This window comes from Leucoraja erinacea, chromosome 17, assembly GCF_028641065.1.
Source record: "Leucoraja erinacea ecotype New England chromosome 17, Leri_hhj_1, whole genome shotgun sequence".
NCBI classification, from domain to species: domain Eukaryota; kingdom Metazoa; phylum Chordata; class Chondrichthyes; order Rajiformes; family Rajidae; genus Leucoraja; species Leucoraja erinaceus.
The window spans coordinates 15,676,759-15,965,116 of record NC_073393.1 but is presented as its reverse complement, the minus strand read 5'-3'; the positions used below and the strand labels follow the sequence as shown (position 1 = coordinate 15,965,116).

At 41.3% G+C, this 288,358-nt stretch overlaps 4 protein-coding genes across 11 annotated transcripts; 2 read left to right on the top strand and 2 right to left on the bottom strand.

The window, feature by feature from the left end:
- Positions 1-55,879: 55,879 nt before the first annotated feature.
- Positions 55,880-66,503, bottom strand: LOC129705203 (cleavage and polyadenylation specificity factor subunit 5). The gene is made up of 7 exons (XM_055648669.1): positions 66,253-66,503; positions 64,001-64,201; positions 61,614-61,677; positions 61,031-61,120; positions 57,935-58,010; positions 57,007-57,121; positions 55,880-56,317 (listed from the first exon to the last, which is right to left on the bottom strand). Exons 1-7 carry the CDS (start codon positions 66,363-66,365, stop codon positions 56,296-56,298), a joined length of 681 nt encoding a protein of 226 aa, XP_055504644.1. The 5' UTR covers positions 66,366-66,503; the 3' UTR covers positions 55,880-56,295.
- Positions 66,504-74,633: 8,130 nt separating this feature from the next.
- On the top strand, positions 74,634-120,687 carry amfra (autocrine motility factor receptor a). Of its 2 annotated transcripts, XM_055648667.1 has the most exons (14): positions 74,635-75,223; positions 91,431-91,523; positions 92,411-92,575; positions 96,352-96,504; positions 96,745-96,785; positions 97,140-97,272; positions 99,737-99,870; positions 101,332-101,442; positions 102,151-102,341; positions 104,850-104,953; positions 106,119-106,253; positions 109,850-109,933; positions 114,305-114,492; positions 118,953-120,687. In XM_055648667.1, the coding sequence occupies exons 1-14, from the start codon at positions 74,831-74,833 to the stop codon at positions 119,152-119,154; spliced, it is 2,127 nt and encodes a 708-aa protein (XP_055504642.1). In that variant the 5' UTR covers positions 74,635-74,830; the 3' UTR covers positions 119,155-120,687. The 2 variants fall into 2 exon arrangements, with proteins under 2 accessions (XP_055504643.1, XP_055504642.1); XM_055648668.1 differs by lacking the exon at positions 109,850-109,933 and having other exon boundaries at positions 74,634-75,223.
- Positions 120,688-124,446: 3,759 nt separating this feature from the next.
- On the top strand, positions 124,447-172,622 carry bbs2 (Bardet-Biedl syndrome 2). Of its 2 annotated transcripts, none has more exons than XM_055648659.1 (18): positions 124,447-126,029; positions 131,529-131,654; positions 134,006-134,233; positions 138,255-138,380; positions 140,825-140,887; positions 141,208-141,285; positions 142,200-142,304; positions 146,779-146,865; positions 150,513-150,648; positions 154,274-154,413; positions 157,203-157,347; positions 159,865-160,036; positions 161,470-161,599; positions 163,217-163,348; positions 165,220-165,357; positions 168,170-168,282; positions 170,079-170,227; positions 171,308-172,622. In XM_055648659.1, the coding sequence occupies exons 2-18, from the start codon at positions 131,538-131,540 to the stop codon at positions 171,412-171,414; spliced, it is 2,166 nt and encodes a 721-aa protein (XP_055504634.1). In that variant the 5' UTR covers positions 124,447-126,029; positions 131,529-131,537; the 3' UTR covers positions 171,415-172,622. The 2 variants fall into 2 exon arrangements, with proteins under 2 accessions (XP_055504634.1, XP_055504635.1); XM_055648660.1 differs by lacking the exon at positions 124,447-126,029 and adding an exon at positions 126,056-126,573.
- A 1,841-nt stretch (positions 172,623-174,463) lies between these two features.
- ndrg4 (NDRG family member 4) lies at positions 174,464-280,270 on the bottom strand. Of its 6 annotated transcripts, none has more exons than XM_055648664.1 (17): positions 280,063-280,270; positions 264,024-264,112; positions 249,112-249,156; positions 213,518-213,623; positions 203,204-203,324; positions 201,240-201,302; positions 198,778-198,838; positions 197,436-197,522; positions 195,081-195,137; positions 193,021-193,124; positions 190,833-190,889; positions 189,207-189,258; positions 186,677-186,724; positions 183,334-183,369; positions 182,850-182,901; positions 178,743-178,781; positions 174,464-175,417 (listed from the first exon to the last, which is right to left on the bottom strand). In XM_055648664.1, the coding sequence occupies exons 2-17, from the start codon at positions 264,087-264,089 to the stop codon at positions 175,251-175,253; spliced, it is 1,161 nt and encodes a 386-aa protein (XP_055504639.1). In that variant the 5' UTR covers positions 264,090-264,112; positions 280,063-280,270; the 3' UTR covers positions 174,464-175,250. The 6 variants fall into 6 exon arrangements, with proteins under 6 accessions (XP_055504639.1, XP_055504640.1, XP_055504636.1 ...); XM_055648665.1 differs by having other exon boundaries at positions 280,090-280,270; XM_055648661.1 differs by lacking the exon at positions 280,063-280,270 and adding an exon at positions 279,656-279,710.
- Between the last annotated feature and the right edge of the window lie 8,088 nt (positions 280,271-288,358).

Below are 288,358 nucleotides of genomic sequence, written 5' to 3'. Positions count from 1 at the left end.
GAGTGCAGGAGACTCTGTGCTCACCACATGGTCGCCACATATTCGCTGATGGTCTCTGGTGAGTCTCCTTGGGGTGGGAGATTGCAACCTTCACGTGGTCCACCCTGTTTCGACGAATGCAATCAACCCAGCGTGCACAATCAAATAAGATCAAATAGAACAAGTTGTCATACAAAATGTTGCTGCGACCAAAAATTGGTCGCCATGGAGAAAATCGATAATCCTGTGGTCGTCGGTGCAGTCGTAGTGGGGTCACCATATAGTTGTAGGTAGTCGAGATAGTCGTAGGAAGTCTTAGTTAATCGCCTTTGCTGACCGGTCATTTTCATTGGCTCATTGGGGAAACAAACATAAGCACGAATTTTCAGAACTAAAGATAACCCACCGGTAATGTTAAATGCCCGCCGAACTTCACATCTGTGTATCTCTGGCTTATTAAACGTTGTATGGCTTCTTAAAAGTGTCTCCACTCCTTCTCCCCCATTCTCCCCCCCCCTTCTCCCCTTCTCCCCGTATCCCCCTTCTCCCCTCTTCTCCCTTTCCCACTCCCCCCTCTTTTAAAGTTCTTACGTTTGCACACACGTTTGATCATCTTATGTTCCTTCACACATGTCACCTTTTTTGATTCACGTTTTGTTATTCATCTTACCATAATAACTATTCTTTGTGTGTTAAAAATGTGAACCTGCAATAACTAAAAGGAACAATTATAACTTTTAAAAAGTTACGTCGCACATTGCATTGATCGGGAACAAACTCCATGGACTATACACCTTGCTCATGCTGGTCTTTTACAATTTGGCATCACAAGTTGTCAAGTGCTCAAATCTCCAAGAATGCAACAATTTTAAGTTAGCAGTCATACTGTAAAGAATTCTATTTTTTGTCTCTGAAGTCTTTTGTGGTCTTGGACGTATTTCTCATTTTCTTTGATAATCGATTCTATTTCTAACAATCCAAGCTTTTACTTTAATAAACTCGCATCGTCTTTTGTTTGTTGATGTGGTCCCCTTCTCTTCAGTAATCGGGTTTTGTAATGCACATTTGGCCCTTGAATACCTTTGCGCGAAAGTTGCTGTTGCAAATATCTGCGAATGTAACAGATTAATAATTGGGAGCAAGGAGCTAGTTAATTCCTGAATTTTAACAATGGAAAGAGGTTATAACATTTTTGCTTATAGTCACATATGGTACCACGGAGAAAGGTAGCAGAGGAATGCACTATATATTGTAAGCGAAAAAGAATGCAATCAAAGATTCAGTTGACTATGGATTTCCCTTTCTAAATTCCTTGTGTGAAGAATTAGACGATCCGAATCAATAGCGAAAAACTCTTAATGGTACGCCGCCCAATTGCCATCTAGTGGATGATCAAATCCTTATCAACAACATCACTTGATGTAATGTATCTCATTTAAATGCTGCAATTGAGGCTTGGAGTTTTTGGCTGAAATGAAAGAAATTCGCAGCGGGACTAACTCAAAGGTCATCACACCCTCCTGCATTCAAGGTGGGATAATCTGTGACAGAAATATACGAGGCTGAATAGTTGACAGCTCTGTCATCTTATGCTCCGGTAGGACAAAGTCTCAATTTGAGAATGAGGTAGAGGTAAATGGATTTCAATATGTGTTGTCCAAACGCGGTGCACCTACAATGGCTGGGAGAGAAATAATTTTGGAGTAGGAAATCGAAGAAAACATATTTCCTAGATCATACTCGCTGAAACATAAATATACTCAAAATGCATCACGATGCCTTAGTCATGTGATTTACGGCGTTGGTGTCACACGCTTCAGGCATTCTATGAAAACCTATTTCTTGTGCACACCCTTCTATTTTGCAGTATGCCGGTGAAAGCAATGGTTCGGTACATGGGTCTTCTTGCTTTGCTTTGTCAAGGTATGCTTAGTTTCTGTACCGATTTCGCTAAGCAAATCATATTTGACAATATTATACACTAGTATGCCACAGTAAATTAAATTTACAACGTTTCTACAATTGACTAACCATTATTTCCTAATTGTTTTGTATTTGTGTATCCATTGGCTCTTTTTCTTGGTGCTGTATGTACAAATGTTTTCATCATATTTACTTATTTCTGCCACTGACAAAAGCAACTTCGAGCAAAGTGGAACAATTCCCCGCAATCCTGAGGGTCTCCAGGGGCAGAAGTGATTCCATGTTCTGCAAATTTCCGATATTAAAAGAAACCGCTGACGTTTCTTGGTGGCGAGGGGACGAGAATACATTTATGGAAGCGGACAGCAGAAAACAATTCAAAGTAGACAAGGGAAGCAGTACATTTACTTTGCTGAATGTGAGTGTCGCAGACTTCGGGATGTATTACTGTCGAGTGAAATATCAACTGCAACTTATCGGCAATGGAACTGGCTCCCAGCTAATTGTGTTAAGTAAGTGTCTTTGTTACGAGTAGTGGGGTATGTTCTTCTGTTGCAATGTTACTAAAGCTTCCTGGTGGTGGAAATATTAATCTTAACTAGCTCTATAATTTTAATAGTTACTTCCGAGATGGAAATCTGAAATAAAGGGAAAATACTGAAAAATATTCCATCCGTCGGTCAATATACGTTCAGCGAGAGTTCTGTTATAGTTTTGTTTTATTTACTCCGGGTTATGTTAAAAAGTCATAGCGACGTTACCCTGGTTATTGCTCTTGTAAATTGGCAGGTCACTTTATATTTTGACCTCCAGCTTTTCAAATACCCAACCAAATGCACGTTACTCCGAATTTCCAGAAAGTTGCAAATTTCCCACGCCGACAAACTTTCACATCAACTAAAAACGGAGGAGAAAATGATCTCACAGTTTTGAGGTGGATAATTTTGTTTTCACATTCACTGTCTCCAGGAAAGTTCATGGAATGAAAAAAGAAAAAAAAAGAACTACAACTGAAATTCTCCGATATTATTTCTTTGCTTGGTAATCATTTATATGGCACAGGGAGTAAAATGTAATATATCTTTATTAATTAATAATTATAGTACAATGAGATGTTATTACACAAATGAAGGAAAATAAATATGCTTAAACAGAAACGAGGTGATTACGCAATTAATTGCCAAAAAAAGGTACAATTAACTCTCCCGCTCGCTAAATATTACTGACAGTGGCTCCAGCACAAATGGAACCATGGTCGTTAATGTCTTGTTAATAAAATATATGAAATGAGAAACAGAGTTTGCTCCGTTCATCCTTGCGTGCTTTTCGAGAAAAGCAGTTGTCGCCGATGTACTCCTGCCATTTAGTGCAGTCCATTTTCTGTAACTACCATATGCACATAAGAAAGAGAAAATGTTCAGAAGAAATGCGTGATTTTGAATTCAACATAAAGCACTGTCACGGAATCTTACCAAGCAATGGTCACATTCCTTCATAATAATCGCGCTAGGCAGCACTCCATTCATGCTTTGTTTCAATTACACTACTTACCTTGATATCCTCCGTAAAATAATGTATAACAAAATTATAAACTCAACAAACAACCACACGGATAACAGGAGGCAGCAGCAACGGTTCAGCGACAATTATGTTCATTGAAATAAAATATATTTTGCAGCTTCACGCTTTTTGTTTATTGTTCCAGCTCCCCCAACTCCATTGAAAATCGTTGCTATTGAAGGAAGTGCACCGCATTTGCCGCAACTCGTGTGTAAAACGGCTGCGTTTTATCCAATGGAATTAGACGTAATGTGGCAAAGAAACAACGTGGAAATTTTGACCGGCATTGAAACCGTGAGAAACAGAACAGCGGATGGACTTTATGAGGCTTCCAGTTTTTTGCACGACACGCAGCCTGCGCCAGGCAAAACTGTTTACACCTGCCTGGTATCCCACGTATCTCTTACAGCCCCTGCCAGTTTCAGCTACATTGTCGAGCAAGGTAAGCCGGGAGGCATTTAACGCAGACCCCAACCTGCCGAGAAATACAATCCGAACAAGTCAAGTCAAGTCACATTTAGTTATCTAGCACATTTAAAAAACAACTCTCGTTTGCCAAAGTGCTTTACATTTGTTATAAGAATAGTATAAACAAACAAACTACATAATAGATACATATAGCCCGCGCTCAGTGGACGTCAGGAAAGACATGGGAGTATAGATAAGTTTTTTGTCTTGACTTAAAGGAGTCGATGGAGGGGCAGTTCTGATGGGAAGGGGGTAGCTGTTCCACAGTCTAGGAGCTGCAACCGCAAAGTCGCGGTTGCCCCTAAACTTATGCCTAGACCGCGGGATATTCAGCAACCCCAAGTCGGCCGATCAGAGGGACCTGGAGGCGGAGTGATGGGTGAGGAGACTTTTAATGTAGGAGGGGGCAAGCCCATTGAGGGCTTTGTAGACATAGAAGAGGGTCTTGAAATGTATACGGAATCGCACAGGGAGCCAATGGAGAGAGGCCAGGATCGGGGTGATGTGGTCCCTTTTTCGGCTGCTCGTCAGGAGTCTCGCTGCGGCGTTTTGGACCAGTTGCAGGCGGGACAGGGAAGATTGGCTGATGCCAGTGTAAAGGGAGTTGCAGTAATCTAGGCGGGAGGAGATGAATGTGTGGATGATCTATTCGAGGTCATCAAAGTGGAAGAATTGTTTTATTTTAGCTATCGTCCGAAGCTGAAAGAAGCTAGCTCTTACCACGGCATTGACTTGTTTGTCAAATTTCAGTGCTGAGTCAAATATCACGCCGAGGTTTTTGACATGAGGTTTGAGTAGTTTGGTAAGGCTTCCAAGGCTGCCTGCTATGATTTTGATTGAGTCGGAGGGGCCGAGAAGGATTACCTCAGACTTACTCTCCTTTGGTTGGAGGAAGTTCTGGGCCATCCAGCACTTTATATCCTCGAGGCTGCGGGTGGGGTTAAGCAGATTTGATTGGTTTTTGGGCTTCAGGGGGAGATAGAGTGTGTATCGTCTGCGAACAAGGGTCTAGATCAGATTCCTTTACCCCAGAGATGTTGCCTGTCCCGCTGAGTTACTCCAGCTTTTTTGTGTCTATTTTCTAATACAGTTAGATAGTTGTGCAAACACAAAAATCCAGTTCCTTTTCATATTTACTGGAACCTGTGGCGGCGGGTCCAGGGTATCAGATCCAGAATATAAAATGCATTCTGACTTTGTAAACTGTTGTCAAACTACCGGGCGTAGTTTTGTAAAATGAAAATTAACACACATCTTAACATAATAACCAAACCTCAGCAAAGAGCCGCCATATAATGTGATCTGTTCTATGAATTCGTCATTACAGTACAATGCGTGCCATGTGGCAGTCATAAAATCTTTGTGCAGAAATTATTGAAGCAGCGGTGAATTTCGTGGGCGAAGCTTGGCGCTTCATTGTGCTTATGGCTGGCAGAACAGGGAAATTCAGCCGATAGTATGAAATAAATGAACTTTGTACCTTCATTTATTGATCAGGGGTATTTTGAACTTGGGGCCAAAGTACCGGGCGCTGCGTTGTAAAAATAAATAAAATCCTTTTATCTTAATAAGCAAACCTCTTTACAATCTGCCGCAGTGTGTGTGTGATTTGTTCGTTCGGTACATTCCAATATTACTTTACAATTCATGGACAATGGAGGACCCGGCGTGGGGAGACCGCCGTGAGGCAGGGGGGAGGGAGGAGAACAACTGGGGACCTGGCGCGGGGGTACTTTGTATGCGCCCTTTATGGGCGACTATTTGCGTACCCTGGGTAGGCAAGCAAAGAATTTCACTGTGATGTGTCACATGTGACGACGAAGTATTGAATCTGGTATTTATTGCATATTTTATGCAGGGAGGGTGGATAGATACCTTAAAATGCACTGCTTTTTTGTCTCTCTATTCCTGAATATGTGTTCCTATGGTTCACAGTTTCTTATGTTTCGCCAGATCCAGAAACCACTGACAAAACACAAATTATTGGATGTGTAGTGGGCGGACTAGTAATTGTGATTCTGATCATATTTTTCACAAGATTCGGATTAAAGGCGCAACCGGGTAAGAACGTTGCATATTTGACCAAGTACTGCAATGTATCAGTTCTGTTCATTGATCAGAGACAGGATACATTCTATTGCAGCGCGAAACACGTTTTCAATGTTATTTACTGCTTGAAAATTGATAATAGCCGTCTATCTTTCAAGAGAGAACTAGATAGGGCTCTTCAAGAGAGAGCTAGATAGGGCTCTTCAAGAGAGAGCTAGATAGGGCTCTTAAAGATAGCGGAGTTAGGGGATATGGGGAGAAGGCAGGCACCGGGGTACTGATTGTGGATGATCAGCCATGATCACATTGAATGGCGGTGCTGGCTCGAAGGGCCGAATGGCCTACTCCTGCACCTATTGTCTATTGTCTATTTTCTATTGTCAGTCAAACACTGAATCTGAATAGAAAATTATTTCATCTGCCCCACACCTCCCTGGCATCACATATAACCCTTAAAGGTTCCTTCCAGTTTCAACTATTTGGTCAAACGAGGAAATGCAGGAAGCATTTTAAACGAGTTCTACATCAGATTAGAAATACAGCTGCGTAGTTGTTCAAACACGAGAGATAGAAGTGTGAATTGTATTATTTGTGATGAAAGACCAACGTGCAAGCAGCTCAAAAACTAATACCTCATTCAATGCATCCCGACTGAGATGAATTAACAACCTGAATTTATGTGCGGCTTATTTCATAGTAAACAATCGTGAGTTTATAGGACTGCGCGGCCAGATTCGGCTCAATATCCATCTACAAATTTGTAGACGACACCACGGTTGTGAGCATGATCGCAGACAGTGGCATGTGCGTGTGTCCCTAGTTCTCGAATTCACTCTTAACCCCCTCTTTTACATCACCCATTGCTAAAATACGTCGTTACATCTTCACGGCGTCTGCACGCATGTCCTATTATGTGGATCGATGACAAATTATACTGTTCAATGCTTCTGTTTTTTTTTAAACTGATGTCTAGTGTAACAATATGAAAAAATAAATCTCTTCTTAACCTTAATCAATTATCCCCTACAGAAAGAGCTACTTTGTAAAGTGACGCGTTTGCTTGATAATTAAAACATTAACCCATAATTGTTGCAATATGTATTTCCTACAATATTTTTTGGTGGGTTGGAGCGTTACTTTTCAATGCTCTGCCTTATTAGCTTTTACTCCCTGTATAATTAATATGTCTTACGGTTTCTTATTTTTCACCTAATCCAGAAAGTACCTATAAAAGACTGATTCTCACACGTGCAGTGGGCGGGTTGGTAATTTTACTTTCGATTATAATTTTGACCAGATTAGCATGGACGGCACAACATGGTAAGAACCTTGGATTGTTCAGTTATTTCAATTGTATTTCTAGAAAAGAGAAAATATGCGTTTTTATTCGGAATTAAACAGAACGTCCATAGTATTTATCTATTTTACAGTTGGCTATACCAGTGTAAACTGCGCCTTAAAATGCAATGATTTCACCTTTCCATTCGATGTATTCACTCCTCCCCTGAACCAATGCATTTTGAACACCTGAGTGTATTCACCGAAATGTATCCCTCGTGAAAAACCGATAGGAAACTGAGTGTCCGAGAGCAAAGTAACCCATTTCAATCTGTCCAAATGGCCATGCCGGCTAATTGCAACAACCTGTGATCCGACTGACAAATGGAAGTGTATCACTAAATTCAGAATGGGAATTTACACCATGGCCTTGACAGATGAAACTGGTTGCCAGCGATCAAACACAAATACATCAAAACGGCTCTGTGCAATATTAGTACTTCACATGGATAGTATCCTATGTGTTTAAGAATTTAACGAATCTCTTAATCTGGCCTTCAATGTCGCCTGTTTGACGTTTGTTCCTTCTCCTTATGACCCCGTGGATATATTCCGGTGTTCCTGCTTTCTAGCACATCTCAAAGATGTGTGGAATGGCGGGTTAATTATCCCATGTAATATGCTCATCTGGTAGAGGACTGCTAAAGTTTGGGGGCGCATGGGAGGTTAATGACAATATGAAGAGAATAAAGTAGAATTTGGGTTAATGGGAGTTTGACGGTCGGCGCAGACTTGGATCCGCGTAACTATGACATAGTTCTGTGGACCAAGATCGGCTCATGTAAAAATCGAGAAAAATATTGATATAAAATCCATATAACCTTTCTGCAAACTAAAATGTATAATTGTTGAGTACCTTAGAATGTTATTGGAAATAAAAACGATTGTTTTTACGATGGACTAATGGCCGATATGGAATTACTTCCACAGACTAAAGGAGGGGGAGCCAACAAGCTGTTCCGCATCTTCCCAACTAATAACAAATCAACAACTAAGCAAAACGGCAAACACGCAAAGGTTTCAAAGAAAGCGAGAAGTTGAGAAACAAAATACACTTCGTTTCTGTGGACTATAAGGAATTACGGGTTTGAAGTATTGTTCCTTTGTACCTACTGCATGCAGTCAAAACAACGATGGAGGTCACAGATACAGGAGAGGATAGTGAAACGTTCGTTTTCACATTAGGCATTATGATAAACTGCAGAAATTGTCGCTGAATATGTCAATTTACCGAGTGTTCAATGTCGAAAGCGATAGCAGTTTAAAGCGGATAGCAAAACTAAACACCTGCGCTAGTTTATTTAGGATGCTTTCATACAACCTTACAGATGGCGAGACTTCACGAACATTTCGCAACTCATTTCAAACCAAATGCCAATTAATTACATTTTTAAATGAAATAACGTTCCATTCATTAAATCACTTGCTTTTGCAAATCAAGCCATGGTTTATAGTTCATCAGCTGTTATGAAATGCGACGGCGTGGAGACAAACTACAGAAGGAACTTTGTCGCTGAACCGACAGAAGGCACATTGGAAGTCAGAGCATTCAATACAGACGTTGGGAGGCCATGGTACAGTAGCATAAGAAACACAGAAACATAGAAACATAGAAAATATGTGCAGGAGGAGGCCATTCGGCCCTTCGAGCCAGCACCGCCATTCATTGCGATCATGGCTGATCGTCCCCAATCAATAACCCGTGCCTGCCTTCTCCCCATATCCCTTGATTCCACTAGTCACTAGCCACCATCTAACTCTCTCTTAAATCCATCCAGTGATTTGGCCTCCACTGCCCTCTGTGGCAGGGAATTCCACAAATTCACAACTCTCTGAGTGAAAAAGTGTTTTCTCACCTCAGTCTTAAATGGCCTCCCCTTTAAAACTGTGCCCCCTGGTTCTGGACTCGCCCAACATTGGGAACATTTTTCCTGCATCTAGCTCGATCAGTCCTTTTATAATTTTATATGTTTCTATAATATTTCCCTCTCATCCTTCTAATCTCCAGTGAATACCTCTTTTCAATCTTTCCTCATATGACAATCCCACCATCCCCGGGATCAACCTCGTGAACCTACGCTGCACTGCCTCAATCACAAGGATGTCCTTCCTCAAATTAGGAGACCAAAACTGTACACAATACTCCAGATGTGGTCTTACCAGAGCCATATACAACTGCAGAAGAACCTCTCTACCCCTATACTGAAATCCTCTTGTTATGAAGCTATAGCAGGGTGACCAAATCTTCCTATCGTTCTGCATTATTTTTAATAAGCGAGGCATTTAATAATACCTAGGTCCTGGGTCATTCGGGGATAAACATTCTCGCCAGCTGAGCTACTGTGTGTGTATGGACCTGCGTATTCATTTCAATGAGATTTATAAATAAACTATACTAAGTGGGATCCGTTGGGTCCCTGTCACACAAGAGGCTTGGTTCCCCAACGCAATATTGCATCACTCACCCATAGCCCCCAACTGCACGGGCGCAGCTCATTTCCCCTCATCCCTAGCACTCTCGCCCATCCCCTTCACCCTCCCTCTTCATTCCCATCTACTCATCCCCTCCACCACCCCCCCTTCACCTCTCTCTCCCTCTCCTTTCCCTACCCTCAGTCACTCCCTCCCTCCCTCCATAACTCCGCTCACTTCCCTAATCCCCTCCTCTCCCTCTATTTCCCCTCCTCCCCTACTTTCCCTCCTCACTTCTTCCCTCTCCTCCTACCCTCCCCCAAATCTTCCCTCGCCTCTCCTTGCCCCTACCCTCAGTCACTCTCTCCCCCTCCATAACTCCATAACCCCTCCCCCCCCCCCCCCCCCGTCCCCCCCTCACCCACTCTCCCTCCCCAGGGTCTCGAGGTTGCCGCTCCTCTCCCTTCTTGTGAGCCCTGGAGGAGCATCAGCCGTCGGCGTCCTCAGAGCCAGGCCTCGGATCGGCCCGGAAGCACCAGCAGCTGTGTCTTTGTGCCAGCGTGTGGGCGGATGGGGGAAAGATCAGAGAAAAGACGGGGGAAGAGTCATTGGGGAGAGGGGGTATCACGGGGAAGGGGGCAGGGTCCAGCGAGGGGCACGAGAGGGGAAGGGGCAGGAGCTGGGGGGCGTTGCGATGGTGGTATGTTTGGGACTCACAGTGGTCGCTGGACTTTCTCCTCCGCCGAGATCAGATTCACCACTTTCCATTTGGCGACGTCTGCCATGCAGCGCCGCTTCCGGTCCCTCCGAAAATTGTGTCCGGTTGGAGACCTCCGTCGGCCACCCACGGCGTCCCTCAGCTCCAGTAAAGACGCGATGGCGCAGGAAGGGGTGGACCGTCCTGATGAGTGACAGGAAAAGAGACTATTTCCGCGCGGCGCTGACTGGCAGGAGAGGAGATCGATCTGCGCCTGCGCAGTTTTAAAGATTTTTATATCTTGCTAACGTTTACAATAGGACAATAGCACAGGACAACGGTGAGTAAGAAAAATCATAGCACTGTCCCGTACTACTTTTGCGCAAATAGAAAAACTACGCAAACCGGAAGAGCACAAGATCACAAGATCAGAGCTTTAGTTATGTACAGATTGAAGATGAATAGATAGAAAGACAGACAGACAGACGGACGGACGGACGGACGGACGGACGGACGGACGGACGGACGGATGGATGGATTATCCATCGAATATGTCAGCAGTAGGCCACAGCATACTGCAGGCTGTCCAAATCCACAATTGTATCTATTTAAATTATTGACTCAATACAGCACCAGCCTTCAAAACGCAAGAATGTCTGGAATGAACCTGTCAATTATCAAATCCCTAGCATTAGCCTGCGTCACAGCCATTCAAATTCGATAGTGATTTACACGAATTACAAGCTGTGTGCTCAACCAATTTGAGACAGTTCTTACATTCCTATTTAAACAAACTTCCTGGATTGAAGGAAACAGGGAGAATCTGCTGTGTTGGGGATAATAATAATAATAATAATAATAATAATAATAATAATAATTTTATTTATAGAGCACTTTAAAAACAATCACAGTTGCAACAAAGTGCTGTACATCACTAATCATTGACAAAACAAGTTAATACACACCAACAATAACAATCAAAAGAAATAGTAGTAAAAGACATATAAAATAAAGAAACATCAAAAACACCAAAAACAGAAGCAAAGTCTCAGGCATGGTCTAAAGCCAGGGAGTACAAATGTGTTTTAACACTGGATTTGAGGATGGACAGTGAGGGGGCCTGTCTGATGTGCAACAGCAGGGTGTTCCAGAGTGCTGGAGCAGCAACAGAGAAGGCTCTATCCCATCTGAGCCTCCGACTAGACCTCGGTACCTCCAGGAGCAGCCGACCAGCTGACCTGAGGGACCGGGCAGGAGCGTATGGGTGGAGCAGCTCAGAGAGGTAAGGCGGGGCGAGCCCATTCAGAGATTTAAAAACAAATAACAGTATCTTAAAATGAACTCGAAAGTGCACCGGGAGCCAGTGGAGGGAGGCCAGAATTGCAGATATGTGCTCCCTCTTTCGAGTCCCTGTTAAAAGGTGAGCAACAGCATTCTGAACTAACTGGAGACGAGCCAGTGAAGAACGAGCAACTCCAAAATGGAGCGCGTTACAGTAATCCAGCCTAGATGTAATAAAGGCATAGGTTAGAAAGTTCAGATTGGATTCCAACAGGCTGGTTAAACTTTCGAGGTGGGTTGGCTTAAATAAAGATGCTGTCGCTTTAACCTCTGCTGTTGGTTCCAGTCTGTCAGCACAAAGTTGGGAGCCAGGTCCGGATGACCAGGCGGTGATAATTATGAGAATTTACAGCTATTTGAACGCAGCAAAACTAGAGGCTTCACTCAGAAGTAGGTCGCACCTCCCCAGCTGATGGGGCCCTTTTCTTGCTCTCTATCGCCCACCCTATCAAGTGGGCAAACGCAGAGCCAACCCGTAATATGAGTGGGAGCATTTTCTCAGTCAGACTTTGTCGACAGTTGGGGTGGGGGATCTGGGAGAGAGAGAGAGCTGGTAATGCCGCACAGATGTAACAGTTTAATAACGACCCATTAAAATCCACCCTTCAGCCATTCGGCAACCTGGGCTGATCTGATCTGACAGCCCTCTCACTAGCTCGCCGCATGCCCAATCCTAATGCAGAGCCTCCACAAAACCTTTGGGCTTCAGGTAACACCTGCAGAAAGAGCCTCTGCTAACAAGGGCAGGCAAACTGTGCTGGTCAATGTGCACTGGGCGAGATGGCTGGGGGAAATGTACTGCAACCACCGCAAACTTGGAACAGCACAGACCCTCCACTCAATCTATCCAATACTAAAGGGTGGGCATTTCGCAGTTAAATGTCTTATATTGGATTGGAAGCTTCTTCACAGGGCCAACCCTTTACTCATTTTTCCTCTGAGATTAATCTTTGCCTGAATGGTACATTCACACCGCCTGTAGGTAAAGCATCAGCCCACATCACACCGATACAGTCGCTGCCTGCCTCAGATTAAATATGTTTACACATAAATTATGAATAAGACAATGTTTCAAACGTGTAATATTTTCTTATTTCAGTACATGTTAAGGATTCAATGAAAATAATAAATTCATTTTGAATAACTCACAATTGCAGATTAATGAACTGAACTAGAACTGGGACTGTGTAAGTAGTGTGTGAACAACAGAACAAGAAAGGAAGAAAATGAGTTGACAGAATTCTAGATTAATTCCTTGGTAGAATAGTAAACGATTTATACACAGTTTATACAGTGCTGCGTTTGCATTTATTATCCCGAATGATCTTTGACAAATCCCATAATTCCTTACGTTTATCAAGATACCGAACTCGCTTATCCTACGAGGGATGCACAACCGAAACATAAGAATTACCTTTCAGGCAATTACAGTGCAATTGGGGAGATAGTTATACACATGAGAACCTCGTTACCGAGTTCCTATCATGAAGAGTTATCCCGCATTTTCTCGATTCATCTGTGCAAACAATTGCTTTTCAATTTTAGACCGCAATGTATCTCAGGTCGAAAGTTTTCATCTGACAAAAGAGAGGTGACCAAGCTCGATTTCTCACCCTTCCATGCAAAATTGAATCAAATCCATTATAAAAGGAGAATACTGGAAGTACTTAGTAAACCCACAACATCCGTGAAAACAGAGCATTCTATGTATTTATAATGGATTTTGTGTATCTGTTTGTTTAATCGAATCACATTATCAGTCTCTGTCATGTGATGGATCTTTACTTTTGTTGTCTGGTGTGGTATAATGCTCATAATATTAACCAGAAAATGCACATTGTGATATTAGAAATTTGACAATAAGGCCGTAAAAGTTGTCTTCTGTGTCCTGGTTCTGTGGACCAGAAATAACAAGCAGAATTTTCAATCCTCTCAGTCTAGTTACAGAGTGCATGCATGTACATTTCAGTTAAAGTTGAATCACGGTTCAGTTAATGTCGAATACGAAAGGGTTAATAGAACAATGAACAACCAAGCTGCAAAACAAATACGAGGTCCTGCAGCCAAAAATACAATCTCAGCAAGGATTGGAATGAAGCACTAATTCCATTTGTCTGAGTATTCGCGGATTGCTTCGGTGTGAGACATTCATATTCTCCAACCTTCTGGATGAAAAATTGCTTCCTGTTGAATGTTGAATGGCCCGATCTTATTTCCAAAATTACCTCTCACTCTGTGGATCCATCATCAGAAAAATAAATTGCGATTTCATAACCTCCTACCTCTGCTGGAGGAGTGGGCTCCTCCTGGTGGCTTCACAGAATATTGCAGACGTTTATCACCTATCCCCAACATCATGAGTAAATTTCGCCAGCGAGAGAGGATGTTGCAGAACTCTCGTCGGCGCTTCTTCCACCTAGGCCGCAAATCCAATATCCATATGTTAGTTGCTACCAACATTTCAGCACTCCCACATTCCCGAAGCGGATGATTGCATAGTACTCATCGTACTGCCCCTATCTGTATGTCATCTGCCAGGCTCAATTTGAAGAAGGGTTTCGGCCCGAAACGTTGCCTATTTCCCTCGCTCCATAGATGCTGCTGCACCCGCTGAGTTTCTCCAGCATTTTTGTCTACCTTCGATTTTCCAGCATCTGCAGTTCCTTCTTAAACAATTCACTTGATCTAATTTCATTCTACACTATAATTTATTATACATTTTTTTCTTCACAATGACAATAGTTGAGCAAAACCACTTGGTCTTCTTCTTCTTGCGTATGGTGTGCACAGCCTAAAGTTGTAGGACAACTTGGTCTATTTAATCTTATTTGATTTTGCACGCCAGATTGATTGCATTCATTGAAACAGGGTGGACCACGTGAAGGTTGCAATCTTCCACCACTACCACTTGACCAATTCATTAGGTTTATAGAATATAAGAACGGTGAACTAATAATAATTATAATAATAATAATAATAATAATAATAATAATAATAATAATCATTATCATAATAATAATTAAAACAAATATAATAATAATAATAATAATAATAACAATAATAATAATAATAATAATAATAATAATATATTTATAGAGCACTTTAAAAACAACCACTGTTGCAACAAAGTGCTGTACATGACTAATCATGGACAAAAAATTATTACACGACAATAAAAACATTAAAAGAGAGAGTACAAACAATAAAATTAAAAACATTAAAAGCACTAAAACAGGAGCAAAGTTTCAAGCAGGGTCAAAAGCCAAGGAATATAAATGTGTTTTAATACTGGTTAATAATAATGGAGAAGAAGCACATACATTGGGGAGTGGACATGGAACAGTGGAGCGGGTGATGAGTCAAGTAACACGAGGGGGGATAGAAAAGGTGAAAATGGGAAAGATACGCTGGGTGGACGTGCGAGTGAGAAAGACAAACAGGGCCAGTGGGTTACATGTAAGTGGAAAGATCAGTGTTCATGCCACTGAGTGGCATGTTCTGTCTAAGCGGTATGAACATTGACTTCTCTAACTTCAACTAACCATTGCTTTCCCTCTCTATCCATCCCTCCCCCTTCCCAATTCTTCAACCAGTCTTACTGTCTCCAACTACATTTTATCTTTGTTTGCTTTGTTGTTACCTTCTCTCGGCTAACAATGATCTATTCTACATTGCCCTTGATCTCCATTCCCTTTGCCCTGTTTTCACAACTTCAAACGTCCTTATCTATCTATATCCCTCCCCCCTGACGTCAGTCTGAAGAAGGTCTCGACCTGAAACGTTACTCATTCCTTCTCTCTACCTGTCCCTCTGAGTTACTCCAGCATTCTGTGTCTATCTCTGGTTTATAGAGAACCGGCCTCAACCGCCTTCTGAGGCAGAGAATTCCACAGACTCACAACTCTCTGTATGAAAAAGTTATTCTTCATCTCCGTTCTAAATTGTTTACCCCTCATTCTTAAACTGTGACCCCTGGTTCTGGACTCCCTCAAAATCGGGAACATGTTTCCTGCCTCTAGCTTGTCCAATCTTATATGTTTCAATAAGACGCACTCCCATCCTAAATTCCAGAGTATACAAGCCCAGCTGCTCCATTCTATCAACATATGATAATCCCACCATCCCGGGAATTAACCTGGTGAACCTACGCTGCACTCCCTCAATAGCAAGAATGCCCTTCCTCAGATTTGGAGACCAAAACTGCAATAAATATTCCAGGTGTGGTCTCACTAGTGCCCTGTACAACAGCAGAAAGACCTCTTTGCTCCTGTACTCAATTCCTCTTGTTATGAAGGCCATTTGCTTTCTTCACTGCCTACTGTACCTGCATGCTTACTTTCAGTGACTGATGAACAAGGACCCCCCAGATCCCGTTGTACTTCCCTTTTTCCCAACTTGACACCATTTAGATAATAACCTGCCTTCCTGTTTTGCCACCAAAGTGGATAACCTCACATTTATCCACATTAAACGGCATCTGCCATGCATCTGCCCACTCACCCAACCTGTCCAAGTCATGCTGCATCCTCATAGCATCCTCCTCACAGGTCACACTGCCACCCAGCTTTGTGTCATTCGCAAATTTGCTAATGTTATTTTTAATCCCTTCATCAAAATCATTATCGTATATTGTAAATAGCTGCAGTCCCAGCAGCGAGCCTTGCGGTACCCCACTAGTCACTGCCTACCATTCTGTAATCCCTACTCTTTTCCTGTCTGCCAACCAATTTTCTATCCATCAGCACTCTACCCCCAATACCATGTGCCCTAATTTTGCCCACTAAGCTCCTATGTGGGGCCTTATCAAATGCTTTCTGAAAGTCCAGGTACACTACATCCACTGGCTCTCCCTTGTCTATTTTCCCAGTTAAATCCTCAAAAAATTCCAGAAGATTAGTCTAGCATGATTTCCCCTTCGTAAAACCACGCTGACTCGGACTGATCCTGCTACTGTTATCCAAATGTGTGGCTATTTCATCTTTTATAATTAATTCCAGCATCTTCCCCACCACCGATGTCAGCCTAACTGGTCTATAAATCCCTGTTTTCTCTCTCCCGCCTTTCTTAAACAGTGGGATAACATTAGCTACCCTCCAATCCACAGGAACTGATCCTGAATCTACAGAACATTGGAAAATAATCACCAATGCATCCATGATTTCCAGAGCCACCTCCTTAAGTACCCTGGGATGCAGATCATCGGGCCCTGGGGATTTATCAGTCTTCAGTCCCATCAGTCTATCCAACACCATTTCCTGCCTCATGTGCATTTCCTTCAGTTCCTCCGTCACCCTAGATCTTATGGCCACTGGTACATCAGGGAGATTGTTTGTGTCCTCCTTAGTGAAGATGGATCCAAAGTACCTGTTCAACTCGTCTGCAATTTCCTTGTTCCCCATAATAAATTCACCTTTCTCAGTCTTCAATGGTCCAACTTTGATCCAAACTTTTTTTTCCTCTTCACATACCTAAATAAGCTTTTAATATCCACCTTTATATTCTGGGCCAGCTTACCTTCGTACCTCATCTTTCCTCCCCGTATTGCCTTTTTAGTTATCTTCTGTTGCTCTTTAAACGTTTCCCAATCTTCTGGCTTCCTGTTCATCTATGCTATTTTATATGTCTTCTCTTTTATTTTTATATTGTCCCTGACTTCCCTTGTCAGCCACGGTCGCCCCTTACTCCCCTTGGAATCTTTCTTGCTCTTTGGAATGAACTGATCCTGCACCTTCAGTATTATTCCAAGAAATACCTGCCATTGTTGAATCCATTGCCATCCCTGCTAGGGTATCTTTCCAGTCAACTTTGGCCAGCTCTTCCCTCATCGCTTCATAGTCCCCTTTGTTCAACTGTAATACTGACACCTCCGATTTATCCTTCTCCCTCTCAAATTGTAGATTAAAATTTATCAGATTATGGTCACCACCTCCTAATGGCTCCTTGACATCGAGTTCCCTTTATCAAATGCGGTTTATTACACAACACTAAATCCAAAATTGCCTTCTCCCTGGTAGGTTCCTGTACAAGCTGCTCTAAGAATCCATCTCGGAGGCACTCCACAAACTCACTTTCTTGGGGTCCAGTACCAGCAGCTGCAGCTCCTTCACACACATTGTATCGTATCGTAGTACCTGAAATTTGAAAATATAATGTTCAAACCATTAGTTTGTAAGCTACTCAAGTGAAATGTAAAGTGCTGGTCTTCCAGTTTGTGTGTTGGTCTCACTCTGGCAGTGGGGGACGGAAGGGACGGAAAGGTCGGTATGGGAAGGAAAAGGTACGTTCAATTGGTTAGCAACCCAGAGCTCCAGCTGGCCTTCGCGAACAGGGCAAGGTTCGCGATCTAAAATATCGTCTGTCCATTCCTTCCGCCGATGCTGCCTGACCCGCTGAGTTCCTCCAGCATTCTGGTCTTTGCTGAAGGAACACAGCAGATTAGAGGTACCCATTTGCTCTATAGGTGCTGGATAGCTTGTTGGGTCCGTCGAGCAGTACAAAAATAATTTACGTGGAACGAGAAAACTAGTAAAATACACGGAAGAACGGAATTTTGTTTGTGTTAGAAAAGTACTGGAATAATATAACGGTAATATGGACGTTTCGGGTCCCTTCATTCAGTCCCAACACCTGCAGTTCCTCGTGTCTCCATTTTGTTTGTGTAATTCAATTAGTGATAGCTTCTGCTCTCGGGATTCTTTAGTGCTCCCGGGAGGTCTAGGAGAAAATTCTACATCAAGCATAAATGTTTCACCTGGGAGATGAGATGGGATGCCTTAAAATAAAACTAAATATGAAACCCACTGCACTGTCACATGATATCCGGCGTCATGAAATACACGAATCTTTGAAGAGGCTTCCTCATTTGCAGCAAGCGACCACCTCATTTTGCAAAATGTCGTTTGGAGCATCAGTTCGATACATGACTCTTCTGGCTACAGTTTGGCACGGTACGTTTAGATACATGTGGGGTTTCCGAATCTCATGTCATGTTTTATAATATTCTATTTTTAAAAAAGACATGTAGTTCTGGAGTAATTCCGTGGGTCAGGCAGCATCTAAGGAGAACGTGGATAGGTGACGTTTCGGGTCGAAACTACTTCAGAATCTAAAGAAGACTCTTGGCCGCTGAGTTACTCCAGCACTCGGTGTCTTTTTTTGTAAACCAGTTCCTTGTATCACCTTAGAATATTCTATGTTGGTTACCAAGCACGGATTTAGTTACAGTGCTTCTTAATTCATTTATGGCCGATTCTAGTTTATTTTGAATTTTTCAACTCTTTGTTCATTTTGCTTGTCCGGATGGCCAACTGTTTTCAGTATTCTTGTTTTATTTCTGGCAGCCTTCGAAGTAACTTCAACCAAAGTGGACCAATTCCCTAAATACCTGACCGTCCACAGAGGAGGCAATGCGTCCATGTTCTGCACATTCTCAATACAACAAGTTACTCCTGCTGTTTCTTGGTGGAGATGGGGCGAGAAGACATTTATAGAACCAGACAGCAGAAAACAATTTTCTATCAGAAAGGGCAGTGCGGATTTCATTCTCCTGAATACGAAAATCGCGGACTCCGGAGTTTATTATTGTAAATTGAAACAACAGCAGCAATCTATCGGAGATGGACCTGGCTCAAGGCTCACCGTGTTCGGTAAGTGCCCTGTAAGGGAGACATTTTAAGCTTCCTGGGGTACAAGTAAAGCTCGCTGATATGAATAACATGACATTTTATAACTCGGCAAAAACTCGATAAGATTTATACTATAAAAACAAAAACCGTTCCAAATCTGATATATTTAAATAATCCGTAAGTGGGTCAGCATCTGTGTAGAGAGAAAATGTCCTTTTCCTCATTTCGTACTTCTCCAGAGATTTTCCATTGCTCTCCTGCAGATTCGCGCTGTCCACTTTGGCGTTATTGCCCACGATTCAGATTCACCCTTTACTACCCTCCATGGTGTGCTTGAATGTATTTACATCAAATGACTTAGATTAAAAGGTTGTTTAGAATTGTTTTTCATGGAAAATGTTGAAGCCACGTGGATGTTTTAATCTCAGTTGTGATAAGAATGTCCCATTTCTGCTCCCGAAGACAACGGAATAATTTTAACACCTCCATCCTGGATAGGCTCTTTAAAACAATATTCAAACGCCACCACTCTACGCCAATAGTGGTTACAATCTCATAAGAATAGTGTTTGCAGTCCATATTGATTCACACATAATTTTCGCTTTTTACGCGCCACCTTACAAATTATCTCCGAAATCTGTAATCATTTAATCACTTAAAGTCTGGAAACAAGAAAATAAATCGATCTCTCGAGATTGGGATGTTAGAATATTCATTTAGATTAGGTATCGTGGGGTATGTGACAACAGGGTTTGTGACACAGAGACCTGACGCACAAACCACCCACGATTGAATTGAACAACGGAGCGGCCTCGGCCTTAAATATTCTACTCTTATTCGTCGGCTGTAAACGAAGCTGAACCCCGGATCAAACCACCATGGTTACTATACAGATGAATCCTATAAACCGTTGAGAGGTTTGATTTCTAGATTCTTACTCCAGGGACAGAATATCACCGTCTCACTCCGAGGATTCTCATTAAACCCTTAACCTTTATAAAATACGAGTAAGATTAAACGGCATTGGGGCAAACGCCTGAGCTCCCGTCCTTACAATTACATTCTTACATGACTCAACCACGTTTCCCACAAGAATCAGTCTCTCCACGTTTCCCCCCAATTATTCATTCTATCTAAATAGATCTATGTTCGTGCCACAGATTAATTTTACGTTTTAGCTGATGATGCACTCGCCGAGGCTGAGAATAAGCATCGAGGTCTCCTCCGAGTTCAATAAAGAAACCGATCCAACAACCTGTTACTAAAGAAACGGAATGTAAAAATATTTAAAACTTATTAAACTCGTAGTCATCAACTCGTAGAGCGATTTAACAAGAGGCCTCCTACTAACTAGCTACTGATTATAGATCCGCCGGAGGTAGATCAGCGTCAGCTCTGTGCTGATATGTGAAATCTCATTCAGACCAAACGTCTTCAACAAACCGAGTACATTTGGAAAATGGCAACATTGTAGAAGAGACGTAGTCTAATTTGGATTTCCCATTCGCGTATTGTACTTATTGAAGAAGTGTCTAATATTTGCAACGCGATACTAATTATCAGTAAATAGACACAAAAAGCTGAAGTAACTTAACGGGACAGGCAGCATCTCTGGAGAGAAGGAATGGGTCGAGATCCTTCTCCAGACATCTGCATTTTCTTCTTAATAATTATTCGTATAACTCTATCATGCTCAAATTGCTCAGTTAGCGTTATGGAGAAACGTCCCGGGCCAAAAGCTGTATCACTTGAGCCCTCCATCCCAGGTATTAAACAATTGTGTGGCCCAAGCTTTCATCTACGCAACTACGGCCTTCCTCTTGATTATTGATATTGGTGACATCTGGATATATACAGCGCTACATTGGTTAGCGCTGCCCACAATTTCAGCGACCCAAGTTCGACCCGGATCCTGCGTGCGTCCATATATAGTTCTCCCCTTCAACGCGTAGACATCCCACCGGTGCTCCGGTTTATTCCGCATGCCACACATCTGCAGGTTGGTAGGAAAACTAGTCTCTGTAAATTGTCCCGGTTGATTGGTCGTGGTGAGGAGTGAAGAGGAAAGTTGACAGGAGATGAAAAATGAATACGTGGAGATGGAGGTTTAATGACGCAATAGGTCATCTGTGCTGCTCTGTGCTGTGCTGTGTATCTCTGTGATATTCCACTCTACACGTATCATTCTTTACACCAAAATCTCGTAAAAACAGTCATTTTTGAACTGAACATAAAAAGTTGTTGCCAGCGATTATACACCCCCCTCCACGCTACTGATTTGGCACTTCAGAACATTGGCGATGGTTCAGAAGCCCACATATTACCTACATCCAAACCTCGGATTCCTTATGGATTGCTTGGATATATTTCACTGTCAAATCTAAAACAATGACAAATCAGTGAGTGCAAAAGCGATTGTACCGATAACCGATCTGATGGTGGGAGTGCCAGGTCGCGGTGTGACGAGGCAAACTAGAATGTTATCGTTGAATTGGAAAGAAAATATGCAACATATTTTTCTTCTGTTACAGCTCCGCCAACTCCCCTGAGCATTAGCCAAGTTAATGGCAGTTCGCCGCCCAGACTTGTGTGTAAAACGGCTGCCTTTTCCCCGAAGGAAGTCAAAATATCCTGGCAAAGAAATGGTGTAACAATTTCCACCGGGGAAGAACGTGTGAACATCAGTAGCGTGGAGGGGTTGCATGTGGCTTCCAGCTTTCTCCAAGTAACGAAGCCTACCTGGCGCGTTGATATTTACACCTGCCTAGTGTCACATGTCTCCCTTGCGGTCCCGGCCAGAGTCGACTACACCGTCAAGCCAGGTAAGACTGGCAAACAGAGCTGGGAACAGAGGGAGACCTCCGATCCGATTTAGAAATATTGATGGATACAGCTCAAACACGACTAGACGGGCTGAATGTGGACCGTGTTTATTCGCCGCGGGAGTTCGGGCAAACTGACGTATCATATGCTCTCATCTGTTTTCTAAATTATATCTGCATCTTCAATATTTATAGTGTCTGTGACGTGGCTAAACCTTCAAGGCTGTCAGAGATGTTAGCAAACAAAAAAAATAATCAAAAAGACACAATCAGTGAGATGGGGATAGAGGTACACGTTCTTTATATATAGTCGGGAATTTACTTTGCAATGTTGAGATATTTCACTATTTTGAGGGTATGAGAGAAGGTCTAGCTCAACTTGACTGGGGCATGTTATTTGAGGGGGAAGGAACATCGGCCAAGTGGGATGTTTTTAAACGTATGCTGTAGAGAGCTCAGGGTGTGTACGTCTCCGTTAGAGTGAAAGGCAAAGCAGGCAAACGTAAAGAAGCTTGGCTGACGAGGGAAATTGAGACGTTAGTCAAAAACAAGAAGGATGCATGGGACAGGTAAAGGCAGTTGGGATAAGTGCATCCCTGGAGGAGTTTTGGGAAATAAGGAGCAAACTAAAAAAGGAGATCAGAAGGGCAAAAATTGGCCAGGAGATAGCTCTGGCGGGTACCATAAAAGACAATCCGAAAAGATTTTGTAAAAACATAAGGGGGGAAAGGATAACCAGAGAGAAAGTGGGACCTCTCAGGAATAAAAGCGGTCACCTCTGTGTGGAGCCACAGGAGATGGGTAAGGTCCTCAAAGAGTATTTCTCCTCTGCATTTACCAAGGAGAAAACAGTAGGATGGAGGAAATTGGAGCAGTTACTGGAAGTGTCATGAGAGCATCGAGGAAGTACTGTCGAGGAAGTACTAAAGGTACTGTCGTGTTTGAAGGTAGTCAAATCTCTGGGGCCTGGTCGGATATATCAGAGGACATTGCGGGAAACAAGGGAGGAAATTGCGGAGGCCCTGGATGAAATGTATGTCGTCCTTAAATACAGGAGAGGTGCCAGAGGATTGGTGGGTGGCAAATGTTGTGCCTCTTTTCAAGAAGGACTGCAGGGAAAATGCTGGGAACTATAGGCTGGAGAGCTTAACATTTGTAGTTGATAAGTTACTGTAGAGTATTCTGAGGGATAGGTTATACATGCATTTGGATGGGCATGGGCTGATTAGGGACAGTCAGCATGGTTTTGTACGTGGGACGTGGTGTCTCACAATCTGATTGATTGTTTTTGAAAACGTGGGCAAAAAGGTTGATGATGGCAGAGGGGTAGATGTTGTGTGCATGGATTTTAATAAGGCATTCGACAAGGTACCGCATGGTTGGCTGTTTTGGAAGGTTAGATCTCGTGGGATCTAAGGAGAGATAGCTGAATGGATAGTAAATTAGCTCCATGGAAGAAAATAGAGTGTTAGTGGAAGATTGGTGCTGGGCCCGTTACTGTTTGGCATCTACATCAATGATTTGGATGAGAACAAACAGGGCAAGATTAGCAAGATTGCTGATGATACAAAAGTTAGTGGTTTTGCAGATAGTGAAGATGGAAGTGAACGATTGCAGCAGGGTCTGTATCGCTTGGCCAGGTGGGCAGAGGAATGGTTGATGGAATTTAATACAGAGAAGTTTGAGGTGTTGCATTTTGGGAAGTCGAACAAGGGCAGGACCTAAACAGTAAATGCTAGTGGTGTAGAGCAGAGGGGTCTAGGAGTACAAGTGCATGGTTCCTTGAAGGTCGAATCGCAGGTGGTCAAAACGGCTTTTGGCACTTTGGCCTTCATCATTCAGAGTATTGAGTATAGACGTTGGGAGGTCATGTTGCAGTGGTATAAGACGTTGGTGAGACCACATTTAGAATATAGTGTTCAGTTCTGGGCACCATGTTATAGGAAAGATATTGTCAATCTTGAAATGGTTCAGAAAAGATTTACGATGATGTTGCCAGGTCTAGAGAGTGTGTGAGCTATAGGGAGACGTTAAGTAGGCTGGGTCTCTATTCCATGGAGCGTTGGAGGATGAGGGGAGATCTTATAGAAGTGTACACAATTATGAGGGGAATAGATCGGGTAGATGCACAGATTCTACCCAGAGTAGGGGAATCGAGGACCAGAGGACATAGGTTCAAGGTGAAGGGGAAAAGATTTAATAGGAATCCGAGGGGTAACATTTTCACACAGAGGGTGGAGGGTGTATGGAACAAGCTGCCAGAGGAGGTGGTTGAGGCTGGGACTATCCCATCGTTTAAGAAACAGTTGGACAGGTACATGGATAGGAAATGTTTGGAGGGTTATGGACCAAGCACAGGCAAGTGGGACTAGGTTAGCAGGGACATTGTTGGCCGGTGTAGGCGAGTTGGGCCGAAGGGCCTGTTTCCACACTGTATCATTCTGTGACTGTATGACTCTTCTCAGAGATGAGTGAATCTTTGTAATTCCCTACCTCGACGCGTTGCAGATGTTTGAAAAGTGAGGATTGACATTTATAGATTTCTGGACAGGTTGGATCACCAACAAGGACAAGGGCAGCAGGTGCATGTGAACACCACGGCCTGCAGGCTGCCTTCCAAATTGCACACTAGCTTGACTTGGAAATGTATCACTCGTTGACATATAATGCAATAACAATATTGTTCATATTGGAAGCAAGATCTCCCGTTTATTTTGTACAGTGTCCATTTGCCTAATATTGCTATTTTATTTGGATATTTTTTGTAGTACAGTGACACTTGATAAAGCTCTTTACACAAATCCAATTCTATAGTTTGTTCATTCACTTGTGATAATTGTCTTATTGCTCAATTACTTTTTACGTCTGCAGGTTCGGCCAGCGTTGTCCTTGTCCTTCGCAATGTAGGAGGTACATTGATCATTCTACTGGTGTTGGCTACCTTGAGAATTGTTTTTGGATCAAGCTCTGCCAAAGGTGAATGAAGCTTCGTTGTAGAGTTCATCTTCAAATTCCCTGTAAAATGGTGCTGCGGAGAATCAAATGACGCTACGTGAATTGATGCTATTTGGCCACATTGTTAATAACAAGATCGTGATCCCCAAACGGTACAGAATTATATCAGTTCTCCATCCCCAGACTCACAGAGGACAACAATTCCGTCAAGTCTCCGCTATCACCAGTGTTCCAAATTCACTTGTAAAAATCCAAAATCAAAAGAGGGCATTGAAAGAGCTTAGAAAAATAAATTGTTAATCATCGTTAATATCAAGGAATACAATACCGTCTTCTAATCGAACTGTTATAAAATAATTGTTCCAATGATGAAACGCCACATGCAGAATTGGAAGATGAGAGCGGTTGTAATTTAGATGTCGCCACTTGGAGCGGTTTCCTTCCTCAAGTTACAGCTTTGTGCAACTGTTTATCTTGGGCCAATGCGTGTTGGATAAAGTGATTATTCCCCAATCCTTTGATTTAAAAGTTGTCGGCTTGAAAATTGCCGTTCCTTCTTTCATTTCTGTGGTCAGTCGGGACTCCGCTGAATGTTGTGATTTCTGCATCTGCCCGAATTGGTCCCCATCCCCTTGTTTTTGCTTCTGAAGGATGGAGCCCAGCCGCGGCTGATCCCTGTCCGATGAAGCGTTGGGAATGTCTTCAAAACTGATGTTCAGATAATTATTCAAAGTATCATTTAGTGATGACTCTCTCGCCTTGACTTCGAACCTATCTGGAGACAAAGGCGACTAATCGATTTTAGTCGGGAGCACAAATTGGGCAATGGGTAATCGGCGCCGTTGGATGTCTTGTCGGCTCATAATAAGAGTGGTGTAAGAAAATATGTCAACATTCAAAATAACTCACGATTGTCAAATCTGCACTATAGTACCCAATTAATTTGTCTTCCTGTCTAGGCTCCGTGGTAAAGGTTGACCGATTGGTCGAGACATCAGAGCAAACAATGAACAGAGAGGAACATGGAAAGACCTCCGGGTATGTGATAGAAACGGGTAAGAACGCTTGGGGACTTATCACAAAAATTTAGTTGATATAAACTTTAAATGTTTTGTTTCTTTAACAGATCGTGCTAGAAACAGCTGACTGGATCTAAGCGTATTATGCTGAAAATTGCACTATTTACTCAAAACCGGACCACCGTCTCAGTCTTAAAAGCTGCATTTAGCCGAGTAATTCCAGCTTTGTTCAGGGAGACGAGTCCTGATTTTACAAAGACCTGAATAAAAATATGCATCCTGGTGTTGTTGTTGAAAGGCCAGATCCCAATTCCGAATTGATGTCCAGCTCCTCTGTATCCTTCATCAGAAAGAAAATCGCTTCCATCTGCCATAGAGAGCCTCTTTACACTGCGCGAGGGGCGGGCTCCACCTTGTGGCTTCATCGAAGTACTACAGACTTTGTCAATCCGTTCTGCAATTTAGCATCATGTCCTTCTTCCATCTGGGCGGTGCCTCCAGCACCTGAATATTGCGCTCTCCCATCATTCCATAACCTCAGCATGCCTGAGGCTGATGAGTTAAGTCACCATGACTCCGATGTCTGCAACCCGCCTGCCTGATAACCACAAATGTTGAATCCAAATTAATTAGTGCAGAATATTTCACAAAGGAAGCAAAGGTTATAAACTTAATCCACTGCTCAAAACATATATTGGACAAGTTATTTCCGGACAAATCGTTGTCAATTAATTTTTTTATCAATATGCGAAATTAGATCTGATATAAAGATACTGGTAACTATTAGAAACATAGAAAATAGGTGCAGGAGTAGGCCATTCGACCCTTCGAGCCTGCACTGCCATTCAATATGATCATGACTGATCATCCAACTCAGTATCCTGTACCTGCCTTCTCTCCATACCCCCTGATCCCTTTAGCCACAAGGGCCACATCTAACTCCCTCTTAAATATAGCCAATGAACTGGCCTCAAATACCTTCTGTGGCAGAGAATTCCAGAGATTCACCACTCTGTGTGAAAAATGTTTTTCTCATCTCGGTCCTAAAAGATTTCCCCCTTATCCTTAAACTGTGACCTCTTGTTCTGGACTTCCCCAACATCGGGAACAATCTTCCTGCATCAAGCCTGTCCAACCTCTTAAGAATTTTGTAAGCTATTAGTTTGCATCTATTTGAATTTGTATATTTTTTCAGTCCCTTTCTTCCAGAAAGATATATGTGCAAAACTGGCATAAACTTCAAATGTGGCATGAAATAAACTACGAGAGTAGAAAAAAAAACTGTCTATATATAACCATATAATCATATAACAATTACAGCACAGAAACAGGCCATCTCGACCCTTCTAGTCCGGGCTGAACACGTATTCTCCCCTAGTCCCATATACTTGTGCTCAGACCATAACCCTCCATTCCTTTCCCATCCATATAACTATCCAATTTATTTTTAAATGATAAAAACGAACCTGCCTCCTCCACCTTCACTGGAAGCTCATTCCACACAGCCACCACTCTCTGAGTAAAGAAGTTCCCCCTCATGTTACCCCTAAACTTCTGTTCCTTAATTCTCAAGTTGTCACCTTGTTTGAATCTTCCCTACTCTCAGTGGGAAAAGCTTATCCACGTCAACTCTGTCTATCCCTCTCATCATTTTAAAGAGACCTCTATCGTCCCCCCTTAACCTTCTGCGCTCCAAAGAATAAAGCCCTAACTTGTTCAACCTTTCTCTGTAACTTAGTTGCTGAAACCTAGGCAAACATTCTAGTAAATCTCCTCTGTACTCTCTCTATTTTGTTGACATCCTTCCTATAATTAGGCGACCAAAATTGTACACCATACTCCAGAATTGGCCTCACTAATGCCTTGTATAATTTTAACATTACATCTCAACTTCTATACTCTATGATCTTGAGGGGAAAGAGTTATGCCTTGAAATTTTTTTAAAGTTCAAAGGGTGTAATCTATTATTCACTGGTGTTTATTAGATCTAATTTTATGCCAGATTTAACTCATTCTAAATTTTAAATTTCTTCCACAAAATGATATCGGCAAGAAATTAATTCTTAGAATATATTTTTGAGCAATTAATCGATTTTATAGAAATCGAGCCTTTATTAAATATGCTCTATCAGTTTGTCTGAATTTATGACAATGATGTAACAGATAAGTTGTAACTTAACCATGTTATGCATTGGCATCACTTTTGTAATAGAATCCCTTGATGTTGACCTTTTCAACTGCAAATTAAATGAAATTGGATGGAAATTGAAAGCATAAACGAGCCATAATCAAATGCAACAAAATGTTTGTAGTTCTCAATGTCAGATTTGTTTAAATCTAAAGGTAAATGAAGTAAAATTCAGGAATTAAATACACTTACAAGAATGACCATTTAATAACTAATTAGTTTTTGATTTAGATAGGTATGAGGCGGTACTTTTTTAAAGAATACATAAATTGCTCAGGCAATTTGAAATGACTCTCCTCCTGACAGCCCATCCACAATCTAAGAGCATGCCGAAGCTTAACCTACTTGCCTGGATAAATCAAACTCCAAAAACATTGAAGAAGTTCAACACCATCCTTGATCAGCTTCCCATCTACCAACCTAATCTGCACCATGGCATCAGGGTCTGGCAACCATCCTAACTTAAAAATATGCTGTTTTTCATCATCAGGTTTACTTCTAAATCTGAGTGCTTCCTTCCCAATTGCATTGGGGGAGTTCATTCACATGAAGGAATGCAGTAATTCAAGCCTGTGGATAATGTCCATCTTCTCAGGGCAACGGGGGACGGACAATAAATGCTGGATTCGTTGATGTTGCCCACATTCCTGGAAAGATAAACACCAAATAATACCCAGTTATTGGATGAGTAAGGTGTTTGGGAGCATTAATACACAAATCTATGAATAGAGATTAACGGGGCCATATAAAAAGAACATGGCACCGTTCATTTTTACTCAGACAGAATTGAAAAGCAGAAAAGAATAAGGTAAGTGGATTGAACTGGAGTACAGTGTACAAAATGAGGCAATTCTTATCCAGAAATAAAACATTGATTCGGGCTTGTCTGTATGGATAAACAATGTAATTGAGTGGCCTAATAGAAGTTTTAAGGTTTGACAGAGTAGACGTTTACCCTATCTATTCCCTTCATGATCATATATCTGTATAAGATCACTCCTTATTCTCCTGCGCTCCAAGGAATAAAGTCCTAACCTGCTCAAGGAATAAAGTCCTAACCGTCTACTTCTGGCAACATCCTCGTAAATCGTCTCTGCACCAATAACATTCCCTACAATAGGATGACGAAAACTGAAGACAATATTCCAAATGTGGCCTCACTAATGTCTTAAGCAACTGCAACCTAACTAAGCAACTGTAACTGAGGAATTATTTAATTACCGTGTAAAATTGGTAGATCATCTTCCATGATTGCCCCTTCAAGTGAAAGATCACCACTCCTCGATAGGAAGTAGCTGAAGGAATTGCAATATATTTCCATCAACATGGTCCACTGCAGCTATGATGCAACAGTAATGGAGACTATTTATTTTATGTTGGTGAATCGGTACCAATGAGAAGGGTTTCTTTATCCTGAATAATGTTGTGCTTCTTGAGTATTTTTTAGAGCTAAATGTATCCATGTAAGTAATAAATATGCTCCACCGAGTGTCATGAACAAGAACATGGAAGGAAAAACATTAAATGCAGATAGGTTTTGCCTGGAAGACAGTGGGAGCATAAAGCACTGAAACATGTGAGTAAGCATGTGCTGTTTATGTGCGCCTTTGGTGTACAATGTACAGTTCTGATCACCACACCACAGGAAAATATTGATTGATTAGTAGGACTAGATGTTACAATCCCTAATATTTCACTACAATTGACATTCTTGGGTATGACCACTAGGTGAATTTGCTAACAATCAGACACATCTTCAGTTCTGTACCTCAACGTCACTAGCCATAGAGAGTTTGCAGAAGAGTTTCACCAGGATCAGGTCTAGAATGGTAAGCTGTAGTTAGAAGAAGAAATTGTGTTGACTTGGATTATTCTCACTGAAGTGTACGAGACTGAGCGTCAACACATCAAGATTTATAAATTGATCAGAAGCATAAATAGGACAATAGTCAGTCATTTTCCTTCACCGGGAGAGTCTGGAATTAAATAGCATTGTTTAAGCTGACACAGGATAAATTGAAAGGAGAAATGAGAGACAGTTTTATTTCCACACAGAAGGCCATGGTTGTGTGGAATTAATTGCCAAGGCAGTCAGAAATGTAGCTTTCCACCACTACCACTGTCTACTTTCACCATGCCAATTTTAGATGCAATTAGCCAACGATGTAAGGTGTGTCCAGTATGTCTTAATCTTCTGAACCAGCCTACGATGTGAAACCATGTCAAACGTCAAAAAAATGCCTACAATCCCGCCTTGATGAATCTGTTTAGTACTAGCCTCATAAAGCTCAATCAAATTAGTGAGGCAGGATTTACCCCCGCACAAAGATCTACTGACTATCCCTAATAAATACCTGAATTATCAAATTTACATAAATCATATCTCTTAAGACCTTCCTCATTAATTTCCCTCATTAATGAAGTAAGGCACAACAGTTGTAATTACTTGGCATATCTCTGGTGCACTTCTTAAGTGAAAGAATAGTAGTTATCCTTCCCTGTTTTGGCATGTCACCTTTGAAGAATGAAGGTACTGAAACCTCTGCCTGGGCCACAGGTATCTCCTGCCTTGCCATCTTTCCTTTCACCTTAATCTTGGGATCTGAAGTCTGGTTAATTGTCCCTTAAAAGACTTCCACTTGTCAGTTTTACCTACACGCATCTGTGCCCAGTCTACATTCATCAATTTCTAGTTACGTTATTGAAACAAGCCTTTCTCGAATTTAAGGAACAACCTGATCCCTTTACATAAATAACTGAACGTTTCTGAATTTTCACTGTTCAAAAAGTCTCGCTAAACCAACATTTCCACCACCTACCCAGTGCTTTCCTGATAATGTCGAGCATCATACTGACTCATATCTGACAGGACCAATAATATATTGGCTCTCAAAATATGTGGTACAAACTTAACAAATTTCTCTCCATCTAAACCCGTGACAATCAGGACAATCCAGTTAAGATTGAGCATATAAAAATGCCCACTATAACAAACTTTGGCGGCTTGCTTACATACCTGTTCCAGTCATTTTTCCTGACTACTGGGAAGTCTATCTTATAAGTTTTGCAAAGTGATTGTTCCTCTCTTTTTCCCAAATTCGATCCATAAGGCCTCATTGGATGAATCCTCCAGGATACCCTTCCAAAGGGCTAATTATTTTCTGCTTAACAGGCAATGTAAACATACCCCCCTGCTCTTCTGCAGTACTCTTTCTCACACCTGAAGGTTGTATAACTTGGAACATTAAGTTGCCAGTCTTGTCCTTCCCTCTTCCCTCAACTATGTGATTGCAGTAAAGTCATAATTCCAAGTTCTGACACATGCTCTAATGTCAACTGACTTGCCAGTGAGACACCTTGCATTAAAGTAAATGCTGTTGGGCCTGCTAAGCCTCCTCGGCTTGCGAACCTGCTACCCTCTACTCTGCCCTTGGGACTTGCTTGATTTGTCCTGCATAAATTTCACCCCAGTTGTTGCACTGGTTCCATGCTTCCACCGACCTTCTCCCTTCCCAACTTCGTTTAAACACTTCTAAGTAGCTTGAATAATCCTCTCTTCTCTGATCTTCGTTCCCTTCCAGTTTAGATCAATCAATGTTTCCTATACAGATCCCACGCATGAATCCTGAGATAGGACTCATGAAGTAATTTTTTTAAAACATTTGTGGAACTCCCTGAACTCACTTTGCAAGACCTTTATCTTCCCGTAAAGCACGTTCTGTGTATTTTCTTTAAATGGTTTGAAGATGTTGTATCAATGAAAGTTGGTGTTTTCTGAGAAAACATCGCAGTAAAACGTATGCGTTTAAATAAATGTGTGTATGTGTGTATCTAAATCTGTGCATGCGTGCGTGCTTATCAGCCTTCTTTTCAATTTATTCTCGTCCTTTGTAAATGTCTTTTTTTGCTTCTTGTTCCATTGCGATTGGAAAGGGTACGTCCTCTGGAAGGAAATTTAAAAAAAGATTAACAGTGCTGGAGTAACTCTGTGGATCAGATGTGTAGGTGAAGTTTCGAGTCGAGACCTTTCTTCAAACTTCAGCTTTCTGTCTGTAATTCGCTGTAGCCAGAGCACGCACATTTGCAACTTCTCTATAAAAAGATGCTATAGCCAATGAACCCCCATAAATACATTCATAGCTCGAACTAACAGTAAGTAACCCATAAGAATAATGCACCTTGAATCTGCTGGTGACATCATGGAAACTCGCTGTGGTCAAAGTGTACGATGATCTGAAGTTGCAAACTGCTTGCGGTATCCAATTTGAAGCTGAAGTGGAAGAAGTCTAATTTGAGTAATTTATATTCTGATACCAAAATATTTGCTCTGCGAGTTTTATGTTTGGTAATTGCGCGCCGAGTACATTCTGGAAAAAAGAAATACGAAACAATTATCTTGATATCAATTCAAAACAAGTTTTAAAGTTGCCAATCTTTCTATTGCAACGTAGAAGGACAAACCACTTATTGTTTCATTGGCAATCATTATAAAATTGATAATTGGATAAATATCCTGACATTCCCCTGTATTATCGATTACGACAAGAGAGGGGCATTTCGAAACACTGAAGTAATTTCAGCTGAAAACAAATCTGAAATAATTTGTCAGTTAATATGCTTGCAAGAAGAGATGAGCCGCTTAACAAAGAAAACAACTAGTGAAACACGAGGGGACATGTGTTTTAAATCTGCTTTTGGTCCCAGAGCACTTTATTGTTATCGAACATGTTGTCATTACTGTAAACAGTAGAGGGTTGAATTAACAAGTTTACAAAGCTTCGCATCCAGATAGGGTAATAAAACAAAATGGAAAAAAAGCCAAATCTACATCTTCCCCTAAATAAGACAAAACGTTCATATTTTTGACAGAATCAAGAGTCAGGTTTGACGGAATCAAGTGTATCCCTGCAAGAGTTTCGGGAACTAAGGAGTAAGCTAAAAAAATGAAATTGCAAGGGCAAAAAGGGGACAGGAATTATCCCTGGCAGATAGCATTAAGGATAATCCCAATAGATTTTATAAGTACATCAAGGGAAAAAGGGGGAACCAGAGCATGTGGGATCCATAAGGAATCAAAGGGTTAACTCTGGTAGAGCCACATGAGATGGGCAAGGTCCTCAATGAGTATTTCTATTTTTTTAGCCATGGAGAAAGACAGGAGAACTGAGGAACTTGGGACAGTCACTGGAAGTATCTTGAGAGCAGTCAATATTATGGTTGAAGAGGTGCTGGATATCGTGAAGCTTATGAAGGTAGATAAAAATCTCCCAGGCCTGAGCACATATATCCGAGGACTCTGGGAAGCTAGAGAGAAAATTGCAGGACCCTGGCGGAGATTTATGAATCGTCATTAAATACAAGCGAGGTGGCCAAAGACTAGAGGGTGGCAAATGTTGTGCTTTATTCAAGAAGGGTGGCAGGGAAAAGGCTGGGAACTACAGGCCAGTGAGCTTATCATCCGTGGTTGGTAAATTGCTGGAGATTATTCTGAGGGATAGGATAGAAATGCATCTAGATGGACGTGGGATGATTAGCGACAGTCAACATTGTATAGGCAGTGAAGATGGTTATCAAAAAATTACAGCAGGATCTTGATCAGTTGGTCAAGTGGGCTGAAAAATGGTTGATGGAATTTAATATAAATGCGGGGTGGTACATTTTGGGAAGACTAACATGGGCAAGACCTACATAGTGCAAGGTAGTGCTCTGGGGAGTGGAGGTACATAGTTCTTTGAAAGTGGCACCACAGGTAGGTAGAGTGGTCAAAAATGCTTTTGGCACATATGCCTTAATCAGACAGCGTAGTGAGTATAGACGTTGTGAGGTTATGTTGCAGTGATATGTGATATGAAGCGGTAAGGCCGTATTTAGAGTATTGTGTTCAGTTCTGGACACTGTGTTTTAGGAAAGATGTTGTCAAGCTGGAAAGGGTGCAGAGAAGATTTACGAGGATGTTGCCTGGATACCAGTGCCTGAGCTATAGTGAGAGGTTGAGCAGCCTTGGACTCTATTCCTCGTTGCGCAATAGGATGAGAGGTGATCATATTGAGGTGTACAAAATCATGAGATGAATAGATTGGATAGACGAACAGAGCCAGTTGCCCAGAGTAGGGGAATCAAGAACCAAATGACATAGGTTTAAGGTGAGGGGGGAAAGATTTAATAGAAACCTAAGCGGTAACTTTTTCACACAGAGGGGGGTGCATGCATGGAACGAGCTGCTGGAGGAAGTATTTGAGGCAGGTACTATCCCAATAGCTGACAGATCTTCCCGTTGGTCGGTGTGGGCAAGTTGGGCCGAAAGGCCTGTTTCCACGTTGTATGATTCTATACGACTGAAAATTCTGGACCTGTGAATTTTGCTGTTGTGACTTCCAGAAAACACTTGGCAAGAGTGTACTGCAGAGTCTCTCAACAAGAGTAAGGTCGTTATGCTTCAAGGGAGAAAATAGGAACAAAGAACATTTATTGAAAGGTGAATCCTTTTCGCTGTGCTTTTGCTAATTTAGATGAAAAACACTTGGCAGTGTTCAGTTGACATCAGTTAAGATCGCATCTTCAACAAAGGTTTTTTGGTCACTTCTGTAACTTCCATATCCCTACGTATGGGAGTGTCATTAGTTCGGAAACCAGAAATGAATCCTCTGCTTTTGTATGTGATTTCAAGTGGGGAGCAAGCATTGAAATGGTTGCTCCGTGCTTTCTTTCTTTATTTTCGGCTTTCCGATTGACTATTTTTTGGTGAATCTCACTTTTTTGGGTGAATCTCAATACAATAGCTGACAGATCTTCCCAAGAACCCGTTGATGGAGTGAGATCCCAACGTCGGAAATAGTACATTGTATACGGATGCTGATCTGCATTGGTGATTGAGACGATAGTAGGAATAGGGACCACAAGCATCTCTTGGCACTCGGCCATTTTTCTTGAGAGAACCGCTGGAGATCGAGAGAGAAAAACTAACTGGGAAGGGAGGGAGGAGAAGAAGCGGTGAAGGAGGCGGGAAGAACTTGTTCGGGGATGCTGAAATCTGAAGCAAATATAAAATAGGGAGGGGATCCAAAATAGAAAGGGGGGGGGGGGGGGGGGTGGAGGGTAATTCATAGCGATTAATGATGATGGCCATGACAGTGTGAGGCTACTTTTTGAGAAATCAGCCTGATTTCCCCTTAACAATGACGTATGAATCTGGTATTACTTTTCTAAATTGGCACAATTCATTAATGTGCAATTCCCCATAAAATATTAGGTTAGTTAGAACTATAATGTATTTATTGAATCTGGATGCTTTGAGCAATGAGAATTGGCTTGATCATTTTCCCGAGAGAGTCGGAGACCTATCTGGCCTTTTAGAGGTTCTATATATGAAATCACAACGAACATAGATAAGGTGAACAGCACAGACTTTTCATCAGGGTAGGGGAGTCAGAAAAACTAGAGAGCACCGTTTTAATGTAAGACCAGACCAAGTGCAGACCCATTGGGTCTACTACCCCAATGCAAGATTCCACCACTCACCTGTTCCCCCAACACAAGCCGTTCACCCAATGCAATATTGCGCCACTCACGCATAGTCCCCAACTGCGCCGGTGCGGCTCATTTCTACTCATCCCCCAGCACTCCCATCTACTCCTCTTCACCATCCCTCTTCAATCTCTAGAGAGGGAGGGGGTAGTGAGGGTGGGGCGGTAGAGAGGGAGGGGGGGAGAGGGAGGGGGTATAGAGGGAGGGGGGGGGGGCAAAGAGGGAGGGAGGGGGGGGGGCAAGAGAGGGAAGGGGTGGGGGACAAGAGAGGGTAGAGGAAGGGGTAGAGAGGGAAAGGGGCAGAGGGGAGGGGGGGAGGGGGTAGAGAGCGAAAGGGAGGGGGAGTGGAGAGGGAGGGTAGTGGAGGGGGGTTGTGGGAGAGGGGGCTGGAGAGTGAGAGGGGCAGAGATGGAGGGGGTAGAGAGAGAGACGGGGAGATAGAGGAAGAGAGAGGGGGAAGAGAGGATGAGGGAAGGAGAGGGGGGGGTAGAGAGGCAGGGGGTAGAGAGTGTGAGAGTGAGGGTAGATAGGGAGGGGCTTCTCCCTCCTCCACCCCTCCCCATCTAGCCTCCTGCACACACCCCCATCTCCCTCTACCACCCCACTCCCCACCACATCTCCTTCCTCCTCATTTCCCTCATCCTCCTCGCCTCATTCCCATTCCCTGCCCCAGCACCTACCCAGGTCGTAGAGCAGCGCCAGGGCCTGGAACTTGGCCTGGTTCTCGTACTTGTGCTCGGTCCTGACTGTAGACTCCAGCCGTCAGCTCGGCCACTGCCTGGGTTCCAGTGAAGGCCCCGACTTCATCTCCAGACTCCATCCGTCAGCTTGGCTGCCGCCTGGGCTCCAGTGCAGGTCCTGACTTCATCTCAGGCCTCATCCCTGACGCCGGACCCAGGCTCATCCTTGGTTCCAGCGGCAGCTTCTTTCTCGGCCCCGGTCAGCGCCCCATCCCCAGCCCCGGGCTCGGCTCTCACTCCAGCTCCAGCACCACACTCCCCACCAGGTTTGGGCATTGGGCGCCAGCAGCCACCACCACTCCTCGTTCACCGCGAGCATTGGAGTGCCCCTCCCCCCTGGAGTGTCCCGTCCTGCCTTGCAAGTGCATTGTGACGTCACTCTGGTTCTTTTTTCCGAAATGGGCGAGTTTTGGGGGCTGTTTTTAAAATTTAAAGGATTAATAACTTTGGAAATATAGGCGGGAATGTGACGAGAAGATGTTTATCGCCTCGACGGGGAAAATGTGAGTAGGATATCTGAAAATTGGAAGGCTGTGGCCTCGCGTTTGGAAGAAGATAGGAAAAGCAGATTGAAACATCGTCAGCACAAACACAAACAATAGTAAGAGTTTTAGTATTATAGAGATGGAAAAGAGTTAATGGAACCTGAGGGCCACACAAAGCGTGGTGCATACATGTAAGAGCTGTGGGAGGAGGTTGCTGAGGCAGACATAATTTAGTCAGTTAAAGGACAGGCAGGTACAGTGAGAGGAAATATTTTTTTCGGACATGAATCAGGTGCTGGCAAATGGGACTGGCAAATCATCCATGTTTCGTAATCCATCTCCTCATATTAAGTAAATACAACCAAATATTTCATTCTGGTTTTGATGATATTAAGAATCACAAAGTAAATGGAAAAACGTTTACAAAAAATGGCAGATTGATGAGCTCAGTTAATGGAACGTACAGAATAGTGAAAGTTGGATAGCGTGGATGTGGAGAGGACGTTTCCACTAGTGGAAGAGTCTGGGACTAGAGGTCACAGACTCAGAATTAAAGGACATTCTTTTAGGAAGGAGATGAGGATATTATTTTTTAGTCAGAGGCTGGTGAATCTGTGGATTTCATTGCTATAAAAGGTTGTAGGGGCCAAGCCAGTGGATATTTTTAAGGCAGAGATGGATAGATTTTTGATTAGTACAGGTGACAGTTATGGGGAGAACGCAGGAGAATGGGGATTGGAGGGAGAGATAGATCAGCCAAGATTGAGTGGCATAATTCTACTCCCATCACTTATGACCTTATGAACTATCCGGGTTTTATTTAATTGTCATAATGATACCCGTTTCTGCCAATTCTCTTGGCAGCTCGTTATATTCATTGATTTGCAAAGCAACCGGAGGTACCTGAAATCCGGAAGTGACTAACAATCTATCTCCGTCCTGCAGTTACCAAATCATTGAGCAGGCCATGTTGGGTGGCAGTGTGAGTGGCACCATTGAAGGATTATTTCTTCCTAATTTGGGTCAACTAATCTGGTAGAGAAGACTTTTCGGCAAATCTTGATTTTGCAAATTTATTGCAAAAAACGGGATACATTTGAATTAATAGCAACATATAAGAACATAGAAAAGTACAGCACAGGAACAGGCCCTGAACCCATGCCTGATGTCCATGCCGAACATGGTGCCAAGTTGAATTAAACGTGATTTCCTGATTTTTCTATTCAATGCTCTGATTGATGCAAGCAAGCATATCAGATGCTTTCTTTATTACTTTATCTACTTGTATTATCTTTATCAGGGAGCTGTGAACAAGGTGCCCGAGAGCTCGCTGTATAGCGATGCTGCTGAGATACTTTCTATTGAGTGTATACTTTCCCCTTACATTTGACCTCCCAAAGTGCACCACACTTGCACACTCATTCTGCCATTTCTCCATCCATTTCTGCAACTGATTATAATCCCTCTTAGATAACTTGACTGCCAACCTCTTTTCCACAAGTTTCCCAATTTTGGTATTATTTGATAACTACTAACCAACCCATTTATTTGCAAATCATTTTTATAAATTGCTGATGACAGAGGTCCCAGTGCAGATCCTTGAGAAACTTTGTTGGTCATAGACATCCAGCCAAAATAACTCACTTTCATCACAGCACTCAGTCTGGTCTGAGTAAGTCAGTTCTGAATTCAAACAACCACGTCACCTTGGATTCCAAACACTTTCATCTTCTGGATTACCTACCATGAGGGATTTTATCAAATGTCTTGCCAAAAATAAACGTAGACAGCATCCACTGCCCCACCCAGATCAATCACCTTCATCTCCTGCTCAAAAACACCAATCAGGGTCATAATACATGGCCTTCCATGTATAAAGCCATGCTGACTATCTTTAATTAGCCCATTTTCTTCCAAACACAAATAAAGCCTCTCCCAAATAATCCACTCCAATAGCTGTTCTATCACTGGTGTGAGGCCCAGTCCTATAATTTCCTTGATCATCTCTAGTTTCCTTCTTAAATAAAGGAACAATATTGGCTGTTCTCCAGTCCTCTGGAGTGTTGCCCTTCAGCGAAAGAAATTATAAAGTGTAGGAAGGAACTGCAGATGCTGATTTACACCAAAGAAAAACACAAAATGTTGGAGGAACTCAGCAGGTCAGGCAGCAACCCTAGATAGAAGGAATGGGTGACATTTCAGGTTGGGACCCTTCTGCAGACTGAGAGTCAGTGGAGAGGGAGACACACAGATATGGAAGGGTAAGGTGTGAAAACAAGATATCAAAGGGGACGGAGTACAACAAAAATGTACAATAGATCATCCAGACCTCCAGCCTGAATATCGTTCTTCCACCACTACCCACTGCCTTCTATTAGTAAGCCATTTATGAATCCATACAATCAAATCATTGTTAATCCTCTGTCAATACACAAGATCCTGATCTTTTGGATCAGCCTACATCAAATGCATCCCTAAAATCTATGAAGATGCCATCCACTATTCTACTGTCATGGATCACCTTTGCTCCTTCTTCAAAAAATCTGGAGCATTAGTAAAAAATGACCTGTCATGTACAAAGCCATGCTGACTGTCTAAATGAAACCATTCTCTTCCAAATGGGAGTAAATCCTATCCAAATGAATCATATCCAATAGCCTCCCTACTATTGACGTGTGGTGCACCAGGCCCATATTAGTTAAATTCCCTCTATTTCCCTTTTTAAACAATGGAACAACATTAGCGACTCTGCAGTCCTCCAGATCATTGCATGTAGCCAGAAAAAATGCTAAAATCTTTGTCAAGGTTCTTGCAATTTCCGCTCTTGCCTCTCTCAAGAAATATATCGCATTAGGCCCTGTGGATTTATCCACGTTAATGTTTGTTAAAAACCCCTGTAACTTAATCCAAAATCTGTCCTTGAATATTAATATTCTCAACACTGAACTCACCGTCTTCCATGCCCTTCTCCTCAGTCAATACAGATGCAATGTACTTGTTTAGTACCTTGCCTCAACCCGACTCCATGCACAAATTTGCTCTTTTACATTGAGTGACCCCTCCCCTCTCTTCGTTACCCTCTTGTTTTAATATAGGTTTTTTTTTTTAAGGGATTGTATGTAATCCGACTCCCCAAAACCATTTTGTGTCACATTTTATACTGGAGTCACTCAGTGGGACAGGCAGCATCTCTGGAGACAAGGAATGGGGGACGTTTCGGGACCCTTCTTCAAGCGCCTTGTGGCAACTTTTGGTCCTTCTAATCGTCTATTTCAGTTCATCCTTCCTTGCTTTATATTCCAATTAAAATCAGGCTGTGTTGAAGCGAAAGAAATAAAGAAAGAAATATCTGGGTTAGTTACTCCTGTTGTTTTTCCAGTGGGCTTCAAGCCCCGGGACATGGAACATAAGAGAGATTAGAAAGACATCAAACCCGAAGTGCGGTGACGAAATAAATTCATAAGCTCATAAATCAAAGCAGAATTAGACCATTCAGCCCATCGAGTCTTCTCCGCCATCCTATCATGACTGATTAACCCTTCGCTCTCAACCGCATTCTCCTTCCTTCCCCCGGTAATTTTTTTTTAAAGTTCATATTAGATTGTAAGTCCCTTGCGTCGAATGAGGAAAATCTGCGATTCTCTTCTGAATGGTCAGTCAATCATTTGAACATGGATCCAGGGAAGTCTGAGAGAGAATTGTACCCCGATAGAAACTGTTCACTTGGCAGTGGGGGCGGACCCTCGCTCATACTAGCACTCCACCAACACCGAACCAAATGTGAAACCCACTTTACCGTCATGTGACATCCTATGTCATGGTCACAAGCGGAAAATATTTATTCACCAGCAACTCTTTCTTGCAAGGATCTTTTAGGAAACTTCTCTCATTTGCAACAAGCGGCCAACAACTTTCTTATAATATGACAGTGGAAGCATCATTTCGGTACATGGCCCTTCTGGTGACAGTTTGTCAAGGTACTTTTAGATATATGTGCCGGTCCATCATATATAGTTCTGTTTTAGAATACTCCATTTAGTTGCCCACTGTGAATATAGTTACAGTGCTTCTCCAGCTCGCTTGTCGCTAATTCTAATTTACTGTTGTAATTTTCAACTCTTGATTAATTTTCCTTGTCCAGTTTGTGCAACTGTTTTCCGTGTTTTTCCTTAATTTCTGGCAGCCAACGAAGTAACTACGACCAAAGTGGACCAATTCCCGAAAGAGCTGACAGTCCACAGAGGAGGCAATGCGTCCATGTTCTGCACGTTCTCAATACAACAGGTTACTCCTGATGTTTCCTGGTGGAGATGGGGAGAGAAGACACTTATAGAACCAGACAGCAGAAAAATAATTTCTACCAGAAAGGCCAGTGGGGATTTTGTTCTCCTGAATGCAAATATAGCGGACTCCGGGGTTTATTATTGTAAAGTGAAAGTTCAGCAGCAATCTATCGGAGATGGAGCTGGCTCCAGGCTGACTGTAATTGGTAAGTATCCCATGACGGAGAGAACGTAAGCTCTCTATAGTATAAATTATGCTCTCTAATGTGAATAACATCACATTTTATCACTGGCTTAAAACTGGATGATTACTAATAACTGTATTTTTTGTTATGAAATCAAACCACTCTGCTGATTTGAAATCTGAAATGTCTGGAAATAATTAGCTGATCGGGCAGCATGTGTGTGGCGAGGGAGGGTTGTTCTCGTTTTTCGTGCTTCCAGAGGGCCTTTTCCTTTGTCCTTCTGTAGTCGCGCTGCTATCGCCCACGATTCAGATTCACTCTTCATCATTCCCACGGTGCTCAGTGACCACATTGTTTTTCAGTGAAGATGCTCAAGCCACTTTGATATTTAATCTGGACTGTGGGAAGTATGGCGGCTTTTTCCTCACGGGAATCATTTTAACACACTGAGTCTGGGTCTGCTCTTGTGTATAATGAAAAGTCACCATTCCAGGCCAACTGTGGCTACAACCTCCCCAGAACTGTGTCCACCCACAGTCCACACACAATCATATTCTTTTTGACGCAACCGCTACAAATTGTCTACCCAGTATTTGTTATAACTAATTTTCCGAAATCTATTAGTTTTATCCTTAAAGTCAGGAAACGTGTGAATAAAGGGAGCTCTCATGATTTGGATGTATTAAAGATAGACAAAAAATGCTGAATTTACTCGGCGGGACAGGCAGCATCTCTAATAGTGATGATTCAAACTGAAGAAGGGTCTCGGCCCGAAACGTCACCCAATTCTTCTTTCTAGAGATGCTGCCTGTCCCGCTGAGTTACGGTTTTTGTGTATTCGAGCATTTTTATTTAACCGCCAAATATTTGTAAAGCACGAACAGAATGTAAAGGTCTTTTGAAGAAACACTAGTGCTCCTGTCCTTGCAAATCGTGGTTTCCATTTACACGACCCTCGGTTGAAATGCCTACAAGTAAAACGGCGCTGTCACTCAACATCGCAACAAATATTTATTCCACATAAAATAATCTGTTTTTGTGCCATGGAGAAACTTTGAGTTTTAGCTGGTAGTGCACTCGCTGAGGTTGAGAATAAACACAGAACTCTCTTCCGAAGGCAATAATGATCCCTATTCAATAACTTGTTAGTACAAAAACGGAATGTAAGAACATTTAAAAGTTAGGTGTTCAACAGATTGCTTGTAATGACTCCCAATACACCTGTCCTTCCAGCTAAACACTGACTGTAGATTTAACTGAGAAAGATCAGTGTTCGTAAATGACAAATATGGAGTTCGGTTCAATAGAATCTTACTTACATGGAATGCGTTCAATATATCGAGCAAATTTAGAAAAGGCCAGAGATATAGATAAAATGTGTTGCCACATTGGAAGTCACTTTCACGTTCTATCACCTTTATTTGTTATTATCAACCAATTGTCAGTATAACTCAATCATACCGTGTACAATCATACCGTATATCGCGGCCTGGAAAAGGTTTTCCTTGTGAAAGTTACTTCATCTGAACTCTCAACCCCAGTCTGGCACATGTGACAATTAAATGTATCTTGTATCTTGTATCTTGAACTATTATGGGGCCAAACCTCAGATCGATAGATGTAGCCAAACCCTGCCCCTCGACCATATGCATTGGCGAGATGTGAATATATACAGGGCTGGATTCGTTAGGATTCGTTAGTCTGTGTGCAGTTTAACAATCTCCTCGCAAATTCGTGGTTTTTCTTCCGTTGCTACGCTAACTTACCCATTGCCAACTTTTCGCTGGTTGGTAGGGTAGCCAGCGGTAAATTATCCCGTGATAATTGATTATGGTGGGGAAGAATGAGGACAGTTGATATGGATGCGACAGGAAAATTGGATAAATTAATAGGAGTTTAATAGTCAGCGTGAAGGCGACACCGGGCATGTATCATTCTTTGCAACAAACATGTAAAACACAGTCATTGCTGGCGTAATTACTAAATATTGCTGTCAGCTTCTTCGGCGCGCTAAATCTGGCACTTCCATTCAGAACAATGGGACATTCTCCGCATATTACTTAAATCGAAAATCACATTCCTATGTGTTCCTTGAATGTATTTTACTGTCCATGGTAAGACTAACTATAAATCAGTGACAAACCCATGAGTTTAAAAGTGAACGTACCGATAACCCATGTGGTCATGATACTGCAATGTCTTCACAAGCCGTATGACAGAGTATTCATTGACATGGAAAGAAGACATCCAACATAACTTTTTTTTCCTTCTGTTACAGCTCCGCCAACTCCCCTGAGCATTAGCCAAGTTAATGGCAGATCGCCGCCAGAACTTGTGTGCCAAACGGCTGCCTTTTCCCCGAAGGAAGTGAAAATATCCTGGCAAAGAAATGGTGTAACAATTTCCACCGGGGAGGAACCTGTGAACACCAGTAGCGTGGAGGGATTGTATGTGGCTTCCAGTTTTCTAGAAGTAACAAAGCCTACCTGGCGCGTTGATATTTACACCTGCCAAGTGTCACATGTCTCCCTTGCGGTCCCCGCCAGAGTCGACTACACCGTCAAGCCAGGTAAGACTGGCAAACAGAACTGGGAACAGAGGGAGACCTCCGATCCGATTTAGAAATTATATCTGGCCGAATACTGTACGTGGAGTAGTAAATGTTAACCTATTTATTCACAGTAGAATATCGATGTGCAAGCCACCTAATGCATAATTTAGCGCTATATTTTCTCAATTAGAACTGCGACGATTAATTGATACGTTTAATGTATATTGTGCGTGTGAAACAGCAAACTTTCGGGCACTTGACAGTGGTGTAGCAAGCACACATTCAACTCTCGACTACAAAGTGACATAATATGACGAATGGGAAGGAGAATGCTCTGAACAAGACATATTTTCTTTAAGACAGGAAGTCGGCTTTTAACGTTTGTATTGAGGCGATAAATTTCACTTCCCAGAGATGCGTGAATCTTTGTAATTCCGTACCTCGGAACATCGCAGATCCATAATGTTGTATTTCAGAGCTGAGATCAATAGAGTTTTTGAAAATGATGATCAAGGGCAACAGGTGCATAGGAACGCGCCATCTCCTGCAAATTCCCTTCCGAGTCACAAACCATCATGATTGTAAATTAATCGTCTGTATAGTCGCTTGGATTTGATCCTGGAACTCCCTACCCAATAACACTGTGGAATTATCTTCGAGAGGACTGCAGTGATTCACAAAGGCTGATCACTGCCACATTGTGAAGGACAAGTATGAATTGGGAATACTGTATGTGCTGGCCTTGTCAGTTTTACCCGGATCATTTGTGTTTTAAAATCAAAAGGTATGAACAATGGGCAAGAAATGGATTATAATCGAGGAACGACCACAATCTTGCACCCGGAGAGGTCATCTGACCTTATTCTCTAGTCCTTATAAGTTTACCAACATGAAATGTCACTATATTCGTCTAGTTGTATTCAACTGTAATTATTCTCATCCGTTTACTGTCCATGATGCCACCAACTACCCACACTATGCCCCTCCATGCCCTTCTGCCTTATAATCTCACCTTAAATGTTCTACCATTTCTACCAAGTATCATGTCACCTCCATATGGACGGGAACGGTTTGAATAGATATGTGCCAGGAGCAGGTAAGTAGGAGGCAAAGGAGATTGCTTTTTAAATGTTTCCAGCATCTGCAAAGTTCTGGAGATACATAGCATCTCAGGTAGCATCTGCGGAGGGTAGCTGAAGAAGGGTCACTACTCGAAACGTAATTTCCCTCCAGCCTGTTGGATTCCTACGGCAGGCAGCTGGGACTAGCTCGGTTGGGCAACGTTGGGCAACGTGCTCGGCTTGAGTGAGTTTGGCGGAATGACCGGTTTTCGTGCTATGACTCTCCTAATTTCTCATAATCTGCGATTTGGAGGCAAATCTTGTTGGAAGGCCTGCCTGTTTCTTGAAAAATTTGAACACGTTAAAGGCTTGCAATCCCGCATGTAAAGGTAAGTTGCTTTTGTTACACCTTAAAAGCTGTAGAATCAGGTGCTATATGCCGGTCCTAAAATATGGAATCTGCTAAGAAAAAAGCAAGACTCACTTTATATTTCATAAGTAACTTTCATGCACAGAGAGAAGCTCACTGGATCATTATGTGACACGGTTTACGTGTTTACCATACATCTGTGTTGGAAGGAACTGCAAATGATGGTTTACACCGAAAATGGACATGAAATGCTGGTGTAACAGCAGGTCAAGCAGCATCATCGAAGAGAAGGAATGGGTGACGTTTCGTGTCAAGACACCTCTTCAGGCTGAGAGTCAGTGGAGAGGGAAACTAGAGATATGGAAGGTTACAAAGATGTCAGATCTGAAAATGACAGATCAAAGCAGACGATATATATTTATTCGCTAACTTGCAAATAATGCAATTCGTTCCATTCGGTATATATTGGAATGCTTGTACACCAAGGATAAAAAGACACATTCGAAGTGCTCTGCCTTCCTGACTCCTAATTTCTCACCAGTGTCTTAGTGTATCTGTTTTAGTTTTAAATGTATCTGCTTCTCCTGCAGACTCTAATCTCGTACTGATTCCCGGATGTGTAGTGGGCGTATTGGCAATTTTAATCCCGATTATAATTTTGATAGTACTCAGAATAAAGGCAACAAATGGTAAGACCGTTATTTATTTTTGCCAATTGCTTTAATATCCTAACAGTATTTCAGAAAACAGGAACAGTGAATTAATAAATGTTGAGTGCAGAAGAAGAAACATTGCAGGTGATCATTAGGTGATCATTAGGTCATCATTCACATAACAAAAACATTATGACAGTTAACTATTGAAATGTGCTGGAACATTTTTTTTTCAAAGTTCGAATTATTCGCTCATCGACTGCGTCTTTATTTCACAATCAAGAGGAATTGTTCATACATTGCATTTTATTCTTTAAAAATATTGAATCTTAAGAAATTTGATATGGACCTTGACTTTGTTTGTGATCAACCTGCTCTAACTTGCCACACTTTTAATTTTCATTGTAATTTTGGAATGCGACACAGCTGCTGACACGCTATCACCATTTGATAATTTAATTCAAAGTCATGTTCGATTACGTATTACCGACTATGCGAAGTTAATACACTAACACAAGATTGCAAAAACCGCTATTGCTAAACGGTTTCAAATATAACGGCGCCATCAGGAGTTCTTACTTTAGCCAATACATTTAATTATCTTCAAAGACACAATATTCATTTTGTCGTCTTGTTTTCTTTAGATGCTAATAAAAATTCGATGGAATCAAGTCGAAGTGCAGAAACGGTAGGGTGCAATGTTCTTAGTATTGCAATTTTTTTTTTCAAAAATGTTTTTTAGCAAAGATTTTAATTTCGTTGAGTAAAATCTAGAATTATTGTGGTACAGTGGAAGCTGTCCTGTTTATATCAACCTTGCATTTTCGAGTAATTACCAATCCTTATTTTCAATTTCAAAGAATGATCTCCAATGATAAGTAGCTGTCACAGTGTGAAATTCTGGTTATTCTTTAGGAATGTTAAAAAAAACTTGTATGGTGAGAAAGTAGTAATTATTATGCAGCTGGACAGGTGCGCACAGAACAGGAATGCATCAAGCACTTAAGGGGCAGGCTATGTTGAAATATCATAATCATACTTTATTAGCCAAGTATGTTTTACAACATACGAGGAATTTGATTTGCCACACAGTCATATCAATAAAAAGCACCAAGACACACAAAATACATCTACCACAGTGACTCCCCCACATTCCTCACTGTGATGGAAGGCAAAAAATACATATTGCAAGGGAAGAGTACAAATTTGTAGGATCAAAGTCTGCGAGCGGGGCCACAACCTCTGCCATGCGACATGAATGAATGGTTTGCTCTAAAGTCAGTTCAGCTTTCCGAAACAGTTCAGCTCTTAGCTTGCGGTCGCACAATCTTGTCGCGTACTAACTCATTAGTCAACTCACCGAAGCGGCACCGTGTAGCAAGTCACTGATGAAGCGTTTGTCAGATTCATCGATCTGCTGCTGTCGGGCAAAAAAACCTTGTTCTCTCAAGGATGCGATTCGAGGGCAGGTAACATAACTCTAAAATTTTCTGAGTAGGACGGTTGAATTGTCGATAGATTCTGCTGGCACAAGGACCTGGCCATTATCGTTGGGGAAAACTCGAAGTTGGCTGCACGAAGCATTGCTTCTGGACCCGCTACAATGAGCAGTAGCGATGCCTTCAGATCATCGGGGTCATGTAGTGAGCATAATCACGTTCAAACATGCGCCATCGTTCATCTATGTCAGTAAAACACAATGGGACTCGGTTTTCGACAGGAGTTGGCCATAACGTTGAAAAATCAGAAAATAAAACTGATAAAGAAAATAAACACCGGTAAACGAACGTAGTGGGTTAGACCCAATAACCATGTAATTACCCGACTCGCACTCAGGTAAAGGTATAAACATCTTTAATATCCATTCCAGTATCACATATGCAGTACATTATACATTCATTCTGCTGCAACTACTGAATACAGTAAGCGAGTTCTTACACCATAAAGCATGCACTAGGCAGAGTTATTATTACTAAGCATTCTGATTGGCTAACATCCAATAGTCAATCTACAACCCCCATTGCCCAATCTACACCATATCCCTTATACCTATCTCCATTCCCCACCAGGAAGGTCTCAGGGCATTCCCAATCTTTTTATGGAGATCCAATCAGTTCCCCTCAACTAACACTTTCCTCCATCTGGCAGAACATGTCTTCAGCTTTAACAACTACTCTTGACTCCTCTCACTTTCTTTAAGTCAAAGGTATAGCCTTGTATCTTTGTTTATATTTCGAATTGACACCCTGTGCAAGTGTACAAACAGCATGGGTGCGATTCCCCCGTTGATGGATTGCTTTCACAATTTGTCACCACGGACACCTTTCCATTTCTAGGCCTGGTTTTCAAAGTGATTGTTCTCAAACATGACTTACAAATTAGATTTTTGGATTCAAGTTTCTTGGTGCGGTGGATCACTTCTGAGGCAGAGGTGTGCAATAGGGATGGTTGCACCTGAACTGGTTGGAACCAATATTGAGGCAGTTCCTGAGGCAGGTTCTGTCCTGGGCCTCCTCCTAGCTTCCAGACCCCCCTCTCTACAATCAGTCTGAAGAAGGGTCCTGGACCGAAACTGCACCTATCCGTTTTCTGCTAAAATGCTGCCTGTCCCACTGAGATACTGCAGCATTTTGTGTCTGTCTCAGGTTTTGCTAATACTACATGGGTGGATTTAAGTTAGATTGGCGGGGGGGGGGGGGGGGAGATCCAATACAGGACTGAGGCAGGTGAGAAACAGATGCTGAGAGAATGTTTAGAGGAGAGAATAGGCAGGAGCATGGCAAGGAGTGAGGAAAGACTATTGGATTGAATTGCATTTATTTTAATGCGAGAGGTCTATAGGTAATGTGTAGCGGGTACGTGTGACTGGGACATTGTAGCCATTACAGAAACCTGGCTAAGAAAGGGACAGGGTACAGATGTTATAGGAGAGAGAGGTAGGAGTAAGAGGAAGTAGTGTTGCTTTATTTAAGGAGAACTTCATGGCAGTAGTCCGAGATGACATTACTGATCGTCGTTCAGTGAGGTTATATGGGTGGAAATATGAAATTGTTGTTGGGAGCGTTCTTTAGACCTCCAAATAATCAACAGGAATTTAGAAGAGCAAATATGCCAGGAGATTGCAGGCATCTTCAAGACTAATGTTGTCAAATCTGGGATTTTCATATTCTCAATATAGACTGGGATCGTCATAACACCTAGAGCTTAGACGGAATGGAAATTGTCAAATATGGTCAGGAAAGTTACCTTAGACAATATGTAGAGGGGCCTTACATAGGAGAGGGCAAAGCTTGATCTACCCAAAGGAAATTGGAAAGGGAAGTGACTGATGTGTTCATAGATTACCCTTTTGGGACCAGTGCTCTGTTCTATTAACTTTAAAATAGTTATGGATAAAGACAGGGTGGACCCATGAGTTCAAATTCTGAATTTGGGCAAGGCCAACTTTTAAGGTGTTAGACAGGAATTTGCTAAATTTAATTCAAGTAGGTTGTTTGTGGGCAAAGGAACATTCAGAAAGTGAGGAAAAATTTAAAAATTAAGAAAAGTTCAGGGCATGCATGTAAAATGCATGCCCTGTTAAAGTGCATGTCCTGTTAAAGTGAAGTCAAGGCAGATGACCGTAAAAAAAATCTTGGACTAGAGAAATTGACATTCTGGTCTGGTCAGGAAAAAGGTCAGGTCTAGGCAGATGTAAGTGTATCAGGAACTAATTTTCAGGAACATACTTAGAAAGGAAATCAGGAGGCCAACAGGTGGTCAAGAGGAAACGCTTGCAAATAATATTAAGGAAAATCCAGATTTTATAAAATATTAGGCAAAAGAAGGTAACTAGAGAGTATAGGGCCCCACGGAAACCAAAGTGGTCATCTCTGCGTGGAGCTGCAGGAGATGGGCAAGGTACTCAGCGAGTATTTCTCCTCTGTTTTTAACATGGAGGCAGACATGAAGACTGGGAACTTGGGACAGTTAATGAAAATGTCTTGACAGCCCACATTACGATCGAGGAGGTGCTGAATGTCCCGAGGTGTATGAATGTAGAATAATCTACCAGACCTGATCAGATATATCAGAGGACACTGTGGGAAGTTAGAGAAGAAATAGCATCTGGGCTGAGGTAAACAAATCATCATTAAACAGGTCTGAGCTGTAGAAAATGTTTGGATTTATTTCCCGACATGCAATACCTCACACTTATCTGCACATGCCTAACTGATCAAGATCCTGCTGTAATATTTGATGACCATCTTCATTATCTACTTTACCACCGACTTAATGACATCTGCAAGCTTACCAAAAAAATCTTCTATATTCTGGCCCAAATCATTGACATGCAACACAAACGGCAATGAATCCAGCACCAATCCCCGAGGCACACCCTTACTCACAGGCCTCCAGACATTCCTTGCTGGAGACAGAGGAACTTGGAACAGTAATAGAAATCTCGAGGACAGTATGTATTATGTTTGAGGAGCATACACAAAAAGCTGGAGTAACTCAGCGGGACAGGCATCATCTCTGGAGAAAAGGAATGGGTGCCATTTCGGGGTCGAGACACTTCTTTAGACCCTTCTTCCTCATGGTTGAGGAGGTACTGAATGTCATTGCAAAGAAAATCTTAGGAACTATAGATCAGCGAGCCAAATATCTGTGGTAGGCAAATTACTGGAGAGAAACATTAGATTGCATAGGATCCAGGGAGTACTGGAAAGAATTGGCTTCATGGAAGGAAGCAGAGGTGATGGCGAAAGGTTGTTTGTCTGACTGGAGGCCCGTGACTAGTGTTATGCCTCAGGGATCAGTGCTGGGCCCATTGCTATTTGTGGTTTGTATCAATGATTTGAATGAGAATGTACAAGGCATGGTTAATAAGTTTGCAGGTGACACTAAAGTGGGTGGTATCGTAGATAACGCAGATATTTGATCAGTTGGGGAAATGGGCTGAGAGATTGTTAATGTTAAATGCAGATAAGCACAAGGTGTTGCATTTTGGGAAATCAAACCAGGACAAGACCCACACAGTGAAAGGCAGGGTCCTGGGAAGTGTTGTGGAGCAAAGGGATCTAATATTGTAGGTACCCAAAATTGCTGGAGAAACTTAGCGGGTGCAGCAGCATCTATGGAGCTAAGGAAATAAGCGACGTTTCGGGCCAAAACCCTTTTTCAGCCTGATGCGGGGTGGAGAAGGAAGGAAAGCGGGAGGAGGAGGAGCCCAAGGGCAGGGGGGGGGGGGGGGGGGGGGGGGGGGGAGGATAACTTGAGGGTTAAGGAAGGGGAGGAGACAGGAAGGGCTAGCAAAATTGGGAGAATTCCTTGAAAGTGGTGTCACAGAGAGAGTGGTCAGATGACTTTTGGTATGTTGGCCTTCATCAGTCAGGGAATGAGTCCACATGCAGCTTAGATTATTCATCAACTGACTCTTTCCATGGTAAAAGTCCATGGTGCACGGACATCGCACCCACTTTTGATGCCAGTTTCAATCTAACAAATACTCTTAGCTGTGTGGGCTGATTTCTGCCAAGGTGCAACCAAATTGTCCTCGCCCCGATCTGCAATATGACCAAGGCTGCAAATTGGTTTTAGTTTAGTTTACAGATGCAGTGCTGAAACAAGCCCTTTGGCCAACTGAGTCACACAGACCAGCGATTCCCGTACATTAACATTATTCTGCACACACTAGGGACAATTTACATTTTACCAAGCCGATTAACCTACAAACTAATACGTCGTGAGTGTGGGATGATACCGAAGTTCTAGGAGAAAACCCACACGTCACGTGGAGAACGTACAGACTCCAGACAGGCAAGCACCCAGGGTCCAAGGTCAGGATCCAACCCGGATCTCTGGCACTAAGGCAGCACCAATCTTTGGGCAGCACCTCTATTGCTGCACCACTGTGTGAATAGGGTAAATATTAGTCAAACCCTCAATCAGTGATCAGACACAAATATCTCAACAGGGGACTTTGCATAATCTTGTACCCTGATGTTTGAGCACTACTCGAATTTATCAACCATTCTTAGTCTTGGAATCCAAAAACTCAGACCAATTACATTTCTTTATATAAAAAAGGATATTCATCTGGTTGGCCTATACTCTACCGCTACATCAGAGAATCTGGTGCTTCTGTACCCATGAACTTGCGACTGCATTGTCACAGGACAATGAGTACTGTAGAAGCTGTACTTTGTCCAGGCGCAGCCACTCAACACTGAGATGCGGGGATCATGAATGCATCTTGCAATGAATGGGCTCAACAGCTGAAAATGGGGGCTGCTTCATTGGTTGAGAGGGGCCCCGTCTCATCAGCACATCTAAGATCACAAAAGAATCTTGATGAACTGGGACAATGGGCCGAGGAATGGCACATGGAGTTTAATGCAGAAGTTTTACATTGGCAAGCCAAACTTGGACAGGGCTAATACAATAAATGGTAGGCCCTGGGGAGTGCTGTAGAACAGAAAGACCTAGAAGTACATAGTTCCATGAATATGGTGATGCAGGTAGACAGGGTGCTGAAGAAAATATTTGGCATGCATGTCTTCATGAGTCAGGTTGAGTACAGGAGTTGGGACATGTTATTGCTGGCTAAGATGTTGGTACGGTCACATTGAGTACTGTGTACAGTTCTGGGGTGAAAATACAGCTATTCACCAGGATAGGGAGAATGGGCTTAAGGTGGGAGGGGGATATTAAAGGGGTCTTTGGAGCAACTTTTTCACCAATAGGGTGATTCGCGAGCAGCCAGAGGAAGTGCGAGGCAAGTACAATTACAATATACAAGACACTTGGACAGGTTCACGGCTCGATAAGGTATGATACATACATATTTGGGCCACAAAGCGACTTCCATCACAATTAGCAGGAGGTGAGGGAGGATTTGTAGGGCGCCCAGCTGTTTTTCTGTAGCAATGACCTGCACTCACTGGATGTCTCACTGTATCTTGCATAACAGCACACTGTATGACACTCGCCTCCCTGTTCGCCCCATCCCACCCGATAGCAGCACACAGACAGCCATCGTAGATTAAGATGGCTCCTTCCACATGGGCTAGTCTGCTACTGGGTCACTGACTTTTGCATCGCCTGGTTGTGCCAGAGGCGAGTCGTGTCCATAACCAGGAACCCGGCCCTGCAAGCCTGGTTGTAACAGGCCATGTATAAACACGACTTGCTTTCTGGGAAGGAACACTGAACGCTAGTTGAACGCCGAACTAATGTATTAGCATGCTGAAAAAGTAGTACTTTAAATCTTTACCTACACTTCCTAGGAGATTACACTAGCAATAACCTAGTATGAACATTAAGTGCAAAAATAAATATTGCTTTATAAATACAATTAAAAATTGGAGTAAGAAAAAATACTTAAAGTATATATCTTATACTAATCAATGATCGATATTTGAAAACAAAATCTATTCATGTATTTACTAACATCCGATATTTAATGACTTTCACAGACTAAAGGAAGCGAAGCTGACAAGCCTACTTACGCTGCTCTGCAGTTTTCCAAATCAATTAAATCAGCACCTAAACCCAAGAACGAACACCCAGTCTACGCAGATATAAATATTTCAAAGGGGTAACGGTACTGTGAATGAGTGAAGATGCAAGACCTTATCACTTGCCATTTATTGCCTGTCCAATTGAAAGGAACCACATCGCAGATCAGGGAAGAGGATCGCTATCATTTGCAACAGAGGAAATACCTTGACAGAATCAGAAGCCGACGTGTTAATAACCAGTGCTTTCCAAGACGAAAGCAAGAACAGTAATGCCAGTGTCATACAGGTGCAAACATAAAAACCTATCCTCCCTCATTTATGCTGCTGTACAGTACATTTGGTGCAATGTTATCAAAATTTCACAAAGTGAGCTTACGTTCTATAAGAAAATGCCCGTTACTTCAATTTTATAAAAATAATTTTATTTTCACTTAATTAAAACTGTCTTTTCAAATTCATCCACGGCTTGAAGATTATCAGTTGTTGTGACTGCCATCTGTATTGATACAAAACAGAAAAAATTGCCAACCAACAAACCAGGAGAGAAATGCATTGTTCCCTAAAGTGATTAGGGAAGTGCGGAACCACAAGGTGCACTCCAAATCCTTGCGAGAAGTGACTTTTGCACCTGTTCAAATATTTGGACGAAAAGACTTGGATACTTAGATCGAGTTGAGAAGATCTATAATCTCATTGAATGGCTGAATTTAGAGAACAGCATTTTAAAGAATTATTTCTGGGAGTAAGAACAGATTGGTGCATTTAACATTGGCTTAAATGCAGGCCATACACATATCATATCTAGGCAGTCCTATTCCACATTTTTCTACATCTTTTTTCGCTCATGCCCATCAACGTCTCCTACTCAGCTAACCCATGGTCAATTTACGGTAAAGAGGAAGGAAAGTGAAGGAAACCTACATTGGCATAACATGTTCACATTGCAGAGCATTAGAAGTACAAGTCAGGATAATCTACCACCATTAACTGGTGATTAAAGTACTATTATATATTATGGGATTGGTATAGTGATAGGCTGCCGAGGGCAATAGATGGGGAGAAAAGGAAATCCACTGCCCGACTCTTAACCTACAGTACATTGGGAGCCCAAAGTCACCCATTATGGATATACAAGCAGCAGTTGTTCATCTCTCCCTTACCAAGGCACAACACCCCACCTCTGCAATAAATTCACCCCAACATGCTTTTGTTCAATTTCGGCAAAACAGTTAGCATTGAATGTAGTTTAAACAAGCAAATCTAATAATTCTGCAAACGTATTTCTTCATTTAGTTCAGCATCTTACAAAGCTGAGGCTGTAATACATTTGGCAGAATGAAAAACAATCAGACAACATAAAAGAAAAATGCTCAGGACCTCTAAAGTGTTAATGATATTGTAACAATGGAAGAAAAGTTATTTTGAACATTTCATCTATCTGAAACATTCAAGGACATCTGTTACTGAAGTCAGGGTATTAGTTTTGAGAATGCCAACTCTTTTTGATGACCAACTTCTGGAATTGTTAAAATGGAAATCAAATAATTTGAAATACACCAAGAAAGGAATTAAAATCCTCCAAACTGAAGTTTAGAATTGTGCAGCATAAACTATGATTCTCCACGTGAGAACTTCCAAATTAGTTTTTGGCCCCAAATTTGAACCAAACACCAACTAACTGGAAAGACACACTAAGGTCTAGGTCATTAAACATAAAAGCAAGCAAGACCCACATCAAGAATGGATTTTCATGTTCGCTCGATCAAATTACAACCATTGCACATTTCAGCTTTGCACCGATTTGTGATTTGAAGTATCCCTAACCAATCTGTAATTAGAATACATAATGACAGAATTTTTGAAGATCCACATATACCCAAGATCACCACTTTGCTGCTGATATAACAATTCACGTTCGAATATATTCAAGTATTTAATGCCTCGACACACTCCTTATAACAGCTGCATAGAATCACTTGTTTATATACCTCAATGGTCCAAAGCATATCACTTAACTGCAAAACATGCAGTTAACATCCCAGGTTACAAAACAGCCCTGAAAAGTTCACCGTGAAATTGGAGGAAAGAATTAATCAGAAGATTTGCTTCAAAATCACTTCTACTATATAAACCAAAGCAGAATAAATCAGGTCAGTTTTGTCTTTAATCAATATACATCGACTAGGTTTCTCTCATATCCAATTACAATAGGTCCAAATAAATGGTGAAATACAAAATACACAAACTACAGCTAATTAAAACCCTCAAAAATAAAGGTATTTGTCCATTTAATAAAGTAGAAAACTCAAACAATTACATAAGCAGAAAACATTTCTTAAAAAAAAAGCACCAGTTAAAACTCCTCGGCTTCATAGTTGGTGTACAGTTGAACAAAATCTCACAGGAGCATCAGCTGAGCAGGTCAGGTGCTGCATGCTGTTGGATTTGGTTTGTAGAACCGATTTACTCTCTGGCTGAGAAGCCAGACTACTGGCTTGGAGATGTTCACAAGAAATTGTAGTTGTACATCCATCAGGATCTTGAGCAATGCATCCATACACTTCAGTTATAAATAAAATTAAACCTAAAAGTTAAAGAAGAAACTTCAGGTACATTTAAAAACAAGTGCATACACTGCAGAGGAAAAAAAACAACAGATGAGCCAAATCGCTTCATATAGAAAAAGCATTGGATGAATCAGGCCACATAACTTGAAGCAGACCAAATCAGCGATTTCAGAGTCTCACGATCAGCCAGTTTATGCAGGTAATATTTAGAACAATTCAAAGGTTTCAAAAGCCTTTTATCGTCATGTGTATCAATTAAAGTACAGTGATATTCGAATTATTGTGCTTCAAGAATTCTGTCTTACAGCACTTTGTCAGCTTGTTACAAGGAAAAAAAAAGAGCTGAAGGGTTTAGAAACCCACATTAATCAGAACTCGAGCCTAGTGCAAATGTAGATGATCCATGGGGAAAGGAAATTTAAAAAAAAAACAAACATCAGACGTTGGTTTTCAGTTTGTACTGAAAATTAGTTTATTGATAATGGAAGTGCCCAATATAGAAATAGAAAGTGGACCATGCAAAACAATTGTCAGATGGTTAGGAAGATATCTTTAAAATATTAGTGACTGCATTTAATTTTTAATATGTAAACTAGTGAGGCAAACATGACAGAAAGTAATAAATCCAAGGAGTCATATTCCCAGAAGCATGACTTGACCATTTCAAAAGAAAATTGCTTAAGCTGTTAGTGCATTTTTTCATTACCTGCTCAAAAGCTGAGGAAGGCTGGAGATAATGGGCCCATAACCAGGAGCATTGTCATAAAGTTCAAATAACGGAGCAGCAACCAGCTTGTAATTCTTCGGAACTGCAAAAAGGGCTGTTGTAAAGCAAAGACCATTAGAGATCAAAGCCACCCGATAATCATATACAGCAGGGGCTAACAACTATTTAGCATAATATAACCAACACAACACCTGGACCCCAACCAACACAATCCAAAATACAAGACAGTGCAGCACAGGAAGAGGCCAATGGGCCTATAACGTTGCGGCACACACAATGCCAAGATAAATTAATTGAAGTGAAGCAGTTAATTTTGTCGATGGGGTTAATGTGATTAATAATCTGTGAACATTTCTGTGGCGTGTGGCTAGCGAGTGGCGTTTTAACGAAGGTAGAAAAGACACATACACACAAATACAAGATGACTTTTATAGGTATAGAGATTGTTGGGGTGTGGTGAAGCATCCATAATATCAGCCAACTTATTACACTTTTTTTGCATCACAAACATCAGCCATCACTTTTTGTCAACATCTAAATCAAAGATAGAGGTGAAATTCAAGTCTATAAGTAATTGAAATAGCATTGCATCAGAGTTGCCCTTCATACAAGCCACTGACTAACCAAACTCCTATACATTTGCTATGCAGATGCCAAAATTCCAATGTTACAGTCAAACAACATAATCCAAGCAACAGTCTAACATATCAATCATATATGCAACTGATGTTCATTGGATCTTGCAGTATATGAACTGTTTGCGCCGCTTTCCTTTTCACTCATTTACCAAAGCACTTGAGACAATGCAACAAATCAAATGGTATCTAGTGAGACCACCTTTGTAGCTGAATGTTTTTGTCTGGTCGCATTTTAAATGCCATCATATTTACACAACTGTACATCATACCTTTTTCTTGAAGTTGCACTAAGAATAACTTTTTGTGCTCTTTGGGTTTGGTGATGTGAGCTGGAATGTAGGGATACTGGAGGAGGGAAAATAACATTTATCTTAATATAAAATATGATGTTTCAGGGCACTTAGATGTATTATTCACCAGCTGTTAAAAAAGATATTGGAACTAATCACCATCAGTGGATGAAAACCAAACAGCAAATCAAGATATCCAAGCAAGTCACTGATATACTAGTCAAGACTATAGTAGCTCAGAATAATAGCTTATTTTTCCAATATAATGAATGGTTCCCAAAGCAGTTTTGTTGCGAGTTGACAGGAATGCCATAATTAGTCTCTGGAAATACTTTGACTCCATACCAGGGACATAACATATAACAAAGAATAAGATTAAATAGTACAATTATTCCTGCAAGACTATTTCCATTCCAAAAAAAATCACATTTCAGCCAAAGGAGATCTTTTAAACCAGATAAAGACAAGGAAGGCCTACAGATTAAAATTCTGAATGTGGGCAAGGAAAATTTTGAAGGCATTAGAAAGAAACTCAAGGTGATTGGAGTAGGTTGTTTGCAGGCAAAGGATTATCTGGAAAGTGGGATGCTTTTAAAAATGTGATGACTAGAGTTCAGGGCTTGAGTGTTCCTGCCAGGGTGAAGCCAGGACAGATGGACGCGAGGAAGCTTGGATGACGAGAGAAATTGAGGCTCTGGACAGGAAAAAGGAGGTTTTGCGAGGTGTGATCAAGTGTATCCCTGGAGAAGTTTCAGGAACTGAGCAACATACTTAAGGAGGAAATCAGGGGGGTAAAAAGAGCTTTGGAGATAACTTCAGCAGATAATGTTAAGGAAAGTCCAAAGAGATTTTAAGTGTGTTAAGGGGAAAAGGGCAACTAGAGGGAGAACATGACCCCTCAGAACCCAAAGCTGTCATCTGTGTGGAGCCCCAGGTGATGAGCAAGGTCTTCAATGAGTATTTCTCCTGTTTTTACCATGGAGAAAGATGAATGAGGAACTTGGGGTTGTCAATGGAAGGGTTTTGGTGACAGTCAGTATTACAGTTGATGAGGTGCTGACATCCCAAGGCGCATGAAGATAGACAAACATTTCAGGCATGATCAGATATGTCCGTGGATACTGTGGGACATAAGAGAAGTAATTGCAGGCGTCCTGGCTGAAATATGCAAATCTTCATTAAATAAGACTGGATGGAAATGTTGGCTAATGTTGTGCCTCCATTTAAGGAAGGCTGCAAGGAAAGGTTTGGGAATTACAGACCAATGAGCCTAACATATGCAGCAGGCAAGTTACTGGAGAGTATTCCGAGGGGCAAGATAAATATGGACATTTTGATAGGGTCTGATTAGGGATAGTCAGCATGGTTTTGTACATGGACGATTGTATCTTACCAACCAGATTACGTTTTTTGGAGATATAACCAAAAAGGTTGACGAGTGCAGAGCTGTAGACATTGTCTATATGGATATCAGCAAGGCATTTGTTACAGACTGCTGGAAGGCTGCTCTGGAAAGTTAGATTGCATGGAATCCAAGGAGAGCTAGCTGACTGGATAGAAAGGTGGTTCAATGGAAAGAAGCATAGGGGGATGGCAAAAGGCTGCGTTTCAAACTAGTGGCCTGTGACTAGTGGGGTGTCTCAGGGCTCACTGCTGGGCCCATCATAATTTGCAGTTTGGATCAACGATTTGGATGAGAATGTACAAGGCAGAATTAGTAAGTTTGCAGATGACACTAAAGGGGTGGTATTGTAGATAGCAAAGATGACCATCAAAGATTACACGACGGTATTGATCAGTTGGTCAAGTGAGCTAAGGAATGGTTAATGGAGTTCATTGCAGGTAAATGAGAGGAGTTTCATTTTGGGACCTCAAACCAGGGCAGGACCTTCACTGTGAATAGCTGGGTCCTGGGGAGTGCAGCAAAGTGTAAAGATCTAGGAGTTCAGGTATATAATTCTTGAAAGTAGCGTCACAAATAGATAACGTGGTCAAGAACCCTTTTGACATAGTGGCCTTTATCAGACAGGGTACAGAGTATACAAGTTAGGATATTATGTTACAGTTTTACAAGACATCAGTAAGGCTACATTTGGAGTATTTGGTTTAGTTATGGTCACCCCACTAATGGAAAGATGTTGTCAAGCTGGAAAGAGTGCAAAGAAGATTTACGAGGGTGTTGCTAGAACTTGAGGCCCGAGCTATGGGGAGAGGTTGGGCAGACTGGTACTTTATTTCTAGGAGCCCAAGAGGATGAGGTTATCAAGCTGTATGAGATCATACGTACATGCACAGGGTCATTTACCAAGAATAGGGGAATCCAGAACCAGAGGACATTTGTTTAGGTGAGAGGGGAAAGATTTAATTGCAATCTGAGTCAACTTTTTCCAGAGGGTGGTGGATATATGCATGAGCTGCAGAAGAGATAGTTTCAGCAGATATAAGCATACAACATATAACCATATAACAATTACAGCACGGAAACAGGCCATCTCGGCCCTTCTAGTCCGTGCCAAACATTTATTCTCCCCATGTCCCATCTACCTGCACTCAGACCATAACCCTCCATTCCTTTCCAGTCCATATACCTATCCAATTTATTTTTAAATGATAAAATCGAACCTGCCTCCACCACTTCCACTGGAAGCTCATTCCACAGCTACCGCTCTCCGAGTAAAGAAGATCCCCCTCTAAACTTCTGTCCCTTAATTCTCAAATCATGTACTAGAATAGCATTTAAAAGACATTTGGACAGGTACATGGACAGGAATGGCTGAGTGATTTGGGCAGGTGGGACTAGTGCAGATGTGGTAGCTTGGTCAGCATGTTACATATTTGTGTTATACAACTCTAAGTGAAGCCATTTTCTTTAAGTTTTAATAATAAATAGCACTCGGGAACAGCAAGACAGTCGCAAACCTTCGGAAGCACTGTTCTTTACATTGTGTTTAGCATTGAACTAGATCTAATCTTTCTATAAAGCATCAACCATGTCTCAAGAACTTATAGTTATCACATCCATTTTATTATTCGCAAAACATCCGAGAAGAGTTCATAAAATTTAGCACAACTCACCTGAGGGGGCTCAAAATTCGGCCTCCACCAGTTTCCGATGCAATCATCAATTACCCAGTCTTGCTGCACACCATCTTGACGGCCTAAAATCTGTTTTAAAAGGAGAACTTACAGTTGTATCAGTTCGTCTTCAACATCAAACAGATGTGAACTTCTCCGTCTTGGGGGTAAGGACCATCAAACCCTTGGGGCTTGTCTGATAGGTGCTGGCTTTAATCAGGTTGTTATCACACCCCACCCCCCCTACACCTTATTTGGCTGATACTTTGACAGCTTATTTAAAAGGTGGGGAAATCAGTGGAAACATAATGGTAAATGAAGCACAAATCACAAGGAATTTCCTGAAAGGCAAGAAAAGCAAAATTGCTGAGACTAGATGAAGAGACGAGAAGTAGGATTGCAGTTTGTGGAAACCTAAATGATCTTTATGATTCCACTAGTCTTTCCATACTTACATCAACCCTCAGAAAATTTGCAAGATTCAAATCAGGCCTGCTAGTAAAAAAATGACATCCAAACCAGAATCAAACCAGCTGATCTTTTAGCAAATCTTGAAGTGTTCCCATATGAATGCGCCACATACCTCAGTCATAAGTCGCTTCAAGCCCTCCACTTCATCTTCTGTAGGATTTAGCTCTCCACCGGGTCTATATTAACATAGCAAAAACTGTTACAATGCAAAAAAAAAAATGCACTCTAGATCATATCTAAACATGTTAGAGCTCAGAATCACAAAAACAGACCCTTCAGCCTACCTTACCCAAGCTGGCATACTGGGCAAATCTGATTTGCCTGCAATTGGCCCTTAGCTCGCTATATGTTTCCTATCCATACATCTTTTGAAATGCCTTTTACAAGGCATTTTTATCTGCCTCTATTGCTTCCTTTGGCAGTTCATTTCAGATGCAGACTACCTCAATTGCCTGGGGTCCTTCCAAAATCTTTTCCCTCATCTTAAGCCAACGCCCACTAGTTTTAGAATCTTCTATCCTAGGGAAAAGGGCATGAACATTCATTTTTGCCACACCCCTCATGTCCAGTTTACTACATAGATCATTAACACTTTGTTCACAAACACCAAATCTAGCTGTGTCCATCAGTCAGTTATTAAAATTATTCTCATTAGCTCTTGGGTGTGGAGATAGATAGGGCTCTCAATCATTAACTAACAACTGCTGCCAATACCATGTATATTAAGCACACAATATTTGTATTCTGTTGTTAAGAAGACTAGTGTTCAGAAATAGTCTGCTCTGTAACCATTGCACCAGTTACATTGGTATACACTGATACATCTGTTAACAGCACTGGATTGGAAGTCAATGGTTTTGGGACAGGAAGCACACCAAGATGAAATAAATTACATGAGATCTGTTTCATAGCATTGAAGTATTCTGAAATAGATTGGTGAGTTTAGATCAATCTATTCCTCTCAATTAAACACTAGATAGCAAATCTTCTACTGCAGGGAATACCTATCTACATTTTCTCACTAGACATCCCCAGACCAAGTTTATCCTGTGAACCAAAGTGTATTGAATTCAAACGTGACAAGAAATTGCAGTTACTAGAACCTGGAGCGTTGGAGGAACTCAAAAGGTTAGGCAGCATCTATGGAGGGAATTGATAGATGATGTTTTGAGTTGGGACCCTTCTTCAGACTGCTCCATTCCCTCCACAGATGCTGCGTGACCGATTGAGTTCCTCCAATACTGTTGAATTCAATACACTGAAAGTACCTTAGAAAACATATGATCTGCCCACAAAATTCATTTTCCAATATTCTCCAAAAATGCAGTTTAAAATGAAAATATAGGTTAAACTATGACTTCAAGTCAATGTCCTCAACTAAAACAGTTTGATGTTTTTGACATGTCCCCAGTGAATAGAGATGTGAAAGCAAGTCATCCTGAACCCCTTATTTATAAAATGACTATTTTCTATTATGGCGAGAGAATTGAGAAATTGGAGGGGCAAAGCAATTGGGGAGTGCTGGTACAGGATGCCCCAAAACATTCATTTGCAAGTTGAATCGGTAGTAATTACGGCAAATGCAACGCTAGCAATAATTTTAGAGAGGACTAGAATATAAAAACAGGGATGTAATACTGAGGCATTATAAATGCACTAGTCGGACTGTATTTGGTGAATTGTGAGCAGTTTTGGGTCCATATCTGAAGGATGTGCTGGCTTTGGAAAGGGTCCAGATGAGGTTTATTAGAATGATCCCAGGAATGATTAGGTTAACATATGATGAGCATTTAATGGCACTGGGCCTCTAACCACTGGAGTTTAAAAGGATTGGGGGGGGGGGGGGGGGGGGGGGGACTAAATTGAAAACTTACTAAACAGTGAAAGGCTTGGATAGAGTGAAGAGGATGCTTCCACTAGAGGGAGAGTCCAGGTCCAGAGGCAATAGCCTCAGAATAAAGAGAGATGAGGGATTTTCTTTTGTCAGAGGGTAGCGAATCTTTGGAATTCATTGCCACAGACGGCTGTGGAGACAAAGACAATAAATATGTTTAAGGCAGAGATTGACAGATTCTTGATTAGTACAAGTGTCAGGGGTTAAGGCGAGAAGGCAAGAGAATGGGGTTGAGAAGGAAAGATAGATCAGCCATGACTGAATAGTGGAGTAGACGTGATGGACCACATGGCCTAATTCAGCCCCTATAACATAGGAATTTAAGACCTACTAGCTGCACACTATTCATACATATTCATAGAAAATGATCAATGCCTTTTTGCGTCTAACCATCTCACGTCCATCATATGGAAAACGTTTACAACATTTGGCTACAGTCACCATCTGAAGCATGACATTAGTAAGATTGATGGACACCAAAAGATACACCAACTCCAGTACACACCACTGATCAGCCACCAAATGTACTTAAAATGTTTCTCAAGGACTTGATTCATACTCCGAACCTTTTAGATGTTATTGATCTCATTGACATATGGACTCACAATTTAAAGAAGGTTGTTCCCAATTGCAGCAATAAAACATGAGGCAGCCTGTGTTCATGAACAATCAGGACGCCCTCCACCGTGCGCCTCATGCCGATCTTGTCAAATTCCTCCCTCATGCGTTGAAATCGAGCAGCAACCGAGCAATCTTTTTCATATAACGGTTCCTTCGTACCAAATGTGTAGTTGGTCAATGGATACCTAAAGAAATTCCACAGATTTATGCACAACATTTTTCCAAGACAGGGATAGACATAGATCTAACATACTTAGGGTTCTAGGATAAGGGTAAATCAAGCTAGACGATAGAGAGATTGCTGTCAATTAGTGAGAAGCCACATTTCTAGAATGCTGTTACTTTTCAATTTTCACATTGAAACAGTGTTAGGTGAAAAGCCACATTAATTCTATTTGCCTTTCCACTGATCAAAATTCATTAAAAAAGATTAAACCCTTTTTTTTGTTTCATCATTACCCAAAACAGTAAATGTTTATCACAAAAATCAAGAGCTGCTGGAAGAATTCAGTAGGTCAGGTAGTATCAGTGGAGAGAAGAGTGGACAGTTGAATTTTGGATTGATATCCTTCATTTAAAGTCTAGGTGAAGCGGCTTGGCCCGAAACATCAACTATCCAATTCCCACCACAGTTGCTGTTGAATTGTTCCAGCAGCTCCCTTATTTTGCTACAGATTCCAGCAGCTGCAGTCTCTTGAGCCCCCAAAAGGCTGCTTACATCTCCCAAATGAAATCAATTATATTTGTCAAAACTGCAGATTAGCTTATCTTGTTGTTCTCAAATACCCTATTCTCCTAACACAGCCAAGCAGCAGGTGTATTTCAAAAAGACTAGAAGTGCATGCAATAGAGCTGAATGTTTTTCTTCAATAGTTTAGCAATGAAATACTTTGTATTTGCAGAATTAGGGAGGAAGGAAAAAACCATAACGTTTCACTCACAATTAATAGCAAGATATCAAGGTTTTAGATATTGCACTAAATGCAAGGTAACAATATCAGTTGTGGAATACCATCAAAAATGGGCAATGAAACAAGGAATAGGGACCAGGTACTATCATGGAATTGTCACTATAATGAGTTAAGAGATAAATGAGAATAACACAGCCCATGTGTTGTATAAAAGGGATGTCAACATTAAACAAAATTTAGTACTTACAAAGGCTTCTAAAACTAGATTTAGAGTATTAATATTTTCAATTACATACAACATCCTTTATATCCTGAACAGAGAAGCATAAAGAACATTCACAGATATTGCATACTGGAAAGGCTAGTATTTAATGCCCATTTCTAATTGCTCTTGAACGAAGTGGCTTGCTGGATCAGTGAGTCAACTGTATTATAAGGATCCTGGAGTCCACTTACATAGGAGACTAGTCAAAACATCAGTCATCTATCAAGATTAATTAAATTAATAAAGATAAAACATTTGTGCCCAATGTAGTTCAATTTGAACTGATGCCTGGTTCATTACTCCAGCTGACTTGGATTACTAACCATACTAAAGCAATTTCAGAAGTTTATAAAATTGAGAAGTATGGATAGGATAGACAGTCAGAATTGTTTTCCCCCAGGGTGGAAATGTCATAGGGTGGAAATGTCAAATACTTGAGGGCATGGCTTTAAGGTAAAAGGGGAAATTTAAAGATTGTAAACCAAGTTTTTTTTTTTTTGCCAAGACAAAATTGGAATATATATGAAGGAATTTGCAAGGAATGAAGGGACTGTGGATCGTGCAAAGGCAGAAGGATTTGGTTTAATTTGATGTGTTCAGCATAGACATCGTGAGCCAAAAGGCATGCACCCAGGCTAATAATTATGTTAAATAGCACAGTAGAATTGAACAAAGCATTAAAGTTTAAAAAAAACTAGAGATTTATAAACACATCGTATCGACAAGTCTGCAAGTAATATTAAGCCCCCTCCAAACTACAAAAGATAACAGTTTTACATTCAAACAACCGTCGGCAAATTCTTCAGATCAGGGACTACATTTGCAGGTACCAGCACTTGAAATACACAGTGGGTGGTGCAGCCGACGATGAATAAATAATTTGAACATCACCCAAACTACACACCACACAATGGACCCCAGACGACACATTACTGTTCAATGTTAGGAACAGTCAGTTACTGCTTGCTACACGAGTCCTGTCACACAGAAGGGCGTTTGGAAGCTTGGCGGTTCTTAGCGAGATACAGACCACCTATTACCATCCACTACGGTTACTCACAGGTTAATGGTCCTTTCCAGGGTCAGGGGCTTGGCCTGCAGATATTTGTTCCCATACTGAGAGACACCTCGAGGCCAGCCAGCCTGCGAGCGGCTCGGTGGAACCACAGACATGGCAGCAGATCTCCGTCTGCGGGAGTAGACTCTAGGACACGGCGAAGCCACGGGAACAGACAAAAGTCTACAACGCTAAGAACTCGAATCTACGAATGAACCTGTCTTGGCGCTTTAACCGAAGAGATTCGCTTCCGGGTGAGCACAGCACTTCCGGGTGAGAGAACGGCGCCAGAAGGGATGTGCACGTGATTGGCCGGTCCGTGCCGCCGCCGCCGCCGCCGCCGCCGCCATGTGGGGGCTGCTGCTGCTGCTGCTGCTGGAGTGCGGGCAATTGTCGAGACCAGCAGAGGGAGCTTTTACATCAGCTGCAAATAAAAACAATATAAAGCAGAAAGACAGTTCTTTGAAGTGAGAATTAAAATCTGGAAATACTCGAAAGGTCAGCGCCTGTGAGAGAGAAGCAGTTATCTTTCTTTTTCTTCAGATATCAGCAGTTGTCTGAACTGTTCAGCGTTTCCGGTATATAATTATATTTTATTTCACAATCCCAGCATATGCAGTATTTTGCTTTTGACTTCTTATAGAGGGGGAGCCTATGCAACCTTTTTCAGACAGAAATGTCAAGTGGATCACCATTTCCTATTATTGAGGTCTCCACCATCAGAAAGGGCAGTTTTCAGTGAATTTGTTTCACAGCATATGATGCCAAGACTGGATAACGTGTGTTACACAAAAAAAGCTGGAGAAACTCAGCGGGTGCAGCAGCATCTATGGAGCGAAGGAAATAGGCAACGTTTCGGGCCGAAACCCTTCTTCAGACTGAGGTGTATTCGGTATAGGATCTAGGGATCGAGAATATCCCAGTGGTGTGGCTGAAGACGTGCTCCAGAACTGCACGCAGCTCTGAGCAAGCTGTTAAGTACATAAATCTATTTGGAAAATTGCCGAGGTAAGAACCAAAGATGATAGAGCGGTGCAAGATACTCCACTCCTACGTAATCCAACGCACTGAGGCGTTGTACGTAACGGAGCGTCACGGCCGCCATCTTTCAATGCAAAACGTGACTTCCGTTGTGCCTCTCGCAGTGTAATCCGCTCCATCATCTTTGGTGTAATCAGTGTTGTAGGGGAACAGTGTGATATAGCTCATTTATTACTTCACATATTTTAATTAATTTTATTGTAAATGTTTCCCCCCTGTTTCTGCCTATTTCCCTCCCATCCTTCCTCCCCAGCCCCCTCCTTTGTGCAGTTTCCCTTGCATTGTATTGTGCAGTTCCCCTTGTATTGTTTTAACACACACTGTGCACAAAATTAAATTTAACATAGATGTAAATATATATATTTATATATATGAATGTGTGTTTGTGTGTGTGAGAGGCAAGTTAGAGATAAATAGATAAAGTTCCTTCTCATGGATCAGAAGCAACTTTGATTACACTGATGCAATTATAAAGAAAGCACATCATCGCCTCTACTTCCTGAGATTACGGAGAGTTGGTATGTCAAGGAGGACTCTCTCTAACTTCTACAGGTGCACAGTAGAGAGTAGGCTTGGTTCGGCACCTTGAGCGCCCAGGCGCGCTAAAGACTACAAAAAGTAGTAAACACTGCCCAGTCCATCATCGGCTCTGACCTCCCTACCATCGAGGAGATCTATTGCTGCCTCAAAAAGGCTGGCACCACACCATCCTGGCCACACGCTACCTTCAGGTAGAAGGTACAGGAGCCTGAAGACTGCAACGTCCAGGTTCAGGAATAGCTGCTTCCCCACAGCCATCAGGCTATTAAACTCAAATGAAACAAAACTCTGAACATTAATAGACCATTATCTGTTTATTTGCACCTTATCTGTTTATTCATGTGTGTATATATTTATATAATGGTATATGGACCCACTGATCTGTTCTGTATTCATGCCTACTATATTCTGTTGTGCTGAAGCAAAGTAAGAATTTCATTGTACTATCTGGGATGTACATAAACCATGAAGGCAATTATATTTTTAAATATACACATGTAAATATATGGATATATATGTTGTGAGGTTAATTAAAATTTTACGCTGCTTGTAATTTACTAGGGGATGATGGGAGTGTTGAAGGAAGTTCTCGATTTATATTATCAAGGAGTGATGGAGCTGATGGAGAAGACGCACATCGTGTAAGGTCACGAAGTGAGACAGTTGACTGATGTCCATCCTGATACTTGATAGTTGCATAAGAAGGGTTGACATCAGTCAGTTCAACTTCATCAACAAAAGGCTCATTCTTATTTGATCGGACGTATCGACGAAGCAACAGGCCCAGTGCTGGTCAACCATGATGGCAGAGAAGTACCACTCGAAGAACGGTGTTTCAAGTTAAAGAACCGCTCGTGTTGAGTAGTATTGGTAGCAGTTGACAGTAGAGATCTGATGGAATGTGTAAATAAGCAGACTGTACAATATGGTGTTCAAGATCATCTTTAATCAGTACCCATAATGTAGCGGTACAGTAGGTTATTAGTTGTTAGTTCATCGTTACCGCTTCCAAGACTGACCAGTATAGGAAGTGGGTGTTAGTATGAATCATACAGTAAGGTGGGGTTAGTGATGCTATTTCTACTATGATTGGTTCACATGCAATAACCAATCTACATCCTTCCCCGTAAGGAGCGAATATAGTTAAACACACATGCAGCTAGAATTCAAACATACTCTACTAATACGGCCCGAACGCGCACGGACCAACCCCTCTCCCTCTTCGCCAGAGAAATTAGAGGGAGGCGGTGAACCCGGAAGTGAGAAAGGTGCAGGGGACACTCGTGGTGACCAACAGGGAGAGCATGCGGGAGAGGTAGTGTTGTTGTTAGTCATAGCCACCGGACGTGGTGGAGTGAGGGACATGCTAGAACTAGTGGTGGCCACGGCAGCAGATGGCTGGAACAGTAGAGGTGGAGCAAAAGGATCGGCTGGTGGGGACGTGGTTCCTTCACAACCAGCAAGTGTTGGCGGCGGCGACGGTACAAGGCACCATCGATGTCAACAGGGTAGGATCGGGGTACTTTTGACGGGCCAACAACGCAACCTAGACGGGAATGTCCCATAGTAGTTTGCAAACGGACGACTTGGCCCGGCAGTAGTGGTTTAAGTGGTTTGTTGGACTTGTCACGTGATCGTTTCTGGATGTTGTGTTTCTCCTGGATGCGCTTCTGGATCGTGGCTGGCTTCAGCACCTGTAGTACCAGCTTCTGCTGAGCGATTGGTATCGGTGGTCTCGTTGTTCTGGACGTCAGGCGTTGGGTTGGTGAGCCTAGGACCCCGTCTCGAGCGATGTTTCTGAGGTTTAAAAGGTCGAGGTACACATCCGACTTGGCTAGGTGGGCACGTTCCATTAGCTGTTTCGCGCTTCTGACGGCTCGTTCAGCGAGCCCGTTACATTGTGGATACTCGGGGCTGCTCATGACATGGTGTAAATTCCATCGGTTGGCAAAGTATTTGAACGCATAGCTGGTAAATTGTCTTCCGTTGTCGGTTTGCAAGCGGACAGGTGCGCCAAATGTGGAGCAGTGTCTCTAGCTTTTGAATTACCATTTCTGATGTGATAGCGGGCAGTAAATCAAGTTCGAACCAGTTAGAGTAGGATTCGACCAGGACTAGATAATATTTATCGTGCCAGCGTTGTCCAGGGCAGTGCTGGTGGAGGTAGCAGGCGCTGTCTCTGTTGGTGTGGCACCAGGCTGTTGCAGATGGAGCAGGAGGCTGTCCTGTCCCGTATGTACTTGGCCATTGCAGGCCAGTAAAACATATTCTTTGCGTGGGCCAGCGTGGCATCGGTGCCTGGGTGGCAGCTGTGTGACTCTTTGTAGTATCCGTCACGTAAGGATGAAGGGATCACGACTTTGTGGCCCTTAACTACGACACCGTCCTGTATTACCAGTTCATCACGGACTAAGAAGAACGGCTGCACCTCCAGTGGTGTGCAGGATTGCCTGTCTGGCTAGCCCCTTTTAATTATGGATGAGAGTCGCTGGAGAGTGACGTCAGCGGCTGTATGTTCGGCTAGACGGCACAATCATTCCCTGGGAATTAAGTCAATGCTGAGAATCGTAATCTCGTCCCATTCATAGGGGTGTCGTTCGCTGGATTCAGGAATTGTTTGGTTTTGTCCTCGTGGACAGAGTCGAGCTGGTCTTGAGATTCTGGTAAGAACTGGATCTCACTTCTGACACCATGTAAATAAGCAGACTTTACAATCTGGTGTTCAAGATCATCTTTAATCAGTACCCATAATGTAGCGGTACAGCAGGTTGTTAGTTGTTAGTTCATCGTTACTGCTTCCAAGACTGACCAGTATAGGAAGTGGGTGTTAGTATGAATCATACAGTAAGGTGGAGTTAGTGATGTTATTTCTACTATGATTGGTTCACATGCAATAACCAATCTACAGAGTGCAATGCATCTGGTAGAACACATTCCCACTGCTGATCTGATATGTCATTTGACTTTAAAGCCAGCTTCACTGCTTTCCAAATGATTCCGTTATACCTCTCAACCTGATTATCATGCTACCCATCGCTTCCCGAGGCCCCTATCTGTCAAGGGCCTGCTGGAGTTTATCGGGATGGTTAATATCTACCACCAATTCGTCCCGTCAGCAGCCACCATCTTGCGGCCGTTGTTCCAATGCCTGGCCGGTATGCCAGGTCTGGTCCAAGGAGGCAGAGACGGCATTCGAGGGGGCTAAGACTGCATTGGCCAACGCCACTATGCTGGAACGCCCAAACGGCCCTCACCGTGGACGCTTCCGACGTCGCGGTATGCGCCGTCCTCGAGCAATGAGCATGTAGTCGCTGGGTGCTGCTGGCATTTTTCAGCAGGCAGCTGTGAGTCCCCGAAATTAAGTATAGCGCTTTCGACCGGAAACATATTGCGCTCTACCTAGCGATCTGCGTTATTTCCTGGAGGGGCTTGCATTCATCGCATTCACGGACCACAAGCCACTCACGGTTGTGTAGACCAAGGTATCCGATCCCTGGTCTGCCAGACAGCAGCGGCACCTCGCCTACATTACCGCATTCACATCTGATATTCGGCATGTGGCAGGGAAGCTGAACGTTGTGGCTGACGCGCTGTCCCGCCCAGCACCGCCCGCAGTTTCAGCGTTAAGTTTAGGCGTGGATTATGCGGAGCTGGCCGCTGCCCAACAGACAGATGCCGGCATGGAGGTTTACAGCAATGCTGAATCAGATCTCAAGCTGGCTAAGGTGCCCTGCAGCGCCGCCGGCGTGCGAGTCCTTTGCGATATCTCCACGGGCAAAGCCCGTCCCATTGTCCCGGTTGCTTGGAGGCGTATGATTTTCGACTATCCACAGCCTAATGCACCCGTCCATTTGCACCACCTCTGCCTTGGTCGCGGCCAAGATCGTCTGGCATGGGTTGAGAAAGCAGGTCGCAGCATGGGCCCGTTCCTGCATCCCGTGCCAGAATTCCAAGGTGCAGAGACATGTGCAGGATTTCGCTGTCCCGAACAGCAGGTTCCTGCACATCCATGTTGACCTGGTGGGTCCCTTGCCGTGTTCGCGCAGGGCTACTCACCAACTGACTATCGTGGACAGGTTTACCAGGTGGGCGGAGGCGATACCGTTAGCGGATACCTCCGCTGAGGCTTGCGCGAGGGCCATCGTCTCGAATTGGATTGCTCGTTTCGGGGTTAGAAACATAGAAACATAGAAATTAGGTGCAGGAGTAGGCCATTCGGCCCTTCGAGCCTGCACCGCCATTCAATATGATCATGGCTGATCATCCAATTCAGTATCCCGTACCTGCCTTCTCTCCATACCCCCTGATCCCCTTAGCCCCAAGGGCCACATCTAACTCCCTCTTAAATATAGCCAATGAACTGGCCTCAACTACCCTCTGTGGCAGAGAGTTCCAGAGATTCACCACTCTCTGTGTGAAAAAAGTTCTTCTCATCTCGGTTTTAAAGGATTTCCCCCTTATCCTTAAGCTGTGACCCCTTGTCCTGGACATCCCTAACATCGGGAACAATCTTCCTGCATCTAGCCTGTCCAACCCCTTAAGAATTTTGTAAGTTTCTATAAGATCCCCTCTCAATCTCCTAAATTCTAGAGAGTATTCTAGCGGTTCCCTCTGATATCACTACTGATCATGGGGCCACGTCATCCCTGTGGAGTGGTATGGTGCAGCTGTATGGCGCGAAGCTGCACCAGACCACCGCGTATCACCCAGAGTCCAACGGTTTGGTTGAGCGTTTCTACAGGCTCAAGTCAGCGTTGAAAGCTTGGCTCACTGGCCCCAATTGGGTCGACCAGTTGCTTGGGTCCTCCTAGGCATCAGAACCACTCCTAAGGAGGACCTCAACAGCTCCTCTGCCGAGTTGGTTTACAGCTCGGTTTTGCGAGTACCTGGGGATTTCCTGCCCGTCTCCCGGGATCAGGAAATCCCGGCTTTGGCGGTGTTAGCTGACCTTCGCGAGCGGGCGCACGCTTTGGTCCCGGTTCCCACTTCCCGGCATGGTTCGGCTGCGGTGCATGTACCTACTATGTTACGGGATTGTGCTTATGTTTTCCTTTGTAGGGATGCTCACCGCTCGCCGTTACAGCGGGTGTACGAGGGTCCGTACAGGGTGCTGAGGACTGGTGCCTCGACGTTTACGTTGGACATGGGTGGCAAGGAGTTCGTCTCTGTGAGCCACCTTAAGCCAGCGCATGTTATAGGGGGCATGTAGCGGCGCCTGCGGGTATCGAACAGGTTTGGAAGCCGCGGTCACGTGACTCGGGAGGGGCTGCTTGATTTTGCGCGGTTTTGTTTTCGCGCGGCAGGTCAGCACTGACCACCATTGTAGCCAGACGTGACAAGAAAGCCTGTAAACTGAAGAGTGAATTTCCGAATAAAAATTATTTAAAAAATTCAGTTGTCGTTCTTGTCATACCGCCAAAGTATGTTATTTAACGCATGCGTGCCATCCAGGAGCAGTTCAGACAGGGAGTACTGAACGGAATGCAGGGGCTTTGTCAATAGTTTGGTTGCTTCGTGGTCAATAGGGTGATTTCACGAAAGGTCACTGGAGCGTAGATCTGCACCCACGTGACCGAAAATTTCAACTGGAGTACATGTTATACATCGGTACATGTTAGTGAATGGGAAAACACGCACTTTCCCACCCGTTAAAAACATGGAAAACGGCCGATATTTGAGCTGATATTTTCTGTGCTAGTCGGGGTGACCGTGAAGCACAGCGACCTAAATTTTCAGGCAAAAATAAAGATAGAAAGTAAGGTAATTACAAGAGGGAACTGAAGGTGGAAAAACAGCGGAAGTGCTTAGCAGACATTTGCCGTGGAGATTTAAAGATCCAAAATATCGGGAATTATCGCGTTTGCTCGCTGAATTTCATCAAAAGTAAGTTAATAATGCCTGCCCAAGATTGCATGATATTGCAGAGAGTTGTGGATGCAGCTCAGTCCACCACACAGACCAGACTCGCATACATTGACACCATTTACATATCACGCTGCTTTGGGAAAGCAGCCAACATAATCAAGGACCATTCCTACCCCGGTCATTTCTGCTTCCCACTGTCCTCGTAGGGCAGAAGAAATAGAAGCTTGAAAGCACACACAACCAGACTCAGCAACAGCTTCTTCCCCCGTTATTATGCTTCTGAATGGTCCTTCCATAAGCTAAGGCATAGTCCTGAGTTTCCATCCTGCCTTGTTGTGGACATTGACATTTCGATGTTTTTAACGGGTGGGAAAGTGCGTGTTTTCCCAATCACTAACATGCACCGATGTACAACATGTACTCCAGTTGAGATTTTCGGTCACGTTGGTGCGGATCTACGTTCCAGTGACCTTTCGTGAAATCACCCTATAAACTTATGAAGTTAAACTACTTGTCGTTATTTCTACAACGTCATAATATGTACTTTAGGGATGTCATCTAACCCGCCGAATTATTCCAGCGCCAAGTGTTCCTAACGTACCAGACAACAAAATGCTGGAGTAGCTCAGCGGGACACGCAGCATCTCTGGATGGAAGGAATGGGTGACATTTCAGCTTGAGATCTGTCTTCAAACTGAGTCAGGGGAGAGGGAGACACAGAGATAAACTCCCACCCCTAAATGTAAGGTGTGAAAACTAGACATGAAAGATATAATTTCTTCAATTTTCCACGGCGATTTATAGCAAGATTATCACATGATTACAATTACATTGACCGCAGATGAGAATAATGTCGCGACTGCTGCAGTGACCCCGGAGATTATAACCATGGCAACGTGACCTCACCCCTTTCAGGATGTTCCCTGAACTGTGCTGACGTCTCACACATTTCATTTCCGGGTGCTTTCAACAGATCACCAGCCGCCCCGCTTGTTGGCGACGTCGCCCACTGCTACTCGCCACAAACTCGGGAGGAGCAGGGGAGACAGCGGTTCGCGCCCGCGCTTCGTCACTGGCTAACGGCAGCGCCGCTCTCACCCTCACCCTCACCCGCAAGTCGAGCCTCCGCCCGATCATGCCGCTGCTTTTCCTCGAACGCTTCCCTTGGCCCAGTCTGAGGTTGTACACAGCCCTCAGCGCGGTACTGCTCGCCGCCAGCCTCTTCAGCGCCTACTCTCACCTCAGCCTGCCCCCGGGCCAAGCTCCGATCTCTGTCCCTCGTTACCATCCCAACCTCGGCACTCCCACCCCTATTGACGCCATAAGCGGCGATCTACCGGCCGCCGAAGCCAACAGCGACGGGGATACCGGAGCAGACCGCGAGCAGCGCGTCCACCCCGGCGCAGGGATCTACGTTGACCATGGTGAGCCCGATTTGGGACTCTCGGGCAGACCGGAGTGGGCTCAAGGCCACGGATTCGCCCTGGAAATAGCCTGGTACCTGGTATCAGACGGCTGGTGTATTTGGGTGAGTGTTTGGGTTTCTCCCTTCACCCCGCCCCCTTCCTGTCGCCGGAAATCTAAAAATCGAGAGGACTTTCTGTCCAAGCTTCATACTTTCAAGAGGCAAAATAGTTAAGGCATTGACTTGCTTCAGATTTTTCTAAATGTGCGAAATGTTGAAAGTAAAATTGCAAGTCCCCCAAAGCGTTTTTAAAATATAAGAGTGAATTTTCTGGTGATAATGGGATGTAGTTGAATTATCGCTAAAACTCCGATGGTCAGATAATATTTCCTTAATTTCCCGTGATTTTCTCTGTTGGAAGGAATCGAATATTCTGCAGAACTTTTATTTTGCGTTATTTTAAAATTGGATACTTTGTATTTTTAAACATCTACATCAAAATCTTCAAACAATTTACTGAACTGAAAGATATGTTTCACTTGGGATAAATATTTAGAACATACAAAATAACATTGTAAATTAGTCAAATAAACGTTGTGAATCTGATTATTTGCCACTGGCATTGGATTCTTGTTGTGATGTGTTAGGAAATACCTTTTATTCGTCATTGTATTTAGTTGAAATGTTTGTCCAAAGTTTTAAAGCATCTTGTAAATATTTTGGAAATTATTCTGTTAAATTCAAAATATCGCAAACTTGGTAAAACATGATATTTTATAATAGCCATAATGTTGTTCTGCAGTGAGTTAATCAACAGGAAATTCCCTTTAAGCTACTCATGAATCTACATGAATATGAATTGCAAACTTTTTGAACTTTGAAGATGAAATCGGAACTTGAAACAATTTCAGCTTGGATGCACATTTCATAGGCAAGATGGTGCCCAACAAATATTTATAGTGTTTTAGTTAGTGGAATTTAAAGTCTTCAGACTGTTTCTACAACAGCTGTATCCAAATCTGAGCACAAAAAAAGGTTCAAATTTTTCCCATCCTACTTAAATATTGCCATTTTGTGAATATTATATTTGTCCAAAGTGCTCGGTTTATCTAAAGCTAGGCAAGGAAAGCAAGTCAAAGGACTTGGATCACAATTGGATTTAACTGTCATATACCCATACCCATGTATATTAACACTCAGTAGAGATTCATGTGGTCAGAAGTCTCATTTGCTTTTTTATTCTTGCCTTAACCTGTGTGTTTGTATGCAAATGTTAATGCTTTTGCCATTTATCCATACCCATGTATGTTTACACTTGTTATAGAGTCGCTGAATAGTGGTCAGAAGCCTCCCATGCTTTCTCCCCCCCCCCCCCCCCCCCCCCCCCCCCCATGCAAATGTTAATGCTTCCCCCTACTCCAGGTTTATTTTTATGTTTATGCAAACTTTTTCCCATTGTGTAATTTTGTAAAGCTAACTACTTTCAAAATGATATTTTGGGGATGAGTTAGAAGGGGTAGAGATTGTTGGACGTTTTGTACAATAAACAGAAGATTGATAGTTATGCTCAATTAATAAAATAAAATGGAGCCACATAATGGCAATCTAAATGTCACAAGCAAGATAAAGCCTTCTCACTTCTATACACAAGCAAGATAAAGCCTTCTCACTTCTATACAGTTTATGGATTATCTAGAAATCTGTGTATATAAGCTATCAAAGAGCTCTCATAAAGAACAGCCATGAATTTAAATATTCATTGTACAAGATGTAAAAGTGAATTTATGAGACAATACAAATAGTAAGAGCATACAAAAGAAACCATTTGGACAAGTGCTGTCATGATAAGATAAATTTCCATTGAATGTACCTGTACTAGATTGTCAATTAAATGTATACAGTTACTTTAGCTAGATTGGGAAATTGGTTTAAAAAACATGCTCGAAAGACAAATATTTAAATAAATATTTCAGTATAATGTATGTTTATTGAAAATTATAACACTTCTTTGGGAGAAATAATTTGGCCTAGAGAGAAAGTATAGAGTTGGATTAAGAGGTTTATAATGTTGCCGGATGTCTGGGGGCTGATAGAATTTTAGTAACAAACAAAGAGATGTCAGTAATTGCCAGAGAAAATGTGAGAAATAAAATTGGGCAAGAAAGGAATGTGTCTTATTTCTCAGAGGAAATGTAATCTAGGTCCCATTGGATTCAGAAGAAATTAGATTTCAGAATGAGGAAGTACACCAACATTTTTTTTTGTCTCAACAACATTTTAGAAAATGGGAATAAAGTCTGTAATGGAGCAACGACAAGGTACCAAACGTTAAGGTATTGCAAGTGATTGATCCCTCCAACTTGATATTATCTTTAGAGTTCTTAAAACATATGGCGACAGCTTCTGAAAGTATTATTTGTGATCTTCCAACATAGTTTGCATGCGTTGTCATGCTATTCCAGGAAATTGAAAGAGATGGAGACCTATGTATCAATTAATAATAGATTTTTCAATGGTGATAATTGAATTGCTTGTTAAATCTGTGGATGCTTAACAAATATTTAAGGCTGAGATGAAAGAACATTCGATGCACGGGGAATTGAAGGATACAATTCTTCGGCTATAAAGTGGAAGTGAGGGTTTGAATGGTGCAGGCTTGAGGGTTTTGCGTTACTCTTGTTCCTAGATTTAAGTTTTGCATTGAGATGAAGTTGTTTGAAAAGATGTGGTGTGGTTAATGTTTTTGGATGGTCGATAGACAATGGGTGCAGGAGTAGGCCATTTGGCCATTCGAGCCAGCACCGCCATTCAATGTGATCATGGCTGATCATCCCCAATCAGTACTCTGCCTTCTCCCATATCCCCTGACTCCGCTATTTTTTTAAGAGCCCTATCTAACTCTCTCTTGAAAGCATCCAGAGAACCTGCTTCCACCGCCCTCCGATGCAGAGAATTCCACAGACTCGCCATTCTCCGTGAGGAAAAAGTGTTTCTTCGTCTCCGTTCTAAGTGGCTTGCTCCTTATTCTTAAACTGTGGTCCCTGGTTCTGGACTCCGCCAACATCGGGAAAATGTTTCCTGCCTCTAGCGTGTCCAAGCCCTTAACAATCTTATATGTTTCAATGAGATTTCCTCTCGTCCTTCTAAACTCCAGTGTACAAGCCCAGCCGCTCCATTCTCTCTGCATATGACAGTCCCGCCATCCCGGGAATTAACCTTGTAAACCTACGCTGCACTCCCTCAATAACAAGAATGCCCTTCCTCATATTAGGTGTAAAGTTTAAAAGGTTATGATAAAATGAGGTAAAATGGAGACAATAGTAACTGCAGATGTTAGAATTTTCAGCAAAAAAACAGTGCTGGAAGAAGTGCGGGTCACGCAGCATCTGAGGTGGGAATGGGCAGATGATATTTTGGGTTGGATTCTACAGACTATTTAGAGTAGGGGGAGAAAGCCTGGCATGTGGATGGATATTGAGTGGAATAAGTGATAACTCCTAGCGGTGAAAGAGACGAGGGTATCAGATAATGAAAGAAGAAGAGTGAAATATAAGGCTGGAAGGCAGAATATGGATGGAAGGGGACAGTGGGAGGGAAAGAGTCAAAGTTGAAGGGAATGTATGGAACTTGGGGATGTGAAATGAGTGTGTGAAGGGCAGGAAAGGGGCAAGTTACAGTTCTTACAGTTTGTGTGTGGCCTCACTCTGGCAATGTATGAGGCCAAGGCCAGAAAGATCGGTATGGGAAGGGGAGTTCACATGGTTAGCTACCGGGGTGTTCCAGCAGACCTTAGCAAATAGAGCACAAGTGATCAGTGTGAAGATCTGCTTGTCTACACTTGTTCTCGTTGATATAAAAGTGGCCAAAGTAAGGCCACATGCACTTTGGAAGAACAGCACCTCGTATTCCCTTAGGCAGCTTAGACCTCAAGGTATGGATATTGAATTCTCCAACTGCAAGTAACCCCACCTATCCTACTCTCATTTCCCTATGTTGCACTGTGAAAACTACTCCATGAAGAGTGGATTTTTTCCAACTGAAGTTGCTCATTGCTTGATTTAGTGAATTGGTAACATTGGGTGTAAGCCACGCTTTTTGGTGCCCAAGTATTAATTTTATGTTTTGGTCAAGAACTGAATATGCACTGCTGCTGTGTTTTTATCCTGTTTACAGTCTGTCTGGTAGAAATGGTTTTCCTTGGGAACCATTATTCAGTTTGACATGTTGTATAAAAGCATAGTATTGCAAACTCGCTAACTTTAATAATTTCATAACTTTTTTTAACTTGTGTAAACAGTAGCAGCTGCTTTTGTTTTTATACCAGGTACTGATGGTCAGTTTCTGGATCACTTATTTGCAACTGGTAATTTTTTGAATAAGAGGGAATATTTTATGCTCACTTTGAGCAGAGGGTCAATAGAGGAACATCACCTGCCCTTTAGTCTCAGAGGCGCCTACACCAATGTTCACTGTGGCAATTGCAAGATCGGCCTTCCTGAGAGGGAATCTGTGGAATCCTACAATACATGAAACATGAAATTAAAGTGACAAGTTGAAAGCCCAGGATTGGGGATGTGCAAAGATTGGGGGAGAGGGAGGGGGGGGGGGGGGGGGGGGGGGGGGGGGGGGGGGGGGGGGGGGGGGGGGGGGGCAGTCTACCCCATGACAGGAGGAGGGATTGTACAGTTTGGTAGCCACAGGGGAAAAGGGCTCTCGTGGCGTTCTGTGCTGAATGTTGGTGGAACCAGTCTGTTGCTGAAGGTGCTCCTCAGGGTTGATCAGTGTGTCATGGAGGGGGTGAGCGGTATTGTCCAAGATGCTCTGCAGTTTGAGGAGTATCATCACCTCCAGTGAATCCAACCTCACCCCCAGGACGGAGCCAGTCTTTCTGATGAGCTTGTTAATTCTGTTGGCCTCTGTGGCCGTCGTCTATTTTATGATGATCACTATTATCCTAGTGCCAAAGAAAACTAAGGTGTCATGCTGTAACTATTGTCCAATGGCTCTAACATTCACTATCATGAAAGTGCTTGGAGAGACTGGTAATGGTGCAAATTAACTCCAGCCTCCCAGACACTTGATCCACTGCAGTTTGTCTCTCGTCACAATATGTTCCAGCGGATGTCATCTCACAAGCCAAGGTTCGCCTTAGGAACACCTACACAACAAGGACACCTATAATCTCATCCAAAATGATCTCCAAATTCCTGAACATTGGAGCCCGCACTGCCATCTGCCATTGGTTCCTCAACATTCTGATCCATAGACCACATTCAGTGAGGATAGGGGACAACACATTGTCCACACTAATTCCTAATACCAGTACCCTGCAAGGATGCGTTTTCAGTCGCTTATGATATTCCCTGGACACTCGCAACTGTGTGGACAAATTAAACTCTAACTGCATCTACAAGTTTGCAGACGATACCTCTGTGATGGACTGGATGACAACGACAAGGCTGAGTCCAGAAAATAATGGAGAACCTAGTAACATAATGTCAGGCTAGTGATCTCTCCCTTAATGTTAGCAAGATGAAGGAGCTAGTTATCTAGTTCATGAAGAGTGGTGGAGTAAGTACATGCCTCAATTAGCATCAATGCTACTGCAGTAGAATTGATTGAGAAGTTTAAATTCCCTGGCTGTGGCTTCAACTGCATTGAAGCCACAGCCAATAAGGCACACTGACATTTCTACTTCCTCAGGTGACTGAAGGAAATGTGGCATGTCTCCAATGACTCTTACAACCTTTTACTATTGCCCCATAGAAAGCATATTGTTGGGTTGCATCACAGCTTTATTTGGTAACAGCTCTGCCCCAGATCACAAGAAATTGCAGATTTGTGGATGTAGCCTAGTTCATCATGCAGAGTATCTCCACCAGATACTTCCTGGTGCTTTGGAAAAACAGCCAACATTATCAAAGACCTTCCCACCTCTGTCAAGCCCAGAAGATACAGAAGCTTGAAAGCGCGCACCACCAGATTCCCCTCTGAATAGTTCTTCCATAAAATAGGGTACAGTCAGATTCTCCTCTACCTCAGATACACACAAAAAGCTGGAGTAACTCAGCGGAACAGGCAGCATCACTGGAGAGAAGGAATGGGTGAAGTTTCAGGTCGAGACCCTTTCTTCAGAAACGTAGCAGGTCAGGCAGCATTTGTGTAAATAGAAACAGTTAACATTTTCAGGTCAAAGATGCTTTGTCAGAACTCAAATGGAGCAAAATTTAGTTAGTTAAAAATTATAGAGAAGGCTATGGAAGCAATGGAGTAATAAAATAAATATATTTAATCGAGTTGCTCAGTGGGTAAATAGTAATGGCAATAGATAGTGATAATGTAGACAACATCTCGCAAAATATAGGACATGCCCGCTAAGAGGGATTGAAAAGCTGAATCAATTCCCAGATGGATGGCTTGCAGCAGAAGTGACAGTTCTACATTCTCTTACTCAGATTGTAAACTATATCTTCCCCTTTTTCCCCTTCCACCCATATCCCACTTTCCAGCTTTACATTTCACTCTTCTATTTTCCTTATTTGATGCCTTTGTCTCCTTCTCAAGCCTAGCCGTTGTCACTTGCCAATGAAACATCCACACACACCACCGGGCACCTGTATCCACATTACTTGCCAGGCTTTGTTGAACCCCCACCTTTCTTTTCCAGCTTTCTTCCCCCTACTCCAGTCAGTCTGAAATGGTCCGACCCAAAATGTTGTTTGACCATTGCTTCAACAGATCCTTCCTGACCTGTGGGTTTCCTCCAGTACTTTGTTGGTATTATTTGCACAAGATCCTGGGTTTATTTTCTCACCAATGTTGAATTACCTGATTTTACTCAGATTGGTAGAAAACTAGGCAGACTTCAATTCCTTAGGGTTTTTTTAAAAAATCTCTTCCTTTTACCCACCACTGCCAATTTGAGTCTTGCAAGTGGAATGGGTAATTTGGATGAGATACAAGAGGGTGCATTGTCTGGAAAGAGTCACAACTATTTTTAGTTCCATTGAGACCTGTCAACAAAAACACAGTGCAAAAAAAAAAAAAAAAAAAATCTTCTGAAGTTTGTTTTGATTATCTGTACACTAGGGAGTATTTCACACAAAATAAACTGAGGTGGCATTTACTGCATGGTGCATAATTGATTTTTTTAAATACACTCACATGTCTGATTTATTTTGCATAACACTGCAATCCCTGAGGTATGCCCCATGTACACTGAGGCCAGCTGAAAAGCATTTGGAAAGTTTATAGGAGTCACTTGATCTTAAAAGAGGCAAATTAATTATTTTTAGTATATGAGCATGAGTTTTGCGCTGCTTGTCATGTTGATATTCTGTCAATTTGTCCACGGCAATCCATTGAGAATGCCAAAAGACTATTCCCAAAGTTTATATCCAATTGATGTACCGTGTGGCTAAACACTGTTCTAGTTGCAGTGCTGAAGAAAGCAATTATTAGTTTGGGCCTGAAGTGGGTTACTACCTTTTGATAATTGCTCCTGACCTTGAGAAGCTTCTGATTATAATTGTCTAAATGCAACAGGTTTAGCTGTCTCTGCAGCTGATCAAGTCACAGGTTTTATCTTGTGAGCATTCTGTTCTTGACTTGGAATTTCAAGTACTGATGGTTTGCCAGTTTGGCTACACTTGGTCCGCCAAAGCCTACTGAATCTCCTGGTTGCTGACCATTTTAAACCCCCTTCTTATTCCCATACTGACCTTTCTGTTCTGAGCCGCCTCCATTGTCAGAGTGAGGCCATACATAAACTGGGGGACAACACTTCGTATTCTGCTTCAGTATCTTACAACCCAACGGTATGAAAGTTGAATTCTCCAGTTTTAGGTAATTTCTAACCTAGTTTTCAGACTGATCCACCAATACTTTTTTGTACAATATTCCAGCATCCCCAATGTCCTGTAATTTTAATTTTATAGGTTCATATTGACAGCTTTTGGCACACAGCACTGTTCCTGACGTACCTCAACATTGAACTAGGGTTTTCCTTTTGTTCTGATTAGTTGTGTCAGAATCGGGCATATAGTGGTTTATGAAGTTACACTGTGTAATTCTGTTGCTGTTCATGGCCGATAGTGGATCCCAGCTGTTATCTTCTCATTCCAATTCTGACCTTTCATTCCTGGTCCTCCATTGCCAGAATTAGACCTCGAGCAAACTGGAGGAGCTCCCCCTTGTATTCCGCTTGGGTAGCTTACAACCTAACTAATTTTAGGTAGCTAACCTACAAACAAACCACCCCCCTCTCAACCCCTCCCCCCTCCCCATCGCTTTTCTGTACCTCCTTGGACTTATCCCTCCCCCCCCCCCCCCATCCTGCAAGCTGCAAACGCAAATCTCGTTGCACTTATGTGCAATGACAATAAAATACATTATTATTATTATTATTATCCTCCTCCCCTTCCACCTAGTCTTCGTCTGGTTCACAATTTGCACTTCTAATCTCGCACCTGCTATCTTTTCATCTGTCCTTTGTGCAACCATCTGCCTATCAAACCTCCTGCATCCCCAGCCCACCCTTATCCACATACCACTTGCCAGGCTTTGTCTTGCCCCTCCGCTCTTCCAGCTTTCCTTTCTTCCCCATCACAATCACTCTGAAGAAGGGCCCAGACCTTGGGTTGCCAACACTTTGAAAATACTAGCAGCTAGAAAACTATCACTTTAAGTATTTATTAATTGCAATATGTTAAGGGTGGAAATAGGCACAAAATGCTGGAGTGACTCAGTGGGACAGGCAGCATATCTGGAGAGAAGGAATGGATGACTTTTCGGGTCGAGACCCTTCTTCAGACTGAAAGTCACAGGGTGTAGACGATAATGTAGAGAGGCATAGAACAAATGAATGAAAATGTGCAAAAAAGTAACAATGATAAAGGAAACAGGCCTTTATTGTTAGCTGTTTGCAAGATGAGAAAACGTGGTCTGAGAGCAGGAGGAATCACAGAGGGGGAGCAGCGAGAGAGGATGCTGCTGAACACTCATTGGAGGGAGGAGGAGAACTTCTTCAAAGTAGACATACCTTGAGATTTAGCAGTGGAGCAGATAAAATGTGTAAGAAGGAACAGCAGATGCTGTTTTAAACCGAAGATAGACACAATGCTGGAGTAACTCAAGCAGCATCTCTCGAGTACAGGAAATGACTAGAGCTATCTTAAAGATTTCATGTCGTACTGGTTTGTTTACCTTCATCACTTCTACAGTGAATAAGGTTTGTAAAACATAAATGTAACACTTGCATCTCTGTAGACAACTTAGATGAGATAGATCCCTTGAATTTCTTTTGGTGAATACATTATCTGCTTTATCGTTTCTCTTTGAATTAGTTATCACATGTCTGCGTATCACAGTTGGTGAAGCTGATATAAATAAATGGAGCCATTCAATATCAAATATATGCGTGGACTGCGACAATACTACATGCTGTTAAATAGTACCTTACTGAGACATGTCACAGGAGTGTTGCAAAAGAGAATTTCACAGAGGTGCAATGAGAGGGAAGGCCAAATGACTCAATACTTGATCAGAGATTGGCATTGAGAACTATCCTGAACTATCCTGAAACTAAAATATCTGGTTAGAGGGATGCAGACAGGCATTGGCAATTATGCCAATGGGACAATTAAAAGCTAGGATGCTCACGATGCGAACTAGACGTGTGCTGGTACCTTATTCTATTGTAGGGGTGGAGAAGATAACTTTGGAGATGGGTAATAGGAAGGAGTGAGGCATGAACAATATGACAACCAGGAAGAGTATTTTAAAATTGAGACGATGCTTAATTGCACTCTGCTTTGCCCAGGATTGATGGGCAAATTGGATTTTTTTCAACTTGGGTCACAGTTGCAGCGTCCGGAATGATCTCGAGTTTGTATGGGGCACAACACTGAGAGGATATGTACATGTTGGAAAGGTCAAATCTAAAAATAACTAAGTATATGGGTTTTTGCCAGCAGGCACTGAGGCAGCAAAGTAGTCAGTCAGAAGTGCAAATAATGGTTTTCAAAGCACAATTTGCAGTAGCTGTTCCAAGGGTCAAATATGAAACTATGTCATGATGTATCTGCTAATGAATCAGTTGCCAGGAAGAGGTAGGAATTTGTAACCAAGTAATAGTTTGCATGCTGGATGACAAATTGCATAATGAATTGATATGGATTGATTTCACAACTTTGGAAAAATGTCAACCCAGTGCAAAGGCTAAATGAAGATATTGCAAGGTAAATGGTGCACTGTGCTAAATGTGATGGAACATAACAATTTTAGAGTGGAACACTGGGTCACACACAGGTGAACACCAGAGGACTTAGGATAGATCAAAGTATGAATTTATGCTTAACTACTGTTGACAGCAATTGGAGCAAGCACTGTAGAAATATGTGCAGTCTAGTTGGGGAAGTAATTTTGGGGTAATAGACTAAAATATTGGTCAGATTCCTTTCAAGACTATGTCACAATCGTCCATAATTTAATAATGGAAAGGAACTTGTATAAAAGTGAGCATGGTTTATTTAATTAGAGAGCGTGTTCAGTTATAAATGGGGTGGCAATAGTACAGTGATATGATTCCTGGATTAATAGTCTAAATGTCCAGGGCAAAGTCTTTGGGACCTAGATTCAAATCCCATGGCAGACCATAATAAATTTGAAATCCGGGATTTAAAAAATAATGATGGTTCTGAAAACAAGTTAATTAGTCCATTATAAAAGATGAGGTTTCTGAGTACCCCACATCCGCACACGATAAAATAGGTTTTGTGAAAGGAAGATGTTGCCTGACAAACCTGCTGGAACTTTTTTAGGAAGTAAATAGCAGGATAAACAAAGGAGAGTCCATGGATATGGTTTACTTGGATTTTCAGAACACCTATGATAAGCTGCCACACAGGAGGCTGCTAAAGAAGATGCGAGTCCATGGTATCACAGGGAAGATGCTAGCATGGATAGCAAGTTAGCTGGATAGTAGAAGGTAAAAAGTGGCAATGAAGGAGGCAATTTCTGGTTTGCTACCACTGACCAGTGGTGTTCTGCAGAGGTCCGTACTGGGACTGCTTCTCTTCACGGTATATATCAACAATTTGGATGAAGGCTTCATAGCCACATTTGCAGATGATACAAAGATTGGTGGAGGGGCAGGTAGTATAGGTAAATCAGGGGCTCTGCAAAATGACTTGAACAGGTTGAGAGTGGGCTGGGAAGTGGCAGATCGAGAACAGCGTTGCAAAGTATGGAGTCATGCATTTTGGTAGTAGGAATAGAGGCATAGACTATTTTTTAAATGGGGAGATAATTCAGAAATAGGAGATACAAAGGGACTTGGGAGTACTGGTGCAGGATTCCCAAAAAGTTAATTTACAAGTCGAATCGGTAGTAGGGAAGGTGAATGCAATGCTTGCATTTATTTAGAGAGGGCAAGAATACAAAAACAGGGATTTAATGGTGAGGCTTTATAAGGTATTGGTTAGACTGCATTTTGAGTATTGTGAGCAGATTTGGGCCCCACATCTGAGGGTGGACGTGATGGTATTGGAGAGGGTCCAGAGGAGGTATACGAGAATTATCTCAGGAATGATTGGGTTAACATATGATGAGCATTTGAAGGCACTGTGCCAGTACTCGCTGTAGTTTAGAAGGATGAGGGGGACCTCATTGAAACTTACCGTATAGTGAAAGATATGGATAGAGTGAACGTGGAGAAGCTGTTTCCACCAGTGGGAGAGTCTTGGACCAGAGGCAACAGCCTCAGAATAAAAGGATGTACCTTTAGAACAGAGATAAGAAATTACTTTGGTCAGAGGGTGGTGAATCTGTGGAATTCATTGCTACAGCCAGCTGTGGAGGCCAAGTCAATGGATATATTTTAAAGCAGTGATTGAAAGATTCTTGATTAGTAATGGTGTCAATGGTTATGGTAAGGGCAGAAGAATGGGATTGAGAAGGAAAAATAGATCTGCCATGAATCTAACTGCACCACAGTTCAGGCATCCTCAGCCCTCTATTGTACTCCCTGTACACACATGACTGTGTGGCTAGGTTCAGCTCCAACTCAATAATTAAGTTTGCTGATGACACTGTGGTGGTGGGCCTGATCTCAGACAACGATGAGAAGGCCTACCGGGAGGAGGTGGCTGATCTAGCACTCTGGTGCCAGGACAACAGCCTCCTCTTGAACATCAAAAAAACTAAGGAGCTGATCGTGGACTTTAGGAGGGCACATCATCCGAGGACGTACACACCATTGAGGATAAATGGGGATCCTGTGGCTAGGGTGAGCTGTTTTAAATATCTGGGAGTCCACATCTCTGAGGATATGACATGGACATCACACGCCGCTGCACTCGTGAGTAAGGCAAGGCAGCGCCTTTACCACGTCAGGCAATTGAGGAAATTCAGATTGTCTCAGAGGATCCTCTAGTGCTTCTACTCAGCGGCTGTGGAAAGCATCTTGTCTGGAAATATTACCATCTGGTTTGAGAATTGCTCTGCCCAGGACAAGAAGGCTCTGCAGAGAGTAGTGCGTTCGGCCGAACGCACTATGGGAACTTCACTCGCCCCCCCCCCCCCCCCCCCCCCCCTGCAGGAACTATACATCAGGAGGTGCAACTCCAGAGCCAATAAAATCATGGGAGACCCCTTCCACCCATACAACGGACTGTTCCAGCTGCTACGGTTAGGCAAACGCCTCCGTTGCCATGCTGTGAGAATGGAGAGGTTGAGAAGGAGTTTCTTCCCAGAGGCCATTCGGACTGTAAACTCCTATCTCACCAGGGACTAACTTTACTGAACGTTTTTCCTTCGAATATTTAATATGTAAAAGAATATGTGTGTGTTTATGATTGTGTTTATAGTTTGTTTGTTTGTCTTTTTGCACAAAGTCCGCGAGCATTGCCACTTTCATTTCACTGCACATCTCGTATGTGTATGTGACAAATAAACTTGACGACTTGAGGAAGGCAGCTCACCATTGTAGTTAGATTCCAGGTATTCCATTCAATTTGGTTTCTTAGTTCCTTACAACTAAATGGCTTGCTAGGCCAGTCGACGGCACGTCATCTGCACAGACCTTCGCGTGTTACATGGACTGGAGATGAAAGGCACGGAGAATTATGCCTACCTAAGGGATCCATCTCTTAGGTAGGCATTATTCTCCCATGCCTTTACTATTTATATTTAATAATTACCATTTTATTCCTTTAGTCAGGGTAGGCAGTGCCTACCTTGGCTACCCTGACTGCACGTGCCTGGTGTGGTCGATCGATGGAGCTCGAGGTTTTCCAGGCGAGTGCCCTCGAGCTTGAAGATCGGACACTCTTCTGAACTCGCAGATTAGGTCGCTGCTGTGGGACAGCCCCTTTATTCTTTGTCTTTTGCATGTAGCTGGCAGATGAGTGTTAAAAATTACCCCAAATTGTTCAGCTATTTGCATTAATAGTGTTTGTATACAGAATCCTATCTTCTGCTGTGCCTCAGTTGTCCATGGAAGATCTGTTTTTAGAGGCAGTGTTCTTAATTTTCAGTCATACGAAGGTGTCTTTTTAATAATCTGAAGAAGGGTCCCGACCCAAAACGTCACACATTCTTTCTCTACAGGGATGCTACTTGTCCCGCTAAGTAACTCCAGCATTCTGTGTCTATCTTTGGTTTCAACCAGCATCTGCAGTTTTTTCCTACACATTTGTAATTGTATTGCTGCTTGTGCAGATTCTTTCCAAGGAGTTGGCATTGGTTACTCCATGATGATCATTTTGCTGGGTTTTTCTAATGCCTGGGGACTTATGGACTTTTCTCAGACCTGGCCTGACTTTATTAATCCTGGAGGCCTAAACTAAGATTTTTTTTCTGTAGAAGGGTCTCGACCTGAAATGTCACCCATTCCCTCTCTCCAGAGATGCTGCCTGTCCAACTGAGTTACTCCAGGATTTTGTGTCTATCTTCGGTTTAAACCAGCATCTGCAGTTCCTTCCTAAACATCTTTCACTTGCGGTTCTTGCAGGTGGTTGGCTCAACAACGTTGGAATAGATTGGAAATAAATTTGTCTTTGAAAATCAGATGCTTCAGTAGCTATGATGTGAGGATCATAGTTTCAGGGCATTATGGTGTACAAATGACTAAGGAATACTTTCACAAGTAAACTCTCTAGTTCCTTGAAGTTCTGTTTTGTTCATTGATTCATTTCAATGATACTTTATTGTCACTTGTATCTAGGTACAATGGAATTCTTTGTTTTTGCATACAATCCGGTAATATACACCAGACCTCACCTCGGCAGTACACAAAGAGTTGTCACATTACTGGTGCTGACATAGTTACAAAAGTCAATCCAACAGTCTTCTTGCAGCGGCGAACAAAGTCTCCCGTCCCCCTCCCCCACCGCATCTTGGGAGTCTTCTGCCGCATCTCTGGAGACTTGTATTGCATATTGTGATTTTGTGCTATGAGAAAGCTTTGAAATTCCGTGAATTTGAATGAAGCAACTCGATTACTATATTTTGCAACTGTTATTTTGAAGTCACGCTTTTTGAGTTTAAGGCACCATTTCAGACTAGCCCGATTACATACTGAATATTAATTTTCTGCTGCTGACATTGCTACTGTAAAAGCTAGACCAAGCATAAACAGGTCGACTGCTTCACTGAACACACGAGTTTTGTCCACCAAGGTGTGCTGGATCCCCCAGTTGCTAACTATTTTAACACCCCTTCCCATTCCAATATTGATATTTCTGTCCTGGCAGAGGGAGGCTAAACAAACAGGAGGGGGAGGTAGTGCTGGGGGAGGCAGGGGAAGCGGAATTTGATTTTGTTTTTTAGTCCTGGCAGCAAATGCATACTTTTTTTTAAAGTTAAAAAAGAGGGAGGATGAAGAGGAGGGGGGAGGGAGTGCTGGGGGATATGGGGAAATGAGCCGCCCCAGCGTAGTTGGGGGCTATTCCACCATGAGTGGTGGAATATTGCATTGAGGGAACGGATTGCATTGGGGGAACGGGTGAGTGGTGGAATATTGCGTTGGGGAATGGGTTGCGTTGGGGGACCAGACCTCCCATGTGACAGGAACCCAACGATGTTTGTATGTATAAATGCGTGTGTGTAAGTGATATTCCAAAACCCCACCAAAACAGTACATGATAGCGCTACCATTTTTGGCCCAATTTACTCACCATTGTCCTGAGATGAAAAAGAAATACGTTTTGTTCGGATTTATGGTATATTTTATTGACATTTTAAACTTTACAAAAATCACTTTTCAAAGAACTTTTGTACTTGCCCTGCCCGTCTGCAGCATTCGACGTCACAATGGGATCCCGAATCTCATTTCCATGAAAAATTGTGATTTTGGAGAGGGGGGTGTGGGGGAGAGGAAGAGGAGGGGGTAGTGGGGGAGGATAGAGGGAGAGGAGGGCTGTGGGGAGGTGGAGTGGGGGAGCAGGGAGATAGCGGGAGCGTAGGGAGGGGAGAGGGTTTATGGAGGGAGAGAGTGACTGAGTGTAGGGGGAAGGGGAGGCAGGTAGATGTGAGGGTGAGAATGAGAGAGGGGAGGATTGGGGTAGGAAGAGGGATGACGAGGCGCAGTCGGGGGAGTGTTGCCGTGACTCTCGTCACAACGGGAACCCCTCAACCACGCCTGCGCAGTTGGGGGCTATGGGTCAGTGGTGGAATGGTTTGTTGGGGGAGGGGGCCAAAGAGGTCCGCACTTGTTCTAGTATGAACTTAAAAGTTTTTTTTTAAATACCATCCAATTTAAAAGCTAATTCCAACCTCTGATAATAATTGTCAGAAACAATGATGCTGAAAATCAATTTTATGTACATTGAGCTGGCCTTATTCTATTCTCAACTTACGATAGAATAGTTTTAGATGACCTATAACTAACTTGCATCATTCAGTTTACCCATTAGCATTTACTTTGCTAATTTGTATTAGCCTCTGGTTAAGTATAGCCTCTTATTTGTTTCATCCTTGGGTTCACTTTTATTTGCTTCATTCCTCTAATCGTCAAATGTCTGTACAATTCTAGCTGCTCTGAATTTAATAGCTCCAACTTTAGCAACCCAGACTTCAACTGCCATATCTTTTTCTCTTTTTCATGCTCTTTTTAATGCCTACCTCTTTGACAATATCTCATGGCTGAGCAGCATATTCTTTTGTCCCAACTCTTCATTTTTTGTTTTTGGTTGAGTGACGGGATTTTGACTCTTGGATATCTTTTGAGTCATCGTGGAATCATGGAAAATTTAGGACGCAATAAAGTTATTATGCTCATGGTCTGTAACAGTGAACCACTTGGTGAACTCTTGTTTTTTTCATTATCCAGGTGTTGGTGAACACAGCCTGTTGTTTTCTAATGTTGATTGGAAAGCTGATCCAGTATGTCGTGTTTGGAACTCTGCGGGTCAGTGAAAGACAGGTAAGAGGAAAAGCCCTTTCTCTTGAGTTGATAACACATGTTTATGGGAATTCAAGAAGCCATACTTCTGCCCTTGTATAACAACTGTAGGATTTAAAAAACCTGTTATTTTGGCATCTCACCTTCCCTCAACCCCAACCCTATTCCTTTAACTGATGACAATTTAAAAAATGACATCTCTCTCATTGCCATATCAATTCATAAACTGTTTCTTCTCAATTTGGTAAGCTAGCTGAATGATTCCACAAGACATTGTGAAAGTAATACTTGAAGAGGAGTTCATAGCAATTATTTTATAGTTTTGAAATACAAAATATCGATGTTCGGCTCCTTTTTGCTGTTTTAATGTCCACAGTTCGTTAATTGCCAGTAACTGTAAAAGTATTAAGTAGTAGTATACTTCAAATTTTCAGATGTTGGACACCAAATGATTTTAATTTGAAGAGATGTCAAGATAATAGCCAACTTGGATAAGTTGCTAGTTTCTACTTGTCTCGTGTTCATGCCAAGATTTGTGCTTTTGGTGCAGATAAAGAAAGGAAGTTTTATCTTTTAATTCATACGAATTGAATTTTCACCCCAGATCCATTGCAATAACATGGGGCAGTTCTATATTCTGGATAAAATTTATTTTATAAAATGATTATGAAAGGATAACAACTGGACTCCTAAAGAGTGAAGGGACAATTTGCACAGCTGGCTTTTCACTTTAAATAGGATCTATTGCACCCACCATCAAGATGCGGGATGACATTCCTGCCAACTTTGTTGGACATTATGCAATGCAATCAGGAGCTAATGGAATTTTACTACACTTATTGTGGTGTTAATTTGATCCAATCACAGCCATTATGATTAACTTTACTGACTCTGTGTTACCTTTACAGCATCTGAAGGATAAATTTTGGAATTTCATTTTCTACAAATTTATCTTCATATTTGGTGTGCTGAATGTTCAAACAGTGGAGGAGGTGGTGATGTGGTGCCTTTGGTTTGCTGTTCTTGTCTTCCTTCACCTCATAGTCCAGCTCTGCAAAGACCGCTTTGAATATGTAAGTCATGAACTTAAATTGGAAAAATACAACTTGCACAATGTAACAAAGGTGTGTTCTGGCGATTGCTCGGCTTTGTTTACAAGTCCAAAGCAATTTAAATGGAGACGGCTAATGCTGGAATCTAGAGCAAAAATCAAAACGCTGAAGGAACTCAGCAGATGAGGCAGCGTCAATGGAATGAAATGACAGACAAAGATTTGGACGAGATGTTTCTTCAGGTTCATTAGAATATGGTTGACGAGCACAACCATCTGAAGAAGTGAGCTGACATGAAATGTTGTTTGTCTAATCCCTCCATTGATGTAGCCTGGCCTGCTGATTTCCTCTTTGTATTTTGCAATTTAAATGTGAATTATTACCACCAAATATTATTTGTAATATGTTTTTGCATTTGCTACCTTTTTTTGCCATTTGTTATTTTGTTTGGAAGAACATATTTCTGAATAAGCCAACAGCAATCTAAATTTATTGCAACTGAATTGAGAATAATTAGTTTAAATTAAAAGCATGAAATGTTGTCTGCCTTTTATTAATTCTAACACCACCAATAACCTGTGAAATTATATCATTTAGTATCAAAATGTTTAAGAAAGACTACAGATGCTGGAAAAATCGAAGGTAGACAAAAAATGCTGGAGAAACTCAGCGGGCGAGGCAGCATCTATGGAGTGAAGGAATAGGTGATGTTTCGGGTCGAGACCCTTCTTCATTTAGTGTCAGCTTGGGTACAGTGACAGTTTGGGTAGATTCCATCTGCGCTGCTGTCTTGCCACCTTTACAGCTGTGCAAATCATTGCACAATGCCATGAAAATGCCATCTCATCCTAGTAGATCTAACAGAACACAAGGAAATGCATGGGAATATAATTTGTGCAGTTTGAGGCACTCGTAAATAACAAAGTCTACAATGAATAAGCATCTTTGAATAATCTCAACCAATTTTACAGAATCAGAAAATGTATGGCAGAAGGAAACCTTTTGTCTCTATGTGTGACTGGTCAATAATGTTTATCCCAACCTAATTCTGTCTACCATAATTTGATCTGTTGCCCTGGAAGTAGGTTATTTTTAAATTCCAAATTACTTTAAAATAGGATAAGGTTTTCTATGACTTCCCTTCTAGGTGTTGAATTCTAGACCTCAACCACTTTCTGGGAGACTTTAAAAAAAAAAATCTCATCTCATTTTGCATCTCACCCTGCTACCAATTAATCCAAATCTATCAAATAAAACCATATCAAAGCAACTGCAAATGCTGGAAATAAAAAGGAAAATATTGATGGAAAAACTTAATGGGTTAGGTCGCATTTGTGTGGAGTGAGAAAGATAAGGATTCAAATTGACAATATTTTATCAGGATGAAGGAAGAAAATGTAATTTACTGTTTCTCTTTCTATTGATGCTGCCTGATCTATTGGGTATTTAGAATATGATTTTGTTTTTCTTTCCATTCACTTCATGTCCTCTCTTTGTTCCAGCTAAGGCTCCTGTGAGGCAATGAGAACTGTGATACTCTTACAATTGTTCCAAAATATTCCCGCTTTAATCAGTGCCTTGTATGATAATGAAAAGCATGCAATCTCCTTTTTCTTATTGACTTGTCTATCTTTTTAAAGATCTGTGAACGTTTACTGCAAAGTGTCTCTGTTCCTTGACTTTGCTCAATTTATTGTTTATTTTGAATTCCGTTATTCCAATGATAATCTCTTACTTCTGGATTGAATTCTATTTGTCATTTCAGTCCTATTGACCAGACCTAAAAGTAGAAAGCCTGGCCATTTTGTGTATAATATGCAAACTTTTACTATAGAGACTTAAAATGTCCAAAGATAGACACAGAATGCTGGTGTAACTCTGAGTCAGGCAGCATATCTGGAGAAAAGGAATAGAAGAAGTTTCAGGTCTGAACCCTTCTTCAACCTGGTTGTGTTTTAAACAGCCTGCCATGGATGGCCTTGTTCAAAATCTTGTTGAAAGCCACACAGACTTTATGAAATACACTACCTTTGTGGTTTCAACTTGTTTCCTCCTCAAATTCTATTGTTCATCTAATGCATCTTTCTCATAACTGGTTAATGAATTTAGTTTTCTAATTCCATTAATTGTCGGGTCCAAATGAAAAATCTAGGAGGGGGGAGGTAGCACAGACAAACAAAGGGATTTACACCACTAGTACTTCAATGTTCCACCATTACTTCTGCAGCAATTTTTTTTTTAAATGGAAGAGTAGCTGCTATATGCTCCATGGCTGCTTTTAACAATTTGGCACATTTTTCATTTGGACCTGACGGCTTTATCTACTTCCAAAGGTGCTAAACCTTTAATGTTTGATTGTCCCATCTACAACACCATTAGCATTATTTTCAGTTTTCCTCTTTCCACACTCACGCACCATGCCTTTTTCTCAGGGTGCATGCAAAATGTTAATTATAAACCCTAAACACATCCTTCACCTTTTTTGTTCCCCAGGAGACCTCAAATTTCCCTCTTTTTCTTGTTTTTTTTTGTTTGAAATTAAAAAAATCCAAAGATGTTGCACTTGTCAACTTCCTTTGTGCTACCCGCTGGCTTTCTTAGATTCTCACGCGCCTCTTCCATTCTCTCTTCACCCCCCAACCCCGAATTATCTTGTATGTTCCACGCTGGAGATATTTTCTGAATGTAGCTCATCTATTGCATGTGATCCCTTCTAATATTTACATAATTTAGATCTGCCATAATTACTATCGTACTCCTTTTGTCAAATGTTTGTACGTTTGCTTTTCAAGTTGCCTCAGACAGTTTGGAGTGTATAGTACTGTCCCCACAGTAATTTTTTGTTTTCCTTTTCCTTCTGTTTCCTTTAGTTCAGCCTTATAGAGCCTCATTAGATATCCTTCTGATATTTCTTACAGCTGTGATTGTCTTGAGAATTCTCAAAAATGCTCAGAATTTTCAAATCGGCCACCTCCGTCCACATTACAACAAAGATCGTCTTGAACTGAAATTGCTATTTCTTTTTATTAGCTCCCTCTAATGGTTCTTAAAACAAACTGTTGATGCAATTACAAAAGTATTGGATAAAATGCTTGCAATGCCAATTTGCAGATGTAGGTGGCATTGGATGTTATGGGATTTGATGTTTAATGCAGTTACATGATTTTAATTTAAAGTTTGGGATTAGCCATCTAGCGATCCCTGCATATTAACACTCCTACACACACTAGGGACAATTTATTTTACACTTACCAAGCCAATTTATGTACATACCTGTATGGTCTTTGGAGTGTGGGAAGAAACCGAAGATCTCGGAGAAAAGTCATAGGGAGAACGTACAAACTCCATACAGATGGCACTCGTAGTCGGATCGAACCTGGATCTCTGGCACTAAGTGCTGTAAGGCAGAAGCTCTACTGCTGCGCCACTGTGCCATGCCATTGCGATTATTCAAATGCTGTTTTAAAATTGATAACCTGGTGAAATTTTCACTGGACCTGTCATTTTTAGAGATTACCTATTCCATGTCTTGCAACATATTAATCTAGGCAAAACATTTTTTAAATAATGGACATTTTTGCAGTTTAAGTTGATTTTTGCAACTGGTCTCGCTTTCTTTATGAAGAGCCTAGAAAGGCAAAGAGATTTTCTATAAACTACATTTTTAAAATTTGATCTTTGAGGAGAGAATTGGCTGTTCCTAGAATAGCCTAATTCAAGCCCAGGTGCATTTTGCATACTTTTAATTGTCGATTTTCTCTATATACTTTATAACATTGCTGTTTCTTCATTTCTAGTTATCTTTCTCACCAACTACTCCAATGAGTAGCCATGTCAGGGTGTTGGCATTGCTGGTTTCCATGTTATTGTCCTGCTGTAGTCTGGCTGTGGTTTGTGTGCTGGTTGGATATTCGCATGGAATGCATACTCTGTCTTTTATGGCAGCTGAGGTAAGATGAGAGAAATGTATGATTTTATTTGGATTATTTTTTGTAAAGAAAAGGCACTTAACAATAAATATTTTTCTGACTTTCTTTGGTTTTCTGGTGTTCACCATCCTAGATTGTTGATATGTAGCTGTAATTGTTGTCTTCAGTGTGCAAACAGAAAATCTGTTCCGGTGTTTTCCCTGTTCTACAAACTCTTGTACAGAACTGATTTATGAGACTTTTTAATTTCTTCCTTTCCAGTGTTTGGTGGTGACCGTTCGAACAGCACATGTTATTCTGAGGTAACTAAATGATTTTTGGATTGTTCAGAGAATTTCCAATGGTATTATTAAATGTGAAATATTTGTTAGTCACCATTAGAATGTAACGTTAGAAAGTTATTCTTCCACTGCTAATGCTATTGTTTTTGTCTTGCATTTATGATCCTTAAACTTTAAACTTTTTTTTTGTTTTGACTTTGTTTAGTAAAGTTATTTGTAACTGAACTGCAGAACCAAGATTATTCTCTCGGCACACAAGCATTCAGAGAAGACAGTTTATTTGCTGAAATGTCTTAGTGTTTAAAATGCGTTTGAAGACTTGGGATCGTAATCAAGACATTCCTTTTAGATCTGTGTTCGATCTTTTGTTTGTAGGTACTTTATTCATCTTTGGGACCTGAATCACGAGGGCACTTGGGAGAGCAAAGGCACCTATGTTTATTACACGGATTTTATCATGGAATTGAAACTTCTCTCAGTTGACCTAATGCATCACATTCACATGCTGGTATGTTGTATTTAACAATGCAGGACCCTCTAAATTTGTGGTCGACTGGTTGGTCAAATAGATTTGCAGCTAAGCAATGGAATGCTAACTATTTTTAAAGTCTCTGCTACTGAAGAAAGTTAACGTTCTTTTTTCAGCAAATGTATTCCATGTAAAAGCCATTACTGCTGTTTGTAACATTTACTTTCATAATACTGATATTTGAATTGAATTTTGTAATTTTATTTTTTAGTTCTTTTATGCTTCAATCTAATACTGGTCAGGTAGCTAAACTAAACCTGATTGCTTGCCTTTTCAAAATTATTTGCGGGATTCTGGCTGATTTTACACTTGCCAAGCAATACGTGAAGAGTCTTGATAGAAAATTTGGAAGACAAGACCATTTGATTTGAATAAGAAAATAACTCATCAAGGACCCTCATTGAGTCTGAAGAAGGGTTTCGGCCAGAAACGTTGCCTATTTCCTTCGCTCCATAGATGCTGCCATGCCCGCTGAGTTTCTCCAGCAATTTTGTCTACCTTCGATTTTCTAGCATCTGCACTTCCTTCTTGAACATTACTTTTCCTTCTGAAGTCTTCTCAATCTCAGCACAATCTGTCCACTAGGGGCTTTCCCATTGAGTTTACAGCAAGGGAAATTCCTCATAATATCTTTTAAAATTTAGAGAAAATTTAGGGGAATGGATTTCCATGTAATCGAATATTGTGAATGATCTGAATAGATTTCTATTTAATTTATTGTGAAGTACTAACCTCTTGCTGATTAGTATTTTTAAAAGATACATTGAAACGTTCAGCTTCTGGGTGAGTCGACTGCCAAGACTGTTTAATTGTCATGTGTACCCACAAAGGAACAATTAAATTCTTTCTTGCAGCAGTTTAACTAGCCATAAACTCAATGCGCACATAATATATAATGCAAAAATATCAAATAAATAACTGCTAAAAATACTGAAGTTCCAGGTGCAACAAAGACAGTCCATAGAAGTTCATGGTTGCTGGGATTAGTGTTCTATAGTGTTCAAGAGCCTCAGGTTTGTTGGAAAGAAGCTATTTTTGAACCTGGTGGTCATTTTTAAGGCTCCTGTGCATTCTTGATGGGAGGAGTGAAATTGCAGTGTGGCTAAGATGATGTGGGTCTTTGGTTCCTTTTTTGAAGCAGAATATCCTATAGATCCCTTCAGTGGTGGGGAGGTCAGTACCGGTGATAGGTTGGGCAATGTCTACCTTTCTCTGTAGTTTCATTTGTTCCTGGGCATTCAAGTTACTTAACCTGGCTGTGATGCAACTAGCCAGTATGCTCTTGACCGTAGCAGTTTGATAGAATAGAAATTCTGGATCAAGATCAAGAAAGTTTATTGTCATGTGTACATGAGAGTTTGTCATGTACACCTCCAACGTGATCCCACCACTCGCCACATCTTCCCATCTCCCCCACATGTCTGCCTTCCGCAAAGACCGCTCCCTCCGTAACACAATTCTTCCCTTCCCTCCCGTACTACCACCTCCCCGGGCACTTTCGCTTGCAACTGCAAGAGATGCTACACTTGTCGCTTTACCTCCCCCCTCGACTCCATTCAAGGACCCAAGCAGTCATTCCAGGTGCGACAGAGGTTCACCTGCATCTCCTCCAACCTCATCTATTGCATCCGATGTTCTAGATGTCAGCTGATCTACATCGGTGAGACCAAGCGGAGGCTTGGCGATCGTTTCGCCGAACACCTCCGCTCGGTCAGCATTAACCAACCTGACCTCCTGGTGGCTCAGCACTTCAACTCCCCCTCCCATTCCATATCCGACCTCTCCGTCCTGGGTCTCCTCTATGGTCAGAGCGAGCACCACCGGAAATTGGAGGAACAGCACCATATTCCGCTTGGGGAGTCTGCATCCTGGGGGCATGAACATTGAATTCTCCCAATTTTGTTAGCCCTTGCTGTCTCCTCTCCTTCCTATCTCTCCCTCAGCCCTCGTGCTCCTCCTCCTCCTTTTTCCTTTCTTCCCCACCCACCCCTCATCAGTCTGAAGAAGGGTTTTGGCTATTTGCCTATTTCCTTCGCTCCATAGATGCTGCTGCGCCCGCTGAGTTTCTCCAGCATTTTTGTGGACTCTGAACTGTAACAGCCTATTGCACTTTATCTGTTTATTTATGTGTATATGTGTGCTGTATGCTATATAGGCACACTAAAACGTTCTTTATTTATGCTTACAATATTCTGTTCTGCTGCAGCAAGCAAGAATTTAATTGTCCTATCTGGGACACATGACAATAAACTCTCTTGACTTCACCCACACCCAAATCCAAATCCAAGATCAGAGTCTTATAAGTATAGAGATTGCTGGGAAGTCTGTTTGAGCTTTGTGGCACTTTTCTTCATCTTTTCCATGTAAAGGTTTTGTGGTTTGAAGGTTTGCATTGTTTAGGCCTTTATTTGTAACAGCTTCATATTTTTTTTTTTTTCTGTAGTTGTTTGGAAATATTTGGCTATCAATGGCGAGCCTGGTGATATTCATGCAGCTCCGTTATCTTTTCCATGAAGTCCAGCGTCGGTTGAAGCGTCACAAAAACTACTTGCGTGTGGTGGGCAACATGGAGGCAAGGTGAATATTTTGCAGTTTAATTAGAATTTACAACATAATTAGTGGCAAGATATGGGTCCATATTTAATTACTAAAGAACATCAAATGACAGCTAGTTTTATTTGCTCATGTATTATATGTCCATTTAATTACCAGTTCCAGATAATTATGAATACCAGACCCTGTATTTACCATCACTAAAAGTGAGTAACTTTAGTCTTGCCCGATACCAACAGAAACATCCCTTGAGTTGCGGAAACTGCTCTATGCCATATTGCTAAATTCCTTGTATTGTTTTATTCTCCTTGTACTTTTAAAATATGTTACCAATAAGAACAATAGAGATGCATTTTATTTTGTTCTAGGTGAATCTAGAAGAGGAAAGGTGGGAATGGAGCGGACAATAGGAGAGCAAAGAGGGGGCAATATTCCTGGACTGGGATAGATTAGATTTGCATGAGGAATAGGTGGCATGTGTTTATTCAGATCATGTGTTTAAAATCCAAGATAGTGTTCGGTTTTCTGGATGCTTTCAAGAGAGAGCTAGATTGGGCTCTTAAAAAATAGCGGAGTCAGGGTATATGGGGAGAAGGCAGGAACGGGGTACTGATTGGGGATGATCAGCCATGATCACATTGAATGGCAGTGCTGGCTCGAAGGGCCGAATGACCTACTCCTGCACCTATTGTCTATTGTTTTCCTTTTAAACAGCTTGGGCAGTGCATGTGGCAGGGCTGTTTCATGAGGAAAAGATGCGCGTTTACATTCTATGCAGTGCTAGACGAAATGGTTGAGCACTTGAAATGTCATTAATTATGGTTAAGAATTGAGCAACTCATAACTGGGGAACCTTTTTGATCTTTTAGATTTGATTTGCTTATTCCAGTTCAAAATTTGAGCAGTTTATTGTTGAGCAGCATTGTACAATTGATTAAATCAGATTTTACTGCTTTGACTATATGATAAGTTTGCATTGCCTATGTGCAAATCAAACAAAACCTACATGGAACAAAAGTATTACCTGCAATATTTAAAACCCAACTGGGACACTCGTATCCAATGAGATATGTTTGGAGGACTAGGAAGGATAAGATTTTTTATTTATAATGTAGATGTAATGTTGAATTTGCATTCCAGTACTTACTACAGACCAAGATAGTACTATACATCTTCTGAAATCAAGCTCGTCAAGTTTTATTAAAGATTTGAAAGCATTATTCAGTTATTATTATTCAGTTAGTCTTGGTAAACTTTGTTATTGCCACATCCCTGACCATTGCGTCATTCTATTGACCAAAGTTAGTTTTGATCAAGCTAGAATGTCCTATGTTACTGTTATTTTTTTTTTTAAAATAAAGTGTAGTTAATAAATTGGCCAATTGAGCTTTTTCAAATGTAACAATTATGGTGAGTCTTGCATTCAATGCTTCTGCAAGTCAAATGGAATTAACAATAGTAAGTCTCTGAATATTTACTTGACAGGTTTGCAGCCGCCACTCCTGAGGAATTGGCTTCCAATGATGATGATTGTGCCATCTGCTGGGACTCGATGCAGTCTGCTCGCAAACTCCCCTGTGGTCATCTCTTCCACAAGTATGTAATGCAATGTTTTTGGCCTAATCGAATGTATTGGGGAAGGGTTTAATTACTGCAGAACTATAGAAGGCTCTCCAGGAGGCACTTTAACTAATTCAATATTTTTGCTTGGTCTTTCAAGTTTCTCAAATGTGAAGAGGTTGTTATTAGGTTAGTTCACTTTACTTGTGCATTGTTGCTAAAGACACCATGGCATGATTTTGTTTTAAATCAATGTAACTGTATCTATGTGGAGATATTGTGCCTCCTTTCACCTTGGCTTTTGGGTAGTGTGATATATTGAAAACGGTCAATATGTTCAACAGTTAGGTATCTTATTTCTGTACATAATATTAAATTGTTCAAATGTGTTGGCACCCTGGATGTCTGTTTAAATGGAGTCCGAGTAATGTGAATTTACTGAAGCCTGACTCAATGTGGTTTGTTAGGAAGAGGGGATCAGTAAATCGGCTTTAAATTCAGTTATTTCATGCATTCTCACATCATGACCAAATTTTAAAGCACAAGAAAAGCAATTTTCAGACAAATATCTTCATACCGATGGATATGCAAATAAATATTGCATTAATGCAGTCCTTACTTTATGGAATTTATGTCAGTTTATAACAGAAAAAGAGCAGAATCTTTGAGATGGTTTAACCTTCACAAAGGATTTTGTTTTGTAGGATGCAGTAACTGATTTTTGCGTTTTTTTTACATCAATAGCTCCTGCCTTCGTTCCTGGCTTGAGCAGGACACCTCTTGTCCCACCTGTAGAATGTCACTCAACATTAACGAAGATCGCCGTGTTGGGGAACCTCATCGGCGAGACAACTTGGATGAGAACATTGGTCCTGTACCAGTTGTAGATGGCAGGCCACATCTTAATCATCACAACCACTTCTTCCATTTTGATGGTAAGCTGTTTGTTTTTAATTATTATTAATCATGGTTCTTGCATTTTTTAAATTTTAAAATGGCTGTGAAATGTTATTAGATCTTATTTCCTAAATTGTTATATGATGGCTTATTTCATTCACCAATGCGAAAAGAGTGAATCTTAAGAAGAGCAAGTGCATCTTTTGGTAGAGATTGCTGAATCGATGGGAGCGTCCACTCAAGGCAAAGAATGTGTTTCGCCTGAAGATTGAAGGAGTATTCGAAATATATAGGCAGAGGAAATGGCAGCTGCTTTGCTGATATAAATAACAGGTTAACAGACACAGAAAGCTGGAGTAACTCAGCCGGACAGGCAGCAGCTCTGGAGAGATGGAATGGTTGACGTTTCGGGTCGAGACCCTTCTTCAGACTGAAAGTCATGGGATAGGGAAACGAGAAGAATAGATAATGATGTAGAGAGATATAGAACAAATGAATGAAAGATATGCAACAAAGTAACAAAGGAAACGGGCCATTGTCAACTGTTGCTAGGTGAGAACGATACGCTTGTGTGAATACGGGGTGGGAGGGATGGAGAGAGGGAATGCAGGAGTTACTTGATGTTAGAGAAATCAAAATCGTACCCCTGAGTTGTAAGCTGCCCAAGCGAAATATGAGATGCTTTCCCCCCAATTTGTGTTTAGCCTCACTCTGACAATGGAGGAGGCCTAGAACCGAAAGGTCAGTGGGAATGGGAAGGGGAATTAAAGTGTTTAGGAACCAGGTTGCTAAACACTTTAATTACCTTTCCCATTCCCATCCTGACCCATTCCTTCTCTCCTGAGATGCTGCCTGTCCTGCTGAGTTACTCCAGCTTTTTGTGTTTATCTACGGTTTAAACTAGCATCTGCAGTTCATTCCTACACACTGCAGGTTAACATAAGCCATGTTCTTGATTTTTGTTGAAATGAAATTGCTAATTAACATAAAACATTGACACATTAATCAACATAAGCATTGAGTTCTGGCAGTAACATTCCTGCTCCCTCCCACATTCAAATAATCTGTGTAAGAGAATGATCTGATGCAGCTATTAGTATTTGGAAGGATTACACAATATGATTTGAACATTCTGATTTTAATTTTATGTTTTTCTTGGGCTACTGCAACAAATTTTAAACCATGTTATTAGTTCTTCGACAACCGGGTCACAATTATGAATGAGATTGGCTGCTATAATGTGCATCCTGGTCATATGTTGGTAATTGACAATGGCATTAGATTTGGAAACTGAATGTGATAGATTTCAGCACTTTTCATACTGTCTACACAAATTCAGTATGCACTCAATTATGCAAAACATAAAGATCAAGGTCTTCAATCCCTCCCTGAACCACATGTTCCTCACCTGAATTGTTACATCACAGTGATTTGGTCACACAAGGGTATTGGTGTCAGTTAATTATTGTCATGTGTACTGATGTACAGAAAAAAAGCTTTTGTTTGTGTGTTATCCAATTAAATCAGATTATACTATTCGTGACTACAATCAAGCCATTCACAAGTACATCAGAGTGCAAAGATACTCTAGCCATGCACAAGGGGCGCCGCACGATTGGCAGCCCCGCCCAACAGTCTGTCTGTTTTTTCGTATTTTTTTTAATTTTTAGTGTGTGTTAAAAGTCTGTGTAAATGTTCTCCGGTTTGTTTTATGTAGAAAGAGGGGGTCAAGGGAAACTTTTTTTATCAGTTTCTTACCGGAGATGCAATTATTATCCGGGTCCATCTCCGGCCAAACTACGGCCTACCATTGATGGAGGTGGAGGACTCCTCAGACTGACTTTGTGCCCCACCGGGGCTTGGACTTAACATCGGAGCCGATCCCTTACCTCGGCTCGCAGTCTCGGGAGAGGCCGAGTCGGAAGCTCCAACGACGCAGAGGCTCGACCAGCCTCGCGTGTTGCAAAACATCCTTGGCTAATAAAGTATTATTGTGATTGTGAAGTATAACAGATGTACAACATAGTGCAAAGATAAAATAGTAAAGTGCAGAAGATAGTGTTGAAGCATTATAGAGTTATGCTTTCAGAGGAAAACGCTCAATTTCCATAATGAAGTATGATCTTTTAAGCTTTAATATCTTCTGCTCCAAGGGAGAAGAGTGATTATATTGGCTGCTTTCCAGAGGCAAAGTGTAGATGGAGTTGATGATGGGGATTTTAGTGTGTGTGTGATGGATTGGGCTACATCCACAACTGCCTGCAGTTTCTTGTAGTCTTGAGCAGAGCTGCCCCAAACCAACATGCAATGTAGGTTGATGGGATGCATTCTACGGTGCACCTGCATAAGTTGGCAATAGTCGTTGGAAACATGCCAAACATCCTTGGTCACCGGAGGAAGTAGAGGCATTTTTTGGCCGTAACTTTGATGTGGCTGGTCCATGTCAAATTGGTGATATTTAGGGGGAGCAGAAAGTGATTAACAATGTTCCTTCCAATGTTTCAAAAATATGACAATAGGATTAATAGTATTTTTAATCATTGCAGGATCACGTATTGCTAGTTGGCTGCCTAGTTTCTCAGTGGAAGTGATGCATACAACAAATATCCTTGGCATTGCACAGGCCAATAATTCCCAGCTCAATGCTATGGTGAGTACAGCCAGACGATGCATGGTATACTCTATTAATTTTGCATTGTTTATGCAAACCAGTAACAACCTGAGTCACAAAGATGTCTTTGTGATAGAGTCATTTTCCCTACAAATATTGTTTAAATGCAGGGTTAGAAAGTGTAGATTGTCAGTTACTGTAAATGCATTTGTGTTCCAGAGCACACAGATATATTGTTTTTGTCACCTTGTGCTTCAGGGCAGAGCAAGCTAAAGCTAGACTTGAACAAATTAGAAAGCCAGGTCATGGATGACCTGCCTTTCATTGCCCTCTATTTTAGTATAGCTTTTGTACCGTTTACTTCATCATATCACATAAACATTATGATAAGATACGATAGAACTTTATTTATCCCAGGAGGGAAATTGATCATAAACCATTGGCTTTTGAATGTGATGTAGGATAAAGGAGAAGTATTTACTGAATCGGTGCATTGGGGTGGGAGGTTACAACCTTCACTTGGTCCGCCCTGTTTCGACGAATACAAGCAACCTGGCGTGCACAATCAAATAGAACAAGTTGCCTACAACTTTAGGCTGTGCATGCCATACTCTATTCTAAATCTTAATGTGTAAGCACCTATGCCATGCAAAAGGATGTCTTCCAGTCAACTTCTAGTTATTTTTAAGATTTGGCTCCATTGGCATCTGAAATCTCAAACAGATAATACTTGTAGGTCCTCTGAAACGCAGTCCTTAATTATTTAATATATCTTTCAACTAACTGCTGCAGTTAAATTGCTGATCAATTGCATTGGTGAGCTTTGTATATTTGCATCTGCCTGCATTATCTGGCGCCAATTTGTAATAGGGGTGAATAGATACAGGTTGTCCTAGTTGCACTAAAACAGTCAAATAAATTACTAATCAACATAAAGCATTGACAGAGTTCTGGCAGTAACATTCCTGCTCCCTCCCACATTCAAATAATATGTGCAAAGAATGAATTCAAATCTGTGCACGAGAAGAACCTGATTTTCGTTTTTTTAAAACTGGTTTTACATTTTTCTTGTTGGCGCCATTAATTGAAAATCCAAACTATAATTTTGTAGTGTTTTAAATGTTATCTATTGGTGTATTTATATGGAGCAGTAAATTTTGTTCCTCATGTTCATGCACCTGGTATAATTTGTGACTACTTACAGGCTCATCAGATCCAGGAGATGTTTCCCCAAGTTCCGTATCATTTGGTACTCCAGGACCTACAGTTAACGCGTTCGATGGAAGTCACTACTGATAACATACTAGAAGGAAGAATTCAGGTTCCTTTCCCCCAGCAGGTCAGTGTTCCTTTTTGCTTAGATATTGGGGAAGTTTTGCTGAATACTTTCAAATACAGATTTGGCATCAACTGTTTCTGGTTGTCAAATTGTTGGGAGGATGTGAAGGGATTTGGGAAGGTCCAGAAAAGATTTATGAGAATTGTTTCTGGAATAGGGAACTATGGTTACACAGATTGGAGAGGCTAGGACTGTTTTTGTTGCAAATGGCTGAAAAGAAATTTGAAAGTTAATGGTACACAAAAAAGCTGGAGAAACTCAGTGGGTGCAGCAGCATCAATGGAGCGAAGGAAATAGGCAACGTTTCGGGCCGAAACCCTTCTTCAGACTGATGGGAAGTGGCGGGCGGAGAAAGGAAGGAGAAAGGAGGAGGAGGATCCCGAGGGCTAAGGAAGTGCTGAGCCACCGGGAGGTCAGGTAGGTTCTTGCGGACCGAGTGGAGGTGTTCGGCGAAACGATCGCCCAACCTCTGCTTGGTCTCACTGATGTAGATCAGCTGACATCTAGCAGCGGATGCAGTAGATGAGGTTGGACCTCTGTCGCACCTGGAACGACTGCTTGGCTCCTTGAATGGTGTCGAGGGGGGAGGTAAAGGGACAGGTGTTGCATTTCTTGCGGTTGCAATGGAACGTGCCCAGGGAGGGGGTGGTACGGGAGGGAAGGGAAGAATTGACAAGGGAGTTGCGGAGGGAGCGGTCTTTGAGGAAGGCAGACATGGGGGGAGATGGGAAGATGTGGCGAGTGGTGGGGTCACATTGGAGGTGACGGAAATGACGGAGGATTATTTGTTGTATGTGACGGCTGGTGGGGTGAAAGGTGAGGACTAGGGGACTCTGCCCTTGTTGCGAATGCGGGGATGGGGAGAGAGAGCAGTGTTGCGGGGTATGGAAGAGACCCTGGTGCAAGACTCATCTATGGTGGAGGAGGGGAACCCCCGTTCCATGAAGAATTAGGACATTTCAGATTTGAAAGTTAATGTCCTGGTTATACATGGGTTGTTTGGAATTCTCATTGACACAATACAGAAAGGATATCACTACGTTCCAGAGAGCAGAGATGATTTACAAGGATGTTTACTAGATTGGAGGACTTTGGTTATGAGAGTTTGAATAGACTAGGTTTACTTACTATGAAGCAAAGGAGGCCGGGCATCGACACTAGGTGTATAAAAATGATGGTGAGCATAGATGGGGTAGATGGTAAGAAACATTTCCCATGGTAGGATATCAAAAACAAGAGGACATAGATTTAAGGTGAGAGAAAGGAGTTTTAGTGTCAATATAAGGTGAAAGTTTTCCATATCAATATCTGGCACTTGCAGTCAAAGGAGGTGGTGGAGTCAGATGCAATCAATACGTTTTTGAGGTTTTTAATTGGGCAGCTGAATAGGTAAGGCACAGAAGGATATGGACCTAATATGGCCAAATGGAATTATTATAACCAGGCAAAAAGCTCGGTGTGGATGTGGCAGACCAATGGGCCCATTTCTGTGCTATAAACTGACTTCAACTTTATCCAGATCCCTCATAACTTTATATAAAGTGATCATGGGATGCTTTCCTTTTGGTGGAGGGGTCGAGAACTAAACGTCATGGGTATAAGAGGAAGGTGAAGTGAAAGAGTAATATAAGGAAAAACGTTCATGTATGTGGATGGAATCTGGAAAGTACCGTCTGCAGATGTGATACAGCCAGGTTTCATTGTTAGCTTAAATAAAGAATTATAGAAATATACAGAGGGGACAAAAATGCAGTTATAGAGTTATAGTGTGGAAACGGGTCATTCGGCCCAACTTGCCCACATCAGCCTAGATGTCCCACGTACATTAGTCCCACCTGCCTGCGTTTGGTTTATATCCCTCAAGTTGGCCTATCATGTACCTGTCTAACTGTTTCTTAAGATGGACACAAAAAGCTGGAGTAACTCAGCGGGACGGGCAGAATCTCTGGAAAGAAGGAATGGGTGACGTTTCAATGGACAATAGACAATGGGTGTAGGAGTAGGCCATTCGGCCTATTGAGCCAGCACTGCCATTCACTGTGATCATGGCTGATCATCCACATTCAGTACCCCGTTCCTGCCTTCACCATATCCCCTGACTCCGCTGTCTTTAAGAGCTCTATCTAACTCTTTCTTGAAAGCATCCAGAGAATTGGCCTCCACTGCCTTCTGAGGCAGAGATTCACAACTGTGGTTGAAAAAGTTTTTCCTCATCTCCGTTCTAAATGGTAGAACCTTTATTCTTACACTGTGGCCCCTGATTCTGGACTCCCCCAACATCGGGGACATGTTTCCTGCCTCTAGCGTGTCCAATCCCTTAATAATCTTATGTTTCAATAAGATCCTCTCTCTCATCCTTGTAAATTCCTGTGTATACAAGCCCAGCCACTCCATTCTATCAACATATGGCAGTCCTGCCATCCTGGGAATTAACCTCGTAAACCCACGCTGCACTCCCTCAATAGCAAAAATATCCTTCCTCAAATTTGGAGACCAAAACTGCACACAATGCTCCAGGTGTGGTCTCACTAGGACCCTGTACAACTGCAGAACTACCTCTTTGCTCCTATACTCAACTCCTCTTGTTATGAAGGCCAACATGCCATTAGCTTTCTTCACTGCCTGTTGTACCTGCATGCTTACTTCAGTGACTGATGAACAAGGACCCCCAGATCTCTTTGTACTTCCCCTTTTCCCAACTCGACTCGACTCAGATGATAATCTGCCTTCACGTTTTCGCCAACAGAGTGGATACCTATCATTTATCCACGTTAAACTGCATCTGCCCACTCACCCAACCTGTCCAAGTCACCCTGCATCCTCATAGCATCCTCCTCACAGTTCACACTGCCACCCAGCTTTGTGCCATCTGCAAATTTGCTAATGTTACTTTGAATCCCTTCATCTAAATCATTGATGTATATTGTAAATAGCTGCGGTCCCAGCACCAAGTCTTGCAGTACCCCACTAATCACTGCCTGCCATTCTGAAAGGGACCCGTTAATCCCTGCTCTTTGTTTCCTGTCTGCCAACCAATTTTATATCCGTGTCAGTACCCTACCCCCAATACCATGTGCTCTAATTTTGCACACTAATCTCCCATGTGGGACCTTATCAAATGCTTGAAAGTCCAGGTACACTACATCCGCTGGCTCTCCCTTGTCCATTTTCCTAGTCACATCCTCAAAAAATTCCAGAAGATTAGTCAAGCATGATTTCCCCATCGTAAATCCAGGTTTCAGATCAAGACCCTGTTTCTTAAATGCTGGGATAGTCCCAGCTTCAACTAGCTTCCCTGGCAGCTTGTTCCATATGCCCACCACTCTTTGTGTGGAAAAAGATACCCCTCGTATTCCTAGTAAATCTTTTCCCCCTCACCTTAAATTTATGTCCTCTGGTCCTCGATTAACCTACTCTGTGCAAGAGACTCTGTGCACTCCAATGTTGTACGAGTGATGGATGGAACCAGAGTTGCTCCAGTAAAGAGCTGGTTTGGAAGTGATGGACGAGGTGGCCTCTTCTGCCGTTACCATTTTGTTTCTGTGATTAATTTAAACTCCTATCGCCCTTATTCATCCCTCCGCTCCCTTCAACAGCGACAAGATAGTAGACCAGCATTAAATGGTGCAGTTGTGGAAGAAGACAATGGTAATCCAGATGATTTGAACAGTGAACAGCAGGTAATTCATATTCCATAGTATTAGCAACACTTGCTACATCCTGTTCTGCTATTTAATAAGCTATTTGATAAATGAGTCCTTGCTATCCTTTGAATAGACTTCATTGATATATAAAATATGCTGTTCTGCACAGTTCTTCCTCCTCGCATATAGAACTCTTAGCGTGATGCTGCCCACCATTGTTTGGATTACCTTTTTAACCCAACACAATATTTTACTTGTGGTGTTTAGTCCTTCAACTTGGTGTTCCCAATATCCAGAAAGTTATCTTCCACCCTAATTTTTGTACTCAAGAAATTTTAATCTGATCTCCTTAGTTCTTACTGCAGGTTTGTCTGCGTCGGCTTAAATATCAGGTTTATTTTGCAGAAAACATGTCAGATAGTGTGGTTTTGCCCTGTTGATTTTTTTTTTTTGGTTATTACAATACACTAAATGGATGCAATATTTCTTACATTGTTGAGTAAAATTAAAAGCTTTTTTGTTTGCACCATCTTTCTATGGTTTCTAAATTATCATGCAGGCATTCTAACATCTAGTACTGGATAAGTAAAATATTCCCAAAACAAGCATTGGAAATAAGTAAATTTGTTACCTTTTTTGACCACCTATTTCACAGCCATCTTTTCCTTGCTAATTAAGTCAGGCTGCTTTGCTTCCTTGGTATTATTTGATTCCAAAGATAAATGTCAGACTGCTAATGCCAATGATATAACACGGGTTGCCTTCTATTTCTGTGAAATCTGACTCCATCATTGCTCATCTAATAAACCCTACGTTCATTTCCATATTTTGAGTCTTTTGGATTTGGCTATTCTGATTCATGACTGACAAGACTCCCTTATGCTCATGTCTCTAGTTTGAGGATAATCAAAACTCTACTGTTTGCGTATCATCTTGTCCCCTTTGCCAGATTGAATTCTTATCCATCCATGCCCACTTCAGCCATGTATTCTTCCCCATTTGCAGCCCTGTGATGGCCTGCCTTCATTTCTGGGCTTCTATATTAACTGGTTAACCATAGGCAATCAAAGATCGAGTACTCCCCCACCCCCCCAACCAGTCGCCTAAAAAATTGCCTGTGGGACAGGCCCTTAACATAAATGAAGCATGCTGTGAACTTGTTGAACTTTGCTCCTGATGATTTTTCAAGATGTTGCTTGCCAGTAAATTCATCATGCTAAAGCAATACCGTGCTGGGATTCCTCAATATATGGAATTTATTAGTTAATACAGAAATTTTTAGTTGCTTTAGGTCTGTGATCCCATTTTATTTTGATTGAGATTTTTATGCTTGCAAGGGAAAATGTTTTCTCTAAGCTTGCAGGCATAAAAGGGTCCTGATCCAAAACGCCGTCTGTCCATTTCCCTGCACAGAGGCTGCCTGCCCTGCTGAGTACTCCAGCTACTGTAACAACATAAGTCATTTAGACAGGTACATGGATAAGAAGGACTAAGAGGGATATGCGACTAGCCGCATATAGGGCGGGCCGCGACTATGGACTGGGAATGCGGCCGGAGGCCTTTATCGATGCGCCGCGATCTCGTTGACTCCTGGAACACCGCATAGAAGCCCGGGTCGGGCGAAGCGGCTGACGGAGCCCGCGGCTGCGGCCCAGCTGGCACCATGGAGGCATGAAGTCGGGCGTCGACAGTGGTGAGGCCTCAGTGGCAGCCTCGTGATGATGGGACCTTGGCGGTGGTGAAGCCTCGCAGCGGTTACGATGCCCAGCGGGTCGACCCATGGTCAATGAGAGCGTGGAGGACCGCTGTGAGGGAGGGGGGAGGAGAACAATGGAGGACCCGGCGCGGGGAACCGTTGTGAGGGAGGAGGGCGGAGAACATTGCACAATGTGGGGTGGGGGGGGGGGCAACAAAGGACAATGGGGAACCGGCGTGGGGGAACTGTTGGGGGAGCCCGGTGTACTTTGTCAGTGCCGTAGGGGCTGCTATTTGTATGCAAGCAAAGAATCGTCACGTGTCACAATAAAGCTTTCCTATTCCTTAGATAGGGCATCTTGGGCGCATGGGTGGGTTGGGCCGACAGGCCTGTTTTCATGCTGTATGACTCCTGCTCTATGAAGGCATTCTTTTAATTGGTATATTACATTAAACCTTTCACTGAGAATTTTCCTATCCTTGGCCTTGTTCCTCTCAACAGTGAAATCCCTTATCCCTTTTTGTAGAAATTTCACAGGATCTGTGGTTTTAAATGCCGGGGAATCTTTGTGGGCCATGTGTGGTCCAGCCACAGAGCTTAGCTGGAATATTGCTACCAAAGCTTAGCCAACAAGTTTATGATTAGCATGTTTCTGTGTTTACATAACAGCTGCCTAGACCGAGGAAATATGTATTTGGGTTACCAAAAAGACTTCTGTAGGTTACTAGATGGTAGTGTAACGTGTATCAAAATGTGTGGAATGAAGGAACAAATAGAAAATTGCAAAAATCCTGGTTCCAAAACAGTTGTAGTTATTACTTTCATGCCAAATGATTGGAGTGTTGTCCCTCATTCAGCACTAACAGTTCAAAAAAAAAATAAAGACTTTGCCGATTTTTAAATGTGAATATATAATACTAAATTGGAAAGAATATGGCTAATGCAGAGGAAGACAAACTAAGATAGACATGATTTATAAATCAATATATTCTTGCAAATTGTTTTTTTTTGTGAAAAGGTCAGATCTTTGAAAAATATGCCATTAGTAGTGTTGAAGAATGGATGGGATTTGGAGATGCATCCACAAAATGACGCAACAAGGTTTAAGTCTTTAAAAGGGGAGAAAAATCTCACATAGGACTTCATTTCTCAGTGAATAACATGAAAAGCAAAATAAAGTTTAAATCTTGGCTAGAAAGAAAGATTTTCTTGAATTGTGAGGTTCTCCCCATTTTTGGAATACAGAAGATTTAGAGTGTTTCAAAAGCTAGAGGCAGAAATCGTATCACTCACAAGCAGGACCAGTTCTGGTCATAAATATAAAATGATCACCGGTAAATATAATTGTATGAAATGTCTGCTACCATATGTGTGAAAGATACATCTTCTAGATGTAATAGAAAGCATACTATCAGGTTGCATCACATCTTGATGTGGGAACAGCTTTGTCTAAGACAGCAAGAAATAGTTGATGTCGCTCAGTTCATGATACTGACCAGACTTCACAACATTAACTTCATGCTGCCTTGGAAAAGCTGGCAACATAATTAGAGTTGTCCCACACCAGTCATTCCTTTTTCTCCCCGCTCTCATCTGACAGAAGATACGGAAACTTGAAAGGGCGTACCATCAGAACACCTGCTTCTTCTCCACTATCAGAGTTTTGAACGGTCTGTCCATAAGCTCAGGGTACTATTTGATTCACCTCTACCCCATCGAGAACATTGGACGGGTGGTGAACTATATTCTGCACTCTATATTCCTCTTTATGTATTGTACTTGAGTTTGAACTGATTGTATCTATGTATAGTATATTTTATTTGTTTAGACAGCATGCAAAATAAAGCTTTTCACTGTTCCTAAGTACAAGTGACAATAATAAACCTAAAATAAATAACGGGTGCTATTAAGATAAGTTAAGTAAGCACAGGGAAGTAAGGGATGCAATGGAGTATTGATAAGTTAGGTGAAGGTGCAGCTCTGTCTGCATGGATCTATCTTGTGAAAAAGGCCTGTTTCTATTTTGTCATTGCTTTTTGTATGTTTTTGTAACCGGTTTGTTTATGCGTCCAACTTCACATCTTTTAACATTTTCAATAAAACTGATAGTTTATCTTTCTTTTGAATTATAGGTCATTTAACTTTTATCATAATTGTAACTATTACTCATTTCATTTCATATAATTTGAAAAGAACAAGTAAAGAAGAGTCTCGACTCAAAACGTCACCCATTCCTTCTCTCCAGAGATGCTGCCTGTCCCTGAGTTACTCCAGCATTTTGTGTCCATCTTCAGTTTAAACCTGCGTCTGCAGTTCCTTTCTACACAAGTAAATTTTAAAGTTTATATTCTGTACCAGTAGCAAAATTAAATTGAGACTTCGTACAGGCCACATTTCTTTCCTTGGAGGGTTTACCCCTCCTTCCCTAATTCCTCGATGGATGTGCTCTTAAGTTTTGTATTTGCATTGCAACCACATGACAATGTGCATAACTGTGACTTTTTGCATGATGCAAGAAAGACTGATACTTAAAGCTCACTTCATTAATAGTGTTTTAAGATGGGATTAATAAATTAAAGCTGCAGATGCTGCAACACTTGGGTTGTTGAAAGGTTTGAGCTTCCTGGAAGACAGTGTATTCTTTCACTTGTTTCCTGGGTTTGTGATTATAATTCTGAGTTTGCTAATGGATTATACCTTTGTATCTTCAGACTGAGCGATCAGCCCTTGAATCCAGTCAAAGTATGGGAGAAACATTCGGAACTGGAACTGAGCTTCTACGAGCTGACCTTCCATCAGAAGATTTTGAGGCACGGGGAAGTCGGTTCTCAAAGTCAACAGATGAGAGACAGCAAATGTTAGTGCAGCGTAAAGAGGAGCTACTGCTGCAAGCACGGAGGTACGGGGAGGATTAGTAAGGATTGTGGGAAGTTTTTATTGAAGATCTGATTAATAACTAATAGGACAAAGTGATGACCATAGCTTTTGATGAATGAACCATTGACCCAAAATATTAACTCTTTCTCTCTACATAGATGTTGCTTGTACAGGTGAGTATTTGTAGATATTTGGTGTTTTATTTCAGATTTACAAAATCTGTAACATCTTGCTTTTGAACTCTACGTTTGTCAGGAGCCTTGAATATGGATACCAATAATTTAAAATATCTGATTTAGAAATGTTAAACTGACATTATTGAAGGAATTACTACATATATTTCAGTTAAAGTTAACAAAACTGATGTCTATAGAAAGAAATACAAGCGATTTCAAAATCTTCATTACCATTACCATAGTTACCATAACTTTTTTTTTTAAAAGTCAGCCACATTAATCTAAGAAAATGAAAGATGATTGCAGGCAAGTTGAATAATCTGTAAAGTTTTTAAAGTGAAGGCAAAAATGTTGCATGCTTGATATCTGAAGGAAATACTGAATCGGGAAGTTGCAAAACATAATATGAGAATATGACTTGGACAGGTTGGGTGAGTGGGCAGAAGCATGGCAGATGCAGTTTAATGTGGATAAATGTGAGGTTATCCACTTTGGTGCAAAAACAGGAAGGCAAATTATTATCTGAATGGTGTCAAGTTGGAAAAAGGGGAAGTACAACGAGATCTGGGGGGTCATTGTTCATTAGTCTCTGAAAGTAAGCATGCAGAAACAGCAGGCAGTGAAGAAAGCTAATGGCATGTTGGCCTTCATAACAAAAGGCGTTGAGTATTGGAGCAAAGAGGTCCTTCTGCAATGGTACAAGGCCATAGTGAGACCACACCTGGAGTATTATGCACTGTTTTGGTCTCCAAATTTGACGAAGGACATTCATGCTATTGAGGGAGTGCAGCGGAGGATCACAAGGTTAATTCCCAGGATGGCGGGACTGTCATATGATGATAGAATGGAGCGGCTGGGCTTGTATACTCTGGATTTTAGTAGGGTGAGAGGGAATCTTATTGAAACATAAATGATTATTAAGGGATTGGACATGCTAGAGGCAGGAAACGTGTTTCTGATGTTAGGGGAATTCAGAACCAGGGGCCACAGTTTAAGAATAAGGGGTAGGCCATTTAGAACGGAGATGAGGAAAAACTTTTTCACCCGTAGAATTGTGAATCTGTGAAATTCTCTATCTCATAAGGCAGTGGAGGCCAATTCTTTGGATGCTTTCAAGAGAGAGATAGATAGAGCTCTTAAAGATAGCAGAGTCAGAGGATATGGTGAAAAAGCAGGAACAGTACGGATTGTGGAGGATCAGCCAGGATCATATTGAATTGCGGTGCTGGATCGAAGGGCTGAATGGCCTACTCCTGCACCTATTGTCTATTGGCTATAATAATGACGAACGACAGAATAAAGCTAATTAAAACATTATGGAATATCCCTAGGACACAGGGATACCTTCCCACACAAAGTAAGAGGATATTGTAGAATCTTGAACAAAATTGATGTCAATATATTAGGCCTACAATTAAGAATAATTTAGTTGATGGCGTTGATATTTTAGTTCATCATAGAGAGATGGTGTGGGCTGTCTTTCTTTTGGTTAACAGGTGTTTAATGACTTGAAGACTATCACTTGTAGTCCATAGGACTTCATATTCCATCCTTTGTTTTTAATAGTTAATCGGTTTAAATCTGGGGTATTCTGAAGGTGTTTCCTAGATGATAGAAAAATCTCCATATGAGGACATTGAGGAGAAAACCCATTTGATTGTTGGAAGATATTGATTTCTCATATGGTGGGGAAGTGGCCAGATAATTGGGAGATTATGCATTGCAGAGAAGCAACAAAATTGGTATAGAGAAAAAAGGACCTTCTAGTGTGCGACAATAATCCTGAAAAGTAGAATGACAGATCAACAGGTTGGAGAAAAAAAAATATGGCTGATAGAATATCATTCTGGATTGGTATGCAACTTGCAGTTGAGTACTGCTTATCATTCTGGTCAACACAGGCGAGGGTATGAAATTTGAAGGACCAAGATGGAGTTAGTAGGGAGCATCTGGTTTGGGGGGCAGGGGTTAGTCATGTTGTAATAAAGACCTTGTGACAATGGATTGAATAGGTTGAGTGAGTAGATGCCACATGTAGTCTAATGTGAGAAGGTGTGCACTTTCTCCAGAGGAATCATTGGCTATCTGATTTCTTACAGGAGAGATTGCAAATAAATGATGCAGAAAGAAATCTGTGTTCTTGTGCATGAATAACCAAAGATTAGCATGCAGGACTAGCAAGTAGTTACGAAGGCAAATGACATATCAATTTTCATTGTTAGGAGTAGAAGGTTGCATTTAGAAATTGGGAAGTATTGCTATAATTGTATAGGAAACTAATGAGGCCACATTTGGAGTATTGTGCACAGTTCTGATCCCTTGTCTAAGAAAGGATACAGCAGATAGACACAAAATGCTGGAGTAACTCAGCGGGTCAGGTAGCATCTCTGGAGAGAAGGAATGGGTGAGACCCCTCTTCAGATGCAGCAGCTTTGGAGGCAGTCCAAAAGTGATTTACCAGATTTATTCCTGGCATGAGAGATTGCAGTATCATGAGGTTGAAGAATGATCTGTATACTTTGTAGTTCAGAAGAATGAGTGGTGAGCCTCATGCATCAAAGGATATTAAGAGTTTTTGACACAGTGACATTACAACATCAGGGAGTAGTCATTTAAAATTGAGATGCATTTCTTGTAGACATTGATCTGGTAATTTCCATCTTGGAGAATGTTGGAGGAATGATCATTGGAGGTATTTAAGTGGAGATAATATTTTGAAATAATATGGAATTGTGTGTTTTTGGGAACTTGCTCAGATGATATGAGATTTAAGGCAAACACACCATGATCAAATTGAATGATGAGGCAGCTGAGGAGACAAGCTGTCTTTTTTTTTTTGTTCATGATTTGCATCTATGGCATTGTTTTTGTTAAACTCTGATCCTTCTATCCTTTAATAGGGGTCCCAGCTCCCAACAATAAAGTGTGGACTGACCAAGTTTAAACATACAATTTTTTTTTAACATAATTTTTCCAGTTTTTTTAAATCTTATCCTTGGGAAATAACTCCTACTGCTTGCCTTTTTTTTAAAGGGCTTATGTAACTAAGATGCAACTTTGTACTCAAAAATACTTTTTGTTTTTCTACTACATCTGGCATGATGTGTGACCTTCAACCTCTTCCTACCAAAACAAACTTCCTTACTTCTATCTGTATTCAACTTGCATTTACTGATTGAAAACAGTGCACTGTATATGCTGTAAATCAGATATAAGAAAATAAAATGATAAGGTGCTCAATAGGTCAGGCAGCACTTGTGGAAGAGAAACTAAGCATTTGGGTTAACGTTAGTTGACATTGAATATTTCTGATATCCTGATATCAAGAGTTCAAGAATTAAGATCGATTATGTCACAAAAGGGGTGGGGGGGGGGGGGGGGATAGAGCTAGGTAGAGGAGGAAGAAATGCATTAATGAACAACAAAATACATGTGGAGGAAGTATACAAAAATACTAGAAGGAAATCTGCTTAAAATATGAACTGTAAGGACTGGAAATGTTTCCCTTGAAATTAATGAACTATGAGTATGAATGGTTTTAATGTGTCTGGTTATAATGCAAGATAGTTTATTGGGCCTGCATTTGTAGCTTTGTATCTTTGTATTTATCTGAACAGATTGGGTACAGAGTGAAGGGTTGAAATGATAGGCAACTGGATGCTTTGTAGACATTGAACAAATATTCTGTGCAGTGGTCACTGTTCAGCATTTGATGCCCTAACTCTTGAAGAAAGAACACTGTGAGCCACAAATGTGTTTTGGAAGAATTGCAGGTAAATTAGCTGTTTCATCCAGGAAGCCATTTGGTGTCCAGGATGGTGGAAATTGATTATGTAAAATTACTGGGGAAAGGAGAGTATTCATTGGCTTACTATTCCCATCCTGGCCCGTGTCTTGGAAGGAGAAATCCTTTCCGAATGCTGAGAAGAGAGGGTGGGATCAGAAATGACAAAGATTGAACTGTCATATGTAAAGGCTGCTGCCGTGCAAGACATTGACAATGTTATCCTTATTCTGGGCAGAAAGGTGAGAGCAGAAATGCAGGAAATGAAACGTATATCTGAGTGTCGTATCAATTTACAGTGAAGGGAGATCTGTGTATGAGGAAGAGGAAAGCTTATCTGAAGTTATGGTTTGGAAGGTCGCATTATCAAATGAGGTGGAGAATGGAATGAGCGGATGCAATGTTGTAAGAAATGAGATCACAGGATCATGAGAAAATTTGCATATAAATTCAGGGTCTTGGGAAGAGTTGAGTAAAATGATATAGTAGCTTATAACGATGTGACCATTTTTATTCTCTCAGGCGGTACACAAACAGAAACCAGAATGAAACTGACCGTTCATCTAATGGTGACGTGTCCTCTGGATCATCATCGAACAGTATTTCTCTTTCTTTACGGCGTCAAGCCTTGGCAGTTGCAGCCGAAAGAAGACGCCTTCAGCAGCAGCAGGACTCTGGTTTTGACGATGCAAGACTGAGAACACGGAATCTTGACACATCCTGAATCGCATGTTTGGCTCTGCTTTTGCTTGCAGAGTAAGAGCAGGAGGAGCAGCATCCCAAACCACTCTGCAAAGCCATACCATTGAGCTGGGACATTACATTGTCACATATACTGTAGCTGCACTAAAGGAGCCAGAGCTAACAGTATTTGGGGTGGGAAGTGGCATGGATGATTTTTTTAAATATATATACAGCTTTTGTGGAAACAGTAAACGACTTTATACCTGCAAAAGTAAAACTTAATAGCTGCAAGTGTCTGGAAGCTACTTTTTAAAACTCGAAGGAATATATGCAGTATACGGGTTTGCTGTGTTTGGACTGTGAAAGGCTGTCTAGTTCTGTGAACTCAGTGGGCAGTGCAACATGGTTTCTTGGGGCATAATCAGCAAAGCTGATGTGCAGTGATGTTTGACAGTCATGTTAACCATCTCATTTTTTTCCATCACGTAAGAAACACAGAACAATTATACACAAGTTTTTCACCAGCCCCTCATACCACCCTTTTCTGCAAATGATATTATTACCTTTGGTACTTCAACAACTTCCTTGCCTGTAAGGAACAAGAGTTTTAATATTGTTTGGTTTTATTTGAATCCTTGGCTGTCTTGTTTCAAATTGCCCATGTAACCTGAACTGTGGTGCCATCATTTGTTGAGTTCAAACATTTCATGTTGAGGGTAATTTTGTATTATCTGGTAGTTTCAGTTTGTGCAATTGGCATTGGATTGGTTTGTTATTTGGCTGCCTAATAGGTTGTTACTTTTTTGGAAATGTAGTGTGGAGATTTAAAACGATGTGATGGAGTTACAAAGTAACATTCCATATTTTCATTAAGATTTTAATCCATATATTTAATAGGCATGGAAAAATTTCAATCCGGCTTCTCAGAATTAATACACGTGTAACACAGCTCCTCCTATAACCACATCTCTTGATATAACCTGCAATGGAAATTAAGAACTGTATCTAACGAGTATAGACTTGTGTATACGAGTAGCAGGTGGGAACATCTTTAGAGCCTGCATTCTACCTGTACAGGATACATCTGGTGCTCAGTTTGGCTGTATTTAGTCATAAAAAATTTTCACAGATCTAAAACTTTGAGGTGGTTAGACGTTTTATCCAGCTCTCGAGTGTATTTGTGCATGATCTATATTGCTGATCATGTAACAACATGAACATTGTTTTAAAGTATTGCATTTTTGCTGTTGCATTTTGCATATTTTCTGGAATTGGCCACATGTAAATTAGGTTCCTTTGATATTTTATTTCCCTTGTGTTTTGAACATGTACTGATTTTCATAATTGTATGCAATATTTCATGTAATTGGTACTGACCTAAATTTTATTGAGTATTTCCATGTAGACACTTGGGTTTCTTGGTAGGTGACTGGAAAAGCATGAAAGAATACTTGTTGGTTCCTGCTTTGACTAATGTTTGGATGTTTAGCCACAATCACGGTTACAGCTACAAATGAGTTTTGGCACAACTTTTTTTCAGAAATCGTCAGAGAAAATAAAAGAATAAATCCCAGTATTCTGTTTCGGTTCTTTGTAATTGAAATAACTTGCTAGAAAATTAGTTTAGCAACCAAAATCACAAGGAGTTTGAACCTGATTTTAAATTTTCTCCATGAATACTTAAAAGGAACAGTGTTCTGGTTTATTTTCATATTTTACACATGACAATGGTTAGGCAGGAATGCAACTGCTCACTGGTGATTAGACCTTTATATAAGCTTTGTAGATAGGTTTTGGAAGGGAATAAAATCTTCAAATGTCAGTGCAATGTGAGCATGTTGTTACTTTCTTTTCTTAACTGAACTGATGTAAATTGTGGTAGGAAAACTTTAATATGCACTTAAAAATAAAGAGTCTCTGGATCTTATTGTGTCAAACTGAGGAATGAGTGGAGGTGTACGACTGCAAAAAGCCTTGTGATGCTTTCCTTTGAGAGGACTTCAACTATAGTTTTGCATATTTTAAGCACGATTACCACATTTTCATTTTTTACAATTATTTAAATAAAATGCAATTTTTGGTTTCTCAAAATAAATATTGTGAGAATCATTTTTGCCTTTGTGGTGCTTCTTAGGCTACTGCACACAAACCTGTTGCAGAACTTTATTGATCATATACAATTTGTCATAAAACACTCGCCTGCCCTACAAATACATTAACATAAAGTCACAAATAAACAGCATTTGTGTAATGTCAATCAACGCCTACTGTGAAAAGATTAATTTGGAAAGTTCACATTTTAAAGAAGGAATCTTGTTTTAACCAATATGTTTAATTTATTGTCACGTGTACCGAGGTACAGTGAAAAGCTTTTATTGTGTGCTAACCAGTCAGCAGAAAGACAATACATGATTACAATCGATCCATTTACAGCGTATCGATACATGATAAGGGAATAACATTTGATGCAAGTTAAAACCAGCAAAGTCCATTCAAGGATAGTCCAAGCGTCATCAAAATGGTAGATAGTAGTTCAGCACTGGGGGGGGGGGGGGGGGGGGGGGGGGGGGGGGGGGGGGGGGGGGGGGGGGGGGTTCAGGGGGGGGGGGGTGGGGGGGGGGGGGGGGGGGGGGGGGGGGGGGGGGGGGAGGTGTGGGAGGAGAGTAGTGTTGAACAAGCTTTTAAATATCGCATCTGAATCAGTTTCCATCTGATTACACTCCTTGAGGGTGTTCATCTACGTGTGCAATTAATAAAACAACGAGATTGGGGACATTTCTATTCAACCTGTCAATGGAATTGGGGAGGGGGGGTGGGTTAGGAGTAGTCAGTGAGGTAAACAAACACAATAGTTGAGTGGCAAATGACAATAGTGCTACCTTCCCATTGTTTAACTGAAGGAAATAATGGGTTATCGGGGCAGTATTTTGTGACGGACAGCCCAACACCTTGCATGTTATTTTAATATTACACTTATCCCATCCCTCTGGATATTCCGGATTAATAAATTAAGGTTTTGTCAACTAATTACAAATCAGGCTAATAACAAATCAATAACATTAGCCATCTCCGAAACATGAAGCGCTGAGCATCCAGACATCACGGACAACTGGCCTCAGTTCCCCGCTCATATCTGGCTGTGTTCTCCATCTAAACCAGGGGCTGCGGAGCGTTTTTGAAAGTGGGGAGGTTGAGCGATCACTGATCACTGGCCTTTTTGGGGTACCCGGTGAGGGAGTGGAGCAGCAGAGTGGGGAAAAGGCGTGGAAGTGGGGTGTCCCCCTTCCCAGGGTAGGGACTTTTTGAAATTGGATGTATTAAAATCATGTTTTAGTGCATTGTAGAAGTATGATTTCAATGTTTTTTTTAAGTATTTTTAAAATATTTTTAAGAGGAAACTTTTTAAGGGGTAACCTTTTCCACACAAAGGGTGGTGGGTGTATGGAACCAGCTGTCAGAGGAGGTAGTTGAGGCAAGGACCATCCCAACATTTAAGAAACAGGTAGACTGATACATGGATAGGACAGATTTAGAGGTATGGACCAAAAGCAGGTAGCGTAGCTGGGACATGTTGGCGGGTGTGGGCAAGTTGCACAGAACGGCCTGTTTTCACACTGTATCACTCTATGACCACATTATACCTCCACCATGCATGAATGCTTCAAAATCAAGTGATCGAGTTTTATTGCCATATACTCAAGCATAGAAACATAGAAAATTGGTGCAGGAATAGGTCATTCGGCCCTTCGAGCCAGCACTGCCATTCAATATGATCATGGCCATTCATCTAAAATCAGTACATCTTTCCTGGTTTTTTTACCCATATCCCTTGATTTTGTTAGCCCCAAGAACTAAATGTAACTCGCTCTTGAAAACATCCAGTGAATTGGCCTGCACTGCCTTCTGTGGCAGAGGATTCCACAGATTCACAACTCTCTGTGTGAAGAAAGTTTGTCCTCATCTCAGTACTAACTGGCCTACCCTTTATTCTTAAACTATGATCCCTGGTTCAGAACTCCCCCAACATTGGGAACATTTTTCCTGCAGTTGCAGTAAGTGAAAATCTAGCAGGCAAGCAGGATGCTTTCTCCAACCACCCCCATTTGAAGGCCACTATCTTCTGCTTCTACCCAGTGCTTGGTACTTACTTCCAGCAGCCACTGGTTGCCCTCCAGGAGCCTGATTCATGCCGGTCACCTGGGCGAATTTGACACAGAGACTCTCACGGCAGCGGCACAACGCCTGCGACGGCCTGGGATTCTTTTACTGAGGCTGCAGTGAGCGACTTGCCAGCCAGGCAAACACTCGCCAGCCCACTCCCCGTCTGCATCTGTCCCTGCCGCTGCTTCCAACACCCGTGACCCATGCAGTTGATATGAGCTTTGAAATTTTTGTTGATCATAGAATTTCTCATGACAGAGCGTGAGAAATTTGTGATCAGCGTGAGAATTTGGCAAAATGCGTGATTTTCACGCCCAATGCATGAGAATTGGCAGCCCTGCCTCTCTATCCCCCTCTCTCCCCTCCCTCTTCCCCCTATATATCTCTCCCCTCTCTCTTCCCCATCCCTCCCACCTCACAACCCCCCCCCTCATCCCATCTCCTCTCTTTCTACCACTCTCCCCCTCTTTCCCCTATCTCTCCCCCTCTTTCTTCTCTCTCCCCATCTTTCCCCCCTCTCTTCCCCCTCCCTCTTACCCCTCTCTTCCTCGCTCCTCCTCTCCCACCTCACCCTCCCCCCTCTCTCTCCCCTACCTCTCTCTCCCTTCTCCTCTCTCCCCCCTCTCTCCCCACTGTCTCCTTCCCCGCTCTCCCTCCCTTTGAGTGTCTCTGTCCCTGCAGCACAGACTCTCATGGCAGCGGCGCAACGCCTCCGACGGCCCGGGACTCTTGCACTGAGGCTGCTCCATGGCCGGAGCTGCAACGAGCGACTTGCCAGCCCCAGCTCCCCACATCTTTCCCCGCCGCTGCTTCTGCTTCCATCCCATTTGAAATTTTCGTTGATCACAGAATTTCTCATGATAGAGCGTGAGAAATTTGTGTTCAGCGTGAGAATTTGGCCAAATGCGTGGTTCTCACGCTCAAAGCGTGAGAGTTAGCAGCCCTGATGGCATGAGACTCCCTTTGACCAAAAAGGTGATTGAGGAATGGATGTGGAGTTCTTTCACTGCAGCTGTATGAACTTTTCCAGTTCTTTATATTATTATGGTCTGAAGAAAATTGTCCAGGTGAAGAAATTTCTCTATGATTTCATCAAATCTGCTTTCAAAATCTGGGATTTTGCCACAAGTATTTATTTTTATTTTTTTTGCAATGTTTATTTAAGTTGTTGAAGCATTGGTCTGGTGTTAGTTGATTAGGGCATTCAACTGGTACCTGCTCAGATTTCCCCCTTATCTCACATTTACTCTGGATTCATAAGGCCAAATCTGCTGGGCATTATCCTGGGGCCAATCAGCAAGGTCCCGAATACAACTTTGTGCAATTTAATCTAACCACATGGGCAACCTAAACATGCCCTGCACACTATACAGCTAGATCCTCAGTGTTGCTGTGTGTTAAAATTTAAACCTTTGGGAATGATTAAATTAGTTAATGAAATATTGAAACTTGGTGAAGTAGTTTAACTCTATTTTGAATTTAAATTAATCCCTTGTTACAATGAGATATCTAATGACATGAATGGGATTCCGTGTTGAACCTTCTCTTTAATTGTAGTAAGATTTAAACTGTAATGTTGGTGAGACTATATCTGGACTACTCAACTAAACTGGTCTCTGTATTTGAAAGGGGAGGTGGAGCAGTTCAGAAAAGATTTACTTGGTTAAATTCTGACAATGAAGAAATTGTATAGAGGGACAAACTGGACACATTGGAGTTTAGAATGAGAAATGACCTTGTGAAACTGTATGAATCTAGCTCATAGGCAAACACCTTCTCGGCAGCTATTTTGTCAATCATGTTTCAAACAAGGAAGCAGAAAAGAGAGCTATCACATAGAAAACCAAGCCATGATTCCACTTCAGTATTGCCTTTTGTAATTTTCCTGCCCAATCACCATGCAAAACTGAGAGAATACGTACATTTTATTGTACTATAGGTGAAATTGTGGTATGAAGAACAGATGAAATGGGAGCTTGAGTCAAGATTTAATTAACCATGATCTTTTTGAAGCAGGTTTGAGGTTCAGTGTGGTTTAAGGTTAGTTTTATTTACAACCAAATCCCAAAAATGTAAAATCCAGACACTCCGATAACATTTACTGGCATTGGCTGGCAGATTAGGCCTCAGAAAAAACAGTAACAGTGAGGGCAAAGGTTAGAGAATGACTAGGAATTAAAATTGCTGCTTAAAGCTACCTAGCACAAATATTTGGCTTTATTTTAAAAACTGTAGTCAAACAATATTATACTTATTCAACATTCTTGAACTTTTGTTCTATAAATTTACTATCCATATTTTTATGGGTTAGGGTTACAGTTTTATATTGTTGACAAAGATCTTCCCTGAGTGCTCTAAACTTGTCAGGTGGCCAGTCTGAATAGGCCGGGTTTGTAATACCTCTCAATCAAAGATACTGCTCTCAATAACTCAAACCACTCACTGCCCTCCTTAATGGACAGCTAGTCTGTGAGAGCATTTGGAGTGGGAAGAGAGGGAGAAACGTCCGTTCACAACGAGTTTGGGTGACACGAAGCAGTGTCACTACAGTGGACTCTTACAGCATCCTTGAGACCGCCTCTCCTCACTCGACCAGCCAGCAACGGAATGAAGTCCCGCCCTCAAGCAGCATGCGTGCTGCCTGGTTGATGTCATCGGATAGCAACGGCGAGACGCTGCAACAGGAGGAACGCGGCGGGGGCGGCTCGACGGACGACCCGAGAACGCAAGGCCAGGCCACGAACGGATGCCGAGGTGAGGAAAGGGGCGGGGAACAAAGCTTTGGCGGAATGAAAGGTCAGGCGGAATGAAAGGCTGAACCTGTGATGGGGCGAGGGCAGCCGGGCCTGTGCATTACCGACCAAAGATCTCTGTTACCGACCGGGCTGTTGCACTGGTTGGCTCGTCCAAGAGACTCGAGTCGGTACAGGGAATGTCTGACTAGACGTCGTGTCTTAAGCGGAACGCTACCGACCCTAATCATTGTGGGAGATTTGCCTTTGATGGCCAATAATCTAAGTTCAAGATTCAGTTTCATATTTTGAAACTGCTGGGTGGACACCAATTTACTTGATACCCAATGATCCCCGTGTTTACAATATCACCACAGTACCCGTTTTACTTTATTCAAAAGTGCCTCTATTGTGACAGGAACTGCGAAAAAAGTGTAGATGTTTGGAGAGAGTAAACATTTCGGTTCGATAACATTTCATCGGCATGTAACCTAAACCTGGCAATGTTACATATTCATAGCAGGCAACGTTTCGTTCAATTAGTGTAACATCCCCCCGGGGCTTTGGTGAGTGTATTTTTTCATTATCAATTGCTGGTCAGATTCCTAACTACCCCAGATAATCTGCACATCATACTCACGGCCATAAATATCCTGGGCCTAATCAGTAAGGAGCTGTGCAGTTTCAGGTTGATGTAAACAAATCGGATTACGTGGGCAAAATGAAACAAATGCCGCATGAATAGTCCTGTAAATCCACATCTATACCATTGTGGTAGTCTGAGATCTCACGCTTTTGGAATATGTAATATGCTTGAGATGCAATGATTCTGATGGAATGTTATCGATTAGAAATGTTAACTTTTTCTCTCTGAAGACGCTGCCTGACCAGCTGTTTCCTGTATTTTCTGTTTGTGTTTTGTTTTTGTTATATATCAACGTCACCATAATATTCTCTAACTTCATTACTAGTTCCTGATGTATACATTAAACCGAGACGCTTATTATTTTGCTGTTTGTGCAACTGGTGGCAATATATATAATTATCTGTTGATCATTATACTTCTGCAATGAATGCATTCAGAGAATAAATTCCATTATGTTGTCAATGTGACACCCTCTTCCCTGTGTCCCACCTAGACCCATGCTTATTTCATCCATTCCCTCCCCATCCACCTTTCATCCATTCCTCTGGCATCACAAGTCGCACCTCTTCTATCCTTATCGCAAACCTTTTGTCTTCTCATCTTTGTCCAACGATCTGCCAATCAAAACAAAAGCCCACACCTGTATCTGCTTATCACTTAGCAGGCTTTGTTTGCCCTGCCACTCTTCTCTTTCAGTTTTCTTCTACCCCACCACAATCTGACTGAAGAAGCATCCCACCCCAAAACGTCACCAACTGTTATCCATGTTTTCTAGAGATGTTGTCTGACCTGCTGAATTACTCCACCAATTTGTCTTTTTTTGTGTAAACCAGCATTTGCAGTTCCTTATTACTCTATGGTATTTAGGTCATAAGTGATAGGAGTAGAATTAGGCCATTTGGTCTACTCCACCATTCCATCATGGCTGATCTATCTCTCCTTTCCTAATGGGCCTGCCCCACCTAAAAGATTTTTTGGGCGACCACAGGCGACTGCCACAAAACTTTCAACATGTTGAAAATTTTTGGTGACAGTGGTGACGCTTTTTGCTGTCGTAGGTTGTCGCCAGGTGTTGTAAGTGAATTCTATTAAAATTAGAGAATCACCTAAGTGGGACAGGCCCATAACCCCATTCTCCTGTTTTCACCCCATAACCTCTGACACTTGTACGAATCACAAATCTATCCATCTATCTATCTATCCCCGCCTTAAAAATATCTACTGACTTGGCCGCCACAGCCTTGTGTGGCAAATAATTCCACAGATAGACTCCCTCTGACTAAAGAAATTTCTCCTCATCTCCTTCCGAAAAGACCATCCTGTAATTCTGAGGCTATGACCTCTAGTCCTAGACTGTCTCACTAGTGGAAACATTGTCTCCACACCCACATTATCCAAGCCTTTCACTATACTGAATGTTTCAATGAGTTTGCCCCTCATTCTTCTAAACTCCTGCATGTACAGGCCCAGTGCCGACAAACGCTCATCATAGGTTAACCTTTTGGCGGTTGCAAGAACGACAACTAAATTTTTCAACGTATTTTATTCACAAAATAGCTTCTTAGCGCACAGGTTCTCACAACACGTCTGGCCACAACGGTGGTCAGCACTGAACTGCTGCGCGAAAGCAAAACCGCGCGAAAACAAGCAGCCCCTCCCATGTCACGTGACCGCGGCTTCCGAACGCCGGGTTCAATACCTGCGTGCGCCCCCCCCCGCTGCTACATGCCCCCCCCCCCCCACCAGAATCTGCGGATTAGAAACGCATGGGTACTCAGACAGTTCGACCGGAACGCGTCGTCCGAGGTCGCGGGGCGAGCGTAACAGTAGGGGCCGGCAAAACAAAACCGGAGGGACGCGACGAACGCGAATGAGGGACGGGCGTAACAGAGGGGACCGATGCAACATAACCGGGGGTAACAGGTGCAGAGGGCGGTAAAATGGTCGGTGGACGTCCTCTATGCCGCGGAGTGGCCACCGCTATCCTTGTCGACGTGTGCTGGCTTAAGGCAGCTCACGGAGACAAACTCCTCCTTGCCACCCATGTCCAACGTAAACGTCGAGGTACCAGTCCTCAGCACCCTGTACGGACCCTCGTACACCCGCTGTAACGGCGAGCGGTGAGCATCCCTAGGAAGCAAAACATAAGCACAATCCCGTAACATAGTAGGCACATGCACCGCGGACGACCCGTGCCGGGAAGTGGGAACCGGGACCAAAGCGCGCGCCTGCTCGCGAAGATCAGCTAACACTGCCGAAGCTGGGACATCCTGATCCCGGGGAACGGGCAGAAAATCCCCAGGTACTCGCAAAACCGAGCCGTAAACCAGCTCGGCTGAGGAGGCGTTGAGGTCCTCGTTAGGAGTGGTTCTGATGCCTAGGAGGACCCAAGCAACTGGTCGACCCAATCGGGGCTGGTGAGCCGAGCTTTCAACGCCGACTTGAGGTGCCTGTGGAAACGTTCAACCAAACCGTTGGACTCTGGATGATACGCGGTGGCCTGATGCAGCTTCGCACCATACAGCTGCGCCATATCACTCCACAGGGGGGACATAAACTGCGTCCCTCGATCAGTAGTGATATCGGAAGGAACCCCTAAACGAGTAATCCAATGTGAGACGATGGCCCGCACGCAAGCCTCAGCGGAGGTATCAGTTAACGGTATCGCCTCCGCCCACCTAGTAAACCTGTCCACGATAGTCAGTAGGTGAGTGGCCCTGCGCAAACACGGCAACGGACCTACCAGGTCGACATGGATGTGCAGGACAGCAAAATCCTGCAAGGGCGGGCGGACATGCCTCTGTACCTTAGTCTGGCAGGGGATGCAAGAGCGGGCCCATGCTGCAACCTGCTTCCGTAACCCAATGCCAGACGAACTTGGCCGCAACAAAGGCAGAGGTGACGCGAATGGACAGGTGGGCTAGGCTGTGGATGGTGTCGAAAATCCGATGCCTCCAAGCTACCGGGACGATTGGGCGGGCTTTGCCCCTGGAGACATCGCAAAGGACCCGCACGCCGGCAGCGCCGCAGGGCACCTAGCCAGTTTAAGGCCTGATTCAGCATTGGGTAAACCTCCATACCGGTATCTGCCTGTTGGGCAGCGGCCAGCTCCTCATAATCCACGCCTAAGCGGAAAACTCGGGGGCTGCCGGAGGGGACAGCGCGTCAGCCACAACGTTCAGCTTCCCCGCCACATGCCGAATATCAGATGTGAATTCGGATATGTAGGTGAGGTGCCTCTGCTGCCTTGCAGACCAGGGATCGGGCACCTTGGTCAAAGCGAACGTGAGTGGCTTATGGTCCGTGAATGCAGTGAACGCCGCGCCCCTCTAGGAAATAACGGAAATGGCGGATCGCTAGGTTGAGAGCGAGGAGTTCCCGATCGAAAGCGCTGTACCTAACTTTGGGGGCTCGCAGCTACCTGCTGAAAAATGCCAGCGGCTACCTACTCGTTGTTCGAGGACAGCACCCACCGCGACATCGGATGCGTCCATAGCTCCAGCATGGATGCCGCTGGCATTTGTTCCAGCATAGTGGCGTTGGCCAATGCTGTCATAGCCCCCTCGAACGTCGTCTCTGCCTCCTTGGACCAGACCAGGTCCTTAGACTTACCGGCCAGACATTGGAACAACGGCCGCATGATGGCGGCTGCTGACGTGACGAATCGGTGGTAGAAATTAACCATTCTGATAAACTCTTGTAGGCCCTTGACTGATAGAGGCCTCGGGAAGCGACAGATAGCGTTGACCTTCTCTGGCAGTGGCTGTGCGCCGTGGCAGGTGATGCTGTGACCCAAAAAGGAAATGGAACGCAATCCGAACTGGCACTTCGCGGGTTTGATCACCAGCCCGTGTTCGCGCAGCTGTTCAAAGAGCAGGCGGAGGTGCCTGATGTGCTCTGCCTGCGAGCTGCTGGCCACCAGAATATTAGAAGATCTAGAATTTAGGAGATTGAGAGGGGATCTGAAACTTACAAAATTCTTAAGGGGTTGGACAGGCTAGATGCAGGAAGATTGTTCCCGATGTTAGGGAAGTCCAGGACAAGGTGTCACAGCTTAAGGATAAAGGGGAAATCCTTTAAAACCGAGATGAGAAGAACTTTTTTCACGCAGAGAGTGGTGAATCTCTGGAACTCTCTGCCACAGAGGGTAGGAGAGGCCAGTTCATTGGCTATATTTAAGAGGGAGTTAGATGTGGCCCTTGTGGCTAAGGGATCAGGGGGTATGGAGAGAAGGCAGGTACGGGATACTGAGTTGGATGATCAGCCATGATCATATTGAATGGTGGTGCGGGCTTGAAGGGCCGAATGGCCTCTACTCCTGCACCTAATTTCTATGTTTCTATGTCTATCATCGAGGTAGATGAATATGAACGACAAAGCCCAACCGACCTGATCCATTAGCCTTTGGAACGCCTGAGCAGTGTTCTTCAGGCCATTCTTAGCCATTCAAAAAGGCCGAAAGGGGTGATGGCCGTCTTAGGGACGTCGTCGGGATGGACCGGAATTTGATTATATCCATGAATGAGGTCGACCTTCGAGAAAAAGGCTGCGCCCTCCAGATAAGCCGAGAAATCCTGGATGTTTGGGACTGGGTACGTGCCGTGGTTATAGCGTTAAGACGTCTGTAATCACCGCACGGTCTCCAACCCCCGGACGCTTTGGGTACCATGTGCAGCGGGAATGCCCAAGGGCTATCCGACCACCGGACAATCCCCATGTCCTCCATAAGCTGGAACTCGTCTCCTACAATTTGTATAAACTGATTTGCATGTTTTGATGCCTACCCATCCCTCCCATTCCCATATAGTCCTGTTTCTGAATGGTTTTAGAACATGTTCATAGTGATTATCTTTTTTTTCCCTTTGGCACCTCCAGCTGAGAACCATGCTTGTTCCAGTGTTCAGCCTCAAGTTAAACCACAGAATCAATCCTCGAATGGTGACTGTGGGAAAATATGATGGCATACATCCCTGCTTGACCGCTGCAACACAGGCTGGAAAGGTACTGCTTCTTGAACTATTGTTACTAAGTGAAGGAGTATAATAATCAGTGGGGGCACTGAGTGAGGGTTTATAACCATCAACAAACTGAACTAGGGGCAGTGGCTTTTTTTTTAGTACATTGTGCAGCCAAACGGAGAGCCGATAGTACAGTGGTATTAACATTAGATTAGTAATCGATGACACCCAGGGCAAAATACTGAGGACATGGGTGCTAATCCCACCACAGCAGAGGTGATAAATTCAAATTCAAATTCTGGAATTAATACATTTATTTTTGTAAAGAACCATCTGATTCACTAATGTTCGATAGGGGAGGAAATATATCAGATTTACCTGGTATCCAGAGCCACAGTAATGTGGTTGATGATTAACTGTCCTCTACAATGGCATAGCAAGCCATTCAATTATAATAAACTAGAGAGGCATAAAGAAGCCAAAGCGGGCGGTTCACCCAGAATTATCCTGGGCACTGGAAATGCCAATTGAAAATACAGCCCTGTTGATAGTTTCTATGGCATCCTGACTTGGAAATATATCACCATCACTGGGTCAAAATCCTAGACCTCCCACTCTATTGTGGAGACTCAACAAGGCACCATCTCAAGGGAACATTTGGAATAGGCTATAAATGCTGGGTCATTCCGCAAAGCCCACTATGCTTGCGGGGGGGAAATCATTAAAATAATGATGACACAAACGTTATTTACCACTTTAAATGACCAGTACTGGGTGAGGGACAAGGGCTATTAGTAGAAATTGTAGCTATGAGCATGAACACTGAATAAAGTTCTGAATCTCTCAACAGAAAATCAAAACAACCGTCTACAATTATCAGGAATGGCATCATGAAGATCTTTAACCAGTAACCTTAACATGTAATAATATAGTATCTTTAACATATTAACAATGATCCAGGCTCCCATAAATCTAGCTAAAAAATAACAATACTTTGGGAGCAGGCAGCGTCAGAAACGTTAGTGGTGAAGAATATCAGTCACAAATGCACAAACTCAATCTCCATCTCTGGGAAAAGGAGTATTTATTTATTTGCCTCTGTACTTCACATTTTGAGATTTGTAATAGAAAAAAATTACGTGTAGTTAAAGTGCACATTGTCATATTTTAATAAAGGCCATTTTTATGCATTTTGGTTGGACATTCAGTGAATGTTAGGTCACTGGGCAGTACATAGTTCCCTGAAAGTGGTTTTGCAGGTAGACAGAGTGGTGGTGAAGACATGCTGATCTTCATCAGTCAGAACATTGAGCACAGGAGATGGGACCTTATATTGCAGTTGCTCAAGGCATTTGTGAGATTCACACTGGAGTATTGTTCATCATTTTTATTACTCTAGCAGAGGAAATATGTCATTAATTTGGAAAGAGAACACTGTATTAGAATGTCGCCAGGACTCAAAGGCCTGAGTTGTAGGAGGAGGTTGGGTAGGCTAGGACTTTATTCCCTGCAGTGTAGAAGATTGAATGAGTATCGTATGGAGGTTTATAAAATATGATGTGACTTCGGACAGTGCATGTTAGGTCATTGGGAGTGTTGTAGAACAGGAGGACTTAGGTATACAAGTAGTACATAGTTTCCTATGACTCTTGCAGTCAAATATATTGAGTTCTATATCCCTTGTCATGCTTGCATCTCGAACAAAGAGGCAGGCGTAGCTGGGGCCTTTGTGTGTGCCCATAGCTACGCCTTGAATTTGGAGGAAATGGTAGGAGTCAAAGGAAAAGTTGTTGAGGGTAAGGACCAGCTCCGCTAGGCGGAGGAGAGTATTAGTAGACGGGGATTGGTTGGTTCTGCGGTCGGGCGGAGATTGGTTGAATAAATATTCAATAAATAAACTATATTTATTGAAAGCTTTCATCCTCTAGAGAAAGATAGGGAGAGTTAACACATCGCTTAAATTGTTTTTCCAATATAATTTATTGCTTTGGCTTTTTTGTGGTTCTTGATGCATTTTCTATCACGTTGCCAATCACAATATCATTGTGAAATTTAGCAACATTTCTTATTTGAACATTTAACATTAATATTATTATTTTAGTTCCATTGCTAATTGCAGTTGTATGAGATATTATTGATGCAGTTCACGTGCGGTAATGCAGTAGTCTTCAGGAGTATATATGACAAATATTTCAGAGCTATATGTACAGTTTCATTTGAACTATAAAAATAAATCATAATATTCAATGGCATACCAAAGGGTAACAGATTTTCACTACTTTCAAATATTTTGAACTGTTGAGCCAACACATCTAATTTTGAATGTGACAGGGATATCTTTTGTTTTAAGCATTTGATTTGTTGTAGTTGGTAATAATTTGCTGTTTATTTTAGGTTTTTATCCACAACCCCCATATCCGTAGCCAGCGAGTTGTTGCCAATCATTTATTGCAAGGTGGCCTGGATTCCGACACCTACCTCCTGAATATAAACCAGAATGTCAGCTGTCTAACTGCAGGAATACTTAATCCCACACTCGGCCATGACACGTTGCTTGTAGGCACACAGACTAACCTACTGGCATATGATGTACATAACAACTCAGATGTTTTCTATAAGGAGGTAAGATTTTAATCCATCACTTGAATGCAGAGCAACCATATGCTAAAGGCTTTGGAACATCCCAAGATGTTTTACTCCCAATATTTTATAAATGCCTTTAAAGTGTAATGTTGGAGATCTGCCGTTTTTTTTTGTTTTTTTTTTTGCTCGGTCCCAATCTGATAATGACGAGATAATTTCTTTTTAATAAAGATTTTGCTTGACAGTGAAATATTATGTTTTCAAAAGAAAATCTTTGCATTAAAGTGTTGTCTGATTCCAAGTAGCGTTCCGAATATGTGCTCATTGAAAATCCTGCCAACTTTGCCAAAAATATATTTTTTACTTGATAAATGTTGTGCTTCTTGTTATCAATGTCAAGTGCTTGTTATCTAATTAGATTTCAAAATGGTTTTTGGAGCTAATGGCGCATTTTATCCAGATTTTTATTAGATTCTGACTATGAGTGCTGCCTGTACAGAGTTTGCCCGTTCGCCCTGTGCCTACATGGGTTTCCTGTTTCCTCCCACACTCCCAAAGACTTGCATAGTTGTAGTCTAATTGGCTTCTGTAAAATAATAAATTGTCACTAGTGTATAGGATAGTGCTAGTGTATGGAGTGATTGCTGATCAGCGTGAACTCGGTGGGCTGAATGCTTTGTTTCCACACTGTATCTCTAAAGTCTAAACATCAAGTCTTCCACAAGCAACATCCTCGGAAGTCATTGTTAAACGATCATACAAATATTGTGCCCGCAAGAGGAAGTTACAGATGGATTACTTACGTCGTTTCTACCCCAAATCATTCCCTCCATCTGCAGGGTTCTGTGTCTAGAATGTGTTGAAAACTCTCCAATTGATGAATACAGCTCCAATAGCATTCAAGGAGTTCAACACCAGGCAGAGCAACCTGTGTGATTTACACCCACTCATCACCATAAATATTCACTCCCTCCATCACGAGTGCAAGCTCAGTATGTACCATCAGCCGCAAGCTATGAAGACTGCTGCAACAGCATCTCCATAACCTCTGCGTCAAAATGCAGGGGCACAGTACAATGATCACCACAGAATGATGTGACTTGGAAATATATTACCTTTCCTTTATCAATGCAATGGGTCCAAATATTGGAATGCTACAGCCAACATCTCTTTTGGAGAAGGTACAAGGTGTACCTTCTCCAAAAGAACTGCAGAATTTCAAGAAGGTTAGCACACCACATCTTCCCAAGGATAGTGAGGAATGAACAATAAATGGAGCCTTTGTCAGTGAAAGACACATCCTCTGAATAGGTAAAAAGAGAGGTTTACATTTTCTATTTAATTTTTTCCAAAACTCAAATGGAATTATGGTAGCTTTGTATCCCAATATATGGCAATGGTATCTTTGTGCATCTTGCGTATCTAAATGCAAGTCCCTCAAAGACAAAAATATTAATTTTCTGTAAAGGTTGTTTCAAGACACTCCGACACTGTGAATGGACAGCAAAACATTGTTATTTGGCTGCTGTTGCTCCAAGCTTCTCATTTTTTACCTTTTGTGGGACGTATTCATTCTTTTCATATTAATATGGCTACCTGCCTTCTGTTTTATTTTCCTCCTTTAAAGTTCCATGCACACTCTGCTTTTTCAAAGCTGAGGTCAGGATTCCCATCTTATTTTGGAATTAAGTCCTGTCCTTTAATTATTCATTTCTCCTACAATCTGACTATTTTCAAAACTCAATCTTACTATCATGCTCATTTACCTTTTTTCAAATTGAACAAACCTACCATTTAGGGCTTAAGCATATTGGATTGTGGCTGTTTGTAGCCCTTTTAGAGATAACCTGCTGCAACTAAAGAAAAAAAGATTTCATACCCTGTCCATTAGACTGAAGTTCATTGCATATCAATGAACCAAGTGTGATAATCCAACAAACCACCTAAACTTCCTACAGTTGGAGTCTGAGGCTATTGTTATTTAATACCCGATTCATACAAAATGACCTACCAGTTTTTATGCGTGATGTTCCCAAAGCCGAAGATTCTGTTGCGGCAAATTTTAAAGTTCAAGTGTTAGGTTGAATAACAATGAAATAAGTTGATTTTACTGACTAGTCCTATACTTTCTCAGTGCTTGGGAAGAGATTGCATCAATATGTTGGTACCTACAAGTTGCTTATTATTTTGCTTAATTGAGAAACTGCTGGTATGTGGAGAAATGTTTTTTAAAAGGAGATTTTTTCAACTGCTGTGAAAGTTGCTGTGGGTTTGTGAAGCCAGATCTGGCAAAAATAAGTGTTGGGAATTGATGTTTTTGTAAATTAACCTTTATTAATCCATGCAAATGCTGGGGTCATGGTACACCAGTCAGATTGGCAGTAAAGAAAGCAATGGTATGTTAGCTTTCATTGCATAGTACAGGGAGGTTCTACAGTTGTACAGGGTCTTGGTGATTTTGGTCTCCAATCTGAGGAAGGACATTATTGCCATAGAGGGAGTGCAGAGACGGTTCACCAGGATTCCTGGGATGTCAGGACTGTCTTATGAAGAAAGACTGGATAGACTTGGTTTATACTCTCTAGAATTTAGAAGATTGAGAGGGGATCTTATAGAAACTTACAAAAATTCTTAAGGGGTTGGAAAGGCTAGATGCAGGAAGATTGTTCCCGATGTTGGGGAAGTCCAGGACAAGGGGTCACAGCTTAAGGATAAAGGGGGAAATCCTTTAAAACCGAGAGGAGAAGAACTTTTTTCACACAGAGAGTGGTGAATCTCTGGAACTCTCTGCCACAGAGGGTAGTTGAGGCCAGTTCATTGGCTATATTTAAGAGGGAGTTTGATGTGGCCCTTGTGGCTAAGCCAGATCTGGCAAAAATAATACTGAGTTGGATGATGGGATCATATTGATGTTTTGCAGGCTCGAAATGGACCTAACCTTTATTCTATCCATGCCATTTATAATGTCCACTACACCGATGTGCATGCCTCCCTTTACATGGTATCACGGTACTACACAACTTTACACTAGCAAGGTCAGCCCACTCTATCTTACAAGCCACGCCGAGTTGGATGAGAATGGCTGGCAGTTTAAATGTTCCTGTTTGCTTATGGAATAAAGACTGATCTTTCACTATGTGTGTGGATCAATCATAAACATGGTGTCAGAAGTGGGATATGAACCCACACCTCCACAGGAGACTGCGAAAAGCCCTGGGACCACACTCTGCCTACGATGTCAATGCCTTCTATAGGTCCCCGCGACAAACATTAACAACCCCTCGACAACCGCCTACAGCCCCAGGGAGGGTAACCGACCCTCTGGTCCATAACTGGTAATTGCGGTAGCTCACACCTGAAATTCCGTGAGCAATGCCTCGCTTATGGCAAAACGTGCCACTACTGTAAAAAGAAAGGCCACTTTATCCGGTGCTGCTGCCCTCGTGGCAACAGGGCTCAGCCACAACAATCTCTCTAAGCGTTCAAGCCCACACTTTCCCACAAGGCACTGACTGTGCACCAGCTGTCTACCTCTCAAAGTCCCACCCAACAACTACTCGAACAATAAAAAGATCTTTTTGATAACCCGCTGATTGGAAAATTCACCGGTAATACTTGAACTGTGCATGACCCATCTCGTTTTATGTGCTCACATATGCACAAGCATGTACACGTAAAATAATAAATGCTCACATCTTATACTGGTGTTTTACAATATGGTCCATGAACCACTCCACTAACCATATATGCTTTGCTTCTTTAAGAGGAAGGATGTAGATTAATCTTTATTAATCCATGCCATTTATAATCTCCGCTACACATATGTGCATGCCACCCTTGACATGGTATTATGGTACTACACATCTTTACACTAGCAAGGTCAGCCCGCTCTCTCTCAGAAGCAAAGCCGAGCTGGATGGGAATGGCTGGCAGTTTAAATGTTCCTGTCTGCTAATGGAATAAAGACTGATCTGCACTATGTGTGTTGTTGTGGATCAATCATAAACAGTTTTTGAAAGTCTTGTGGAGGAATTCTGATTTGCTGTTTATCTTCTTGTAGGTTGCAGATGGTGCCAATGCAGTGGTACTTGGGCAGCTGGGGGACATATCCTGCCCATTGGCAATAATTGGAGGGAACTGCACACTCCAAGGTTTCGATAAAGAAGGAAATGATCTTTTCTGGACGGTATGGAAATGCAGAATTGTGCCAGGTCTGAGTCTCAGGCTTTGGTAGGGGAGGCAGGTAGGGTGGCACTACATGGTGCAACGTGTGGAAGTGATACTAAATAGAACAAAGAATCAATATTGTTTTTCCAGATTTGCCGCCACAGTCATAGGACACATCCGCAAAGAGAGCTTCTTCTTAAGTCATCTGTAGATAGACTGGATAATTAGGCGTTTTGGATATTTTGGTTAGTATTTCGCCATGTCAGGCATATTACTCTGTGACGCAGGCATGTAGTGGAAAAGGAAAAATGAAATGGCAAATTACCTTAGTTATGGAACAACCTCAGTAGATGTCTGACAGCCTATATGGCTCCTCCACAAAGAAAGAAAAGTATCAATGTCTGAGGGTAACTGAGTAGATTAGTCCATAGAATATAACTTCAATTAACTAATTGAGGTTAAGACTGTTGACGCAGTTGATTTAGTTGCATTGTCAGGGTGGCAACCTAAATTGGAGAGATTAAAATGGGAAATTATAGGAAAGAGTGGTACAGATTTTTTGAGATTTTCTGAAGCTATATGAAATTAAATTGGGAAATTAGCACAGAAACACAGACCATTTAGACTTAATGGTCTCTGGTAAATATTAGAAGGGCAGACCAGGAACATAAGAATGTTTGAAAATGTCAGTCCTTGTAAATAAATTGATCATCCTCCAAACAATTGATATTTCTTTATTAGATTTAAGATTTACACATTTTTCAATATCCTTTGTGAAACATGCATATTCCTTGCACTTAAGTTGGAATGGTTAAAAACAGTATAAAAGGCAAATGGATTGACATGCAAAAAACGTTGTTTTGTGTTCCACTTCAGGAAAAATTTAGCCCCTCATCGGGAATCCTGGTTGGTTACTTAAAAGAACGTATAAATTAACTGATAGTGAAATGGGTGCACATTTTCAGAAAAAAACATTGATGTTTTGAAGCTTGATAGCAAAATGAAATATTAGCAATTATTTTAAGTAGATTTTTTTTCTTTCGGCTGCCAAAGTGTATCACTGTGATCTCATAATCACTATCAACTGAGTTTTTAGTGTTGAAGGTCAAGCAAGTGTTTTGCATTACTGCAGTATAATGATTAACTTTGCGTATTTCTGTACAGGTAGTTCTGCTGTAACACAACTGTTGCATTCCTAAGAAACTTTGAGTGACAGAAAATCATGCCGAAAGAAGTGATTGTTTAATCATTTCAATGGCCGCTCTCAGTGAAACTAGCAGCTTGTGGTCTTGAGAGACAATGGTGTCTGATTATTGCAGGGAGGTTATATGGAAACAGTTTATTGTCCCTAAACATTTTTCTACTTGCCAATTTCCAAATTGCTTTCCTTCGTTTCCGATCAAAATCGTGTTTCACCAATTTGGCTTGTGTAATACACATACTGGTCCCTAATTAGGTGGGGGGAAACAATTGAGATTTAATTGGGAGGTTTAATTGGCAGATGGGTGGCATAAGTGACGAAGGCCAGAGGTGACAAGACAATTGGCAGGGGGAGAGGAAAGAGGGAGAATAAAAGAGAAATGTGGGACTCAGGGATGAGAGGCGAATGCATAGAAGGAGAAAGGAGCAGGGTGACTAGAATGGTGGAGAAGTAAGAATTTCATTGTTCCGTTGACAGTACACATGACAATTCTCTCTTGACTCTTGAATTGTGTGCGGAGTGGGGTGGAGGTGGGAGCAGGGAAAGAGACGAGGGTGGCCACTGTATCACTTGAAATTGGAGAATTTGGTGTTCATGCCATTTGGTTATAAGCTACCAAGCAGAATCTGGCAGCGAAGGAGGCCAAGGACAGAAAAGTCAGTATGGAAAAGGGAAGGGGAGTTAAAATGGTTTGCAATGGTCTTTCTACCCTTTGCTTTCCCTAAGGCCTATTGTTTTGTCTTGTCAAACTTGCGGAAACTTTTAAAACTCTTCCTACTGAGTAAACACATAAGTGATCTGTTGTAAACCCACTGATGTGCCAAATGGTTGGAGGATTGAATAAACCGTTTAATACTCTCAACAAGGTTATGACCTCCCCGAGTATGAACTCAGTATTCCAACAGGAGATTGACTGTGTGGACATTACATCACACATTGATTGTAGATGTGTCCACCCATAAAGCACAAGCAATTTGTCTGAGATGGGGTTTTTTTTTAACCATTGAAGCACTTCTAAGTCTCCACTGTGCCCCTCCTAAAATTGGACGTACTGGTCCCTACAGTTATCAATATCGTGTACCATTGAGCATCTTATGCTTGTAAACTTATGTCCATGCACCTCTTGATAAAATTGCTAAAGGTGTCCTTCAAAGAGCGGGCAATAACTTGAGGAATGGCTGGTTGTCTTAAGTATTGGTTACATTGGAAATTAACATAAATTGTTGAAATAGCACAAGCTAAAATGCTTGTATTTTATACAGGTCACGGGGGATAATGTTCGGTCACTGGCTCTCTGTGATTTTGATGGTGATGGGAAGAAGGAGGTGAGTTCACATCATTGATCAAAAATAAAATTCACGTGACAAAAAAGTATTTTTTTTAATTTTCCACATCTTAATAATTGTTTACCAGTTAAAGAATGAAGACATGTGGATATTATTCACTTTGTATGTGTATATACTTTTATACTCCTCAATTATTCCGAACGCTCATGAATATCCCAACTTTAAACAATGTCTTAGATAAAGAACAGTTAAGCCACAAAAGCTCAAGTAAGAACAACTGGTCATTTTCCAGCTCAATGAACACTGGTTTGAGAAATATAATGCATTTCTAACGGTGTGTTGAACGATTTTCTTTACAGCTTCTGGCTGGCTCGGAGGACTTTGACATCAGGGTCTTCAAAAATGCTGAAATTGTGGCAGAAATGTCAGAAACAGAAGTAAGAAGCAATATTTCAGTGCTTTTTAGAAAAAGTCCTAAATCAATAATTAGTAATGAAAACTTAATGAATTCTGTGGAATGTTGAGCTTTCAATTGATTTGTTGTGGTGTTGAAGCTTATGGGCTGAATGCTAGAAAATATGATTAGTTTAGGTGCATGCTCTATTGTTGACATGTACATGGTGGGCCAAAGACTGATGCCATAGACTGTTTAAGATGACATCTAACATACATTGCAAAAGAAAGGCAAGTGAACTGGTGCTTTTCCTTTGGCTTTGTTGTTTTCTAACAGCCAAGACCAATGCTCGGATCAACCTAGAGCTCACCACAAAGGTTACCACATAATGTGAAAGTGGGCATTTGCTGCTTCATGCGACCAAACTAAGCTGAGTTCAAAAACTCTTTAGTGTTGTGCCTTGAATACAAACTTTCTAAGATGCATTTGATACGCAAAATAAATAGATACTGTTGTACAAGGTCCGTAAGGTCATCAGCATTGCACTGAAATTTACTGCTGCGCGCTATTTGTGCAGTGCAGGTGTTGATAGTTTGACAATCACTAACAGTCGCGATGCATCCAAGATATCACTGCCAGATAACATTTGGTGCTAATACATGACCAACGTTAACGGTTTAGTTATTGTTATATACAAAAAATAATTTGCACCAATATGTTTCTGCTTTACAAAAGGGCAGTGCAGTAATGGGTCCCACTGTCTGAAAGTAACCAGTGTTAACAGATAATTTTCATATTTTGGGGATTTTATGTACAAAGAAATCCTTACAATAATTAATAAAACTGATTGTACTTTTACTCTTCCCCCGGGATATTGAGGTATTTCTATGTGCAAATATTCACATGCAGGCTTTATTTTCAGCAAGATTTTGGCATGTCGGTATTTTGCCTTTACAGATAATCACAGCCCTGTGCCACATGCATGGAAGCCGATTTGGATATGCCCTGGCAAATGGCACTGTCGGAGTGTACGACCGGGCTACTCGCTACTGGAGAATTAAGGTGCATAATATAATGTTGCTCCAACTGGCCTGGTTTTCACTCTTACTGTAAAAAGTGAACAAATGTACTGGGGTATCAAAGAAACAGATCAGCAAAATTATTGGTTTGTAAATTGCTCGTTTCTAAGCTTACCCCCCAGTCTAGTTTCAGGAAAAACACTGAATCAAGCACTTGAACCAACTACATTTTATTTTAATAAAAGCGCATTACAGTTCAACTACTGTACCTATCCCACCGCGGGTTTGAATCTCATATCTGCCTGTTCAAGCCCTCTAGGCCTCGCTCAGACAGAGACACTCCAGAAGTTCACGCAGTCCCAAGCGCTCTCCCAGAAAACGACGCTGGACCTCGTGGAAGCGGACTTTTATATATCCCGGGACCTCGAGGGGTTGAACCGCATGGGGGGCTGTCTCTTAATAACCCAATTACAGATATCGATTAATCCCATACATGACAGACATTTCCCTAACCCAATAATACAGCAGCTCAATACATTGTATTCAAACTGGACTTCACAAGGAAGCCAACTTAGAAACATTTACCCTGATCTGCCAGAAACCCAGACAAGGCTCAATAGCTCATCCAATCCACACTCAGCAAAGTAGAACTCTGCAACATTATTTACAATCATTTACAAGGTGTATGTCTGGTTTGCTGCCATCCAATCCATTATATGCATTTTGCACCTAATTGACAAGGTCTGCAGATATTCTTATTCTTAGCTTGCAAATTGTATCTAGGCTCTACACACACTGGTACCATGTTCCCGATGTTGGGGGAGTACAGAACCAGAGGCCACAGTTTAAGAATAAGGAGTATGCCATTTAGAACGGAGACGAGGAAACACTTTTTCTCACAGAGAGTTGTGTCTGTGGAATTCTCTGCCTCAGAGGGCGGTGGAGGCAGATTCTCTGGATGCTTTCAAGAGAGAGCTGGATAGGGCTCTTAAAAATAGCAGAGTCAGGGGATATGGGGAGAAGGCAGAAACGGGGTATTGATTGGGGATGATCAGCCATGATCACATTAAATGTCGGTGCTGGCTCGAAGGGCCGAATGGCCTACTCCTGCACCTGTTGTCTATTGTCTATCACATTGATGCAATACAGGTTGACATTCTCTAGTCTGGCAATCTTGGGGCCTGTAGAAAATGCCCAACAGCAGAAATTGACCCTGATCACTTTCCTCTGAGTAGGGGAACTGTTCCTTTTAAGTCTTGGCACTCCAGGTTATGCAAGGGTTCTGAGAACTATTTGTAATGCAACGTATTCTAAATTGGAAAAACTCTCAACTGAGATTGTAAAACTTGTACTGGTAGGTTAATTAGTTACAGATTAGTACAGATCTCAGTTAATTTTAGATCTTAGTTATATCCTGGTCAAATATTGGTTATAACTTGTTAATTAGTACAGCTTTATACTGTAGATTTAAAACATACAAGACCATGAGAGTTGTTGCACCACAGCATGCCGGACATGGAAAGTTTCAACCTGTAGTTGAACCTGTCGGGTAAATATGTGGGGGCAATTTTATTTTGCATCTACTGATCTTAGAATGCTGAACTATAAACACTTATGAGCACAAAATGGCCAATAGTACTTTCATTTTAAATGTTTCTCTGTGTTTGACCTGTTTCTTTTCATGCACAGCAGTATTTTTCAAGTGCAATTCTTCCCTCATGGGGAACTTGAACCTTCCAACACAATGATTTATGTCCTCCAATTACCACATGAGTATTTATTTGCACCAGGCTGGGAGGGACTTGAATGTACTGCTGAACCTTTCATTCCAGTACTGCATAATAACTTAAACAGCTGAGGATCAGTCCTCCTCGGGATCCATTTTCATTAGTGTGCATTCTCAGTAGAATTTGGTCATGAAAGATTAAAAGGGACTACAATCAAGAAAAGCCATGCTGGCCTATGTTAGGTGTCACCAATAGCAATTGTTATGCAAGGCAGAAATATGATTGTACACCAGGCTATCTAACCTTATCGGAATATCCTGCTTTCCCTTTATGTATCTTACCTTCTTTAATTAATAGACAGAAACAAGAAACTGCAGATGTTCCTTTACAAAAAAGGAACACAAAGTGCTGGAGTAATTCAGTAGTTGATAGCACCTCCGGTGAATATAGATAGGTAATATTTTGGATCATGGCCCTTCTTCAGACTCCACCTAACACGAAACATCATCTATCCATGTTCTCCCGATATGCTGCCTGACCCACCATGTTACTCCTGCACTTTGTGTCTTTTTTTCCTTAATAGGCATCTGTGCTAGTTATCTAAATTACTGCATGTGATAACAAGTTCCACATACGGTGGTAACATTGAGTAGGTGAAATGGTAGGAGTAGTAGGAGCATCCAAATCAGGACTGATGCAGGTGAGAGGCTGGAAGTTGGTCTGGAAGGTAATGTAAGAAAGTTCAGTGCACAGGATAGGCAGAACCACGGCAATGACCACACCCATGCAGAACTCATGGACACTCAACTTCACCACCAATTTTCATCCTACACACAAATTTACATGGACCATCTCTGACACCTCCCTCCCCGTTCTTGATCTCACAGTCTCCATCACAGGAAATAGACTATTGACTGACGTCTATTACAAACCCACTGACTCCCGCAACTATCTTGACTACACTTCTTCCCACCCTGCTTCCTGCAAAGACTCTATCCCCTACTTCAAATTCCTCTGTCTACGCCGCATCTGCATCCAAGATGAAGTGGTACATACCAGGACATCTGAGGTCCCCTCATTCCTTAGGGAAAGGGGGGGCTCTGCCCTTGCTCCCCCTCCCTCAAGTCACAAGAGAGACAGAGTCCCCTTAGTCCTTACCTTCCACCCCATCAGTTGTCGCATACATCACATAATCCTCCAAAATGTCCGCCATCTCCAATGGGATCCCACCACTAGCCATATTTTCCCATCTCCACCACTTTCCGTATACCGCAGAGATCGTTCCCTCCGCAACTCCCTGGTTAACTCATCCCTTCCCACCGAAACCACCCCCTCCCAAGGTACCTTCTCCTGCAACCGCAGAAGATGCAACACCTATCCCAATACCTCCTCCCTCGACTCTATCCAGGGACCCGACAGTCGTTTCACGTTAGGCAGAGGTTCACTTGCACCTCCTCCAACCTCATCTACAGTATCCGTTGTTCAAGATGTGGACTCTTACACAAGACCAAACATAGACTGGGCGATCATTTCGCGGAACACCTTCGATCAGCCTGCCTGAACCTACCTGATCTCCCAGTTGCCATACACATTAATTCTCCTTCCCATTCCTGCACAGACCTTTCTGTCCTAGCATTGTCAGAGTGAGGCTAAATGCAAATTGGAGTAACAGCATCTCGTATTTCGCTTGGGCAGCTTACATCCCAGTGGGATGAATATTTATTTCTCTCACTTCAGGTAGTCCTGGCATTTCCTCTCTCTCTATCCCTCCCCCACCCAAGTTGCACTAACTTCTCATTTTCACCCTACAAACAACAGACATGCCTGATTCCTTTATCAAAGTTACTTTTTTGCACATCTTTCATTCATTGTTCTTTATCTCTCCACATTACCATCTCTTGTTTCCCTTATCCCTAACCCGTCTGAAGAAGGGTCTTGACCCGAAACGTCACCCATTCCTTCTCTCCAAAGATGCTGCCTGTCCTGCAGAGTTACTCCAGCTTTTTGTGTCTATCCACGGCAATCCAATCTAATCCCAATTGTCTATGCACAACTGTTGGATTGAATTTAATTTATTTTAATGCAATGGGTAATACAAACACCTGGCTGAGAGGGACAGGACTGGTACCCTAAATGTACAAGGGACCAGGTGCTACAGAAGAGAAAGAGGAGGGGGGGTGTTGTCTTATTGATTAAGGAGAATGTGACAGCAGTAGTCTGAGATGGCATTACTGATGGTTCATACAGTGAGGGTATATGGGTAGATCTGTGAAATACAAATGGGATGATCACTTTGTTGGGAATGTACTATAGGCCCCCAAATAGTCAACAAAATGCCAGGTAGATGTAGAGGATTTTAACTTCCCCAATATAGGTTGGGGCTATTATAGTATCAAGGGCTTAGATGGGGTGAAATTTATCAATTGTGTTAAGGAAGGACAAAGATCGGTTCGCAGATCTGCCTGAGGGAGCGGGGAAAGCCTGATCTACTCCTAGGAAATTGGGAAGGACAAGTGACTGCAGTGGACAAATCTTTTGGGACCAGCGACCAGTGCTCTATTAGCTTTAAAATAGTTATTGACAAAGACGGGGCGGATCAACAAGTTAAAATTCTGAATTAAGGCAAGCCCAACAATGATGGCTTCCAAATAAGCCTGCAGTTCATTGTTTCTACAAGAAGACTGCTTGTTGACCTAGCACAAGAGTAGAGTTCCAGTTCAATGTTTTCAATCAATTATTTTTTTCTGTATTTTAACTTGACTTTTATATGTTTTCCACTTTTTTTTACAGTCTAAAAATCATGCCATGAGTATTCATGCTTTTGACTTGAACTCAGATGGTGTTTGTGAATTGATCACAGGCTGGTCAAATGGGAAGGTGAGTCAGACATGTACTGTCGGAGTTAATAGGAGGAATGTAAAAGGTGAGGATGATTGTCGGGCGGCTATTTTCAGATGGGAAATTAATTTTAGGGTTGGCTTTGTTTTGCATTAGTATCACAAGGGAAAATTTTGAGCAAAAACTTCTGTTTAGTCCATGGTTGGATTCTGTTGATATCTGTGTAATGTTTATTATAAAATAATTTTAGTCTGGTTCTACTCTGGCACACGATGACTACTTTGCACAGAGCAGCGATCCAAGAGTTTTTTGAAATTAAAACACAATGATTTTGATATTAGTGATATAACTGAGGAGCAGCTGTGAACCTTTTAGTAAATCACTGCTGTAATTCAAGGCCGTGTAATAAACTATCGCTGTGAATTGACCAGAAAATCGTGAGCAGATTTAATTTGAATTTGATTCAGGACTTGTTACAACATTGAATTGACATCTAAACTGTATTACAGAACCTCTCACACTCATTGTTGTCATAAGTACAGAAAAGTATCAACATTATCATCAAATGTTAAAAGCCTATTTGGATTTTTTCTAGGTTTCTCAGACAAGCCTATTCCAATATGTCTCCAGCATGGCCATTGGATAAGGATCAGTGGTTGATGTTGCAATCTCAAATTGTTTATTATGAACATTCATGAACATTTAGGGGAACTACATGGATAGACAGCATCAATACAATGTTAGACACAAAATGTTGGAGTAAGTCTGGATGTTGGATATCTGGATAGAATGTTGTTTGGCGATGATATTTGGAAACAAAATACTAGGAAGGTCTGAAGAAGGATCTTTACCTGAAACATCACCCATTCCTTCTCTCCAGAGATGCTGCCTGTCCCGCTAAGGTACTCCAGCATTTTGTGTCTATACGAGGAAGGTATTTGTTGCTTAGATTGTAATTAATGTAGCCCAGGGGTCCGCTCATCTATTCTCCAGTTCCACAATATATTTCTTTCTTTGTTGCCCCTAAAATGTAATATTGAGATGACTGACCAAGCAGTATTATTCCCTCTGTTGCTTGGACAACTGTTTAATCGCTGCTCTTACTTCATATTAAATCATTGACTCGGTGTCATGTTCTTCTGTGGAGCAGTGCTTCACATTGCTCTGTATGGTATATGTATTGATGGTGATAATTAGAGCCAGGATTTTGCCATAAATGCCATGTGCCTTTTCATGCCTTTTTTGATGATTTCCCCAAGATAATGCCTTTTTCACGATCGAGTGCCTAAATCGGACTTTTTTTGCCATTTTGCTGAAAGGTCGTGCTATTTTCTCCAGTTGTACCGTGATTATAATAACGTTTTCTATGATAATGTTATTATTAACGTGTTAACATAGTATAAATTACAAGAAAATCTCCACCACCGGGGAGAAACCGAGGGCGCCACCGATCGGTCATTCATTCGTTCGTGCCGCTGCCCTGCTGGTTCAGTCTTCTCCAAGATCTATTTAAGAATGAACTGCAGATGCTGGAAAAATCGAAGGTAGACAAAACATGCGGGTGAGGCAGCATCTATGAATAGAAGGAATAGGCGACGTTTCAGGTTGAGACCCTTCTTCAGACTGATTGGGGGGGGGGGGGGGGGGGGGGGAATGAAAGGAAGAGCCCGAGAAAGTAGGACTAGAAGGAGAGCTGGAAAGGGAAGGGGGAGGAGGGAGAAGACAAGGGCTATCTAAAATTAGAGAATTAAATGTTGATACCGCTGGGGTGTAGACTACCCAAGCGAAATACCCAAGCTTGTCTCCTCGCTACATTTACTGCTGGCAAGGCATTCACAGATCACTTGAAAATCACAGATCAAGGCTGGAATTCCACTGTGGAAATTGGAAAACAAATCTCTCAGAGGGTTTTTTAGAGAAATACACAGAAGAACATATACCAAGTGAGTCATCATTACGGAAAAATTAACATTGTTGTGCAGAAAATATGAGATGAAGTTGTATGCAACAAAATATGGATCTCAATAAACGAGACAACCGATGCTGTGGGGAGATATGTTGCCAATGTGGTCATCGGTACACTGGAGGCAGGTCAACCATCAAAGGAGTATTTGTTGACATTGGAAGTATTGGAGAAGACAAACTGCTCAACTATTGCTCAGTTGGTTACATCTTCACTTGCTGTACTTTGGCCAGAAGGTATAAAACGCAAGAATGTTCTTCAGTTTGTGACTGATGCAGCTCCTTACATGAAAAAAGCTGCTCGTGCTCTTAAAGTTTTTTCCCCAAAATGTTGCATTTGACATGCTTAGCTCAAGGATATCATAGAATTGCCAAGCACATACGTAGCTTATTTCTAAATGTCGATCGCCTAGTTTCCAATGTCAAGAAAATCTTCCTCAAAGCACCATCACGTGTGTAGTTGTTCAAGGAAATGGCATCCAAGATTCCGCTACCTCCTCAGCCCATTTTGACTAGGTGGGGTACATGGCTCTGCCGTACTCTACTATGCTGCAAACTGTTTTGAAGAAGAAGAATCTGCTGTAGTCAGCATCATCAGTGAAATCATGCAGAAAAGGTCCCTCCACCACGATCTTGTGTTTATTGCTTCTAAATTTGCAAACTTCCCAAAAGCTATCACTTCCCTTGAGAAACGTGGCGAAACATTAGTGAATAACTTGCAGGTTTTCAACAAAGTAACTGACGATATTCGTAAAGTTCCTGGCGATGTAGGTAAAGACATACAAGGAAAATGTGAGAGAACGATTTTAGCCAACAAAGATCTTGAAGAAATGCTAAACATAGCTAAAGTTCTCAAAGGTAGTTGTAATGCACAAGATATCGAAATGAATATAGAGTCTGTAGCTTGTTTCGGGTATGCACCAGTGAATTCAGCTGAGGTAGAAATAAGTTTTTCACATCTGAAGCATATTCTGTCTGACAGATCGCATAGTTTAACACCAGATAATTTGAAAAAAATGCTGCTAGTTATGTGCAACCAGGCAACTTTGGTCATTTAATGTAGAATACCTTTTTATTATCAATTTAACCATATTTTGGTGGAAATACATGCCATGTTATGCCTTTTTTGAGCAATAAATGCCTTTTCGTGCCTTTTTTGAAATTTTATTATGCTTTGCCTGCCTATTTCGGAGTTTTTTAGTGCCTAAATATCCTGGCTCTAATGATAATTTTGGTTGAGTTTAGAGATTCAGCATGGAAAAGGCCCTTCGGTCCACCGAGTCCTCACCGACCATCGGTCACTGATTCACACATTAGTTCTACATACTCACTGGGGAGGATTTACAGAGGCCAATTAACCTACAAACCCGCACGTCTTTGGGATTTGGGAGGAAACCGGGATCACCAGGAGAAACTCATGCGGTCACGGGGAGAATGTGCAAACCCCACACAGTCTGCATCTGTGTTCAGGATTGAACCCGGGGTTCTGGCACTGAGGCAGCGGCTCTACCAGCTGCACTAAATGTTTTTTGATAACTACTTGGTCTTTTTGATAACTACTTATTGCAGTCCTTTACTGTACATTGTTAGTGCTTATTTCAGGGAGGTAGAATTGGAGAAAATACCCTATTGCGCAACTGCAAGAGTAAATGAGTTAAAGAGTTGCCAATTAGTTATTACCATTCAGTGATGTGATAACCATTGACAGAGTGTGTACTTGCTAGATTGACGCACGTAGTGACCGCACTGGTGAGGTCATCTTCAAGGATAACTTCACTTCCTCTGTTGCCGGAATAGTGGAGGAGGATTACAGGATGGATGGACAGACGCAGCTCATTTGCTGTTCAACAGAAGGAGAAGGTAAATATAGCTTTCTTGTTATTCTCTGCTGTGAATTTGGAGCAGCGATTTGCCATTTATCCCCAAAATATGGGGATGTTTTGTATTGGTGGAACAGATTTTTCACCATATTATGGCAATTTGAAAGGTCAAAGTAATTGTATAAACGATTGGATCTCCCTAAAATCACATTAAGATCTACAAATCAGAAGGAATGCGTTTGAATTCTTATCTGTCCTTATTTTCTTCTTCCTAAAGGCCTACTGGGTCTCGGGCATCTGTGAATCAGACAATCTCGAAATGGTACAATACAGAAATGGTTTCTCTTGTTGGTCATGTCGGCCCAAAGAGCTGTTTGGAATAAACCCATATTACAGCTCTCGGTGCAAAGCTTTTAATTTTAAAACAAACCAATTAGTTAATTCGAAAGTCTGCCATCCTTTCATACAGTGACTTTTAGATTTTTGCCGTTACTTGGGTGAATTAGATTACATTTGCTTCAATTTCTGTCTAGTCATTCTGTCAATCCTTCTGCTTCAAACTGATTATCTTTAGTTTTTTACCTCTTCTGAGGGGAAGGAGCCTTGCCATATTGCACAAATCTAGTTTGTCATGTGGTGACCAAATCTGTATGCATTATACTAACTGTTGTTTCACTTATGTATATACAGTTCAAATAGGAAGCCTTGCTCTAAGGTAATGGAATATACAGTACCCTCCATAATGTTTGGGACAAAGACCCATCATTTATTTATTTGCCTCTGTACTTCACAATTTGAGATTTGTAATAGAAAATCTCACATGTGGTTAAAGGCACATTGTCAGATTTTATTAAAGGCCATTTTTGTACATTTTGGTTTCATCATGTAGAAATTACAACTGTGTTTATAGATAGTCCCCCCATTTCAGGACACCATAATGTTTGGCACACATGGCTTTACAGGCATTTGTAATTGCTCAGGTGTGTTTAAATGCCTCCTTAATGTAGGTATAAGAGAGCTCTCAGCACCTACTCTTTCCTCCAGTCTTTCCATCACCCGTGGAAACTTTTATGGCTGTTTAACAACGAGCATTAAAGTTGTGCCAATGAAAGTCATATAAGCCATTATGAGACTGAGAAACAATAATAAAACTGTTAGAGACATAAACCAAACCTTAGGCTTACCAAAATCAACTGTTTGGAACATCATTAAGAAGAAAGAGATCACTGGTGAGCTTACTAATCGCAAAGGAACTGGCAGGCCAAGGAAGACCTCCACAGCTGATGACAGAAGAATTCTCGCTATATTAAAGAAAAATCCCCAAACACCTGTCCGACAGATCAGAAACATTGTTCAGGAGACAGGTGTGGATTTGTCAATGACTACTGGCTGCAGAAGACTTCATGAACGGAAATATAGAGGCTACACTGCAAGATGCAAACCACTGGTTAGCTGCAAAAATAGGATGGCCAGGTTACAATTTGCCAAGAAGTACTTAAAAGAGCAACCACAGTTCTGGAAAAAGGTCTTGTGGACAGATGAGACGAAGATTAACTTATATCAGAGTGTTGGCAAGAGCAAAGTATGGAGAAGAGACATAACTGTCTCATCTGTGAAACACGGTGGTTGGAATGTTATGGCCTGGGCATGTATGGCTGTTGAAGATACTGGCTCACTTATCTTCATTGATGATACAACTGCTGATGATAGTAGCATAATGAATTCTGAAGTGATTAGATCCTATCTGCTCAGGTTCAAACAAATACCTCTATACTCATTGGCTGGCGGTTCATTCTACAGCAAGACAATGATCCCAAACATACTGCTAAAGTAACAAAGGAGTTTTTCAAAATTAAAAAATTGTCAATTCTTGAGTGGCCAAGTCAATCACCCGATCTGAAACCAGTTGAACATGCCTTTTATATGCTGAAGAGAAAACTGAAGGGGACTAGCCCCCAAAACAAACATAAGCTAAAGATGATTATAATACAGGCCTGGCAGAGCATCCTCCGAGAATACACCCAGCAACTGGTGATGCCCATGAATCGCAGACTTCAAGAAGTCATTGCATGCAAAGGATATGCAACAAAATACTAAACATGATTACTTTCATTTACATGACATTGCTGCGTCACAAACATTATGGTGCCCTGAAATGCAGGGACTACGTATAAACACTGCTGTAATTTCTATATTGTGAAACCAAATTGTATAAAAATGGCCTTTATTAAAATCTGACAATGTGCACTTTAACCACATGAGATTTTTTTTCTATTACAAATCTCAAATTGTGGAGTACAGAGGCAAATAAATAAATGTTGGTCTTTGTCCCAAACATTATGGAGGGCACTGTATCGTGTGTATCTTCTTACTTATTTCCACAAATAAGTGGCCATGCATTCCAAACATTGGATCTATCTTCTACAGTTTACATTTCAGTGTACCATTTATATGTATATTTTCGAGGTGCCTTCCTGTTATGCATTACCTTGCACCGCTTCCGAATGAATTTTGTTTGCCACATTTATGCTTACAATATAAAATCGTAAAAAAAAAGAAATTTGTCTGACTTGATGTTCCCTTAAATCTATACTTTTGATTAATCTGTACTTATTTATTATGTTATTACATCCTCGGATTTTTTCTACTAAATTTCCCAATTCCAATGTTCGACACGTAAGGCTGGGATTATCCATTTTTTCTCGTTCACACCTCTAATCATCATAATCACGTTTGTAGCCTTTTTGTCCACTGGCATGATTGGATTGAACATGTTGGTCTGAGCCTCTGTTGTGCCTCCTTTGCTTCTCCTAAGCACATTTTAACCAGGTCTGCTGATTTATATACTTTTAAAGATGAGCTCTCTATAATCCAGTGGCAATCAATGCTAAGGGAAGATAGACTGCTCCCAGGCAACTGTACAGAGGAATCAACCAATGACCTAAAGGTTGTTGCAACCTTAATGGTTACGGATGCTCTCGACTAACTTGATTTGAAAGATCCCTTAACATTTCCTCCCACTGTGTTTATCAAATCCAATGGTTCACTCTCGTCCTCTGTAGCTGCATTGTCACTGCTTTATGAAATGCTAAATGCATTTTGTTGTCTCTGTACTGTACACTGACAATTTAAAATTGAATCTGAATCTTGAATCTGAATCTGAATCTGAAAGTAGTCATTTAAAACCACGTTCGTGCTTTCCAGTTCCATCACAAGGTTATGTTATTGGGATCTAATAAATCTTTTAACATCCTTTTGTTATCCTCTTGCTTATTTTGCATGTCTAATGTCATTTTGGATTTTCCTTGAATTTACCTCCAGTGGTGTTCTCACCCATGCTCTTTACCTTTTTCACATTCAATTAATTCCTGCACTTTCTATAGCAGTTATGAATACTTTTTTGGGTGTAAGTTTTCTTGTATTATCTTCTGTGAATCTCCCTGTAACTGTCCACCGGTCATTGATGCTTATGGTATGTATATTAGGTGATATTGAAAAAAAATCCATCTCCAAGTCCAAAATCAATTATCTGTTGGCAAACGTTGCCCACAGTTGCACGTGGAGAATATCCATGGGGGAGATTTGTATTTCTTTCTTCGGTGTCTTCAGCAGAAATAGAATACCCTGGGATCACTGGTGTAAATTAGTTGTCTCATGTTCTATAGTTCGAGGCTATCTGCCTGCCAGTTGGGAGATGAAAGGAAACTTGATGGACACTAATGCTGAACAAGACTTAATCCGTGAACTGAGTCAACGGAAACAGAACCTATTGCTTGAACTGCGTAACTATGAGGAAAATTCAAAGGTTGGTTCTTCTGAGAATGTGGTTCTGTCTAGATACATTAATTGTAAATTTCTTTGAACTCTATTAACTGTGATACGTTGCGAGAATGAGTGGACTAATTATATTTCAGATTTTCTCACAGCATAGATGAAGGGCAGTCAGCTTATTGATGCAAGGTTGGCTGTTATTGCATTCTCATCAGTCCCACGTAATTCCCTGTAACTTGCTCTTTCTCACATGCCCATGAACTCTTTCCACCCTCCTACCCTCCTCACTCTCCCCCCACCATTCCTAGATTTACTTGCCATCCTGTACACCAGGGATGATGTGCAGGAACAAATTAACTCATCAACCTACATGTATTTGGATGTGGGAGAAAATGGCACCCAGGGCAAATCTATATGGTCACAGGAAGAGCATACAAAGCTTGTGAGGTCAGGATTGAGCCAGGGTCACTCGAAGTAGAAAGACAGCAGATATAACTACTACATCACCGTGCTGCCAACTTCAGTGCTACCTTTTCTACTATTTTCACTCAAGTTAGAATAATAGTCTTACCACACAGAAACAAATCCTTCAGCCCAACACATCCATGCCATTCAATTTGTTCCCTCTAAACCTTTCCTATCTGTGTACCTATTCAAATGTAATTTAAATGTTGTTTTGTTCCATATACATATACCCTTTGTGAAAAAGTTTCAACTCGGGTTCCGATTAAATCTTTTCCCTCTCCTAAAATTCCCTACTGTTTCAATCCTAATAGTTTTGGAGCTGTCTGCAATCTCCTGGCATATTTGTTCATCTAATGTTTTGGGGGCCTATAGCCAATTCCGACAAGGTGATCATCCCTTGTTTATTTGGACTCCTGCTGCAACGTTATCCTTAATTAATAAAGTCATTTCCCCAATTATTTTACCCCCAACTCTGTCTCGCTTGTAGAATGTGTACCTCGGAACAAGAGGCTGCCAGTGCTGTCCATTGCTTAGCCAGGTTTCTGTATTGGATATAACATCCCAGTCGCAAGAACCTATCCACGCCCTGAGTGCATCTACCTTACCTTGCATGTTACGTATTGAATTAACTGCAATTTAATCCAACTGTTTTTCCTCACTCCCTGCCAGTTCTGTCCTCTAAACTTGCTGTCATTGACTTCTACAGTGACCTCCAACCTCTCACCTGCCTCAGTACCGCATGAAATCCCATTTCTCAGCCGGTCTAGTTTAACCTCTTACGAGTAGCACTTGTAAGACTGCCCGCCAGTATATTGGACCTTTCCAATTCAGGTGCAACCAGTCCCACTTGTACAGGTTACTTCACTGAATAGCCAAAATCTGAATCCCTGCCCCTACACCAACTCCTCAATCATACATGCACCTGTCCTACCTTCTTAATCGTATCCTTACTAGTATGTAGCACTGGGAATAACCCGGTAAATTGAAAGGCACTGGGAATAACTCCTCGCTGTTGGTCACTTGCTGCCGAAACAAACTTTAGTTGTGAACATGGTAGTTGAATAAGTTTATCTCTAATTTTCAATCTGCCTTTTTCTGAATTGCAATATATAAAGCAAATATCCCATATTGCTGGTGCAGTGTAAAATAATATTGAAGTCCTGTTGTAGCTGGTGTAGGCATGCTCAATACAGATTCAGTATTCAATACAGAGCTTTCCTGTATGAAATCAGTGTTTTTGCTTGACCGGGGTTTTCAAAATACAATACTGTAAACCCTCTTTACAACAGACCATTGGTGGGATGGGGGGGGGATGGTGTCCGTTATTACTGATTATCAGCTACAACCGAGTAAGGTGTTATCATTGTATGTGGTTGAAACAAACAATTGCAGATGATGGTTAATACACAAAAGGGCACAAAGTTCTGGAGTAACTCAGCGGGTCAGGTAGTATCTCTGGAGAACATGGATAAATGACGTTGGGACCATTCTTCAGACTAATTAAATCTGCTGAGTTACTCCAGCACTATGTGTCATTTCAATTTAAAACTAGACACTGATGCCGCTGGTCTGCACCAACGAGCCCTTCTTCACAAGCTACTGCATGGTCCGGTTGCTGTTGCGGCCGACGTTGTAGCCTCTAGCTGTCAGCCCTTTCTTCAGGCCACTGCCAATGACAAGACACACTGTGGGGCTCCCTCCCCTCTCACCTGCTGCTGGTTCTTCCTGCTGGCTGTCGCTTTGTCCACTCCCCACTCCACAGGCACCACCTCCTCCTCCTTCCCTGCGACTGCCAAAATCTTCCAAGGTGGAGTATGTCAGCAACTCCGGGGAGAAGGAGGAGGCAGTGGTGGATGTGGGGGGTGGAGAAGCTGCCGAGTGGACAGCGACAGGGGGAGGAGGCGGTGGTGAAGCAAGGTGCGGACAAAACGACGGCCAGCAGGAAGAAACGGCAAATGGTGAGAGGGGAGGGAGCCCCACTGTGATCAAGTATGTCCTGTCTATGGTGGCGTCCTGAGGAAAGCGTTATTCCCACGGGCTACAACGTGAGCTGCAAACAACAGCTGCGTCACCCGGACTGTGCAGTGGGTGAGGAAGGGCTAGCAGGTGCAACTTGCGAGCCGAGGGTGGCGTTGGAAGCCAGGGTTGTAAGCGGCTGGAGAGGCGGTGCAAGCCAGAGGCTTCAGCAGGTCTATCGACTATAACCAAAATCCGTTATAATGGGGTCTGTTAAAATAACTGTTTACTGTATACATCAAAAATGCACGTTGCTGCCAGGAAGAGAGAATTACATATGGATGACTGATGATCAAGAAATGTGGCTGCACTACTAATTCTGGATATGCTGCATTTTGTTAGGTTGCATTAAATGCCCTTGGAGGAGACGGGGATGGGCAAATGGGCATTATTCCAGCTAACACACAACTGCAGACAGGCTTGTCTGTTAACATGGGCACTGCTAACCAAAGCCCTCATGTGGAGTTGAACATTTCTACATTCAATGGTAAGTTTACCTTGAGATATGTCGTTAACAATAAAAATATCAAGTAATTTATTGCTTTTTAGTCAGAGCTGCAATTGTCATTATTAATACTGAAAATAATTCTAGACTTTTCAAAAAATATTTCTACAGATTATTATTACATTTATGCTTTTAATGTATTTGTGGTTTAGTTTAGTTTAGAGATACAGCTCAGAAACAGGCCCTTCGGCCCACCGCATCCATGCCGACCAGAGACCCCAGCATATTAACACTATCGTACGCCCACAAGGGACAATTTTTACATTTACCAACCCAATTAACCTACAAACCTGTACGTCTTTGGAGTGCGGGAGGAAACTAAAGATCTCTGAGAAAACCCACGCAGGTCACGGGGAGAACGTACAAACTCCGTACAGACAGCAACCGCAGTCGGGATCGAACCAGGATCTCCGGCGCTGCATTCGCTGTAAGGCAGCAACACTAACCCTGTGCCACTGTGACCACCCTTTTTCTTCGCTGTTTAGTTATTTTTGAATATTTCATTCGTTCCGATTTTTTATCAATGCCCTAATGTTGGGAACAAAAGCTATATTATGAATGGGACAATTTACTGCAGGACCATTTTGGACAAAGAGCATGAGAGCTCTTTCTGGCCAATATGCACCCTAGAACAAACTCTGCTAAAATCAGAATATTTGGTTATTATCGCATCACTTTCATGATTGAAAGACTTTGTTGTGTGCAATTTGGCTGCCAGTTTCCTTGCATTTCATGAGTACTACTTTCCCTGTGCAGCACAATGGGACATGCTGAGAAAATGTATCAAATAGCACTATTTTTCCCTTTGTCCATGAACTCCTTGTGATTGCCACAAACTCACAAATATGTTTTTGGTAACATATTTACCTGGATACTTACCAACCATTTTTTATACTTAATTGGAAGTCATCACTGATCTTTAATATTTTCTCAATGGACAATTTGTATGCTGCAAAGAGCTTTTTTGAGATAAGCTGACAACTTTTACAGTTATTGAGCCTAACAATCTCAACAGCATTTGTTAAGTAGTACATCAATCTTACCTGAGGTTGACACATCCGCAAGCTCAATGTACAACTGGTGGACTGATCAATACAAATGGTTTCCAGATCCACTTTTTTGGGGAGGACAGAAATTGAAGAATATAGAAATAGAATTGGTTGTAGTTTTATCTGCTGTGTCTATGTGCTATTGAGAATTGGGGTTTTTGCTATGTTTTAGTGTTACAACTGCAATATTCATTGACCAGATTTATTGAATGAGACAAACAGAGGTCTTTAGCCGAGCGAGTTTCGATCAGTAATAAATCAGCTGACCATATATTAGAGTATTGCACCCCTCTGCCATTTTTTAACCAAACATTGTTTAATATTGAGAATATAAATAAAAGTAGGATTTTTAAAATATGTATTTGCCAGGGTCTTTTGAAAGATTATAACGCATTTTAAAAAAAAATACTAGATTTGAGCACAATATTTTACACATTTATTGACATTTATGTTTTTACCAATCCCTATGTTAAAGGAATAATTTTATTAGATAACCATATTTTAATGCTTTAAAGATGTTTTACATTATTGCTAACTGTAGTTAACACGAATGCTTAAAGGAAGGAACCTTTTGTACCTCCTGAAGAAAGGTTGCAATCCGAAACACCACCTATCCAGGGATGACATCTGACCCGCTGGGTCACCCCAGCATATTGTGCTTTTCCTTAGTAAAACAGCATCTGCAGTTCCTTATTTCTTCAACCTTATGTATCTTTGGATGAGCTGGTTATGGAAAAAGTAATTGAAGCACTGTGGCTCAAAGGATGAACGTGAACACAGTGTTCTGAAAACAGTTAATGAAGATTTAAAAGGATTTCAAATGTACCCATTGAGACTCCAGTTTGCCATTGATTGGGGGAGATTGAACATCATGAATATAAACGCATCTTAATGGAATTCTAGGTTATTATTCCATGATTGTATAATTAGGATTAGTTCCCTCACTTGAAGCTCTACAATTGATGCTTTTAAATTAGATCGGTTGAGTTGTATTTCAGTATCTATGTACCAAAAGGATGCACCTATAAAGCTGTGCCTCGTGCCCATGTTCACCAAGGCATTGGGTTGTAATTGGACCTTCATCCCATCATAATAGGGCAGGGCAAAGAAACTTGGCACATTTTGATGGAGGTAACCAATCATTAATGTGAGCAGCAGACACAAGGAACTGCAGATGCTAGATTACAAAATAAGCACAAAGTGCTGAAGTAAATCAGCAAGTCAGGCAGCATCCTTGGAGGACATGGATAGGTGGCATTTCGGGTCGAAGTGTCACCTATCCATATCCTCCAGAGATGCTGCCTGATCTGCTGAGTTATTCCAGCACATTGTGTTTATTAATGTGAACTATCTTGTATACTTAGTAAACTTTGTCTGGTTAAGTATAGGTCATTTGTTTAAATTTATTTGCAATTCCCTTATATTACAGTAACTCTGTATTTTTATATAGACACCATCATTCGGGCTGTACTTATCTTCGCTGAGGGTATATTTAATGGAGAGTCTCATGTGGTTCATCCCAGTGCACACAATCTCTCTGGACAAATCCAAGTTCCCATCATTCCACCCAAAGATGTACCAGTGGACCTGCACATTAAGGCTTTTGTTGGCTATAGAAACAGGTAAGCTATGAGAAAAAACTGGATGAGTACTGTGTAGATTGAATGAGATATAACTTGCAGATATCCTCTTTTTATGACTACTGACAAATGTACCATATTTCAGTCACATCATGATGTAATACATCAACTTGAAATGTAAACTGTTAATTTCTCCACAGGTGCTGCCTAGCACACAAACACAGCTTTAATTCTAGAGTGGTCTAAGCATTTGTCTTTGTACAACATCTCTGTATTTTACAGTTATGCGCCAGATGTGAAATACATCCTTTCGCAGGGTGGTACAGCAAGTCAACGCTGTGCATTGAGCATATAGCCTTGTACTTGTGTACTCAGTTTTTGGTAAAAAAAAGTTTTGTATTTAGTCTGTACGGTCACAATTTGGTGGTCTCCAGTCAACTAACAAGCATGAAGCATGACCAGCCATGTTTGAGCGCTCCAGTACTTGGTCCATATTCAATTGAGGCTGGCCTTCACCTTGATGTCATAAATAACTTTCTTGTAAATTAAGAGCAAAAGTAAGCAGATGCTCACTGAGGATGGTTGGATGCCTCTCTTGCTCCGAGCTAGACGTTTGAAGCTCTGCTTGAGGATTTGAGCATATATTTCACAATTATGTTGTAGTGCGCAATCAGAAATTTCTGCTTTGAAGAAGGTTCCACCTGTTCAATAAAACATTAAACTGCCCTTATGTGCTGATGCATGTTCAGGAATGCATGGTGTGTTTGAAGATGAGACTGGAGATGTCCTTATCAACATTTCTTAATTTACTAACTATATCTGAAATAATTTCCCATTAAAAGAAGATTGACATTTGACTGTTAATTTATTAGATAACACATAGGGTAATGATTTGTGATTAAAAAATGGCAATGCTGTAATTAACAAAATGGTAAGCTTAAGAGGTTGAATAGCATTTTGAGTTCCTATATTCATATTAACCTTGTGTCTTTTATACAATCGAGTGTGCAATATTGGCTGCAGTGCTTGTTTATATAATGATCAGGGTCTTTCACTGTGTCTTTGCACATAAACAGTGTAGGTTACAGATAAATGTTTGCATTTTCTGATTAAAACTGACATGTATCTAATGCCGCTGCTTGTTATTAAGCGAGTCATTATCAGATCTAATATGTGACAATGTTCAAATGGCAAACTGCCAAATTGTTCCATCCCTGTGCAAACGTACATAAGACACATAATGTGCTGAAAAAGCCCTACCAGTGTATTGTGAGGAATCGATTAAAAGACCACAGTGAATTGTAAAAAGGCAATCGTGAAAGACCCCAGGCCAATAATCTGAAAACAAGTGTTGAGTAACCAGGGATTAGTATCTCCACAATGTCTTGAATTATAGAAATAATTAAAGTGTTAACTTTGATGCAGATATTTAGGTTATTGAAAGTGGAGAATGATGTTGTAATAATTTTGCTCAGCATACAGTTCCACGTGTTTGAACTGACAAGACAGCTGCCACGATTCTCAATGTATGCACTACGTACTCCAGGAACTGTTCCCGAAACTCAGAGCTATGTCACCTTCACAATCAGTGATCGTATGCAAAGGGTAAGTTGGCTGCTGGGTCACGAATTAAAGAAAGGGTACGTTGGAGCACTACATGGTGATACTATTGAAAGAATTAGTTACGAATCGGTTGTTGTCATATTTAAGCTTTCCTGGTGTAAAAAGCCAATTGCTATTGCATGATGGGATACTTGGCCAAAAAAATCATGGCAACGGTTTTTTAAGATAAGTTTAATAGTTCACGGATCCATTACAGGTTTTTGAAAGTAGGTTGAATAGTTAATCAGATAAGAAGGGGCCAGGGAAGGATTACTGGTGCCATTGGAGTGCCTGGATTTTGGCAAAGAGTGAAAAACAACTCCATATTTGGAGGTGGCTGATGTTTCCTGTGACATTACCTCATGCAATTGATATTAAGTCTGGGGGGTATATTAACCCCGGTTTTCTGGTATTTCTGTGTGTGTTGCTGGAGAACTCAGACGTAATACTGTTGCCTCTGGGTCTCTAGAACCACACCCGTCGGACGTTAAAATTAAAGCTTTGAATGGGCTTAACTGTTGTCTTTGTCTGTTTCTAAGTGAACTTTTTCACTTTAGTGCGCATCAGTAAAGTTGAAATCACGTTCAAGTAAGTCAGGGTATTGATTAAGTGTCATCAAAATAGGTTGGCACAGTGGCACAGCTGGTAGAGCTGCTGCCTCAAAAAGTGCCTGAGACAGGATTAGGAAATTAAACATTCACTGCATTTCACACAGCTCTGACTATATTTATGTGGTTAGTTCAATGAAATTTCTGATCTAATGACATGGCATTGAATTTCAAGGAGAAGTGGTTAGACTCTCTTGTTGAAGTTGTCACCTCCTATCATTTTTGGACAGTAAATTTTACACAAATTCCATCCCATCAAGGCATTTATCACTGCAGTACCGTTTATAACATTGCTATTAGTGACATTTGCTCTGTAACATATGACTTTCTATAATATTTTCTCTATAACTCATTGGACTCTGAATTAATATGATTAACACAGCAGTACTCGCCTTCTTAATGTAGCTCGCTGCATGCTTTATTTTCTCGCACTAATTCCTACTCTGTGTATATATGCAGTTCACTTATGCATTATGACATACTGTCATGAAACATACTTCACAAATCTCCGAGAGTTAATCCACCTTGGTCCCAGCCAATTTCTTTTCTTCCAAAGATTTAGCTCCTGCTGTGTTGTAAAATGTAAATTTCTTTCTCATTAAATTATCAAAATGGTTTCAGCGAAGGCACGGATTCGTAGAATTATTACCCAGTGTTATCAGTAGTTATTAATTATATCATCTGAAAGAACAAAATAATATCCAAGATTGCTTAGCTTGCCTTTTGAATGGGGATGAGCGAGGAACAGGAAATGTTACCGTACTGGTATCACAGTTGTTGCAGAATATTAATCATGATAACTATTTGTGTACACCCTTAAATGTATAGGAAGATGTCTAATTGTGATTACTGGACTGTAGTGTGCAGTTGTCAGATTATTGGTGCTAGGTACACAGTTCTCTAGTGTTGTTTGACCATGATTATTAACCTTGTGTAACATGATATGTATGGAGCTGTTTGATTTTGGTTACTATGCTCATTCCCCTCTACCATATTTGCTGTTCGTTTACAGGTAGTAATGTGGATGAATCAGAACTTCCTCTTAGCTGAAGATATTGAGTGTCCAAATGCACCATTGGAAGTCTGTTTCATGTCCCTGAGAGATGGTGGGCAGCTGAGTATTAGAATGAATATGAATGGAGAGGTAATGTTGTTTTATGTAATTGATAAAATAAAACTGAATTTAAAAAATTGCTTTTACAGATGCAAACTAATTAGAAATTTACACAGAGGCCAAATGTCCATCATATTTGTATTGTTTCCTTGCAAGAGTAATCCAAATTAATCTCTCACTTTTCTCTCTAACTCTTCTCCACATTAAATGTTCCATAAAAGGTAGTTAGGTTTTTTTATATGGATTGATCTTTAACGTGCCTCTCCATCTGAAACTTGAAGGTTGACGAAGCAGGTCTGTTAAAATCTGAAACTATAACTGAAGTGAAACATTTAAAACTCCACCTAATCTAGCATCCTTCCCGTCCCTGACATGCAGCCAGCCACACATCTGTCCATTTCACCAAGCAGTATAACCAAGGCTCCCCCCCCCCCCCCCCCCCCCCCCCCCCCCCCCATCAAGTGCTGCAACAAATCTGCCCCACCTCATCCCACATCAAGTGGCTAACTGCTCCCAGATGTCCTCTACTTATCATCACTTTCTGTCATCTCCTGTGATATCTCTTTACCCCCTCCCTCAACATGCCATTTTGTTTCTCCCTTCCTAACTGGGGGAAGAAGATACAAATGCCTGAAAGCACATACCACCAGATTCAGGAGCAGCTTCTTCCCCTCTATTATCAGAATACTGAACAGTTCACTCGTAAGTAGAGTGTAGTTCCAATCTACCAGCCTACCTCATTGTGAATATTCAACTTTTTCGTTGTAATGATAATGATACAATGCTGGAAAAATATATTCTGACTCTGATATGTTTCCCTTTGCATTATTTATTGTACTTATGTATGGCTTGATTGTATTTATGAATAGTATGATTTGATACTACTCGGTAGCACATAAACGAGGTGAATCGAGGGCCAGAGAACATAGGTTTAAGGTGAAGGGGAAAAGATTTAATGGGGATCTGAAGGGTAGCTTTTTCCACACAAAAGGTGGTGGATGTATGGAACAAGCTGCCAGAGGAGGTATTTGAGGCAGAGACTATCCCAACTTTCAAGAAGCAGTGAGACAGGTACATGGATAGGACGGGTTTGGAGGGATGGGGACCAAAAGCTGACAGGTGGGACTAGTGTAGCTTGGCCAGTGTGGGCAAGTTGGGCTGAAGGGCTTGTTTCCACACTGTATCACTCTATGACTCTAAATCAAAAATTGTCACTATATCTCAGTACACATGACAATGCAAAACAATACCAATTTTGCATGAAGACTGCTGTGTATCAGAGGGTTGCTGATAAATTTGGGTAATTGCTGATCCAAGTCCCATTCCCAACCCTAGTCAAAGGCTCATTTGGGCTGCAGGCCATCTTCATAAGCCTAATCTTTGGAGAGGACCAGCCAGCATATTTTTGAGTGTTGAAAATTGTAATACTCGAAAACTGGTGACTACCAAAATAGAGATTGTTTTCTATGTGACAGCCAGTTTTCAGTTCATCTAAAAAAATTGCTCATTTGTTTTCCTTTTGCATTTATTGTATGCAGCTTCAGATCTGATCCTCTGATTGAGGACTGGGTGGTGTTTACAGTGAATATAGTATCTTGTCAAAAACACATGATACCAACACCTCTCATTTAATAAGATTGTAAACAAACCAATCCCTCTTCCACTTTGCTTTTATCCCTTGATTTCCTTAAGAGGAAAACTGTCAGAACTCAACTAAATAAATTTCTACTGTACGTGGCAAATATATGCTGCTTTTGGCACAAGGACCAAAATATCACATATTACTCAAGGAATTATTTCATCAGAACTATATAAATCCAGTTGGATTACATTACAATACTTGCTATCAATGCCTTTTCCCTGGTGTTATGGTTTTGACCACTTCCAATTGTTCCCAACAGGTCACCATTAGAACAGAGGATATTGACCTGACTGGTGAAATCATCCAATCTTTGGCATTGTTTCTAGTCATTGAAGACCTCCAGGTAGAAGCAGACTTTCCTGATTACTTTGAAGAGCTGCACCAAATACTTGTTCAGGTATGTGTATTACTCATTCAGTAAATCTTAATGCCAATTATCATTATCTATTTTAAACTATGGGTCAGATCTTTAACATGTTCATGAAAATGTATTTCATTTCCGTTCAAATTGGAGATTCTTGGGATGAACAAGGAGGCATCTTATATCAAAAGTCCCGTCATAGAATCAATAAAACAGGTTACTTTCAACTGCTGTTGGTATAATAACTGAGGTGAGATCTCAAAAAATCACTTTCATGGTGTTTTATTAATCTGCAGAGGAAGTATATATTTTAGGTATCAACAATTCAGCAGTAAAAAGGAAAAGATAAAAACAGAAAATTCTGCAAATCCTCTAGCAGGTCAGGCTACCAGGCAAGCGGTCGTTCAGCAATGACCATGTCAATCCATCTCATAGTGGCACATATTATGATGAGATTGCATTTCATTTTTCTAAGCACCCACTCACGCTCTCCTCCTTGCCAAAAACATTGATGGAAATACAAGAGACTGCAGATGCTGGAATCTTAAGCAAAAAACAGAGCACTGGAGGAACTCAGTGGGCCAGGCAGCATTCATGGAGGAAAACGGATAGCCAACATTTTAAATTGAGACCCTCCTTCAGACTGTTGGAGTCCACAAGCCCATAGAAAGGTCCCAATCTGAAATGTCTGTTCATTTTGCTCCACAAATGCTTCCCATCCCTAAGTTTCTCTAGCAGTTTGTTTTTTGCTCGAGAAACATTACTGTTTGGTGTTGCTGATGTTCTGTACTGGGGACAGGTTGGTAGAGGACAATTGTTTCAACATTGGCAAGAACGGGGAGGCAGATTATTATCTGAATGGTGTCAGGTTAGGAAAAGGGGAAGTACAACAAGACCTGGGTATCCTTGTACATCAGTCACTGAAAGTAAGCATGTAGGTACAATAGGCAGTGAAGAAAGCTAATGATGACTTGTTGGCCTTCATAACCAGTGGATTGAGTTTAGGAGCAAAGAGGTCCTTCTGCAGTTGTACAGGTCCTTGGTGAGACCACATCTGGAGTATTGAGTGCAGTTTTGGTCTCCTAATTTGAGGAAGGACATTCTTGAGGGAGTGCAGCGTAGGTTCACAAGTTTAATTCCCGGGATGGCGGGACTGTCGTGATGAAAGAATGGAGCGGCTTATCTACACTGGAATTTAGAAGGATGAGTGGGGATCTTATAGAAACATAAAATTCATAAGGGATTGGACACGCTAGATGCAGGAAACATGATCCCAATGTTGGGGGAGTCCAGAACCAGGGGCCACAGTTTTAGAATAAGGGGTAGGCCATTTAGAACGGGGGTGAGGAAAAACCTTTTCACACAGAAAGTAGTGGAATTCTCTGCCTCAGAAGGCAGTGGAGGCAGATTCACTGGATGCATTCAAAAAAGAGTTAGAGCTCTTAGGGCTAGCAGAATCAAGGGGTATGGGGAAAAGGCAGGAACGGGGTACTGATTGTGGAGCCATGATCTCTTTGAATGGCGGTGCTGGCTCGACAGGCTGAATGGCCTACTGCACCTATTTAAAGTTAATTTTCTCTAATGCATCAGCTCAGCTCCCGAGCATGTACAAAGTGCACACTGCTGCTCGACCATCAATGTTGGGTGTCCTTGGTTTTAGAGCGAGGTTGGCTTTGGAATGTAATCATCAAAGATCCGATAGATTCCCATTCATTCAGAATATTAGCTACACTCCAATGGGATATTTGTTAGAAATAAGGTGCAGTAGTGCAGCGAGAAAGTTTGTTAAATGTTTTGGGCAATGCCATCAGTCTTCATTTAAATTGACTCATTGGTTGACATGTTAATGTGAAACATTTCTCTGCCAGTTGAATTTCAATTAGGCATGTTATACAATTCAAAACTTAACAATTAATTCAACAATTTCAGTTATCTAGCCTTTTAGGTCTGTGCAAAAAACTGACCATTTCAGATGAAAGGTCACCAACCTCTGTCCCCACAAATGTTCTCAGGTCTCTCTATAGCCACATGGGTTTTCTCCGAGTGCTCCAGTTACATCCCACTTTCAAAAGACGTACAGGTGTGTAGGTTAATTGGCTTCTGTAAATTGACCCGAGTGTGTAGGACGGGTGATCGTTGGTTGTTGCGGACTCAGTGGGCTGAAGGGCTTGTTTCCATTCCATGTTTAGATTCTCATCCAAATCATTGATATAAACCATAAACAGCAATGGCCCAGCATCGATCCCTGAGGGATACCACTAGTCACGGGCCGCGAAACAACATTCCACCGTCACCCTCTGCTTCCTCACATGAAGCCAATTCTCTATCCCATTGCTAGTTCTCTCTACATCCCATGTGATCTAATCTCCTGGAACTGCCAGCCCTGTGGTAACTTATCAAATGCCTTGTTGAAATCTAAATAGGCATTGCCCTCGTCAATCTTTTTAGTTACTTCTTCAAAAGACAATCAGATTCGTAAGACACGATCTCTGATGTACAAAATCATTAATTATTCCTAATCAGCCCGTCTATGCAAATGCACATTCATTTTTTGATTGTTTTCACTTTACTCAGAAATTATATTTATTTTTATGATAGCAGATGTGAAGTCATACACAAAACCTAACATGCACGCATATAATACTGATCAACCAGGTAAACTTTATGAGCCAGTTGGGATAGAGGGACAAAACGTATGTTAGTGATTGATATTTTTTATTTAATGTAAATTGATGTATTCCTTGTACAGCCTTTTTGTTTCTGATCAAATGGTATCTCACTGCTGTGGCAAACCAATTGAGTGTTTGTTCACACAGATATGCTGATTTAAACTATTCATTCCAAACAGTTAGATGGTTATCATTCCGTGCACCAAAAGCTCACTGCAGAGATGGCCGACCATTCCAATCTGGTCCGTAGCTTACTGATTCGGGCAGAAGATTCTCGTCTAATGGGAGACGTGTGAGTAATGGATGCTGTGTTGCTACATAACAGTCTATCAGTTGAATGATCAATAACATAAAATACTAGCTGTGGTCTTTCTCCCAATAGATGCTGCGTGCCTGACCTGCTGAATATCTCCACCATTTTCCATTTTTATTTTAGATTTCCAGCATTGAATTTTTAACTATGTATTTCTAATGACATTATCAAAATTGGATTATTTTGAATAAGGAGCTAACCCGAGGCCTCAGCTGCTATTTTCCGTGTATGTTAAAGTTCCTATGCTTTAATTTGAAGAATAGGTGTATTAGCTTTTTTAATTAATTCATGAGAGGTGGGCTTTCTGGGTAATGCCAATATTTATTTCCTGTCCCCAATTGCAGAGTCCTCTTCCTATGAAGCACATTTTAGGGTCAATGATGACTTCCTTCCACGACCATTCCGTGGGGTTTCAGGTTATCATTGAACCAGTGTGGGAACCACAGTCCCATGCACACATAGGGTAGGTGGTGCGACAGATGGATGGGTAGTTTGTGAAAATATGTGCAATAAAAATGGAAATGCTGGACTGGAAACATTAACTCATTCTCTTTCCACATGCTGAGTACTCCCAGTATTTTCTGGTTTTAGAGGAGATGGTTTGTGAGATGGCGTGCTCCTTCACTGTTTACTCTGGCCCTTAGATACGTGAACTTGCTACTCTGTGCCATCCTTATGTTGGCCCTCCTCTTGGACCAGAGTTTCTCAGGACTCTGTGGACTTTGCACATTTTCCAGGAGGATCCGAATATACCTTTAAAGGTTGGGGATCTTGATCTTCAGGTACCCTCTCACAGTTGATCACAAGCTGTGCAATGCACTGTAGGCTATGATAAATCTTGTCATTGGTGTCTGCTTTTTAGAGTGTGAGATGTCCATCACTTATCCTCCTTTGACCTTGCCCAGCAATTGTATGGTACAAAAGTATCTTGCCACTTCTCTGCAAATGCTATCCCGATCGTGCTGCATGTAGGCACCAGCTGATTCCATTTTTGACATGGTAAATGGAACTAAGTTCATCATCAACAAACATCATCAATTCTAAACTTGAGAAGCAGCTGAGGAAAATCAAAAAACTGCAGTTGCTCATGAATCTGAAATCAAAACAGAAAATACTGGAAACCACTTAACTGTTCGGAGCCTGCACCGACAACATGTATGCAAAGAGACACAGAGACAATCTGTCACTTCAAAGACTCTTCATCAGAACCGGGAAGGAAGAGAAGCAAAGGACACAAAGTGCTGGAGTAACTCAGCGGGTCAGGCAGCATCTTTGAAGAACATGGATAGGCGACGCTTCGGCTCAGGACCCTTCAGATTGATTGGGAGGGAGGAGAGGCAGCACAAAGCATGGCAGGTAGACAAAGGTGGGGGGTGGGGTGGTGATAGGCAGATGGTTGGAACAAAAGCCAGAGATTAATACAGGTGTGAGACAGAAGGATTGAAGAGTCAAAAATTGTGAAGCCAGATGCCACATACTCACTGGAGGAACGTCACCTCATATTCCACTTGGGTAGCGTACAACCCAACAGTTTGAACATTGAATTCTACAATTTTAGGTAATCTTTAACAACCCAACCACCCTCCTCTGTGGCCCACCTGGATTTGCACCTATTTCTCTCCTCCCTCAACTTTCCTCCCACATTCTTTCCTCTGGCTCACAATTCACGTGATGTTTTATTATAAATCAACAAATTACAAGGACAGCTTTCAAATAATGCTTATCTGTTGTCACTTTTTTTTCTTCTCTAGTCTTTTTTTACTTTCTCCATTTAGGACAAATATGAAGAAGGGATATATGGAACTTTACGATTTAAATCGAGACTTGGTAAATGGTTACAAGATTCGGTGTAACAACCACACAGAGCTTCTGAGCTGTCTACGAGCAGTAAATCAGGCGATCCAGAGGGCGGGACGCCTGCGAGGTGGGTTAGAGCAGGTTACTGTGACTGAATAAAAAAGTAAATGTGATTCCATCTAGTTAGCCAATGGTGGAGAGGAATTGAAGAGTTGAGATAGGGTGAAAGTAATGGGAATTAATTGTTTATCTGTGCTGCAGTGACTTTTGTCATTGTCACTTGTGACTGGTAAAAGGTAAAGAGACCAGACTGGTGTGATTCAGATTTGCAGTTGTGGGAAAGCTTGCACAGATATGACACTTGTTAGCACATTAAATAGTTTGATTAAAGGAAGTTGGAAAAGGTGCACAAGTTTGCAAGGATGGAGGACAACCTGAGTCTGATGTTGGCAGATAGTAATAAAACATTTAATAATTTAATCACTTCATTTGCTGGCTCTGTGTTAAATAGTCAGTCGTTTAGTAAGATAAGATCAAGGGAGCAGGAGTTAAATCTATACATCAGCTAAGAGAATACGAGGGAAGAAGAGAAACTATGAGAAGATTGATTTTAACGCAAGGGCAGTGGGAATTTTAGAGGGTGAGAAAAGGAGGAAACAGGTGATGCAACTGAAAAGTTGATCTTATTGTTAGTGACAGACAATTGCACTTATTGTAGAACGTGAAGATAGAGAAGATATTCATGAGGTTAGTGAAGCTGGCTGTTATTTTTGCATTTCAGATGAAAATCTTTGAAGTTACTTCAATAGCACCCCTCAAATTCATTATCTATAATTACAAAGGAAGTAGGGTTTGGAAAAAACCCTAGGGTGCTGGTTCCCCTCCACACCATCTGAACTTGGAAATATTCCTTCATTGTTGCAGGGTCTAACTCTTGGAACTCCCTGCCTAACATTATGGGAGTACCTTAACCAGAGCAGTTTAATAGTTCAAAAAGGTGGGTAACCAGCACCTCAAGGGAAATTAAGAGTAGACAATAAAAAATGGTAGCTTTAGCACTGATGTCCACGTATCATTCATTAATTAAAAAATGTTTCAGACCCTATTATCTGAAAACTGACCTTGAAAACATTAAACTAGTTATGGAAGTTGTTCTTGGTACATTGATGACATTAATTTTTTTAATTGTTTTTTTCTGCCCTTTCAGTTGGGAAACCCAAAACCCAGGTGGTGTCTGCATGCCGAGATGCCATAAAAAATAATAACATCAATGCACTTTTCAAAATCATTCGTGCTGGCAGCACCTCATCCTGAAAAGGTCAGAGATCCCAACTAAACAGACAGAAGAGCTCGAGTTTGTTCATAAAGAGCAACGACGCAGAGAGGTTACAAATGTGCTGAACTGAGCTTGTCTCATCTCCAAGCCACTGTGAACAGATCCAGTTGGATTGCCTGGGGTGCCCCAACTATAAACATCTTATTTTAGATATCATGGGATCAGGGAGTCAAGTATGCAATTCAACCGTGTCTTAAAGGAGCACTAGGATTTAAAATGTACCATTGAATGTTTATAGATTGAATTTATTGATAGAGTGATTTACTTTGTACATCTCTCCACCCAGTTGAACTCGCCCTTGTCACCACTGGGTTAACCTAATAGATTATTCAAAACAAAGAGCTTATACTATCATGTGGTCAGTGTCAGAAGACTAGCTTTGAAAGTGAAAATTCTAGCCAAATATGTTCTTTATTTCATAATGCTTCTGGAGCAGCAGATGGCAACACTGCATCATATTTAATGTTTCTGAAGATTATTTCTTATCAATACCAATTTACATTATAAGAGTTATACACATCCAGAAAAACAACTGAAATCAACCAAGTTTCCTATACAAACTCTTCATAGCTTTATAAATTGAAGTAAACTAACATTGTCTATTTAGTATTAACTGCAGAATCTCCAGAAGCCATGTGTTAACCTCCATTATACAGAATATATTCTGATAATTCAGATCTATTCGTGTTGGTTTCAGCATGTCCAATGTTCACCATTAGTTTAAATGTTCCCTTCGGTCTGCTAAACCTGGCCTCTATGTCATAATTCCATAACACATTTTTATTTCTTCCAGGCTGTTAACCAAATATTGCAAATACTACCCCTTAACAACCCATATTTTATGAACCTTGATCACTTCCAACAAATTCCCACCAAACATTCCAAATCCGTTCTGTTCACTTCGAACTACTCTCATTCATATTCCATTTCATACTCCAACTACTATCATGCCAATTCCAGTCTGCTGTACTCCATGTCAAATTTATAGCTACCGTTACTATTTGCTACCCACTTACACATTTTCGGTATCCCATGGTCACTACATTACCTTTGTACATGTATTGATTCCTAGATGCTGCAAATACCTCCGTAGTCCATGTAGACAAATGCCCCCCAGCACCCACCATTCATTGCTCAAAAGTTCCCTACGTCCACCCACACCCACCCCCACCAATAGCCTTAAAGAGTTCAACATCTTTTAGATGTTGCTTTTCCTTCATTATTCAATAATAAGCTACAACAGGTTTCAAACATCCTAAAATCATGGGAAGCGCTATATAAATGCTTTTTGTCCTTTTGTTTTACTTCCAAAGAACAATAACTCCATTTTTGATCCCTACCAAAGGAAGAATTTACTTGCCTTGCAGATGATTAATCAGAATAATTCCCAGGATGAAAGACTGTCCTCTGAGGTGAAACCAATAGGATGGGCATTTTTTCTAACCTCGTGATAACCCCTAATAGGGCTGGACTATGGATACTGACAAATTGAATGTCTTGAGAATCTACTTTCCAGAAATTTCAATCACATGATTTTAGATTGGTTACTTGAGGACAAATGTTGTTATGTGGAAGATTCTGGAACTCTGGACACCTATAGGAGATTGACAACACTGGGGAGTGGGCTGGAAAGGGAAGTTGATGTTAATGATCAGCCATGATTTTGTTGGTATGTAGGCTAGTGGGTCAAATGGCCAAAAGGCATTTCATGATCTTAAATTGACATGTTTCTAATTTTATTGCTGTTTTTCAGGTTGTAGATATTATTTTCATTAAATTATAATAAAAGTCTTTGATGGAATGAGTTGTGAATCTGTGTAGGTGGACTTAAAATTCATGTGACTTCATTTTCTTTTTCTTATTGGTTTATTTACTGCCAGTCAGTGACCTATTTAGCACTTAGATTGCTAAAACTGTTTCTAATTACAAACAAGACAACACTTCATATTTCAAGGAACCTGTAGCTTGGGAACATTACAAGAGGGACACGGAAGACATTTGAATCTAGGCAAAGATATTATGGTCAGTCATACAGCACTATACTGGACCATCTGGCATCCATTTACAGTAATCCCATTGTATTCAACCTACATTCCCATCAACTTCCTCCATGTTCTGCCACTTACCAACACACATGGGGTAACATACAATGGGCAATTAACCTACTCATCCCTATCATTTTTGGGATGCGGGGTCAACCAAAGCAACCGAAGGATATCCACATGGTCATAAGAAGAATATGCAAATTCCACACCGGCAGCACTGGAGGTCAAATTTGAACTTGAATGACTATCAAGCATCATACATGGCAGAAGACATTATACAGTAGGATAATTAGAATTGGAAATAAACATGCAAACCTTCAGCAGCGGACAATGGTAGAGGACAATGTGACTGTCCATGCTAGATAAATAATATAAATGCCATGAAAGCCTGCTTTTACAGTAAACCCTCGTTTTAACAGACCGCTTTATAACTGATTTTGGTTATAGCGGACTGACCTACTGATCTTCACCGCCAACTCCAGTTGCCGACCCCACCCCTGGCGTCTACCACCACCGTTGACCATTACCTGCACTCAGGCCACGACTATTGACTCCACTGGTCCTCTCCTCTTCGCTGGCCGAAGCAGGCCGGGTCTGTCAACTGACCTGGATTCCAGGTCCCGTTCCAGATCGAGCATATGAAGAAGGGTCTGAATGTGAAACATCATCTATCCATGTTCTCCAGATATGCTGCTAGACCTGCTGAGTGAATCCAGTTCTTTTGGGTCCTTTTGTGTATTAACCAGCAACTGTAATTGTTTGTTTCCACTACTTATACAACGGTAATTTCTTACTCGATTATAGCGGGCAATAGCAGACACCAATCCCTTCCTATGGTCCGTTAAAACAAGGGTTTATTGTATTAGTTCAAGAAACAATACTATATGGCAGCACTGCTAACAAGAGAAGATTAAAGAGAACAAGTGATATCATGAGGCAATAACATGTTCCCCTTGTATTAAAGCAAGGACCGAGACAAGGCTGTTTTTAATACCACACTGACTTTATTTTCATAAACGGTTATTAGTGACATTAATTGAATTAATTATTATTGTGGCATCCACAGCTGTCAAGTATCAGAACAACAACAAAGGATCATTATACTAAAAAAAGGTTCAATAACACTACATTTATCACAAGATCTGAATGAGACTACCATAAACTTTTCACGTCTTTGTTTTACCATTGCCCAAATTCCAGTTAGGGTAGGGGAATGGGAAATAAATTATCTACAAAACATTTAGTAATGGAACCAGATTTACTATATCTACAGTAATCTGAGCAGCTCTTTTGTATCCTGTGTTACAGAAAGCTTAAAGAACAGGCATCTAGGACAATTAGTTAACACACCAATGCTCGGAAACGCCCCTACATTTAAAACTACGTAAAATGCGATGCTTTCCCTTTGCACAAATTAAAATAATTGAATACAAGATTACTATTATATTGGCACAGTCTCTTAATATGTACCATGACATTGACTGACTGGCAAAAATAAAACAGGTCTTGTGAAAGCCTGCTAACATGTTGGAAAGGATCAGGTAGCTACATTTACCAAAATAAAATTCACTGACTGCAACTCATGCAAGAAAGAAAAGCAGTAGGCAGCCTTTATTCAAGTTAGGCTAGAAAACTGCAGACTGCTACAGTGAAGGAAGGGAACAATCTCTACACTTTTTAATTGCCCTATACCCAAACTAGTAAGGAACAAACATCCTCCAAAGTGGCTAGGGTTAAGCCATGCTTCTTTCTCTACCTTCGATCACCTTTTAACATGACACCTCCATGGTGTGTGACATATTCTGAGTAACCTGGCCAACATTGTCACTGCTGTTGGTTTGGGTGCAAATACGTGGACGTTGCCCGTCGACTGAGCTGGCACTGGTCAGCGAGGCTGTGCGGGAACGAGCCAGTCTTGTCATACTAGCAGATGCCACTGTGTGAGAGAAGAGACACATCATCATTCATTATGATATTTAATAAACACACCAGTTCAACCAAAATCAGCCAGAGCCATTTTAAATGCAAAAAAGTTACTGAAGCAGCAAAATGCGAACAGTTTTCACTGATCTCAGGTACTGAGGACAGTCACAAGAGGGTTTATTCAGTGGTTTGTAGGAAGCCAGACAATGTATCTCCTATGATCACCCATTGCAATATACATCATCTGCCTATAGGAAAGCACAATTGTGACATGCCATTTGGAATGGTATTCAGAAGTCATGCATTTAATTTCTAATGGAGCTCTACAGGTCCATCATGCGAATGATGATGCTGCTTCTCGGCTTTCACGTGCAATTTCTGGCCTAGACTCAGGTTTAGGTCCAGAGCAGCATCTACATTCCTGGGCAGAGAGCAGGGAGAGGCCAGGGTGGCAATAAGCACATATTAGCAAGCAAGCCATGAAACCTACCTTTGGACATACTATTTATGTAACAACTGGCATAGCTGCTGCAGCTCTCAAAACCTTTCCTGTTTCCCACTATACCAGATAAAGAGTTTTAGCACTAACTGCCCCTTTCCCTATTTATCTCAAACTGTCAAGGCAGCATACCCTAGATTAGTTTGCAAACAGGTGACGTCCAAGGATTACCCTTCTTGTGATCAAGTGATGACCCTATATTCCAGGTGATATCTCCCACATTTCACAAAGGTCTGCCTGAGGTTGGGCTTAGGATGATAGAGACTGTTCCTTGATGTATCATGCATGACTTCGACATTGGCAGGACATTACTTCAATGCTTTGCCATCAGATTTGATGGACAGTACAATTTAATAAGAATGCCTTCTCCCAGTCATGTCAGCCAAACAGAAATGGAATTAGGTTTTTTTATTCCATGGCTTTAATTTAACATATGAAAAGTTTTGAAACCAGGACTTTTTGGGGATTTTTTTCTCTAATATTTGATTTATAAAGGCAAGGGTTATATGGGCTGAACTTATTTTTGATTCCATAAACCAGTTATTATCAATGATTTGTATCTACTGGACCTAGTTACTTTAAATTGATACTTTGGCTTCATCATATACCAATTACAGTAATGGGTTTTCCCAGTTTCTTCTCATGGCTTAATCTGGTACAACTAAATTCACCAAATAAATGATTCATGCTAAAACAAAAGCAATACTGTAAATCCAATTTCCAATAAATATTTAATTTATAAAATGCAGGTAGCTTACTGTGTGTGTTGTCTTATTCCATTCAGATTATTACACATTTTCACTAAAATGCTCACAAATCATAAAGCAGTTGAAGAGCATCAGAGCTGAATGACTGAACTATAACCACCTACAGTGAGATGCACATCTCATCTCTAAGATCACGGAGATGAATAGCTCAGATTTCATGTTGATTTCTGCTCTTAAATTTCCCACCAAGGGAACAATCCATTAAGCTTACCCTTATGCTTATTGTCAAATAACTCGTATTGAGGTTGGTTTGAATCCAAGATTCCTGAAGCAAATGACGATTGGGACAATTAAGCATTGTTTGAAAAGCTAATCAGCGTTGCTGCAACATTGACTGAAGTCAAAACTGCAAATGGTGGAAAATCTGCCCTCCTCCAGCAAGTAACATTCACTAATGCATGTCAGCCTCTGAACAAGAACAATCAGTTTGGGAAAAAATGATCAGAAATGGTGCTAAACCAAATCAGCCTCGTAATTTCCACCTAAGTAATTAGCTTGAGTAACTCAGTGGGACAGGCAGCATCTCTGAAGTGAAGGAAAAGGTGACGTTTCGGGTTGAGTTCCTTCTTCAGACTAGTTGGGGAAAAGAGAAACGAGAGATATAGATGATGATGTAGAGAGATACGGAACAATCAATGAAAGATATGCAAAAAAAAAAGATGATAAAGGAAACAGGCCATTGTTAGCTGTTTATTGGGTGGAAACGAGAAGCTGGTACGACCTGCATGGGGGGGGGAGGAAGGGATTCCTTTATCATCGTGACTTTTTTGCATATCTTTCATTCATTGTTCTTTATCTATCTACATCATCGTCTATATCTCTCGTTTCTCTTTATCCCTAACTGGTCTGAAAAAGGAACTCAACATGAAACGTCACCTATTCCTTCACTTTAGAGATGCTGCCAGTCCCGCCGAGTTACTTCAAGCTTTTTGTGTTTATTTTCAGTTTAAACCAGCATCTGCAGTTCTTTCCTACACATAAATAATTATTTTTCCCCCCTAGGTTTATGTTTTTATTTGCATAATCAGTCTTATCCTTACGCACCCGACTCCCAAAGTAAAATTACTGCACTGAATGCTGATTATTACGGTAGTATTTGGTTGCTCACATTTGTCAATTAAAAGTACGGTGGAATCTTTTAGGCAGATGCAGAAGTCAGCTCTTAACATTAAGGTTTTAAAATCAAATTACCTGTAGATTCTGAGGCAAGAGAAAACATAAGCAAAAGTGCAATTCCATTTGGATAATATGACTTAGTTCTCTGGTTTCCAATTTAAAAGTGTCACAACACATCAACTGAAAAGCATTGGTACAATATCAAAGGGGAGGTAAAGTTAATTAAATGTAAGGAAAGGTTCACCATAATATTTTGTTCTTTCGTGGTTCAACTACATTGTAATTATATTTGAATAGGATGCTTACTGCATGTGTTTACAATGACCTACATCTGACTTCACTATACTATACACACTATACAATCAATTGGTTCATTTCCCTCAATTCCATCAGTCACAGAATACAAAGAACATGATGTTGGATTCAGCTATCTAAAAGGTATGCTACACACACATTAAAACTTAATACAAAGTGCTGGAGCAACTCTGGAGGTCAAGTGGCATTTCTGGAGAATAGGGATAAGTAGTGTTTCAGGACGGGACTCTTCTTCTGAAGAACGCCCCTGACCTGAAACATTACCTATCCATTTTCTCCAGAAATGCTCTTTGATCCACAGATCCCAGCACTTTGAGTCTTCTTTTGTAAACCAGCATTTACAGTTCCCTGTCTACACATAAAGCCTTATTGCAACTTGGAAAATGCAAGAGTATTCATGTCTCCCATTGCTCAACTGAGAGTGAACGTCAATGACTTGTCAATATATAAGTTACAGCCAAATATTGCAACATATGTGGATTGGCTGTGGGAAGCTGTAGCAAGACAGAGAACAGTTTTAAATGGAGTATAGAGCACAGATGGGTGAGTGCATGCAGTGACAAGAGAACGGTGCCTTAACATCGAACACAAGCTGTAGCACAAGCAATGGAATAGTTCATGAAGAAACAGGAAATGGGTACCTGCTCCACCACTCAGTCGTCTATCCACTAAATATGCAACTGAGCGTGAAATAAGGAAGTAGGAAACGCAGCGTTACAGTCTACATCGAGAGAAAAGCAGACTCACATCCAACTCATACAGGAACGCACACGTACGTATGGTCTCAACCAACTGGGACATCTGTATGACATGTATGGTCTTACATTTGGTGTCCTGACCCAAACCTCTGTTTTCTTTTAAGAATCTTCCACATGTTATTCTCATTTTGTTGAACCTACGATCTAAGCAGTCAATAGTATCGCTATAAAGGTACGAGAGGGAGTTTTGTAATCAAGATTATCATCTGGGCAGCCCGATATCCCATTCTTCAAGTTTTGTAGGAGAGCAGTGTTTGCATTTTCACCGTTCAAGCATATTTCAAGCACCGATCCAGAGAGATCTGGGCTTCTCCACCGTGTCAGTTTGAAATGACTATATTTATGAAACTTGTTCCATGATACAATATTGGATGCAGTTCTGAGAAAACATATTACTGCTTGTACAGAAACTTACACAGAAACTGAATTATTCTGCTAATTTGAATTCACAATATGGACCTTTTCTTTCCCTTTCTACTACTCTATCTAGTACTAAATGCAGATAGAAATACTGTGGCTCTTGCAATCGTGTCTAACTAGCCCAACACTCGTATCACACCCCTCATTCCCCGCATCTCCATCTCTCATCTCCTGAGCAGCTTCAGCTGCCTTGAACCCATTTCTTCCTTAAACTGTTGGCTCTTCCTCCAGCAAACTCATCAAATGTTCAGTCTTCTAAAACTCTCTCTGCTCTTACAAAGTTCATAAGGTCATGTGATAGGAGCAGAATCAGGCCTTTCGGCCCATCAAGTTTACTCCGCCATTCATTAATGGCTGATCTATCTCTCCCTCCTAACCCCATTCTCTTGCCTTCTACCCATTACCCGACACCCGTGCTAATCAAGAATCTATCTATATTTGCCGTAAAAATATCAATTGATGGCCTTCACAGCCTTCTGCGGCAAATAATTCCACAGATTCACCACCCTCTGACTAAAGAAATTCATCCGTGTCTCCTTCCTAAAGGAACGTTTTTTAATTCCAAGGTTAGGACCTCTAGTCCTGGACTCTCCCACTAGTGGAAACATCCTCTCCACATCTACTCTATCCAAGCCCTTCACTATTCGGTATGTTTCAATCAGGTCCCCCCTCATTCTTCTAAACTCAAGTGAGTACAGGCCCATTGCCATTAAACGCTCATCGTATGTTAACCCACTCATTCCTGGGATCATTCTTGCAAACCTCCACTGGACCTATCCAGGGCCAACACATCCTTCCACAGATATGGTGCCCAAAATTGCTCACAATATTCAAACATTACATCCCTGTTTTTGTATTCTAGCCTCTTGAAATAAATGCTAGCATTGCATTTGCCTTCTTTGCTACCGATTCGACTTGCAGATGAACTTTTTGGGAATCCTGCACTAGCACTCCCAAGTATGTTAAGGTTATTTTTTGCATTGCTGGTAGAATATAAATCATCGGCCTAATCTTCTAATTAAACCTATTCAGATCAGCCATTATTTATCAATTAATTGGGCAACTGCTCAAGACTATACAAAGGCTGCTCCGTTAAATTCTGCTCTGCACTAGTAGATTACTTGGAGCCATGGGGAAATCTTGAGTTTACTGGTGTCCTAGCTTTGAAACACACTTTTTCTTGTAGCATGCTTGCAGGCACAGCCTTCCACTAGAAATAAGGTTCCCAATTGATTGAGCAGTCCAGTATAGCAAAGTCTCTCTGGGCATTTGTGCCAGGTCCCAAACTGGCAACAGTGCCCACTGAAGCAATGATCTCAGGCTTACCAGGTATCAAAGCTATTTGTTCAATGATATGCCTCTGGCAATCACAAACATTGAAATACATGTAGGCACAGTTACAAAACTGATACATCATAACACTAAGCAACACTTGCTACATAAATAATTAAATACATTTATATTAGCTTAATTAAACCAAATAAAAAGTAAATTCACATTTATTTATTGTTCTGTGAACAGCCTTTTCTTCCCATTCATTCTGGGAAACCAACCTGCTGAGCCAGAGCAAAGATAAACTCAGTGAGCCCATTGAAATCCATGGGAAGAAACAGCTGTCCACCAAACTGTGAGAACTTGTAGGGAATTAAACTTAGCTAGTTGGTTTGTGTGTGTATACACGTGCGTGTATGTATTGATTTTTTTCAATAATTTTAAGCTTTTAAAAAAATAGCACTCTTATTCTGATGAGTGCTTCTGAATGTCTCCCATTGCTCAACTGAGAGTGAACTTCAATGACCGGTCAGTACTTTTATGTAGTTGTGTGTCTTGTTGCTTTTTTAATATGACTGTATGATAATTCGAGTTTCACTGTGCCTTCATTGGTACACGTGACAATAAACTGACCTTTGAAACACAAGAAAATGACTGCGGAGCAAGAATGGTGAACACAAATGGTGTACTTGGATAAATTCATACCTAACCATTCAGGAAAAATAATTAAATCTCAATTAACTGTGAATAAATATCTGTAAATTAATCTTTAATCATAGACAAGAAGAAACATGGGAACTGCGTCTGCACATCCCTCAATATTGTCAAGTAACAGTTTCTCCAGATGTCTCAATAACAAAACTTTGATATCTGCAGATGCAGTAATTATTAGACTCTGAGTGCAAAGGTGTTCGTATCTGCTCTTCAACTGCTCCAAGCAGTTGCTTTAAACTACAAAGTGCAAGTACAAAGAAAGCTTAGACCTTGTATTTCTCAATTTAAAATATTTTGGGCTCAGTACTAATTCTCACGGGTTCTTCCCCTTTATAAAGTGCTCTGGGACCTGTGAACAGCAGCTTTTATTTTTTTAGGTTTGTAAATATTTAATGTTTATTTCTCCAGTTAGTGTATAAACTGTGATGCTCTGTTCACATCTTTGAATGGGCCATTAGAAAACTGCACTTCACTAATTTGATTGATCCTTCTAGACATAGGCCTACGGACTATTACCATAAATGATAATGTTCAAATTAGACACCAAAGCAGGCACAGAAATATGCAGTGCTCACAGAGAGAGACTCCGCCACACACTCTGGAAGCATATAATGATGTGCTCTAGACAACTGACAATGCAATCACTTCTGAATATTACATTGCAAGACAGAATTATGCATGAAAGTCAAAACTATCCCTAAATATCAATCTCTCATTGTTTCCATGCTCTGACTTAGTTATCATGAAATAGAATCTCAGATGTATAAGACGGATCCAATTTAGTGAGAAGTGATCCACATTAAGATCGCAATTTTCTCCAGAGCATACTCTGCCCAATATGGTTTTACTGGCAGTAAACATGTAATTTTGTGTAATTTGTTTACAATTTACATTTTTGTGTGAATCAATGTGCCTTTGATGCTGTTGCAAACAAGATTTCACTGTACCTGTATCTCACTGTACGTGAGCATATGATAATAAACAAGGCTTGACTTGATGTAGAACATAATTTCACCATGGCAATGCCCCGAGGTAGAACAGTCTCACCTCAGCAATGCCCCACATTAGAATTGCCTCATCATTACTGCGCCTCATGCCGACATCTCTCTCCTGGAAAACAACCTATGTTAAGGAGCCCTTCCTTGGGAACAAATGCGGTGAATAATCTTACCCATGTTTAACAATCCATGTGCAAATAGTGCCATCAATGGCACATCCCATGTCAGTCATTATAAGAACAAGCTACAGCCAAGTCTCACTGTGCGAATAACCCGTGGCATACAGTTACATTGCAAGAACAACCCATGCCATACATTCTCAATGCCAGAACAACACTGCCAATCAGTCTCACTGCGAGGACAACCTACGGTAAACAATCCCACAGCGACAACATTCCAGAGCCAACAATTTAACCAGGAGATCTCTCCGGACCAAACAGTGTCCCCATTAGGTGACACCACTAGGTACAATCCTCTTGTCAGTATGTAAGCAATGTGCACCGCCCAGAGTTAGATACGTTCTGTTAATAATGCTGAAGGTAAATCAAAACACATTCATACTTAATGCAGCTCTTCTGATACTTACTGTAGCCCATGCCCTGCAGAAAGTATTTGAAGGCCTCTGTCATCTTTCCTGGCTGTTAGAAGAAAATGTAAAAACTAAAAAGTAGTATCAGCCTGAAGACATACAGTATAAAAAAATAATAAACAGTAGTGCACCACCTTATGTCATCTGCTAATTACCACTTTCAATGGAGTAATAAACAATGTAGGTTAAGATATTGGGAGAAATCTGAAGCTGACAGATGTTGCCATTTTTAAAGACCCCTAACCATTAGAATCCATTGACAAGACATTAAATTCCAAATGTGACACATCAATGCCCCTTGGGAACTTCTTCAGGGCACCTCCTGCCATGCCACCCTAATTTCAAAACATATCCCATGCTGAATTACATTATCACTTCTAGGAGCACATAAACATGATCTTCTGTTTTGGAGTGAAAGGCACAAACGTGGCAGAAGTTTTGGAAAACAGATCTGTGTAAATGTGAAGTGTGAATTACCCACCTGAGTGATCTGGGGCAAGCCACCACAGTCAGCCATCTAAAAAATAAAACATGGATGAGGGTTACCACTGTGGATGAGGAAATACCAGACGATTTGCCAAATTTCTTCAACTAAATCATAATACCACCTGTAATTCACAACGATGTTCACAAAGTAGAAACATAGAAAATAGGTGCAGGAGGAGGCCATTCGGCCCTTCGAGCCAGCACCGCCATTCATTGCGATCATGCCTGATCTTCCCCAATCAATAACCCGTGCCTGCCTTCTCCCCATAGCCATTGATTCCACTAGCCCCTAGAGCTCTATCTAACTTTCTCTTAAATCCATCCAGTGATTTGGCCTCCACTGCCCTCTGTGGCAGGAAATTCCACAAATTCACAACTCTCTGGGTCAAAAAGTTTTTTCTCGCCTCAGTCTTAAAAGGCCTCCCCTATATTCTAAGACTGTGGCCCCTGGTTCTCGACTCGCCCAACATTGGGAACATTTTCCCTGCATCTAGCTTGTCCAGTCCTTTTATAATTTTATATGTTTCTATAAGATCCCCCCTCATCCTTCTAAACTTCAGTGAATACAAGCCTAGTCTTTTCAATCTTTCCTCATATGACAGTCCCGCCATCCCAGGGATCAATCTCGTGAACCCACGCTGCACTGCCTCAATCACAAGGATGTCCTTCCTCAAGATGCCCACAAGATGCTTATTTTTTTGGAATTGGAAAAATGCTAACATTTAATACTCTAACAATTGATATCCATAATATATTAAATTCGTTTGTTTCATTAAGAGCTAGGGCTTGGATTCAGAGGATTAATTCAAGAAAACAAGGTGACCTATCCATTTATTCCTTCAATCCACATTGACTGAGTGTTCTATTGGTTCAAGTCTAAATTGGATCAATGTTTTTGAACACAAGGGCTATATAAATATTTCCCATCCTAGCCTGGCTCCAGCTGGTCAACATCTCATTCATTACAAGACTGACTGTATGCCCCGTAGTGACCTGAGCCTGTCTCAATGCACAAGAAAATAACAGCCTGGCTCTGATTGTAACTTTAATCTGTTGTGTAATTGTCTAACAGCAATTCATTTTACGAGTTCCCACAAAGGCTTCACTTTTTTAACTGGCAGGTCTGTGACATACACTATGGATAAATATTCCATTCTGCAGTTTCCAATTTGTGATTGTTTCATGAATAATGTCCATAGTTCCACTGGTCAAATTGAGTCCATCATTGTGTGTTGGGGTGAATGAAGCATGCAATTGTCTGCCTCTGATGAATGAATGAGTCGGAGAATTTTCTTGTAGAGGATGAATAAGATTCATCAATGATTTTGTCAAATTAATGTTTCAGTTGATAGCTTATGGGCCTGTCCCACAGGCAATTTTTCTGGCGACTGCTGGCAACTATCAAGTTGCCGGCAATCGCCTGAAAAACAGGTGACTGGAACGGCAACTGTCAGAGTGGAACACACACACATCGCTTCTTTCACCAGCCCGTTATGCAGGCGGGGTCAGAGCAAGCGGGAGGAGCGCTGTCTGAGTGAAATTCACATGGTGCAGGACCGTAAGATGTCAAGAGGTTTCTCATTGAAGACCAAAAGGAACTGATGTATTTAACCATGACTGAACCAATCTAATGAATACATCAGGAATGTTGCTGAAGCAAAATGTTTAGCAATCAGCTGAATCTTAATATTCAGAAATAATTTTATGTAAACACATGCTTCTCAAACTAGACGCATGTGCGAGTGTATACTTTAGTTATCCCTAACTAATAGACAATTGTTCACGGAAAAATAATCATGGAATACTTACTCCATTCAAGGGAGCCCATCATATCTGTATCGGCTGAGAAAGCTACCAAATGTACTCCTAATTTCCAAGGCAAGGTCCAGATCTCTGTAAACCAACTATGGGACAACCTCTCTGCCCTTGCCTTCCAAAGGAAAGCATCCTAATTAACATTGACTATGACTTAATTGACCCATCCTGCTGGGTGGAACTCATTTGTCTCCCACACTATTCAATATTCTGTAGTTTATTGTAAATTCCCTTTCTTTGTTGCTCTCGGAAAAGGGGAGTCGACGCTTCTGGGGAACAGGCAGATAATTAGAGCTGAGGCTAAGTTCAGATCAGTCATGTCCTTATAACCATATAACAATGACAGAACAGGTATTAATCAATGACAGAACAGGTATGAGAAGCTGTTTAGTTCAATGCTCCAAGAGTCATAGAGTGATACAGTGTGGAAACATGCCCTTCGGCCCAACTTGCCAACATCGGCCAGTTACTCAGTTACTCTTGTTCCACCTGCCTGCATTTGATCCATATCCCTCCAAACCGTCCTATCCGTGTACCTGCCTAACCATTTCTTAAATGTTGGGATAGTCCCAGCCTCAACTACCTCCTCTGGCAGCTTGTTCCATACATCCACCACCCTTTGTGTGAAAAAGTTACCCCTTAAATTCCTATTAAATCTTTTCCCCTTCATCTTAAACCTATCTCCTCTGGCCCTCGATTCACCTACTCTGGGCAAGAGACTCTCTGCATCTACCATGCTCCTGTAAAAATGTGGGCCTGTAAGGTGTTAATGGGGTGATAATTGGATGATCAGCCATGATCACATTGAATGGTGGTGCTGGCTCGAATGGCCGAATGGCTTACTCCTGCACCTATTGTATATAATGGACAAAATCAAAATAACAAGTTCTTTAACATTCTTTCGGGAGGGAATCTGTGCATCACTCTAACCTACATAATTTGACTCTTATTGCCAATGGGATATTAAAGGATTGACATAAAGATTTCCTTGCTAGATGCCTGAAACGAGAAATGTTGGTTTAGAGATACGGCTTGGAAACAGGCCTATCGGCCCACTGAGACCAAACCGTGCATCAATCACTCATTTACACTAGTTCTATGTTAGCCCAACATCTCATACACTCCAAACACATTTGGGGTGCTTTTACAGAAGCCAATTAATCACCAAATCTTTGGTATATACGAGGAAACTGGAGCACCCGGAGGATTTCTGCAGGGTCACTTGCAAACTCCACACAGACAGCACTTGAGGTCAGAATCTAACATGGGTCTCTGGCATTGGGAGGCAGCGATTCTACCAACTGTGCCCCCCTACAGTTTTCAATGAAAATGCGTTTGAGAAAATTTGAGTCTTTTAATGTAAGAACTACTGCACCCCAGTATCTTTGGCTTTTGCATCAGGAAATAATCCCACCCACTCTATAATTTAGGTACGAATGGCCAATTAACTGTGCAGAGATTTGTTTCTCCCTAAAATGACCTTTATTTGTCAGATTCCACAACCAGTGCAGGTCATTTAATACCTTCAGGAAAGTTGTCTGAGTTGGGTCCAGCTTGGAATTGCATTCCACCTAGAATGAGACAGCAGTATTAGTTTTACAAAATCAACAATCAGTGATAAAATGAACTGATATTTAACAAAAAAAATCTTTCCTAAAATTAGGGGGGAAATTGCTCAGTACATGTAGCAATTTGTCCATGTTTTAGGTTACGTTTTCATCCATTATTATTTTCAACACTAGTACAAATGCCAGCCAGAGGAAATCTTCACAATACATGCACGGTGCTCCAACTCACATCAACCAGCACAGTTCATACTGTCAGTTGCCTTTCATTATTCTCTGCTTGTTGTCAATTAGCAGTCATGCATAACATTAAGCATCGTAAGTTTTGATAAGTGTCAAACGTAGATCTAATTACACTTTTTCACCATGCTCTGTAGATAAGATGTCTATTGTTACCAAACAGCACTGCTTCTATCTCACACTAACAACATGGAAGACATATATATAGATATTGATACAGGTACAATTACATAACCAGGACAGCATTTAACTGAGCTCTCTGATTGCCACATTCCACATATTTGCATAAGTGGACTAAGGGTAACTCGAATGTAACTTAAGAGCTTCAAAATAACTTGGCATTGCTGGTAGACAGACTCCCAGTATTATTTTAGTGGAAGATTAATCCCATTTAAAAACATGTAGAATAACCGAGTTATGTGCTGTACAGACCTCAAACACAATGAGCGAAAGAGATATTCATATTAATGCTGAGATTTGTAGATCAGATGGTAGAAAGTGGAATAAAACTGATGGCAGGAGAATATGAGAGCAACCCAGAGAGATGCAACAAAGGATCAATTCTCTCAAGTTTTTAATTTATGCATCACAGCCTGAAGAATGAAGGACGTTGCAGAAAGTGGTGGACATTGCTCGGTCCCTCACAATCTCCTCACCATTGAAGGGATTTACAGAAAGGCAGCTTATACCATCAAAGAATCATATCACCCTGGCCACGCTCTTAAGTCGCCATTACATCAGAAAGAAGGTACAAGAGCCTGAGAACAGTTACCTCCAGATTCAAGAGGAGTTTCTTCCCATCAAACATCAGGCTCTTGAACCACCGTAATCACAACTTTACCTCAGCACCAAACTATTATGAACTTGGTTTAGGTCACACCACATACTTCAGCTTGCACTATTAAATTCTGGTTACTTAGTATAACTGGTATACTAAGTGGGCGGTGGGCCCACTTAGTGGGCGGTGCGACTCTGGTCAGCAGCGGCCTCTGCAGTCTGTCCGCGTTTTATTATTTTCTGTCTGTGTTTTTATGTCGTTTTTGTTATTTTTTGTTGGGGTGTGTGTGTGTGGGGGGGCGGGGGTGGGGTGGGAGGGGGGGGGGGAAACTTTTTAAATCTCTCCCTGCACGGGAGACCCGACCTTTTCTCGTCGGGTTTCCGTTGTCGTTGGGGCCGCAACGAGGAGCGGCCTCCAACAGGAAGAGACCGGGGACTCTGGTGCTACGACTCACCGTCACCGGGCTGGCCGAGTCCAGAGCGGGTGGAGCGGTGGAGGAGCGCTGCTGCTGCTGCTGCTGCGGCCCGACCGGAGAGTCGGAGGCTCCAACGGCAGGTCTGTGGATGGTGGCACCGGGAGCCCGCGGGTCCCTGGAGGGAGACCGCTTTTCAGGGCTCTCGCAACGGCGACTTCCCCCGCCCGAGTTGCGGGGTTGAAGAGCTCCTGGAGCGGGGCCTAACATCACTGCCCCGCGCGGCTTGGAATGGCCGCGGGACTCTGCGAGCGCACGCCGGGGGCTCTAACACCAAGACCCGGTGTGTGACCTCGCACCACCCGGCATGGCTTTAATGGCCGCGGGACAATCGCCATCGCCAGCCGGGGGCTTTGACTTTGACTCTGACATGAGGGGGGGGGGGGAGAGTGCAGTGGAGAGATAAGTTTATTTGGCCTTCCATCACAGCGATGTGATGGATGTTTATGTAAATTATGTTGTGTCTTGGGTCTATGTGTTTGTAATGTATGGCTGCAGAAACGGCATTTCGTTTGGACCTCAAGGGGTCCAAATGACAATTAAATGTATCTTGTATCTTGGTAATTTATTACATATTCGCTTATTTTATACTTATTATGTATAGGTTTAGTTTATTATTGGCATGTGTACAGAGTTACAGTGAAGCTTTGTTTTACATACTATCCAATCAAATTAGATAATATTATACATAAATACAATCAAACTAAACACAGGTTCAGTGGATAGATTGAAGAGAAATATACAGAGTGCAGAATAATCTTGCTTTGTTGTGCTAATGTGCCTGTAAAGATGCAACAAGTAAGAATTTCACTGTTCTGGTCTCAGTGCATATGACAAATAGATGCTCTTGATTCGACTGTTGAATCCAGTGTCTAGGCTTATGATTAACCTTCACAATTAGCAATAACTATTCTATCTTCAAGAAGACCAACGCAGAGGCAAAGCCTCATATTTGACCCTACCGCCGTGTACGACGCAGTGTTGCACTTTATACTCACCACTCCTTCCTCTGCTGGGGCATTGTCCCCCACCACCAGCATCACTGGACACCTGCAATACACCGGATCATCAGTTCTCTTTCTCACATCTGCAGGCAGATCCTAAACAGCCGTCCCCTCCCCCCACCGCATGGAACCTTCTTCTCACATTTCAAACACAAGGAAAGACCTTCAAGTCACATGTGAGGCCCCTACTCATATTTAACCCATGGGTTGAAGACATATTGATACGGGGATCAAACTCACAAATAGAAAGTTTAATTAGAGGTCTTATTGAGGTAATGTTGGCACACCCCCATTACAAATGTTGGATATTTAAGGATTAGGGAGAAACTCCTGCAGGCAAGTGGTCAAGACTTGCACAGGGCATGAGAAGGTTATATACAGTAAACTGAGAGCTTTCAGCTGTCACCTTTCAGGCACTGTCAATAATTCAGTGACAAGGTACTTTCTCATTTGTAACTTGTTCTCATTTGAAGTACCACTGTGACTGACTGCTCAGTGTTAAGGAGGCAAATCCTTCACCATTTCCTTCAAATGTTTCAAGTGCTTTTATTATTGACTCAGGACATTTGCTGCTTCATAACTGTAACCCAGCCAGGGAGATTTTTCCTCCTGATCATCAGCATAACTTTGTGGGAGTCTGGGCCATTGATCACATTCACCTCTTGCACATTCCATCCCATGTGATGTAGAGGAGGTGGGATTGAGAGCCCAACTTGCGGTCACATACCCCATTAAGACTGCAAGCACGCCGGTTTACTTGATCCATCTTAGAGAGCAAGGTTGGACAATAATAGCAATATAGGTAGTGTGCTACATTCAGAATGCGGGGGGAGTAGCTGAAATACAGCATGATCCGTGACTACCTCATCTGCAGTGTCTGCAACTTGAGGAATTTCTGCCCAGAGTTTTTGAGGGAGAGTTACTTGCACATTTTAACCTAAGCAGTAGTCAAAGCCATTAGGTTGGCAATGGTACAGACTTGGGTAGTAGCTGGGGGCGGGGCAGGTGACGTAGATTTAGGCAGGTCAATGGGCCACAATGCAATTGGAGGTGGAGCTTAAGCTTCTGCCATTTGTTCAATAGTGTGGATGAGAGCAGAAGGATGGGCTAACTGACTATAGGAGAAACATAAAGCAGTGATCAATGAGAAATGCAGTAGTAGAAAGGGGTAGTGCGGTCTGACAGCTTGGACGAGCTAGACAAAATACCAATACTTTAAATTGCTTGCATCAGAGGCAGCGAAGAGATGAAGCACTCACACTGGGGACAGAGTGAGGGTTGTAACCTCTCATTCTAGACAGTGAGAGGGATGTAACTTCATAATCTGGGGCCAGAAATGGTGGATGTAATGTCTCACACTATGTCTGATACTATGACCAGTGGGGAGCATTTGTCACTCCTCACAGAGATCACCGAATCCTCCCTATTCTCCCTCAGACCGTGTTCAGTGATGGGAACACACAAGCTGGTCATAAGCTGGAGAAGAATACAAAAATAAAGAATGATGCAATGTTTTGGAATTTCACAACAATAAAATGGACTGCAAGAACAGGTAAGTGTAGTCAGGTTGTGGTATTGAAGAGGATCCTAATCCATGAAGAGGTATGGGTGAAGACTTACTGCAGAGTCTTGGCATTGGCCACACTTCCAGGTCTGTTCATTTCCAAATCCCTGCGGCTGTGGAGAAGAAATTGTACATACGGTTATTTTCAAACTATCACACTTTATTGGTCCCATTAAAAATAGGACTAACGCAAGCCCATTCTGAATTGGGCCAAGGTGAACTTTAATGGTACTGCACAGGAACTTGCTAAAGTCATTTGGAGTAGAATGTTTACAGATACTTTTAAAAGAGTGATGGAGATCAAAGCATGCTGGTTCCTGTTAGTGAAGAGCAAGACAGCTGGGAGTAATGCCCCTGTCCCACTAAGGAAACCTGAACAGAAACCTCTGGAGACTTTGTGCCCCACCCAAGATTTCCGTGCGGTTCCCGGAGGTTTTTGTCAGTCTCCCTACCTGCAACCTCCGGCAGCCACCTGCTACCTCCAGGAACTGCACGGAAACCTTGGGTGGGGCGCAAAGTCTCCAGAGGTTTCCGTTCAGGTTTCCTAAGTGGGACAGGGGCATTAGGAACCCTGGATGACGAGAGAAATTGGGGCTCTGACCAGGAAAAAGGAGACATGGGCTAGGTATTGGTAACTGGGATCAAGTGTAACCATGGAGGAGTTTAGGGGCCTGAGGAGCATATGCAAGGAGGAAATTAGAAAGGCAAAAAAAGGGCCGAAGATAGGTCTGGCAGTTAAAATTAAGGAGAATTCAAAGAGATTTCAGAAGTACATTAAGAGAAGAAGAGTAACTAGAGTGAGAGAATAATGCCCCTCAGAAACCAAAGCAGTCATTTACATGTGGAGCCGCAAGAGATGGGCAATGATTTGGATAAGGAAAGCATGATTAGTAAGTTTGTTAAAGTAGGTGATATTGTAGGCAGTGAAGATGGTTATTAAAAATCACAACAAGATTTTGATCAGCTGGGCAAGTAGGCTGAGGAATGGCTAATAGATTTTAATTTAAAGTGCGAGATGTAGCATTTTGGGAAGTCAAACCAGGGCAGGGCCTTCACAGTGAATGGTAATGCCTTGGGGAGTGCTGTAAAGCAGAGGGATCTAGCAGTACAGGTACAGTGCATTCATAAAGTATTCAGACCTTCACTTTTTCCACATTTTGTTACAATACAGCCTTATTTTAAAATAGATTAAATTCATTTTTTTAAATCATCAATCAACACACAATACCCCAGAATGAAGAAGTGGAAACAGGTATTTAGACAAATTTTGCAAAGTATTTAAAAATAAATAACTGAAATATCACATTTACATAAATATTCAGACCCTTTGCTATGACACTCAAAATTGAGCTTAGGTTCATCCTGTTTCCATTGATTATCCTTGAGATGTTTCTACAACTTGATTGGTAAATTCAATTGATTGGACATGATTTGGAAAGGCACATACCTGTCTATATAAGGTCCCACAGTTAACAGTGCATGTCAGAGCAAAAATCGCCATGAAGTCGAAGGAATTGTCCGTAGACCTCCGAGACAGGATTGTGTCCAGACACAGATCTGGGGATGTTTATGTTAAAAGATATTTTGTGTGTTCCGTTGCTTCTAATTTGTATGACTGTCTTGGCAAATGAAATTCCTTGTATGTTGCAAAACATACTTGGCTAATAAAGTATTATTGTGATTGTTAGTCCCCGTCTTCAAAAAGTAACCTAGGATGTTAGCACGCATATATAAATTCAGTCATCATCTGAGAAGTTGTGAATGTTAATGTGTTTAAGAATGAACTGCAGATGCTGGAAAATCGAAGGTAGACAAAAGTGCTGGAGAAACTCTGGATTGAGGTCCTGAAGAAGGTTTGAAAAAGGTCTGAGGAAGGGTTTTGGCCTGAAACGTTGCCTATTTTCTTCGCTCCATAGATGCTGCCTTACCCGCTGAGTTTCACCAGCACTTTTGTCTACCTTGTGAATGTTAATGAATATTGAGCAACCATCAATGCACTTTCACATTTCTGACCTTACTGGTGGAGGTGGGATACAGGTGAATAGGTCATTTAATTCATGTCATTAAGCAAATGAGGATTTAATGATGGTTGAAACTAGGACACTTTGTGATAAACTGTCTGTGACAGTGCACTGAAATAGAGGTAGTTGGTGACACAGAGAGAGGATCTCTGTAATACTAATGCCTTCCCTGAGATGTGTTAGTGGTGCCGTTGTTATACTGAGTACCACCTTGGACAATTACCTATTGTACATGTTCCAGAAGAGCTGCAGATTGCTCTGGTTGATGTTGGCTCCTATCTGCTGTCGCAGGCTCTGCACCAGCTCAGTATTGTTCATTAATTCCTCCTGACATGGGGATGGAAAACAATGTTACACAATACTCTGCTGACCAAATATTAAAGAGCCTACTGCCTTTTCCAGAACAGAATTTCTTAAATATTTTCAGAAGGCACCAATCACTGGGAATGCCTGGATGTGATCTACCTATGGCATCTCACCCATGTGTGCACACTTAGGAACTTCATCATTAGCTTACAATTACAAACATTGCTCTGGGAGAGTGATAAGGGAAGGAGTAAAGACTTAATTGAAAACTGTCATCTTTATTTGGTCATTCTGATGGTCAACATCGAATTCAATAAAGGAAGCCCATACATTTATGTAGTAGCTTACCCAATCTCTCATGCACATCTCAAAATGCTTCTCACACTTTGGATGGCTTTGCTACCTCAGATATTTTGCAGACAGCAATATATGACAAAGCATTAATTTGGCTGCAGAGATGTTAGCCAATATGGATCGCCCAAGAGCAGCATTCATCGTTGTGACCTCGCTACCCACCCCCACCCAAGCCTGCCTTGTCATTCAATAGCATCATTAATGATTTACCCGGGGCATTAACTCTTCTTCTGTGCCAGTTCTTCGAAGTTCTCAATTTCTCGATCTTTCAAAAATGTATCTTCCTGCCCATTAAATATCTTCAGGGATCTAGCATTCAGAACCTTCTGAGGTCGAGAATTCCAGAGATTCACCAAACTCTGCGAGAATACATTTCCATGTATCTCAGTTTATCTGACCATCCATCTCCTAATCTTGTAACTGTCTCTTTGTTTGCAACTCTTCCATGTGGAAACATAGGATCTTTAATCTTTCAATACGTTCAGGACTTCATGACAGGAAAACACTCTTATCCCACAAATTAAATGTATAAAACAAAGCAAATAACAATGGTTTACTGTCATCACTAATGTCAATGGAATAATCCACACTTCTTTCTGAATTTCCAGCAAATGCAACACTCATAGTTGGATGAACTCTGACATGCACAGCAATAGCCTGCACCGAAGGAGGTAACCGTTCCATAAATAGTAAAACTTTATTCAAATGATCTATTGTATCCTGATCTTTATTCAATGAGGAGAAACTTGCTGATTTTGTTTTGCCAGACTGATATTGCAAACTGAGCACAAATCTCAGTTGTGGTTCTCAGGATGTGTAAAAGTGCTGGTTTTCTACTAATGCATCATGCTGAAGGAAAATTCAGTTTTCATTTCAAATAGCTAAGTAAATAAATCCAAAATCCGTGCTGTTTCAGTCATTTCCAATCATAACCCCTGCAGTGCAACATAATTAATCGCACTATTTATTAACACATACATTTTAACTACCACACCATATTTTAGCTACTTTGCTTCAACCTAACAAATCACATCATAACACGTAGTAGATCGTGTGATAGGATACACTGCATGCTTAAATGTACCAAAATTGTTTAACCAAAGTGATTGCACTGTTCTTTAATATTCGGACTAACCTAATTATGGTATTGTATCTAATTGCCACTAATAGAATATATCCAAATTCTTACACTGCATCAGATTTATCACAATCAATTCTAAATTATTACATTGCATGCATCATATCTCCCTGTCATACTATTTCTCATTCTGGACTTTGAAATACATTTTAGCCTGACTTCAATGTAAATCTTTCCCTACATTGTGGACAATGCCCTTTCAGCTGCCCCAGTTCACCAGTTTAGGTCAGGTAGCTGGCCTGTAAAATGTAGACGAGGTCTGAAATTAAAAGTCACCCGTGGTCCTTGCACCAAGGACCAAGGAGGCATTTTCCATCTGCCTACCAAACTCAAAATTAAAGTGAAATACATCAACGTTCAAAATAATTTTTTTAATCCCATATCAGCAAATCTCAGGGGTTGATCATCCTGGGCTAGGTTTATTGCCATGGGTTGATGAAGTGGCAGGAAGCAGGGCCTCTGGTGGTCATGCAGTATCAACTTACCTGGCTGCAGAGATGTGACAGGACCGTGTCAGGGAGAGAGCTGGTTAGACCCGAGAGCTGTCAACAAACAGAAGAGCAATGATCTTCACTCTCCGCATTCTCAAAAATCTTGAAGGACAACATTTTTCTACACCAATCCATAATCTAAGCTAAACCTGAAGAGGAACTATGAATATGGATTTATACAGTGCTATTTTGAGCAATGCAAAAAAAAAAAACCCACTAATTTAAATTGTAAAGATAACTTTCCGAATTTACACAAGCATAATAGGGGCTTGAATTTTTCAGCTGTGACTTTGGTTCACTTTTGAAGTCGATTTTTCCATTCTCAGTTCTGTTCAGTAAAATTTTATTTAGACATTTTAGTCATTCAAAGAACCTTCAAGAGTATCTATAATGTGCAACTAAACTGGAATCTGTAACAATAATAATTAAGGACTCGGTCATTATTTCTTTGACACCATCTTCACAATTGTTCTGTCCAATTGTGAACATCTTTTAGGTTTTTTTTGACACCTTTACATTCAACTTTTACTGGCCTTATTGTTCCACTGACCTGCGCATCACACAAACAAGCAGGATTGCTCAAGGAATGATACAAGCAATTTCTTGCGTCAGAGGTAACGGCCATTCTCACTGATCCTATGCCAGTTTTCAGAACAATATAATCTTTTTTCACCTCCGCAACATCATAATCAGACCCTCTCTCATACCTCCTGCTGCAGAAAGACTCATCCATGCCTTCATCTCCTCCCGACTGGACTACTGCAACTCACTTCTCCTTGGCATCAGCTCCACCTACATCAACCGACTCCAACTGGTCCAGAACGCAGCCGCCCAACTCATCACCCACACCAAATCCTGCCATCACATCACTCCAGTCCTCAAACAACTTCACTGGCTTCCCATCTCCCACCGGATCACCTACAAAATCCTGGTCCTCACATACAAAGCCCTCCACCATCTGCCCCCCCCCCCCCCTCCTCACTGACCTCCTCTCCCCCTACCAACCCTCACGGTCCCTCAGATCCACATCAGCCGGTCTCCTCTCCATCCACAAGTCCAACCTCCGCAGTTTTGGGGACAGAGCTTTCTCCAGGGCAGCTCCCAGGCTCTGGAACTCCCTTCCCCAACTGATCCGCAATTCCGTGTCCCTCACCATCTTCCAGTCCCGCCTCAAGACCCATCTCTTCACCTCTGCCTATCCTTAGCCCCACGTCCCCCTCCCTTTTCATCTGTGCTTGATTTGCCTTACATGTTTTTCCTCTACTTGCTAATTTTTTGTAAGGTGTCCTTGAGACTCTCGAAAGGCGCCCATAAATAAAATTTATTATTATTATTATTATTAATCATATTCACCCACTTATACCCTGCAACCCATGTTCTTTTGCACACCATCAACTGCCATCTAATTCTTCTCACAAACATAAAGGGAATCTATAAAAGCCAATCATCATGATGCCTGTTTAAAGCAAGAAAAATGATATTTCAAAAACAAAATGAATGACAATGTAAATTCTGCATAGCTACATTTTATGCTGCCATGCGTTTTATCCATAGAACTGAAACTCAAGCTATACAAGTCATAATTTAAACTCGTGAATAGGGTCTAGGTCATAAACTATTCCCAGGTACTAATTACTATACCTATTCAGGGTTCCCAAAATTTTGAGACTGGGAGGGCCATTTTCAGGTCTGAGTGAAAACAGACCTTAGTGGAGCTGTCATATTGGAGGGTCCAAGGTGTCCGCCTTCCTCCAAGTAGATGTTTGTTTTTATCTTTTCATTGTGATTAAAACTCAATGAATGGCCACTGCACTCTTCCCTTTAGCCCCTGCTCCTCACTACCCTCAAGGCTTACCTTCCCATATAATTCATTCAACATCCCTCAATCCTGTCACTAGCAATAGTGTATCTCTCCAAACCTAACCCACACCATTGTCTTCACCGACACTCTCTCTAAACCCTGGAAATTCTATCCCCAGTTCACAACTTGCTTTATGATCTCCAATGAAATTCCTCGTATGTTGCAAAACATACTTGGCGAATTAAGTGTGATTCTGATTCTGAATTACTGCACCGAGCACTTTTGTGCCTGGTTGAATATCAGAGCTTCCTCTTTAGGAGTGCTTGTCTTCTGCGACCCACATTAAGATTTCCAATAGGCCACATCCCAAATGTATAAAACAATGCAGTCCTAATTGAAATTCCAAACCTAGACTCAGAGATTTGTTTACAAGCATTTAATTTAGTTGGAAAACACATTCATAATCCCTCTACTGTTTTTCAGCTTAAAATAGCAAGATGATGATATGTTTTATTATTTGCCGCAGTTAAATACTTATGTGCACTGACCTTAGTTGCTGCCCAGTCAATCCAACCCTTTCCACAGGGATCGATATTGATCAGGACCATCCCCTCCACCATATCTGGGAAAATCAACTGAAAGAGCACACAGTCAAGTAAGTCCAACAAAACCAGTGAGAGGGAAATTAGACTGAGAGAGCTCACAGCATAAGAGATTCCTACACATTAAAGTTCATGAGAAGCCTTGCTTGACAGGCCAATTCAAGGCATACCTGCAGAGCTGCTACAGTTTAAGGGTGTTCGGTACTCAAGAACCAAGAATGTAATGAGTGCTAATATTATCAACAGACCTGTTTATGCATGTCTGAAATTCCTTTGGTAAATCAATTTTAAAAGACAGAAATTATACTCAAAACCATCTGTTACTGGTGTCCAGTAAAGCAAGTCAAAGAGAGTAGGTCCCATATTCAAGATACAAAACGTAAATGATGTGTGCTGGAAAATATCAACACATCTGTCAGTGTATGAGAGATAACGCAGTTTGATTTAAATGAAGTAGATAAAACTTCATCGGAACATTAAGCCATAATTTGGATAAACTGAGTAACATTTCCTGCTCCATAAACTCCTGCATTTAAATTTTCCTGTCATCTGTGAAGTGGCAAGACTTGCTTCCAGGCCCAAAGCTTACTGCCAAAAGGATTTATCAGCTATTGAGGCAATCTGACTTGCTTTCCTATATGGACATGCAGCATTCAGCAAACGCAGTGTCACAACAATGTCACGCAGTGAACAGTCAAAATGACTGAAGAATTCTCACCAAAAGCAAATGAGGAAGTAAAAACTCTAAATTTTAGTAACAGTTCAAACACTTTTTAAATACAAAGTGAAATAAGAATTGGGATCTATTCACTCTCTACGCACCCTCTCTCTAACCATTCCCTGTAATCCGCTATACCAAATGCACTGTCCAGTCAAGTACCTGTGCAAGTTCCACAATGGACAGCAATAAAAGATCTTTAACTGGCCACAATACCACTCGTTTGTGGAAAGTGCTGAGGGCAGTTGGTAGAAGGGAGGCTAATAGTGGGGGTTCAGAGTTCAAATATCACATGAGTTTGTGCCAAAGTATCGCGCACAAATATGCGCAGAGCCACTGATCGGAACGCAATGTTTAGTAGAGTTTACATTTGGAAATTTTTTTACAATTTATTTTTAATGCACACTGATATCACGTTTTTTTTTTGTTTCCTCTGGGTATGTGAATACTCAGGAAATGACAATAAAGATATACAATATACAATACAATACAATACAATAAATTTAAGTAAATTTTACAAATCTACTGATATCACATTGCATGGCAGTAGCACAATGCTAAGAGACTCACTGCAAACTTGGCAAGGACATAAGCTCCAGCTCCCACTCCGATTCCAACAATACTCTTAAACCTGGAAGAAGGATAAGGAGAAACAAATACAATTATTCATTGGAACTTTCTTTGGAGTTGTAATATCTTAGATTCGATATGAATTACCAAAGAGAAGGTTTGGCAGTTCTAAAGCACATTAAAGTGGATAAATCCACTGGGCCTGACCAAGTGTATTCTCAGACCTTGTGAGAAACAAGGGAGGAAATTGCAGAGTCCTGCAGAGATATTTGATTTATCTTTAGCCACAGGTCAACTTCCAGAAAACTGAAGGGTGGAGAGCATTGTACGATTATTTAAGAAGGGCAGCTAGGACATGCCAGGCAACTACAGGATGAGCCTGATGGCAGTGGTGGAAAGGATATTGGAAAGGATTCTTACTGACAAAATCCATCAGCATTTGTATAGGCCCAGACTGATTAAGGATAGTCAGCACGGCTTTATACATGGAAAACCGTGTCTCACAAATCTGATTGAGTTTTTTTCAAGGTGACCAATGTGGTGCAAATTATTTATATGGACTTTAGCTATGCCTTTGATGAAGTCACATGTGGTAATCTAGCCTGGAAGACAAGAATGCATGGAATCCTAGGTGAGTTAGCCAATTTGATTCAAAATTGACGTGGAGGAAGGAGTCAAATGGTCGTTGCGAAGGATTGGTTATCTAATTGGAGGCCTGTGACCAGTGGAGCCCTACAGAGGTCAATGCTGGGTCCACCGTAGTTTGTTTTCTACATTAATGATTTGGATGACAATGTACTTAAAATAGTTAATAAATTTGCAGATTACACTAAATTAGTATTGTGGACAAAGACAAAGAACAAAGAAATCTGGGAGTGCAGATACATGGCTCCTTGAAAATGGCGAGTCTGGTGACAGTGAGATGAAAGCCTTTGGTGTGCCCGCCTTCATTGGGAAGTATATTGAGAACAACAGCTGGAACATCATGATGCAGTTGTACAAGTCAATGGTGACACTCCCCTTGTGTACTACACGGAGTACTATGTCCAGTTCCTGTTGCCGAGCAACGGGAAGAATGTCATTAAGTTGGAAAAGGTACAGAAAAGTGTCACCAGGATGTTATCTGGACTTTTGGACATGAGTTATATGTAGAGGTTGGATAGTCTGAGCCTTTTTTCTTTGGAGCATGGGAGGCTGAGGGGTGACCTTATTGATGTGTACAAGATCATGAGATGCATGGATTAAGTGAACACTCAAGTCTTTTTCCCCCAGGGTAGAGAATTCTAAAACTAGAATTCTTAGGTTTAAGGAGAGAGGGGAGAGATTTAGAAAGAACTGCAATGGCAACATTTTCACTTGTGTTTGGAACGATCTGCCAGCGGAAACTATAGTAGAAGAAACAATTACAACTTTTAAAAGACATTTGGAATCATTTATGAATAAAAAGGGTTTAGTGGGCCATATGCAGCAAATGGGTCTTGCCCAGTATGCCACCTTGGGATGTACAAGGTGGGAAGTACCTGTTTCCATGCAATATAGCTATGCCTGAAGTATCACGAGGCCACCATGTTGCTCTGATCCTTCAGAAATCTCACAATACTCGTAAATCCACAGTATTGTGGGATACCTGAAGGACCAGAGCAACAGCTAAAGAAAAAGATAGTGGCTTTTTATAAGTATTAAAGATATGCTTAACAAATAAAGCATGCACGATAGTCTGCTTCCAAAATTTGGTCTATTAATATTCTCAACGCGGAACTTCAGAAATGGGGTTCAGAGCACATATTCCATAATATTAAGTCATTAGTGTTCAAAACTTAGGATATATTTTTATTTCATTTCTCGGAGTCTTAAGAGTTAAGCAGCATAGAAAGAGGCCCTTTGGCTCAACTTGTCCATGTCAACCAAAGTTACTAGAGGAGCTCTAGTATATTTGATGTCAACCAAGGTGTCTATCAGCGCTAATCACATTTTCCTGCATTCGGCCATATCTTTCTAAACCTCTCCAATCCGTGTATCTATCACATGTCTTCTAACCATTGTAATTGTACCACCCTCGAGCACTTCTCTGGCAGCTCATTTCATATACCTACCACTGCAAGAAGAAATTGACTCTCAGGTACACTTTAAATCTTTCCCCTCTCAACTTAAACCTATGCCCTCTAGTTTATGACTCCCCTACCCTGGGGAAAGGACTGTTACCATCCACCTTGTCTGTGCCCCTCAGAATCTTATCAACATCTTTAAAGTCATCCCGAATAATCCTTCGCTTCAGGGGGAAAAGTCCCAGTCTTTCCACTCTCTATTTACAACTCATTTATTAGTGTTATGGGTGCTTAGCAAATGCTAGTCATTACAGATATTAGGTGCTTAGCAACAAATTATATTTATTCAATATACTACATTCAGAACAACATAATTTTATTTGAGACGGGTGCTTAGCAACTTATAAGATGACTCACCCAAAATGTTGAACTACACTTGGCAACATGGCAGCTAGTTGATCCATGGTTGGGAACTGGTATCTGAAGGATGAATACAGTGCATAAAATCAATTGGTACAGACGGGGGGGGAAAAACAACTGCTGGAAACAACAATGAACATTGATATATCACAAAAATTACAAGTACTGGGACTCAAAAACATGACAAAGTGGTGTTGGAGGGAGGTATCATTTTGCTGTGTCAGTGCAGTTCGGTTGGTAGCTCCACATTAAAAAGGTTGTGGGTTAAAATTTGAGTGAGTTGTTACAGATGCTTATTTTGGATGAGATGCCAAACAGATACCTTATTTGACTTTTGAAGTGGATGTAAGAAAATCTTATCAACCTACTTTGAAAAAGAGCAGGCAAGTTACCTCCAGTGTCCTGGCCAATATGTATCCCTCAATCAACATCATTAAAATAGATGAATTGGTCATTTGAAACTTACTGTACAGAAAACTGTGTTTTGAGAGATTTTGAATGGGTCAGGGAAGATGCTCCATAAAAGGAAATGCATTCAATGTGTCAAATGGGATAGTCAAGGACGGAGTTAAAGGGAGAGTATAGGGATAGTTAATGACCCCAGAATTAACGGGAAAAAAAGCTCACAAAGGGATAGGAGAGTATGGCCAAGTGTAATAGGGATCGATGTGAAAGGTGGGATGCGTAAGGAATTAAAAATATTGTATATGAATGCACGAAGTATAATAAGTAAAGTAGATTAGCTTGAGGCTCAGTTAGAGGTTGGTAGATATGACATTGTGGGGATTATTTAGATGTGGCTGCAGGAGGATCGGGCCTGGGAACTTAATATTCAGGGTTATACATCCTATAGAAAGGACAGGCAGGTGGGCGGAGGAGGGGTGGTGAGGGATGGAATTCAGTCCCTTGCGAGGGAAGACATAGGGACTGATGAGGTAGAATCACTGTGGATTGAGTTGAGGAATTGTATAGGCAAGAAGACACTAATTGGTGTTATCTACAGACCCCCAATTAGTAGCCCGGATGTAGGGTGTAAGTTGCAGCAGGAGTTAAAACTGGCATGTAACAAAGGTAATGCCACTGTGGTGATGGGGGATTTCAATATGCAGGTAGACTGGGAAAATCAGATCAGTTCAGGACCCCTAAAAAGAGAGTTTGTAGAATGCCTCCGACATGGATTCTTAGAGCAGCTTGTAATGGAGCCGACCAGAGAAAAGGCAATTCTGGATTTAGTGTTGTCCAATGAACCAGATTTTATAAGAGAGCTCGAGGTAAAGGAACCGCTTGGAGGTAGTGATCATAATATGATTAGTTTTAATCTGCAATTTGAGAAGGAGAAATAGGAAGTGTCAGTGATGCAGCTGAACAAAGGGGACTATGAAGGCATGAGAGCGGTCATGGTGGCACAGCGGTAGAGTTGCTGCCTTACAGCAAAATGCAGCGCCATAGACCCGGGTTCGATCCCGACTACAGGTGCTGTCTGTATGGAGTTTATACGTTCTCCCCGTGAGTTTTCTCCGAGATCTCCGGTTTCCTCCCACAGTCCAAAGATGTTATGGTTTGTAGATTAATTGGCTTGATTAAAATGTAAAATTGTCCAAGTTGGCGACATGCAGAGTGCTGCCCTGCCGACTACAAACCTCAGCAGGTTCAGAAGGAGAGAAGAGCTGGCCAACAGATCACAATGGCAGCCAAAAACACCTGCTCAAGGATAATAAAGAATGGCCAATAAACCTATGAAATAATGAATAAAACAGAATTCTGACGAGTTGGTTACAGGCCAATATCATAATCAAAGAGATCAAATGGTTTATATAGTCATTGATAGACAATGGGGTGGTCACTGGGTAGAATGAATCCAATTGGGTTGAATGATATAAAATATGGAGAGGGAACTATGACCAGACTGTGAGTATTAAACCTCAAATTAAAGATTTGATACAAATGTCAGTGGGACTCACCCTGCAGGGAATTGGGAGGCATTTGTCTGCTGACCAGGAGCATCCACATGGCACACAACAAAGTGTTTAGTAATCTCCTGCATGTCCTCAAAGTTGAAGAATGTGTTGAAGCAGAGTTTATCTGGAAAATAAAGGAAAATAAGTACTCCATTAAATCTAGCAGTAGCTTTACGACTCCAGTTCTAGAGAGGATCCTATGAATGAGAGTGGCAACATGCCCGCAGTTGGTTTAGTGTACCAAGGGAATATTGGACAAGGATCCAGATACCAGTACAATCAGCAATTTGTTGAAAATCAAATATTCCAGCATGCGCAGTTTCTTGTGCTCCTCAACATAACAAAGACCTTTGTTTTTACTATGGTCATTCCCTCTTCTCCCCTCTCCCATTTGTCGGAAGATACAAATGCTTGAAAGAACATACACCGGATTCAGGAATAGCTTGTTCCCTGCTATTATCAGACTGTACATTATTTTTTGCACTGTTATTTTTCTCTTTGTACTACCTGTTGTACTTGTATATGGCTTGATTATCCTCATGTATGATAGAATTTGATTTGACTGGATAGCAGGCAAAGAAAATCTTTTCACTGAATCTCAGTACAGGTGACAATAATAAACCAATACCCTTCAGAAAGATCATCACCTGGTTTAATGGCAATACCCAGTTTTGTGTTAACATCTCTTGTAAGTCCTTAAGGGCCCCAGGTTCTTAATTTTTAACTCTGCTATCCATGGGATGTGGTATCAAGAGCAAGGAAAGTATTTGATGCTCATTCCTCAGATGATAGCGCCGTGCCACATTTTTGCACTTTTGCAAACATCTGTGGAATATATTCCCAGATAAAGAATTGCAGGATTTTGCCCTAGAGATAATAAGGGATGGCATAATATGCTCTGGTCAGGAAGGTGCATGAATTGGAGGATAAGGTGTAGAGGTGGTGTTTTTCCTATGTGCTTTCTGCTCTTGTCCTTTTCGATTGTTATATCCCATGTTTGTAGGGGCAGTTGAAGAAACCTTTAATGGGATACCTCAGTGCACTCTGTGCCTGATACAATCTGTAATCACATTATGCAAGTGATTGCAACTAATGACGCAGATGGGGTACTAATCAAAGACATTGCTTAGCCCTGGATTTTTAAAAATATATTCATTTGTCTGGATTTGGGCATACAAGAGCGGCATTTATTGATCACTCCTAATTGCCCTTGAGGGTCAAACTTCTCGAGTGTTGTCAGAGATGCATATGTGGGGTGTTCCACCACACCACTCATTTGGGTTGTGTAGATGATAGAAGACTTTGAAAACTCAGATGAATCACCCCCTTGCCTGTTTTGTCACTACATTGCATCAATGGACTGGTGGATCTAATTAAATTTGTTTTGATTCTGAGATCCTGTGTTAATTAGGAATAAGATTGCAATTGAACACTAAATCAAAATGTTTAACCTTATTACAACGGTATGGTGTGTATAGTACTTACCATATTAGCCCAAGTCTAATTGTTGCTTAGGTTTTTCAATGCATTAATACAGACTGCTTCATTATCTGGAAAGCCCAGCTTGTCTGTCATCCTCATAGAAGAACAGCTATGCATTTGGGCGGTTGAAACCATTGCTCTTGCCATTGTCATCAATTCCTCTGCAGATCACACAACCCCCCCTGAACAGTCTTGACACACTATATTCACTGTGTGATCAAGATCTTCTAACGGGTGAAGTTTCTCTGTGATAGTATGGGGATTTGGACAGATGCCACAAAGGAGTAGGGTGAGATAATATGTGAAAGAGTAGTGAGTTTAATGGTAAACGCCCTTGTGAATTGCATCAAGGTGCATCAATGAGATTTGATTTGTGTGAGTGATTTCACCAACTGTAAAGTAATAGCTTGATTAGTCTGACAAACCCCAAATCCCTTTCTACCTCTCCTTTTTATTAATGATCTAAATAGTAAAGCATAAGTATTAGTGCTTACATTCCAAAATGCAACTCACGTTGATGTAAATAATATGGGGAGATAAATTTGATTGAGGTTACCTGTAGAAAAGGCATGGAAAAGTATGAGCCATTGAACTGAAGCTGAAATTGGGGAGGTGAGAACAATCACTGGCTGGCTTTCTTAAACATATTTAGTTCTTGAATCCAAGAACAAATGACTCCCTCCTGAAGTTTTATATCCAGAGCTCCTCTTCACAAATGATTGCAGCTGGAAGATGTCCTGGTGATGAGGACAGGATGGAGCCTCAATTCTCTGTTTCTATATTCACCCCTGCCCCTTGTGTGGAAAGCCCTTTCACATTCACTGAGCCATTTGATCGGGTGCTGGAGGTCAATTGGAGGACACTGTGTAAATCTTCGGTAAAATAAAACAAAGCTTATGTGGGTTGCTAAATAGTTAAAGAACGACAACAGAATGTGTTCAGATAAGCCACGTGACAAAGCTGCATAAAGCTGGAGTCTGTATGAGTAAATGGAGTCAGTCACCCATCACTATGCTTTGATCAGGACTGTGTGTGTCCTTGGATACTGAAATGTGGCACAGCCACTTATCAGTCACTCACCACATTAAATAGTGCAGATCGTCTGTACTGGTGTACAAGCTCTGCTTATTTGTACAGTACAAAATATGGAACTGTTCCAGTATGCACAACCTACTCTGTCTCTGCAGGTGGTCCCTGTCCACAACAGTAAACATACTGTTCCTAGTCTATTTGCAGTCTGCAGATGAGTCTATACCAGTATAAAGAATATCCCATTAGCAGCATAAGGCTTGTGTCAATATTTTGTTTGCATCCTTAGTGGGCACTAAAGCTGTCCATACCAAAAATATGTCTGTCTGCAGACATTAGACTTGTCTCCCTTTTTAAAAAATTGAACCCAATGTACAACCAGCTGATCGATTTTAGAGAATTGCATCAGCACTTGAGCTTTGTATTCATGACTGTGACTGAGTACTGCACTCATGATCTTCGGGTTTCATCTGCAGAGTTCTCAAGGTGACCCACACTGCACCACAAATAACATTACAGCACCATTAAAAATTAAACACAAAACCCATTATCTGTAGAAATTATCAATTACTGACAACTTGAAAGGACTGGCTCAGCTCCCCTCAGCCCAACAACCCCATTTCCATAATCTTGCAATGTTAAATTCCTCACGGCAGCAGCCAGTCACAAACAGCAGCAGCTGCCCGTGTTCTGCATCTTAATAACCTTCTGCACCAAAGCAGATTCAAGCAATGTGTTCTGACTGCTAGAACAGATTTAAAAGGACAGGGATATACTTGGCCACAATCGTTCCAACAGTAGGTCAGAACCTGTTGGCCAGTGACAATGATTTAACTTCTTCATTTGGCCTATTTGTGGCCAGTTGGAGCCAGCCCAGCAATTAACTCAGAACAGAGTGCATGAGGAAGCACCTCCCTCGAGTTGAAATTTAGTTGTCCATAAACAGTCCCGCACTGATAGGATGCTTCAAGTGAATGTTTGAAAATGTACATAAATATCTGTGCATACAAAAGTTCTTTGTTCCAGTTCCAAACACGACTGCTTACATTTATCCAATCTCAAATCCATTTACTATTCCTCAGCCCCTTGCATTAAAGGGACCCCAGCCCAGATGAATGATGCCTCAGATGCATGACTTTTATCACCAAACTTTCGAATGCTACCAGCAGATTCCTGTCACCATTGCTCGCAGTTCATCGAGAACCCAAAGTCTGATGATAACCTTGGCAAGGTCATAGTTTGACTCTACTGTAGAATTGAGTACTAGGAATTAAATACTAGGAATCAAAAGTTATTGAAGTGGTGTGGGGTGTTGCAGATGTAGGTTGGAAGGGACTGGACAAGGGTGGACAAAATAGAATCATGATATTTGAATGGGTTTGGCAGGGTACAAGCAGGCATAAGCAATGGGTCTGCCAAGGTAGTTTTGCTTGTGCATTTTGGGAAGGAGTTTGAAACGGGCAGAGCAGGGAGCCAATGTGTCAGAAATGTTTGGGAGATGGTGGATTGGTACATGTCTATGAGGTCATGTTGAACTGTAGATACGAGGCGTCCAAAAACTGATGTCCAAAAACTTGAATTCTCTGCCACAGAAGGTAGTTGAGGCCAGTTCATTGGCAATATTTAAGAGGGAGTTAGATGTGGCCCTTGTGGCTAAAGGGATCAGGGGGTATGGAGAGAAGGCAGGTACAGGATACTGAGTTGGATAATCAGCCATGATCATATTGAATGGTGGTGCAGGCTCGAAGGGCCGAATGGCCCACTCCTGCACCTATTTTCTATGTCTATGATGCCTAGCCTCAGCACAGTAGAGATCTCCCTGCCAGACTACAATAGCACCTCCCTTGTCAGCAAATTTGAAACAAACTCACTTGTATCCTCCTACTGCTTGCCAGGCCACACCCCACCCTCGCCTCTCTTTTCCAGCTTCCCCCAAACCCCCACCAAATTATCATCTACCTATTCTCTTCACAGATGTTGCCTGATCCACCGAGTTGCTTGAGTACTTTGTGTTTCCCTCTTCCTACTGTTTGCTTGTAAGATATCTCTGCTCATCCGGGAACAGATATTAATGAATCAGTCTGATAGTTTAGAGGCAATGGATGAGTAGGATGGAATACAGTGATTAACATAAGTATAATGAGTATTTTTCACACTCATATAGTTTCTTCACCAAAGATCTGTCTCTCTTTGACACCGCTGGTGATCTGCCACTTCATAATTTTGAGATCTGAATGATCAGAATTTGCACCTGTCCAGATAATTCATAATCATTGGATAACTGGCTAAACAATTGACCCCAGAGCCCGCATCAAGTATATCATAAAAGCTCCCAGAGCTAGTGCAATCAGTTAACACCTCCCATAGAATATTTCATCTCAAATAACATTAATATTTCTGATTTTTATTCAAAAGCTTAAATAGTAAAATTAATTTATATTTTCCTTCCATTTGTGGCCCATGGATTTTTCCCCTTCTGTAGTCACAATTGCTTACAGTCATGATGGAGCCTCACAACAGATGGGTTAGAACTACAACTCTCAAGCACAGGCATTTGCAATTTGTCAAACAGGACGCACAACCTTTCTGCCTTCGGCTTTGCAATTCCCTGTTGTATAATATGGGAATTTTAGCAGAAATTACACAGGCAGGATGGAAATTTCAGTTCTAACACTGTATATCCCTTACCCCCAGTACAACTCATGCATCAGATACCTGACTGGGCAATGTACCTCTTTCAGGATTCTTTAAGATTAAAGAACCAATTTTATGAACAGACTAGACTAAGTGGTTAGTTGGTTAGTTAGAAATAAAATGATAGTTAGAAATAAAATGAAGATATTAATTGAACAATTTCACAAGATGGTTTGTAGTAGTAGTGATACTTGCTGAATAGCGCTTTGGAAAAAAGAAAAATATTGATGGGTTAGATTGCTGAGCTGTTTGATGGTTACTAATGCTTTGCTGCTCCTTTGGTTCCTTAACATTTAATCAGTTAGATAAATGGACGATTGAAACCAGAGTGATATTTAACCAGTAGGCATGTGATCCTTTGAGGTGCGCCATCCTGGGGTGTGACACTTTTGATGTACGGCGCTTAAAAGCTACATTCTCAGTTTTGTTTAAGGTCAGGAATATACAAAAGGCCACAGTTGTATTGATATAATCATTGGAAACATTTTATCTATAATATGTTAAAATCTTATATCAGCATGTCATATACGCTTTATGCATGGCACCTCAACCCTGTTCTATTGTAAATTCCTATATCGAAATGGCAAATTAAAAATCTCAACCCTATTTCAACCTGCATCCTGGAATAGACCTCGAGTTTGTGATCGACTGGGCAAGTGTCTGGTTTTGGGGAGGAGACACACATAAAGCATCAATTAATATGTTGCTGGGCTGTAATTATTTGTAAACTATGCGTTTGTGCAGTCGCCACAGTTTCAGTATCGGCTCAACACTGGAACTCGAAATATTACAATGATAATTAGTGTAATGAAGGTCTGTCTCCAAGGTAACACCTGCGCATAAACGACTACACAAGGATTAACAGTATGTGGACAAAGTGACCATTAAACACTCATTCTCTACCAACTGACCTTTTCTGATACGGTAATTGCTTTCATGATTGGCTTAATATGCCACAACATGTGACTATGGCAGCTTTAACCTTTCACTTCCAAAATACCAAGAAATAAATGCTGCAGAGGACGTCCATTTACATATTTTGCGGGTTATTTACAGTATTTAGGCTTACAAACTTAAAAAAAATGTCTTGGGAGTCTTCAGGAATGAAACATTAATCTGCAGGACACTGCTGGAGCAACCGTAAGGACAAAATATATTTATTTCCTTATCTTTTTATAAAAAAGGTTTGTTTATTCGTTCAAAGGTATCAGTGGTCATAATTGCTAGTCAGAGGTCAGATTCATACTAAGCAAAGAATCATCCAGTCCGGGAATGGAGGGAATTCATTTTCCAGTTGGCTGGGGATGTGATGCTCCACAGGATGACCTGTACACTTGAAACCATACTCACTGCAAACTCTCTGTTGGACTTACCGATCCTACTCAATCTATATCTATATCTATCTATATCTATATATCTATATAATATTAAAACTCTGTGGCTCTGTGGCTGGCTGTCTGCATGTGTTTCTGACTTGTGTCTGCCAGCCTTTGATTCGTTGCTACGCCAACGTCAGACCCAGAAACGCCGGGTTTTTTTTCCATTTTGGTAGAGATTTCACTTTTCATTCCAAGTATCCATGCCTCATTAAATTCCGTGGTGTTTATGTACACATTTTTAATAAAAACCTCCCCCCCCCCCCCCCCCCCCTCACTCATTTTGTCGCCTCCTACTGGCCAGCGACCATAACGGCTGCTGGCGCCCACATCTTGCCTCAAAGACGCCATTTAAAAACAGCCGCACTGCTGATTCCTGAGCCGCTTGAGTTGGAGGATCACGTCTCCCTTGGGGGCTATGGGTAGGGAACGGCTGCGTTGGGGGAGCAGACTGCACTTGGTCTAGTATAGACATAAAGGTAGACCTTTGCCCTTGTTTGCTTGCATCAATCACACATTACGGAATGCACTGTATTCTGGTCCTGGCATCATTTTCATTGACTGCTATGAATTGGGATTACATTTCAGAGTAGATGACAATGTTACATCGTACTGGATAAAGCAGTCCATTGTTGCCGATGCTTAAATTACCCCTCTGCAGGGTGGGAATAATTGGGGTCTCAATTCATTGCTGGGGTCAGATTTGGTGTATGTTCAGAGGCAGTGCTCCATGTGGAGTTCAGCATTAGAGGGTGACACATTCTGGACTTCCAATGAGCCATTTGTGTCTCAGACATTATTTTGAAGTGTGGTGGCTCCCTTTGGAACTGCTCGCTCCTGCCAGGAAGATGTGTGCCCCTTTGCAATTCATGCTACTGAATTATGAAGGATCTGTATGACTGAAATGACTGGGATAACATGTGTCAAGCTTAGTCAAGACTTAGCAAGTAACAGCAGGAAGGTTTTGCTACAGCACTGTTTGGTCACCAAAGCAGAAATGTATTGGAAGAACAGCCAGTTAAGTAGCATCTGTGGAAAAAGAAACCAGTTAACATTTTGGGTCAAGTGTTCTTCCTTCGAACATGAAATGTATCTTTGAACAGCCAAGCCAAGAAGAAATATATCTCAAGCTGCTCAAACAAACACAGGCTCTGACCATGATTTTCCAATCCTTCCTTGCAACAGGAGCAATGGCAGAGGATTGAAGAAATGCTAACAATGTCCTCTTGTTTAAAGAAGGAGGCATGGGCAAACCAAACACATACATGGCAATTAGTTTAAGGAGGAACTGCAGATGCTGGAAAATCGAAGGTAGACAAAAATGCTGGAGAAACTCAGTGGGTGAGGCAGCATCTATGGAGCGAAGGAAATAGGCAATATTTCTGGTCGAAACCCTTCTTCGAGGCAATTAGTACAACTTTGGCTGTGGGCAAATGATTATAATGGACAATATAAACCTTCATTTAGAAAAACACAGAGTAAATCATGGACAGTCAACGTGGATTTGTTAAGGAAAAGCCATATCTGGCTATGTAATGCTGAGTGTCAATGATGGTCTGCACGTGTTGCAGCATGGCATTGTACAAAATCTAAAATGGTATTCTGGTCATTAAAACAAATGCCCAGTGGATCCAACATTGACTCTGTGCCGGAAAGCAAAGAGGAATGATTTATGGATGATGACTGGTAGGTTCCCAAAGATAGGTTTCCATTAGCTCAACATCTGGTTAAGTGCTTGGTTAATTAGTGGTTACTTCAAAAAATTAGGTGAATCAAAAATAGTGGTAACTGGGGGAAAATAGGTCTGTGGGGCCAGCTCAAAGTATGGTGTGCATTTGGATCAATGCCCTCTGAGTGCAGAATCCATGGAATATGGACTTTGATGATGTTAATCTAGCAGTGACAGAGTGAATTACATTTATTAAATCAGCTAAATCAATCATTTTAAGTAAGGCACGGCAGACAGTGTGTTGAAGCTGCAGTATCTCGGAATTCATAGAAACCATCACGATCCATGGCAACCACATCTTAAGTATCTACTGCTTGAGAAATGTTGGCTCAGGATGGATGAGCCAAAGTCTGTGATTATGACAGATGTACAGTGCATTCAGAAAGTATTCAGACCCCTTCATTTTTCCACATTTTGTTACGTTACAGCCTTATTTTAAAATGCATTAATTTCATTTTTTTATCATCAATCTACACACAATACCCCAGAATGAAAAAGCGAAAACAAAATTGTCCGTAGACCTCCGAGACAGGATTGTGTTGAGACACAGATCTGGGGAAGGGTATAAAACAATTTCTGCAGCATTGCAAGTCTCGAAGAGCACAGTGGACTCCATCATTATTAAATAGTAGAACTTTGGAACCATCAGGACTCTTCATCGAGCTGACTGCCTGGCCAAACTGAGCAATCGGGGGAGAAGGGCCTTGGTCAGGAAGGTGACCAAGAACCCGATGATCACTCTGACAGAGCTCCAGAGATCCTCTGTGGCGATGGGAGAACCTTCTAGAAGGATAACTATATCTGCAGCACTCCACCAACCAGGCCTTTATTGGAGACTGGCTAGACGAAAGCCACTCCTCAGCAAAAGGTACATGACAGCTCGCTTGGAGTTTGACAAAAGGCATGAGAAACAAGATTCTCTGGTCTGATGAAACCAAGATTGAACTCTTCGGCCTGAATGCCAAGCATCACATCCTGAGGAAACCAGGCACCGCTCATCACCTCACCATACCTACGATGAAGCATGGTGGTGGCACCATCATGCTGTGGGGATGTTTTTCAGCAGCAGGAACAGGGAGACTAGTCAGGATCGAGGGAAAGATAAACAGAGCAAAGTACAGAGAGATCCTTGATGAAAACCTGCTCCAGAGCATTATAGACCTCAGACTGGGGCGGAGGTTCACCTTCCAACAGAACAATGACCCTCAGCACATCAACCTATCAATTTACACTATTGAATTCAAATGAAAATTAAATACAGATTTATTCTTTAAATTTTAATTTCAAGATGCAAAATATAGGCAATTTGAGACTGTAAGGGCATAATGATTGAGAGGGGAAAAGATGTCCAAAGTTCTCCATGATAGATTGTTTTCACTTCAGACCTAGTATGTTGCAGACTATTTGATAGAGACTGATTTGTCGCCAAATCCATTACGAAGGCATCATGAAAGCACAAAGCAAACTAGAAATTGCTTGGTCTTTTACCATACAGTGAATCTAACGTTCCCATGAGTTTGCACACCAAGGAGCAGCAGAGATCTGGACCAAGTTCCTTCACATACGATCCTGAATTATGTACAATGCCAAAGGATGAGAATATTTCCAAGTCAATCTGCATGATACACCAGAAGAACCAACTTCCTCTTATTTAACTTTTTATATAGAATTCAAAAAAATAAATACTTTTTTATCCATGCCATTGTAAAGAATTTAAATTGATCAATCTCTTCCTATTATACAGAATTCCAATATACCAAATCTTTTCCTATTCAGTTACTCCACCTCCTAACCCCAAATTGTATACATTTTTGAAAGTAAAACTTTTCCCTGCTCATTGTAATTAAGTTGAATTCAATTGAGTTAACCAGCTTTCCACTAACTCTTGATACAAGGAACAATTTTAGGTCACATAATTGGCCATTCATTGCCATTGTGTGTGTAAAAAAATCGATGTCACTAACAATTAGAGCCACATGTGTTTCTTGTATGATAAATGGTACTCACGGTTCATTCCAACATCGTGGTAGGTCAAGATTGCTGGGCGGTTTCCTTTTGGTGCACCACGGATAACAACATGCAACATCCCATAAGGGGTTTCAATGTCATGCTCCTAGTGGGATCAATAATATTAACAGTAAGTGACTTGCAATCTTATTTTTATTTCCCAAAATTCATAATTGTACAGATAAAAACTCAAGAGCCCGTCCCATTTGGGCGTCATTTGCTCGTCACGCAGGTGGCGAGCGAGGATTTTGAGAATCCCAAAATCCTGGGGCGCCACATGCTACCGTGTGTCACTGCCTACGCCACCACACACCATGTGCCCTTAATGCACGCCATGCGCGCGTCGTGCATCGTGACGTGTAAGTGATGTCGCATAAATGACACGCAAATGACGCCCAAGTGGGACAGGCCCTATAGGCAAACATCTTACCAACATTTTATCCATAGTACACAACTGTGCAGACCATAATAGAGCCTTTGTTCAATCATTTTGTATTGTACAGAACCATTCCATGCAGTGTACCTCGCATTAAATTAGATTTTCCAACATATTGTTTAATAACTCTGCGATTGTAAAAACTCCTCAAAACAGTGTACATGTTGAATCAGTGATTATACAGCTCAACCAGATGCGTGACTCTTAAATCATTAATGATCTGTAATTCCCCCCCCCCGCCCCCCCCCCCCCCCCCCCCCCCCCCCCCCCCCCCCCCCCCCGCCTTAAAAAGGCAGCCAGCATCATCAAGGGTCCACACCACCCTGGCCATGTTCTCATTTTACTCTTACCTTCAGGGAGAAGGTATTGGAGCTGAAAACCGTGGCTTCTAGGTTCAAGAAAAACGTTTTCCTTACAACCAACAGGTTTTTGAACACTACAAACACTAACTTAACTGAACTTTGAACTCTCTTGGTTGCATTAAGGATTTGGGGCGTTTTGCACTAATTTTTTTTATTGTTTATAATGATAATGAGTACTGTTTTTACAGTCCTGTTATGCTACTGTGTGTAAGAATTTTGTTGTTCTGTTTTCCATAATATGACAATTAGACATTATTAACGTGACTCTCTTGAAAACGCAAGATTTCGTCATTCGGTCCCTGGTATCTGTGCACCATGGAATAAAATCATAGCTGGTCCCCTGTCTCAGTGCCACACTGAGTTAACTGTATTCATACTTCAACATATACAAAGGCACTGAATCTATGTTGGAAGATTGGTAATTACTCAGTGATCATGTCAATTGAATTCACCCCGTCTTAAACATACTTACTGCCCTAAACTAAATACACTCATTATCTTGAAATATAATGTTTATACTACAATCTAAACAGTCACACTACCCTAAACCTCAATAGTCACATTGAGATAAATGCCTACTGACTGTTATTTTGCAGGCACACAGAAATAAACATGTTCACACTATCACAAATAGAAACTCTTATCATTAAGATTAATTCACAATGTGATAAGCAGTCATACACAAATCATTTTTACATTACAAAAATACATCATACAGGCCAATCGGTTCATGCCAGTGGGAAAGCTCCACAGAATACACCTCCCACCTTTCGAACAGAACGTGATGAGCACGCACAATGTGACAGATACACATATTCATGGTGCGACAAATAAGCACTGTGAAACACGATCACAGCTAATGTGATGAAGACTCCTGCACATTGACAAAGATAATGGCTCAGATTTTACAGTTAGCGTCAAATGAACAGTGTTATTAGACTTACACTCGCACAGATTTGCAAAACAACTTGGCATCATTGGAGAATCAACAGAACATGGTCCACTCTACAGAGGAACTTATACCCGTGTAAAACACAAGGCCAACTGTATGACTCCTTAACCAATATGAGAAATGCTCCTTGGAACACAAATATTTTGACCCTGTCAGTTTAAGTTTAATAATTAATTAATTCCATCTAAGGAGCAAAAAATAAGAAGGAGAGAAAGATGGGATTAAAATACTTATAGTCTTTCATTAAAATATCTCCAACAATAATTAAGATCTGAAGGATCCAAATTTCACTCCTCTAAAATACAATTTTCAGTGCCAAAGTTGTTGCTTGGCAGCAATATTATTCAATGTGCAAGACCAATTTATCTGCATTTTAGTGGGTAACCAATCTTGTTATATATATGTAAACATTATGTCCTTCAAAGCAGGGTCCAAGGAAACAGCAACATACATTAGTTTTCTGATCCCCTTATTTAAATGTGGATGTAGAAGCTGCTGTTTGACCTGCTTCTTAATAAATGCCATAAAACATTATTCCTAATGGAAAATGTGGCAAATGGGATAAATTGGTTGATTACAATCACAATGTTAAACAGACACCTTCATGAAAAGGATTGTCCATCTTAAACTGGCATACAATAAAATGCATGAGAAGAATAATTCTAAAACTCGTGATTGAGATAGTGGAGTCCCTGAGCTCTTGTTGAAATTCCACTGGAAGTACATGTAAACGCTGTGGATCTTCATTGACACAGTAGCCTTTGCAACTATTTGTAATGATTGTGCTTGTGAAGCAACTATTTGTGATGTAGTGTCCCAAAGTAACATCACAGCTTCATTTGTAAATTCATTAAATGTGCACAAGCACTCATCCAAGCATCCCTGGTATACTTCTGTAATACACCCCATTAGCATTTGATTTATCTAATGCCTCTGTCACATTCAGATTCAACACATCAATGGTTTCCTGGATGGCTTCCCACTTTCCATCCCTAACTAATGTAAAACTTTGCTCACTGACCTACATTGGCTCACAGTCAAGGAACAGCTCCATTTAAAACATATTATAATGTTCAAATCTATCCAAGGGCTCACTATCTCTCTGTAATTTCCAAAGCTGCAACCACCAAACATCCTTGGGCACCCTCAGTTCTGAGCCTGGCACGTTTATAATTTTCATTGCTTTTTGATGACTGGCTTCTTCTTTAAGACTGTTTGAGAATATGCTTATTAAATCTGTTTTCTCCTTAATCTTTCTTTCCTACTTTCAGTTGTTCCAAAAAAAAAATTATTGCCCATTATTCTGTTCACTTATCCTGAAATTCCTTTATAATACTTCACAATTTAGATATCATTCCCGCTGAGTATATTTTGGTTAATAATACATTGATAATGCTCATTGGAAAGATTTATTTAATTCAAGTTGCAATATAGACAAATGTTCCCTTTGTTGTTATCCTTACAACTATCCTTTTTCATATTTGTTATTCATTCCTCAAATAAATGTATTGACCTTTCTCAGAATCACAGCATGGCTCATTACATATCCCACATCTTCCTAAAGGTCTAAGTAGGTCATATACCAACAGCTCCTATTTGTAAGTGAAGCAGTAGCTGGTTTCTATTTCTCTTTCACAGGATTAATTGTTTATGCAAATTACAAAGATGTACCTCAAGAACACTGATGGAGCTTACTGCTCCAGAAAAAGGAAGAAAAGGTTTGAGTTTGTCAACAGTTTAAAAGTTGTTACCAAGTTTTTCCTTTGATGTTTACTCTTGTAAACGCATGTTAAGATTAGATTAGATTAGATGATTAGATTCGTTTATTGTCATTCAGACCTTTCGGTCTGAACGAAATTTTGTTTCCCTGCAGTCATACATATAATTTTAAAAAATGACAAAAACACATAGTCAACACAAATTTAACATCCACCACAGTGAGTTCACCAAACACCTCCTCACTGTGGTGGAAGGCAAAATCTTAAAGTCTCTGGCTCTTCCCTCTTTGTTCTCCCTCTGCGCCGAGGCGACGGTTCAAACTCCGCGGGTGGTCGCTGCCTCGCCACAGCTCAGAGGCCGAGTCGGGTGTCCGCTGCCGCTGCAGCGGAGACCCGACTCGGCTGAGGGCAAACTTTTCCAGAACCTTATTGTTATCCAGGAGTTAACATTGTCACGTTGCAGATGATAAGTTTACAATTATGTAAACAAATGCCTCTGCCCCAAATTCAACTTACAGCTAGTTTGATACACTGTACTCTCCATGGCATCTCGGGTCAGGAAATTTAGTACATTTTTGCTACTTGCACACAATGGGCGTGTTTGAAGTAAAACCTGACAACACCTGATAGGAAAAGGGAAATTCATGGCGTGAAGGTGGCTAGACAATTGTGGCGGTTTTCTTTATGGTTTTCCCATCTACACCCCTTTCCGTCTTCCGCAGAGACCGTTCCCTCCGCAACTCCCTGGTTAACTCATCCCTTCCCACCCAAACCACCCCCTCCCCAGGTACCTTCCCCTGCAACCACAGAAGATGTAACACCTGTCCCTATACCTCCCCCCTCGACTCTGTCCAGGGACCCTGACAGTCCTTTCAGGTTAGGCAGAGGTTCACGTGCACCTTCTCCAACCTCATCTACTGTATCCACAGTTCAGGATGTGGACTCTTATACATTAGCGAGATCAATCGCAGACTGGGTGATCGTTTTGCGGAACACCTTCGCTCAGCCCACATGCACCAACCTGATCTCCCGGTTGCTGGACAGTTTAATTCTCCTTCCTTTTCCTACACAGGCCTTTCTGTCCTCGGTCTCCTCCATTGTCAGAGTGAGGCTAAACGCAAATTGGAGGAACAGCATCCCATATTTCACTTGGGCAGCTTACAGCCCAGTGGTATGAAGATTGAGTTCTCTCACTTCAAATAGCCCCGGCATACCCTCTCTCTCTCTCCATTCCTTCCCCCACCCAAGTCGCACTAGCTTCTCACTTTCACCCTACAAACAGCTTACAATGGCCTCTTTCCTTTATCATCGTTACTTTTTTTGTATATCTCTCATTAATTTCTCTTTATCTTTCCACATCACCGTCCATATCTCTCGTTTCCCTTAACCATAAACAGTCTGAAGAAGGGTCTCAACCCGAAACATCACCCATTCCTTCTCTCCAGAAATGCTGCCTGTCCCGCTGAGTTACTCCAGCCTTTTGTGTCTTTCGATAAGGTCAGCTGTGGGTATTATTGGCCAAACACTCACATTAAATTCTTGCTGTAATATAGGGATGGCAAAAACTCATTTACACACAAGAAGTTTCAGCAAGCGGCAATAAAATACATAACCAAATACAGTAACTTGATTTAAGTGTTTTTGTTGTGCAATTAATATAGGTCACAGGAGAGGATTAATTGTTCATTATTCGGAAAAAAGTTTGAATTTTCCTGGAAAGAAAGCACATCCAGACTAAATCACACCCACTGAACTACAGGACTGGCAACCTGAATATTTTATTTTCAAAACTCATGCATAGGGCTTCTAATCATGACTTTCTATTTCAGAAACAAGTATGTTGCAGGTTGAATGATGACTGAAGAACATGCAACCACACACATATATTCATGATAATGCACTTGCTCAGATATCAATACATTGAAAGAGAAATGCACACATACAATGGTGGTCATCCACATACATCTACACCACATGCACACAACGTTATTCAATTTCTATAGCTTCATACTCATGTGCACGTGCATCAACTATATAGATATAATTCCATTCACAAACACAACAGAAATCCACACGGTCAAATTTCACATTGATACACTTCTGCATGCACTTGGACTTTTCATGAAATACCACTAGTCAATGACCCATCGAAAATTGACCCATCGAAAATTGACCCATCAGAGTTGCAGGATCAATGTGGGAGGCAGATTTATTTGCAATGAAGCAGGTTGGCACAAGTAAGAGTTTGGGCTCAGTTTTGTCTACCTGCCTCTTGTAGGTGATATTCTGCCACGGTTTGTGCAGTTCGTTACTCAACCAAACCAAAGGCCTTTACATCTTTCCTAAAGTGCAGTGATTAGAATTGGTCAAAAAGCTTCTCTTTCCAATTCTAGTCACTACACTTTAGGAAAGATGTAAAGGCCTTGGGTTCAGTTGTGTAACAAACTGCACAATCCTCAGTACTTTATTCTGTGGTAGCAAGACCTGGGTCCTGTGCTCTGATTAAGAGATGAAACTGAACAGCTCCCATGTTCATGCACAAGATAAATTCTGTACAAAGGATGAGATGACACTGCCTTGGATCACACACAGATCCCTACCTTGAACACGCCACTCAGGCAATGATGCTTTCAATGGCTTGAGCATATTTAACACACAAATAACAGGGAGTGACCAAAAACATTTGCTTTGAAGAACTAGCCTCCTGGAAAATGCCAGTTGGGTGCTCATACCCACTGTTATTCATTTTCTGTCTGGGCTGTTGAAGCCTTCCAGACCTTAATGTTGATTTCTTCAACAACATGCGACTTGCTTTGTATGATTCTATCTGATGTGGCTAGCTCTGTTGTAATGATCCTTCAGCATTATTGGCTTAGATTTTTCTTTCTCCATAAGGCAAAACATTATGTTGCTGCTATGTTTCATAGTTTTTACTTTCTTGTTTGCTTTTTCTCCTTCGCCAACAATTAAAAACACGAATTACAGCTAAATTACTCATGTTTTCTGTCTCCAACATCCTTCAACCTATCAACAAGAATAGCTACATCCACACTTATTACCATAGCAATCCTGGCCTCATTCCATCAGTGACAATCCCTTTGTCCTATCTATCCCTTTTCCGCCATCTATGTAGCAATGTTACAAAATTTTGAGATTTAAAAAATCAAGTCTGCAATTTATCCCATCAGATAAAGCATAACAATAAGTTTAATTTGACACCAAATTCACTTTCATATCTCAAGTATTAAAAAAGTTATGACCATTTTCATACTCGGAAATTAGCATCTTGTTCCCTATTGATTTTCAATGGACATTACAAAAAAGCTGTGATCTTGGATAGTCAAACGCCCATTTCTTAAGGAAAGATTAACATTTTTAAATAGCCTAAGTGTCCAAAGATTATTCACAAATAATTCACAATATAACATGATTTTTATATCTAATTTACATTAATTTGTAGGCCAAATGGAAGGAATTTAGTGTTCAATTGCTGTAAATAAATGCCCATTTAAATCGGCTTTCTAGTGGGTTCATGTGAACGCGCTGGTTTAGAACGTTGACATAGCGCTGGATTAGTGCCCTCAAATGCCGAGAAAAATACTGCGGGATATAAAAAGCCCAAAATGAGCTACTCGCTATAGATAACTTGATATTCAGGGTTATATATATGCCCCATTTAATGTAAAAATAAGGTACATACCTTTAATTGTTTGCTCTATAAAACCCTGGGGCTGCGAGAGGTTGCGGAATCAGACAGTAATTTTAAAACTATTAGAACTATATTATCGAGGCCTATAAAACTAATAATACCTTTTGCGACCGGGTCTTGCAGCGATTTTTCGTTAATGATTTACTAGGCTGAACATGTGCGATTAGTACAGCCTAGTAAAAATCGCGTTTTAAACCCGCCCCCTCCAAACAGCGCCAAAATCGCCGACATGGCTGAGGGCAGATTCCTAATGACGATTCAGGTAGGTTTTGTAACATACCTAATCTATGCCACTTAGTTTCAAGTTGTTTTCTCTCTTTCCCTGTTCTGATGTTGGGGGGGAGGGGGGATCCTCCACCTGAAACCATATTTCCACTTTACAGATACTACTTGACCTGCCGACTATTTCCACTATTTTCTGCCTTTATTTCAGATTTCTGGCAAGTGCCGGCCTTTTAATAGATACTGAAATTTCCAGTAATGCCTAAATCCTGAAAATGTATTCAATATAAAACAGGGTGGAGTAGTGGATTTACCTGGTTTGTTCAAATATTCTCTTTCCCCTTGCTGCACTATGATCTTCCATTGATACCCTTGGCTCTGACTTTGCCTAGCACTTCCTTCACAGGAACAAACAATTAAAGGGACAGTAAGTTTTATTTTTACATTAATTATCTGGGACATGGGTATTGGTGACTAGGTCAGTATTTATTGTCCATTTCTACATACTCTCCAAGTGGTGGCTGTAATCCACATTCTTGAACCACTGGTGAAGAATAGATAGAAGGAATGGGTGATGTTTTGGGTCGAGACCCTTGTTGAACATCAGCCATTCCTTCTATTCAGAGATGCTGCTTGTCCCACTGAGTTGCTCCAGCATTTTGTGTCTATCTTCGGTGTAAACCAGCATCTGCAGTTCCTTCCTACAGAGATCAAGGGTTTGGCAGGTACTGTTAGAAACGCCTTGAAGAGTCACAGCAGTGCATTTTGTACATGGTGTACCCTGTGGCCATGGCACCCTGGCAGTCGATGGAGTGGCAATCATGTGGGCTGCTTTCTTCTCGATGGTATCAAGCTTCTGGAGCACTAGTGGTGTAAACTAGTCATTCAACATTTCAAGAGTATTCAATCACTTGTGCCTTGCAGAATGTATAAAGGTTTTGGGGGACATTAGGGCATGTCACTCATCAGGGGATACCCAGTTTCTGACCTGCTCTTCTAGCTACTGTTTTTGAATGTCATGGAAATAATGTGTTTTATCTGGTTATAGAAACCAGGCATAATATCAAATTACAATACAATCTGAGGGGAATCAGAAATTAACTGGTAATAGAAATTTCCTACTCAGTTGAAAATTTAAAAACTGATTTTCGTTTGGCAAGACTGATAAGAATTACACCCAAAAGAGATCAAATAGACATAATTTCCTGCATGTGCTCAAAACTGGGTCACAATACCTCTCTGCCCCCCATTACAAGGCAATCATAGAACTCCCAAAGGTCAAGAGACCCACTGTAATAACTATTTCTGAAGGGTTTGATAATCCATTGCTATATCAATATCCAGACATAGGATCATTATGCTAAGTATGTACAGTGACACATACATATATTTACACAGACGTGTGCGAGAAGCAAACCAAAAAAGGCACAACACAAAATATGCAAATTCTTCCATGATCCCCACAACAACATTGCGCTTGTCATATTTAAAGACATTCTTAACTCACATTGTACACACATCCCAACTAATTTTATGCACATTCAATTACAAACTTCAAGGGATAAATACACGCATGCACGCAGTTATACAAAAAATACATTCAAATGACATATATAGATGGTGTTGGATATTTGTATGTTCTTATGAAAACATTCGCACCAAAAAACAAATGCATGCATGTGGTTGCGTACTGATTGTAATTACCAAGTTTTCTTACGGAGCAATACGAATCAAGGATACCCGACTTCCACATTGGTTTTAGTGGGTTATGAAGTGGCCAATGAGGTCAACATGGGAATCTCAGATTCTTCCACAGAAGGGGTGAGTGGTGGCCAACAGGAATAATATGGGTAACTTGTGAGGTGGTGCATTACTTCTGCCACGTACCAAGGGCCTGTCTCACATTTTTTGAATGCTTCTTCCTCACTTTGAGCAGTTGTAGGCTAGCGGTTGCTGGGAATCAGTAGGCATTTTGCATTTCTTCAGAGGCTTTGAGCACACCCTTGACTATTTTTCTCTGTCAACCTGGTAATCTCATCCTGTGACAGAGCTACCATGCGCAGGCATGCTGAAACATTTGCATTTTTATGGCACCTTTAATATATAAGAGTCCAGATATTTTATCACAATGTAATTTAAAAAAATTGACATTGAGCAAAAAGGAAATTAAGGTAGATCCAAAAAAATTGTTAGTTAAGTTTTAAAGAGCATCTTCAAATCTGTGCATATTAGCACACATTTGCATTTTCGTTCCTCAGCAAATGTACGTGCATAATCATGCAGTCACATACATGCACACAGATGTTTGCAAAAATGCAAATAATGCACTCAATTATAAACATTCATATCCTATGTGTATGAATATTTGTATTTAAACATACACATTGAATCATATACATAAATCTGTATATAAAATGCTCACATTCCCAAACACCAGTATTAATGTGTCAAACCATTCACTGTCATTGGACCATACATTCTCAGCAACACGCACCCCTGCCTCATCAGATAAATGGCAAAGTCATTTGTAGAATGTCCTTGTACAGTGGTTGCAGCTCTGTGTGAATGTACAAACCTTGCCGCAAGCTGGCTTTCCACGGAAGAAATCCTGCTCCACTAGCCCACCCGAGCAAGCTGCAAATTAAACCAGTTTAGCTTTTCTCTCGCCCCATTAATAAAGGGGGCTACAGGACATAGGACACACTATTGTCTCTATTGCCTGCTCCCGATTTTTGTTTACTAATTTATATAAAGTGACCATCCATCAGGCTCATGCTTTTTCAGTGCAGATAAATAACATCTTATTCCCTCTTCTCACCTCGCCCGATTTTCGACTCCATTGGCTCACGATCTACCAGAGCATACAAAGCTAACAACAAAGGCTGCGTGCCTGCACAGCTTGAACAGTTCCCGAATGGCAGTCGTTTAATATGGATAGAAATCACAAACAGAGGATGAATGGGGGAAGGTGAAACAGGAGGGGAGAAGGATGGCTCGATGGACATATACAGCATCACCTTCTTCCTCTTCTGTTCACATTTCCACTCTCACTCCCTGCAACCCCTTCTCTTCAGCATCCACTTACCCCATCCCAGCATTCAGGCATCTTGAAATAAATTAAGGGCTTGTTTCCAGTTCAGTACAAAGTCCTGAATACAGTGTATGGAAAGCTCAGCCGCATCAGTCTCTATCACAGCTCTGCAGCCTGTCACTCAGAAGCTATGCCTTTTATAGGAACCCAGGATTCTGCAGTCAATGGGCAGTGTGCAAAGCTCATGCATTGGTAGCCATGGAAAGGATGAGAGCTCTGATTGGTTCTGAAACTGCTCATCTCCTTGCTCATTCTGTTTGAGTGTGTGCGCGTGTGTGTATGTGTGTGTTTGTGCATGTGTGTACGTGTTTGCCATGCACTGCCTTTCTCACGTTTGGCTTGCACAATCCAGTCCTTTCCATTTGTCATTTGTACAGCTTCTGCAGCTGATGTGAATTTCTGTTATTTGCAGCGAGACATGAATGTCACTGCAATGCTCATGATCTCTTTGTGCAGCAGTTGGCGCTGAATCCTGCAGTGCTCAGACATTTGCTCGAAATTTCCCAACCTAGAAAATGTAAACCACAATCATCCACAGGGATTTTCAATACCCAGCCTGCACAATTTCATGAGTGAGAGGGAGTGTGTGTGTGTGTGTGCGTGTGCGTGTGCGTGTGCGTGTGTGTGTGTGTGTGTGTGTGTGTGTGTGTGTGTGTGTGTGTGTGTGTGTGTGTGTGTGTGTGCGTGCGCGCAAGAGAAAAAAAATAGGGCAAGGTTAAAGTGAAAAAAGGAAACAATGTGACAGTTTTTGAGATTTGCCTTATTAAAATCTCCAGCCACCACTAGCCGCATCAGGCTTCTTGTTTTGGTATCGACATAACACATCGTGTAGGGCCAATAGTGCCAATAGTGCCACGTCAGTGTTCGCCTGCGGTGGTATGTAGACGGCTGTGATGAATACCGAGCTGAACTCCTGGGGAAAGTAAAATGGACGGCATGAGATAGTCAGATGCTCCAGGTCCGGTGAGCAGGAACGAGAAAGCGTCTTAATATTCCTAGTTATGCCACCAGTTATTGTTGGTCACAAAGCAACTCCTCCACCCTTGGATTTCCCGGATTCTTCCGTTCTGTCTGCACGGAAAACAGTGATGGACTCGGTTGGGCAGATTACTTGATCTGGCACCAGCGGGGTCAGCCATGTCTCGGTCAGGCAGAAGATGCTAGTCTCTTATGTCCCGCTGGAATCTGATCCTCGCCCTGAAGTCATCCAACTTGTTCTCCAGGGACTGGACGTTAGCCAAAAGAATGCTGGGCAGAGGTGGATGGAAGGCCTGGGCTATCAGCCCGAATCCCGAATCCCCCCCCCCCCCCCCCCCCCCCCCTTACCTTTACCACCTCAGGCAGCTGAGCAAATTCAGAGACTCTCTGAGGATCCTTCAGTGCTTCTACTCTGGGGCTGTAGAAAGCATCTTGTCCGGCAACATCTCAATCTGGTTTGGGAACAGCTCTGCCCAGGACAGGAAGGCTCTGCAGAGAGTAGTGCGTTCGGCCGAACACCTATTGCAGCACCTATACACCAGGAGGTGCAGATCCAGAGCCAGCAACATTATGGGGGACCCCTACCACCCCAGCAACAGACTGTTCCAGCTGCTACGGTCAGGCAAACGCCTCCACTGTCACGCTATGAAAACAGAGAGGATGAGACGGAGTTTCTTCCCACAGGCCATCAGGACTGTAAACTCTTATCTCACCAGGGACTAATTTACTGTTGTGTTGTGCCTTTATAAAAAAAAAAGGCTTTTCTAACATGTAAATACTGATTCTGTTCTGTTGTTCTTGGACAATCCACAGGCATTGCCACTTTCATTTCACTGCACATCTTGTATGTGTATGTGACAAATAAAGTTGACTTGACTTGACATGGAGACAGAAGGAAGAGAAGGACAGGATAGTGGAGAAGGACAGGAATAACTATTTCTTGTATCAAGATCAAACCACGAGTATTGCAACTATTTCCGAAGTGATTTGCCCCAATCCGACCAGCAACCTACCTACATTCATATGTCAGAGGTCATATGAAGCATTTACACATCAAACAAATGGAAATTTTGGGGGGAAAATGAGAGGCCATGCTGACAATCATCCCTGTGAATACGACAAATCCTTATCCATGGATGGTGCAAGCAAAGACGGATGTCAAGAAGTTGGTTTGGATTCCCCTTCCCCTCCAACATGCTTGCATTGCAACATGCACAGTGGATCCAAAACTGTGCTGGGGAGAAGATTTTAAGCATGATACTGAAGTGCCGAAAAGTTAATTCAGTCAACTTTACGTCACATTCTCGTTTACATGCCTGTACACAAGCAAGGAACAATTAAGAAATGAGTGTATTTATAAAATTCCCTCATGGCTTTATAGAAATTTGCCTTTTGATGTTGGAACGTTGGAAAAACACCAACCTAAATTATATATTTTTTTTTAAGTTTAATAGAGGCTAGTTATATGTCTCTATTATACGGGCTGTGGGTTAAAGATTGGCTAGTCCAACAAGGAGAAGTCACTAGTTCTTCAAAACAGTGCAATAAAATCTTTCACATCCTCAAGGAAGAAGTGTGTACAAGCGTGTCCCGTTCAAACACAATGCTCATGTCCAAAGCCATCAAAAGAATGTGAAAGATCATTTGATTGCACTTGGAGATTAATTGCCCCTCATCAATGTATGATTAAGGTATAATTGCCAAAGGGCACTATGGCAGCTGAACATTTTCAGGGAAGGAGCATTTTAGGGAGACAACCATTCATTGTAAACATCTTGTTCGATAGGAAGTGATAACGGCTTGATGGATAATTTTCTTCCAAAATTGAAGCACAAAACTGTTTCTTCTACACATTTAACTGCCTTATATGTACATAGAGTTCCAATTCTGAGAATGTACAAGAGGGATGTAACCAAGGAATATAAATCAATTTCTTGGAATTCTACAGAAACCTATCAAAAAGATTGAAAGGGCAATAAGTTAGGTATACCAGCCAAAAGTGTGGCTGTGCCAGACCAAACACACGAGCATTTTCCCTGTTCAAGCAAGAATTTCATTGTTTGACAGATTGCTGGGATCTGGAAAATAACTTTATTAGGATCTGAAAGTCGCTCCACTGTGGCTGATAACATAACAACACTGAACAGAGCAAAGTTTCCTATGAGATTTGTCTTAAAGCTAAAATAAAGCCAAATCACAAAGAAATTGCTAGGGTATAGAATAAGGTGGTTAGAGTAAGAGACTGATGCAGAAGTCATGCAATAAGGATTTTGGACTGAGCCATCTGCAATCACCCATCTAGTTAGAGAAAGAACCACTGTTGCTTCCTTTCATAGGCTATGATTTTCCATGCATCAGGCAGATTACCATTGTTTATCATCGTAATAAATTTATAATTTCTCCATGGATCTCTATTGAATGAGACGAACTGCAGTTTTATTTTCCCCACTCAATGAGATTCTCCAAGCGTACAGGATGGCATTGACAGGTGCTTTTCCTTCATGAAAGCGCTACAGGATGACCCAATTGCGTTAATTTGAGGATCATGCAAATTAATGTGAAAATTGCCATTATCCAGACAGATATTCTATCATCTTTTTGGTATTTTATGCAGTTAAGATTATTAGTGTCACTAAAAACAAAGTGTTCTTTCAAGACTAAATTTCACTCTCTGACTCACGGTCAAGATTAACAAGAACATGAAGTGCATAATTAATTTATATTACATTTACAAAGAGGTGAACAATACTGCTAATTCCAGAATTTACAGTATCCTTATCTGCCCTTGAGGGAAAAAAATGGTAGGCCACCTTTTTAAATGCATCTGATGAAAAGCCTTCGAGCCTGCAAAGCCATTCAATATGATCATGGCTGATCATCCAACTCCATATCCTGTACCTGCCTTCTCTCCATACCCCCCCTGATCCCTTTAGCCACAAGGGCCACATCTAGCTCCCTCTTAAATATAGCCAATGAACTGGCCTCAACTACTTTCTGTGGCAGAGAATTCCATATTCACCACCCTGCGTGAAAAATAAATTTCTCATCTCGGTCCTAAAATACTTCCCCCTTATCCTTAAACTGTGACCCCTTGTTCTGGACTTCCCCAACATCGGGAACAATCTTCCTGCATCTAGCCTGTCCAACCCCTTAAGAATTTTGTAAGTTTCTATAAGATCCCACCTCAATCTTCTAAATTCTAGCGAGTACAAACCGAGTCTATCCAGTCTTTCTTCATATGAAAGTCCTGCCATCCCAGGAATCAGTCTGGTGAACCTTCTCTGTACTCGTTCTATGGCAAGAATGTCTTTCCTCAGATTAGGAGACCAAAACTGCACGCAATACTCCAGGTGTGGTCTCACCAAGGATGTGAGGATGTGATATCCTCTTGCAATCCCTTGCCCTTCCAGGCAGCAATGTTCTCGGGTTTGGGAGTTGCTGTCAAAGAAGCCAAGGTGATCTAGACAAACTGCAAATACTGTACATCTTGTAGATAGAACAGACTTCAGCCAGGGTATAGCAAAGTGGGCTGCTGTTGTCCATTTATACAGTGTTGAACTTCTTGACTATTGTAAAGCTGCAGTTGTTCGGACGAGTGGGAAATATTCTCTCACACTCATATCTTGTCTTGTAAATGTGGCAAGTATCTTGCTGCAGTATGCATTTATCCTCTGTTCTGCTCCTGTAATCACAGTCTTAATGCAGTTTGTCAATGGCCTTCTTGGTCAATGGTGGCCCCAGGATGTTGATGGTGGATACCTCATAGTAAATTAACTTTGCATCTGCATCTGAATTAATGCAAATCTGCCCACCACTTACCAACTTCCATGCCTGAATGTCCAGGCCTCGTTGCAAGCAAGCTTCAGTAACAAGTAGGCAACTACACTTCGTCAGGTCAGACATCATAGCTTGCTGCTTGGTGGAACTGAAACACACTCTGACTATATTTTGGTATTTACACGCAACCCAGTTGTAACCTCAGTACCTAAAAGCCCAATACTGTGGGATCCGACAGGCATGGGCCAAACCACAAAATGCCAGATTTTTTTTTCTGAAGGAATTACAAAAGCAAATAGAAGTCCAATGTCAATTTGGTAGATGTGTGGTCATAAATACTGAAATTGACCTCTTTATCCAAGTTCCAGATTGTTTAATTAACTGAATTTGAATTTCCTATCTGCTGTGGTGGGTTCTGAATTTCTGCAATATCTATCAGGAAATTGTAACCCATGGAACAAGACTGGAAACTATAGAATGCAACTGTTACACACTGCATGATCCAGCACAAGGTGTTGGCAACAAACAATTGGAATGTTTACCAGATATTTTAAATGCTTATCAGTACCTACAATCACATAGAAAGCAAATATTTATCCAGGGACTGTACTAAAGATAGTAATTTCTATTAGGAGTCATGCCACGCAAAATGTCTAGTCATAGTCACATAGCTCTTTCGTCCATCATGTTTGCATTGACCATGAATCATTCATTAACAGTAATCCTATACTTTTATTTTATCCTCCCCACATTCTCATCAACTCCCCTCCTGCAGATTCTGTCACTCGCCAACGTACTACATGCCATTTATAACGACTAATTAACCTACCAACCTGCAAATGTTTGGGATGTGGGAGGAAATCAGAATACCCAGAGGAAACAGGGAGAATGTGAAAACTCGGGGCAGCCAGTATGCAAGGTTCGATTGAACAGGAGACTCAGGCACAGCGAGGCTGCTGCTCTCCCAGATGCACTATGTGCACCTAAAATAGCATCCATTATGTTTGTATCTGGCAAAGAGTAGTGTTAATACATCCAAGCAGGCTGTAATGCCCTTCAGGTGCTATACCATACAGAACGTAGTTTCCTTTCATCTCAGTGAGGATCAAGTACAATATATCCAAGTTTACTAATGATACAAAGTTAGTTGGCAGTATGCTCTGTGAGAATGATCACATAGACATCAAGGAGATTGAGACTCATTAGTGGAATGAATACAAACATGGTAAACAGAATATAATGCAAAATTTCACACGTTAGCAGAAAACAAAATAGAAAGTTTTTTTTAAAGAAGGTGCTAGTTTGAAAGTGGTTTTCAGTGGGATGCCAGATCTTACACATGTATCACTGGATAGCACATACAAGAGGACTTTTCTCTTGCATTCAAGTCTTTTAGCAATAAAGGCCAAACTTCTTGGCCTATAGGGTGATTTCACGAAAGGTCACTGGAGCGTAGATCCGCACCCACGTGACCGAAAATCTCAAGTGGAGGACATGCTATACATCCGGTACATGTTAGTGAATGGGAAAACACGCACTTTCCCACCCGTTAAAAACATCGAAAACGGCCAGTTTTTGAGCTGCAATTTACTGTGCCAGTCGGGGTGACCGTGAGGCACAGCTACCTAAATTTACAGTCCAAAAAAAAGATAGAAACTAAGGTAAATTCAAGAGGGAGCTGAAGGTGCAAATCCAGCGGAAATTTGCCGTGGAGATTTAAAGATCCAAAATATCGGGAATTATCACGTTTGCTCGCTGCATTTCATCAAAAGTAAGGCATTATTGACTTTTTTATCTTTATTGATGAAATGCAGCAGGCAAACGCGATAATTCCCGATATTTTGGACCTTTAAATCTCCACGGCAAATGTCCGCTGTTCACTTCTGCTGGATTGGCACCTTCAGCTCCCTCTTTAATTTACCTTAGTTTCAATCTTTATTTTTGACTGAAAATCTAGGTAGCTGTGTCTCACGGTCACCCCGACTGGCACAGTAAATTGCAGCTCAAAAACTGTCCGTTTTCAATGTTTTTAACGGGTGTGAAAGTGCGTGTTTTCCCATTCACTAACATGTACCGGATGTATAGCATGTCCTCCACTTGAGATTTTCGGTCACGTGGGTACGGATCTACGCTCCAGTGACCTTTCGTGAAATCACCCTATTGTATGCGCAAACAAATAATGTTAAGAGAAAATTGGCCTTTATTGCTAAAAGACTTGAATGCAAGATAAAAGCAATCTTGCTCCGATTATATAGTTACTGGCAAGAATGCACCTGGAAATATCAAATACCAGACTTGTTTTCCTGCCCAATGAAAAATATTCTTACAATGGAGAAAATAAGGAGCAGCATAGTGGCGCAGTGGGAGAGCTGCTGCCTTATAATAATAATAATACATTTTATTTTCGGGCGCCTTTCAAAGTCTCAAGGACACCTTACAAAAGTTAACAGAAGAGAAAAAAAACATATAGTCGGAGAAAAATAAATAATAAGGACATCATCAATACACAAATTAAAGATAGAAATCGCTCCAAAGCCACAAAATCAAAAAATCAAAATTTTTTGGCAGCGATTGCGGGTGCTCGGAAGGCCCCGACCACAGATGAACATCTGGGAAGATCGGAGGGGAGGCTGGCTGGACTATGGTGCCTTCCTCACCTTGGTGCCACTGTGTTATGTTGTGTCGTGGACTTTCTGTGTTTGTGCTTTTTTTTTAAATTCTATTTTATTTTTTTAATATGTTTTAATATTTATTATTTATTTATTTTAATGATACTGACTGTAAAGGGAAATTCATTTTGTTGTCTCTAATTGAGACAATGACAATAAATTTGAATACAATACAATACAATACAAAAAACACAATGTGAAGAGAGAGCAGCGGCAGCTAAAGCGCGCCAGCGTCCACTCTCCCTTCCGACAGCCATCTTGGACACAGACTAACATATTAACTTACACACAGAAAAATCATCCCTGTGGGGGAAGGCACAAAGTCCAGTCCCCATCCCCAGTTCACCCAAAGACAGGCCTATTGAGGCCACCGCTATTACCTCTACGGAGGCCCGATGTTCCTGGCCGTTCTGGCCGGGTGGTGTTGCCCCGGCCTCGGGAGAGTCCTCACAGCGGCTGGGCCACCTGGAACAGCCGCTTCCTAGCAGGGGATTGTCGGCTTCCGAAGTCGACAAGGCTGCGCCGGGTTGGAGCTACCAGGCTCCCGATGTTAAAGTCCGCGCCGCCCGCTCTACTCCGCAGACCCGCAGGTGTTGATCTCGGCGGTCACAGCTCACTGGAGCTCCAGCGCGTCGATCCAGCGCGGCGACCCAGGCAAGGCATCGCCCGCTCCGCTCCGCGATTGCGCTCCAGCGCTGTGCTGCCAACGAAGCCGAGGTGCTGAGCGGTCCCTGCTGGTAGGCCACGAGGACGGGTCAGAGACCTATAGCGCCAGAGACCTAGGTTCGATCCTCACTAGGGGTGCTGTCTGTATGGAGTTTGTACGTTCTCCCTGTGAGCGCATGGGTTTTCTCCAGGTGCTCCATTTTCCTCTCACACTCCAAAGGCGTACAGGTTTGTAGGTTAATTGGCTTCTGTAAACTGTCATTCGTCCTTAATGCTGACCGGTTGCATCATGGCTTGCTTCGGCAACTTGAGTGGCCAGGAGCGGGAAAGACTGCAAAAAGTTGTCAACACTGCCCAGTCCATCATCTCTGACCTCCCTACCATCGAGGGGATCCATCGCAGTCGCTGCCTCAAAAAGACTACCAGCTTCATCAAGGATCCACACCATCCTGGCCACTCACTCATCTCCACGCTGCCTTCAGGTAGAAGGTACAGGAGCCTGAAATCTGCAACATCCAGGTTCAGGAACAACTACTTCCCCACAGCCATTAGGCTATTAACATAGAAACATAGACATAGAAAATAGGTGCAGGAGTAGGCCATTCGGCCCTTCTAGCCTGCACCGCCATTCAATATGATCATGGCTGATCATCCAACTCAGTATCCTGTTCCTGCCTTCTCTCCAAACTGTCCTATCTGGGACACATGACAATAAACTCTTGAATCTTGAATCTCTTGAATCTTGATGAAGTCCCAATGGTCCCAATGACAAACCTTATCGATAAAATGGCTGCAAAAGGATAAAGGCATCAGCGAGTAAAATCATACCCTAAGACTTGCCCACTGTCAAGAACTTTGAAAGCTTCTGAGTGCCCTGACATGTTGAAACATTCAAATACTGTTAAAAATGAATTAAAATAAAAAAAAAACAAATAGAACTCTAAAACTTAAATTTATAAAGTTAAAGCAAATCAAATTCCAAATTGTAAATTACCTCTCAGCCATGGCACTTGATTCATATGAATGGTCTTGCTGTTCCTGTGCCAGGTCATTTTTTCCTCCACTTCCTCTCTCACACAGTCAATTGTGTACAAAATCATGACTATTTCTTTGATTATTTGTTGAGCAAAACAGGAACAAGTTCAGTTGGCGAATGTCCCAAAGAACTCAGCACAGTTATACTTCACTATTGGACTGAAAGGGAGCCCATATATCTGAAGGATTGGCAAAGTCATCAGCAGTCCGTGGTTAACTGTTCTGAAATTTCACGATTCATGTCGGGATCCCAGCCTCATGATACTTGGAGGAGGCTGCAGGACAGGCAGGTTATTGTCAATATTCTTCACCACATTCTTGCCCAGTAAATGGCATCTCCCGGGTCTCTGTACAATTGACCACTCTTGGTAAATCTTAGTCATGCAGTAGAGAAACAGGCCCTTTGGTCCCAACTCATCCATGCCAAGCAAGAGGCCCCATCTGAGCTAGTCCTATTTGCCTATGTTTGGCACATATCCTTCTTAAATTTTTTCCTATTCATGTCCAAATGATGCTATACAATTCTATAAGATTAGACTCCTATGCTCAAAGGAACAAAGTACTAGCCTGCTCAATATCTCCCTGCAGCTCAGGCCTCAAGTCCTAGCCAGCTTAATGGCATATTTCCTATAGCAGGGTGACCAAACTGAACACAATACTCCAAATTAGGCCAAATCAGTGTTTTGTACAAGTGTAACATAACATTCCACTTCCATTCTCAATTCCCTGACTGATGAAGACAATGTGCCAGAAGCCTTCACCACCCTATCTACCTACAATGCCACTTTCAGGGAACTACATGCTTGTTCTCCTATATCCATCTGATCTACAATAATCCTCAGGGCACTACCATTCATTGTGAAGCTCTGTCCGTTTGCAACACCAAAACTATGAATTGAACTAATTTGCCATTGCTCCGCCCATTTCTACAACTGAAGTGAAGAAAAAAATCTTGCTGTAATTCTTGATAATCATCTTCACAGTCTACCCCTATATCATTAGTCTGAAGAAGGGTTTTGACACGAAACGTCACCTATTCCTTCTCTCCATAGGTGCTGCCTCACCCATCTACCTTTGATTTTTCCAACATCAGCAGTTCTTTCTTAAAGAGTTTCTCCAGCATTTTTGTCTACCACTATTTTAAAGTTTTCTGCAAACTCACTGATCATGCCTTGAGCACTCTTCCAAATTATTGATATGGATGGCAAATAGCAATGGACCCAGCACCGATCCCCAAGGCACACCACCAGTCACATTCCTACATTCCAAAAAACAACCTTCCACCCTCTGCTTCCTACCATGGTCAATTCTGTATCGTTAGATAACACTCCCTGGATCCCATGCGATCTAACTTTAGCCTATCATGTGGAACTTTAACAAAGGTCTTGCTAAAGCACATATAAACTACATCTATGACCCTCCTCCCATTAACCATATTGGTTATATCTGTAAACAACTCAATCAGATTTGTGAGTCATGATGACGTATGCACAAAGCCATGCTGACTATCCCTAATCAACCAGTCTTTGCAAATGAATGGACATAACCTAGCCCTCAGAATCTTCAAAATCCTCACCAGCAACTTTCCTACCACAGGTGTTAGACTTATTGGTCTACATTTCCCAGGTTTTTCTCCACAACATTAGCCACCCATCAGTCTTTGGCACCTCATACTACACACGAGGACATCCAGCACCACCTTGACTGTAATACTGATAATCCTAAAGACATCTCCATTTTCTATTCCCTGTTTTCATGTATTTCTCCATTGTAAAAACAGGAGAAATATTCATTAAGGTTCTTGCCCATCTCCCCACATAGATGACAACTATAAGTTCTGAGAGGCCCGATTCTCTCTCTAGTTAGCTTTATCCCATCCATCCATCTATCTATCCATAACTAAAATTCTGATCTTGTTATCTTCCTGTTTGTGCGGTCTTCCTATTTGCGCAAAAACGGTTCGCGATAGCACTATCATTTTTCGCTCACCGTTCTCCTGTGCCGCGAATGCACCAAATTTCATTCCGATTTGGTTGAATGTCGTAAAAGTTAGCGAGGTTTAAAAAAGCTTAAAGCACGCGTGCGTAGATCGATCTCTTCTCCTGCCGTCAGCACCGCGCGGATCAGTCTCTTCCCGTCACTCACCTGGACGGTCCGCCCCTTCCTGCGCCATCGCGTCTTTATTGGAGCTGAGGATGGCCAAAGGAGGTTTCCAACCGGACACAATTTACGGAGGGACCTGAAGCTGCCCAGACCTGTCCCAAGCAGCCCCGCCCCAAGCAGCCCAGTGTCGGAGACCCAGCCCAGCCTAGCGTGGGAGACCAGGCCCAGCCCAGCGTGGGAGGCCCAGCCCGGAGTCGGAGATGTCGGCAAATGGAAAGCAGAGACTCTGATTGGTGGAGGAGAACAACCCGCGACTGTTGTGAGTCCCCATCGCACCGCCAATTCCAGCCACTACCCCTCTGGCCCCCATTGCTGGCTCTTCCCCCCGTCTTTTCCCCGCTCAGCTCCAGCCCCGTCCATATCAATAACTATTTTAAAGCTAATTGAACTATGGTTGCTGATCTTAAAAAGCTTTGTCACTTGCAATACCCAATTACCCATCAGGAAGTCAAGCCTTGCCCTCTCCATTGTAGGGACATAGATATATTCCCCGAGTAAACCTTCCCAAACTAGCTATCCTCACTATCATGTGGCAATCTGCAAGTGATTTCTGGCTGCTCTCCCTCCCTCAAAGTTTCTCGAAGTTTTTCCACTGTCTTTTTATTTTGAGATGACTACATTTGCTATCATCCCCGATTTCAAAATATATTCCCCGAAATTAATTGTAGGTTCCAATACAATACCAAGAGATGCTTGCTGCATATTTGTTTTTAGTCTGGAAAAGCCATTTACTATTATTTTCTGGTTCCTAAACCATTTGACGTACCCAAATTATGCCTTTAATATCATGTTTTTAAAGAGAGTTTAATCAAACAGTTTCACAGATATGCATTATATCAAAATTAACAAATGTGCCTTATGATTACATGTAGGTGTTAGCTAACAAATGGAACCTAAAATCACAGAGTGAGCAAAGGATACCAGGCTTCATCTGGTTTGATTTGGAATTTTGATGGGAGAAGGAAAAGTGGAATAAAATGATCATTGATTTAAATAAAGAGCTAGAACAGATCAAACAAGGATGCCTAATTTTCGCCACACCTTATTTCTTCCTGATAACAACAGCAATGTGTTTGCCTGGTGCTGATTCAATCTGCCAGAATTCATCTGGTTTGGGAAGTTGTTATTGCTTCACTGCTGTGATTAACAGCTGTGCTTTTAGGTAAAGAACCAATTGAAAACCTTTGCAATAATTTAGCTAAATCGTTGACAGAGTAACTATAGTAATTAACTGAAAAAGTCACCATAATTCATGCCTCCAGCCTAACCTTTCAATACCCCCCCTCCCAACCTCACACAAAATAGCTGAGAGGTTTTGCATATTTGATGTGAATTGTATTGAACAAGTCACCCATGTTGATACTGCCTTTAGGACTTAATTCAAAGCAACTTGAGTGTTGTCAGGCGATTGGCCAATCTGCTTGAACAGTTCGATGGCATTACCGTAGTATTGACTGAGGGAATAATGGCTTTGAGGCCTCAGTGCCCTATGCAGATATGATAGATTCATTCAACAAACCCCAATACCACTAATATGCTGCATTCATGCCTCTGCTCTTATTCAAATCTGAGCTAAGCATACTTTTCTGTCATTAATTTGTTTAATTTTGAACACCATCTTGATCTTGCATGTACTTACCCAGTACCCACTCTAGGAACTCTCTCATTTTCACTTCCACTGAAATCTGGAGTAAAATAATACTGGAGTTTTAACTGCACCTTGTCAGTCAGCTGTAAATCTACCCAGTTTGTCTCAGTGCATGTTTGCATTTCAGTGGGGGAGTGTACAGAGTGTGTGAATATTTGTGTTCTTATCAATGTTCATTCCAATTAGCATGATATCGCCCATATAATTACATGGAATTACAGCACAGAAATCAGTCGCTTGGCCCACCTAGTCGGGAATGGTATTTAAATCCCATGAGACTCCTTCAATACTGTTAACCTCATCGCAACCTATTAACATGCTTTGAGATTTGCACTTCTCTCATGCATTGATCTAGTTTTCTTTTGAGCAATCTAACTCATTTGATTCAACCTGTACAACTGCAGAAGGACCTCTTTGCTCCTATACTCAATTCCTCTTGTTATAAAGGCTAACATGCCATTCGCTTTCTTCACTGCCTGCAGTACCTGCATGCTTACTTTCGTTGGTACACAAAAATGCTGGAGAAACTCAGCGGGTGCAGCAGCATCTATGGAGCAAAGGAAATAGGTAACGTTTCAGGCCAAAACCCTTCTTCAGACCTAAAGATCTGAAGAAGGGTTTCGGCCCGAAACGTTACCTATTTCCTTTGCTCCATAGATGCTGCTGCACCCGCTGAGTTTCTCCAGCATTTTTGTGTACCTTCGATTTTCCAGCATCTGCAGTTCCTTCTTGAACACTTTGCTTACTTTCGTTGACTGATGAACAAGACCCCCAGATCCCGTTGTACTTCCCCTTTTCCCAGCTCGACACCATTTAGATCTGCCTTCCTGTTTGTGCTACCAAAGTGGATAACCTCACATTTATCCACATTAAACATCATCTGCCATGCGTCTGCCCACTCACCCAACCTGTCCAAGTCACCCTGCATTTTCATAGCATCCTCCTCACAGTTCACATTGCCACCCAGCTTTGTGTCACCTGCAAATTTGCTAATGTTACTTTGAATCCCTTCATCTAAATCATTGATGTATATTGTAAATAGCGGCGGTCCCAGCACTGAGCCTTGCAGTGCGCCACTAGTCACTGCCTGCCATTCTGAAAGGGACCCGTTAATCCCTACTCTTTGTTTCCTGTCTGCAAACCAATTTTTCTATCCATGTCAGCACCCTACCCCCACCATGTCTGAAAGTCCAGGTACACTACATCCACTGGCTCTCCCTTGTCCATTTTCCTAGTTACACCCTCAAAAAATTCCAGAAGATTAATCAAGCATGATTTCCCCTTCGTAAACCCATGCTGACTCGGACCAATCCTGTTACTGCTATCCAAATGTGCCGCTATTTCATCTTTTATAAGTGACTCCAGCATCTTCCCCACCAGCGATGTCAGTCACTAATCCGGACTCAGCGTACAAATATGCCCAAGAGATTGTGGCAGAAACGGAGGATTAATGAATGCAGCGGGACGGTATGGACAAATTCTTTCTCTTTATTAGTTCACAGAGAACACCCGAAGATAAGGGAAGAAACACCATTTTCTAAAAGTCTAAAATGGAGGAGTATCTCCACGTGCGCTGGTCTAGACACCTTATCTCCCTCGGACGCTTTGGAATTTAACTCAAGGACACTCTTTGTTCAAAATTAAGGAAAGACTGATTAACAACGGAGAGACGAACAGGAGAGCCGAACGTGGAAAACATCACAAGGACAAATGGCGGTTTAAGATCTTAAAATAGTTTCACAAAACATAGAGAATTAACAATAATTAACAACACTAATATAGAAATAGAAATGGAAACTAACCAGAACTATATAATGGGCAAAATGTAATAATGTTTTAAAAAGACAGACTATCCCGTATATAGAGCGAGACAGTTAAGCAGGGTTAAAGAAATAACAAATAACAAATTTTTGGACTAACGTAGATAATATCACAAGTTTTAGTGCTATGTACTTTGTGTGGGGAAGGGAGGAGACAGGCACCTGGCATAGTTCCAGGAGCCTGATTCTGGTTAACCCTCTCAGCCGACAGCTGACTATTATCAAAGGTATAACTATAAATAGTTAGTAGATAAAAGTGTTAGATATATAAGTTTCACAGTAGCTGAACATACGATTTGATAAGTCTTAATGAAATATATATATATATATACTGTAATTGGGTGAAATACAACTGATTTTGAAAAGGTCCCCCCCTCCTAGTCCAAGAGTAATAAAGGGGGCGGAGCTAATTGCATAACATCAATATCGGAAATGATGTCAAACCCCACAGACGTGTGGGATACTCATTACAGTGTCGACTACTCTAGACACTGTAATTTCACTTGTTCAATTTTTTTTTTATCACAAGATGTCACAACCATGTGTGTTTTTTTTTTTTTTTTTAAGGACAATCGCAAAAGGGATCTACCAAAGGAAGTCAGTAACATAAACGTTCCCCAAATATCCAGAGTCCTGAGGTATGGATGCACCATAATAATTAAGGGTATTAAAATCAGCGAAAATGCAAGACGATAAACAAAAGAAAATGGGAGGAATCACATTCTGTAGCTGGAACATAAGGGGTATTAATGAACCAATCAAAAGGGGCAAGATACTAGCTCAGTAACAAATTTTATAAATGTTTTACGACATAGTTGCACCACGTTTACAGAAAATGTATACATATGCTTTTAAAGAACAAATCCTACCTGAAACACTAGCAGAATCAACGATTACATTAATACTTAAAAAAGATAAAGACATAGAAGAACCAAGCTCATATAGAGCTATTGCATTGTTAAAAAAATATTAGCGAAAACACTAGCTAGAAGACTAAGTAAATATGTTACAGGTGCACAACCTTTTATCCGGTGTTCCGGAAACCGAAAAACTCCGAAAACCGGCCATTTTTTCCAGATGTCGTCTGTGCACCAAAGCTCGCGTTTGGCGCCAAACTTGACCTGAAACGACCCACGGTCAACCCAGGTCTGTACTACTGTAGCGGCTGCCTCCTCCCCGGAGACCGGGAGACGCTTAAACATCTGTAAATCATTGCTTAAATGTTAGTCAGTTAGTTTGGAGGGCTTTTATGTGAAGGGGGGGTGAAGGGGTAAACTTTAATTCTTAGTCCCCTACCTGGTCAGAGAGGAGGGGAGCGGTCAATGCCTTACCGGGTCGCCGTGCAGTAAGCTCCGCAGCGCTGTGGCCGGTGAGGCAGCGGGCGGCGCGGTTGTAGCTCCAACCCCGGCAACTCTACCCCCTGGCTGCGAGGCGCTCCAAATCCAGCGCGGCCCGCGGCCGGACGCCCCAGCTCCGCGAATGTCGTGAGTCGGCGGCGTCGCAGCGCTGGGATACCAGCGGGGAGCGGGCAATGCCTTACCGGGTCGCCGTGCGGCAAGCTCCGGAGCGCTGTGGCCGCCGACCCAACGTTCGCGGAGCGTCGCTGCATTTGGAGCCGCACAGCCAGGGGTAGAGTTGCCGGGGTCGGAGCTCCAACCGGCGCCGCCTGCGGCCGGACGAAGCCCCCAGCTCCGCGAGGTTGGGAGTCGCCGACCAGGTAGGGGACTAAGAATTAAAGTTTCCCCCTTCACCCCTACTCCACCACCACCACATAAAATCCCTCCAAACTAACTGACTAACATTTATGCAATGATTCTCCCGGTCTCCGGGGAGGAGGCAGCTGCTCCAGACTTTTCAAGCCGCCCGCGCTACCTACCTAATCTACACTAAAAATCTTCCATTCGGAAATCCGAAAATGTCCGAAATCCGACAAGTGTCTGGTCCCAAGGCTTTCGGACAAAAGGTTGTGCACCTGTAGTAAATTAATAAACGAGGATCAAACGGGATTTATACCCAAGAGACACTCATTTAATAACCTGAGACGTCTGCTTAACATAATGCATTCACACAAACCTCAAGAACAAGAGTTATCAATCATTTCATTGGACGCAGAAAAAGCATTTGATCAAGTAGAATGGGATTATATGATTAAAGTATTGCAAAAATTTCAAATGGGAGGGAACTTCATCGCATGGATAAAATTATTATATAACAAACCTACGGCTAGAATATTAACTAATAATATACTATCTACGAAATTCCAATTATCAAGGGACAATAGACAAGGATGTTCATTATCACCACTGTTATTTGCTTTGGAAATTGAACCTTTAGCTGAAAGATTCCGAACACACCCGGATATTTACGGTTATAATACAAAATATTCAAATAACATAATATCTTTATATGCAGACGATGTACTACAGTACATCACAAAACCCCAAATTAGTATACCAAACATACTAAATCTAATTGAGGACTTTGGATCTTTTTCAGGATACAGAATAAACTGGAACAAAAGTGAAATGATGTCGCTAAAACTGAAAGACTCAACACATCTCTTAAAATTCCCCTTTAAAATAGCCACAGAAAAATTTAAATATTTGGGAATTGAAATTACTAGAAACTATCACGCTATGTTTAATGCCAATTATAGTCCCTTACTTAAGAAACTAAATAGTCTAATCAAATTCTGGAAAACGCTCCCGATGTCTTTAATAGGTCGAATAAATGCTATAAAAATGATCTTTCTACCACAAATCCTATATCTATTTCAATCAATACCTATATATCTTCCAAAAAAGTTTTTCAAAAAACTGGGCTCCGACATTACAAATTTTATATGGGACTACAAATCCCACAGAATACAAAGGACACACCTTAGTAAGCGCAAAGAGCTGGGTGGTCTAGCGCTCCCTAACTTTATGTACTATAATTTGGCAGCAAATATTAAAAATATGATTCACCTGCTGGACAATTCTGCCCAGCAGGTGGACTGGATTATAATGGAGAGAGAGGACTGCTCTCCGTGTAATACAAGAGCGACTCTCCTCTCACCAATGAATCTGAATACAAAAATTACAATGGAAATGCAATTATACATAGCACAATTAGAACTTGGAAACAAATAAAACAGAATCTAAAATTAAGAAATCTATCTCTTTTAATGCCAATAATCAATAATCCGTCGTTTTAAACCTTCTACTATAGATAAATCATTTACACAATGGGAAAGAATAGGAATCAAAACGCTCGGAGACGTATGAATTCGGAAAATTATTATCATTTCAACAATTACAACTGAAATATAATTTGAGAAATAACCAATATTTTAAATATCTTCAATTGTGTGACTATCTGAAAAAATACACAAAAGACTATCATAACATGCCTCCAGACTTACTGGAGCTGGAAGCAATGAAGACAAAGGCCGAATCAGCAAACCTAATATCATACTTATACAACACTATTTTAAATATAGAAATACCTACAACTGATGGTATTAGAAGAGACTGGGAACAAGAATTAGCTATAAAAATTTCAAAAGAGAGCTGGGATAAACACTTACTATATGTGCATAAATGCTCGATCAACGTACGACATACTCTAATTCAATTCAAAACATTACATAGACTATACTATTCAAAAACAAAAATAAATAAACTTTTCCCTAACGTCTCACCCATTTGTGATAAATGTAAGTCTCATGAAGCTACCATAGCGCACTCTTTTTGGTTTTTTGTATAAAAATCCAAAAATTCTGGAACAAAATATTTGAAATCTTCACAAAACTATTTAAAATAAAACTCATACCAAAAGAAGAATGGATTATTTTTGGAATAATGGAAGGTAGCCTTGAACTAAACGGGTTTCAAAAGAATTTACTTACTTACGGGCTAATAATGGGAAAAAAGCTTATACTCAAATTCTGGAAAAACGCTCCTATATCAACTATGAAAATGTGGATTTCAAACATGTTCGAAACATTACATTTGGAAGAGATGAGACTCCTCCTAGCAGGCAAAGCAGACCCAAAAGACATGGTCTGCATTTATGGACTTATTACAAGCATAAGGTGCAATAGTAATTTAAAAAATAAATGGTGCCAGGATCTGGTAACGGGGGGGTGAAAAATACGGTTGGTATATCCCTTTTTGCGGAGTTTAAAAAAAATAATAATAGAGCGATTGTTACTCTTTCTTTCTTTCTTTTCTAGGGTCTATTTCTTAACTTTCTTCTCTAACTCCTTTTCTAATGGGCTTTCTTTTCCCAACACTTTCCTGCACCTTCACAACTCTTTCTCACTTTCCTTACTTCTTTTATTTCTATCTTTTTTAAAGCTCACAAAATGAAGGGGTACAACAAATGTAATGAGATATATGTGGTGTGTATTACTGTAACTTATTGTACTTCTAATAAAAATAAAATTTAAAAAAACAAAAAAAAACAATTCTCTTGCTTCCCGCTCATCTTTGCTACGTTGTACTTCTCTTTTATTTTTATACTGTCCCTGACATCCCTTGTCAGCCACAGTCGCCTCTTACTCCCCTTGGAATCTTTCTTCATCTTTGGAATCAACTGACCCTGCATCTTCTGTATTATTCCCAGAAATACCTGCCATTGTTGTTCCACTGTCATCCCTGCTAGGGTATCTTTCCAGTCAACTTTGGTCAGCTCCTCCCTCATGGCTCCATAGTCCCCTTTATTCAACTGTAACATTGACACCTCCGATTTACCCTTCTCTCTCTCTCCAATTGTAGATTAAACTTATGGTCACTATATCCTAATGGCTCCTTAACCTCAAATTCCTTTATCAAATCCGGTTCATTACGGTTATATGGTTATTACATAACACTAAATCCAGAATTGCCTTCTCCCTGGTAGGTTCCGATACAAGCTGCTCTAAGAATCCATCACGGAGGAACTCCACAAACTCACTTTCTTGGGGCCCAGTAACAACCTGATTTTCCCAGTCTACCTGCATGTTGAAATCTCCCCTAACAACCATAGCATTACCTTTACTACATGCCAATTTTAACTCCTGATTCAACTTGCACCTTATATCCAGGCTACTGTTTGGGGGCCTGTAGATAAGTCCCATTAGGGTCTTTTTACCCTTACAATTCCTTAGTTCTATCCATACTGAGTCCACATCTCCTATTTCAATGTCACCCCTTGTAAGGGACTGAATTTCATTCCTCACCAACGGAGCTACCCCACCCCTTTTGCCCACCTGTCTGGAAAGACATGTTATAGCAGAACTACCTGTGCTTATCCTCTGACTTTCACTATTTGAACAAGTTCTTTAGATTTTCCATGACCTTTCTTCAAAGAACAGTAGAGTAGTTTTTTTTTTTAAATTATGCTGCAAACTTTTATCCCTATTGAGAACTATTTGTCTCCAGTCTTTATGGCATACACCAGAACAGTACTCCAGAAGTTACCTCCTCAATGTCTTTATTCATTCTTGTATTGCAGGTAATTTTAAACAACAAACTTACAGTACTTCAACAGAAGACAAAGATAAATCTAGTGGAAATGCAAAATAAGACAGGAAATTGCGATCACTTGCATTACCACTCTCAATCCCATTGAGTTTTATTACTTATTTTTAATTGGTGCGACAATTTGCGTTGATTTGTATTAGACTGTGCTTTCCAAAAATTTCCCCTTATGTAAGCAATCCATGATGTTCTGTCTTTCCATATATTTTAATAGAATACCCCTTATTTTTTTCTATTAACAGTTAATATTATTCACTCAAAATTTAAACCCAAATAATTTATGGAAAAAGAATGATATCCCAATACAAAACTATTCTCATTCTTTCTTACTGCAACATTGCAACTCACCTCCCATACATTTCCCTTATGAAGGAAGCAAATCAGAATAATGCGTCTTAAATATACATCTTTAAAAGCCTATCAACTTACGTCTACAGTTACTCGAGGTTCAAGACTTTAGATACTATCTACAATTTCTGTACAAAAAACAAACTAAGAATATATAAGGCAATCAGAATACATTCACTTCATTCAAAGGGAGGAAACAATGTTAAATTATTAACCCGTGAAGGGTCTAGGATATCATATTTTCATATTTCCACTCTGTATTTTTGGACACTGGAGAAATTCTCTCTGCCATTTATAGATTTAACAGAAACAATATGTTCAACAGGACAGAAGGACATGCTTTTTTTAAATCACTATGTTGAATATGTACTAATTTAACCTTGTAGTAGAAATTTAATATTGTGTTGACTGAATCAAGTAACAATATGAAGGAAAAATAAATCTCAAGGGTAATCTCAGTCCACAAAAAGTTGTAACCGAAATCTGGCAATAATAAAGAGGCACCAAAGCCATTGATTATTATCCAGAGGCAATGATAGGAATTGAATACAATGATCAGTTAGGGAAAATAAAATAGAGCACAGTAAATGTGCACAATGTTTCAATAGCCTACCCACATTCACTTTTGTGCAAGTTACAGTAGTTGTTAAACTATCCTCATGTGCATCATAAAATCAGTAGTCATAGGGTCATGCAGCACAGAAACAGGTCCTTTAGAACAACCCAACCTTGCTCGCCAAGATGCCCATCTAAGCTAGTCCCATTTTCTCACCTTTGACCCATATACATCTAAAAGCTTTCCCATTCATGTTCCTGTCCAAATTATTGCACATGCTTTAACCATTTCCTCTGACAATTCATTCCGATTGCATACCACCCTGTGTGGAAAAAAGTTACCCCTCGGGTTCATGTCAAATCCTTTCCCGCTCACATAAATCCTATGCCATTTAGTTATTTATTCCCAAAATCCAACACTTCACACATCGAAATTAAATTCTATTTGCCATCTCTTGACCCACTTACTCAGCTGATCAAGATCACAAGGCAATTCCTGATAACCTTCACTGTCTACAAAATTGATATTTTAGTGTCATCTGCAAACTTACTAACTAAGCTTGGAACATTCTCATCCAAATCGTTAAATGTAGATAGCAACCAATAATAGGCCAAGCACAGACCCCCGGAAGCACACCAGTCACGGGCGTCCAGTCTGAAAAACAATGTTCCACCATAACCCCATGTTGCCTGCCATCTAACTAATGACACATCTTATTAGTTAGCCCTCCTTGGATCCCAACTTTCCAGAACCTTCCTATATGCATAATCTTACCAAAGGCCCTGCTGAAGGCCTACATTGACAACATTGACTGTGGCTATCACATTGCCCTCATTAAATTGCTTGGTTACTTCTTCATAAAACTTAAATCAAATTGGTGATGAGACATGATCTCCCATGTGTAAAACCAGTACGGAAGTGAAGAGTCATTCAATCCTTTGTCTGCACAAGCCCATTCAAGGAATAACCTGGTTAATCGAACTTCCTGCCCTGCAGCGACACAAAAAGCCGGAGTAACTCAGCAGGTCAGACAATATCTCTGGAGAAAATAATTAGGTAGCGTTTCGGATCGAGACCCTTCTTCAAACAACTTGTTCTGATAAAGGGTCTTGCCCCGCAACATCACTTATTCCTTTTCTCCAGAGATGCTGTCTGACCCGTTGAGTTACTCCAACTTTTTTTCTGCAGCTTTTTATCTGCAGTTCCCTTCTACTGCCCTGCATTTTCGCATTCTTGTTTTTTTGTTCTCTTTAAAGTATATAACTGCCTACTGCTGAACATCCATCTTCCAGGTTACAGGGCAGAGTATTATAAACCCTAACCCCTCAAGTTATAAAAATCTTCTTCATATTACCTCTGGTTTGTTAACAAGTTATTTAGATTTCTAGTCCCCTTGTTATTGACAACCACCACCCATAAGCAACATTCTCTTTATTTACTCGTGTAAACTCTTCATGGTTTTAATTGGATATCAATGTTTTTGCCAGCCTTCACCCAGGCGAACAATATCTCCAGTGTAATCCCAAATCCTGGAACCATTCCAGTATCTCTCTTCTGCAACCTCATCAAAGGCCTTGCTGAACCTTCATATCCTTCCACAATTGTGTTGTTCAGAAATGGATACAATACTCCAACAACAGGAAAGTGAAAGAAACATTCAATGCTGCCAAGAAGACAAAACAAAGCATCAGCACACAATTCACCACATGAAACTATACTTCCTTGGACCTCCTAGCTCAACCAATCTTGGTAACAATAACTCTGACTAATGATTCATACTCTTGGTACCAGAGTAGATGTTTTCTTGCTAACCAATAGCATTTCCCTTTAATGGTCCCTTCAATCCAACACTATTCATAGACACAAAATGCTGGAGTAACTCAGTGGGACAGGCAGCATCTGTGGAGAGAAGGAATGGGTGATGTTTTGGGTCGAGACCCTTCTTCTTCAGGATCTGCAGAAGAAGGGCCTTGATCCGAAACGTCACCCTTTCCTCTCTCCAGAGATGCTGCCTGTCCCACTGAGTTACTCCAGCATTTTGTGTCCATCTTAAATGCAGGTAATCAAATCAGACATTGTTAATGGTTACCATCAAGGTAAGAACAGTGCAAAACAGATTAGAACCAGAAGATAGAAAATTTACAGCACAATAGTATATAGGTTATTCATCTCATTAAGTGGGTGTCAGTTCTCTGCACAAGTTACCCAGTTAAACCCTTTCTTCATACAGAAAAAAAAAATCTTGTTCTAAACTATTCTAGTTGCCGAGTAAAAGCCTTTAAACATTCTGCAGTGTGCAGTAGAGCATTGTGTGCGTAAACAGCCCTTTTGGTTCCCCGTTGCATCTCTAGTTTTCACATCTGTTCACTAACACTATGTCGTCTCTGGGTGCTAGTTATGTCCATATTAGCTGCTACTAGTTTGGACATACATAGTGTGTGGACACGTTGAATATACAGTGACTACACTTTTAAACAAGACCATTAACTGTGGAAGTCCCATTAGATATTAAACACAAGCTATTTTGTTTTCTTCAGAACCCATTGTTCATTTCCTAAATATACGTGTTTTTTTTAATTATTTATTTATTTGAACCCAGTGAGTCATCCAAAATAAAAAGATCTAATTAGCACGTGGAAACTAGGACCAAGTATAATGGCACTTATGGTGGGTGTTAATTTAACACATGACATTCAAATAGAAATGCATTTGAAGCTCGTGCTTGCTTTCCATATTGGAAACTAAACTTTTACCAATTAGGGAATAAATATTAGAATTACTCTTGGAGTGTCAGACTGAATATTCAATGTATTCCTGCAATATCTATTAAGTTTTGGTTTATAATTGGAGGCGAGAATGCATTAATATTTTGAATTTATTACGTAAATTATTGTTTGACCAACAAGTGACTAAAATATCAGATGCCCTGCAGGATCTTGATCTGCCAAACATCCATATGCAAAAGTTCCATCAAGAAATTCCAACTACATAACTATACCTTATTCCTCAAAGGCTTTGCTCTAATTTTTAACACCAAGTCTGCTGGCCATAGAAACTCCAACAAAAAGAATTAGTGCATCATTATCAGTGTAATCAGTCACCCTTGATATTTAAAAAACTTTACTCAAATTACCGCCTTTTAAATTAAAGTAATTCAAAAGTCAAATAAATACTCTAGAAGGTGAAAAATCTGAAGTGTCAGCAGGAAATAATGCATGTTAAGCGACATATGAGGAAGAGTAGCAGCTAACCTTGTCGGTCAATGATTTTGCATCAGTCTTATGAATAGTCACCTACTATTTACCGCATTTCCTATTTTCGATCCGGGGATTCAAATCTTTCTGTCTCCATCACTCAAAGACATCTGAGATGTCCTTGTTCTTCAGTATACGTGGTTTCCCACGCTGTTGTGGAAGGAGCCCTAATCCACGTCTCCCGTGTCCAGTTGTTCTACTCCTCCCCCCTGACAGAACAACACGAGTTCCCTTGATCCCCACCAGCCTCTATATTCAACACATCATTCTCTGATATTACTGCAACCTTAAACATGATTCCACCAGTCTCATCCTCTCATTCCTCACCCCATTCCACTTTCTTCAGAAACCACACTCACCCCAATCCTTTGGTCTGCTCATCTCTTCCCACTCAACCCATCTCCTCCCCAGGCACTTTTTCCTGAAACCACAGGAGATCCAATACCCATTCCTACATCTCCTCCCCCACTTTCATCCAGGGATCCCAGCAACCTCCCAGGTGGGACAGTGGTTCACATGCATTCAGCTCACAATGTGGGCTCCTTTACATCAGCATGGATGTGTTAGGCCAAAGGGCCTGTTTCCGTGCTGTACAGCTTAACAGCTTTTACTATAATTTCTAGGAATCAATATATCAACAGCACAGAAAACTCATGATTGCAATGTTAAAAATAAGTACACTATACCTGCCAGTTTGAGTCCACGGGTGGTAGGAAAACGTCACAATTCTCCTGCAAAGAGAGAAAAAAAGTCACCATGTGATATTATGACTATTAAAAAAGGGCAAAAGTCACACTGTCAGAGATTGGTTGGCATGTAATCAAAGTGTTTTCCTTTTATTCCAAGTGTTTCAATTACCAAAAAGATAGCCAAGTAGCCTGAGTGGAGAGAGGAACAGAGATGACATTTCAACACAAGCATCCTTCATCAGAACTCAAAAAATGAGAAAACAATTGCAGTGAAAGTTAGGGGTGGAAAACAGAGGGAATATCTTAAAAGGGTGCAGACCAGCATTGGCAAGTTAACAATTACTTCTTTTTTTTTTAAACAGGCAATTGGAAAAGCAAAAAATAAATTGAAAAAGGATTGAGAGAAAAATAAAATTGAGTTGTGAGTTAATACCAGAAATTATTAATTCAATGTTATGCACCAATGGATTTTAATGTACTAAGGTGGAAGATAAGATGCTATTTTGAGCAGAGAGATCAATGTGAGAGTGGGATGGAGAATTCAGGTGATTAATGAATGAAAGCTTTTGGTCACCCTTATGCCCCTGTCCCACTTAGGAAACCTGAACGGAAACCTCTGGAGACTTTGCGCCCCACCCAAGGTTTCCATGCAGTTCCCGGAGGTTGCAGGTGGTTGCCGGAGGTTGCAGGTAGTGGAAGCAGGTAGGGAGACTGACAAAAACCTCCGGGAACCGCACAGAAACCTTGGGTGGGTGCAGTCTCCAGAGGTTACTGTTCAGGTTTCTTAAGTGGGACAGGGGCATTACAGACCAAATGGAGGTCTTCAGCAATGTGGTCACCAAATCTATGTTTACTTTTCCCAACATAGAAGAAACCACATTGTGAAAATCAAAGGCAATGCACCTCAAAAACAATACACTGAATTGGAGGAAATGCATATGAACCATTGTGTCACCTGGATGAATTGTTTGGGTCCCTGGATGGTTAGAAGACAGAAAGGTAAAAAGGACAGATGCTGCATTTCCTGCAGTCACATGGTTAACTATCATGAAAAGAGGAGGATTTGTCCGAGACAGAAGAGTCGTCCACATTGTCACAAAGCAACACTTAAAATGGAGGGGATGGGAACATGTATCTGTGGTTAAAAATTATGAAGGATGATCCTTTGTATGCATGGTCGTCCCCATTCAAAATGCTGGTTACTCGAAGGCCTTTGTCTTATAGCCGAGTTCCACAGTCCATCCTCTTACATACTTTAGAGAACAACCCATATTTTGGAACACAACAAAGATTGTCAAACACATAGTCAGCTTACTGTGTGAACTTGGTTCTAGAGTGTAGTCTCAGTTGACTGAACAGTTTCCATTAGTTCTGAAGATTATCTCCATTCCCAAAGTTGGTTTCTTGAAGGTGAAGTCTAATGTTGTAGTGAAAAAGACCAAGAAATTCCAGGGCAATGGCAGAGACATGTTAATACCAGATTGGCTTTTCATGGTTGCATGCCATCATGAAGCAAATGCAAGGTAGAAATTAATTTCTGTGGGCAGCTGAATTTGAGGAAAATTCTCCACAGTTCCCCCCAATTAAAGGCTTTTGTGAGGTTCAGAAAGGTATGATGGTGTTGCAGTTATCTACACTACTTTTGGAGCTTTTGCATTGTGAAGATCATATTCACTATGTCTCTAGATGACAATAGACAATAGGTGCAGGAGTAGGCCATTCGGCCCTTCGAGCTAGCACTGCCATTCAATGTGATCATGGCTGATCATCTACAATTAGTATCCCGTTCCTGCTTTCTCACCATATCACTTTACTCTGATATCTTTAAGAGCTCTATCTAACTCTCTCTTGACAGCATCCAGAGAATTGGCCTCCACTGCCTTCTGAGGCAGAGAATTCCACAGATTCACATTTCCCTAGGTGAAAAAGATTTTCCTCATCTCCGTTCTAAATGGCCTACCCCTTATTCTTAAACTGTGGCCCCTGGTTCTGGACTCCCCCCAACATCGGGAACATGTTTCCTGCCTCTAGCGTGTCCAATCCCATAATAATTTTATATGTTTCAATAAGATCCCCTCTCATCCTTCTAAATTCCAGACTATACAAGCCCAGCCGCTCCATTCTATCAACATATGACAGTCCCGCCATCCCAGGAATTAATCTCATGAATTTGCGCTGCACTCCCTCAATAGCAAGAATGTCCTTCCTCATATTTGGAGACCAAAACTGCACATAATACTCCAGGTGTGGTCTCACTAGGGACGTGTACAACTGCAGAATGACCTCTTTGCCCCTATACTCAATTCCTCTTGTTATGAAGGCCAACATGCCATTAACAGAATCCACACAGTAATTCAAGGATCAGAGATACTAGTCACCAGGTGGTGGTCAAGGAGCATCCTGGCAATTAATTTTTCTGTACCCTTAATCAATGATGACCCTCTATTGTTATCACAGTTGGACTTGCACGTGACAAGAGGACACAAAAAAGGAAAATTTTAATCTTTTTGAAGAAATTTCCCAATGGTTTAGCATAAAAACAGATTTTTAGAAATCAGCAAAATTCACACTTCTCTGGTTGGCAACATACTTTAGAATATTGAACCTGATCATTTTAATTGTAAGGAGAGGGGACAAAGGACTAACATTCCATGATGATATTAGATTAACGTCAAGATTCAGGGTTTGGCTCAGCACAAATCTTGATGGGATGGGTATAGGTCGAACGGAAATACATATATTACATTACAAAGCACATGTTGGAAGCACCTAACTCAGTACCGTGGATGGATTGTGTTGGAAAAGGAAATGCCTTACTCACCAGTACTTGCTACTATTACAACATTGTTGTAGTTTATTTGAGCAAAGCAAATAAGTTTGACCTGCAATCAATTAATGCTAAGTACAACACGGGAGTGGGCTAAAGCAGAGGAAGGTATAATGGGTAATGTGGCCACATTGAGGACGTTTTACTAAGTACAGAATTCATAATGCAAATTGAATATCATGATTGAAGAATTTGATAACATGGATGTATTGCCCGGACCAAATTGGTTTACAACACAATCTGATCGGGAACAACAGTTACTTTGGAAATGGACAAGCAGAAAAAACGCAACCTTAGAAAAAAAGTATTGGAAAAAATTGTTTCCATGGAACCACTCTCCATTAAAGCAGACACCATTATCACTTAAGCACACAGCTACACAGCAGTTGGCCGCTGAAAATGACAAGCAATCATTTCTACTGACGTGTGCAACGATACTCTAATAAACAAAAAAACACATAGCCTTTAGTACTTTTAATTTGCGATAACAAAAACACACTTAGAGCTATTAAGAGCTTTTTTTTAAATAATTCTGCAGGATAAAAAAAAACTTTGTTATTGTGTGCTCGAAATTCTCTAGCGTCTAACCCCCTTTTCCACATTGACACAATTGTTTTTATAACACAATTTTCTATTACACGAGAAATAAATATTATTTTATAGCAGAATTACCTGTGTCACTATATACCTGGGATACACAGGAGGTGGAAGAGACAGAAGACCAGATTTGTGCTTTACATGACCCCAATATCCCAAAGGACCTTCATGAAAAAACAGGTGGCCATTTTGTGCACAGGCTCCCACAGACAGCAATGTGTTAATTACCACTTAATTTATTGATAAATATAGCCCAGTACATCAAGGATGGCAGCCCTGCTATTCTCCAGAACAATGCTGTGCGATCTTTTAAAAACTAATGAACAGTTGACAAGGTCTCAATTTAACATTTTAGTCAAATGGTGGCACCGCAGAATGCAACACTCCTTTAGCACTGCACCGTGTCACCCGAGCAGTGTGTTCAAGGTGTTACCAAATGAAGCAAAATGGATAACAAACATCAGCAGATTAGAAACGGTTCCATTTATAGCAACATCGGATTCTATCTGCAATTCAGCAGTTTCTGAATTTCCAATATTTACATGATCCATATTAAAATTTGATGCTTTTTCTATTTTGAGAAGATCTTCAAGGAAACGTTGACAAATCTGGAGGTGTGACTGATTCCAAGCAGATGAGCTAGAACAGTGTGTGACAGACTGCAAGAACAGAGCCAACTAGGAAAATTGAATCATTCTCAGCAGCCACCTCATAACTTTTTAATTTCCGGTTGTTGATTTCATACCAGTCGACAGAGTTTGCCGTAATTTTAGTTCACTAATATCTAATCCAGGGACATGCAAACACCATTATGGTGGGAGAAATAGCTGATAGACGGCTCTAGCCAAGTTAATGTAGTAAGGGTCTTGACCCAAAACGTCACCCATTCCTTCTCTCCAGGGATACTGCCTGTCCCGCCGAGTTACTCCAGCATTTTGTGTCTACCACATTGGATATGGATGTGTTTCTGGCATTCAAACTCTCCAGAAACTTACACAAGTACTCAAAATACTTTGTGCCAACATACACCACCAACAACTCATCAGTAATTGCACCTTACAGCTTGGGGTAGGCATCATTAACTGGTTAGTCTTCCGTGATAATTACTCGCCTGGATAATGGTACCTTATCCAGGCATTGCTCTTAGAAAATATAGATATGTGGTCACACTAATTAACACTTTAAAAGTCATGACTGTATCAGACAGGTTGGCGTGTTTCATTCCATCTGGGACAATGCAAGTCCTGAAAGATCTATAAAAGAGATTATTTCCCAAGTCCCCATTCTCAGTTGCCAGCTAGTGGTCAGGGTAGGAAATAAAAAAGGAGTTCATTTTTCTGGGCTTTTGCAAGATTTGAAATAGTTTGTTCTAGGTCATAAGAGCGAGTCGTGCACTAGACCCGAGGGCACCGGATGCAAATAAAAGGGTTCCCAAAACTTAGAAAGTTTCTCCTCTCTTGGCCAACCCAATTCAACACAACTTGTCCCACGGGCACCCTAAAGATCCAAGCCATTATCCTCAAAACTGAAAAATTTCAGCTCAGTGGAATTATGTTTGCTGAGGTACAGCAACGCACTCAGATGAGCATGGGACGTCTGGTTACAGACCACTAGAATCATTTTATGTCTGAAATTTGCTTAATCAACTTTTTCCATTTAATGTTTTGGTCAGGGCCGGATTTAGAGGCCCTACGCTATTCCACTTGTGAGGCCCCTCCCAATCCCCCACCCCCACGACGAGAGGAAGATGGAAGAGTCTGCCAGATTGACACCGATGTGCAACCGAGCGTAGCCAATGAGATAAGGGCTGGAAAGCTGCACTTTTTATTTATTGCCAGTGCTAGTGTCGAGTTATCGGCTTAAAACACTATTATTCTGAAATGAAGGGCAAGGAAAATTACTGAAGTGTTGTTTAGAGACTATAGTGAGTTGAGCCAGCATATGCAAGAAAGGCCTATGACAGTGTCAAAAATAATATACACCAGGCCCGTACGAAGCTTTTCAAAAAGGGGGGTGGCAATCCATGTTTACAAACATTTTGTGTGAAATAAGTGCACGCAGTACATACCACAAGTGCAAAGCTCAAAGACCCTTGCAACCGGGGTCCAGGGCCCGCTTAAGGGCCGTGGAAGCTATGGGGTTTTAGATGCTCTCTGGTGCATTTTGAACCTTATTTTGGAGCATTTTTGCACCAGATTTATGACCAATATTTCAGAAATAATTTTGGTTGAGGCAAGAGTAATGAGTGGTTGGAATGGGAAGATTGGAGTCATTGTTGTATACACTTTTTTAAATCAAGAATTGAAGCTGTCCTTGGTTTAATAATCAAGTTGTACTGTAAAATGTTATGTAAAATGTTATAAAGGAGCATGCAAACACTGCAAATAAAATACTGTAAGTTTTTGCAGTAAATAAAACCTTTTTTTAGAAAATATTTTGTGTGTTGATTTGATTGCCTGTTACTGTTCGACTGTGTTAGTGTGTGCACATTAAAAATATGATGCAACATGAAGTCGCAAATATGGAATTCATATTTTTCAGTATTGTTATCAAGGAAAAGAAAGTACCTGTAGTTCCAATTGTTTGATATTATTCATATGGGCGAGAAAATATAATTGCTCAAAAACCTGCCTTAATTTTGCAATCTCACTAAAGATAATCCCGCTTTCCCTCTCCCCCTCCTCCACCTCTCTCTATCTCTCCCTCCCCCTCCCTGTCTCAACTTTACCCCTCTGATATCCCCCCTCTCTCTCCCTCCCATGCAGCAAGGCTCTGACTCCGCGCCGCAGACGCCACAAATGAGTATCTGCACTTCAGATTCTGGCAAGTTGGATGGGAATGTGCAGCCCTTCATGGACACATTCGCCAATATGATGCAATATTTTTTCTGGTGAAGAATAGATAGGTGATATGGGCGATGTTTCAGGTCAAGACCCTTGATGAACATCACCCATTGCTTCTATCCAGAGATGCTGCCTGTCCCGCTGAGTTACTTCAGCACTTTGTGTCTACCTTCGATTTAAACCAGCATCTGCAGTTCGTTCCTGCACACACATTTGTCAAGTTCCTTTTTGGTGCAGTTGAATGGAACAACTCTTTCTGCGACAAGCCTATCCACACATTGATTGTTCTGTTATGGCCTTGTTTGAAGCCGGTTCTATTTAAAGCTTTGCTTTTCATTGTTTTCAGTCACAATGCAAGCCTTATAACCTGTGCGGATCTAGAAAGAGTGGACAGTGACAGAGCTCCACCTCAGAATGCGTGCGGGGCAAAGCAGCACCAGCATTCTGCAGTTTGAGGGATTAAAATGTGCAGGTGTTGGCTGAACTGTTTGCCATTTGTCCTGTAGATTTTTTCCACACCATCAGGAAGCTTGTTAGAAGTGGAGTACAGCACTGCATTTCTCAGTCTTTCTGGATTGAGGGAAAAAAGTGCAATTATCCAAACATGACTGACATTGGTTATGGTGAGGAGGTGTGTTATCTTTCTGTTGGGAAAGTCTTGGCTTTCACAATGGATGCAAAATTTATTTGTGAATGATTCTCCACACTCCATCTTGAATGACAGAATAATAACATTTTGCCTGTTTAACAAGGGCCATTTACTGGTTGACTTTACTCTCTGCTTTTCTCTTGAAGTTGGCACATAGTGAAAATCATTCCCACTGTGCAAATAGTGGCCAGAACACACACTACAACTTGGGAAGCATCTCTTTGACTAATAAGAATAAATGGTCAAGGAGGATTCTAAACGAGGAATTATCTCCATAGGTTGTAAAATCCCATGGTATTTTGGAGAGGGGAGGGGAAAAGAGGGAATGACTGGGGTGAAAACGAACCTTGGTTATTTTGGCTGCTTTCCTGAGGCAATGTGAAAGTAGGTGGAGTTGATGGAAGGTGGGAGATTGGGTTATGTAATGGACTGGGCCACTCTCAATGTAAAACACTTGCACATCTCCTTTAAATGTTGCCCCTCTCACCTTAAATCTATGTCTCTAGTCTTTGACATTTCCATCCAGGCAAGAAAAGCTGAATGACTACCCCTTCTATGCCTTTCATAATTTTATATACAGTAAACCCGCGTTTTAATGGACCCCTTTAATGCCCCATGCTCACTCTCACCATCTCCCCGGCCACTTGGAGCTAAGGCATCCAACGCCACCCCTGACTTGCAAGGTGCACCAGCAAGTCCTGTTTCACCAATTGCATGCCCCCTTGACATTGCACACTGTAGCCCCTGGGAACAGCGCTTACTTCAAGTTGTCACCACCGACAGGATGTGCTCAGTCACCATGGAGGTCCAAACTTCCCCACCTACTGCTGCTTCCTGCCAGCCATCGTTTTGTTCACTCCCCACTAGACCGTCGCCACCTCCTCCTTCTATCGCTCTATCCATTCGGCCTGTCTGCCCTCCACCCTCCACTCCTGCCTCCTCCTCTTTCCCCCCCCCCCCCCCCCCCCCCCCCCCCCCGGAGTTGCTGACATACTTCACCTTGGAAGCAGCAGCAGCTGAGAGGGGAGGGAGCTCCATGGTGACAAAGCACATCTTGTCTGTGGCAGCCACTGTCCACAGGAGCTACAATGTGAGCCACATTGAAAAGCTCACTGGTGCAGACCAGCAGCATTGGCACCTAGTTTAAAGGTGAAACAACACAAAGTGCTCGACTAACTCAGCAGACCAAAGGGGAGGCCATTTCAGACTGAGGCGAGAAAAAACGTTTTCACGCAGAGTTGTGAATTTGTGGAATTCCCTGCCACAGAGGGCAGTGAAGGCCAAATCATTGGATGGATTAAAGAGAGAGTTAGATAGAGCTATAGGGGCTAGTGGAAACAAGGGATTATGGTGAGAAGGCAGGCACGGGTTATTGATTGGGGACGATCAGCCATGATCACAATGATTGGCGGTGCTGGCTCGAAGGGCCGAATGGCCTCCTCCTGCACCTATTTTCTATGTTTCTAAACTTTGATACACGAGACCACAGGACAATGTGAGGTGGTCCAAAAATTATAGCACTAATGTGTACCGTTTTGGCATAATTCAGGGCATGAATCACAGACACACGCACACACACTCACAAACAAACAAGATGAGTGTTTTAGTAATATATATATATAGATACCCTCCAATCCAGGCAGATTGTGGTAAACCACTTCTGCTCCCTCTTCAAAGCCTCCACACCCATCCTGTCATGGAGTAACCAGAACTGTGTGGTCTAACCAAAGACCTCCAAACATGACTTTCTTACTCTTATACTCAACTGAAGGCAAGCAGACTAGATGGCATCTTTACCACTCTATTGATGTGTGTTGCCACTTTCAGTGAGCTATGGACTTGGACCCCAAGATCCCTCTGTACCTCAATGTGTTCAGTCTTGTGGCTAACTTTATAACTTCCCAAAGTATAATACCTCACAAAATATACCATATTAAATGTCAACTGCCATTCTTCTGCCCATTTCTGTAGCTGATCTAAATACTTGACCGTTTTCCTCACCGATTGCTATTCCACCAATTTTGGTGACATCTGCAAGCTGACATGTGGTGTGTGAACACACATACGTACAGGGATCCACAGGGTTAAGTGTTGTTTGCCAGCCACCGTTACATCCTTCCACCACAACTCTGATTTCTATGTCAGTTCTAAATCCATACAACCAAGTCACTGGATCTCATGCATCTTAATCTTCTGGAGCTGCTTACCATGTGTGACTTTATCAAATACCTTACTAAAAACCATCTAATTCTCTGCAATTTATTGTGGTCTAGGGAAGAGATGTTGTTGAAATGCACCACAGTAGGATGTTTTCTACATTGGTCTCATCAAAACCAATGTGAGTAGACGCAAGTCATCTGTGATTTTGAGGAACCCATTATGAAAATATTCTGATAAAGCTGTGGGAGCCAGTGCACTTGCAATGGATATTGATTGTTGATCTTTCCTGTGGAGGAGCAGAGGTTTTTTTTTTTTTTTTTTTAAGGAAAAATCAGATGGACCATTTAAAAAGTGAGAGAGCAGAAATGGGCAAAAGGTTTTAGAGGAGCAGGAAGCAGCATCAATACAGTTATCAAATGTAACCATAAAATAACCAGGGGGGGCAAATATTCTTCAGGTACAACTTTGACCAGTAACAGTTCCCAGAACGATACTTTGATTTGCAGAAAGCAGGTGGAATTAAAGAAGTTGTTCAATATGAAAATTAGTTCAACCAGGTGAAGGGATGGAGGGTGATAGAAGGGGGGACCATTGGTCTTCCGTTCACTGAAACAAAGAGCCTTCGGGCCATTCTGATGTGGGACAGAGATGAGAGAGATTGGTCGTACCTAGTGAAATTAGTCAGCTGAGTCGAAGATACTGAAAACTGTCAAAATAGTGGAGGGTGTCGGAGGGAACAAGATTTCAAAACAATGATGTGTGTGCATTAATTTTTTGTACATGGGATGCAGATTAGAATCAAGAGGCAAGTATCGAATCCCCTTTTTGCAGCCAATTTTTCTTCTCACACATTTGCTGAAAATTAGGGCACAGCAGTCAATTCTTGATCTGTGACTGCAGATAAAAATTGTACTATTTCTGTCAGCATCACCAAGACGCATATTTTCTTCAAGCATTGCTCCTTGCCATGGAGAACGTAAAAAGCTTCTCCTCAAATACTTTTTGCCTTAACCTTCCTCTTATCCTTATCATGTTAAAGGACGAGAGGAAGATCATGGTCAAAGTCTCCATGTCTGGAAGCAAAAGTGTTTGCCAAACACTAAAATATTGGATGCGATTCTTACAGTTGCCACACCTTGTTACAGACTATAGGGGATCTAAAACCTTAAACAAAGGTTTCTCTACAAGCAGTGTACCTTAAAATAAATTATGAACAAATTATTAATTAATCAATTCAATTGTTAAGAGGGCATACTGCTGTTAAACAACAGGTTTTCCCCCATCAGAGTGGAAAATGCAGCAGTAACCATCTTGTTGAGGTCCATTTTGACTAGGCAACATCATATCAATATTGCATTAGGACAATCCCACATACATCATATGACAGTGAACAACACAAATCACATCTGTGCATCCTACTCAGAAAATCCTAGGGTGGCTCGGCTGTAGAGTTGCTGCCTTACAGCGCCAGAGACCCGAGTTCAATCCTGACTACAGTGTTGTCTGTACGGAGTTCGTACATTCTGCCTGCGACTTTTGTGGGTTTTCTCCAGGTGCTCCGATTTCCTCCAACAGACCAAATATGTTAATTGGCTTTAATAAAATTGTAAATTGTCCCTAGTTTGCGTAGGATCCTGTTAATGTGCGGGGATCACTGGTCGGCGCGGACTCAGTGGACCAACAGACCTGTTTCCGCGCTGTATCCCTAAAAACTAAAAATTAAAAAAGCAAAATCTTCACATACAGTAGGTATGTTACAATACTTAACTTCAGCGGCGCTGCAGTTCTGCCACTGGCCGTGTGCGCAATTTTGGCGTGTTTGAGGGGGGGCGGATAAAACGCGGTTTTCTCCTACCTTGCCCTGTATTATATTTTGCTGAAGAATTGTTCCGACGGCCGTTCTGTGTCTTTTAAAAAAAAAATTTGCCCGACAGGTTCATCACTAGAGTAATTTTAAAATCAGCTTCTGAAGTTGTCAACGCCAACAACGGGGACGGATTTTACGTAGGGGACTGGTAAATGAAAGTCCTTTATTTTTATGTATAAAAGTGTTTCTTAAGATGCCTTTAATTCACATTTTAAGTTGTGAAACGGTGATTTTTTTCCCCATACGAACCGGCAGTATTTTTGCTGCCGATACGGGTTTAAATCCACCGCAACTGCAACATTCCAATTGATTGCGTTCCAGAAAAAAACACTCGCAAATTGATTTAAATGGCCATTAATTTACAGGTATTAAACATTAAATTCCTTCCATTTGGCCTATAAACCCATGACAAGGAGATTTAAAAATTATGTTATATTGTGAATTCTTGTGTGAATGTTCTTTGGACACTTAGGCTATTTAAAAATGTTAATCTATTCTTAAGAAATGGATAGATGTTTAGATCTAGTAATTGAATTTTGTAATTAGCTACAATTAGGCAACTAACTAATTATATGCTTTAATTTCAAGTCATCTAAGTAAGATTGTTTCATATTTGTTTCACAATGCTTCAATCTAAAATAACTGAACATTTCTTTCAGTTCTCTTAATTTTTAAGTAATTTTTAATGGGCTTTTGACTGTTCACGTTCACAGCTTTTGTGTTAAGTCAATGGAAAAGCAATAGGGAACAAAATGCTAATTTCCGAGTATGAAAATGGCCATAACTTTTGTAATACTGAAGATATGAAAGTGAATTAGGTGTCAAACTAAACTTCTTTTTATGCTTTATCTGATGGGATAAATTACAGACTTGATTTTTTAAATCTCAAAATCCTGTAACATTGCTACATACAGCACCCAAACAAAATAGCACAGATGAATTTTGTAAACAAGATATTTAATTGTAAAAGTATTAAAGCATTTTAATTGTGCTGCTGCAAAGAAATTCAGTGCATGTGCCAGAAATGAAACCACCGGTATAGTTTGGTGGGAAATAAGCTTGACGGACAGGAATACCACGCTTTGAGAGTGATGGAACTGCTAAGGATTTCAGGCTGGAGCCAAACCAGGAATGGGAAAATATAAAGAGACCGAGGCAAACAGAGACTGAGAACTGAGGGTAGAGGTCAAAGCATCTGGATGGGAATAAAGCAAGTTTTGAGATAGAGCACAAAATGTAGGCAGGGTTAGGATCAAGGTTCAGAACTGAAGTTATTTATGGAACCAAAGCTTGAATGGAAGATAGCGAGTGTGGCAGTTCCTGTCTTATACAATATATCCTCACACTATCTCCCAAAGTCCTTGGATTTAGTTAATTATATTGTTTGACCATTTAAGTTACTTTAGCTACAAGTTAATGTTTCATTTATCTTTTGCCTAATCATTAAGTACCCCAAATCGTCTGGGTATTGGTACCTTCAGACTCCTCTATCACCGAAGCCTTCACTTTGCACACATGGAAGAGTACATTAGATTCAATAAGTGAGCATTCTTTTAAATGATGTGGATACTGGCATAGATGGTGCAGACTCCACTTGAGGAATGATAGGAAAATCTTATCTTGCCCAATAAAATAGGAATGTAGTGTTCAGCATTCCCACATTGCACCATCTGAATAAATAAGTGGATGATTCACCTCTACCCCATTGGACATTGACTATGGAACTGATGTGCTACAATGTTGAGAACTATATTTTGCACTCCATATCTCCCCCTTTGCTTTATCTATTGTACTTGAATTTGACTTGATTGTAGTTATGTATAGTATATTTGATCTGTTTGGATAGCCTGCAAAACAAAGTTATTCGTTGTATGCAAATGTTACACGTGACAATAATAAACCTAAACACTGGATGGCAAAGGACATCTCTTCAAATCTCACTTACTGACAGTTACTATCCCATTTTGTTGAATGCAAGTGACGGTATAAACTACTTCTCGCAACTTTGTTGATGGTTTAGGATCCAATTAGAGGTATTAGGTGATGACGAGATAGTTAAGGGGGGAGGGAAGAGAAAAAATACATTTAATGCAACTACCCCTACACCATCCTTCAGAAACTGCAAAGCCTGGAAGAAACTAGGAATTAGCACAGCAATTTCCGGAAACATTTGTGCACTCAGTAATTCTGCACATACTGCATTCTTGGCATAGAAGCACAAGACGCTCAGGGCCAATATTCCTGCACAGATAGAGAGAGCAGCAACATTGCCATTCCAAATGTATTTTGCATGATTATATTCTCAAACGTTATTTTTTGTCGAGGGTCATAACACATTGACTGAACATTACATTAAAGCCTTTGACTTTAACATCAACATGTGCTGTGGAAAATCTTCTCTGCAAGGAACAAGGAGCTGCCTTAATCTTTGTGATTAAAAAACATGGTATTTATATTTTGTAAAGGAATGTGTGGGAGAGGATAATGAACATCTCAGGACCAAAGGACAAAGAACAGCTTGAGCTTGGCTGTTAAATGCTCACTGCTTCATCCGAGCCTCTCAGTGAGATTATCTTCTTGGATTCAATGACATATTCTTGGTAATATTACTCATGTTCCAGTTGAAGACTCTTGCAATTTTGAGTACCGTACTGAGAAAAATGAAAAAGTAACCCACAGTAAATTAAATGCTTGGAAAAATCACATTTAAAGCATGCATAATTTCTACATTTCCTGATTAAATTTTGTGTTGCCATCACCACACTATCACATGTCCTGCCACCCATTTTCTTCTACTGGGAAAGCCACTACTCCAAGAAATCTCTCGCTATCCATTATAGCCAGCCAAAAACAATTACAATTTTTAAAACAGGCTATTTGCTCCATTGCCTGTGCGGGGGGCTGCTAATATTTGTATTTAAATTACAAATGTTCATACTAATCTCCCTCCTCATGGCCTTGATCCAGACATCTCAGATAGAAGACAGTACTGCAGTGAACAAGACACAAAAGTAGAAAGTGAAAGTTGAAAAAGAGAAATCAGTTAAATAATTAGAGTCAGACTAGATGCAAAGAAAAATGCATTTGGTTCTTGGAGAGAAGTGATCAGATGTTTCGAGGCATTATTGCAGGAATTCTCCATAGAACCTCAGGTCTTTGGATGAAGTATCTCGAGCTGTTTCTTAGATCTTTCCTCTGCCATTCAGTCGAATGGAGTCATACACTGGCAGTTCAAGGGAATTCAGCTCCACTCTGAATTTGTCTGATAATAAAGCAGTCCATGTCAGCACAGAACACAAACTAAATGACATGCAGATGTGTTGACAAGTGGCAGGTAACATTTTCACCATAGAATCGAAAGGCCAGGGTTAATTCAACATTGCCCTATAAAGTAGCAAAACATCTGAGTGTTTGAAAGGCAATACCAGAAGTCTATGTCACAATATAAAAGGGATTGTTGTTACATATAGGTCAGAATAACAAGATAGGCCTAAAATAGGTTTTAGTAAACCGGCAGTAGACAAAAATGCTGGAGAAACTCAATGGGTGAGGCAGCATCTATGGAGCGAAGGAAATAGGCAACGTTTTGGGTCGAAACCCTTCTTTATAATTTTTACAACATTTTTAAAAAGCTGATTTGATTTTATGACTCTCCTTTAACAAACAAAATTAAAATTCAAGTTTACCAGTACAGCAGACTGGAGCTGTATTGATGGAAACTAGGGCAAGCCGAAAGCAAGCTTTCTTAAAAGGACTGGTCAGACACATGTGGATTTCCATTAATTAGAATGGAAAGGAATTATAATTAAGGAGCAGACATGCTTTGTAAAGCTCAGGGGAAATAATTTCAATATCATAATTCAGTTACTGATAAGACATACAAGCACTTACATCTCTCAGAAAAGCGACTCACGTTAGGGTTACTGGGACATTTGTTTTTAAAAATCATTTCCTACAATGACTCACCATTGACATCTGCTCCCGCAGCAGAGGCTTTTCCTCTGTCATTCGGATCTCTTGTAGGCCAGCCATTTCCAATCGGTGCCAGTCAAATCCTGCAACAACAGAGCAACATTTCCAGACATCAACTGGGATACTGACTGAGTATTTAGCAAGACATCTTTCTTTCTGAAAGCCAGCATAGAATTCAAATCTCTGCAAGACTAACCCTTTAACATTTGGTGCTTGCCCATGCTTCCCACTTCAGTGTGGATTGCAGAATCCTGCTGAATCCCTAAGGAGATAAGGGAAGCTGAGGAACAGTTCCTCCTCGACTCCAACTCCAGAGTGTCTGCCCAGCTAACCGGTAGGTGGAACCTGCAGTGTGTTACTGTGACAGGGCAGCCAGACTGATACACTGTCCGAAGCTTAAAGGGGAAATCATCCAGAGTTGCAGCAAATAATATTTAAAGGGGAGGTCAACTAATAATCAGGTAATTAGATTTAAAATACAAAAAGATAGATCACTTTGATATACAACGCGTTTTATTTTCAAGACAAGGTCATTCATACTGCCCGTTTGATTTTAATTGAAAATCTACTTATATTCCATTCCTCTATTTAAAAGGGAAATGCAAAATAGCTTACAGCAAAGGATTCCAGATTGCTAACCTCCTGAAGCAGGTCACCAACCACGATGTGGAATATGTTTTTTTTACTTTGCACCAATGTTGATCCATAATACCAAATATATTTTTAAGAGATGAAAGCAGAGCCAGTATTTCTATGCCTGCAGACATTGTTTACAGTTTCAAGTCAAGATTTAGTTGGAATGTAATTGTAATTTACAAAGGCTTTATGCCCCTCTGCTAGTCGTCACATGAAGTTATTTTAATGCCCTCAGTGAAGGAAGGATTCACCATACATAAAGGAAGGAATACCCTCAGAAATGAATTCAATGTAAACAAATACCAAGCTGTTCTGTTTTCAATTTATCACACTATTCCTTGATAGAATTAACCGTACCTGAAGTGCAATAACAAGGAGACCATACCAATTAAACCCACCATCGGTAGACCTGTTTCTGCCAGTGACTTGGAAGGATTTAATGAGCGTGGGCTGGGAAGAGAACAAGTAATTCACATTAAGGTGGCAAAGCAGTGGAGGAGTTTTGTGTCACTAATTATATGGGAGCAAATTAAAGATCTTTTTTTTTTTTTTTTACACCTTAGCAATTGCATCAATGTGCTGCTGACGAACTGATGATGTGCGAACCGTTACCATAGGAACACATAACTTTCACTGGCCTGAAAGTGGTCTTCAAAATTGAGCTTATGTCTTTACTCAATTTCTGAATGTGCCTCTCAGAACTCTGATCAAATTTGACTCACAATTTGGAGGCTTAAAGATGTCCTGAGTTAACCCCATCTACATCTGTGACCTACTTAAATGGAAAAACATATTGGAGTTTCCACTGCAACAGACTGCAAGAGATTAGAATACAGGTACATCAATCACTAGTCCAGACGATACAAACAACAGTTTGCTTATAATCTCCTTAATTTCTTTAGTTTGTTCCTTTTAGTGATACCGTTGTATTGTCTCTGTCATTCACTTCATGGTTCCCTATTATTTCTATTTATTCAGTAAAGACAAGTACACGTTTGCTTTGTCTCAACCATATTTTTTAATTCCATTTAATTGCTCATGATTTTTCCTCAGAGTGAATTCATACTTATCGTGCTTCTCTTTCCCTTTTTACATAGTTGTAAAACCTTTTAACAATTTTTAATATTTCATGCTAATTTACTTTTTATGCTATATCTCCATCCACTTTCAATTATTCATCAACAGAAAATGAATTCATTTTCTAAATCATCATACTTGCTCCACTTTATTTTAGGTCTCTTTCAAACTAAAACTCTGTAGAAGGCCACAGGTGGACCACCTCTCTGCCCACCTCCCAGATTTCTCATTGGCAGATAGACTTGTTAGAATTACAAAATAATCCTTTACATATGCTGACAAACCCAAAGAAAACAAATCTAATTATACTAGCCAATTTGCCTCTCAGAAACTATATGAATAGCCTTATTTACTTTCAAGACTCTTGTTTGCAAAACATGTTTTTGTTTTTTTAAGTTATTATAAAAAATTGCAATACTACAACCATTTTCTAGAAGGATACCTCACTTTGAATTAAATAATTAACTATGAAAAAGTAATCCATTATGTTCAATTATCTACCAAATAGCTAGCTTCTTGGTTTTCCCAGGAAAATGTCCCAAATGTATCCTGCAAACAACTTTTGTTAATTTACACTGCTAGGAGTGATGGTGGAGGAAGAAACAATAGAGGGGTCCAAGAGGATTTTCATTAGGCACATGGACATTCAGGGAATGGAGGGTAGGACCATATGCAGGCAAGATGAGATTAGTTTACCGTGGCAATATGTTTGGCATGGACATTGTGGGCCGAAGGGCCTGTTCCATAGTGTATTTTGCTATATTCTATCCTCGCCTGGTTTATTCAAATATTTTAGTTCTTCATAACTATTTTTGTATTACTTTTGCTCCCAATTCTTCAGATTTCTAAATTACTTCTCTCTACAGTAACACTGCTCTCGTCCTGGGATCTTTAACTATCATTGACACATTTTGTTGTCTCTGGTTATTACATCCCCACACAGTGATTCTACCTCTTATTTTTAGCCATAATCATTTTCACATTCATGCGCTATGGGGTCAGCCAATATGTTCAAGGTCAAGTTCAAGATTCAAGAGAGTTTATTGTCATGTGTCCCAGATAGGACAATGAAATTCTTGCTTTGCTTCAGCACAACAGAATATTGTACACATAAATAAATACAGAACAGTATGTCCATATACCATTGTATAAATATATACACACATGAACAAATAAAACAGATAAAGAGCAAATAAACTGATAATGGGCTATTAATGTTCAGAGTTTTGTTTGAGTTGAGTTCAACAACCTGATGGCTGTGGAGGAAGTAGCTGTTTCTGAAACTGGACGTTGCAGTCTTCAGGCTCCTGTACCTTCTACCTGAAGGTAGCGGGGAGATGAGTGTGTGACCAGGACGGTGTGGGTCCTTGATGATGCTGCCAGCAGTTTTGAGGCAGCGACTGCGATAGATCCGCTCGATGGTAGGGAGGTCAGAGCCGATGATGGACTGGGCAGTGTTTACTACTTTTTGTAGTTTTTTCGCTCCTGGGAACTCAAGTTGCCGAACCAGGCGACGATGCAACCGGTCAGCATGCTCTCTACTGTGCACCTGTAGAAGTTAGAGAGAGTCCTCCTTGACATACCGACTCTCTGTAATCTTCTCAGGAAGTAGAGGCGCTGATGTGCTTTCTTTATAATAGCATCAGTGTTCTCAGACCAGGAGAGATCTTCAGAGATGTGCACGCCCAGGAATTTGAAGCTCTTGACCCTTTCCACCAATGACCCATTGATATAAACGGGACTGTGGGTCCCCATCCTACCCCTTTCAAGGTCCACAATCAGTTCCTTGGTTTTGCTGGTGTTGAGGGCCAGGTTATTGTGCTGGCACCATTTGGTCAGCCGGTCGATCTCACTTCTATACTCTGACTTATCCCCATCAGTGATACGTCCCACAACAGTGGTGTCGTCGGCGAACTTGATGATGGAGTTCGCACTATGACCGGCTACGCAGTCATGAGTATAGAGCGAGTACAGCAGGGGGGCTGAGCACGCAGCCTTGAGGTGCTCCTGTGCCGATTGTTATCGAGGCTGACACTTTTCCATCAATTCGAACAGTCTGTGGTCTGTGAATAAGGAAGTCAAGAATCCAATTGCAGAGAGATGCGCAGAGACCCAGTTTTGAGGGTTTGATAACCAGCTTGGAGGGGATGATTGTATTATATGCCGAGCTGTAATCAATGCATAACAGCCTGACATATGACTTTTTGTTGTCCAAGTGGTCCAGAGCGGAGTGGAGAGCCAGCGAGATCTGTTGTGGCGGTAAGCAAACTGCAGTGGGTCCAGGTTTTTCTCGAGGTAGGAGTTGATTTGCACCATGTTCAATCTCTCGATGCACTTCATCACTACCGACGTTAGTGCCACTGGTCGATAGTCATTGAGGCATGTCACCTTGCTCTTCTTGGGCACCGGTATTATTGATGCCCTTTTAAAGCAGGTGGGAACCTTGGACCTCAGAAGTGCCAGGTTGAAAATGTCCGTAAAAACTCCAGCCAGTTGGTCCCCACAGGTTTTTAGAACACAACCATCAGGTCCACGCTCTTTTCGAGGGTTCACCCATCGGAAGGATTTTCTGACGCAGGCATCTGTGACTGTGACTGAAATACCATCACAGCGAATGGGGGCTTCAATATATATTTTACACTTATGGCGATCGAACAGGTGTTTCAACATGTGGAAGTGTGCACTTGACACGCAGGATCGGCTATGATCTTATTGAATAATGGAACAAAATCAAGGGAGCTCATTTTCAACAGTTCTTTCTATTTCCTATCTTCTATTCAAATATATCAATATTTACTAGACCTACAGTATAATCTTGCTTATTGTCCACTTTTTTTTTGTCCACTTATCTTTTGTCTCACACAAAAGGCAATTGTAAATTATTCTATCACTCCGTTGACCTGTGGATACTGGAAAGACTTTGCACAGTTATTTTGCAACAATAAAACCCAGTTTTTGACCTGCTCTGCCAATCATATTGTCATGTTGCTAGTCCAGATATGCTTCTGGGCACTGATGACCCAGAATGTTGAAGTTGGGAAAATTAATACATTCCAGTAACAAGCAGAAATGATTAGAATCTCTTCTGTGGGGATGGCCACAGTGCGGCAGATATAGCTTCAGCCCGACATTCTCCAAATGTTGGGGATGGAACTAAGCATCACTGATGATGTGTTCAGGAGCATCAATAGATGTATTTTTTATCATCTGTGCTGGCGAAACCAGTGGTGACCAGGAATAGACTGGCTGACAACCAAGAATAGGGCAGCGACAACTGGACAGAGGACAGCTCGGAAGGATGGCAACCGGGGCGGGGTGGGTTGGCAGCCCAAACCTGAGAGGAGGCAACCTAATCAAGCTACAGGAAAAACATGGAAAAATACCACCAGGGGTGCCAGAGAGGGGAGGGGGAGGCTGGGGAGAAAGGATGAGCACCCCAATTTGACGGATCAAAGGCTAATGACTAATGGCAATGGACAGCCGACTGCGTATGAAATGCAGATGTGGAAAGGTCTATATCTATAATCTATAATGTGCTGAGGCCTGAAGATTCACCAGACCCAGATGAAGTGTTTGGAGGGAGAGGGAGTGTCACATCGCACAGGTATATTACCTGGGGAGACGCAGGAGGAGCCGGGCCCGGATGCACCCCATAGACTAGGTATGTACAAAACTTACCCTCAGCGGCGCTGCTGTTCTGCCACTGGCCGTGTGCGCGACTTTGGCGCCCTTGAGGGGGGCGGGATTAAAATGCCGTTTTTTCCTGCCTGTTGGAGTCAATCTTTCTCAGCCTGTTCAGCTGCTGAAGAAAAATCGATCCAACATCCGTTCTCTGAAGTTTTATTAAAACATCGCTGGACAATATAATGGCTGGAGTAAAGTAAAAATCTACTTCTAACGCCGTCAACGGGACGGATCTCCTGTACGGGACAAATGAAGGCAAGCCGTTTATTTTACATATAAACTTGCTTCTTAGGATTACTTTAATCCACGTTTTATGTTGCGAAAAGGTGATTTAGGCCCCATACTAACCGGCAGTGTTTTTCCTGCCTATATGGGGTTTAAATTCACCGCAAAACGCAACGTTCCAAACGATCGCGTTCCACAAAATCCCACTCGCAAGATGGGCCATTAATTTACGGGAATTAAACACTAAATTCCTTCCATTTGGCTTATAAATTGTTGACAATGAGATTTAAAAACCATGTTATATTGTGAATTCTTGTGTGAATGTTATTTGCACACTTAGGCTATTTAAAAATGTTAACATTTTCTTAAGAAATGGATAGATGTTTAGATCTAGTAATTGAATTTTGCAATTAGCGACAATTAGGTAACTAACTAATTATATGCTTTAATTTCAGGTCATCCAAGTAAGATTGTTTAATATTTGTTTCAGAATGCTTCAATCTATAATAACTAACAATTTCATTCAGTTCTCTTAATTTTTAAGAAAGTTATGGGCTTTTTACTGTCCTTGATCACAGCTTTTGAGTGAAGTCAATGGAAAAGCAATAGGGAACAAGATGCTAATTTCCGATTATGAAAATGGCCATAACATTTTTAATACTGAAGATATGAAAGTGAATTGGGTGTCAAATTAAACTTCTTTTTATGCTTCATCTGATGGGATAAATTGCAGACTTGATTTTTAAAATCTCAAAATTTTGTAACATTGCTACATAGAGCCTGAACCTCCAAGTAGTGCAAGTAGTGCAACTAGTACCGAAAGCTCAGAGCAGACCTCCGGAGAACATTTTCGGTTCAAGTCAATTAGGTAGGCCACAGGCCTGCAAGACGAGCGGCTGTCTGGCATCAGTGCGAAATGATAGATTAGTCGGACAAGGGTGCTAGAAGCAACAGCAAACCTGGGAGGCGTGGATCGAAGGTTGCGGGGCGATTGACTCCGACAATCCCCTCGTCAGCCGCTAGCTGTGGAACAGGTTTTGGAGCACCCGTGGAGACGAAGCGCTGCCAGAACACGTGGAGCTTTCACCATGAACCAAAGAGCAGCAAAGATCCACAAGATCTGGCAGGACTGAAGTCCCTCAAGAAGCAATACAGAGAGACCAGCGAAGAGCAACGTCCCCCCTTGGCTGAGCTGTGAACCATCCCGAGGAAGAAGCTGCTGACCCTCTGTAGAGCTGAGGAGGACCGTCTGGAGGAGACCCACGAGAGGAAGAAGGCCAAGTTTGAAGAGCTGGTTATGGACTCCTATAACGCAGTCTGGCATCGTTCGATGATGTCGACAAGGTGTAGAAGCCAGCATCGAGGTTGGGACTGCTGAGGCTTTTTGGAGCAGGGCAATCGTTTCACCATAACTAAAAGCAGCAAAGATCCACAAGATGAGTGCATTAGGCCCTCAGCAACGAGAATGGAGAGAGGTCCCCCCTTGGCTGAGCTGTGAACCATCAAGAACACCACAGAGGAGGAGGACAGCGGAGAAGGGCCTGGATGGTCAGGAGAGGGCTCTGCCCGAGGTGGGCTGAGGTTTTGCAAATGCCACCTGAACACAACGTTGTGGTCTGATCAACCACAGAGGCAGCGGAGAAGGCCTGGATCCGGAGAGGCTGCCCATGGGGAGAAGCAAATGCCACCGGGTCGCCTGGGTGAGGGCGTCTGATGTTTCAAGACCCGAAACGCCCAATGACCCCAGGTTACATCACTGATGATGTGTTCATCAATAGATGTATTTCTATCAATCGGTGAACTATTTGACCTTGAACATCTGATGGAAGGAAAGCTATTGTTGAAGCATCTAAAACTTTCTTTTTTCCCCAGTAATGTTGTGAAATCAGGATGCATGGCTTCCAGCCATCATCCATAATGTTAAGGAAGGCTTCTGTCAGTGGAAAACATTTCCTCCAAATTCCACAGACACCAATTTTATTGGTCTACTTGATATGAAACTTGATATAAATCCCAGTTTTAAAACATTAAATTAATACTGTTTTAATGTCAAAGGCTACCATTTTCACCTTAGGAATTTAGCTAATTTATTTATGCTTGGATCAACAATTAGGCAGGGATTCAAGTAGACACAAGGAACTGCAGATGCCAGTTAAAAAATAAATTAAAAAATGCTAGAGTAACTCAGAGGTTGGGACCCTTCCTCAGACTCTGAAAAATGTCTTGATGTTCTCCAGGGATGCTGCCTTACCCACTTAGGTTTCCAGGACTTTGCGTATTTTTATAAAAAACAAGTTGGCTTGGTGAAACTCAAGATGTGCCATTGGGATGAATAGCGATGTTGCATTTGAAGTGATGCATATTTGAGGGAGATAGGAATAGTAGAAGGGATGGAGGATGTTTGTGAAGAGTAGATGTTTAACCTGTTCCCTATTGGCCATGACCTGAGTATACTCAGTGGTGGCACTGAACGGTTAAATTTGTCCCGATGTGCTAAATAAAAGAAGTTCCATGAAATCCGGATTCCCCAAAGCACCTTACAGCCAAGGTAGCATTTTTCTGAAGAATAGTCATGCTGTATTGGAAAAGCCAGAAATTAATTTGCACATTACTAGATTTAACATGATAACATCTAGATAAAATTAATAGTTTAGGTATTGGAAGAGAAATAAATGTAGGCCAAGGTTAACTGATGTTTTTTCTTCCTATAGTTCTATGAGATCTGTTATAACCACTGGAGAGTGAAAATTCGGATTCAGATTAGTTTACTGTAATATACACCGGGGAGCAATGAAATTCCTTGTTCGCATCAAACTCAGAGTAAACAGTAAACGATAGAAGCAGCAATAAACATGAATGTAAAACAGCAAAATGGTATAAAGATTATAGTGCAATTTGAAATGGTGCAAAAAGAAACTAAAGTACAATTTAACAGATTCATCCAGTGAGTTAGAATTAGGAGTAAGAATACATGGCAGCACTTTGTGAATGAGGTGTGAAAGGTGATTGGTTCAGGAGTCTGCTCGCTGTGGGGAAGGTGTTGTTCTTAAATTGGATGTCAGTGAATTCAGCTCTAGTATATTTTCCCAGAAGGCGAGAGAGATGGAGAGAAAAGGGAGCAGCCAAGGTGCAGGCATCTTTGGTTTATTGTTACAGTCGTATGTATCAAAATTCCCCTGAAAAAAAGTTGTTTGAGTATTACCTAGGCAAGTCATACCATACACAAGTACATCAATCAGACCCTCTCTCACACCTCCCACTGCTGAAAGACTCATCCATGCCTTCATCGCCTCCCGACTGGACTACTGCAACTCACTTCTCCTTGGCATCAGCTCCACCTACATCAACCGACTCCAACTGGTCCAAAACGCAGCCGCCCGCCTCATCACCCACACCAAATCCTGGCATCACATCACTCCAGTCCTCAAACAATTTCACTGGCTTCCCATCTCCCACCGGATCACCTACAAAATCCTGGTCCTCACCTACAAAGCCCTCCACCATCTGGCCCCCCCATATCTCACTGGCCTCCTCTCCCCCTACTAACCCTCACGGTCCCTCAGATCCACATCAGCCAGTCTACTCTCCATCCACAAATCCAACCTCTGCAGTTTTGGGGACAGAGCCTTCTCCAGGGCAGCTCCCAGGCTCTGGAACTCCCTCCCCCAACTGATCCACAATTCCGTTTCCCTCACCATCTTCCTGTCCCGCCTCAAGACCCATCTCTTCACCTCTGTCCATCCTTAGCCCCACGTCCCCCTCCCTTTTCATCTGTGCTTGAATTGCCTCATATTGTGTTTTGAATTGAATTCTGTCTTTAATTTGTGTACTAGTCATGTCTCTACTAATTATTTCATTCCGCTTACATGTTTTTCCTCTACTTGCTAAATGTTTCTAAGGTGTCCTTGAGACACGTGAAAGGCGCCCATGAATAAAATTTATTATTATTATTATTATTATCATCGGCATACAAGAGAGAAAAGAAAACAGAATATAGCATTACAGCTATAGAGAAAATGCAAAGGAAGAAAGTACAAGGGCCACAATGAGGTATATTGGGAGTTCATATATACCATGAACTTATCTTTGCATACAAGTGGTTCATTCAAGAGACTGATAACTAAGAAGCTGTTATTGTGAAATTCCTTTTTTGCATACAGTTCAGTAAAAATCTTACTGTACATAGGCATAATCATACTTGTACAAGAATAGTAGATTACACTGAGGTAGTACACATAAGTTGCTATGTTTCCGGACCATCACGTACCCTTCAAGTTCACAGTTGTTAAAAATAGTCTTAACTTGGCCGTAGAGGGCCATTTTCCTGGCAGTGGCATTGGGTCAGGTATGATGCAGTTCTCAACACATTCCCTGATGAAACCATTGATGACTGAGCTATACTCATTCAGGCTGGATGATATGGTCTTGAATATGTTCTAATCCACAAACTCAAAGCAGCCGTAAAGTAGATGGTTAGCTCCCTCAGATCTGTGTGGTATTACTCTCTTCATTGGAGCCTCACACTTCAATCTGCCTGTAAGCCAGCAGGAACAATACCAGCAAATGATCAAACCGGCCAAAACGAAAGTGAGAGATGGAGCTATAGATGTGCTTGATGGTGGTGTAGCAGAGGTCCAGAGTTCTAACATCTTCTGTGGGATAGTATACACGATGATGGTATTTGGGGAAGGCATTCTTGAGGTTTGCTTGATTGAACTCACCGGCGATAATGAATAAGATGTGAAACTTTGCTGATACAAAAACTTTGCTGATGAAAGTTGATGACCAAGTATAACAGTGCTACTTTGGTATTGTTTGTGGTACAGTCAATGCCAAGTAGGCATTTCATGATCAAGTATTCCAGATCAGGAAAGTCGAATTGAGCCAAGATTGTCACACCAGTTAATTACAAAGTGTGGATCAAAAAGCAGATGCTGAGCCTATCCCCTTGCCCAAGGATGCTACACGACAGTACGATAAATGGTTAAACCCTCAGGTTTTGGGGTCTGGAGAGTTATGGGTGAGCCATGTTTAAGTGAAACAAAAACACAACAAACCTTAATCTCCCTTTGAAACAGCAGACTTGCTCTAAGCTCTTCAAGTCTGTTCTCTAGTGATAGAACCATTATTCATTAGGCACATCCACAGCACCACATTCCTCCAGTACTGTAATTTTGTAAGCCTAGATTTTTGAAAACAATGCTTGAATACAACTTGAACCTAAAAACTTCTGAGCCAATGGCACATCCAAGAAACAGTTTAAGATTCCGCAAATGCCGCCATTAGGCTGTTCAGGGCCAGGTACAAAAGTTAAATACAGGCTACAATCACTATATTATTGCCTCATTCGTATGCTAGTATAATATTGTCTATATTAAATTCTCACACTGCAATTACAGAATGCATTAAACACCAAGCGGAAATCCCTCTGCATGGCCAAGGGCCTAAATTATATTTACATTTCCAATCCCACACGAATAATCCTGATGATCTCTTATGCCAGACGTAGAATCAAAAGAGATATAGCATGTAACTAGGGTATGAGCCCATTGAGTTCATGCCAACCAATAAGCACCCAATAGTATCCTTATCCCAAGCTATTTTCCTCTCCCTAAACTCAGCTCAACTTCTACAAGGTTTAATCGTTTCAACTGAATATTATCAGTTACAGCAGCCGATTGGAATTCAGTAGTGGATGCTTGGTGGCAACATTTTAGAATTATGATATTTTTGTACTGTGGATTTGTTCCCTATTTATGCCCATACGGTCATTTTTCACAGCAGCCCTGCAGCTGAGGGGGTGAAAAGATAAATTCACCTTGCGGCTTACCCTCTACTCCAAAATGCAAATTATCCTATAATTCACTTTTGAGATATTTCAATGCTACAAGGCAACAGAAACAAGCATATTATTTTGCCCCAACATCTGGGCATCAATGGAACCCTTGATCCCACACTTGAAAGGCAACTTACTTGAAAGTATACTGCACCACCACAGCAAATGCCATACAAATAATAAATTGTTGGTGGATTCAGTCAAACTAATGAATTTAACAGCAATTTTAGAAGTGGTCTTGCTCCTAAGAGCAAGCATCATGTTGGATTTATTTCTCCCTCAATTGCAGCCATACTTGTTCTGGGTATGGCCCAAAGACAGTTTTCCACCCCAGTCAAGAAAGGAAAATTACACTTGAGCTTTATTTTTGTACTGAGATACAGGGGGAAAAAAAAATGGTTTTGTGTCCTATCTAGGCAGATCATACCACACATAAATACAACAGGCAGTGCAAAAGCAAAAAAAAAAACAATGTTAGAGCTACAGAGAACATGCAGATGCAAAAGAAAATGTATAAGGGTTGCCACTAGGAAGATTAAGAATACATTCTTAGGATAGGAGGTGCATTCATGAGTCGGATAATAGTGCAGAAGAATCTGTTCTTGAATCTGGCGGCACATGGTTTTAAGCTTTTGTATCTTCTTTCCAACAGGACAGGAGAGAAGAAAATAAATAATTATGTGAATGGTCCTTACTAATGCAGGCTTCTTTCTCAAGACAAACTGAAGTTTAGATGGAGCTACATGACTGCAGGGCGAATCACAGCATGGGGACAACATTATTTAAAGATATTAAATTCTAAAAATTATGAGGGACAGGTTTGAAATGTTCTAACTTTCTTCTTATCCTGCAATTCTCACACAGAATGAATTCCCTTTTGTGAACAGAAATGTAATAATGGTGTGAATGCAAACTTAACCAGAAACTGAAAACACTCAGTCCAACTATATATTTTAACAACAGATTTTGAGATGATTTTTCAAGGCAGTGGTTTAAATATCAGAATTTAAATGGAAATTATATTAATCGGAGCTAGACATTGTTGTTTCCACATATCACCAAAACTCCTCCAATAGGCTTAAAATGATCTGTTTAAAAAAAAATCCCAACATCTATTCAGTGTTCAATTTATTGATTTATTGCAGCTTTTTCTGGTTCTCTCTACGAGACTCAAAAGGTCAGAAGTCTGGTTGCTAACCCATATTTATACCCTTTATTGGCATTTTTTTAAAATAACTTCTGGCCATCATCCCATCACTGCCTTTAGCGGTTATGCTGCTCAGAGTACAGCAATATCAACTCTACAAAAACTTCAATGGCTGTAAAGCACATTGAGTGTTCTGACTTGGAATACTTAAATTCAAGCATCTCAATTAAATATTTTGCATTATTTATCATCAAATCCCTCTCTATTTCACTTGTATTCTCATTTCACATGTTTCATAGTCATACTTGTTGAACCATTTTCTTTTGGTGGGTTGGTTTCACAAGGCCTTTGGCTACATTTCTCTCCTCAGCAATTGCTATCAATCTCTAAAGGAATCCCTCTCCATGCACACTCTGTGCTGCATCTGTCAACATCTCTCTCCTTCCGCTCTCCAAACTGTCATTCTTCCAAACACAGCCTCCTCAGGCTATACTTGACACAAAGCATTCACCGGAGTACATTATTACTCAATCGTTCTGCGATTTATACATTCTCTCCTCCCCACCATTTGAATGATCCAAATGGATATTTCTGAACTGCCCTGTTGTCATCAACAAAACGGACACATTTACACATTCATTCCATCTCTGATCACAGTTTATAAAAATAACTTAAACAGGAATTATACCATACGCAAAATCGGAGGGAAAGTAACAAAATTATACCAGAGTTCCCCATCTTTTTCCAACAGTGGTCATTTGCCAAACTACACATTTCAACTCCATTATCTGAAGAAGGGTCTCGACCCGAAACATCACCTATTCATTCGCTCCATGAATACTGCCTCACCCGCCGAGTTTCTCCAGCATTTTTGTCCACCTTTGATTTTTCCCAGCATCTGCAGTTCTTTCTTAAACATCAACTCCATTATCACTCATTGTGAATCATTTTTCTTTCCATCCGTAAATAATTAAAAATGGAATCATGAAATTATCTCATATTTAACATTTCAACCACTTCTACAACCTACATACATCTTACTGTCAACCTCTGTATGTATGCATAAGAAAAGGAACAATCATGCTTTTGCAGAGTGTGAGCTTCTTAATTCCAACATTTTCCATCTGTAAATCACTTCCATTTGATGCTGTAATATTACTGACATATACAGCACAGAGGAAGCTACTGACCTATTTTGCCATGTTTGCCACAATAGAACGATAGCCGCTGAACCAACTTTATCGTCTCAGCCTGTGGTCTTACAGCACATCATGTGACTATCTAGGAACTTTTTTTTAAGTATATTGGGGGCTTCAATCGCAATCCATCCCATTCATGCAGCCAAATCTAGACATTCTGCATTCTTTGCATGCAAAGATTTTTCTCAATGCACTTCTTTTTTTTGTTACTTAAGTTTAGAAGAACAAAATGAATATCTATTAAAATAAACAAAATCATGGGGCCTAACAGAGTGGGTGCAGAGCCATTGTTTATTTTACCATGAGCATATGGAATCATAAGCCATTTATCAAAGTAAATGAACTGGCAGTTTAGAGACAAAAAGTAACCTCTTCGCCTAGTGGGTAGAAAATCTTTTCTCTTCCCAAAAGGTCTGTAGAGACTCAAATTGCTGAATGCATTCACAATAGAAATCGATAGTTCAAGGGAAACTGGTCAACAAGTTCCAGATCTTTCTGAATGAAAGGACAAGCACGATGGGGGTAAATAACCTATTTCTCTTTCTATGTACCGGTAACCATAAACGTATGGCCTTGGTCATTGACCTATTCGAAGAGGAAAAATAGTTCTATCATGATTTTATATGCTGCAATTAAATTTTCCCTCGGCTCCAAAGAAAACAGTCAATCTTTCCTCATAACCAGCTCTGACAAATGTGTTTTTTTTGTGATTCTCCCTATAGCCGCCATGTCCTTCCTATATCGTGGTGGGCAAAATTGTACACAGTACACTACCTGGGGTCTGAAAATGTTTTAAATAGCTCTAATATGATCCAACTTACAGTTTATGTTTTGGCCAACAAAGAAAAGCATCCCATGCTTAAGCATAGCTTCTATCTACCCTGTTGCATTCAGGAATCTACTTTTCTCACTATCTAACTATTTTTTTAATTTTTTTTTTTTAATATAGTGTTTGGTCCTTGCTTGACATCCCCAAAAGAATTACTACACACTTTTCTGGATTGGTCATCAGACTATTCCATTAATAACTTCTTGCAGTCACTAACATTTTCCCTTTAATATTACAAATGTTTGATAGCGAGTGAGAAAGGCACTTAGAAAAACTCCAGCAAGTTACTTAATTTTGCTCTTGACATTGGTCAAAATCATTAATAAATAACACAGAAAGCAAAAGACCTAGCACAGAGGATACAACATTCCACTTTCTATTCTCTAAAATGCCCATCAACCATTAAACTTTGCCCTTGGACAAATTATAATTTTATCCTTGAACTTTTACTTTTCTGATCATTGTGTCGCGTGTGGCTTTCAAACAAATTTCTCAAAAACATCTAGACCTCGCCTGATCAATGCTCCTCTTGCCTCCTAATCAGGATTCAATTAGCCATCCATGAGTTTCCCTAAAACTAATTAGTTATATTGCTTTCAGTCGTTTCTTGAAAATGTACCATAACTAAAAAGTATTGCATCACAACAAATGGAGTTGCTTTTAAGAGGTTAATGTACGCAATGTACGCATTAAAAAAAAATCCTGGATGGCTAATCAAAATCTCCCCCACCACTACCATCAACATTTTCAAAATATAATGAATCACAGCATTGTTTTCCTTTTCATTCCCATCCCTCACCCCCACCTTATAGTGGTGATGCCTCAATGGGGTGCAACTATACCCTGCTGATATCCAAAGCACTCTTAGCATGTTCTGTTATTTATGACCACACGAGGACTATTCGTCGCCTTTTCTTTATCAATGCCAGAAATGTCCAGCGGAGCTAATGTTCACACGGATACAACGTGTCAAACCACACGGTTGACTCCAACCTTGTTTACCACCAGCACCCACGTCCATCCACAGCCCCGGAGCGTGGGTCAAGCCGCAGGCATCCACCGCTCCCATTGAACGCGGCACTTGGACCGCAGTTACACCGCCCTTACACCTCGGACAAAGCTGCTAAATATACACACACACACACACAAAGGCATGCCCACCGCCTTCAACTTGGCGGTTGATTCGATTACTTTTCCAAAAGCGTATTCGAAAACAAAATTAGGATTTAGAATATGAAAACATATAACTGTAGGATTTACACAAAGTTACCGAAATGCTGAGATTTACCCTCCGTTGCAGCTTGTCAGACCGACAGGTCGATTTAACGAACCTGTCGCAATTAACCGGTTAATCGTCAAAGCCGTGCACAGAACCCTTAACCCTCCCGCGTCCCTTCTACCTCGTCCCCGTGGAAACTTCTGCTCACTTCGCTCCGACTTGTCCCGGTCGGGGGTCGCGACTGGTGAGCACCGCTGGCGCCAGCGGACGAAGGCTGTCCTGTCCTGTCCTGCCCTGAACGCGCGGCGCCTCGGCTCTTCTCCGCGCTCCCGGGGGCGCTCGAGAAATAGGGGGCGAGCTGGAGGTGCACCGGCGATGGTTGGTTCGTCAGTCACTGACCGAGCGATCGCCCAGCGTCAGTAACCCGGGATGCTCGCAGACAATTAAGCAAGCGGCCAGTTAGCCTTACAGCATCACTAGCGGTGATGCTTCCTTGCCTGTCTCCAATAGTTACCCAGCATCCCTACATACAGCAATACACACACCGTCACACCATTCAAGATCGATCCGGCACTGAAATAGTTAAGGGACGACAGGGAGATATTTAGTAGTTTGACTACACACTGCTGGCATGTCTGCTATGCTAGAAACGTGTGACAAATACAGATCCATCAGTCTGGCTACAGTCCATGTAAACTAATGGCATTGATTATCTGGAGAAAGCTCGAGGGCCGTCTTATATAACAATAACCGCGATAAAAAGGCTCGGTCTGTTCTGGGTAAGCTCTATTTTCCCCCTTTATCCATTGTTCTGATAACGCTTACATTTACTGCCGATCCTCGTGGAACTGGACACAATTAAGCGTCAAATACATTGATGGATCTGGCGTCACAGATGGATAAAGATAACAGATTTACTCCCCTGAAGGACAAGAGTGACCAGATGGATTTTAGGACAGTGATAAGTTGGTCACTCGTTAACCATTCAATGGACTAGTATTGTTTGGAGCCATAGAATCATACAGCACTGAAACGAGCCCTTTGGCCCAACTCATTCATGCAAAACTCCTGTTCCACCTAAGCAAGTCCATCTGCCTGCATTTGACCCATATCTATTTAAACCTGTCCTATCCATGCACCTGCTGCAACTACTTCCTCTGGCAGCTCATTCCATAAACCCACCACGCTGTGGAAAAGGTTTCCCCTCCGGTTCCTGTTAAATCTTTCCCGTCTTGCCTTAAACCTTTGTTCTACAATTATTTTTTGATCCCCATACTTTGGGAAAAATTCTGTGCATTCACTATCTATTCCTTCATGATTTTATACGTCTTTATAAGAACACCTCTCAGCCTCCAAGTAATAAAATACAATACTATCTAATTGTTCTCTATAGTTCAGGCTCTTGAGTCCTGACGACATCCTAGAAAGTCTTCTTTGCACGCTTTCAGGGAAGTGGTGATCGCAAAAAATCTAGATTATTAACCGAAATGTAATTATACAAACATCATAGTGAGATATGAAAGACCAGACCTCTGGATTACTCGTCCGGCAATTCAATTACTGCTTTGCTACTACACCCCAGTGCAAAATGTCCCACAGTGAACAATAGTGGAGTGTCAAATTTTCATTGTAAACATTAATGATAGAAACATAGAAATTAGGTGCAGGAGTAGGCCATTCGGCCCTTCGAGCCTTCACCGCCATTCAATATGATCATGGCTGATCATCTAACTCAGTATCCCGTACCTGCCTTCTCTCCATACCCTCTGATCCCCTTAGCCACAAGGGCGACATCTAACTCCCTCTTAAATATAGCCAATGAACTGGCCTCAACTACCCTCTGTGGCAGAGAGTTCCAGAGATTCACCACTGCGTGAAAAAAAAGTTCTTCTCATCTCGGTTTTAAAGGATTTCCCCCTTATCCTTAAGCTGTGACCCCTTGTCCTGGACTTCCCTAACATCGGGAACAATCTTCCTGCATCTAGCCTGTCCAACCCCTTAAGAATTTTGTAAGTTTCTATAAGATCCCCTCTCATCTCCTAAATTCTAGAGAGTATAAACCAAGTCTATCCAGTCTTTCTTCATAAGACAGTCCTGACATCCCAGGAATCAGTCTGGTGAACCTTCTCTGCACTCCCTCTATGGCAATAATGTCCTTCCTCAGATTTGGAGACCAAAACTGTACGCAATACTCCAGGTGTGGTCTCACCAAGACCCTGTACAACTGCAGTAGAACCTCCCTGCTCCTATACTCACATCCTTTTGCTATGACGTCAACATACCATTCGCTTTCTTTACTGCCTGCTGCACCTGCATGCCTACCTTCAATGACTGGTGTACCATGACACCCAGGTCTCGCTGTATCTCCCCCTTTCCCAATCGGCCACCATTTAGATAATAGTCTGCTTTCCCGTTTTTGCCACCAAAATGGGTAACCTCACATTTATCCACATTATACTGCATCTGCCAAACATTTGCCCACTCACCCAGCCTATCCAAGTCACCTTGCAGTCTCCTAGCATCCTCCTCACAGCTAACACTGCCCCCCAGCTTAGTGTCATCCGCAAACTTGGAGATATTGCCTTCAATTCCCTCATCCAGATCATTAATATAGATTGTAAATAGCTGGGGTCCCAGCACTGAGCCTTGCAGTACCCCACAAGTCACTGCCTGCCATTGTGAAAAGGACCCGTTTACTCCTACTTTTTGCTTCCTGTTTGCCAGCCAGTTCTCTATCCACATCAATACTGAACCCCCAATGCCGTGTGCTTTAAGTTTGTATACTAATCTCTTATGTGGGACCTTGTCGAAAGCCTTCTGGAAGTCCAGATACACCACATCCACTGGTTCTCCCCTATCCACGCTACTAGTTACATCCTCAAAAAATTCTATAAGATTCGTCAGACATGATTTACCTTTCGTAAATCCATGCTGACTTTGTCCAATGATTTCACCACTTTCCAAATGTGCTGCTATCCCATCTTTAACTGACTCTATACTATAAACTATACAGAATTGTGTGTATCCATGTTTTCAAATTATGCAGTTTGAGGCAATCATAAACAATTGGATTTAATATTTTATTCAAAATGGTAAAGAAGAAATAATAGAAGTTATGAAAACAAATGAAAATGGTTGGGACATTGAAAGAAATAGGCCAAGAAACTGCATTTGTTAAAAATCTTAAAATCTCCAGATTCAGATTTTTTTTCCTTTAGATTGGTAAAGTGTTTCCGAGTGAGAAGAGAGGGGAAAAAAACAAATAGCTGTAGATTATATAAACACAAATTGTGGGGAAATTACATAACTATCATAAGATATCTATCACAAGAGAAACAAGTACAAAGGACTTTGGTTTTTCAGTTTGAAGCCACATGATTGTTGAGGGTGTATTCTTTGAGGAGTGGAACGAGAGGGTATGATTTCAAACTATTTAACCAAAATGTAGAGCTAATGCTGGAGATTCGTCTTCACATAAATGTGTCAAAATCTTTCAGATGTAACCATAGAGGCAAACAACCATTATTTAAGAAGCAATTGAATGTTGCAATGGGAGAATTATGGGATACTTTCAGCTGGGTAAAACAAGTTATGCCAAATAACCTGGCTCTTCTAGAATTATTTTAATGTACATACCCAGATCTGCAATAAACACTAAGTGCAGGACACACCAAAACAAAATATTCAATAATAATAAAATTCAGATATTCCAATTTCTATCTCGACCTGGCGAATTTACTCAAATTTCTTAACAATCCAATGCAATCTACCATGTCCACCTCCATTGGTACAGCTGCAGTAGATTCCGCATTTTTTTTCTGGCAATTATGCTATTCCCCCAGACTCTGCCTTGCTCTCAGAACACTTTTGAGGATTTAAACCCCTTAATGTTCTCATTGACTGCTGCCCATCACTGCACTGGAGAGTCAAAGGATAGCTTAACAGTTCTCCAATTTGCGCAATCCTTCTTCAGTTCCCCAACAGTTTCTGGGGTCAGCAGTTAGATGTTCAAACTTCAAGCTTCGTGCTAGCCCTTCAGTCTTCCTGTCAGCGAAAGTCAGCCAGGAGACAATGGTTCAAGAAGAACACTGGCATGAAATTAGTGGATCTGACCATGAATTTGTTGATAGCAAACAGTACGTCTATACAGAACCTGACTGAGCAGGTGACATTGCCTATTTCCCACTATAATGTATCCTATATTGAGTCATAATGCATACTGCAAGATCTCATGCCAGCTTTGCTGAAACAGAGAGATAATTTCAAAGAAAGATTAAATTGGATGCAAATTGTGGGCAAGGTCAAAATTGTTGTTTATCTCCGGTAACTGAAGAATTGAGTATCTTTCTAGGCCATTACATATAGGTCAGATCAGATATGGCCAACAGATTTATTTCTCCAACGGAATTCACAAAATGATCACCATTACATTGTTTTTGTTATTTTCAGATTCATATTTAAATGTTTCCCTAATTTCCTAATAAGATTCAAAAACAAGTCTCTGGTTCATTAGATCCCCTGAACCTTAACCACTGTACCACCGTACCCTTTGAAATATTAATATTTGATGGAGTCAAGCAAAACAAAACAAAACAAGGATCACTGTAACTTTCAAACAGTTAATAGTTTATTTTGATGGAATTCATCCAGTATCTACAAACCTTTACACAGGAATATAAATCAGTTCTGAACCACTGAGGAGCTGGAGGAAAATTGATTTATGACAGCACACAAGATCAATAAATTTGCTAGTTACAGTAATGACAAGCATACAATTTTCATTAATAAATAATGACTTCAAGCAACATGTGACTGAACTAAAACATGTTGGATGTAAAAACTTTAAGTTACTTAATAGCCCTCATGCCCCAATTCAAAATACTGTGGGTTAAAGTCCCACTCCAGAGGTTTCAGCTATTTCTATGCTCACAGTCCAAAGGGGTAATTGAAGGAATGTAAATCTGTGAGAGGTAGAGCGTTTGGATTATTCCTTACAACAGAACTCCATCTAATCTTTCACTTCGACATAATATAATTGCAACACATTATTTAGGAAGAGTAGGGGCATTTTGATTAATTGATTTTCTCTGTTCTTTTGATATTTGTTTCCCAATTAAAAGCTAGCAATTGATTTTTATTAATGTGCCTGTAGAATATTTTATTATCTTGTTTAAAATGTCTTCCTCTTAGCTAAATGTATAGAACGCAGACAGATTAAGTCCCTCATGACCTTGCTACCATTTATAGAAATTTGCTCTTGAGAATTTAAAAGTTACTTTACTGACTGCAAAACCCGAGGATGGCAGTCCTGATGGCATGAAAGGGGTCATAGAAATGCAAGTTATTTATTTATTAGTAGAAGCAAAGCTGTTTAGAGTAAGCACATATAAACAAAGATATGTTAGTGTCTGCCTTATTGCAGCCCTTTTATTATTTTACTTAAAATGTATTTATCTTAGCTAAATGGATAGACTACAAAGAGGTTAAATCTCTCAATTCTTGTATCATCCAACTAAATTCATAAGTGATTCAATCCACCAAGTCTACTCCGTCATTCAATCACAGCTGATCTATATTTCCCGATCTTAACCCCATTCTCCTGCCTTCTCCCCATAACCCTTGACATCTGTATTAATCAAGTAAGCTCTCTCCATAAATCTCCCCAGATCATTGGCATCATTCCTAAAGCATTATGCAGAGAACTCTATGCAATTCTCCATATTACACCTAACTAAATATTTCCACAAAAAAAATTATGCATTTATTTGCAAAAAGTATGCGATATGCTTTCTTGATTATTTTAAACCCAAAATGCAAGTACAACAAGGGATTAGCATGAAAAGATTTGAATACAGGAGTAAGTAAGACTTACTGAAGTTGAAAGGTGCTTTGAGGCAACTACTCAAAACTAAGAAAGTTTAATTTAGAAAGGATTCACTAAACTTGCTTTTGTCATATGATGAGAGATTGAATAGAAAATGGCTGTATTCAGAAGAATGAGGAAATCTCATTGAATCTTACAAGAATGTTGACAGAGTTCAATATGCAAAATGCAGGGAGGATGTTACCTCTGGCTGCAGAGTATAGGATCAGGAGACAGTCTCAGAATAAGGGACGGGAACTTTAGGACTGAGATTAGGATAAATGTCATCCCTCGGAGAATGGCGAAGTTTTGGAATTCTCAAGCCTGAAAGGCTGCAAGAGGCTCAGTTGTTGAGTTAATTCAAACCAGAGATCAATAGATTTCTAGGCATCATGGGTTTCAAATATTATGGAGAGAATGTAACTGAGAAAGAAGATCAGCCGTGATCTTGTTGAATGGCAAATAACCTCAAAAAACCAGACACTGTTCCTGTTTCTTATACTTGTTCTCTCAATGTGCAAATTATCAGTAAAAAATATTGAGATCCATCTCCTCTTTAGTTGGATCTCTGCATACATGACACTTTCTTAGTATATGCTGCACCTCTGTGCCACATGATGAGGGACAGAACAGATCCCATAGGATTTATTCAAAGAAGAACAGATGAGTTCCGGTCAATATTTGCCACAAGCAAACTTCACCAAGAAAGGATTACAGGGTTAATCACACTGATGTGTGAAAGTTGCAGTGCATGAATTGCCTGCCAGTTTTCACATTACAACAATAAACTGCATAAACAGTAAACTTCACAATTCAAAGGTTCTTGACCATATAATGGATGCAACCATGGAGTCATTTGCGAGTAAATTATTTTCTATTTGCACATAACCAGCTTCTTCCAGCAAATTAACTTTAATTGGCAATGTTCCTTTTTTAAACACTGTGCTGGTGGCAGTGGTGGTGTTGATAGGGGGTGGGACTACTAAAAGAGCCTCTTCATGTCATGAGAACAATTTCCATCTACAGGCTGAGGCAATGTTATTTGAATTTGTAATCTAAGGAATTGCGATATCTTAATGATTTATGAGATACAATAGAAACGTATATATATTTTTATTTTCTGAGGCAAAATCAATTTACAAGCTTAAATCGGAGCAAAAACTGGATAAAAACAACATTTATTTTGAATGTAACCTTGACTAAGAATTTCAATAGGGACATTCGTACTTGGCACCATTTTGAATGCGAATACAATTTGATATTGGCAAACTCAATTTCAGCATGCATTAAGAATGCAAATTAAATCAAATGGGTTTCTTTGTTTGGAGAAAACAATGACAAGTAATTAACAATAATGGTACCAGAAACATAACCTTTAAAAAAAACATCTAATGACCATCAGACCGAACAACTTTACCCCAGGATATAACCAACTGAGTCTGCCAGTCAAAACCAGCAAGAAAGCTCCACAGCAGTGGCCTGAGAATGACGGTAGTCAACAGCAAAGCCTGCTCAAGAATGCGAATACCAGACTTGACTGGAATATGAATACAGGAGGAACAGAGAGCTGTGCCACTATGAATAATACTACCCAGTTAAATTTGTTTATCTGAATAAATCCGAGATCTAGATTCCTATCAATGGGAAATCTGTTTTATCAGACGGATATGCAATTGCACTGCTTGCCCTTACTGTCTACTATTCAGACTAACAGCACCAGAAATATGTTTTATGAACCTCTTTGTATTCTGACAGCAATCGCATTATAATGGCATCCCTGGGGCATATTCACCTTCGACAACCACAGTTGTTGCTGTTGGTGCCAATATATGAATACTAAAAACTCTGACCTAGAAAAAAAGATAAGAAAAGCACTGGCACAAAATATCGGGTTTTTACCCCATAATCTATTTCTCCTAACAAAGAGATTTTCCCTGAATTTTCGACAGTTTGTCCGAACTATATTTTTCTCTGTGCTTTCTGTTCGTCCTCCTGAATGTGATGATTCCTTTTTAACTGCCATCTCTGTAATAACGTTACAAGGATATTTGCGAGCACCAGTTGACCAGGGTTGTGAGTTTATGCTTCCTCCTGCTTCTAGTCATATACATGAAACCGCTGAACAGATCGGATAGCTCAGCAGAGACCATGAATCTTGTTGCTCCGAAATCCTCAATGCCACATCACGCAGAGCATGTACCCACACAATTATAAAATCATAAAGCAAAGAAACAGGTCTTTTGGCCCACCTCATCCATCTATGCTAGTCCCATTTGCCTACATTTGATCTGTATCCCTTGTGACGTCAGGGATGGCACTAAGTCGACAAACTGACACTCAGAGGATGAACTCGCATGATATAATTTATTTATAGTGAAGGATAGTAGTAACAAGAAATTCCAGGTCCACGTGGGTGCACAGACCATCTGTCTGTGAGGAGACTCTGGTAATCTTGGGCTTGTCCTGGCAGCTCAGACTTGGCCTCGAAGAAGAGGCACAGGCAATTTTGAGCTTGTCCCAGCAGCTCACTCTGGCCTCAAGAGGTGGTGCTGGTGATCTCAGGCTTGTCCTGGTTGCTCAGTATTCTAGCGAGCTGCAAAAAGAGGCTCATCTT

What these genes read in the sequence shown, in the direction of transcription:
- LOC129705203 (XM_055648669.1), bottom strand. Translation starts at nt 66,365, where the DNA reads ATGTCTGTGGTTCCACCGAGCCGCTCGCAGGCTGGCTGGCCTCGAGGT. An exon ending in GGAACAACCTTCTTTAAATT is followed by an intron (nt 61,678 to 64,000) that starts GTGAGTCCATAT and finishes ATGTTAATATAG; the next exon opens with ACCCGGTGGAGAGCTAAATC. An exon ending in CGAATTTTGAGCCCCCTCAG is followed by an intron (nt 58,011 to 61,030) that starts GTGAGTTGTGCT and finishes TCCCTCCTCCAG; the next exon opens with TATCCCTACATTCCAGCTCA.
- amfra (XM_055648667.1), top strand. Translation starts at nt 74,831, where the DNA reads ATGCCGCTGCTTTTCCTCGAACGCTTCCCTTGGCCCAGTCTGAGGTTG. An exon ending in ATTCCCAGCTCAATGCTATG is followed by an intron (nt 104,954 to 106,118) that starts GTGAGTACAGCC and finishes GACTACTTACAG; the next exon opens with GCTCATCAGATCCAGGAGAT. An exon ending in ATTTGAACAGTGAACAGCAG is followed by an intron (nt 109,934 to 114,304) that starts GTAATTCATATT and finishes TTGTATCTTCAG; the next exon opens with ACTGAGCGATCAGCCCTTGA.
- bbs2 (XM_055648659.1), top strand. Translation starts at nt 131,538, where the DNA reads ATGCTTGTTCCAGTGTTCAGCCTCAAGTTAAACCACAGAATCAATCCT. An exon ending in CTGCAACACAGGCTGGAAAG is followed by an intron (nt 131,655 to 134,005) that starts GTACTGCTTCTT and finishes TGTTTATTTTAG; the next exon opens with GTTTTTATCCACAACCCCCA. An exon ending in GAGGGCGGGACGCCTGCGAG is followed by an intron (nt 170,228 to 171,307) that starts GTGGGTTAGAGC and finishes CTGCCCTTTCAG; the next exon opens with TTGGGAAACCCAAAACCCAG.
- ndrg4 (XM_055648661.1), bottom strand. Translation starts at nt 279,683, where the DNA reads ATGGACGTGGGTGCTGGTGGTAAACAAG. An exon ending in CCGTGGACTCAAACTGGCAG is followed by an intron (nt 213,624 to 249,111) that starts GTATAGTGTACT and finishes TGATCCCACTAG; the next exon opens with GAGCATGACATTGAAACCCC. An exon ending in TTCTGGAACATGTACAATAG is followed by an intron (nt 190,890 to 193,020) that starts GTAATTGTCCAA and finishes TCTTCTCCACAG; the next exon opens with CCGCAGGGATTTGGAAATGA.